This window comes from Chamaea fasciata, unplaced genomic scaffold, assembly GCF_029207755.1.
Source record: "Chamaea fasciata isolate MVZ Bird 193981 ecotype frontalis unplaced genomic scaffold, bChaFas1.0.hap1 SCAF_20, whole genome shotgun sequence".
NCBI lineage: Eukaryota > Metazoa > Chordata > Aves > Passeriformes > Sylviidae > Chamaea > Chamaea fasciata.
Window position 1 is genome coordinate 6997622 of NW_027094105.1, and position 241280 is coordinate 7238901.

The window sequence follows — 241280 nt, forward strand, 5'->3', positions numbered from 1 at the left end:
GGGCATGGAAACCTGCTTTTTTCCAGGCAAGTCAAGCAGTTCTAGCAACTGCACAGACCAGTATTTTCTTCAAGCCATTCCACACTCACTATCGTTTATCAACCTATCAAAGAGGACAGACAGCCAAACTTTTTAACAGATATCCAAACAAAACAGTCAGAATAAAGCAATGTTCTGGGATATTCGGAACTTTAGCATTTCAGAAATTCAGTGCTTCATCTTGACCTTTACTCAAGAGAGCAGCTTGAACTAAACTTGGAGTACATACAAAGGGAGTTTTCAATCGATAAGCCCTTCTACAGCACTGCTGCCTGCTATAAGACCCTACTCTCGGATTTGCAGGGCATCTAAACAGAGCTCAGTTCACAGAGTCTACAACCAAGAGGGCATTGCCTCTGGAGGGGGTTTTGTGGGTAACACACATATCCAAACAGTGCACAGAGCATCCCCAAGTCACTGCGGCACTCAACATGTCACCAGGACCCAACTGACACTGCTTGAATTGCCACTGGACTGGATTTACCCAGAAGCTTCTAACCCCTCAGAAAACATCCTATGTGAGGAGAAAATAAAAGTTAACCAATTTGATGTCAAAGGCAGCAGAGTGTTCCTTGCTGTCTCACAATGAAAGGGACATCAACACTTGGAGATAGCGGAGGCCCCAGATGATGTGGAAACAAACTGGCTTCAAACAAAAACCTGGCTTCATTTTGTCAGGACAGAACTGGAGCAGATGCCCTCACAGTGGGGCCACAGAGCTTCCAGCACCCCCAGCCAGGGTCAGCCCTTTTGGGTCTGGCCCCACCGAGAGCAGCAAACCCAAAAGCCACAAGCAGGACTGTACACCGTCGGTGTCTGCCTGCTGCCACTCCTCTGTGCCAGCTGACAGTGTCCACAGGGCTGGGTTGTGTGGCGTGGGCAGTGGAGGCAGAATGCATTGGATTGTTTCCAAAGGCTATTATCTGAAAAAGACTTTGCTTTATGCTTGGGCCAATATGGTAAACTGCATCCAGTTAGCTCAGGGAAAGGTCAGACATATTTTAAAGCAAAGAAAGGCCATCTCTGGCAGGTGTATCCAATTCAGAGAGATATATTATCCCCAAAGGAACATGAGAAAAAAAAATCCTTGTTTATTTTATTTCTGCATATTCCCTTAGAGTTACCTTGGTGCATCCATGATATGGAACTGAGCAATGTTTTCAAGCAGAATCCAGCCAGTCTTTCCTAAAATGAGACACTGTTTGTCTAAACAGACAACCACTTACTGGAATTTGCAGATCTAATTCCGTACTTCAGTATTTAAGGCCTCCAAAAAAAGTGACATCCATCTTCCTTCTTATTAAAAAAAAAAAAAAGAAAAAAAGAAAGATTTTCCTTCTATCTAGAGATTATTTAGTGCTCTGTTATTGACGCTGCTTCTATTGAAAGATTTAAAGATAAAAATGCAGTGTATTCAAGTAGTGATCATTTTTCATCATCACTTAGTGACAGAACAGCCTGTAGTCAATTCCAACAGATTTATCTTTTCTGCTATTGATCCTGTGTGGGGCTGAGCTGTGCACAGGGACTTGGCTGTGGTGCTTCAGAAATGCAGCAAGAAATGCAAAAGGAGTGGACAAGAGAGGTGCCAAGAAGTCTTGTTTTCATTCTCAAGCTGTTTAATTATTTCCCTCTAAGGGGTGAGACAGGCTGCTAGAAGATAACTTGTGTGTAGACATATGGCACTTCCTGATGGACAAAGGGAACAGCCCATAAATGCTATTTCCTCATGTAGCTCAGTCTACAAAGTGTTCCAGAGCTGGGTTCAAGACATTGGATGCAAATCAAAACTTCAGGTACCAGAGGGACAGATGTTTTGTGAAAAGTAGGAACTGCCAGTCAAGTCCCTAAAGCAAACCTCCCATGACCTCCCGTGGTGAAGATGCTGTCTTGTACTCTCATGAGGATTCCCATCACATCATGGAAAGAATCTTTCTGCTTTTAGAAGCCCAAAGTGAATGGAAAGTATTATCCTGAGACTTTGGAGCACTCCAGCCTCCAAAGTTCCATGACCAATTTTTATACTTTAAACACAGAGATTAATTCTGGTCACCTTCTGAGTCTAGAGTGAAGCTGAAGGGGAAAATAACAAAGAAAATTTAGATGCAAGGTAGAACGTGCATCTTCTCAAATAGTTCAATACTGGAACCCAGACTGTCTACTATTTTAAACAGAGCCAGATTTCTATATATGCTCTTCTTCACTTAAGCCAAATACGTCGGTAAATGCTGATACAGAGGCTGTGAATTTGATGGCTGAATAATGTTTGAATCCTTCAGAGACCAAGAAAGCTTTCTCCAGAAGCTGTCATGCACCTCTTGATGGATCACCGCTCACAAACCATAAAGGCACTTAATGCTGGGAGCAGGCAGAACCAGATCTCCAGCTTCCTACAGCACCTGCCTTGTTATGGAGCTAAAAGATAATTTTGGGCTTGTTTTCCTTACCAGGTACTGGCTGAAATGTGACCCAGACACCTTGAAAGTTCCTATACATCAGGTGTAAGTTTTAAATATAAGCAGGAAAAGAGACACACACAAAGAACTTAAGTGAATGAGCAGACAATGGTGCCTGGGTGCTATTTGCAGCTTTCTCATCCTGCAGATGCCATTTGTCTACAGTTCCCACCGTGACTTGGGTCTGTTTTTCAGATATTTCCCACATCGCTGAGGAAATGGAGACCCAAGCACTGGCCTGAACAAGGAGAGCTGTTCTAGTCCTTGTGGCTGGGGACACCCAGCAGATTAATTCAGACAACAGCAAAACCCCCAGACATTGCAATTGCAGGAACTATGTCAAGATGAAAATCACAGACCTAATTCTGGAGGCAATGACTTAACCAAAGTCAAGCAAACTATACAAATAAAACACATACACAGGTTCACCTCATGTCTGAGCTTGACTATGTTCTAGCCCTTTTCTCCTTCCCTGTTAATCATGAGCTTCTGAGGTTCATTTTCTAATCACTTCTGTGAAAAACGTTCTTCTACAGAGACCCAATCTTGCACTCCTCTGCAGCTCTGGCTGCCTTGTCATTTCCTGATCCAAACCCTTTTGATTAATCATCTCTGAACAGGTTTATCAGTCTGTTCTGAAGCCTGCACACAGGAACATACATGTTCAGCAGATATTTCCTCCGTAACTGCTACACTATTTTGGAGAACTGTTCCAAACCGTGCCAGCTAACTCTTGCTATTTGCAGACATGGGAGATGAGATTCTAAGCCATGAGCACTTGCCAAAGGAGCTATATGGGTATACTAGCAAAAGGATATTTCTCCTACTGTATAGCTCATTCCTGCTCTTCAAATAAACTGTACGAGTAGAAAGACTTCCACTGCCTCAGCAGAAGGGTTTTGTTGATAGATAATTTCACCTCTTTCATTGCAAACCAATGTAGCAGTGATAATGCAGCTTTTGACCAGAGCGAGTTGTTTTCTCCTCAGTATTCACAGCTGCCAGGGAAGGAATATAATCATTGTCTTAAAGAATAACAGGTGGCTTCATTTTCTCCCCCAAAATAACCTGCACCTTAGATCCATTCTGAATTCTTTCTCTTGCAAGGCTTTCCTGCACAGAGAACAACATTAAACAAATTAGCAAATTACTCTCTCTGCAAGAACCAGGTCATATTTCATCATTAGAGAAGGAGTCTGATTTTGGTTGGGTGAAAATAAATCCACAGTAACACCATTTGCTATCATTCATGTCTCAACATTTCCCCTCAAAATAGTTTCAGTTTGTTATATTTAATGCTTCAGCATTACATCCTAAAATAATGCCAATAATTACAAATCTCACTGTTTTATTTTAGGCACTGTTCTCCTGAAGTGACAGAAGCACACAGATTGAAAATGTTGCTGAAAGATTGCTGGAAGAGAGGAAAAACACGTCCAAGCTTTGCCTAAGTGATAAAAAGAAAAGAGATGCTCTTTGGACACAGTAGGAGATAAAAAAGTTTATAATCTTCGTCATTTGCTTAAAGGCTGAAGAGGATTTTGGGACAGCAAACGGAAGCACTGCAGTGTCGTGGGTTCGTGGTGCAATATTTTGGTCCTTGTGGGATGTTACACTGCAATATTGAAATGAAGGATCATCCTCTGAAGTCTGCAATCTGGTGCCCCTCTCTGGCTGTCATACCTAATTCTAGGCAGAAGAAACCCAAGAAGGGATATCGATCAAACTGTCTGATGTGTCAGTTAAAAAATAGCCCCTTCATATGTAAACAAAAAACTGTGCAGAGCAAAAAAGAAATAAATTCAAAAACCTTCACTTCTTCAAGTTATTAAAGCTCTTTCTGTTGCTATACAATGAGAATCTTTGTATAAGTTTTATGAGCTCTATCACTGATCTATTCATTTTCTAATGCCTGAAAAATTACAGATCTTCTGCCTATTGAATGAAAAAGCAAAGCTCTTTACAAGCCTATTAGGAAAACAATATTTACAACAAAGCACCAAAGAAAACTTTCCCATTAAATTTTACAGCAATTTCCTTGGAAAAGTCCTTTCCACTGAGAACAGCTGGACTTAATTGCAGATGAGCTGACATAAGGAAGTACATCTGATTGCAGATGTAATAAAACTCATGCTTGACACCTTAATTTTTTAAAATATATATTGGCCACCATCAAATCACTGCATTTGCTGGTTTGCAGGCTGAATCTATCAAAGTTTTGGCAGGAGAATAGACAGGGAACGGAAAAGCTTGTGGAGGCCTTCAAAGCTTGGTGCTTAAGACACAGCTTTTTAATGCTATTGATTCCTAACAATCGATATTTTTTTCAATAAGAAGGTCTCATATTACCCCTTTTCCCAACCACCCTTCACAATGAACTTAGTTAGGATGAAAAAGCACTTAATGGCTTTCTTTCGAGATTTTTTTTTCCACGTTCATTGCAGTCTCTTCTCCGTTACAAAGTTCACCTTGCTCAGCCCTTCTGGTTGATGCTACATGGTTGTGGAATGGTTGACCAGATCTTTTCCAGCATAACAACCTGCCATGAGGTTAAGCTTTGACCCAGAAGAGTTAATTTCTTTCAAATAAAAGACATTGCAAGCACATCAACCTCTAGCCTTTAAGGTTATTTGCTTAGAATCCACCATATAATCAAAGAGCTTGTTCTTCTTCCTCATCCCTGTTGAAATTCTGTGGGTAATTTAATTCTCAATGAGTTTCACAAACAAGGTTTTAAAGTATTTTTTTTACCATTAAATTTGAACCAAAGCAGTTATTTCTGTCAGGAGTTTTTTACAGTGACTTTTCAAAAAGTAGGGTGGGTCATCCTCTGTTGTGCATCACGAGGGTGTGGAAATTGCTTAGCGAGAGAACAGGGGAGCAGGAGCTGTGCTCGATGCCACTTGAGATTGCCCAGGAACTGAGTTGCATTGCTGACTAATTGCAGGCAGATTGCTTCTGCTGGAATACATTGAGTGAACAGCAGCAGCAGTGCTTGCCTGGAGAGCAGAAAGTTTAACAAGGGTGGAATAAACACTAAATGCTGCCTGAATCCTCCTGCAGTGGGGGTATAAAACCCCTTCCCTCTTCAGTCTGGGATACGGGAGTGTGGGATCCCCCTCCCATTTGCCCAGTTGTTCCATTTTCTGCTGAAGAAAGTGTTGGGATACTCCTCCAATTCTTTCCTGTCTCCTGACCTAACAGGATTATTCCTGGATAGAAACATTCATTTCTGTGAAAGGAAAATAGTTATATTTCATCCCTGTGTTATGAGCTGAAGCTGATAATCAGGACTCATTACAAACAGAGGCTGCTTCTCATGCCTGGGGGTTTTTTGTTTGCAGAGTAACACTGCGTGGGCATCCCAACACTTCAAAACCAACCGGCTGCTCCTCAGGTACCTAGCATGCCACTAATAAGAGCTTCATGAATGTTGCAGAATCTATAATAAGAAACTTAATTTTTTTTTTAAGGAGTAGCATTCACTGCTTGTCTCTGTAAGTGGCTGTTTAACCAGGCCTGCCAAACATTGGAGATGTACACACAACTGCATTTTAATCAACCACAAAAACACTCTGTAGCATAAGTAGTTAGGCAGCTATGCCCACAAGAGCACAGGTAAGTGGGCTAGTAAATATTTAATCAACTATTGTTGCATGGGATAGTAAACATGAATATTTAGTATAATATTTACTTACATTTATATCCCATGTTTAGAATACTATTATGTTTGAGGACAAGTATACATTCAGATGTTTGGTCTGGTAATACTACTTGTAGACATCTGCTTAGGTAAGTTATTTAAATACGGTCATGATGCAGGCAAGAAAAGGAAAGGATTAATTTATAAGATATAGACACAGGCACATATAAATATATACATATTTAGTTTTCTTTATGGAATAATAGCACTGTGACAAAGAAGTGCAATGTACACATCAGAATCCCTTTGCAAGGTGGTAGAGGTTGGGCTTTTAACATCAGATCTGGGAGGGAAATGACCTTGGAGGGTTGCATTACAAAATTCTTGACTGGCACAAGGGCAGTTTTCCAATGAACACAGCATGAAGTGCAAATATCACTCCCCCAAGGCGCAGCCCCAAGCACAGACAGACCTCATGCCTTTCTTAGAAAGTAAAATGGAGGCATTGGTGATTCTTTGGGGAAATGCAGGGTCCAATCACTCCAAAGGAAAATATTCCTTATCAAAAGCCCTGGAAGTGCACCAGCTCCCTGGCAGGACTGCGACTCATCCTCCATCAGGCTGGCTTTTGCCTCCATCCTGAAATAGAGGTGGCATCCAGCTTCACACATTAATATTTACTGCAGCTTGCAGTGCAGCAATAGTCCTATCTCAGAGCTGACTCTATTACAGAAAAGACCTGCATTATAGCAAGAGGTGGCCCTTTAGAGGGATTTGGGTTTTCTGCCTGATAACACATTTTGGACTACTGAGTCTCTGTATATATTGAAAATTTCCTGTTACAGCCACCTTGCATTCATGATGACAGACAGCCTTTCTCTTCAGCTGGGGGCCTTCTGAAAGAGTTCCTTAAGGTCTTTTTTTATTTATGAACTAAATGAGACTTCTTGTAAAATATGTATCTGTATGTGGATGTGCAGGCTTGGGTACTGGTTAGTGCCATTTATATTGGACCCCTGACCAAAGCCACATCATCAGCTTGACCAGAATATTTTCTGCCAAAGTAGAGAAGTCATCTGAGGACCAGTAAAGCAGTAAAAAGCATTTAATCACTATTTCATGGGCTTACAGATGGCCCATGTTATTCAGGACTGGTTTCGCAACCATGACCTCAGCGAGATGTGGCGTGGCAGTGGGTCTGCTCTTAGGGGATACAAGTTGTCTGTTGTACAAACAACATTGTCACTGCTGATATCTCTGCCAGAAGGACCTGTGTGCAGCACTGGGGTTTGTTGCCTTTTTCCTTAGCATGCACTGCCTTTTTTGCAATATGCCTGCTGAATATTAACCACCCTAACGATCCCAGCGCAGCTCCACAGCACTGCTGCTGCCTTTAGTTCTGGCTGAAGTGATTTTCTGCTTTTGTAGCAGTTTCAGCAGAGGGGCCAAGGACTGGCAGAACTATAGCAGCTGAGCAACCTTCCTCCTCTTCACAGGCAGCTCACAGCCAGGCACCAGTGCTGACGCACAGGGCAAAGAGATGCTCTGTCCTCTCGGGCTTTTTTGACAAGGGCATGTGGTGGTAGGACAAGGGGGAATGGCTTTAAACTGGAAGAGAGTAGGTTTAGATTAGATATTAGGAGGAAATTCTTCCCTGGGAGGGTGGTGAGGCCCTGGCACAGGTTGCTCAGAGAAGCAGTGGCTGCCCCAGCCATGGAAGTGTCCCAGGCCAGGTTGGAGCAGCTTGGTTGAGTGGAAGATGTCTTTGCCCATGGCAGGGGGTTGGCATGAGACGATCTTTATGGTCTTTTCCTACCCAAATCACTCTGTGACTATGATTCTATGACTGACACACCCTCCTCTGGTTGCAGCTGGACTGGCTGATGTGGTGGCTGTGTTTGGATGCCCATCACTGCTCTCCCCTCTGTCCACCAGCCTGGTTGGGTTACTTGAGGTGAGGGCATCTAGGGGAACTGACCCAGCCAAGACCCTCCCAAAACAGGGTCTGCCCTCACTCTGACCTGCCCCCAACCTCTCTGCAGGCACACTTCATTTTTCATTGACTGCCTTGTAGCATTGTGCCTGACTTCATTGAGAGGCTTTTAAAATCTTCAGTTTTGCTATTAGTATCGATTAGCTTTGTCCTCTTTGCAGGCTATTTTTTTCTTTTCTTTTCTTTTTCTTTTTTTTTTTTTTTTTTGGTCTCCTGGCTTGTTGCATCATCAGGTTCTATATTGCTCTTTAGGGTCCTTTCCATAGATTTATAAGTGTGTATACAGCTCCGGGAATAGATGCTAATCTGAACAAACGCCCCCAGGCCATCTTTCAGTGTCCAGTGTCTAGGAGACAATTTGCAATGAGAAAGAGGACTAACAATCTGATCGTTGCATCTGGGCAAAAAGGAAAAAAGAAAGAAGAAAAAGAGAAAAGAGGTAGAGTTGCTCTTCCAAAGGGAGAGAATGAGTATTCAGTAACTTAGTGAGCCAATGCACCAACTTCATTCCTGCAGCCATGGGTTCTGAGCTTAAAAATACAGGAGTAGTAATTAAAAGTTTGCATTTACATAGCATTTTTGCAGATTAACCTCTCCCCCAAAATTTCACCTAAATCTAAATGCAGCCATTTCTGGAGTGGAAAATAGTGGGAGTTTAATAATGCATAGAAACACCATGCAAGAAATCAAGTCAGGAATACTATACAGACATAAAAATGCAGGGGCAACGTTCATAGTGAAAGAACTCAGCTACTCAGGGTGAAATTGCTTTGTCCTGTCCAACTAATAACCTGCCTTACAAAGCTGTTGCTGAATTGTTAAAATATTACAAGTAGGTGTTACAAGTACACTTCAGTTCCATATCTCATCTTACAGCCAGCATCTGCCAGAGCGTGGTGCCTCCAATCAAATCCCCCTGCATTAATTTGATATTTATTCTGAGGAAACAGAGCTTCTGAGCCACCCAAACAATGTTTTGCAGCACAGAAGGTTTCCATTGACATCTGTCCTCCAGCCAGTGACCCAGCACTCCTGTAAGTTGTGAGAACAGCAAATATGACTTTGCAAGGTGATGCGGGTGCAGCCCATTGATTCGGTGGCCTCATCCTCATCCACTGGGAATGCATCCATTGCATAGTTTAGCCTGGATGTCAGAGAGGTACTGCAGGCAAGAGAGCTGCCTCAGAAACTGGTGGTAGTTCTTCTGCTTTCCCTGTTGCTAGAAAGTCTTCTTTGCCATCTCTGCTCTTCATTCAATGTCCCCAGTCCTCAGCATTGTTTGGTTGTCCAATGGAAAGGAGATCAGGGGTCATTTTTAGCCTCTTCCTTGGATGCTTGTGCCTGGGGTTTGATGTTGAGCTGCCCCCTCCCCACCAGCTCGGCTCATCCCCATGCCTGTTACTGCAGACCATGAACAGCAGCACACACCTCACCCTCCTGCTGCATGGAGAAGTCCTGTGACATCTGGATCTGGAGATGTTGCTGATGTATAGCAAGCTCAGCTCATGGAAGAGGGAGAAAATACCCCTTAGGGGGGTGTTCACTCATTAGCTGACCCCAGGTATTCCTTAATTGGACTCTACTTCCCTCAAAATTCTCTCTTGAGGGTTGAGCTCTAATCAAATTAATTTGTCTCTTGGCCAGTGAGGAATAACAGTAAATCTAAAGTCCCTGAAGGCGTATGGAAATTGGCCCACGTGAACCATATAATTTTTAAATATGAAGGAGAAAACAGATTTGCAAAGGAAGTTTCTTAGCTGGGAAAATAAGCTATAGCAGAGAGCACAGCAAAAGGGAGAAAGTAGCCAGGAGAATACTGCAACACAGCTGGAACACAAGGTTTTGTCTGAGAAAAGCACTTTCTTTTATTTTACCAGAAAGGCATTTCACTCTGAAAATGAAATCCAGACAGGATGTTACTGAAGGTCCACATCTTATTTTCAATAAATGATGAACCTTCATGTCCCATGAAATATGAAAGTATAAAGCTGCATTTCTATTATAGTCAGCAAAGGTAGGGGTTTTTTGTTCCCTTTTGTTTAAATATATTCATTATCAAAGGTGTAGTGCCCTTGAGAAGCTGAGACAGTTGCTTGTATTGCTGTGCAAGGAATTTGAGAGACTTGGTAAAGTTTTTATGAACAGTGACGCAGAGATGTGTAGTGTGTCTTTCAAGACCCCTGATCCATCCATCCAGAGCTGACACTTGAGCTGTAAAGAGACATCCTTGTCAAACCACTTACATATTGCATATACAATGAGATAGCCCTTCATTTCTAGCACACCAGTTGCACGAGGTAGAATTTAAAGCAGAAGGGCTCCAGACCTCTTATCTCAGATTCTTGTGGCTCCAAGCATGGAAATCACATTGCCAATAATGAAAGGTCAGTACCTGAATGCACAGTTCGTGAGAGAGCATGAAAATATTCTGGTGAAAAAGAACCTGTGCTTCAGAATTTGTCAGTGTGCTACAAATCTGAGGGGTACGGAGGGACAGTGCTTGTTTGGGGTGCAGGTTATCCCTGTACATCCTTTGTTTTGCCCCGCAGTTAGGAATGACCCTGAAAAACAAACCCACCTGCATGTACCCACAATACAAAAGAGAGGGAAAACCATCTCAAGTGGCTGGTTTCTGGAAGTCAGTAAGAAAAATAAGATTCAGTTCAGCCCTGAGACACACCCCAATGGCCTTATGATTCCTCTGTACCTTTTACACCTCTTACTTTCACTATGATTTTATTTTAGTAACACTTTTCTACCTCCTCCCTGTCCTTTAGACACACTGGCTGCTATTTAATATAGTATTTCCATTTTTAGTCTGTGTGATACCCTCACCGATGGTTCAAAATCAGAGAGAACTACTTATCTCCTCAAAAAGTGACAATGGTTGCTTTTAACCAGGTTTTGGTCTCTGCAGTGCCTTTGGGAAAAGGTGGCTCGAGTGACTCCAGTTGTAACCCCGGAACTGAAGCAACCAGAAGTCATTGCCTAAGTTGACAGGAGGCTTCCTCCTCTGGCTGTGTATTTCCAAGGAAAGTGCAGGCACAGTCATGCTGGGTACTAAAGGAGATCCATTTTATGCCAGTTTTTGTCCGTGACAATCTCATCAGCAGCCATAGAAAACGGTATGAAAACTCTGAGGATGGATGTTAACAATTCATTTCCTAAATTTCCATAGTTAATGTAAACTTAATAACTTCCATGTCCTACCAGCCTTATTGTGCCTGCTGGAGTTCACTGCCTAAATAGTTCTCCCTGTAAGGAGAATGTACCAGGGGCATCATCTGGACCAGCTCGTTCACTGCCAGGAATTTGGATGATTTTTAGAATAACGATCTAGGCAGCTTTTTTACAAATCACTGCAAGTTCAGCTCTTGTGAAAAGGGTTTTTTGAGGAAGAACTCGTGGGCACAGCACGTTTGGAGGCAAGCAGGAGTTGAAGACTCCCCTCTGCCTCCACGGGAATGGTGCCTTTCCCGAGGCACCTCTCAGAGCAGCAGAAATCCTGCACGACATCAGCTCAGTCTTACCCAGGGAGGCTCCAAAGGCTGCTCCAGCAGCTGGAAATCTTTAGAGGTGCTTTATAAATATGCCCACTCTTACAGCAGGTGCCACATCCTGGTCCACCAAGGAATTTTCCTGCATCTGTTCCACGGAGAGATCTGTGCAAGGCTGAAGGTCACAGCTCTGAGAAGTCCTTGTGTTAAGTGACCTCAGCTGGCTGGGATGTGGTCCTGGGTAATGTCTAATGGGTTTCATATGACTCAGGTTTTTCTCCTTTGTCCTTCCTTCTCCTTTCCCAGCATTTTGCTAGTTAGTGGTTGTGCAGCAACAGCTGCAAAGTACCCTTTAAAGGCAAATTATTATTAACATCTCTTTGCCAAATTGGCACAAACTATTGAGCAAAGAGTTACGGAGTGGTTTGGGTTGGGAAGGACCTTAATGATCATCTAGTTCCAAACCCCCTGCCATGGGCAGGAACATATTCTTCCAAGCATCATTCTTCCAAGCAGCCTGCTCACTGCAACCCTCTAAGCAGAGCACGAAAATTTTAACTCCAAACGCTTTTTTATCCTAGAAGAGGCTGAAAGGCAGGAGCTCGGCTGGCTGCAGCACAGCCCCGGCCAGCCCCGCTTCGCTCCCCAAGCGCCGCAAAAAGCGCCCGAAGGAAAGCTGCGGTGAGCGAGCGATGCTCTGCGATGTGGCAGCTCCGGAGGTGCCAAGCAGAGCTAATGCTCCGGAGCGATACTAGAGGGCACTGTAAACCTGGCAGTTTTTGACTTTCGAATGGGACGAAGCGAGACTTGAAGTGTTTGCTATACGCGGTCGTCAAAGCTCTCGTGGTATTTAGTGCGAAATTAGTGCTAACCCCCGGGTCCTGAGCAAATTAATTTGTGGAATTACATTCTGCTGTCGTAGATCCCCCTTACAGTCCGGGGTCCTTATTCATTGCCAGGCCCTGAACTGTTGCATCCACTGTTGCAGGAGGGGCTCCTCTCCCAGTAAATGGGCAGGCTTGGAGGAAAGAGGAGAAAAAAACATTATGAGAACTCAGCATTTTTTTTTTTTAAAGCTATCACTTAGCAGTAATGTGTTCATTAATTGGCAGCCAGACCACTGCCTGGCTTCATTTAAAACCTGATGGTTTCCTTTCATTGTGGTAACAAAGGTTTCATCCTGCATCTTCCCTATATGCCAACATCATTCTTTTCCATGTGCCTGATTAAGGATGCGCACCTATCAGAGAGAAGGAGAGTTCCTGCACTGCGATGAAACAAAATTGTTTTTAAAAGAGTCTTTTAAAACATATTTTAAAATAGGAACACGTTACTCTAAATTAAACACTCCAATCAATGTGATCGATAGATTAATGGGTTTCAGTACCTGTCTCCTCAGACAGTCCTCACACACCCATCACTGCAATTTATAATTCAGTGTTCAACTTAAATTAGTAAAATTTAAACTGAAACAACAATGGACTGACAAGTAAACAAGACTTCCCAATTTAAATGTAAAATGTTTACCCAATATGCACAATCAAGCTCTTGCAATATCACTGCCACACAAAATAAACACAGAGCCACAGGGAAAAAGAGGAAAAGGCATCTTGAGAGGTCACCTAGTCCATCTCCTTCCCCCAGGGTAGGATCAACCCTGCCTAAATCGGTCTTGACAAGAGAGTTTCTCTAACCTGTTCATCCCTGGAGGTTTTAAGGGAAACTCCACAGGCTCCTCAGATGGTCTATTCTGGGTGTCAGCTATTCTTATAGATGGAACATTTCCCCCAAAGTCGAACCCAAATTACTTTTACTGCAGTCTAATCCCACTAATTCTGTCTGTGAGCAACAATTCATTCTTTTGTAGCATCTTTTTATATTTAGGGAGATTATAACTGTATCTTCATCAGCCTTAGGCAATGGACTACAGTTCTTTCCCTCTTGGGAGGTTTATTTTCTCGACTGTTCCTTTCATTTTCCGTATTTCTCTGAAAGTCTGATGGCAAAACTGCTTCTCCCTAACATTTAGCAGAGATGGGAGCAATGTACCAATGCACCACACTACACTCTTTTTACGTATAGCAGTGTCAGCTTTGCTTTGCTCACAACCAGGGCACCACAGTTGGCTCAGGGTTCATTTCTAGCCCATGGTATTGTCCCTTTCTCCTAGAGATGCTGCCTAGGCAGCCATTTCTGGACACACATTTCAATAGTTTTCATACATTCAGCTATGCTCTCGTCCCTGTAAAACATCAATCTCTTCTTTCCAGCCAGTTTCTTCAGTTTGTTAAGATTTTTGAACCTTTCTCTTGTTCTCCGAGAGCACTTACAGCCCCTCTCAGCTTGGTATTGTCAACAGCTGCAATATGCCTCCTCCATATTCCACTACTCAAGTCACTAATGAAAACATTGAGTAATGCCAGAGCTGCACAGACCCCTCCAGCACTGTATTCAAGCCATCCTTCCACTTGGACAGCAAACAGTTTTCAGCATGTTTCCCAGCTGGTTTGGTACCTTACAGCATTTCTCCCCATCCATATGCCCCCACCTCGCTCCTGGAACACCCCATGAGTCAGAGTCAAAAGCCTGACTGCAGTCAAGCTGCAGCTCCTCCCCTCTCAGAGACCTGCTGCCCTGCCACAGGAGAATTAGATTGGTTTGACATGATTTATCCTTGACAAAACCACAGCTTGTGGGGCTGCTGCATCCCTCATGCCAGTGCCATGCCTTGCCTTTGGATGTAGCGAGCAAAATTCTGTCCCCTTTGAAGTAAGGGACAAAACTCCCACAATCCAGGGACAGTACCATGTCCAGACTCCAGCCAGCCCCCAGAAGCAGTGGAAATACCATCACATTACTGCTCATTTTGGTAATCAAGGGTTTATTTCCACTGAGAGCTGCAGAGGCAGAACATAATCAGGGATATCACAGCTGGGTTTGAGCTTTGAACCTCCCAAGTACCATCAGGGGACACACAGCCCCTCCCCAAAAATGCTGCTACCTCATTTCCTTGGGACAGTTCAATAGAGGTGGGAGGAGGTACAATTTACACTCTGAAGGGAGCTGCAAGGAGGTATAAATTACTCAAGCACGAGCTACCTAAGATTCACTTAAAATTCACTCTGAATTTGGCACCAGAAATGCAGGAGATAATCAAGTTTTCCTTTTTGAGATCTTGTGTATTTAAAACCTGCTGTGTTTAATTTTTGCAGTCACAACAATGCTCATTCATAAATATTTCCTAATGTTTGATCCTATTAGTATGTACAGCGCGGTGTTTGATTAATGGACTAGAACAATGCGATCAAATATATTTTGGGCTCCAGAATACCACTTTGTAACGCCTAATATTTGATGAGATATTACAGATAGGCTTGTCTTCTGACTAGAAGTGATTGCACTTGAATTCTGAGGAACCCAGATACAGATCTTGGATAAGATCTGAATTTCAAGCGAGTCCTAATTACGCAGCACACTGGACCAAAGCTCAAGGTCTGCACATTTCCAGCGCTGGATTCTTCACAGCTCAGATGCAAATGTTGTTTCTTAGCCCTCTCTCTCAGGAATTCATAACATATTCATCAACTTGTAGTACCTAAGAGCCCTGTCCGACTGTATTTGGAAGACCTTAATTTGACTCCAGTAGGAGTTTAACAATATTAATAACTAATATTAAACTGGATTCCTAACGGGGATGCCGGGACAATACTCTTTGATCACTGCATTAATCTGGTGCCATTGTGTTTATATCAGCCTCGTTCATCCCATGTGAGCTCAGTGCCATCTTGGCATGAATATGAAATATGCAAATCTGGGGGATATACATTAATAGTGGGTCCATCTGCTTGGATCTTTTATTAAAGGGAAGTGTGAATGCAGTTGCCATGCAATACACTCTTACACACAAAGACCACGAGTTACGAAAACAAGAGAAAACATCTCGTGCTTTGGCCTTATTGGTATTTCACATTCGTTGTTTCTGCGTCCGGTTTTCATTTTAGTTTAGAGTTTTTCCCCAAAACGAAATCTGAGTGAAGAAGCTCAACAGTTAGCAATGACTGTGCGTATACACGCACGCACATCTCTTCCTCTCTAGTGACAGACAGGATATTACTTTTCCACTGCATATGAAATTAATACCAGAAGCACAAGAAAAAACATGTAAATGCCATCCCTTAAAGCCTGATCTGGATCTCACTTCTACTGCTTAAGACATATATAACATCGAGGAAAAGTAGTTGTTGGAGTGAAAAAGACGGTAATCCGGAGCTGGTTTGGGAGAGCCAAGCCCAAATATGAGCTCAGCCTTGGCTATGGAGTCACAGCCCAGTGCCTCCACAGGGTATGGATGAGCTGCTGTGTTCTGCTATCCCACTTTCTCTGCAATAAAGAACTCTCTCAACTCCATCCAAAAGGAAAAAGCTCCTATGGCTCATTGTTCCCGTGCACTGCCGTGTCCTTAGCTTGTCTCCCTTGGGTGTGTGCTGTTCCATGCTAATGGTTTGGGGGGAGTGTGCTGTGATTTATTTAACAGCTGGCAGGTCAAGCCTCCGTGCCCCAGATATGCAAGTGCTGAATCGCATGTGGAGGGGAGAAGGTGCCCTGATGACATAAAGTCAAAGTATCCACCTTGCTGAGCACTCTTCATCCAGGAACGGCCCTTCATCCACCACCCTGCAGAAATGGAGAGCTCCTGGCACCACAGTTGGTTCTGAGCCTCACACGCATCCCAGCAGGCTGGATTGAACAATCATTTTATTCAAGGACACTGGGATCTGATGTACAAAAGGGCCCATATTCTCCTCCTTGATTCAGAGATATTTGAGTAGGCAGCAGAGTAAGCAAGAGGAGTTTTTTCCATATCTTCAATATGCAAATAGATGAGTGAGCTCAGCTCTCTATTCATTGCTTCCAACATACATGACACAGATGCTGCTGTTCCCATTGTCACGCTAAAACTGGGGGCTTGATGACAAGAGATTCACTGAGCTTCCATCTGCACAGGGCTGAGATGGTGGTTGGGTAGGGAAAGTCACTGCATTGGATTATGTCAGCTCTACTGTCTGCATCCACAATTTATTAGCTGCACTTGGGATCTGAGAAGCCAGTTGGAATCACAGTTATTCCTGCATGATCAGCTCTTGATGCCACCTGGGGTGGGCCTCGTTTGTCACTACCAAGGACTGGCACCTTCCTCTCTAGTAGGGACACGGGGACTGTGGTCTGGGAGCCAACAAAACAACTGAAAGGAGTGTTCAACCAGCATGTGACTCAAGAAAAAAGTTAAGTGTTGAGATTTATTACACATGTATTTCTTAATAGCATCTTAGCATAACTGGGTCAATTATCTGGGAGTCGGCACGTGTGTGCCTGGGAGGGGAACATGTGCACGGGTCTGCTGGTTCTGTGCTGCTGAACACATCACCTGCTTGGGAGAGAATGAATGTGTTTATCCCAGTGCTACGGAAAGAAGGGAAAAAGAACAAGTCAACCTTCCATGGCGAGCTGATTATGACTTTCCCACATCAAATTGTCAGCATTTATTCAATTACTTCACTCATTACAAGTGAGTTCTTCAGCCACTAACCTAAAACCCCGCCCTGCTGCTGTCAGCTCCTTTAGAAGAGACACGTTCTTTCCTCAGGTTAAAAAGCTTTTGTGGAAGGCAGCTCCTCCCAGGACAGGGCTCGGGGCTGCTAGGGGAACACAGCCCTGCCTCGGGAAGGGAGCTCCTCTCCCTCTGCTGCCCTCCTGGAGCACGGGAATCCACCCAGGGACTGAGGTGAGTCCTCCATGGGGTAGCAGGAGTTGTTTTTAAAGCCAGACACTCTCTGAGGCAGGAATTAGAAGAATTCACAGGGCTCAGCCAAGGATACAGAGGAGATCCCCGGAGCCAAAACTGTATATTCTCCAAACACTTCCACTTTAATAGTAAGTTAAAAGGAAAGTTCCCCTTCTGAGGGGTTGGTAATTATAGATCTCTCCTTTAAACAGTCCTCCTGTTTTTATCCATGCTTACACCCCCACAGCTGGTAAAGATGAGGAAAGCTCTACCTTCCCCAAAAAATCAAATACATCCGAAATGCTTCCTGAGCTGATTCACTTGGCTGGGCTCCTATTTGATATATGAAACAAAAGACAAGGCAGCAGAAAGCAACATATTTTCCCTGTGTCAAGGTGAAGCACTTCCCATCACCCAGCCCCTCTCTGCTGGGGTTAATGCGCATCAATAATATTTAAATGATCAAAGTTTTTCAGCAGAGACAGTGATGGGTTTTTTTCTGACTTGTCATGCTTGTTTTCCTTAAAGAGGCAATGACCTGCTGTAGTCAAGGCTTGCAGTTTGGCACGCAGGAGCGTTTTGAGAAGCGTTATCTCCCGAACAGAACAGCAGCCTCATGTTTCCCTGCACAACAACCTTTCTTAGCCTAAAATGCTTTGCATCCCATTTCCTTGATCTGGCTAAGTGCTTGCATGCTGAAAATCCCACCCTCCCTCCAGCTGTCCTTCTGGCAGGAAAGAGACAGCATCTTCTCTCTGGAGAGTACAGTCACTGCTCCTTTGGTTATCTAATCAGGGAGGGCAAAATTCACTCAGGGCCCTGTGAAACCGGCTGAGCTGCAGAAAATGCATCCCGAGGTCTTGTGCGGGAGGGTGGGAGGAGGCAGCCGGGGAAGCCTTCCCTCCCAGAGCAGATGCTCTCTGCCATTTCCCCAGTAGCTTTCACAAAGGAAGAAAAATGTGGAGTACTCCAGGGACTGAAGCATTCGGCTCTTTCCTCTCCTGCTCCCTGGCTCTGTGTGTGCCTCGGAGCAGGGCAGGGTCTGCCCCGAGGCCAGAGCAGCCTGGGCAGGAGGGCAAGGAAATAAATGTCCCCCACCCACCCTCCCGCTGCCAGAGCTGGCTGGTGCTCAGTTTCTCAGGGTTTGTGTGGGTTTTCCAGCATTTCTCATAACTACAAAATATTATGCCTCTCTGCCTTCTAAAACTCTGTGATTTTGTCTTTGCAGCAAGCACGAGGAACTGGGAAGCACAAACCTTCCCATCCTGATCAAGCTGGGAGCTTTCTTCACATTCAGCTTGCTGGGAACAAAAGGGCAGCACAAGGGTGGTGTGATGAGACAAATCCCCCCTGGAAGTGCGAGGTTCAAGCAGCCTTCACCTCCATCATCTGTAACATTCCAAACAAAGCATCTTTAAGTCACTTCCTCCCTTTTCCTGGCAAATTTCTCCCCAGAGATCCCGGTGGGCTGGAGAAAGCCACCACTGGAACAAGGTTTGGGTAGAGCTGTGCTTGGCAGATATCCCCCCTCACAAAGGGGTCTCTCACCTGCCCCTGGGCTCGGAGCACATTTCCAAGCCGCATGTTGCCACCTAATAAAATGCTTACTCACTGGCAGGAGGCACTTTGACATCCTTGGCCTCACACTGCTAGATAAGGAGCATAAAAAGAATGTGTTGCTGTTATAGGGGATACAGCAATATGTATCCTCAAATGAAATACCCTTTATAAGCCTGGTTATTATTCTGGTAGTGATCTCGGATCGCTCTCAGCGAGCTCAACTCAGCTGAGGTGTTCGCGAGCTCACTGCCAGGGCTAGCGGGGACTGAGAGGTGTCACGTTTTCCTTCTGTTGTTTCAGAACATCCTCTGCCATCCCAAGTCGGGAAAACACTTCCCTCTTCTCCCGAGCATGTCAAAAGCCCCGTTTGCCATTTAGATTTCGGGAGCCAGATACAGCCCTGGTATAAACAGGTGCGAGCCCGCATATGTCAATAGAATTACACCTGATTTTAATGGGCTTACATTTGGCCCTTGGGCCCTGGGGATCCCTCTGGGAGCAGAGGCGGTATTAAATATTAAGGGCCTTATTCTCCACGCCTGCCTACGCTGGAGTAATTAAATCTCCATGCAGACCCATTGATTTTCAACCGCGTTCTCCTCCTCGTGTGAGGAGGCAGCGCTCGGCACGAGGGAGGGAGAAGAGATGTCCCCTCGAGGAAAAACACATCCATTTTTCCTCCCCACAGAAATTTCATCCAGAAGAAAACTATGCCCAGCATTAAGTATTTTGCAAAACGTGCTCGGGCAAAAGCATGCAAATGGTCTAAAATGGAACAATGACTCCAACTCTTCCCCATCGCCTCCAGCCTGTGACAGCAGCGCTGCCGCTGCTTTGCCGCTTCCTTCAGGCTCCCGGGTCTGTGAGTGCCACAGACAATCCCTCTCCTTCCCGGGATCAGGACCTTGGGAGCCAAATCTGCGAGGAGCTGGGTGATATCCCATCCTCCGAGCCTGCTCCTGGATCTCCTGAATCGCTGTGTAACCTTGGACAAGCCCCACAGCTGTTGCCGGCCTCTCCGGGGGGGGGGAGGTTACACTGGTTGGTTAATTCCGGGGCTTTGCCTGGAGCTAGCGCCTTTTACCTGTGTCTATACGAGTATTGTTGCCAGCTTGTGATCTTTTGAGCTTGCAGGGCTGTGAAAAACGACTTTGGTTTTTCCTTAAATGCCACGGAGTTTAGAAGTGTGACGACTCACACTGTGCTGTTATTCTTTCCAATTGAAACCTAATGATGCGTGCATATCACTTAACTCTGATGTCAATAATCAGCACACCACTTGGTCTTTGCCGTGGCTATTAGAGGGAATGAAAATGAAATACCAACTCCTTTTTATCCTGTTACTGTACCATAATAACTAATAAAGAAGTAATAAGGGAGACGTGGGGAATTTCCAGGGGAGTCATTACTACAGAGCAGACCTAAAGGCACAAAGCGAAATCCAGGAATATTAGCCAGCCCTGGATTCCCAGCCAGTACTTCTCACTTAAGCTCTACTGCTGCTGTAAAATAAGTGTTTACAGAAGTTGTTACCATGTGGAAAGTGTCGGACCGTGTCCTGGAGTGGAAACTGTGCCAGAATCAAAGACATCCTTGCAGGTAAAGACCACCCTGTGCATCAGCGTTGCGTTTAGGCTGGGCCACAGTCAAGACACAATGCCAGCATTTCATAAATCTCACTTATGCTCCAGAATATGGGAAACGTTTCCCAGAAGAGCTCTTAAATCACCTCTGTCTGGTTGCAGGATGAATCGTGTGTTTTCCAGGGACTCCAGTATGGGAGAGGCCACCCAGAGACCTCAGGGCAATGGGTCAAAGGAAACCATATAATAAAACACTGAGTGCATGAGGTTCAAACCACGTGTAAGATGGACAATGCATTTTCTGGCTTAGAAATTATTGAATTCTTGGTTAGGAAGGAGCAGTCATTTTTTGGTTGTTGTGTGTATAGGAGGCAGTGGTGATTCTTTGGTTTTCCTCCCCATAAATGAACTGTCGTTTATCCATGAACCGTCATTTATCCACGTGTCAAAAACCTGTCGCTGCTCAGGAATTCTGTCTTCAGCAACTGCCTGGTGCAGGGAAAACTTGGACCTTTACCTGCCACAGTTTTATCCACCTTGTCCACAGCTGGAGCCTCCTCTGCCCCTCAGCATGGACACAACAGAGTTGACCTAAGGAACCCCAGCTGCTTCTCCAGCCCCGTGCTGGAAGGTGCTGTCACACCTTACAGTCCAGCATCCCCCCACCTTTCCAATGCAAAACCTGGTTCAGTTAAATCTCACAGCACATTCCCACCAGTATCAAGCATTTCCCAGCCATCTGATTTCCCCATCTCCGAGTTCCTGCTTTGTTTATCCTATTAATTCCAACCACCCCCTCTTCCCCCAACACACACGCACGCAGCCTCATTTACAGCATCTTCGCCAGCAGAAGCCTCCCCAAAATATTCAGGGCACACCAAGCGAGGACTTACACGTGTGGGGAAACCCTCGTGACTGGAGATTTTTTTTTTCCCCTCTCTCGAGCAAACATGAGCTCATGATTTTAATTTTTTTTTTTTTAAGCTCTTAAAGGAAAAAAATAAAAGAGAAGCCCCGAGGAGCGGCATTCCCGGCTGCCGTTATCCAAGCGGGGGCAGCGGGACGGCGCGGATGCTGCACCGGGAGCCGCGGGGCCGCCGGGGCTGAAGGCTCCCGCTCGCATCCTCCTCTTCCTCGGGTGGTTTTCCCTCCCTCCTCCTCCTCCCCCCCTCCCTGCATTTCCTCCTGCACCTTTAAGAAGCCCATTGCCGCCGGTGGGATGGTGTGTGCTAAAGCTGCACAGAGGAAGTTACGCAGCCGGGATCAGGCACGGAGATAAAAGCTCCGATTGTGATTGAAAGTGAGAGCAAAAGGGATTTCAGCCTCGGCATTAACTTGCGAGGGGAGCCCGGATTGCACAAAGCTCCCCCGGCCATCTGCCCTTGGGGGCCGGCGGCGCAGCGCCTGCCCGCCGCGCTGGGCTGGGCTGGGCTGGGCAGGGCAGGGCAGGGCTGGGGAGGAGTGTTTTTTTGGGGGTTCCCCCGGCCCCGAAGTTCGCTGCTCCGCCGGGAGCCCCGCGCCGCAGAGCTCCCTGCCGGTAAGGACCCGCAGCGCCGGGTTTGGGGGGAAAGCGGGGGCGGAGGGGGGGCGGGCAGCGCCGGCATCTGCCCCAGCCCCGAACGCTGCGTGTCCCCCCGCGCCTCCCAAGTTGTTGTCAAGCTTTCCCGGGGTGTCCCGCTCTCTGTCCCCCTCCCCGGAACATCCCCGTCTCCCCCGCCGCGGGATATGGGTTTATTTTTCCCACTTCGGAGTTTGGGAAGCCGGGGGGGGGGCTCCCCCAGCCCAGGGCGCCCGCTCCCCCCGCCCCGCCGATTCCCTCCCCAGTCCGTGCAGCCCCCCCCCCCCCCCCAAGTCCTTTAGTGTAAAAGAAACCGGGGAGGATGGGGAGGAGCGGCAGCGGCAGCGGGTTTTGCCGGGAACCGCGAATCCATCAGGGAGAGCGGCGGGATGCGAGCGGGATTTCCAGGTTTTCGGCTGGGAGCCGCGCAGCGTTATCGCGGGGTTCGGGCTCCCGGCCCCCCGCGGGTGGCCCCAGCTTCGCTGTCCGGGCGCGGGGAATGGGATGGTCAGCGTGGGAAAGAGGAGAACAACTCCCGCTCCTCGAGCGCGGGGGGAGAGCGGAGAGTTCATGGGGAGAGCAACACTTCTGAGAGAAAATTAAAAACTCCTTCATTGAGTTTACTTTCTGCTCTTAATCCGAGAGCAGCTCAGTTGTTGCTCAGCGTTGTCCCTTTATTTCAATAGGGTGTTAATCCAATAATAAGAAAAAAAACCGGAGCCAGCTAAGTCAAGACACAATCTAATTTTGTGTTTTTAATACTCCGGCTATCAGTCCCCAGTGAGTGCTGAGTACTCTTCAAAGAGAACAAAGAGCATTGATTCTATTTGTTCCCATGAACTGCAGTTTCTTAATAATATCAGGTGAAGATTTATTTTCTAAGAATCAAACCAAATCAAGCAGGGTGAAAGCTTTAATTTGGGGAGCCTCTCTGCCCCGTTTGCAGTATGTTGGCTCATTCCAGAGCAACACTCCAACTATTTCTGCAAAGGGACTGGACTTGCTAAGTACGTGTTGAGCCACAGACTTCACCCCAAACCCGCTTGCCTGGCTGATGGACTGACAGTAAATGCATTTTTTTCCAGCAAATTTTCATTTCCCTGGGAATCTGTGACATTTAGCCAGCATAACAAGACACTAATAGATATTATAGATCCTTTCTACCTGGGTTTTTTCCCTGACAGCCATTCAAGTGCGAGATATAATTGTTGAGGCTGTGAAAATAGATCCATAAACTTAACAGCACTGGAGTCCTCATTAAAACTACCCTGCTTGTTTTCTACACAATACCGGAGTGTCTCACTCTCTGCTGTTATCAGGCACTTGGCAGTGACCAGTTTGATGTAATAATTAGGAACTGACTTGTTATAACTGAAAAGACAGCTCTGATGTAAGTAGGACTTACAAACACTGTGTCACAGTGGCTTATTATTTTTACTACATTTACTCATAATATAAAAATAGCAGCCAGTCTATTCTTTTTCTGAGAGTTTATTCAGGTCCAACGCAGCTATAACAGGCTCTTCGTTGAGAGCTGGCAATGAAACATGAGAGACAGCTTCTCTTTTCTGAACTCATTCATCTCAATCAGCAATCTTTCAAGCAAAAACGGGGGAAAGGGAGATGGTAGCAGTGTGGTGTGAAGCCCCCGAACACGGATCAATGCATCTGTTAACCTGGGGTTTCTGAGCTTTAGTAACTGAGCTTCATGAGAAAGCAAATGCTAAGCATGCTGTTGGAGCAGATATGCCTCAATTGTGAAAGAAAAGTTGGGGAAAGAAACAGAAAGGGAATTATCCAAAGGTAAATTTCTGTTCTGGATATGTACTTCCCACCTTCTGGGATGAGATCTCCCTCCTGAATCTAATACTGAGAGCTGGTTTGACTTTTTCCCCCTCCCCGCTTCAGTTCTTTGTCATTTTGTTTTGTAATTACTTACAATTTTTATAGCTCTGCTGGAAAGACAACAAAATTGCAGAAATGTTGTTCTAACCTGAAATGAATACTGGGAAGGTCATTGCTCTTTGTATTAGGTGAACCTAAATGTTATTAGGACTTTAAATTGTTTTTTATTAAATGTTATTGTTCAGATAAATCATATGTGGGGATGCTGGACAATGTATCTGTCTCCCCAGCTGTCTTATTTATTTGCTTATCTTTTTAGGACTATCAATTTGTCTGTCTATCCCTACTCTGTCTACATACTTTCCATCTTCTAATGACCCATAGCTGCTTCTTGATATTATTTGAAGACCCATTAGAGCTCCTGTTGTCCAGCTGCTGTTGCAAAGCAGATACCTTAAATTGGGCAGCGCTCCTTCCCTTCTCCCAGACAGCAGAAAAGCCATAAGCATCTTACTATGGATTGTTTTTTATTAAAGTTGTATATCTCCCTGTTACAAAAACCTGTCTGGTGGCTTGGCAAGCCCAGCTGAGGGCTCTGCCTCCTGAGGGACCCCTGTTCTTCTTCTTGCTCCAACTGTCCCCCTTGCTCCCACCTAATTTGTCTTCCAATTTCTTGCAGGTCCCTCCTGCTGGTGAGCTCTGCCTTTGCCCTGACCATGAAAGAGAGAGGAGATCTCAGGTAGCCCCATGGCTTGCAGCTGAAGGCTTTGGCAACTTGGTGCTCCGTTTCCAAAAGGCAAAATTGGACAGGAATCCTCGCCACCACCACAGGACACAGCAGGAGAAGCCAGGGCCAGCCCTGCCCCAGTCACCCCAGTGACCATCCAGCACCTGCTGGGACCACCACGGATCTGGGCACACGCTGACACAACCATCCTTTGGGAAAAGGGAATTTTAGCTCCAAGCAGTCTCTCTTGCCAGAGTTGTACTGATGACCAGATGCTCTCTTTATTTTACGTGCTAATGTTCAAACACCCCAATAATTAAGGCAGACACTGTTTAAGGCACTTCCCACAGCGACGCATTGGGAGCAGAAGGTTGAGGAAAACCTGATCCAGCACCATCTCACGGCCTCTCCAATTTACTCCTATCAAATTTCATCAGCAGCTCAGAACTTGATCTTTGTATTGATTGACTGGAGTCACCTCTAGATATTTTCATGCTGATTGGAAGACCTTTCGTACAATAAAAGGGGGAAAAAAATGAGGTTAAGGAAGACTTTTGACCACTGATCAGCAACTCTGGCCAAAACTTTCCCAATCAAGTGAATTGCAAAGTTGGCTTCTGTGCCCAGAGGAACTTTCCACATCCAGCCACAGCGTGCAGAGCGGGATCATCCCTGTTACTGTCTGGATCTCCTTCGACTGGAGCATTTTTAGATGAGGAGTTTCCATGCTGATCCCGAGAGCCACCCCTAGCCCAGTAGCTGCCTTCCTCGGGACTCTCGGCACTGCCCTCGCCCAGGGATCCCGCGCTTGGCCGCAGCTGCCATGCTCTACCTGGCTGCTCTCCTCGTGCACTGCGTCCCCCTGGCCATGGGACAGTATGACATTTGCAAGTCCTGGGTGACCACGGACGATGGCCCTTCATGGGAGTTTTATGCTTGCCAGCCCAAGGCCATGCGGATGAAGGATTACGTGACCGTGCGGGTGGACCCGGCAGGAATCACTTGTGGGGACCCTCCGGAGAGGTTCTGCACCCATGTAAGTGTTTCCCTCCTTATTTGCTGCCTTAGAACAAACTCTGCTGGTGGCTGGAGGCTGTGTCCAGCCCAGGTGCCACTGTAAGGACGTTGTGGGTGAGGGTGGCCACCGTGGCCGCTGCCTGGAGCTCTCATTCTGCAGAGCAGGGAGAAGGCACCCTGCCCACCCCGGTGCTGTGCCAGTCCTGCAGCAGGGATGGGGCTGGCGTGCCAAGGGGAGGGTGAGGAGGAGCCAGGGAGGGCTCAGCAAGTCCTGGGTGAGGTCTGGATTTTGTAGAAGCTCTGCCCCTGCAAGCACACAACCTGTGATGCTTCTCTGCCTGCTAAAGTGTGGGGTGTGCTCACCAGTTCCATCCCAAAGGGCTGCTCCAGCACTGCTGGGGTTTTATAGGATGTGGGTAGATGGTCTCTGTTCGAGGCAGAGTGAAGGGCAGGGTAGTGGGGTGGTTTGGCCCCTGCACATCCACAGCTCTGGCAGTTGGTCTGACAGCCACAAATTTCACTAAAGCCCCTGAAAATGTGGTTCTCCCTCTCTTCTAGCCTCCACATGAAAGGGCTCTGTGGACAGACATTTGCCCTTGTAGTTAAAATCTTTAACTTATTTTCTCTTAAATATTAATCATCGCATTTCATTCCGTGCACCACAAAGCTCAGCAGGAGCATTTGATTTATAATTCACAAGGCTTTACATTGTTAAAGAGTTCAGGGGTCAAAGCAAAGAGCAAAACTGTAATGCCCCCTCCCAAAGGTCCCCCAGGAGTGGTCCAGGCACGCATTTAAGGGACAGACACCAAGCCAGCCCATGCTGGCAGAGTTTCCACCAGGCTGAGCACTGGACAAGGAGTGTCTTCTGAAAGAGCATATTATTCTTTTATTGTAATGAGAAGGGGAGTTGTCCCTCTAAATCAGTACAGGGAGTCCCATTTTCCATTGCCAGTGCTACCCCATGACTCAGTTTGCCAGGAAAATGCCCTGGGGAAATACCCTGGGCCCAGCCAGACAGGGCATCTCTTGAAAACACAGGAGAAAAATGCTCCTTCAACACCAATGAATGCCAAACATTCATGACCATCAGAACATGCTGCCAGTAAGTTACCCAGTTCCCTCCAGCCTGAGGGCTCTCATTAGTACCAGTGAAGACATTTCCACTAATTCCAGATAAGTAGCAGCTTTTCCTTTTAAAAGATCGTTTGAAAAGAAAGATTAAGTCCAAGGTTGCAAATAAAACTGTTAACTATTGATGGGTCAGTCTGTATTTCCATTTATCTGACTGACTGCAGAAGGATTAAAAGGAGAACACCAGATTGCTTCCCACTACACTCACTGCAGCTCTTTGCAAACCCTCTCTGGTTAAGGATGCTCCAGACTTCAGCTCCACTGACCTCCAAAGAAGCAAAAGACACAAACTGCAATCAGCTCTCTGCATCTCTTGATTCAGTCAATACTGAGCTGAAATCTTTCTATTCTGGGCACCAGCAGTATTTCCTTGTAGCGTACGCCTGCCATGTGCTGTAACACTTGCAAACACCGTGTACAGCCGTGAATGAGAGCTACACAAATGCAAAACATGGATTTGCCTTCCTGTCCCTACCTCACCCCAGCCTGGCCCGGTTCTCGCCTTCCAAAACAGAAACCAGCACTCACAGCAATGTCCCTGAGCAATTCCCTGGTGAAAAAAAATCAAGCTAAGAACAGGGATAATATATGGCCAGGTATTTTTAAGATTTTTTGGGATCGGTTTGTGAAATGCCACTGTATTCATGGCCCTTTCTCCCCCACCTTACACCAGTGCTGTTCTCTCCAGAGGACTAAAGAGTTATAAAAACAAAGCCGAGGAAGAGCAGCCCTGCTGAGGTGAGCAAGGAGCCCACCCAGCACCCAGTGCTCGGAGTAGGAGGTGGTTGCAGGAGGGATCCAGGCTCCAAACCCAGCCTTAGGACTGGAGTGGTGTGGGCTGGGAGGCCATCAAGCTAAATTTTCACGGCCTCTGTCACCGAGTTCGACATGTGGCCACTTACTGCTGAGCATCCCCTTCTGGTCAGTGGAAAGTGGAATCAGCAAGAACTGGCCCTTCCATCGCCGGTGCTGGGTGGTGACTTGACACCTATCGACGTGCAGGGAGAGGGAGCAGAGCCCGCAGAGGATGTGAGAGGAGTTTTGCTCGCCCTGCACTAAGGAAGCGCTGGACAAAAATCGATGTCTCTGCCCACGGATCGTTACAGCCTCCGAGCCCCGGCCCTCGCTGCCTGAGGGGAGGGCGAGCAGCTCACACAGAGCCAGGGCAGCTCCTCGCTGCCAACCTGCTCAGGTGCCTTTTGGTGTCCTGTTATCCTTTCTCTTCAGGTTTTAATTATTTCCCTGTAACAGGTGGGTTCTCATAGGAGCCCAGCTTTCCAGCAGAGAAGTTCTTACGGTGACTGTATTGCTTTCTTAGGTGTCTTTCAAAACAGCAGGGGACCGTCCGTGCAGTTAAACTCGCGTTACTCAGAATTAAGCGCAGCCCAGCGGGGCTCCTGCCCTGCTCAGACAGCTGCAATCAAAACTGAAGACACACAAACACCCCTCCATGCTCAAGGCAGCCAGACAGAAATGAGTTGCACCATATCCCCGGGCAGGGCAGGCCAGGAGCAGAGTCCTGGTGACAGTCAGGACCTTGTCAGACGGCCAGTGTGTCCTGCGAGGCTGCATAGCCCACGGGATCAGCCACTGCCCTGCCACAGTGCCAGCAGCGCTCACAAGACTTCTGCACCAGGAGGCTTCAAGAGATGGCAGGAATTATTTGGAGGACCGTCCTTTGTGTTTTATAGCAATTCTGGTCACATCTGGCTGCTTCCTTCTCATTGGGAAGCGTTTTGCTGCTTATTAAAGTCAAGGGTTTTGCTTTTTCCACAGTTTCTGAACCTGTTCCTATTCATGTCAATGCCTTCCTGGCAGGGTCACCTGAGAAATGAATTGTACTTTGCCTCCTGGCAGGGCAGGGAGAGTGGTGAGAGCAGGAAGACAGATGGATAAGTAAATAAAAGCCTGAATGAAACTGAAAGTGGGCCTGAAGACTAATAGGGAACGGATCTTTTAAACCAAGGATGTCGAGGGAGGGGTGAGACTTCAAAGATCACAGGCAGGGCACGGCACGGAGCAGCTGAACGTGGATTTCAAAGGAGAGGGGTTTGCAGGGCAGGCACAGCTGGGAAATGGCCAAGCTGCACATCCCCATGGGGCAGAGGGGAGACGTGGAGTTCCTTCACCTTCCCACCCTCCTGGGCAAGAGGAGGGGGAGGGTGGCTCTGCTGGCAGGCTGCTCCCAGGTGTTGAGACGCTCCGAGATGCTGAAGCACTTCTTTGATACCGAGCAGGGACCTTTGGGAGTTTCACTTTCAAGCGTCAGCCTTTTGCACACAGGATAAAAATCCCGCAGCCTTTGTGGGGAATTCACACGTGGGGAATGCAGTGGGGAGCCAGCAAACACCCCAGCCCAGTCCCAGCTCCTGGCAGCTCAAGGGGTTTCCAAATCATTCCAGCAGGAACAAGGTGTCCATAACAGACGGTCATTATGGGATGGTTTTTGCTGCCCCTTGACATCCCAGTGAGAGCACTGGGAACCCACCTTGCTGCAGGAGTGGGAGCCTTTTTCCTCCCCCCCAGAGGTGTCGAGACAGTATTTCTTGTTCTGACAACACTCTTTGATGCAGGGCCGAGCTCTCAGCCCATATTGATGGGTCAGGGGTATTTTTATTTGGCGTCAGCATTGTTTCATCAGCTAATAGAGCTTGTTGACTTTGGCACGGGTACACAAAAGGAAAAGGCTTTATTTATTCATTACACATGCAGCCAAATTGGATGTTTAGTTTAATTCTTAGCTAAACTTTTCTGAATGACATGTGGTTATAAGGCTTGTACTGAAGGACTGTTTCTCCTGTGGACCGGGTGCTAAAATTGGAAAAAGCAGACAAACCTTTGGGCTAAGAAATCCTTTCCCCCTGCATTTTTAGCCCATCTCATACAACTCTACCCATCTCTATCTTCGTACACCTGTTTAGGTGCAAACAAGATTATGGGTTTAGGGATGATTAAAAGCCAAAAGATTTTAAAAAGGGAAAAGCCAAAGTTTTTAAAGTGAGAAGGGAAAAAAATTGCTTCAGCAATGCTCTTCCAAAAGCAGTTTTAAAGATGCAACATGTTCTGGTGGTTAAAGGATGGGTTTACCCCTTCTGGTACCCTGAGCAGAGACCCACAGCCCTTTCCTGGCTCACCAGAGTTCTGCCTTGTTTTGAGTAGAACCAGGGGGCAAAGCACATGGTATTCTCAGCCTTTTGACTGCCCGAGGGTTCAAGGACATCCTTTGGGCTAAGCAGAGCCTGTATACAAGTCCAATGGAAAATCCTTTCCAAGAAAAGCGGATATTCTTCCTCCTCCTTGAATAAATCAGCACTACCCACTGCTGCTTGCAAACCCATCCTTGGCCGTAGCAGAGGGAGCTGGAGCTCCCCTTTGCCCTTCATAGTGGAGCCCCTATGGCCCTGGGGACGATCACTTTGCCTTTATGCCAAAATTCAGCAGCACAAGAAATTCACTTTCGGCCGTCTGATCACCTGTGACATCCCTAGCAGGGCTGTAGGGATGGAAACACTGGACTTTGTTTTCACAGCTGCAAAGTGCCAACAGCCCCTCTTCCCCCTCAAAGCCTCCAGTCCGTTAAATTAACACCCGGAAAATGCTCCCCTTTCCTTTGAGGAAAGCCTGGGAAAGGCAACTTGCTGCCATTTCCACCCAGAGGAAGGTTTCCCAACGCACCCCTCGCACCCGTCGTGGCACTGCTTTTGAGTGTGGGAGAAAGAGCTGGAGCCTTTTGGTTCTGTTTCCACCCTTAATCACTCCTCAGCATCAGGGTTGCTGCAGAGGACGCTGTTTGAAGTCAGGATCAGTGGCTCCTTGCCCTTGGGGCCAGACCCTTGCGTTGTACATTATTAGCTGCTCAGCAAATTACACCCTGCTCTTCTCCTGCCACTGAGGCTACTTCAGAGTGCAGCAGGATCTTGGTGTTTTAAAAGGAAAGGCTTCATGGAAAAATGAAAGAAGACAATTCAGCTTCAAATTAGAGAGTGCTGAGCAAACGGGATTTCCCCTCAACAGCCTGTAACAATTTCCTTAAATGCCCAGTTCGGGATTCATCTTGTTGTAAAGTGGGATGCTACTCCCCTAACAAGGATCATTTCCACTTGCTGATGGAAAAGACACAGTGATAAAAATGAAGCTGTCAAGTACATTTAATTGGTACAGTGACCAGAAAGTTTTCCCTTACCTTGAAGGAAGGGAAGAGTTCAGGAAGAGTTAACTACTTTTAAGAAAAGCTTTGCCCTTCAAAGGGAACAGTGGGAAAAACAAAAGAGAATGGACTGAAAACTTGTTGGGAAATGTGGCCAGAGCTGGGAGAGCAGTTCTTACAGCAGCTCTTGCACTCATACAGCAGCTCCAGGTACCACAGCTTTACCATCAGCCTTTTGAGACGTGGAGCTCTGGCTGACCCAGTTACTCAGGCAGTTCAACACAGAGCACAGGTTTCTGTGTTGGAAAACACCAAAGAGGTTTTTTCCTCCCCAAACCACACAGCACTCTTGGGTGACCATTCTGGAGATGTCTTTGGGGAGAAGCTATTGCCTGCAAAGCCCTGGCAAACAGCAATTTGGACTCCCAGCCTTCACCCCAGGTAGATGAGCTATCCCCTGAAGCCTCAGACATGTCCCATGAGGTTCCCACTCATCCCTCCTCTTCCAGGCAGGGCCACCAGCGTGCCCAGAGGGGACAATTGCAGCACTGACCCTGCTCCTGCCCTGCTCCACTGCCCTGCCCTGTGCTTGCTCCAGCGTTTGGCACTGGTGCCTCTGCACATCTGCTCAGTGCTACCCACAGCCGGGCTTAGGGGAACCTCTGCCTTTTGGCTCTGGGGTGGATCTCTGCATTGGGCAGCCCCAGAGGAGGGGCCTGGCCGGGGCTGCTGGCCCAGCAGCTCAGTGCTGCAGAGTCACGGGGCTGGGTCTCATCCCTGCTGGCTCCCATCCATGCAGGAGCCTCTCAGGAGCAGCCTTCCCTCTGCTCCCCTCCGTGGAGCAGGGTGCCAGCACTCCAGCCTCTGCCAAGATGCTGCACACCCCAGAGCTGTGGGTCTCTGCTGCCCCAGTGCTGAGCTCCATGGGGATGCTGCCACCACCGTGTCCAGTCCTGCCTTGACACTTCCACGTCCCAAAGGGGGAATTAGCACAGATTCAACTGGTTTCTACTCCAGCCAAAGGGTTTGTAACTCCCCATCTGCTGGCTGAGTCAGCTGCTTCAGCTCTGTAGTGCTGCCAGTCAGGAGGTTTGGGGAGCCCTGTCTAAGGCGAGGATTACTCTCGGGGTCTCAGGGACAGCCAGGACACGTTTTGGGCTGACACAATCCAAACCTCTGACAGGCACCTGCTGAATTGTTCCCCTGAAACAGAACATAAAGCAGCCAAATGCTTTGCACACAACAGCGAAGGCAGAGTGCTTGATGCAGCAGACAGACACACGAGCCCTGAGCAGAGGCTGCTGTGGGTGCAGGGGTATCCATCACCCAGCTGTGCCCCCTCCACAGAGGGTCTGGGGAACATCTGCACCTCCATGTGAGGAGCACAGCAGAGCCTCCACTCCCTCCCCATTCCCACCCCCGAGCTCTGCGTCCTGCCCTCCCCCATTCAAACTATCAGGGCCTCTCTTACAGAATAAATTATTAATAGCGGCGTAGCGAGCCTCTCTGCAAAGGCTGCATGTATTGAGCTTACAAGGCGCACAAGCTTTTAGAGAGCAGGACACTTTTCCTACTTCCTAAGCATTTTCTGAGTCCCGAATCAATAATGCACTCGCCGCCCTGCACACAGGTCGCTGCTGCTGTGCTCCTGCTGCTGGGGGCTGCGGACACAAATACATCTCTGTAGCAAGATGCAAGGGCTTAATAATCCGGCAGGGAAGGGATGGGGTGGAATCCAGGCAGCTTAATTTGTAAACAAGCTTCAGGGAAGTGCCCTGGGAAGAGCAAAGCTTGCAAGTCCCCGGTACAGAAAGTCCGAGTTTGGAGACGAGCTAAAAATCAGTCAATGGGATTAAACTGCCGCGTTTTTGAACGCGTGCCCGTGGCTGCCAGCTGAGGGGTGTCTGGTTTATCAGCCTCTCATCCCAGGCTCCAGGTCACCCCGCAGCCCCCACTGCCAGAGGGGGAGGTTGAGGGTTGCAGCCCCGGCAGGGGTGGAGGTGAGCCCAGGGCGGCAGGAGGGATGGGGTTAGAGCGGCTCACCGGGGGATTAGCAGTTCACAAAGAAAGAGCTGCTCAAAAATGATTCCACGGGAGGCCGGGCTGCTGCGGGTGGTGTGTGTGTATCCCCAGCACAGATGAGATTATCTGCTTAGGAGTGGAATTTTCCGGGCGGCGTTAACCCTTGTGCCGCCCCCAAATCAGCTGCACATGCCGCTCGGGACAGGGCAGGGGATCCCAGGGCAGCCCGGGGCTTTGGAAATGGAAATGCTGCTTCCAGGCCCCTCTGCAAACAGCACGCTTGGGGCTCCTCTTGGAGAGGTCACCCATGGACTGGGCTGGTTTCAGGCTGGAGGTTGAGATTCCTCGTGCAGCCAGATTTTCAGTTTCTGGCTCAGCCAGAGTGGGCGTGAGGGGATTTGTGTCGGTGCAGGAGCGGGGCCGGCTGCGCTGCGAGGGTGGACAGGTGACTTGGGTCAGCCCTTGTGCGTGACAAGCTGCATCTCCCTCTGCATCCCCGCTTCGTGGAGAGGATGCTTCCTGCCTGGATGTCACCCTTTTTGCCGAGGTTGTGTCACTTACGGTGCAAAGACCAGTTCAGACCCTTTTCATGAGGTGCTGCCAGACCGCAGGGAGAGTTTCAGAGGTGGCGTGGGATGAGAGCAGAGATTTCTTCGAGCTTCACATCAAGGCTGGGTGAGGGAGCCACGACTTTGCTCTGCTGCAGGTGCCTGGGGGATTTCAGTCCTCAGAAAGGTGGAGCCCTCAATGCCCAGTGAAGCCCAGACCCACTCCTGAAATCCTTCCCTGCCTCAATTTCCCCATCTGGAGACAGGACGCTGCCCTGCCACCAGCCCACCCTGTCTGGCACGGTGATGTCTCCCCAGGGCCGGTGGAGAGAAGGGCACGGTGCTGAGGCTGGATGAAATACGAACAAGATGCTTCTCGAATTCAGAGCAGGCTGGAGGGGGAAGGGGAAGAGCAGCTACGAGTAGGGCTTGAATCTCTTTCTCTGGCGGAGAGACGGGCCCAAGGGAGCCCCAGAGCCTTGAACGAGCGGCGCTGCTCGGTGAATGAGTATCTGCTTCAGGCCAAAGGGAAGAGGCAAAACAGCAAAATGTCTCGCTGAGTGCGTCCCGGTGTCTCGCCCGGAGCCGGCGGGGTCGGTTCTGCTGACTCACGCTCCGCCGAGCCCCGCACGCCGGCAGAGCCCGTCCCAGCGGCCCGGACAGGGGTCACCTTGTGCCCGGACAGCCTTGATCCGGCAGGAAGGGGAAGGAAGCGGAGGAGCAATCAATCCCCCCAAACCACGGCCGGGGAGGAGATGGAGGGTGTGACATTCGGCTGAGCTAGAATTAGCAGCAGATCTGTGGAGGGACCCCATTTCCACCCTATTAATAATTCATTCCAGCTCTGCCTTTACCTGCTCATAAACAGCAAACAGCTTGTTAGCGAGGACGGTTTTCTCCCCTTTCGCCGTCTCTGCCTTAATAAGAACCCCTTGCTGATGGCTGGGGGAGGGAGGGGGCAGGGGAAGGACACACGAGGGAGCAAAACACCCCACCAGCCTCGCCCTGAGCCTCGAATCCTGTCCCATCCCATCCCGAACTGCCCTTCCCCTGCAGAGGTGAAGCTGTGAAATAACCCCTCACCAACGCCTGGGTGTCTTTCCAGAACCTTGCTATCCACATGGGCCACCCCAAAACACCCCTTTGGAGGGGCACTGGGAAGGGGAGAGTGATGCCTGGAGGATGTGCAGATGGATGAAGGCTTTGCTGGAGCATTCCCCAGTGGCTCTTGGGCTGCAGGCACCCATGGGAAAACTGTGTCTTCCACCTTATGAGACAGCTCCTGTCTTCTCTAAAATAACAGAGCTTGACCAAAGAGGTGTTTTTAAAACAACGACAACAAAAAAAGCAGAAAACACAGCATCTTGAAGAAAGGCTCCCCAGAGTCTCCACAGTCCAATGCTGTGGTGCTGACCCCATTAGGGACCTCTCTCCCTGCATCCCAAAGCTGTTCCTGAGATGTTTTCCAGGTTCAAGTCACAGCTGTGCAGTGGGGAAAGCTCATGGCCCGTTTGGGGGACAGGGGAATCAGTGCAGGAAGAGTGGACCCAGCCAGGCAGATCCCAGTGTCCCCCCATGTCCTCAGAGGAGGTCACAGACCTTCACCTGGGCTCACAGGGAAGGGGATTTGTGGGGCTCTTTGGCATCAGAGGGGCCCCGTATTTCTCCTGCTCCCTCTCCGTGCTCCCAACCCTCTCTGCAGTGAGTTATGCCACTTGCCAGCTGTTGGAAATAATCGCTGTAAATTAATTACGGTTGTTTCACCCCTCTGATCCCTCCCAGCCCATGAATAGAGTGAAAATTAATTGTCAGAGAGTATTTCCAGCTCTCTTAGAGTCCCACCCTGGCCACTGGCAGGTTACGGTTTATGCCCTTAAGCAGGAGATTTAATTACTCACAAATGTTATTTTTGATCATAAAATCACCTTGTCTTGTCATAAATCCAGATAGAGCAGTTGAACCCTCAGATCAGGAGCAGCAAGAGTGAAAACACCCTGAAATGTCATTAGGATGAGCCTGTGTTGTCTCCTGGGTAATTCTGTTTGGGAAGCAGCATCACGTCCTGCAGTGATTATTGGAAGAAAAGCCAAGGAAGTCTCCCAAAACACACATTGCTCAGGGTGGCCCTTGTCAGAAATTTGTGTTGCAGAAAATAGGTCGAACTCTGTGTCACTGGGGAGGTTAAGGGTGGTTGGCACTGGGGCAGGGTCAGGCACCTTCCCTGCTCAGCGGGTGATTTCCCTGTGCTGACACAGCCCAGCCAGGAGGGGAACAGAGATCCCTGTGAAGCCCTGGCAGAGTCAGGAGAGCCGGGGCAGGGGATGGAAGGGAAGTGAAGCCCCGCAGCTCAATCCCAGCGTGAGCTGGAGGCACTCAGCCGAGTGTAAATCAGGAAAGAAAATGTGCTGGGAAGGTCATTTCAGCCCCGTCCCACAGCCTGTGGAGCCAACGGATCCAGGGTGGTGCTGGACAGGGGAAAATAAAACTGTGGGAGGAATGTGTTCCACAACATCCCCAGGACAGGCAGGGATGGAGAGGGCTGGTCCTGCTCCCCTCTGCAGGTTGGGGACCCTCATGTGCCATGCCCCACCAGCCCTCCGGGTGACAGATGAGCTGTTCAGGGAAGGGAAGGCTGCAGGACACCTGCAGTGGCACTGCTCCACAGCAGGGACATTATCAGGGCAGGAGGGATCAGGTGCACGTGGAGATTTTGCTGATCCCGGGGTTTTTTGCAGGATTTGGAGGAAATTCGATGCCAGTTTCAGGGCTCAGTTGCAGCACGAGGGGACGCGGGGACTTTGTGAACCTCATCTGCTGCCCTTTGAGCAGAAATTCGGAGGCAGTGCCGTCGGTGTCCTGAGGGAAGCAGAAGGGCTTTGGATATCCCAAGGGAAGGAGAAGGGCTTTGGGATGCTCCTGAGAGCTCCTTAAATGTCACAGCTGGATGGGGTGGGGGCTACAGAGGGAATTGTCCCCTCCTGGATGGAGGTGGAGGTTCAGACCGAGGTTTCCTTGGTCACACGCAGTCCCAAGAAGGAGAGGAGGAGGTTCCTGTGCTGTCGCCTGCTTTTTCTGACTCTGCAGACTCTTTGGGGGTCTATCAAGCAGCCCCCAGTCCCAACCAGCGGCACTTACAGGAGAGCCTGGAGGCACCCTAGGTCTGAGAAATCTCTGGTTGGGTTTGAGAGTCAGTTCTTAGAGGAAAAAACCACTCCAGAAGGAAGTGCCCAAGAGAAACCCACACAACAGCACCAATCTTTGTGCTGAAAAAATGCTTTTAACTTCTTCCTCTTTAAAAAAAATCTTCCTAATAAAACACCAAGGATTTCCACCCCCCACCCTCAATTAAAAAAATACAAAGTTTAGTTTTCCAAAACTCATCCAAGTTGATGAGACCTTGTCATTACTCTGACTAGGAGATGAATTAAAAACAAGTGGTCCCGGGGTGCTCTAGGTTTTGGCAGAGGCCTTGGATTAAATTCCATCAAGCAGAAGAAACCCCCAAAAGCAAAGGAAGTCCAGGGGGGGTTCCCAAGACACCATTAAACAAATCACACCAGGTATGAGAGCTGTGACTGAGCATCCTTGGCTGAGCAGTACAAACTCTCACATCACCTACTCATTTTCCTTTGCTCGAATCTCGTTGGTTTTTTGTTTCCCTTTAATATTATTATTATTATTTTTGTTATTTTTCTTCACTGTGCAGCTAGTGGTTGCAATTGCTTTCCAGCTTCCCTTTGGCATGGAGATCTAAAAGCTGCAGTCTTATTTCTGTGCAGCTTTCACCATTCACAACAGATGTCTAGTTTGTTTAAAATATTCAACAGCCTAATGATTAATCAAGCAATTGCACCTACAAAAATATATAATTTTATGCTATGAGGCTTAAAAATGGTATTATCTGCTAGGGGAAAAAAAAAAAAGCCACTTTTGCGCTCATTAAGAGCCCTAAAAACCATCTGGGCTTTGTAAAACTGAGGCCTTTTGTCGTGGCTGGTTTCCCCCATTCCCCCCCTTCCCAGCAAGGTGGGGAGCAGCTTCTCTGCAGCATCCTGGATTCCTGTCATCCTGCTTTGTCAGACCAATATCTCGTTTCTTAAGAAATCCTCCTCAAGGAGCAAGTCTCTGCTGTCACCTTCAGAAAGTCCCTTTTGCAGCATTTCTGCCCAGAAGTGACTGCAGGCGCCAAGAGGAGGCAAAACCCACGGCCTGGGTCAGCAGTCACCAGGGCTGGGACACATTTCCAGCTCAAGGACTGGGCCCCTGGGAACCTCCTGAGTGCACCTGGATCAGGACAACCCCAGTATCACTCCGGGCTGGGGATGAAGGACTGGGAGCAGCTCTACCAAGGAGGATTCAGAGTCCCAGGATTTGAGGAGGGTCTAAAGGAAAGATGGGGAGGGCTCTCTATTATGAATTGTAGTGTTAGGACAAGGGATAATAGTTTTAAACTAAAAGAGAGCAGATTCAGATTAGCTGTAGGGAAGAAAACTTTTATAATGAGTGTGATGAAGTCCCGGCACGGTAAAACCTCAAAGGTGATGGATGTCTCGTCCACGGAAACATTCAAGGTCAGGTTGGATGGGGCTTTGAGCAGCCTGACCTAGCTGAAGATGTCCTTGCCCATGGCAAGGGGTTGCACTAGGTGACCTTTAAAGGTCCCTTCCAACCCAAACCATTCAATGATTTGGCTCAGGGAGGCACAACCATCACGCTGTTTTTTAGGACACTGTGTCCTGAACAAGGCTCTCACAGTTTGTCCCCTGGAGATTTGCCCTTTTGGGCAGCTGGGGACTAAGCAAGGCTGCAACACTCTTTGGTACAACCCCAAAAAGTGCACAACCAGAAGAGCTGGAGAGCCTGAAATCTGCAATGTTTAGTTGCTGTGAGGACACTCACGACTGATTTAATAGCGTGAGACTCAAAGTGAACTGGTTTATTTTAAGCTCACTGAGACCAAGTTTGCCTGGCTAATGCATCCTGACTTTTAGATTGAAGACTTAAATATCTCGAGACTTTGGACAGATTCTTTGGAGGACACACGGCTTGGAGGAGGAAACCAGATTCAAAAATAATACCTGGAATTGTTTCAATAGTGCTATATCTGATCTTACCAGGACCAACGGAGCAGCCAAAATGTGGCCATCTGTTTCCGCTCCCCCCTGCCCTCTTGGCTGACTCCAAACCACCCCCCCCCCAGCAGAAAAGGCATCGAGCATCCCGCAGAGGAAGGACAATTCAATAAAACCTAACCCCAAAAAGGAACACTTCATTTTAGCAGAGGAAGCCGTAGTGATGTGACTCACTCGGCGGCTTTTGAGGCTCTCCCCCCACCTTGCAGCGCTGTCACTTGGAGGTTATTTTTGAGTTTGCCTCTTACAACCATGCACCTCCTGAGCCTTTTGCCTCCCCAGAGCCTCAGGGTGGTTGAGGAGATCTTTGGGGGTGCTGCCTGCTCAGCTGAGCACGCTGAGGTTGGGATAGACTGGAGCCATCAGGGGTTGTGCCCCTCCATTCTCTGGGCTGAGCATATGGCAGACAGGCAGAGTTTTCACTCCACTTCTCCCTGCTCCCGACCCTGCCAGGGACGTGCCTGGCCAGCCCTGTTCCTCCAGACGGGACATGGTGAGGGGGATCATGCTTGATCAGACTCAGCTGTTTCCCTCTCTGCTCCAGGGAAATCTGTCCCGCCTCCCATCCTGGCCAGCCTTTTCTGGGCTGGGCAAGGTTTCCTTATTGTGGTTTCATCACAGAGTCCTTCGTTTGTTTGATTTGGCCGCTCCAAAGAAAGCACTGGTAGGAGCATCACCCACAGCCCTGGAGGTGGCCACCGTGGCCATGCACGTGGCAAATACTCAGTGAGATTCATCTCACACCAGCTCGAGGGCTGTGGCTGCTGCACACAAGGAAAAGAAAGCTCATGGCAAGAGCTGTCGTGCCAGGACAGCTCTGAGACACAGACTCTGCTCAGACAGAGCTGCTGAGCAGCAAGGCAGGTTTGTCAGGGAGTTTTCTGCTGCCATCCCAAGCCAATTGTCCACCTGCTGCACCCTCCTTCAGACGAGTGGCAAAAATGGACCTCCGGGATGGTCTTTTCAGGACTGTCCTATTAAGCCATCTGTATGGCCACATTGACAGGAGGACCATACTGCAACACAATATGTTGCCTCAGCACAGGAAACACACTCAGAGCCCCCAGCACTTGAGCTGAGGGGGATTATTCTGCCTTTTCCCTCAGGCACCACCATAAAGCTGCGCTGAGAGGCAGCTCCATCCCCCCAGCAGGAAGCTGTGTCTCATTAGCAGAGGTAAACAATTCCTCAGAACGTGACGAGTCAGGAGAGCACATTAAATGTGTCAATATCTCAGGGTTTTTCAATCCCTACTCCAGAACAGCTTGTTGTGATAGGAGAGGACCCCTCAGCGTGGCTCAGAGCCCCACCACAGCCCAGCTGGCATCTCCCCCTCTTTGAGGGGGTTGTGGGGTGCCCTCACCCCTCCACCTCGCCCACCCAAACAAGCCTGAGCACTCCACTGATTTCCCTCGCTCAGTTATCACAATTGCAAACAAAATAAATAAACAAATAAGCAACCCAGCTATTTGCTTTTAAAACATCACCCCAAGCCTTCGTTTGTGAGCAGCCTCCCTGCTGCAGGGTGGGCACCACACCAGAGCTCAGCAGCTCCTGTCCCAGCCCTTGCTTCCAGCACACACAGAGGTGGCAAAGCCACACACGGCCCAAGCTGAGGCTGTGACAGGAGGAACAAGCCCCCCAGCTGGCATTTGCAGCTTCACCACCAGTCAGGGCTGTGTCAGAGCAAGACTGGGTTGAGAACAGTTTGAGTTTTGACCTGTTTTACCAGGTGCTGCTTTCCCTGGCAGCCTCGTGCACGCAAACACAAACACAACGCGTGCTGTGTTTCCAGGAGTCCCCTCGTGTCCCCAGGGCTGCCTCCCCTGCACAGGAGCCTGGTGCTCATGTACAGATCAGCCACTGGCTGGTTTGTTTTCCCCCCCCCGTGCTGACAGAGCAGCCTCCCGCCTTATTTACACTGTGCTGCTCACATGCTGCTGCAGACACGGAATTATTTGTGTCCTCAGGAGCTTTTCAGGACTCCTGGGTGCTGTGGCCTCCAGTGACTTTGCAAACAGTTGCTTGCCTTCAGTGCACATCCCTGAGCTCCGAGGAGGCACCAAAGGCCCATTTTACAGACATGGAGTGGTGAAGCTCTGAGTGGTTTCCAAGACTCTTGGCTGCCTGGCTGGAGGTGGCAAAGCCCAGATTTTCCAAAGCACGTTGTGTTACTCAGAAGTTTCCACGTTCAAAGCACAGCCCCACTTTGCAGCTCAGAGCATCCACTTGTGCAAGCCAGATCCCCTCCTCTGCTGTGCCTGGGTGTGCACAGGGCACCCTAAAAGCAGCTCACAGGCACTCAGACTCCAACAGTTCCCTAGGTCAAAGCAAGCCATGGGCACAGGAGCTACCTCTTCCCACACCTGCAGCAGCCAGAGACACAACCAACCTGCTCAGATCCTCATTTTTTGGAGCCTCCAGGTACCAATATCAGCTCCCTGCACCCTGGCACTACAGGGAGTCCCCAGGACCAGGCAGGAGCACCCTGATCCCCACACACAGCACCTCCCCACGGCTTCCAACCATGCACAAAGCACCCACAAACCAAGGCACAACACCCAGCTCAGTCTTACCTTGGAAGCTGCTGTGCTCAGGAGAGCCAGACCTCACACTACAGCAAGCTCCTCACCTTCAGCCAGCAGCTCTGAGCTGCTCCAGCTGCTTTATCACCTCCTCCTCCTCTGCCAGGTGCCTCTGCCTTCCTGAGAAGGGTCCCACAGCAGCAGAGCCCGCTGTCATACCAACCTCTCTCCCTCCCCAATCCTTTGGATTTTGATTCAGAGAGGGAGGCAAAGTGACAGCAAAGAGATGTTTCATATGCAAAAAAAAGGATTTGCAGTGTGTTGCAGAGTTGTTTGTGTTCTGTACCCACTAGAACACAGCCCTACACAATCCCCGAGGCAGGTGTGACCCCCGTGCTCCCTCCTGGAGGCAGAGGCTGCAGGGCAGTGACGCTGGGCTTTAAAAAAATTATTGGATGAGGTATAAATGCATTGGCACAGCTGCCCACCCCCAAAACTTCAACATGTGGTGTGTGACCTTGACACCGTGTCCTAGTGCAGCTCAGCATGTGGAGGTGTGTCCCTGCAAAACACACCAGCCTGGCCGTGCACTGGCACCTGTGGGCAAAACGGGATGGCTGGACGTTCTCTCCCACTGCTCAGGCCTGCAGGCAGTGGACATTGTCACCTGGATGGGATGAGCCATCCTTCCCACCCTGTTCCCTGTGGGTAGGTGAGGACCACGGCACCAGGAGCACAAATCTCTGCTCTCTCTGCTACTGCTCAGTTCTGTCCCAGCTTGGGGCTGGAGAAATTGGGTTTCCCTCCTCTAGCTGTGCTCAGAGACCCTGGGGGGATTGTGTGTTCCCCAGGAGCCATGAGAGGCAGGGCTGTGCTTGGGGGGTTTTAGCCATTCGGTTCCTCCAAGGCAGCAGGGATGAGCACAGCTTTCCGTAGGCTTGTAAATCCGCCAAGCTTCACCCAAGTTTCTCAGAGACCATCGCAGGGAAGGAGCTTTCTATGAAAATTGCCCCCGTGCCAAATTGAAAAGCCCTTTCCCAAAGGGCCTTTCAAAGGAAACAGCTCAGCCGTTCTTAGAGCTGAGGCAAAGCCTCATCTTTCTGCCTTAAAGCCGTTCTCTGAAACAACATCCTCCAGAGCCAGGCCCCCTCCAGCTCGGCCCAGCAGTTAACGCTGGACACAAGCAGCCAGACCCGTGTGCCCATGCTGCCCAGGCCGTGCCCAGGCTTTGCTTTCCCCTCTGGTGACCGTTGTTGTTGTTCCAGGAGAACCCGTACCTGTGCAGCGACGAGTGCGACGCCTCCAACCCCGACCTGGCCCACCCGCCCAAGCTGATGTTCGACAGCGAGGACGAGGGGCTGGCCACCTACTGGCAGAGCGTGACGTGGCGCCGGTACCCGGAGCCGCTGCTGGCCAACATCACCCTGTCCTGGAACAAGAGCATCGAGCTGACCGACGACATCGTGATCACCTTCGAGTACGGGCGCCCCACCATCATGATGCTGGAGAAGTCGCTGGACAACGGGAGGACTTGGCACCCGTACCAGTATTACGCAGACGACTGCATGGAGGCCTTCAGCATGCCAGCACGGAGGGTCCGGGACCTCTCCACCACCAGTGCCAACAGGGTCCTCTGCACCGAGGAGTATTCCCGCTGGGCGGGCTCCAAGAAGGAGAAAACCGTCCGGTTCGAGGTGCGGGACCGCTTCGCCATCTTCGCCGGCCCCGACCTCAAGAACATGGACAACTTGTACACCCGGCTGGAGAGCGCTAAAGGGCTCAAGGACTTCTTCACCGTGACCGACCTGCGCATGAGGCTGCTGAGACCCGCCCTGGGGGGCACCTACGTGCAGAGGGAGAACTTGTACAAGTACTTCTACGCCGTCTCCAACATCGAAGTCACCGGCAGGTAACGGCTGCTGCGTTTCTTTGGGCGTCTCTTCTCGGAGGGATGAGAAGAGGGTTCTTGCTAGAAAACTGAGCCATCAGCATTTCTACTGACTGAGAGAACCATCCCTCCCTCTGACACCCCTTCTCCCCATGCAGGGCAGCAGATGTGTCCTTGCAGGGAAGGCCAGGGGCACCTCCAAGGCTGTGTCCTCCCGCAGCTGGTGCTGGGGGAGCTGGGACATGGCTTGGATGGACACTCAGGGTCTGAGTTCCCTCCAGTACCATGTCCCAGCTGTGCAAACACAGCCAGCCTTTGCCCAGATGTCTCAGGGGTGATGCTGGTGGATATGGGGTGTGGAATGAAGCTCACTCCATTAAACTCCAGCTCACTGCCAGTACAAGCAGGGTGGGTCATCCCCAGTCAGTCCTGCACACCCTGAGCAGCCCCAGCCAGATGAAGTTTGGGGTGAGGGTAAACCCCCCAACAGATCTGGGGCAGAGGAAGCAGGAGGGGGTTTGTTTCTCCTGGCTTTTGTTTCTCATTTCTCTGTACGATGCCATATGTTACGTTATGACATCAACCGAAAAAGCAAAGTAAGGTGGAAAAGTGCCGAGATGGCTGATTTCCCATCCAGCTTGTGCGAGACTTAGAGGCGAGAGGGGAAGAATCTCCCCATCACCCACCCCAGGCTAACAAGCATCACCACAGCGACAGAGGAGCTGTTTGTATCGGTTCCAAACCGTTCGCTTCTGAGACTTGCAAGTAGAAATGTTCGCAGGTGCCACTGAGGCTGGCTTTGAACAGGCTCCAAGGGGAAGGAAGCTGCAGTGAGGGATGGGAGAGCCCTTTCCACCCGCCAGGGCAGGCAGGAGGCAGCGGTCAGGGTCTTTCTCACGGCGTGGTGCCTGTCTGGGATGAGCAGCTGTGGCTGTCAGCTGGGTTGGGGGTATTTTGGTGTGCCCAGGGTGGGGATTGCTCAGGGAGGAGCCCTGGGGGGCTCAGGCATGTGGGCAGAGGAGCGGGAGAGCACCTCCACATGTGTCTGGTAAATTAGGACTAAATGTTTGATGTCAGTGCTTGTGCAACGAGCTTTGGCTTCCAAGTGTGGAGATCAGCGCAGGTAACCAAGGACTTGTTACTGCTCCCGCTGCAGCCTGGGGTACTTGATGCTTCAAAGAGTTAAAATTCTCTTGGTGTCCCATGAACACCTTTCTCCTCCGAGCCATTTACCTTTCCTGCCTGCCTTGGGCAGGATTTGTTGTCTCAGTACTTTGGTCTTCAAGCCATGCTGGTGGGATTCCCCCCAAACCAGCACCTTGCTCTCAGTTGTCCTCCTCCCCCCTCTCCAGGCCCCCATCAGCTTTTGGATACACTGGCCAAATTTAATACCCTTTCATAGCAGCAGAGATTGGTTCACGACAGAAAATCCCTACAAATTCTGTGAAAAGAGGCAGCTAGGGAAGGGGAGGAAAAACCCTTTTCAAACACACCCAGGGCTGGAGGAGCCGCATCCTCCACGAGACATCCAAAATTCCACAGCGGCCCCGAGGGCAGCTGGAGGCGGGGAAACGGCCGGGCTGCGAACGCCCTGTGGAAGCTGCAATGCTGCTTTTTTAGCCGGGGCCAACACGAGCCAGGTCGGGGTTTTTTGTTGGCTGATCCCTGCCGGCCTCTCCCGGCGCTGGCGCGGTGCCGGCGTGGCCGCCTGCCCGCGGCTGCTGCAGCGCAGCGGCTCCTGCTCCGCCGCTTCCCCCTTGGCTCCGCTCGCCAAAAACCTGCCCGAGCGCCTCCTTCAGTGCGGCAGGGCCGCGGCGAGGAGAGGGCTTTTCCTTGGCTGGGAACGGGGGAAAACTCTGATATCTGCTTTTATCAGCACAAACTCCCCAAGTTCTGAGCAGGTTTGCGCTGCTCCAGCTTGCTGGGCTGGTTCCCAGGAGAGAGGGACGCTCGTCCTGGACAGGGAGGAGGTCAGTGCCTGTCCTGTGCTGACTCCTCCAGCCCCCATGGGCACAGGGCAGGGAAGGTGAGCAGCTGAGGAGCTGTGGATAAGTGGTGTATAAGAGGGAGAAGCTCCCTGTGAATTAACTCTGCTCCTGTGATTATTCCAGTCCCAGCAAGCAGGTTTTTGCACCGAAAAGCAATCTAATTCCAGCTGTAAGCAAAGCCAGTTACAGTGCAGGGACTAAAACCAAATTAAATCTAGTGTATGGCTCAACAAGGGATGGGTTATTGAGAGGAAGAGAGGAGAAATCAATGTGAGCCTGACACGAGCACTGTGCAGGGAAGGGGGGAGGAAGGGTGGGCAGGGATGGGGATGGACACACACTGCCTCTTCCAGGACGTGTTGGAGGAACAGCAGGAAAGTGCCAAGATAAAAGTGAGGTGGTGTTTGGGACCCACTACAGAGGGCATGGGAAAAAAAGGGAAGATGATTGTGAAGAAATGAGGAATCACGGGCGAAATGCAGCCAGAAAATCCCACCTGGAGAGCAGAGTGAGAGAAAATCCCACCTGGAGAGCAGAGTGAGCAGCCCCAAGAGGCTGAGGGAGCTGTGCCTGGTCACTGTGTGGAAGTGCAGGAGCAGTGTGTGCCCCCACTGTCCCTGTACCACGCCGGGATTTTGGCAGTGCCCACAGGGTGATGGGGCACTTGGCAGCTCATTTCCAGCTGATGTTCGTGGTCAAGGGAAGAGCGAAACACTTCACCCTCAGAGCAGACCATGAGCCCAGGTGGTTTCTTGTGCTGCAGCCTTGACTGGTGGGTTCAGAGAGCTTTCTGTGGTCCCCTCAGTCCAGGCACTCCTGGCCCCCATCCAAGCACACCCCACCCTTCACACCAAGGAAAACTCCTCACCACAATCTCACAGAGCTTTTGGGAAAAGCAGAAAGAGACAGAGCAAAGCACATGGGGACAAGGGGAAAGAGTTTTCTGCCTTCTCTTGTCCTGTAGGCCAGAGGATCTGGTGAATCCTGGGGTCACTGCTTCATTCCTGGGTGTTGGTACAGCGGGCTGGTCCCTCGGGGTCTCCTCTGCATCTCCTCCTCCCACAGCCTCAGCCAGGTCCATCTCTCACTTCACAGCTGACAGTTTATTTTTACTCCCTTTCTTCTTGGTATCTTTTCCTTTTTTCTTTTTTTTTACCTCCTTTCTTCTTCCATCCTGTCCCTATTGATCTGCAGAGTAACTGGAGATGCAGAAGAGTCAGGACAGGAATAGACACAAGCAAGCCCTTGGCCTGTGTGCTGTGTGTGTGCCAGGCAGGGTGGGGAAGGGAAGTGGAAGGACTTTTCCCCACAGATCTCTCTATCCACTGCTTAATTTTCTCCTCAGTGCAGCACTGAGCTTGGGCACGGGTGAATGAGCTTTCCCAGGCTGCCAGGGCTGTGGTGAGAGCCACTGGTTCTGCTTCCATTCCACGCTGGGTCTCTCCGGAGTAATTTCTTCCCCTCCGTAACGTCAGTCACTGCGGTGCTCAGCAGGGCACGCTCCATCACGGAGACATTAATAAACTGTAATTGAAGTTAATGTGCCATGGCCAGGACATGTGGATCCAGTTAGGAGAAATCAGATTGAGCAGAAGTGAATCAATTTTAGGCTGGTTATTAGGATTTCTCCCCTCTGTCCCGCCCTGCCCCCAGTGCATGCACTGTCTGTCTGTCCGTCCTGCTGGTGATGAGCAGTCCCTGGAGGAAGGCAGCGGGAGGGAGCATCCCTCATCACTGAGCAGCTCCATGGGACAGAGCCTCCTCTCTGGCTGTGCTCAGGCCAAAAAGGCACCAATAAGATGAGGTTTCCACTTTTGAAGTGGCATTTCCTTTCCTCATTTCACCAATTGCTTTTCTTAGGCTTTCCTTGGCTGCTGCTTTGCTTAAACCAAAAAAAAAAACCAAAAAACAAAAGTGAAGGGAAAGGCTCTTTGTGTTCCCCAGCCTCTTTCCCTGTTGTGTTCTCAGTGCTGTGCATGGATGCTCTCCAGGAGGATTTCTCTCCACATGACTTGGAAAATTTGTGCTGGTGGAGCAGAACAACTTTGGCCAGGCCGTTATCCTGGTGCCAACAGCCAGGATCAGGCACTCCAGACCTGGAGGACCAAGGCCCCCCCCAAAAGCACCTCCTGCAATAAATGGAGCTGGAAATGGTCAGTGGTACCCACATGCAGGGGATTTATTTTTCTGCATTTGTGGTGAGTTTTGAGATGCGGAGATGATTGATGCTCCATTGCTGTTAAAGATGAATGAATTCCTGGTCACTGCCTCCTTCTCTCAATGAAGGGAGCTCAGTGCACTTCCCCTGTGGCTGTAGCTCAGCTGGAACCAGGGCTGTCAGCACAAAGCACATCCTGGCTGCCCCTGAGCTGCTTTGCCCTGGTTGAACATTCCTTCTTCTGGCTCTGTTGTGGGAGACCTTCCAGCTGATCTTGATTCCTCCAAGAAAGCTGTCTTTAAATTGGAGAAAGGGTTTGGCCTGTGGAAAAGCCTCTTGTTGAGAGTCTTAGATTTTGTGTGGTGGCTGGTGAACATCTCTCCCTGAGGAGCAGGGGGGGACCTGCACCAAAGGGGAACAGGCAGGGCCTGGGGTGGATGATCTGTGAGAGCACAATCCCAGTGCTGGGGCGTCACTCCCAAAATAGCCACAGGCCCACCCAAACATCCCCCAAGAACAAGCCCAAGGCCCCTGCAGCCCTCAGCCAGCTGCTGCCCACACTTGGCAGCTTTGGGATGACCACGAAAACCAGGGCAAGCACTGCCTGTGCCCGTCCCTGCTCCTTCCCCTGCAGCTCCTGGCAGACAGAACTCGGGTCCCAGGAGGCAGCAGCATCCTCGTGTCAAGGACAGCCAAGTCTGTGCCAGCAGAGCACCGCGTTCCTCGGCCCGTCCTCGCCTCCATGCTGGGCAGCCCCCAGGAGCTGGATGGCTGAGCTTCCCTGGCATTCCTCCGGGCTGGAATTAGCTGGAATTCGAGCAAAATCTTCCTCTTGGTCATGCAGTTAAATTAAGTTAATGTGCAGCAACCGTTTGCTGGAGTCCTGCAAAGGTTTCTGCTCCCACTGCAGCGAGATGGGGAGGAAACTCTGAGCGGGAGGGAGGGAGGGAGTTAGTGAGAAACCCAGAGAGCTCCTCCCTCCCCCAGACACTGCTGACACTTTGTCGATAGCCAGAGACAGATGCCCAAGGTCCTATTACCTGCTCCTGCCTTCGGTTTGTGAAGGGTTGTATTCCCCCTCCGATTTTGTTGCCGAGTCGTGTCCGGCCCTGAGCAGATAATAGAATTTCATCGATAGACTGAGAAGGTGATGTATGTTAAAGCACTTAATATAAAGAGACTTCTACAGGAGCCCAAATTCAATTTGGCCAATGAACTCAATTGCAGGCATTATTGCATTCCAGGAGAAAGACCAAGAGCATTTATACACATTACTCTGCAAATATTTATGTTCACATATCCGTGTGATGTCCTCTTCACCCTTCCTCCCTTCTGCCGGCCGACCCCCTAATGGGGAAGTTTGGTTTTGTGTTTGCTTTTTAAGACAGCTTTGAATATAAATAATGTTTCACCAGTCAGCAGGATCTTGACAGCTGGTGAGTGTCAACTTATTTAAAATAAATAGCCTCTCGGATGGGAACAGCCAGCTAGCATGCTCTCCACTTTGGCATCTTTTAAATTGTCTCATCTTTGTAACCCAAACCTCAAATCATTTCGGAGGGCAGCGAGGAGGGTTCCTTCCTGCTGGGAGGACTCACCCGTCCCTACCACACAACCGAAAGTAAAAACCCACAAGGAAAACAACCCAGTCACAACCCTCTGACCCTATCTCGGGGGGTTTTTTTCAGTTCTTTGGCTCTGCACAAAGCAGTGAAAGCCAGAAGCCTCTCACCCTGGTTCAAGCTGAAAAAAACCAACATATTAAAATGGCTTTTCCTCTCCTTCAGCCCCTGGACCTCAGAGAAGCTCCCAGCCCTGCTCCTGGGATGAGCCACCGTTGCCTTCTTCATCCCCTTGAGCCCTGCTCCAGGACTGGCAAGAGCAAACCCCTGCCAGAGCAATCTCTCAGCCAGGCAAATCCTGATATAAACGCTCTCCACAAAGGGACTGTGCTTCTTCCATGGCCCAGCCATTAGAAGCTATTTTTACCTGCTTCCACACGCACAGATGGGCCAGAAACAATCCAAGCTCAGCACCCGTTATGCTTTGCCCAAAAGATTTGCTCCCTGCTTTTGCTGAGCTGCCAAAACAGTTGCAAAAGAGCAGGTAGAAGTGGGTAAGTGATGGCCAGGCAGCTGCCGGAGCGTGCTGCGAGCAGCGGCTGGGGATGACAATAGAGAGATGGAGGAGAGTTATTCATGTTTCCCCGAGAGCCCAGATCAGTTGAAACATCCTTTTCCTTGGGGACGGAGAGGAAAGAGCTCCCTTCAAACACATCGTCCCGTGAGACTCATTAAAGGCTCATCAATTACAGTGAGAGCAAACAATTCAGGGGAAAGCTCTGATAAGCCTTCCTCCGGCCGGCAGTCATTAGCGGCTCTCCCGAGCTGCCTCTCCCCGCACCAGCACCAGCGGGAAGGGAGCAGGGGGGCAAAGCCGAGCCCATGGAGGGAAAGGCAGGAGTGTGATGGCTCAGGAGGCAGCGGGATGGGACCGGCAGTCTCCGGAGTATCCCCACGGCAATGCAGAACATCCTCATGCAGAGGAGAGCGCAGGCTGGGCTGGAATGAGGCTTGCAGGAGAGGTGGTGGCCTTCTGCTGCTTCGTGTCCAGGATTTTTTAAGGAGTTCAGGGCAGTCAGTGTTGTCTCATGGGAGCTGGGCAAGAGGCACAAGGGGATGGAGCAACTCTTTAGGTCCCCACTCCAGCCCTACTCCAGCACAGCAGTGTCACTGCACCGGGCCTGAGGAGGTGCCAGCGTCCCAAGGCTGCCCCATCCCTGCAGGAAGGGAGAGGGATGAAGAGATGCTCTCTGCCTTTCTCTGCCTCACTTCCCTGCTCTGCAAGTGGGGTTGTAAAACAAGGAAGAATCCTTGGAAGGAAAACAAAAGGCTGGGATGGCTTTTTGAAATAACTTCAAAAGTCATAATTAATGAAAGCTGAGGGAAAGGGGCTGTTTTCCCACTCCCAGCACGGAGGGAGGTTTGCTGCAGGTTTGCTGCACTCCTGTGTGTGGGCATCTCCTTCCCTCACACGTGGGCTTGGCACCAGACACCTCTCCAGCAGCTCGCTGCTGTGACCTCCAGGATGCTGATGTGGAGAATTGCAGAAAAGTGTTCTTTATGGCTGAAAAAAAAAATTAAAAAAGAGAAGAAGAAAGGGGAAAAAAAGGACACTTTCCTGTAAACTTTCCTTGGCGCTCCAAGCTCCGTGATGTTCCCTGGTGGAAGCGTTGGCAGCATCAGAACCACACTGCCCCACTCTGAGGAAAGGTGAATGAGCTGCACTAAAATAAACTCATAATAAATACCCCTCTGTGCAAACTGTGACATCTTGGGGCACACATTGCTCCGACCACTCCGGCTGGGAACAGTGTGAGGCAGTTTTTGCTTAATGCCAAGTGCAGTGGTGTGATCTCCTGCCAGCCTGGTACAGGATGGGTGTCCCTGGTGCCTGAGGGTGCTGCGGGTCCTGCTGGGGCTGCTGATCCTACACAGGGCTCTGAATTCCCACCGAGAAAACAGCACTGTCAGCACAGCCTTGACCCACGAGTCAGAGAGGAGAAACACTCCCAGATCTCCTCCAGAGCCAGAGAGACCATATTGCAACCAACACTTTGCTGGAGCAGCCCCGGGGCTGGAGCAGGGCCACGGCTGCTTTCTGCAGGACACAGCACAGGTGTCTGCCTCGCTGCTGAGTTTTAAGCCTCATTGCTAAGTAGCTCCTAACCTTTCCCTTCATCCTCTCCTTCCTGCCGTGGCTGGGAGCCGAGGAGGATGAGCAGAGGCGAGCAGGACCAGCAGCTCCCACCCAGGGGACTGGGCTAATGCCATTTACTCTGGTCTCTGCCAGCTGAGCCTTGGCTGGGGAAAGGCAGGCACAGACCATCGGCGTGTCCTTGGGCTGTGGGCCCAGAGGAGGAGGCACAGTAGCCTGAGGAAGGGGTTGAAGCTGATCCACTGAGCCCAAGCTGCAGGGAGGCCAGGATGCAGAGACCTCTGCCCAAAAAGGGGCTGGCTGAGGGTGCTCAGCTGTTCACCATTAAATAACGCAGCCTGATTGATTGGGCTGTGTTGCGGGGTCAGCCTGCTGGGGTTACAGTTCCCTGCTTAGATTGATGATCCTCAAAGGTCGAATTCAGAAAGCAATTCCCTGGTAAAATTGATCCTTCGGATAACAAAACTTTTGCAGAGTGGCAAAGGGTCTAGCAGTGAGAAAAATCAGTGACCCGGACACAGGCAGGCAAGGTGAATACCTGCCTCTGCTTCCTCTTGACTTAATTTCCTTGTTTATACCAATTAGGAAGTGAGGGTCTCCCCTGGGAAGAGCAGTGCTCTATCACTCCTCGCTGGGGGATGTCTGTAGGCTCCCTCCCTGTCCCCATCCCACTGGGCAGGAGGCAGCAATGAGCAGTGTGTGTGTAGGAGCAGACACTTCTGGCTGCCTCCTGCTCACGCCCGTGCCTCAGTAAGGCCAGGTCCTGCTGCGTGGAGGAGGATTTGTAGCTGGAGCCAAATTAATGGTGAACAGGTCTCACCCTCCTGCACTGGGAGCCAAAAGCGCCCCAAAACGTCTGCTTGGCTCCTGCCAGGAGCAAGGATGTGCCACATGTGGAGGGGGTTGGTCAAAGCTGCCTCAGAGCCACCCAGGACTGATGTCCCCACCGTGACTGGTCCGTGACTCGCAGGGTCAAACACTGGAGCCAAGCACCACCCTCCACCTCATCCCAAGCTTCAGAGAAAACAAGGGGTGTGACAGTCCCTTCCATCCTTGTTCCCACTCCCCTGGGGCTCCTAAACCCCCCTAGGCTGGATGCTGAGGCTGTGCCCTGGAGCTGCCCCATCCCTCGCCCCCTTCAGAGGAGGAGGGAGGAGAGCTGCAGCTCCTGAAGCTGTTGCTCTGCTCAGGCAGGACCCAGAGCAGCAGTGGTGAGGCTTTGACCTGCTTTAACCTGCTTTAACCCTCTATCTTGCCTGCTTTGCTCTCGTCTGCTGGTTTTGAAGCGAGAGAAGGAGGCCACGCTGTGTGGACGCTGAATAATTCAGAACCAGAGGCTCCGCAGCACTCCGGGGCTGGGCAGCGCCTCTGCCAAAGGGCTGGGACAGCTCAGCCCAAATCCTTCCTCACCACGGCCAAAGGGGACCTGCAGCATCTGAAATTCAGCATCCCTCCTGGCTGTAGGTACCAGCCAAAGCCACTTCCTTCCCCTGGATGCTGGGAATCGTGGCTCACTCCCAGAGCACAAGTGCTTGGAGGCTGTCAGTGCTCTCAGCCATGACGCGGCATCTCCAGCCCTCGCTCATGCCTGGTTTTGAGTGGAGCATGCTGAGTGCGTCTGCCTCTGCTCCCTGGGCCACGTTTTCTTCTCTCCACCCTTTTAGAGGCTGCAAAATTCCCTCCTCTGCTTGGTCAGACACAGGGCAGGGTTGTAAGACTGGGAGAGATTGTTCATCCAGCTTATGCTTAGCCTCTGAGCGGGGTTTGTTAGAATTAAGGACAGGGAGGGGAGGGAGAGGAAAAAAAGAAATCATACATGAGGTCAGCTTATGCAGCCATGCGTGAGGAGAGCACAGCAAAGGCGGCCTCAGCAGGTCAGGCAGGTGGCCGGGAAGCTTCTGTGGGGGCTCCAAGTGAGAGAGGGAGAGGCAGCAGGAACAGGGGGCATGTGCAGCACCGGCACCCAGACTTCCAGCTCCCAGCCTAACCCAGGCTTTTTACCCCAGTGCAGACGGAGCAGAAGGAGCAGCAGGCCATGTTTCCTCTTGTCTTCTCTGCAGGCAGTTCACTCCCTCAGCTCTGTGTCTCCTGAGCCCTGTAAAAGGAAGCACTTCCCCATCAGACTTCCCCACCCCTGCACAGAAGGCACAGCATTACTGTTTTCTAATGCTTCTGCTTCTGAGAGTGTAAATTATTGCACAAAGCAGGGAAAACCGTCAGGCTGTGCTAGGGATCGGCTGTCTGGAATGAAATGAGATGTTTTGGTCCCCAAAGTCTCTGTCTGATGGCCTCAGCTCGGGCCCAGGAGTCACCAGAGCCACGAGTGAGTTATGGGCTCAGCCTCAGTGCTCTGCGCAAGTCACCTCCGGAGTCTGAGCAACAGGAATTATTGTGCACGGAGATAATTATTCCCTGCGTACTGCACTACAGCTCATTAAAAGTTTCTTAATGTTTGCAAATTGCTGAATAGCGTTTTTAGTTGTTGCCTTCTCTGATGAGGCGGGGACTAACTGGTGGATTCTGGTGGTGGCTTTGCTGTCTGTGTTATTTTGGTCACAGCAGGCTGGGGCTGTGCTGCACGCAGGGAAAAGGGTTTGTGCCGGGCAGCCTCACACCACGGGAGAAAACGCTGTTGGCTTTGGCACAGGGCACAGGGGGCAAGGGCTGGGTGCCACCAGGTTAGCCCAGCTCCTCCATCCAAAGCCAGAGACTGCCTCCAAGGAAAAGCCTCCATCTGAGGGAATTACCCAGATTCCTGTAACAGCCTGACATGTGAGTGACTCCTTCCTGGTGTCTCAGCTGGAGATGTTGACTTGCCATTGAACAGTCTGTGCTCCTCAGTCAGAGGAGGGAAGTGTCTCATTTTGGACGAGAGGCTGCAGATCTGCCCTGGGTGAGGAGGTGGACATTGAACCCCAGCACCAGATACCTGGGGAAAACTGCTGAGTTCAGTGAGAAATACCTGCAGGAGGAGCAGGGAAAGGGGTGACCAGCCCAGCCTCAGCACATTTTCAGCACTACACTGGGGGCAAGGAGGAGCAGCAGTAACACCTGACAGCTCTTCCCTGTCTTCTTCCTCCAGGTGTAAATGCAACCTCCACGCCAACCTGTGCACCTTCAAAGAGGGCAGCCTCCAGTGCGAGTGTGAGCACAACACCACGGGCCAGGACTGTGGCAAGTGCAAGAAGAACTTTCGCTCCAGGTCCTGGCGAGCAGGGTCCTACCTGCCTCTCCCCAACGGGTCCCCCAATGCATGTAAGTAACCTGCAGGGAGCCAGCCCTGCCCTGGGCTGCACAACAACGCCCACAGGTGGAAGCGGGTGCTCATCTTGTCCCTCTCCAGCTCGAATCAGTGCAGGATGCTCAGTTTTCCAAAGGGAAATGGGCTCTTCACAGAGAAATGAAGGGGGATCTGGTGGATGCAGAGGTGATGTGTTGGCTGCTGGCAGAGGAATGATGAATCTGAATGATGGTCAAGAGCAGGGATGATGACTTTAGGCCAAGATACAGCCACGACTTCGGGGCAATGCCGATTATTATCCTTTGATGAAGATGTTGTTAAGCACAGCAGAGCTCTGAGCAGCCCACGGGCTGTGTGCTGGCTCTGCTCAGCTGCAGGAATGCTGGCTGCTCCCTGGATCCTGTCCCTGATTGCTGGCATTCCTGGGAAGCTCTGTGAGCCGCGGTCCCCGTGCGCAGCCCCAGCTTCCTCTGGCTGCTGCTGGAACACTGCTGGCTCTGACAGCAGTGAGATGAAGGATGCACTCCCGCCATCCTCCGAGCAGGGAATTGGGGCAGGAGGCATCACAGATGGGCCGGTTCCTCCTGGGTTCCTGTCCACTCCACATCAGCAAACTTGTTTAAATGTCACGAAGCCACAGTAGCCACTCCGGCCTTTCAAAGCAGCAGCTTTGAGCATTACCAAAGAGAATCTTTTCTCTCCCTCCTCCCAAATTTTTTGAAAGATTTATGTGCTTTAAGATGATCAAAGCTGAAATCCAGGCTCCGAAGGCCGTGACGGGAATGTTTTGTGTGTGCCAGGGCTGGTAGACGAGCAGGTTCTTTGAAAGGGAACGAGCTTGTCAGCTCCCACCAAGCGGCTGCATTGCTTCAAAGGAGCTTGGGAGAGTTTCTGGTGTTGACAGGCACAGACATGCTGTTCTCTCTCTTTCCCTACCCTCCATTCCGTGTGTCTCTTCCTATTTCTCTTTCTCCTCTGCTCTTCCTTCTCCCATTCATCTCTCCTCCCATCTGTCATTCAGTCTTCTTTGTCCTCCTCACCCCAACTCTCTCTGCTGCTTCCTCCTCCCCACACCATCATCCTCTTCCTCTGCCCCAGAGGCAGCTCTCTGAAGCCCTCTGCTCTTGGCAGTCCTGCCTCTTCCACCACTGTGCTTTATTTATATTCACACAAAGGTGAGACTTTCCATGAATCACCCACATGTTACGGCAGGGAGGCCCATGAACGTGTTTAAAAAAAGACTGGACGTGGCACTCAGTGCCATGGTGTAGTTGATGAGGAAGTGTTAGGTCGTAGGTTGGACCAGATGATCTTGAAGGTCTTTTCCAACCTGGTTCATTCTGTGACTCTGTGATTCTTTAGTCCTGGGTTCAGACCCCACAGCTTGTCCTTGTCCCAGTGCTCCTGTGTATTTGTCCTTTGCTGGGCTTTTGCAGCAGCCCAAGGAAATGGTTAACAGAAAAAAAACCATCAGAAAGGACCACGCTGCTTTTCCTTCCCCAGGTGAAAGGCTTGAGATGCCAGGAGCCCAGACAGCATTTTCTGCTGTTTCTGTGCTTTGACAAAAGCAGCTTTTAAGCTGTAGCAGCAAACTGATGTGCCTGTGAGCAAGCCCCCACTAATTAGCTGCTGTTCAGTCCCATGTTGTGTGTCTGTGTGATCTTCTGATGGTGTCCTGCTTCCAGTGACTGGGCTTCCTCTTGTTTTTTCCAGGTGCAGCTGCAGGCTCAGCCTTTGGCAGTAAGTAAAACCCTGACTGAAATGCTGGCATTTAACACCTTGGTGCATGATCCTTGTGGATGTCACTAGGAAAAAAAATATGGTTATTTCCTATCCATTATCATTTTCCAGGCAATAAGTCTTCCCTAATTGTGCCTCATTTTCTGTCCTGTCAAAGAGTCTTATATTTTCTTCCTCTGACTTCAGCAGCCTCATTTTGCCTCCTCCTCTGGCATGGTTTCCCCCCATGAGGTTCGTTAGTATGGCAGCTGGAAAGGAAATAAAAAAAGACTCTTCAAAATCACCAATGCTCGCTGTGAACTCCCCCCTTAACCCCCCAGTACTGCAGAATTCTGCTCTGAGAAGGAGCTGGGTGTGAATTATTTGGCATAGAACCCAGTCTGGGTCACCTTGGGCTATCAATAAAAAAGCATATAGAGTGTGTGTACATCTGTATGTACACGTGTATGTATATGAACAAATGTCTGTGAGGTGTCAGCAGCAAAGGCAGAGCTCAGCAGGGATTTCTGCTGCAAGATTGATGGCAGGAGAGGGCTCCTTATTTAACAAAACTGGAGGTAGTTGGATATCAAAGAGCCTGGAGTTTTGGGTAAGCAGAAGCCTGGGTTTGAATGTTGTGCTGCAGAGTGCCCCTCCAGAAGAAACAAATCAGGGAGCTGAATGAATAATGAATTCTTTGGTTTGCAGGCAAGTGGGAAGAATTGGAGGAGGAATCGTTTCAGGGAAATGCAAATGCAATTAAGAAAAACACACCTAATAGGAAAGTGGAGGACAGGTCTTCTGAAATGAAAAATGAACCATGTTCATATTTTTAGCAGTTAAGTGCAGGAAATTTTCAAATAAAAATTAAAGGTCTCCCTTAAGTAATTTAGGATTTTTAAAAAATAAATGTTTCAACAGTTCAGAATATTCTTCACCTTTCTCTTCAAAACCATTTTGATAACTTTTTTGCTTCCCATTTACAAAGCTTGGCATCCTCAGCACTACTTTTGTTTCCCTGGAAAACATTCCCCATCAAGATTTTCTGCGGGGCAGAAGCTGGGAGGGTGCAGGGGGTGATGTGCAGGAGGTGGACAGGAGGGATTTATGTCCAAGGCCAGTTAAGGAGAGATTATTTAACCCACATAGGAGACTAGAAGTGACCTAAATTAAGTATTTAACCTAGCTCAGGGCTATTATGAAATTAAGCACGATAATCTGTGTGAAGCACTGAGACAAACAAGGACAGGAGGGCAGCAGGTGTGAGTTAAGCAGGAATTTGTGTCCCAGTGTTATTTTAGTCGGGGCTGTTGTGGGGAGCAGTGAGCCATCCTGAAGTTTGAAGGATGCCACCGGAAACAAACATGTGCCAATGGTCTTGGTTGGCTTTGACGGTCTCAGGCAGTTTGGTGAGGGGTGGCAGCAGGGAATGGCACCGTGCGAGGAGCACAGCTGGGCATGTGGGCACCGGGCAGTGGGAGCACAGCCTGGCACAGCTGGGGACTCCTTGGCACCTCCCACCCGCTCCTCACCCCATCCCTGCCCAGACGTGCCTTCATCTCCCCTTTTCAGCTTAATTGGCAATTAGTTTATGATCGAGCTGTAAGTATTTAAGCCAATATCTGCACCAACAGAGTAAGCTGATACAGCCCCAGCCTGCAGGCCCTGCTCACACACACACACACACACGCCCTCGCTGCGGGCAGCGTCATCCAGCCGCCGTCGCCTTAATCCTGCCGGTGCCCCAGTTGTGACCGTGCTGAGAAATCAGTCACCAGTTCAGCCCAGCAGCAGCAGCAGCCTCACGGGTGTGCAGGCTGGCCTGGAAACCCACCACTGTCCCCAGTAAGTGCCTCCCAACTCTTCTCTTTGCTTGTCAGCGTATGAGCGACCGCAGCGAGTAAACACCGCAAAAACCACTACGGCAAAAACCACCACGGCAAAACCCACCACCACCACCTCAACCACCACCTCAACCACCACCACAACCACCACAACCACCAGCAGCACCCCCCTACCAGTCACCACCACCCAGACAGGTGGGTGCCATGCTCCCTGCCCTGCTCAGAAGCCAGGACTCTGCTCCCAGGCTCCTCTTCCAGCTGCTGTGTCGGTAGCCGTGGATCTCTGCTCTGTAGGATGATAAAGGGACATGGATAAAAATCACCCTGACTTGGTTCACGTCCCCCAGGCACCAGGCAGCCCTGGTTTGCTGTTGTCTCTGGCACAGCTGCCAGAGATGCGCTCACAGCTCTGTGACAAGGCAGGGCAGGAAAGCAATGAAGACTTTTCTGATCCGTAATAAATTTAAACCACGTATTTCTCTGGAAGGAGAGGGGGACTGTACCCCACCCTGCTCTATCTCAGACATCCTGCCACTTGCCACCAGACTCAGAGCAGCGCACAGGTTTTGCTCTGTCCTTGCTGTTTGTACCAATCCTGCACCAAATCCCTGTGGCCAAACTCATGGAGGTAGTGCAGGTGCAGTTTTCCTAGGGCAGAATTCCAGCTTTCCCCAGGTGGCCGCTGTCCAAGCAGCCCGGGAGCGTGCAGGGCTGGAGCTCACACACGTGCCAGAAACATCCTTTCCTAATTTCTGAAATCACCCCGTGGAGGAAAACTTTTGTCCTTTTTTTCTGGGGGCTCCTCCTTCCCTCCCCCTGTGAACAAGGAGACAGTGTTTTTCCTTGTCTTTTGGAAATGAGCAGATAAAACTTAACAGCAGGACATTTTTTTAAGCTGCTCATGGGGGAATTAGACACGCATTCCTCCCTTTGCCATGCTTTCAGGGCCTGATATTTCCCAGGAGGACGTTTTACACCCACAGCATGTTAGTAACAGTCTGTCTGGGGGAGCTGCCAGAAGCCAGTCAAAGGGATGAGGAAACTTGATTGCATGTTTATGCAAATATAGATATATTCATGGAAGTACCCTGCTTGAGGAGTTAATCAGGGAGCCGAGGGTTTAAGTCCAACTTCCATGGAGTTGGAGTGACCTTGGAAAAAGAGTGCAAGGCTCAACTCTGTTGAGAAGAGCTCCTTACTGAGATCCATGCTGTACCTGGGGCTCACCCCATCCTCACAGCCCCAGCAGGGCCAGGTGATCACATCTACATCCACACAAGGCACTTGGGGTCATCTGATTTTTATCCATGCTCACGTTTTAGGGCTGTTTTTTAGCTGTGTTTGTGTGGGTAGCTGCTTGGTGTGTCTCTTGTATGATTTGCAGTGCACTGCCTTTGTGGCATCTCTGGCACAGGCAGGACAGTGTCTCTGGGGGGTTGGGGTGCTGGGGGTAACCTTTCCTGCTCTGGGAGACATCACAGGGTTTGTTCCTTCTCCTGCCTCCTGGGCAGAGAAGATGTTTTCCTAGTGCTTTCATAAACTGATGGCAAGGGACAAAATTAATAAATCACAGCCCAGCTGCCAGGTCGTTGGCTTGATACGGCCAGGCCTGAGCTCCTCGCTCCTCATCCCCATCCAGGTCCCCATCTGTGCCTCTGCAGAGCCAGGTCCCACCCCAGAATTGTGTGCCTGGGAGTGGTGACAGTCCCTGGAGGGGCTGCTCCACAGGACAGGGCAGCCAGAGCCACCCAGCAGCTCAAGGACCTGCTCTTAGCTGGGCAGCATGAGGGGTTTGATACCAAAACTCCACTGTGTGCCCTTGGCCAGCAATAGGGAATCGAGGCACAGCTTAATTCTGATCTGCTTTTGGCCAGAGATGTTTCTCCTCCTCCTTCTCCATACAAAATATAAGGATTTCTTTTAAAACCATAACAATCCCAAGGGCCTGCAGATCTAATTCTAACCCGGGCCCCAAGGGAAACACTTTGTGAAAGAGGTGACCCTTGAACTCCTGGCAGGACACATTTACAGGAGGTGACCCTCAGGAAGTGTCAGAATCCCAAAGTGAGATACTCCATTGTTCCTCCCCTTCTGAATTTTAGAACCTTTAAAATCCCTCCTTGCTTTAAAGCCAGACATTTAAACCAGTCCTCTCAGAGCCCTGCCCCATCCCTGCGCTGCTTCGCCCTCTAATTGACACACTGTCTTCTGCCCTCTGAATTTCTCCTTCCCACCATAAGCAAACATCATCAGACCAGCCTCTGAGTTTGCTGCCTCTGTGCCCGTGACAGAAACACAGAAAAAATCAGGTATTTAAAGCCAGCCCGACGTGTTTTTCCCTTCTCCCCGGTGCCTCCGCACACCAGTGGGTAGCAGCACGGCAGAAGCAGCGTGGCACGTAGGCTAGAGGAGTAGATTAGATTTGGGTTGTCTCTGGGTTGCATGGAGCTGCTAGACATCTGCTTCCTTTGGCTGCTCGTGGCGTTTTCGTGGTCAAGGTGGAGCTGTGGTCGTGCTCGTAGGATGCTTTGTGTGCCCGGTCGTGCGGTGAGAGGGGAGAGAGGGATGAGTTCATGGGCAAGGACTGTGGTCTGAAGGCAGTGGAAGCTGCCAAAGTGGGTAGAAGGAAATCACAGAGTTACCCTTAGGAGGATGAATTAAGTGCTATCCTCCTTTGCCTTCTGCAGTTCTGTTGTTTCAAAGCCTTCCTTGAAGCCTGTCAGCTTCTTCCTTGCCATTTGTTACATTTTTTTCCCATGTTCAAAATAAGCAAAAGAAAAAAACACCAAAAAGCCCAAACTTTTCCTTTTAAATTTTTTTTTTTTTCCTGCTTCAATTTTCCTCCCTCTAGTTTGTGGCAGTCTCAGCAGTGCCAGTTCACCTCTGGGAAAAACAGGACCAGCCTGAGCTCTGCTGGGTGGTACCAGCATCGACAGCTTGGGTTTGGGGAGGTCCTGCAGGAAGGGCATCCCATGTTGATCTTTTGAGAAGGGCTTTTCCAGGCTTCTCCCCCAGTGCTGTTTGCTTCCCCAATGGTTTTTGCTATGAAATGTGACTTCTTGGTTCAATTCATTCCACTTCCTCAGAAGCCCACCAAGAACGGCAATTTCCAGCAGAGCCGCCCATCGTTTCCCATTTTTATGAAGTGGGTCTGAGCCAAAATGTGTCTCTACCCCCCTCCCAAAATGTGAAACTGTCCATTATGGCCCAGAGCTACAAAGGGAAAGGTTCTCGGGATAATGAGCATTAATAATTTTCTTGGCTCTGTAAATGCGATTGAGTGGAGGTGTATGTGAATGACTAAAAAGCAAAATGCCTCCAGGGCTGTTTTTTATTGTGACTCTAATTAAACCCTTGCCAATTTGCACAGGGATTTTTTCATATTCTCTTTAACACCGTATTAATATCAATTGGTTTCCACTTTCCAGCTGAAAAGGACAATGTCTATCACCTTCTCTTAGAGCTTGTCATTAAAAAAATAATCTTTTTTTTTTCTTTTTTATTCTGTATTGTTTATCATCCCCTTGATGAGGCTGGGAAATCACATTTCTCTCCTACTCGGGTTTGTCCTTTGAAACTTGGCAAGGATCAAGAGATTTTCTTTTTTTTTCCCTCCTCCTCCTTATGTTACCCAACTGGAGCTTGAAATTAATAATATGGCTTTTAAAATTTTTAGTCCCTGGTTTGTTTTCTAGCAAACCTGAGGATTGTTACCAATATTGAGAAGCAGGGGAGGGGGATGGAGCCAGTGGGGGTGAGGGTTTGAAGGGAAACCAAACAAGTGAGCTATAAAATTTCTTACTGGTTCCACTTCTCTGCCGTGGTTGGAAATTCTTTGATTTGTATTTCTGAGGGAACAGCAGAGCCTGAAGGAGGGCGTGGAAGTTGGGATTGGAAATCGGGGTTTGGTGCCTCCATCCCAGGTGTGGGTGCTGTTTCCCAGCTGTTATTTCAAAGCAGAGGGGTGCACGGCAGTGTCTCAGATCCTGGTGCTAACACAGGAGCACGGGCAGCTCAGCACACACTGCCCCTCACAATTCAAGGGCTCTGGTGCCTAAAGACCCCCGTGGCACAGGGCTGGGTGTTGGATTTGGGGCTCTGACTCCCTGTGGGAATGCTGCAGGGCTCCTCGTGGGATACCAGCTCCCCCAGTAACACAATTTTCTCTTTGACCACTGCAAGACTACCCCAGCTTGTCGGCGGCTGCCCCGCTGCAGGTGGGCTCTCCCCCGACCAAGGCTGGCCCAGGAACACAAGGTAGGATCCACGGGGCTGAGCTGGGTCCTGCCAGCCAGAACCAGCTCAGAGAAAGCTTTAGTTCCTAGCTCTGGATCTGTGTTTTCCATGCCTCTCTTCTCCTCCTGCTCAGAGCTTGTCTGTGCCCTGCACACAGCTGGGAGTGAGGCTGGATGGAGCCTCGGGGTTTAGTCATGTACATGAAAGATGAGGATGCTGAGTGGCAGAAGGGATTGTTCACAGCTTGCTGCTGGGGTGAACGGAGAGGATCATGGAAATCCTGTTAATTCCTGAGGCTGGAGCCTGTTTGTAGAGCAGAATCACCCTGTGAGTGGATAGGCCTGCGTCCTTTAGAGCACAGATCCTCCTAATGCATTTCCTTGCTCAGGTCTCCTACGTGACGGCCTGAGGTGCTCCAGGTGGGAGCCTTGGGAGGTTTCTCTCTGGTTGTTGAGGCTGAAGCTTCTCCTCCGCGGGGTTCCCACCACACACACGCTTTGGCAGCTGCCCTTGGTGCTCAGCTCCCGTTTCCCACCTGAGATTCCTGTAGCTCACTCCAGCTGTAGGCTTTAGCATCCCTCCTGTGCAGATCACGGCATCCTGGGCCTGTCTGGCCTCACAGAGAGGCAAAGCTGCTTTAGATGCAGTAACAAGGGATGGAGCTACACCAAGGGGCCAGGAGTGCTGACAGCCTTGACAGTGCTCTGCAGATCTGGCTTCTCTCCGTGCCTGGGCAGTGTCAGGACCACATGCCAACACTCAGCCATCCAGCAGCTCCCACACCTTCCCCTTAGGAATATTTTTCCTGCCTCTCTTCACACTTAGAGATGCTAACTTTGTGGAGACTTTGTCTCTCCTTCCTGCTTCAGCACGTCCTCCACCAGATACAGCTCCACCGACCCAGCCTAGACGCCTGCCTAGAGCTCCCTGTGTCCCTTTGCCACCTTGTTAAGCAAACCAGGGGGGATCTGTTTTAAATCTGATATTCTCTCTGATGCCACCTGTGATGACCCACCAAACACAGCAGCACTTGGACAGAAGCCGAAGCCACCAGACCCTCCCAAGAACATGAGAGGTAAGGCCAGGGCTGTCCCCAAGGTTGGGACAGGGCAGGTTTTTCCCTCAGTGCCACAGGCCAGGACAACCCCCCATTGTACAATCTCCTCCTCAGAGGGACCAGCTCAGCTCAGCTCTGCTCATCCAGCCCCCAGGGAAGTCTTTTTGGAGACATTTGGGGCCAAGGAAAGCCATGGAGAGCAGAAGGGCCCTGGTAACACAGCAGCCTCAGGGATGGTGTTGGAAGCAGGAGCGGGTGCACTCTGACCATGGCTGAGCCCATGGGGAGCCCGGCCACCTCCTGCCACCACTGTCACTGCGAGGATGTGACCAGCACAGGTGGCTGGAGCTGGCAATGCCCACCCACGGCCTCCCTGAGCACCACAGCACTTGTAAGGGCATAAGCTCCACAAAAAAAAAAACAACCCAGTGGAGCCAGAACCTGTTTCCAAGCACCCTGTGGGACCTCAGTGCTGCTCAACCTTGCTCCTCACTGGGCTCACCAAAGCCAAAAAGACTTGGTGGCCTTTACCCCCAGTGCTGGGTCATTCTGTGTGGGACACAGGTCTGGGTGGCAGCACAACCCCCAGGGAACCCCATTCCAGCTGGGACAGCCCTTTGACCCTGAGGGAACATGGGAAACATGGCCCTGGGAGCCCCCTGCCCAGCACAGCTCTCAGACCTGTTCTGTCCTCTGGCGTAGCGGCTCCGAAGAGCAAACCAGGGCGCACAGCACACTCTGCAGGCAAGAAGCACGGGAAAAAGACAGGTATGTGCTGCTGGGGACGGGCCAGGCTGGAGCAGCACCTGCTCTGCAGGACCCTGTAGATGCACCCCTGCCAGATGCCACCTCCATAGCACTCGTTCTCCTCGCAGATTTTTGGGTGCCAGCTGGTGTCACCTCCATCAGCCCAAGTCTGTGGCCGGTAGATAATGGTTTGTGAGCTGTAGATCCTTATCCCAAACCACGCCACCAAACGCTCATCAAGTGTGAGCAGCTCCTCCCAGCTCTGCAGTAGTGTTGTGCATTGGGTTTTTCATGCATCGAGTTTTTCAGGCATCAAACTTTGAGGAGGGGAGGGGAAGAGCAGAAATGTAGCAGCTACCGGCTGTCTGCTGCAGAAATAGATGCCAGTGCTGCCAGCACGGTGCTCTTGGCTCGGCATTGTTCTCGTGGCAGGGGAGGACACGGGGTGGTGCTAAGCAGTGAGAAAAAGCCTTTCTCTGATTTTTCTCAAGCATCCTCAAAGAGCTCAAAACTCATCCGGCTCAAACCAAACTCTGGCCCAGTGGCTCCCATTGAAAGGTACAAAGGTAAGCAGAGGGAGGGTGGCTCCAGGGCTTCCTGACCTCGCTCAGGTGATGTGGTCCTGCAGACTCTGACATGGAGAAGGTGGGGAGGGTCTGTCTGAGTCGTGGTTAGCTGCTGGCTGTGTGTAGCAGTGCTTCCCAGGTCTGAAACAACGCCTGGGAATCACAGCAGGCAGTATATGAGCTGGAATTCTTTGGATATCAGTTGATGAGACAGAAGTCCTTTCAGAGGGAGTCAAGATTACAAGAGACTCTCAGCTCCTCCTCAGGCAGCTGTGAACCATGGGGAAACCTCTGCCCTGCTCCGTCTTCCCCGGTCATCATGTCACTGATCATGTCTCCTCCTCCAGTTGCATGTGCATGCCAACCCACACCCTTCCCTGCCATCCCTCTGCCATCCTTGAATGTTTAATGTTCTGCTTGGAACAAAGCCCCATCTCCAAACCTCTCTTTGAAGGCCCTGAAAGCTCAGACCTGGCTGAGACTACTTCTGCTCAGGTTATCCCCTGCCCTTGCTGGCTGGGACCCTCCTGACCAGGCCAGCTGGGCCACAAGTCACCTCCTTTTCTCCTGAGTTGCACATCTCACTATACAAACACATATATAAATGCCCACTAAGATCCAGCACCTGGATCTGACACTGCAAGGTTGTCACTATCTCAAGTCATGGTAATAAAAAGCAAACACAAGGAGCACAAAATCCAATCCCCCTGGCTGCAAATTCACCCACAGATGGTTGTCTTCTAACACGTGCTCACTGATGACAGAGGTCAGCCCTTGGGACAGGAGCGTTTGGCCAAGTGATGGCGGCATCTCCCAGCCCACCAGCTGTTGAAGGATGCCACACAAGCCACGCTGCCTTGCATAGGCTTTTTTAAAACATTTAACCTGAGAGCCACCACCCCTCGCAACAGAAAGGTACCACAGGAAGGGGCCTGCTGAGAAGGGATACAGAGGGGAAAGGGAGTGGCTGTGGGGTTTTACCTGGACACGCAGCAGCTCCATCTCCACTTGGGCACCCTCTGCCAGCGCCATCCCATGGGCCAGCCCCCTCTGTTCCCCAGGCACAGCCTTTGCCAGGGCTCTGCTCCTCACAGGTGCTGCAGCCTCCCCAGAGCCACACCCAGGCACGGAGCTCTGCTCATTAATAAGGCAGCTCTGTAATTAACGCCTGATTCCCCTCCACTGCCTGCTCCCGTAACGATGGAGTTTCTGAAAGAACCCGTTTCCTGGGATTGCAAGGGGCTGGCTCCTGCCTGTCCTCACCTCAAGATTACAGGGACCCTGACCCTGCTGTGCTCTCTGAGGGACGATTTCCAGCCCAATCCCCCCGTGGTGGTGGAGACCTGTGTGCCCTCCTCCAGCCCAGCACATCCCAGCCCTGCCCTGGCCGTGGCCATGGCGTTCCCTCGAGGACAGTGGCTCCTCTCCTCCTCCCAGCACGAGGGAAGGCGCTCCAGGCCCATGTCCCCAGCTGTCCCCTCCTCTCCTCCCACAGACTGCGAGTGCTACGGCCACTCCAACCGCTGCAGCTACATCGACTTCCTGAACGTGGTGACCTGCGTGAGCTGCAAGCACAACACGCGGGGCCAGCACTGCCAGCACTGCCGCCTGGGCTTCTACCGCAACAGCTCCGCCGAGCTGGACGACGAGAATGTCTGCATAGGTGAGCACGGCCCCGGGCCGGGCCCTCAGGCTGTCGACGGGCTTCATCCAGCCCCTCCCTGCAGGGTGTGGGGCCCACCTGCGTGCTCGCTGAGGATGGCAGCTCGTAGGGTCTCTGCAGCTTGCCAAGGCATGTCTTCCCTGAAAACAAAGCCTGAAAATTATCATAGAGTCACAGAAAACTGTCTGGGTTTGGGTTGAAAACTGTCTAGTTCCACCCCCTGGCACGGGCAGGGACACCTTCCACTAGACGAGGTTGCTCCAAGCCCCGTCCAACCTGGCCTTGGGCACTTCCAGGGATGGGGCAGCCACAGCTTCTCTGGCAAACCGTGCCAGGGTCTCTCCACCCTCACAGTACAAAGTCTTTCTGACTGTGTTCAGAGGCTTTGCTCAGCCAGGAAGGGCTCAGCCCCAAAGAGGGGTGACCGTTTGCACTGTTGGGGCCTCTAAGGCCAACATGTCTTCCCAGCCCCTTGGTCTCTAAGCTCTCTTCCACAGCACATCTCCAGACTTTTCCAAGCCCCCAGCCCCTCCCTCAGGGAACTGCATGCTCAGAAGCACAGGCAGGACAGGCTGTGACCTCCCTGTGTCTTTGGCCAGAATGTAACTGCAACCAGATCGGCTCCATGCACGACCGCTGCAACGAGACCGGCTACTGTGAGTGCAGGGAAGGTGCCACGGGGCCCAAGTGTGACGACTGCCTGCCCAACTACTACTGGAGACAGGGCTGCTTCCGTGAGTACCCGCCTGCAGGGCCACGGGCAGCTCTGGGATGGCTCCAAACAGGAGCAGCATCTCCAGGGCTCTTGGCTTGGGTGCCCCACGATGCCCGGGGTGCGGGGTGAGCAGATTCCGGCCATTCCTCGCAAATCTAAAATTACTTTATAGCTTTGGCCACGGAGTTTGCGCTGCATTCTGCTGGCCTTGGAACTGCTCTAGCGCTGGGAGGGCTGGATAATTTAACCCCTAGGAGCTAAAATCCAGTTCCTGCTGCAGCTGAGGGGTTTGACACACTGCAGGGTAACACGTGCACCTCTCCCTGTCACCCTGCAGCCAATGTCTGCGATGACGAGCTCCTGCTCTGCCAGAACGGCGGCACCTGCTACCAGAACCAGCGCTGCATCTGCCCCGTGGGCTTCAAGGGCGTGCTGTGCCAGCAGTCCCGGTGTGAAGTGGACAAAAAGGACTGTGACGGTGCTCCCGGTGCTGGTGGCAGCCTGGCCACCATGGCCCTGGGGCTGCTTGCCCTGCAGCTGCGAGGTTGGGTGGACCTCTGAGGCTGCACAGGGAGCCCAGCCCGGGCACGTCACCCGAGGGACCTGGGGACACCGAGGTGACGGGTGGCCGTCCCCACCGCCTCCTCCGCCTTCCTTCACGCTAGGACTTGCACAACGTTCTTTCGGTCCACTTTCCAAGCAGAGAGGTACGCAGGGAGCCCGGCGCTGACTCCTGCCCGCGGAGCCAGCCCGGTGTCCCAGCCCGGTGTCCCGGCGCGGTGACACGGGGACCGCAGCAGCCTGTGCGGGACGCGGCGCACAGTGACTCTGTCCTGCTCCGCACAGGGCGGCCTGGGGCCGCCGGGGCTCTGGGCAAACGGTGCCGCGATCCAAGGGATGTTTTTTTTATTATTACTTTCTTTACTTTGGTATAGGCTGGGGTGTTGGTTTTTATTTTCCCTCCTCTTGGCGTCCTGTTCTGGAAGAGCCTGTCATGACAACTGCAGAGCCCCAGCACACAGCAGGCAGGGGACAGGAGGGAGGGGAGAGGGGACTCTGGTCCATCCCTGCTGCATAGTCCCACATCCCACCACGGGCCCGGCCTGGCCACGCACATACTGTTGCCTACGACTGTAGTTGCTGCATTGATTTTGTATTTTCATGGCTGGGTTTTGTTTTCTTGCACTTAAGAGAACACAGGGGCCGTGAGGCATTTGGAACGCGAGGAGTGCAGTGTCTTATCCACACATGTCCGTATGGTGTACGGGTCAAATACTTCTTTTGGTAGAGACTTATTTTTGTTTGGATTAAATGTTATAACAGAACCACGACCTAAAGGGACATTTTACCATGAGCATTTGATTCTGGTGTATCCTCCTCCAGTAAAGCAACTATTAATGGCTGCTTGATCACCACGTTTTCCTTTACGTGTGCACAGTTAATTACAGGTAAAGACTTATTTTTTGATTCATAATGTCCTCTTGTGTTTTCTGAGTCACTACCAAGGTGCACCACATGGTGAGGGAGAGGGGAGGGAGAGAGAGGTTGCCTCATCACCGAGAGCTGTTAATTATTTCTCCTAATTACTTTGCCGAGCCTAGGTTAGACTACTAACTGTAGACAATGAGCAAAGTCTGAGTGATATATTAAGCACTGGTCTTGTGTGAAAAGGCCATTTCCAAATGAGCCTGCAGCAGGAAAAGGCTGCCTAGTGCAGGGATGCTTCTCCACAGGGACCTCAGCTGTCCCAACTCCATTGCAGCCCCCTCCAATTGGTGCCATGATGCACCTTTGCAGAAAATGCTGTATTTTTAAGCAACCACAGCCAGTATTTTTGAGCAGCAATATAGAGCTCACAGGGATTATATTAACTCATTAAAGCTCATCAACGTGCTCCTGTCTGAGGAGGCATTTACAGTCAAGCACATAAATGAAGGCAGGAGAAACCAGAGACAAGAAAAGAGGTAACTCAGGTCAACTGGAATGTCATTAACACAAGAGCTCTAGTGTTGTCATATCCAAATGCTTACCAAGCCAGGAGATGACTGAGTGCAGGTTTAGAAGATGGGGGACACCCCCACCTCCAGCTTGTTCAGTTCTAGGCTGGTTTCTCTGACAGGTGAGCAGCCTTGGTCCCAATCCCAGTTCTGGGACACTCCCAGAGCCCCACATAATCCAGGCTTCAGCCCCACTGGCATTTCCAGGTCTGGTGTCCTTGCCTGAGTGGAGCTGTACTCTGAGAGCTTCTGTCGTCACCTGCTCTGTTCCAACACCTTCTCTCTGTGGCCCTGTCCCTGCAGCCCATCCTGGTCAGGGATGCCAGGAGCAGCCCATGTTTCAAAAGTGCAAGAACCCACAGCATCTTCCAGCCCTAACTCTGGATACTGAGCACTCAGCCAGTGCCACCAAAACCCAGACACCTCCACAGAGAAGGGACAGCAAGTCTGTGCTCTGGAAAAGGAGAGAAAACCACAAGTGAAGGTGCAGGATGGATATTGTCGCTTCAAAGAGCAACACACATTCTGAGCAGGATGTAACATCACCGAGGCAGAGCACAGGGCTTAGTTAAACCACCACAAAGTAAAAGAGGGTCCAACTCACCCTGATTTGATCCTTGAGGCAGCAGGCTGGCCCCAGCATTGCCTCCCTGGCTTCAGCACAGTCGGTTGCTCTCTGTATCGACACTCACTCTTTTCTTTGTGCCTTCTGACTGCAGGAGACCTTAAATCCTCATGTTGCTGTTCTTACAAGTAATAGCAAAGACGGTAACAAGATCAAGATCTCTAATGGCGCTTCTGAAGGGTGAAGCAAAATTCTCCTTTCCCTGCACTATTGTTTTTTCTCTAGAATATTAGATTAAGCAGCAGAAAATTTACTACTTCATAAAGCCAGACAAACTCCGCGCCCAGCAGCTTCCCTGCAAAACACACTTTTATTGCAGGAACGTGCCAAGCAGCAGCACCAAATTCCTATAGAAAATAACTACAGAAGGGCACAACGAAGCTCAGGCCAGTCCAGGAATGAAGGCTGCTCAAAACTACGCTTGACCTTTCTAGGTTTGGGGCTTTGCTCTTGGTTGGTTGGGTATTGGCTGTTTGGCTTTGGGGTTTTAGAGTCACAAAATAGTCACATGTGCTGGAGAACTTGGAATCTCACAATGCAAGCCACTGCAAAGCAGAAAAGAAAACCTCTCACACAAAACTTACACTTAGTATTCAAGAAAACAATTTAAAGCATCTGAAAGCTTCAGTACTGAAGACACAAAAAAATGCAGACATCTGTTAACACGGGTGTCTGCACAAAGAGAACAGAGCATTATTGAAATAACACAGAGCAACCATCACTGCAAGTACCCATAGATCCCAAAGTTCATCTTCTCTAAGGCAGAAGTTTTGTACATCAGTTAATGCTTCCAAATGGGAGAAGTTGTCCAATGAGCTTGATACTTGTGAAAAGGTTACCCAAAAGGTACGTTTCTTTCTGAGAAAAGCCACTTATGCTCTTTCAAGAGGTTCCATGTGTATCCTGTCACCGGCATTTGATTAGTTTGAAAAAGTTTTTAAATTACACTTCTGCCTGCAAAAAGTGACCTCTCCAAACAGCACAAGTAGAGCTTTTGATTTTTTTTCTTGTTTACCTCAAATTCTGCTCTGATTTTAACTATTTAGAGTTCTGAGAAATCTAAATAACCAAAAGCCCCAAGGCAACAAAAACCTTCCTGATGCACACTTGCTCACTTGCCAGGTAAACTGTTAAAGCTACGGTTCCTGGGAGCTGGAGACAAGAGCAGGGAAAGAATTCCATTGGCAGCTCCCAGGTATGTTGTTTTTTGTTTTAAAGATGAGGCAGCAGACATCTCATCTGCAAGTGATTCGTAAGGAGCCCTGCAGAGGCTGGAGAAGCAAGAGAACCAACACTTTTTAATGGGAATAAAATGGTCTCACTGCCCTGTTCTGCTCTGTAATTGGCTTTCATGAGAAGCCTCAAATGTAAATAAAACAAAGTATGAAGGAGGAGCTGAGTGGTTTTGCTCAGAAATAAGAGCAGAGCTGGGTTTTGAAGAGCTTTATATCCACATCTTCTCAGCCCTTCTGGCTGGGACCTGGAGAGTTTGGCTAGAAAATGGCCAAAAAAATCACATTCTGATCTGAGATGCAGAGAAAAGCTTCAGACCCTCCTGAAGGCTCCTTTGGCATTTAGATTCTCGAGCTGTTGTAACAAGTTTTACTGCAGGGTGAAACGTGTGAGGAAAACCTAAACCCACCCATTTTCACCAGGTAACTGCCAGCAATAATCCCAGGCTCCAAAAGCTCCATCCTGACCCCACTCTGTGTCACTCCAGGGGTTAAAATAGAGGGGAAACTGATGGGGTGTCTGTATCAAAGGGAGTTCTTGCTTCATGCAACAGTGAAATCGGTGACAACCTTGCACAGCTGCACCAGACTATAAAATCAGGTTGTCTGTGTTTTCCCAATACCAGATGTAATGTGCCCTCAGACCACCTTCATTTCTATCATGCTTTTCCTGGGAGTTGGTAGCAAATTAGCCAAGGGCTGAGCAGCAGACAAGTACATATGGCCAGGAGGTCTCATGTCAGTGATATTCGATGTACAAGGCTGCTTAGCTTACATTTATTTGCACTAAAGAATAAGGCACCGGGCTCCTTTCCAAGCAGCTTAAAAAGACAAGAAAGGAGACCCGTTGTGGCAAGAGACTGTATTATATCATTAACATTATAAATTCCATTTACAATCCAGCAGTCATTTCATCCATCATTTATTCATGCACAATGGAGAGAAGCATCTTGCAGTTTTAGGACCGTGGTTCTGCTCATCCACAGGACTGCTGTGAATGAACAGCCCAGCTCCAATTTTGGCTCCTCTGGTCTCTGCCTTCTCACCAGGCTTCAGAGTCTGCCAAAAAGCAAAAGTCAGCTCTGGAACCCCTGGCTCCAGAACCCCAGCTCCTGCACCACCACTCATTAGTCCCAGCTGCTAATTAGTTGCTGCACTGGGCTGCCCCAGGAGACAGCACTGTAAGAACTCACGGTCCCACCGGCACTGGGAATGTGAATGGAGAGACTGACAGGAAGGACAGGCTGACGTCCCTCATGTCCCCACAGCAGCCTGGCACAGCTCCTGTGAAAGCCAAGCACAACCCAATGGCATATCCAGCTCTCAGCAGTCCCTAGGGTCCACCCACCAAGGAGCCAGCACCTCCCTCCTGCACTTCCTATAGCAGATAATGCTCCCGGAAAACTGCTGGTTTCCCTCTGGTGCCCCACAGACAGCCCAGAACAGCTGGGAAGGCAGCACAGCACAGGGCACAGTGACCCAGAGCTAAGGAACACAGATTAGACAAGTAGCTGCCATGCTCTCACATAACCATGATTGGGAGTGATGACATGGAAAACGATTACAGCAAACCTTAAAGGAAAAAGGAATAACCACAGTTATTTCCCACATTTACTGCAAAGCCTATTTTGTGTACAAAGAATAAATTTAAAAAACCTCCACACTCTGAAAACTCTTCAACAAACCAGAGTCCAGCACTTACAAGAGACTTTACTTCCTCCCAAGAACACAGAAGGGACTGGCTTTGCACTGAGAATTAAGCTCCAAGCTTGGAAGCAGCATGGAAGCCTCTCTATAAAAACCTGGATACTGCTGCAAAGGGTTCTGGCACAACCTCCAATAAAGTGTTTTACATAAAGCAGTGTGGAGTATGTTTTTTTACTGACTTTTCCAACTTTAACACTCAGTCGCCACTGAAAAGCCTCCTCCAAGGGCCACCAGCTCTGAGGAGTTATAAATGACTACAGCGAGTCTCTACTCACACCTTACACACTGCCTGCCCATCACTACTCAGCACTTTGTACCACAGAGTGGGAACAGCAGAGAATTTATGAAAATTGTACCTGACCTGTTTGTTCCTCATTGCAGATTTGAGTCAGTGGGAAGTGTGCTTTGGATTGGGTTTTGCTCGGTTTTCCGTGTATAAACAACAGGAGAAAAAGTTAAAGGTACAAACCTACTCTGAGTGGTTTGTGAAGAGGGAAAAGTGTTGTAAGTGTAATAACCCAAGCACTTTTTTTTTTATTGACAAATACAGGACTAATGATACAGACTGACATGGCAGCAATAATCTACTGCCGAAGACTGACGACTTAAGTCAGACAAATCTAGTATTAAACCAGCAAAAAGGACTGAGAAACTGAACACTCCTCAAAGATGATTTATGGGAACACACAGGCATTAGAGAGTACAGCAAAAATGAAATGTTGAAACAAAATTCCTTCCAGCATGTAGCAAGTACTGCTCTCAGAACATGTTCTGAAAGGAACATGCAGACTAAGGAGAAAGAAAACTAGAAGAAAAGTTTCACAGAAACATTTTTGTGACCAAATTGTATTTAATAACCAGAAAAGCATTTCCTTATTCATTTTGTTGCCAACTTCACTTTATTTACATCAAGACAGTCCAAATGGCTTCCACAGCCTTGGGGTTTGCAGAGCAGCAGCCTCTTAATGTGCTAAGTACAAACAGCAGGCAGGGCAGCACAGCCCTGCCAACAAGAGCCAAGGGGCTTGGAAGATGACAGTTTTTAAATATTCCTATTAACATAAAGGGAAATAACACACAGGGTATGGAGTCTGTGATGGGGAGTGACTGAAATGTCTCGTTTGTTAAGGTCAGAGTCCCTCAGCTGCCTCTCAAGAGTCACAGCAGCTGGAGAAGAGCACACAGGGCCTGCCAGGAAGAGTCAGGGGTCACTGAAGGATTCAGAATACAACATAACAAATAACTAAAGCTGAACAATGCACAGATGCTGATTTCACCTCACAGGGATCTCCCACATTCTCCCTGTTACATTGAAACACCCAGTCCTGCAGAGCACCAGCTGGACAGGCCCAGCCAGCAATAAAAGCCTCCCCACACACCTCCAAGACAGCTCCTACCAGTAAAGCACGTTTGTTCTGGGCTTGGATGCATTAGGGATGAGAGTTTTCCTGGCAATTACAGCCTGAAGCAGCACCTGGTGCTTGGCAGAGTAAGGCACTGGTGTCTCCCTGAGCTGGATCACAGGGCCCTGCCTGGCAGTGGGTTCAAAGGACAAAGCTGGAATTACCTCTGCAATAACGAAAATGGAACTGAAGATTGTGGCTCACTTGCTCCAGCAAAGCCACTGCCACAATGCTGTGACAAGGGGCAGCAGGACACTCCCTGCTTCAGGCTGGCCCTGAACACACACCTGGAGATGGCACAACCTGGCCCACTCCGTGCAGCCAACTGGTACCAACCCTGCAGCTCCTGCATTTCCTGAGACCTGTGCTCTCACATTATCTCCACACAAAGCTCAGTGCACGTGAAATGCTGCTCTTCACCTCCTGAGACACACACAAGCTCCAGAAAACAAAAAGCGATTCTTCACAGTGACTCCAAGGAATTCTTAGCAGAAATAATTCCAATTTTATTGTAAATGTTATGATGTGAGGAAGGTTTTCTTAAAAATAATTTGGTTTTTCACCGTCTTCTTTTAGTGGCTGTATATTCTTCACCAGCACAGTGGAAAGAATCTAGCAGTAACACCTAGAAAGAACTACCTGCCCTTTTAATCCCTGTAGATCTCCAAAAGCTCCATACACAGAAACTCAAGTGATATTAGCAATAACTGTTAACTAGATCTCGGACCAAGATTCCACAGTGAGATTCCTCCTCACAAGGACACAGTGGGACCAAACAGACCTCACAGGTTTGAATCTGCAGATTGTGTTTCCACTGCAACAAGAAAGGGATTCCAGCTGATAGAGCAGCAACAAGAGCAAAACTCAAGGCACGTTTGTATAAACAAAAACTCCTCTTCCTATAAAAACAGGCAATAAAATATACAAAATAAGTAGAACTCTCTCCATTCAACCAACGTACATTTGCCTCACTCTTCCCTGAGGCAGTAGTGGAGCATGAGCAAGAAACACTGCTACCACATTTTCAACATTCAGCTTTCCTATGAAATAAATTATACACATTAGTGCAAAGGGAAAACAAGTCTCTTGGATTTTGGGGTTGGGTTCTGTTTTTGCTTTACTCTGGTTCTTCATAAAAAAATTAATCTCTAAGAAATTTACACAAGGAAACAAGAAGCTATATATTTGCCAAATATCTTAAAATAATTCTGTATACTGTACAAATATACACCGTTAAACATTTACAACCCTCAGCTTCCTAGATGACTAAACCCACTGCTCTTCCAAGCAATGCAGCTACCAAACTTCTCTTTTCAAAACCTCAAAGGTACCATCGGTCAGGTATAAAATCCCTTCACAATTAGGGACAGGATGGGAAAGATATCTACTGATAGTTGTGGTATCAATATAAGGGAGTTCCAGTTGTGCTAAATAATTTAAAATGGAGTCCTTGCTAGACAGAAACCTGGGAATAGATTTTCAGTAATGAGCTGATAGCAGAGTCAGGGAAAGATCTTTCTTCTCTTGGCAGAGCTCGATTCTGTGTTCTCTGGTGATTCCTGGGATGGTCTCCTTGATAAACCACGAGAGTCTTTGTTCCACTCACTGCTACTGCTCTGACCTCCTTCACCATGGGCTTTGGAACCGCTTTTGGGAACAGCTGCGCTCCGGTCACCCTTGTGCTGAGCTGTGTGAGGGGCTGTGGGGAGCACATTGCACTGCCCTGCTGCCTGCTGGGCCTTCCTGGCCTTTTCTGTTCTGCAAATCTGATCCCTAGCAGCTGAGGACACATCCAGGCCTTGCTGTGGGGCTGATCCTGGATTGCTCTGGGCTGACCGATGGCCGTCTCTCAACGGCTGCTCCTTGCCTTTGGCTTCAGTTCGACTGGCCAGGCTTGCCAGCCTTGGGTCCCGTGGTTTCTCTGGAATGGCAGCAAGTGCTGCAGCTCCTGAAGGTGCAGGGGCACTGCCCCTCCTGGGATCTGCAGCTGGAGCCGCCATGGATGGAGGGGCACTGCCCTTCCTGGGATCTGCAGCTGGAGCCGCCATGGATGGAGGGGCACTGCCCCTCCTGGGATCTGCAGCTGGAGCCGCCATGGATGGAGGGGCACTGCCCTTCCTGGGATCTGCAGCTGGAGCCCCTGTCGATGTAGGAGAACTGTTTCTCCTGGGATCTGCAGCTGGAGCCCCTGTCGATGCAGGAGTACTGTTTCTCCTGGGATCTGTAGCTGGAGCCCCCATGGATGGGTGGGCACTGCTCCTCCTGGAATCTGCAGCTGGAGCACCTACAGATGGAGGAGCACTGCCCCTATTGGAATCTGCAGCTGGAGCCCCCAAGGATGGAGGAGCACTGCCCCTCCTGGAATCTGCAGCTGGAGCCCCCATGGATGGAGGAGCACTGCCCCTCCTGGAATCTGCAGCTGGAGCCCCTGCAGGCTGTGTGGGCCCTCGGCTTCCTTGGGACACTGCATGGCCAGGGCCAGCAGCAAGTTCCTGTGGGCTGTTCCCAGAATTTCCAGGCTCACTCCTCTTGCCATTAGAAGAGCCAGTCTGCACCACAGCAGATGTCATCGTCCCTCCTTTGGTTTGGGGCTGTCCTGGTGGCCTAAGCTTCAAAATCCTCTGAGCCTCTTTCTTGTAATTTTTTTCTGCTGTCCTAATAATGGCGCCTCTTTTCTGAGCATCCTGAATCAAGTGATTCCAGTTTTTATCTTCCTTTAAAAAAAAGAAAAACAAACAAACCAAAAAAAACCACTGTTACCAGCAAGAAATCAACACAAACGGACAGAGGTGTCAGAGGATGCACAACCTTTTTAATCAAGGTACCTGACACAACTGTCATGGAAACCACTGTTATGTTCCTTCTGGAATGGAAGAATCATATGTTTCAGGTGCAAAACAGCAACAGACACTCTGGCTGCTGTAACACAGGGAAGGCACTTTGAACCATTAGAACTTCCAAAAATGACAAATGTCTCAATTTCCAGGGGTTTTCCCTCGCAGGCGCGGGGCTCCAGCGCCCCCTAGCGGCGAACTGACACAACCCTTCCGCCCTTGGGAAAGCACAAAAATCAAGGACTCTCCGGGACACAAAATTTATTCCCTTGCACAGATTGGAGCAGTCTGGGGATGGTGCTCGGTCCCCCAAGCCCTCAGGGGTGGCTCACAGAGCCCATTCCACTGCCACTGCACCTACCATGAGCGTTTGCAGCCGGCCTAGGATGAAGAGGCTGAACCGGGCTCGGGTGATGGTGACATTCAGTCGCTGGAGGCTCGCCAGAAACCTGAGTGACAAGACAAAAACTAAGCTCCTAAACTACTTCTTCCACAAGAAGGTTTAAAGGGTTAGGAGAAAAAGACATAAAACTAAATGTCACTGAAATTAACAGCAGCAGTTCCTCCCCAGACCCCATGGCAGCAGCCCTGCTTTAAGTTAAAGGCTGAGCATGAATTTTGTCTTCTTTCTTTCACCACTGATTCCTTGCAGGGAATTCCAGTTCTTTCCAGCCCTTGCTGTTGATGTTTCCTTACTTAGAGCAAATCCCCTCTTAATGCCAACCACTGCTACTTTAAACGTTCCTCAAAGTACTGAGGACATCAACCTCACTTCACCTATCAAGACTTTAAGCTTCTTTTTGAGTCAAACTGAAATAGATTAATAATATTTGGGACGATTAATGGGAAAACACCCTACTGAAACACTGAACAGTGCACATGAATATTTTATTTTAAAGGTGACCTGCACTGGAATCACATCAAGGCAGACTTGCTTTGTCATGCTTCAAGAGGGAAGAGTATATCCTTGAAGAAGTCTGGTTTTGCACTAGGAAAACTGCCTAGTTTGGTTTTCAGCGATCACAAACCACAGTACTGAAACCTAAACAAATCCTGAGTGTATTCTTAAAGGTTGAGTTTTGTTAGCACTCATTTACCAGAACTCAAAAAAAGGCTTGTGAGACCAATATCAACTATTTCTATTCTAATGAAAAAGCTTCCAAAATACACAGCTTATTCTCTGCTAACAAAATCCACAATTCAGAAGTCCAACCTAATTTGAGCAGGTTCACTATCAATACCTGACTCTGTTGTCACTGCACTGAGACCTCATCTGAAGCCAATCCACAACCCTGCAGTGAAAACTGCAAAAACCACAGAATCACCTCAAAAATTTGGACAGTGCAGGAAGTAAGAGAAGCAGGAAGCAGACAGGGGTGTGGATCCAGCAGCACAGACAGTTTTCTAGGTCTTGAGAAATGAATGAGGGGGGAACTTAAAAGACTACTAAATATTCCTGACAGCTTTTACAACTGAAAGACAAGAAGATTATTTTCTCAGGAAGGAGGGGAAAAAAAAAATCCATTGTCATCCCCTGGAGTTTTCTTCTCCCAGTTACTTCCAGGGTAAATTTAATGCTGGACTAGCAACCTGGAGAACAAAATCCTTTATTCAGGCTACAAGATCAAAGGTAAGGGTGTGGCAAATATCCCTTCACACCTTGCCAAGGACACCTGACCCTGAAACAGAGATGTCCAAGCCATCAGCATGTACAGCTGCTAAGGCACTGCACTGGCACAGCTTGACTATATAAACTTTTATATATTACTATGTGAACACAGTAAGCTGGAAAGTTCCTGCTGAAAGAGCAGACAGAGGTTAAGTCTCGTGTCAGCCAAAAGAACTGGCAGGTTCCAGCTGCCTTCCATTCCCAAACTCAATCTAGCAGATTAAGAAATCTTCAAAAGGCATTGTTGTTGTTTACCATAAGATTTGGATTCCTTCTCTCCCCAAAGTGGATCAGCACAATTAAAAGCCATTTTTCTTGCTGAGAATGAGTATCAGAGAGAAATAAGCAGCTTAGTGAAACTTGTGTGTAGAAAGATTTTTGCTTATGTGACCAGATTTTTCCTAGTTTAACTTAGAGGGCAATGAACTCTAAGAAGGCGTATTTCATATTTTCACTACCATTTTAAAAACTAAAATGATCTGCAAGTTACAGAAATCAGCAATTCCCTTAAGTGCTCTGGGGGTAAGCAGCACACTCTGTTTAGTTTCTTCTGCTTCAGATAGAAAATAAATTAGATATAGAAATACATATAAAAATTAAGAAATCTGCAACCCTGAGTTAAGACTTCCTGCTAACCTGCCCCTAGCTTAGAGGACAAGCACATTTATTTACAAATCCCAGATCCAAGTCTGCTGCATCACATTCCAAGTGACATACACAACTAATTAACAAGACTTTTACAGACACTAGCAGGACAGCAACAGCCACAGAAAATGGGTTTCATTTTAAGAACAGCATGCAGAAAGTTACAAGGTGTACCAAAAGCCACAATAACGATAACTGCTGCAGTAATAATACAAAGAGCCAAGATCCCAAGGCCAATCCTGCCAAATCCAGGCAGTGGCAGGATAAGGGAGCTGTGCAAAGGGATCAGCACATAATACAGAGCACACCACCAGCTTTTCCCTGACCCTCTTGCTCAGACATCTCAGACCAGGAACACCAATTCCTGCACTGAGATACCCTTTAATTCACTCACTGGTAGAAGTGACTTGCTCTCTATAACTTTCTAACCAGTCCTACTGTAAAAATGACTTTCTCTACAGAAAATGGGACTGCAGTTCCCTGCAGGACACATACCCAATGGATCCTTTGGTGCTGTTTGCCTGCACATGTGCCAGAGTGGAGCCCTCGGAGCTGTTTGCCCGCACACAGGACACGATGATGCAATCCTTCTCCCGGCCCTGGAATGCATCCACCGTGTCCACTTCTCCTGGGCTGTTGAAGAAATAGAATAAAGCAACTTGCTAATTCTGAGCTGGATTTTTAAGCAACACACTGATGCAAACAGCCAAAACATTATCCTTAATGCTCACGTGTGTCAAACCACCCAGGGTAAGTTTCTCCTTCAGTACATGAGCCTAAAGCTGAATTTACTTCACTGAAAATCTGTTTGGGTCCACGTAGAATGGGATTTTAGGTTCTTTCTAATCAGCTGTATTCAGAACAGCACTATAATCAAAGCATGTGGGTAATAATTAAGAATGGCACAAGGAGACCATGCCTGTTTTAAGCAAAAGGGTTACAGGTCCCCTTTAAAGGCACAACCAAGTAGAAATTTTAGCAGTACAGAAAGAAGTTGGAGACTTTTTGCCATTATTTAAGAGGATAAACAAAGGATTAATATGCAAGAGCCAAGGCACATTTGAAAGCTCATGATTTCTTTACCTGTTATTCTTAAACACACTCTCCAGTTGCTCCTGAATTTTCTTTTTCTGTGCACTGTAAGGCGTAATTATTCCAATGCGACGAAGGCCCAGATCCTTCCTTTTTTCTTTAATTGTTTTAATTAACTCCATCACCAGCTTCACTTCCCGAGGATTGCTGTAAGAGCTGCACAGGACAAAATGGACACATTACAGGAACACCTTTGAGAGATCTTTCCAGTTCAATGCTTTGGCCCAGTTTGTTGGGAGATTTTGAGTCACAGCCCCTGTTTTGAACTTTTTTGCAGCTTTTTTCACACAGAGGCTCAAAGAACTTGGCAAGCAGACCCTGAGGAGGGGCTACCAAACCTGGGAAGTGCAGGCAGTGAAAGGCTGCACTTCCACATTCCCTCAGCACCTCTCAGCTGTGCTCTCCTTTACAGAACAGGCACAGAGGAGGACTGAGCCTGCCACCTCCTGGCATCTTCTCAGTGTGCACCTGGGAAAGGGAAATCACTGATAAAATCAGGAATTCAAACTCATACTAAAGTTAACAGGCATTTACTGGCATCTAACAGTGAGTCAAACCAGGATTAAAACTAGTTTCAGATTTAAGAAAACCTCTGTTTTTTGTGAAATGAAATCTTATCAGCTGGAAAATGCAGTTCTAGCTACGTTATGTATATTGGAAGAACAAAGGAGAGAACACAACTCTTCTGTAGGGAATTAATTCTCAGAAAATCTAAACTTTGGCTGAGTTAGAATGCAGGACTTACTCATTGTCTCGTTCCTCACGACCATCAGCTACATCAAAAATCAGGTAGGGCTGGAAGGGCCACTCTGAAGAACATCTGTTCTCCTCTATTGCCCTGGAAATAACATTTTTATCGCTAGGTGACCATACAACTAAGAAATTCTAAGAAGTTATACTTCATTAATTTACACCATGGCTATCAAACACAAACAACTCTCCAGGAAGAGAGGAACTGGCCTCAAGTTTCACCAAAAGAGGTTTGGATTAAATGGAAGTTTTTTTTTCACAGAAAGGGTTGTAAAGCATTGGAACTGACTGTCCAGGGAAGTGAGAACCACCACTCCTGGAAGTGTTCAAAAATCAAGTGAGGACATGATTTAAGGATGGAAACGGTTGACATTTGAGCTTGATGGCACTAACGGTCTCTTCTGACCTTAACCACTTTATGATTGTAACTTTCAGCTCTTTTCCTCCCCAGAATCCCTAACTTTCCCTGCTACTCAAATAGATTGAGGCCTGAAAATGAACTCTCAGCACTCTGTATGCGTAATTTTAAGGGTTCTTACCTCACCCATCACACTCGGATCTAACAGAGATGAAACACACATTTTCTCCCATTAACCACCTCTCCCTCTCCCACAACCTCAAGCATTTCCAGACTCACAAGAACACCCTGAGACATGAAAAAATTGGTTTGAAAAACCCTCTGCTCAGAAAGAACAGAGAGCTACTCACTTGGCAGTTTTTAGAGTCCTGCCATAAACATAGTTGGATGGGAAGAGGCAGATGTCTGGGTGCATCCTGTACTGCACCGTCAGCTGCACCACAGGCAGGCTGCGCAGCACGTTCCTCTGCACTTGCTCCTCCAGGTGCCTCTGCAGACGGGCCATCAAAGACTGGTCGTAGCCATACTGCTGAGCTTTCTGCCACAGGGAGAACAGGACGTTTCAGCTGGGATCTCATTCCCCACCAGTCAGAGTGTTTGGTGTTTTAAACTTCTGAATCGCTGACAAAATGACAACTATTCACACTTCAGTTTTTTACATGTGTTAGTCTTATTTCAGTAAAGGCCACCTGCACAAATCTGAATTTTTGTGTGTGGCAAGCAAGACAACTTCTCTTTGTGACTCACAACACAGTAAAATTTTAAGAGTATCAACCATAATGAAAAGCAAGACTTAGCAGGTGGGATCTTGTTAAATAAACACATATCCTCAAGACAATTTACACCTCTAAAGAAGCCAGACTGGTTTTCTCCTCCTTTCTTTACCAGGTGTTTTAAATAGCCCTTACTGTTGGAGACAAGGATGTGCTCCTATATATTTATCTGTAAAAACCTGTAGAGTCAGGATGACCCCACACAAACAGAAAGTCTTCAACCTCCTTAAGGAATGGGGTAGTGACTGAAGTTCCCAAAATGAGAAAACAGAGCCTGCAACAACTCAACATCCCTCACAAACCAAGTGCCCAGCTTAAAGTTTATATTGCCCCAATGAAAAGTATCTCCCCCCTACTTAAAATATTTTCTATAGATACTGTTCTTTAACCATATCCCTTCTATGGCAAGAAAAAAGAAAAGACTTTGAACACTTACTACTGATTTGACAGTAGGAGGGAGCTGTTTGGGATCTCCAACAAGGACAAGTTTATTACAGCGATGGATCAGAGGAATCAGTGTTTCCACCTCACAGGACTGCCCTGCCTTTTGGACATGCAAACAGGACAAAAACAGGAAGTTGTAAGCAAAGCAGGGAAGTACATTAAATTTCTTGTAACACAGCCAGAATAACTCAAATGCTTTAAGTCTTCTAAAAAAAAATTAAAAGAAGAGGAAAACTAAGGACTTTTCTCTAGTAAAAAACTACAAACAGATTTTATTATTATATATGCAAAGCTCTCCAAACAGATATAAATATAACCCAACCATCTGGAAATCTCTAAAGCAAAAAAAACCCAAAAACGGCTGAAGTGTGGGTCTAAATAAAAGCTGTCTGCCATTATAGCACCAAACAAGTCAGGAAAAGAATCAAAAGTTATTCCTCCTCGTGGTTCTACTGGGGACAGGGCAGGTAACTCACAAACATTACAGCAGCAGCCAAAGAGCCCCAGGCTTCCCAAGCAGAGCACAGGGCAGGTGCGGAGGTGGAAGAGGCTGCAGTTCCCCACAGCTGCACTGACCTCATCCACGATGACACAGCTGAAGGGATCGAGGCCCTGCCGGGAGAAAGCCGATTCCAGCAGGCTCCCCCCGCTGGTGCTCAGCGTGCAGCAGATGATGTCAGACTCCAGGATGATGTCTGCCTGCACTTTCTGCGAGTGCCCCCGAACCTTCAAGCACAACAGGACACGCTGGTTAAAATTCAAGCCTCATCTGCAACAGTGAATGCTCCTGTTTGGGCTTTTTCCCATATGCAGCCAGAGCACACCCAGATTTCACAGCTGCCTGTCCATAACGTACTCAGCTCATGGCCTTGATACATTTACCCACCACTTTATAAAACCAAATTTCACCACAATTAAAGGACACCAAGTATAAAAATACATCAGCTGAAGTTTATGAGAGATAAATTCTCCTACCTGTTTTAGCTGAGAAGCGAGTTGTTGTCTCTCCTTTGCAAGCCTGCCAATTTCATCATTTAACATTTGATTCTAGATGGGGGAAAAATTAAAGAAGAACCACCTTTAGCACTACCCCTTTCCCATATACCTTTTTTCCTCCCATGCCCTAATTAATTTCCTAAACATACAGCCTTGCTCAGATTGTCTGTTAGTATCAAATGTGTCTGAAGAAGCCAATCAGTTTCTTGGAAAGCTGTCACCATATTTAGGCACTGCAACACACAAAACCAGATCTTACGTATTTGTGCAACTGAGAAACGGTTTACCACCAGGAATTTCTTATTTGGCATAAATGCCAAATTCTTAGACAAAAAAGGGAAAACTTCAAGTGTAACATGTATTCTGAAAACTCAGATCATGAGGTATCTTCCTGTATTTCCAGGGAAACGAAAACAGAGCTTTGAAACATATAATCAATTTAAACCATTAAGATTTATAAATATGGTTACATTAGATTCTAACTGGTGACAGAACCAAGTGAAGACTACTGAATGACAGGGCAACAAGCGGCATGATTAACCATTGGAAAACACTGACACAGATAAACAAAAAAACTCCTGATGTAAAGTTCTCCATTCCCTTTCATGGTGCTATCAACTTCTCCATTAGTTGAAAAAGTAGGTGAAGAGACAGTGACACCAAAAACCAGGATTCTTTTTGTGTTATGAACACAAAAACACAAAGAGGATTAAAAATTGTCTTGCTACCTCTCTCTTCTCACATTTGTGCATGGCACGCTCTCGAGAGAGCATGTCCAGCTTCTGATCCAGAGCTTCTTTCTTCTTCTGAATGTCCTGGTCACAGTCACCTGGCTTTCGTTCTGTAATAAACCAAAGGAGAACATAAAGGAGGAACAGAAAAACTCTTACAGTAATTCCAAATTGGACAAATGGATTTTTTGCTGCATTTTCCCATTTTCTATTGAAGATTTATCTTGTACAATGAAGACAATGAGAATTGCTTCCAACTGTAGCTCTCAAACACTGCACTGTTTAAAAAATGATGGCATTAACATGTACACAATGTAATTTCTTAGAGAAAAAAGTCATCTTGCTTATTTCTTTCCTTTTCCTTAGATTCTGGCTCATATATAAACTGCCACTTCCCCACTAGGATTAAGAAAAACAATGTTTTATGAAACACTGTTGTAGAAAAAAATCTTCCTTTTTATAGGACACATAATCCCATGTGGAAAACATCACCAAGCTCTTAGAGAGGACTGAAGAAAAGTCTGATTTCCATGTTACTTACTCATTCTGTGTTCAACTTGCTTATCCAGGCTGAATCCCCGGACTTCACTGTTGATTGATTTTTCAGGACCAAGTCGCACTAATGTGATATCACCACAATTTCCTGTTTACAAAATCAGAGTCAAAATACTCTTAAATTACTCCAACTGCCTCCATGCTTTGCTATGACAGTTTAAAAAATGTTAACATCATGGATGTCAAACAAAGCTTTTCTACTTATCTGGAGTTTTCAACACTTGACTTGTACTTAAATGGAGCTACAAAAAAATTCAGTAATTCCAAACACTGAAAGATAAAGATGTTGCTCAAGTTTTAGTGGTGGCTAATATTAAGAATGTTATTTTGAATTAATGAAACTATCTCTTATTCTCAGGTTTATCTAAAACTTCCAGAATTCCTAACTTGGACAATGCTGAGTCCCATCAAGTAATGCAATTGGTTATTTAGCAAATCAATACCAAAATAATATTTGGTTGCAATGAAGATATTTTTCCCCTTGCTACAGACTAGTTGTCTTATACAGAATTCATATACTTTGTATTAGTCACAAACTGGGAGGAGGAAAAACAAGAGGCTTTGACAAATGAAAACTTTCACCAGTCTGTTTCCCATGACATACAAAGTCCAATTTTATTCAAAATAAAAGCAAGGGACTTGTGTTCAAATCCCCAGTGAGTACTTAAAAACTGATGAACTTAAACTAACAGCATGAGGAAAGGGTCAATGTCTATACAAACCAAAGTGTAATTTACTAAAAAAACCCCACAATACACCTTTCAGAAAAGCAAATCGAAGTTAACAACAGTAGGAGGATGTACCAGTCACGTTCTGCAAGAGAAAGAAGTTGCTCAGAGGAGTATGCAAGTACAGTACATGATCAACTGCTTCAGTTCCTCCTCCAGGTTTTGCCCATTTAACATTAAAACAGAATTTAAAAACAAACCATACCCAAAGGCTCCTGTTTGTTTTGGCATTTTTCCTTAAATGCAATGATGATCTTTTTCATGAGCTCATCAACAGCAGCATTTGATGGCGCACAAACTAGAAAACGGTTTGGCTTAATCTTGGAATTTTTTTTCCGAGCTGTTTTCTCATTCCTCGTGTTCTATAGATTAATTAACAACAAACCAAAACAAGCTTGCTTTAGATTGCTTTCACTTGAGACTGAGAAGCCAGACTCTATATTCATTTAAACCAAACCCCAGCATATGACCATGTTCACTTACTTCTCTCAAAACACGTGACAGGAGACCTACAATAGTTTTTGATTTCCCTGTCCCAGGTGGCCCATGGATCAGGCAGATCTTGGGAAGTCCTGGGTGTTGCTTTACCATGGCATAAGCTGTCTCAATGGCTCTCTTTTGATCTTCATTGTATTCGTTCATACATGAAGCCTGAGGGAATAGACAGGGAAAAAAATAATGAATTAATGTTAATCACACTCTCCACATCCATTTTCTATACTTTCAGAATGTCTTCACCTCTCTAGCCAGAACTCAAAAGCTGGAAGGGTAGGGAAGCTTTTGATTCTAGGTTTGCTCTAGACACACACCCAATCCTCACTTGAAGTTGTAACAAAAGTTTTGTTCACTCCCCACACTTCTATTTTACAATACCTTTTCCATTCTCTGTTTCACTTCCTGAACACTTCCCCAGTAAGGGGAAAGAAAACTGAAAGTTTGAAGTTCACTATAACAATAGAGCACAAACACCTGAGTAAGTTCAGACTCCTCTCCCCACCCCAGCAGCCAACTCTGAGGAGGGCAACGTCTCTGCTTTTGAAACTTGGCTATTTGTTCTTGGTCACCTCAAAAGCCAGCATGAAAAACCAAACCCACAAAACTCATGAGGCCCAAATGGTTGTTCTGTTAACACTGGCACTGCCAGCTGCAGGACTTACAGCACTTCCTGAGACAACAGGCAGATCTCTGGGACAGAAGTCATTATAACTTGGATTTATGATGGGTTTAGCCAGGGGGCTCCTGCTCAGCAGCAGCAGCCCTTTGAACTTTCTGTGTGTGGTCACCAAGGAGCCAACCACCACACACTTCACTTGCTTATGGATGCAGAATGACAAATTGCCTTGGGTTTGCACAGTAAGATGACAGGCAGTTTGCTGCTCTTTTTGTCCTGTTAAAGACAAATAAAAAAAACCCAAGCTGTTAAGTCAAAAACTATCCAAATCATTTACTGAAAGATACTCCAGTAAATCACTTAATGAATTCACTAGAACAAGATGCTGTCTTTTACTAGGGAATCAACAATGAATTCTTGAAAAATCCCAACACTTCCCCCCCCATCAAAAAAAAAAAAGACCAAACAAAAAACCAGTGCTCTGCACAACTACTCAGATCACTGCTCTAATAAGGCAGGTCCTTGGTAATCCTGAAAATTCACAGTTTCAGTTCCCAAGGACAGTAATAATTTTAGGCAGCAAGATCACAGAAGTTCATGGCACTTCTCATCTCCTGGCAATACCATCCTAAAGATGTGTGCAGAGCATTTAGTCATGGCCAGTTTCTGCTTCTACATGAAGTTCTTGAAAAACAATGGACAGCAGGGCTGCAGTTTCAGTTTCTGATTTTTACAAAGCTTCTAGCCTAGAACAGAACTGCTACAGAGGAAAAAACAATTCAGTTTCTTCTGAGGCCAGTGGTACATTACAACTACCAACACCCAGCTATGAAGAAGCATTTTATGGCACCATGAAGGACTCCATTTTTACTTCCAGCCCTGTTACTCACTATTTCCACAGCCAGATGCACGAAAAAATCGTGTCACAAGGCCAACGTGATTCACTATGTGGTTCTCCATTCCACTTTCTTCCCCGAAAGTGTCCTTCTCTTTGTAGACCACCAAAAGGATTAAGTCATCCTCCTTTGGATGAAGCTGCCTTGCCAAATCACTCTCTCGTAGATGAGCTACCCAAAAGATAAATTAAAATCAAAACATTGAAAAGAAAATGGTTACAATTATTTTCTGACTCTAGAAGTGCTGTTAACTTTTAAAGCTGTTAAAGGTGACAGCAAAAGATTATGGTGAAGAATTAAACTCCATCCTGCACTCTTAAGCCTGAGCACAGCACTGTATAAAAACAGAGCAAGTCAAGGACAACTTCATCAAAACGAGCTGAAAAAAAAATCCCAGCTGAGAAATATGGAAGGCACAAATGCCCTGCAAAATATGTATTTCTCTTACATGCATTCTGTAGAATAGCAAAGTCGAAATCTTTATTTAAAGCAAACACAAAAAACTCTACCTCTAAGTGCCAGCTCAATATAATGCATCATCTACTTGAAAATCATATTTTATTAAAAAAACCCCTCACCTGTAAAATGTGCTGTATTCATGTCAGCAGAAAAGCTCTGTAAGTAGAAGCAGTAACTTCTCTCTTTTGCTCTCTGGTTTTCTACCCATTCTTGCGCCAGCTACATGTTGAAAAGGAAACAATGACACTTTGAAGGGTTTAATGTATGACACGAAAAGCTCATCATGACTCAAAGGGCAAATAAATGAAATAAAACTATCAGACTGTCAATTAAATATACCAAGAGTCTCACCCATTTCCTTTCTTTCACATAAGCATACCCATCACATATTAACACACAGGGCAAACAAAAGTTCTTCCTTGCCACTCACCCATTTACTTTCTTAAAGCTCTTCACAACTACTCCGAGTTTTCCCTGACTGCATTGTCACCTTAAAAAAATCAGTATTAACCTGGCATTGGCTTTATTTTCTACCTTATTTCTATAGCAGAAGTGATGCAATAACTGAACTTGAAAGCATTGAGACATTAATTGAAGGAACATTGTGTTTTGTCACTATTAAAACTATAAATGAATAAAGACTAGGAAAAAATATTTCCTGGATTAACCTGCTCTCTCATGGAAGTTCTCAACAGAAACCTAAACATTAGGTTTTTATCCTCTGTCACTGAAAGACCTCAGTTTCTTAAAGATTTCTGTTTTGAGCTTTATATGCTATAGAAAGAGGAACCACATCCTTTGCCACTCCTTTTATTGTTGCTGTGCACCCAGAAAAAAAACACTTCACTGAAGTAACCCTGGTTGTCCCGTCATAAACACAGCTGTTTGTATTATCTACCCCAAATCCTTCCTCTGTTCTGATCTGTATCTGAAAGTCTTCAAAGGTAAACAGGGGACAAAAACCAGGTTTTAATCTCTTGGTAAAATTCATCAGTGTTGATGAAACCAAAGCAAAATTGCAGAAAAGCCACTTACTGTTTCAAAGGCGTTGAGCATCATCAAGGGAAAAAATGTATTGAAATAGTCATTGTAGCCCTGAAATTTGACAGGAACAGAAGCTACTAAGGACTGCAGAAGATTATTTGGAGTTCCAAAGAGGTGGAAGTTTGCAAACATTTCATAAGTCCACTTTAGGACTTGGTTAACAAAAATGCTGTAATCACGCTGCTGAGCGCCAAGAAATGAGGAGCAGGTTTCACGGCCAGACCCTCTGGAAATATTTGAAGCGTTGTCATAGTGCCTATTTTGTGACTGGAGAACATTGTTGGAATTAAGGGGTTGAAATACATTACTGAAACTTGGAGATTTGCATGCTGGATTTGCAGCTGGTGTAGGTTTTGGACACGGAGGTGGCCTGGCAACCATCTGTTTGGCCGCATTCACTTTGCTTTTTGAAGGTGGGGGCAACTTTCTGACCTCTTCCAGATCTTTGCTGAAGGCTGCGTTCCGTGAAGAACTTGCTGAGCTGAAAATTTTGGTAGTGGTAGGCTTTCTTATTTTAGGTGGCAGGAGAGAAGGCTTGGCAAACACGTGATCTGCCTCTGGGGTGGTGGCTGGGTGTTTACTGCAGTAGTCTCCAGGTTTTTCCACCTGTTCCATACAGTTGTTTTCCTTACACTTCATAACAGCTGAGGGTTCGTTCTGCTGAAGGCTTTCATCAATGTCCATTTCCTCTGGAGTCTTACTACTTATAGCTGCGTCTTCAACACTTTCCTCCTGAGAACACAACTCCATATCCACAGGATCTAACTGGGTTAAAAACAGATTATCATCACCTTCATCACTGCTTTCATCTGATTTACACTCATTTTGCTTTGAAGTTTTCACCTCACACTCAGGCAGGACAGTGCTACCTTTTCCTGAAGACTCATCTTTATCATCTCCAAGTGAAGTCGAAGAGATACCTGAACCCATAGGGACAGGAGGAACTACCACACTGTTACCCTCACATTTGCTGTTCCAGTCTGAAGATTGAGGCATTTTAGAGGCACTTGCCACCTCCTCCACAGACAGGCTCTCAAATTTTCTCTCACTAGCAGAAGGACAAGCAGCCTCTTCTCTTTTTTTCTCCCTTTGGTTTTCAACAGATCCTTTAATAGCTGCCAGTTGAAAACTTTGAGGCTTTTGTTCCAGGCGTTTTGCAGAGGCTTTGGTAACTTTGTTTCTGATCTCCAAACTTCTGGCTGAATTTTTCAAAGTTCTTTTTGGCCTTGTCTGCCTTGGATAATGCAGGTCTTGGCAGATCAGCATTTTTTTGTTATATTTTACAGACAAACGCTGAGCCTCGATCTGTTTGGTCCTCTTTTTCTGCGCAGCCCCAATCCTGCCTGCAGCTTTGCCGTGGCTGCGCAGCAGAGCCACGCTCTCCAGGGAGGGCTGGGACAGGTCGAAGGCCTTGCGGGGGCCCTTCTTCAGGCCAAGCTTTTCCACAGTTGACGATGGAGCAGGGCTCTGCCGAACCTTCTTTGGAGGAACCACAGCAGGCATTGACCTGCCAGGCTGAGAACGTTCTGTCGTGCTCTGGAGTGGTGTTTTATTCTTGGCTGCTTTAAAAACGGGAGGTTTTTTAGGACTTCTCTGAACAGCGGGGGCTGATTTGCATTTTGCTGTGGTCTTCCCTGGGCTTGTGCTATTTTTCTTAAGGGCCAACTTTGAAGCTAATGAGAGGGGAGATGTAGATGGTTTGGGTTCAGGTGATTTTGAGTCCAGGGTGAAGCCTTTAGCAGTACCTTTGTCTGCAGAAGTCTCCACTGGATCTTTTGCACCTTCACTGCCAACTGATTCTTTCAAGGTTGAATCAGTTGCTTCTTTTGTATCAGCAGCTTCTTTCTGATGAGAATTATCTTCTGCCTGCTTTTCTACTGAGTTTGCTGCTTCCTCCATGGTGTCATCACTAAAGTAAGATATATCATAGCCCCAATCATTTAAGTTATCATTCAGCCAGTCATCTGAATTACTGGTCTCAGCTGGTGGTGAAACACAATCTTGTTTATCCTCAGTTGTTTCCACAGCATACGCTTGAGTATCTTGCCAAGCCGAAAAAACCTCATCTTCTGTTTCAAACTCAAAGTACTGAGAATTGCAGTCATCCAGCAACATGGGAGAGTCTGGAGACTTTGATTCTCTTTTAGTGACACTATCAGAAATGCTGCTGGATGTTGAAGATTGCCCTGCACACACATTTTCATTCTTGGCTTTTGTTTCCTCCTTGTCAGCCGCACTTTTTTCTTCATCAGAAGAGTCCGAAATGACAATGATTTGATTGCTAGGGCCATCTGCACCACTGGGACACCTGGTACTTTGGCCCTCCTTGGAAGATCTTACAGAGCCTTTCACTTTCCTTTTAATGTCAGATACATTGTGGTACACTGAGCTTTCCTGGTTGGATGCAACAGGAAAATTGACACTTTTGGCATAAGCAGCTAAAGATAATTTACTGAGTTCTCTATCAACCTGAGAGTCTGATAAAGCATCATCTTCAGAAACCGTCTTCACAAAATCCTCCTCTTTCTTCCCCACTGAACTGTTTTCCCTCTTGAAATATTCTGAAAACTCAAACAACCTGTCACTTGATTCATGCTTCACTGACAGTGGCCTGATCATATCCCTCTTGTTTTCAGAGCTAAATGGAAAATAGTCATACGCTGAAATTTTATCCCTACAAAAGGTCTCTGAAAAATGATTTTTGCAATCAAATTTATCCGAATCATTTAAATTAGGCTGCTCCTGGTTTGAAGTTTGCACATTAGTCTTTTTCTTAAAGAAAGACATCAAGGATGAACCTGATTTTTCTTCTGTTGATACTTTTTTCAGTGAGGTGTCATTACGCCCTAACAGCAAAGTACTGTCATCTTCCTTCCCCTGCACACCAGGTTCATTTCTAGAGGAATCTAGTGATGTTTCCTTAGACACCTGTTTAGTGGGGACCAGTCCGGACTGCAACATACTGTTTGCACTTGTCTCTTGCATACTTTTGCAATTCCTTGAAGATGGTGAATCAAGATGGGTTTGAGCATACAGATACGGTGGTGTTTTGGGCTCAGTTTTGCGTTTCATTTCCAACTCTCTGCCCCTCCTGAGAACTGAATGTTGGGTGTTTGAATTGAAGCACTGATCATCTGTATTGCATTTCCCTGCCACAAGATCATAGTTCCTATTTTCCTCAACTTTCCCACATACTTTTGTTGCCAAAGGGTTCTGTGCAAAGACAAACTCCTCAGCTGTCGAGTCACCAGGTTCCTTTTTAATATTCATCAAGATGCCGTCTGTGGAGAGGCAAGACGTTGACCTTCTACATGTATCTCTACATTCCTCTTCCCACGCATTCTTCCTCCTGTGGAAAGAGTTCTCTTGACAGTCTCTGCCTTCCTTTGACATGACAAATGGTGAATAAAGGTCCTCCCTCTCATGTCCACTTGTCTTGCATCCATCATCACACCCATTCCTCTCGTGCTTTAGAGAGATAGTTGGCAAAGCTGTTGAGTTTGAACTGCTTCCTCCAGCCAAAGCGGCGCTCAGTGCTTTCCCCTTTATACTTCTTATAACTTGCTTCAAACACGTTTGCAGCTCCTGGGTTTCCTGGCTGCTCAGCTGCCACCCCACAGCTCGGTTTCCCCGCAGGAGGAGGTTGAGTTTGTCCAGGTACTGCTTGCACAGGGCGTGCTGGCCGATCTGGTATCCCTCCTTGAGCAGGCTGCGGATGAGCTGCACGCAGGCGTGCTGCACTGAGCTGGGCGCCTGGAAAGGCCCCAAGCCCTTGGCACACAGCCCCAGAGCCTTCTCGCTGCACCGAGTGAAGGCTCTGCTCGGGAGCGTGGCACACCTCACCACCGCCTCCACCCACTCCTGGGAGCTGACCCACAGCAAGTGCAGGCACTTCTTACTTCTGTGCAGCTCAACTATGGACACCAAGATGAGGAGGAAGAACTCGGAGATTTTGTCGCACTGCTGGAGCTTTTCGATAAGGATGTCTTTGATTTCTGAGCAGAGGTAGTGGATGACCTCTACTATATAGGCTACACCCAAGTCCTTGAGATCCATAAGGGACTGGACAAAAGGGATGAACCAGAGGAATGTGCTGTGATGGACACGCATGTCTCTGCCAATGTCGGACTGAAGCATGTTAGCCAGGGTCTGCATATCCTCATACATGTTGGGGCAGTACTCTGGGCAAATGGCAGCCTTCCAGCCAGTGTCCTGAAAAATACATTCACCGCACAACGGCCTCAGTGATATGCAGTTTAACATGCCAGCTTTTTTGTTACTTTCATATATTTGTTCATTAAACAGAAACATCTCTTATATCCCAACGTAAGCCATTAAAAATGTAAAAAATAAAGAGCACACAGATCTATAAAGACCTAATTTCCTAAAAGATTATCTATGAAATTGGTGTGAAGTAGTAGTTTCCTTTAAAAATCATTGTGAACTATTTAAAGACACTGTCATGCTGACATAATTTAACCCCAGACAACCAAAAACACATGGAAAGCCTTTAAAAGGCTTTATTTTTGTTGCATTTCATAAATGCAACACATTGACATCAAGAGATGACCACACTTAGAAATGTTTATTTTTGACAATGTCATTCAGTGACCCCAGTCCAAAGAAAAGGAATATAAAATACTGGTTTAATACCTTTTGAGGCTTTTCTGTGTTATAATTATATACAATCTGACTGCAAGAAATCATGTCATCACCGTAGTCTGACTCTGGTTCAGATTTTGTCCTGAAAAGAAACACAAGTCACTACAGACTCACACAATTAAAAACCCTAAGAAAGTCAGGACAGACATTGCTTTTCAAATACCAGGTGGCCATTAGAACTTGTCAGTGATAAAACACACCAATGAAAAGGTACCATATTTGAAAGTGCAAAGCTTGTTTTATCTAGTTGGTAAGAGGTGGGGGAAGTCTCAGGAAAAAGCTTTCTATCGAGTCAGGGATTTGCCTACAGAGAACAAATGCCCAGAATGTCATCTACTGAAAACTCAAGATTTCCCATAAATTTACCAAATCTTGAACATGGCAATCTTCATTAACCTTCAGTGCAAGTTGGTTGTAGCACTAAATAAGCACAGAACAGTTAACAGTCTTCCCAATTCAGGAAAAAAAATCCTAACAAGTTTAACACAGACACCAGAGTTACCAAAAAGAAGTGAGCATATATTTATTTGAAGGAACCTCACAATTTTAGGGGACCTACTTCAACTTCTCTTTACTTCAAGTTGGAAACATAGTATTTTTTTAATTGTCATCTCCCTCCCCCAGCACAAATTACAGCAGCACTGACAAGAACTGACCTCCTGAAGCTACCGCGAATATTTTTGATTTCATTGTTGTAGCTCACACTGTTGATTATGGTTTGAAAGGCTTGGACAGGATCAATCAGCTGACCCCAAACTTTAGATCCAAGCTGATCCAAAATAACCATGAAACAGTGCAGGGCAGGCCAGAAAGGGTCAGTGGAATCATCTGTAACACAACAAAAACAGTGGAGAGGGTTGAAATGCAAGTCCTGGACATTCTTAGGTTAAGCAGAAGTTGAAAGAGCTGGTTCTCACTGATTGTTCCTAAAATATCAATAGAAAAGTATTCTAGGAAGTTGCAGCTGTGCTTTTTAACCTGGAAAAAGAATGAAAAAAGTCAAGCTCCCTCATTTGTACAGAGACACTGCTCCTTATGCAGTCTTAAATCAACAGAAGCCTGGATGCCATTATTAGTATTAAATAATATTGATATTGCCCAACTCTATGAAACTGATTCTTTCACACTGATTTTTGCAGGGGTGTGCTAAGAAGTGGCACAACTTACACAGTTACTTATACTTTCATTTACTCAGCTAATTTATACCGCACATTTATACCAGAAGCAATTGGTTCTTTCAAGTGTGTTCTTACTCCTTCATGTAAGAAAACATCATACCCTCAATAAACACAAAGTTTATAAAGATCTGCTCATTTAAGAGGCAATCCTGGTCTTGAGCTCACAGGCCATTCCCAGACTATGCCATGGTAACCCATGGGGTTATTAAATTAAATTCTAAAGTCAAAATTTACAGCTGCAAAAGGGGGTCCCCTCAAATGGACATATGGAAGAGTCAAATTTTAAGGTAAGGTGCAGCAATTCAGAAGGAGTTTCTTTACTTTAGGACTCAAATTCAAACTTCAGGCCACAATGAAACAAGCACTCTGTATGCAGATGCAGCCTGTACGTTAAATAAAAACAGTGATTGGAATTGCAGATTTGTCCTCTCAAAACCTCTAAGCCACATTTAGCAAAAGTACTGCTGTTCCTTCTCCACTCCAGACTCTGGATGTCATCTTTCAGTATTTGCCAGTCTTGCCCAAATATTGCACCTTTCAGAAGATAAACAGGCCTCAGGTAAAATTACCTCTCATTACTCTGCTAAGAACTCAACAAGGAAATTGATAAAGATGAAAAATGGGCTATAAACTGCTTTAATCTCAGTATCAGAGCTAGTTACCATCTGCTTCTTTCTCCATAGTGTGAAGTATAGACTGCATGAAATCATTTTGTTTGTCTGGGGCCAGTAACAAGGAGTCCATAGCTTGTTCTTCCAGCACTGACAGCAACATGCAAATTCCTACAGAAGGAAAAAAAAAAAAAAAAAAAAGCAACTTGTGTATACATTTAAAAAAACACACAACACCTATGAAATTGTAGAGCTCTGACAGGAAACAAGTGCTTACAAATGGGAGACTACACAAATTCATTTCTGATTAGAAATACTCACCCAGCCAATAGTTCTTGTAGTTGGCTGTATCATACAAATGAGCTGGCAGAAGGACGAGTTTACCCTTTTCAAACATTGAAGAGCTGTAAATATCTGGATTCTCAAAAAGCCCCAACTCAATAACTTTGAACAAACAAGTCAGCACTTCCTCCAAGTCATAGTAATCATCCCTGTCAACCTTTCCTAAATTCCTTGCTGTGAGGATGGCCCATCGACGAATCTAAGGATTGAAACAAAGAGTTATATATCAATAAAAAGAACAAATAAAATCACAATTCTGCAAGAGGAAGCACTGCTATTACAAACAGGCCAAAGGGATATTTTTACTAATAGAATAATTAAAAATAAGTCTTCAAAATAATCTTAGAAACAGGCTTGCTATACCTACAAGATGATGTTGGTGACAATGAAGCTAAAATTCAGGGCAACACCTATACAAAAATTCCTTGGGATTTATGTGCAACAGTGTAGCAGTTGGTTTGTACTAATTTTATGTTGTTTACATGTTACTGACCAAGATATTCTAATGAGAGAACTGCATTCTGTAACAGATGTCAAGTTTTATTCACAGGTAAATGCACCACACAGATTTTCTGAAATCATGCAAAGACAGCACTCAATCCCTTCAGTATTAACACAGTGCATAAAACCGGGATTCAGCAGAACAGAAAAAGGAACTTACCACTTCATTTGGGTGTACCAAAAAGAGATAAATTCCTGGGTATTTCTCAAAGACCTGAAAGGAGTCATGACTTAGCTCCATTTTACAGAGCACTTCTACACACAGCTCACCTAAAAGGGTAAGACACAGTTATAGTAAGGACTAATCTACAGGCTCACAAAAAAAAAGTGTATTTAGTATCAAAATAAATATATACATTGATCCTCTGGTTTAACTACAGTTTATTTTCACCTCCTGCAGTGGAACAAGACCAGGGATACGATCAGATACGTACTGACTTTCTTGTGCAGCAGCAGATATGGGTATTTCAGTATTTCCAGCAGGGGCACTCGCAGGTTGTTCTCAAAATTTGGGCCCACAAAACCAGACAGACGTGTCTCCCCATGCTCATCCACCAGAAACAACTCATCATCTTCTCCTGTCTCTTCGTTCATGGATTTCTCCATGTGGGCAACAAGGCGGGAGGTTTCCAACTCCCACAGGTCCTGTGCAGTGGGGGAAAACAAAAATCAAAGGGGACTAGTGAAGAAAGCGATAAGGACATTTATTACCACATACAGAAATCTTATTTAACCTTTCAGAAATTGAAATCTCATCTTGAAAATTTCTTTCTACACGTGGTCCAAAACACTAAAGCTTTGAAATGGAATTCAGTTATGCAAAGCACAAATCTCTCACTTTAAAGTTAAGATGACAAAGTCATTTTTAAAACAATAGCATTCAAGCCAGATGCAATTTCATAATTCTGTTAAATATTCATATTCATTTGAACACTTATTATAGGCTAGTCACAAAACATTGTTCCACAGAAAGACACAATACAGGAAAAGATCATATTTAGGAAGATAGGAAAAGCAATTATAAAATCCTGCCTTCTTAGATTTTGCAATTAGTGGAAGGCAAAGAAAATAAACAATGCAAAGAGGCTGACTGATCTGACTGATTTGCTGGATATCTGTAGGGATTCACTCACTTAACATTACTCATCTTTAAGTAACTGCTCCAAACCTCAATTAGACACCAAGTTTATTCACTGCAGTAAATGAACACAGAAAGGAACTTGCAGTAGGTCCAGACACTTCTCCTATTTCCAGTCTATGGAACTTCCAATCACATGGAATTGCACTGCAGAGCAACCTAGCTGACCAGTCTAAAGAGCAACCTTTTAGACATCTGTATTATGATCAATTAGCTAAAAACACATACTTTCCATACACAGAACGGAAAACAAGCTTTCCAAAAATATAAAATTGGAATTTTATATGTATGCAAGGGAGAATTTTATATATGTAAGGGAGGACAACAAAAGAGGTTTAAATTTTTTCAGTAATTGCAAAGTCTGATCTCTGAAATTGAAACACGGGAGAAAACTACAAATGAGAACTGAAAGTGAACAAAAACAGGAACAAACCAATAACTGAAGAGAAACCAGCGGAAAAGAGAAAATACATTAAAGAAATGAGCTGTTAGTCTGGCAGATGTTCTTTGTTTCAACAGCATGAAAGAAGTCCAAGCTATAGTGTCAAGTCAGCAACTTACAACTACTGGTTAAGCTCTTGCCAATTTGAATTTATGCAGAACAAGAGGATTTCTGTTTCACAATCAGCAGTTTGCAATTCCATACGAAAAAAACCCCAAACAGTTAAAAAGCAACACAACCTATCCCCAAAACCCAAAAAAACACAACCCCTCCCCCCACACTGAGGCTGACCCACAGAAGACTCTTTATTAATCTCTTAATTAATTACCTCATGCAATCTCGGACATTCTTCCCTTGCTTTGTGATATTCAACCACACACTCCAGGCAGTAACAGAGGTCATCGTTGGATCCTTCAAAATCTTCCTGGGAAAGCCTTTGAGCAGCATAGTGCTTGAGGAACTCGGTGGTGTCAGCACCACTCGGTGTGCACCATCGGCATGTGCTCATTCTAGGGGGGGTAAAGAAGCAGGAATTAAAGCCCAAAGCCTTCAAGTGGCAAAACTGAGCCACAACAGGACCCCATTTTCAAGTGTGGTGAGCTTCAGGATTTCAGTTACTCATCAGCAGCCTCCATGCAGGTGCTCTTACAACATCCAGGTGTATGCAGTTAAACAGATTAAACCGTTAAAGGGCCATCACACAAAAAATGCCTGTGGAATAGCAAACAGTAAAAGTAAAGGACTGTAGTCAAATGTGCAAACTAGGAAAAAAAAAGGGTGAAAACTCATTTTACATAAAAAAAAATTAAAAATTTCCTTACCCACACACTGCGTGATTTCCAGAACTACAATGCAAAGCTCTTTATACTATTTTACTGGTGTCTCTAGAATCTAGGTCTAGTGGCACCAGGTCTAATTAGCTTTTTTCCTTAATCTCCTGCTAGAATTTATAGGTCAAAAAATCCCTGTTGTCACAAGCAAAGGATATCTATGCAGAACTTTCCTGTCTTTGTTATTTTTATAGACAGAAAGAGCGCTAAAATTCTCACCACAGATTGCTTTCCTCTAGAAACAAAAATCCTTCACTAAGCAGCACTGGAGTCACCTCAGATCCTGCTAGTCTGAAAAATTCCAAAGAACACTGGAGACACAGAATGGTTTGGATTAGAAAGGACCTTAAGAATCATTTCATTCCACCCTCTGCCATGGGCAGGGACACTTTTCACTATCCCAGGTTGCTCCAAGCACCATCCAACCTGGCCTTGGACACTTCAGGGGCAGCCACAGCTTCTGTGGGCACCCTGTGCCAGGGCCTCAGCATTCTCACAGGGAAGAACTTTCTCATAATCCTCAATCTAACCCTGCCCTGTGTCAGTTTGAATCCACCCCCCTTGTCCTACCACTACAATTCCTGAAGGGTCCTCCTCCAGCATCCTTGTAGGCCCTTTCAGACAATGGAAGGCTGCAGAAGCATGAACTCTTGAACTAGCTATACAAAAAGAAATGTGGTAACTACTTCTTTTATTCTGTATAGCAAAAGTAGATAAAGCCAAGCTATAAGTTTCCTCATACATACACATATACCGGGAAAACCCAACAACTGCGGCATTTACCTTTGAGAAAAGGAACTATTTGCTGTGCAGGTGTGCCAGGTCACATGGTGGGAAGGAGAAGAGTGCTGCCCTGCAGCCAGGGAAGGGGCTGAGCCCTTCAGCCATACATGTCCTGAGTGCAGAGGACAGAGCCGTATCCTCAGCAACCCACCCCTTGGTGAACAAGTCTCGGTGGTATCTCAAAGATCTAGAGCAAAACAGAAATCAAACCACTGAATCACGGAATCAGTCCGGCTAGAAAAGAGCTCTGAGATCACCGAATCCAACCTGCGCTCAAGCATCACCACCTTGTGACGCAGACCAGAACACTGAGTGCCACATCCAGGGATGGTGACCCCACCGCCACCCTGGGCAGCCCATTCCAATACTCAAATGTTTAACAACTCTTTCAGTGAAGGAAATCCTCCTGATGCCCAGCCTGAACCTCCCCTGGCACTGCTTGAGGTTCTGTCCTCTCCTGTCACTCACTGTCTGGGAGAAGAGGCCAACCCTCACTTGCTATAATCTCTTCCCAGGCCGTAATCAGCAGAAATCTGTTCAGCTCACACTTAAGAATTGCTTTGCTATTTAGGTTAATAGCTGCATTAATGCATTTCATGAAGCGGCAAGTACAATTTGCAAGAGAATGCCTTCCGTCATTCAAATGCGGATGAGACAATGTGTGGCTTTTCACTGGGAAAACGCGTAAATATTTACCCATACCCTTAAAGCGAGGAAACCACTCAAAGGAGCGTGGGCGGGCACACGAACGAGCCCCAGCTGCGAGCAGCACCGTGCTCTGCCTGTAACGCTGCTACCGACAGCCCGCAGCGGCTGCGGCGCCTCGGCAACCGCGCATAGGAACGCCCCAGCACGGAAATCTCTTTCGGTTTCGCGGTTGGAGCCGCCACAGCCCCACCGCAAACCCAACCCCATCCCCTGGAGAGCCCCATGCGCTCCAGCCGCCCTGCCCGGTGCCCTTCGTCCCTTCCCGCCAAGCGGAACCGGCCCGGTGGGGCAGCGCCTGCCCTGAGGCGGCGTGAGGGACCCACACAAAGGGCGTCCCGGCAAGGAGCGCGAGCTCCGCGGCGGCGGCACAAGCTCCGGCAAGCTCAGACTCTCCCTTTGCTCATCGCTCGCTCCGCTCCCCGCTCACCTCACGCCGCTGCCGAGGGTTCCCCGGTGGGTCCGCCCGGCCCGGCCCGCCCGGCGCCGCCGCTGCCGCCCTGCGCCGCGGCGCCCCCCGCGCTTCCGGACGCGGCCGGAAGTGGGCGCTCACCGCCTCCTGCGGGGGGGAGCCTTAAAGGGCCAGCGGCCCCCAGAGGCGCTGGCCGGGGAAACTGAGACACGGGGCTGTGCTTCAGCGCTGCCCGAAAAGATTGGCTGGAAGTAAAACGCCGTAGGTAATGTCTGTAGAGCGGGTATTTGTTTGTTGCCGGGCTGGAGGTGAGGGGGATTTCTCCGTCTCGCTCGCTCTCACCCTTGTCAAGTGTTGTGGTTTGTTTATACAGTAAGTTTTCCTTGGTGTTGCTATGTCATCATAACATCGTCATATGCGTGCTGGAGGTAATTTACTAATGTTGTCTCGCGGTTATAAATAGTTCTGTACTGCCGTTGCACTTCCCCAGTTTAGGGGGTCTTGGGGGTCTTCGATGAAGGCTCGAGGTCTTCCTCACATCTGAACTTCTCAACTTTGTCTTCAGAGCATGGGCAGTTATGGTGTTCCTTGGTCTTTCTGGCTCTAACCGGTCGAAATTCTTCATTTAGTGGCTAATTGGCTTTACATTTGCCAATTTCTCATTAGTCCATCCTCCTGCTTCCCAGTATAGCTGTACTTGTCTGGTTTTGAGATTATTCAGCTGGTGAGTTTCTGTTTATTTAAGTATTAAGCAGCTAATTAACCATATGGTGGCTATTACATCGTATGGAAGGTTATGATTCAGGTTATATAGATATAGAAAGTTATGATTCAGGTGTCTTACACCTCGAGCTTTTTAAACACCTTGTAACTTTGACCCAAGTTATATCGGCATCACCTTTCTCCACCTCCTTGGTTAAGACCTTACAGGAAAGGGGTGAAAAAAACAAGTCCCCGTTTGAACTTCAGCTGCTTCCTCAGCTTTGAAGTGCTGCAAACACACCCTTGGAGCTCGTGTGTCTCTATCTTTGATAATGCCACACAGCTGAGGAGTTTTGTGCTGTAACACCACTCAGGCCATGACCACGCCGGGGAAAAGCTTGAAGCGACACATCTGCTTGAAACACCCGAGTTTTTAGGGTGCTTTTACACTTGAAGGCTCTGTCATGCTCTTATTTATAATGCAGTCTGATACACAAAGCTTTGTCAACCGTATTTCCTTCATCATTCTGTGGAGCCTCTTTTGGGTTGGTTTTTTTGTTTTGTTTTGGTTTTTTGTTTGGTTTTTTTTTTTTAAACCTGTGCACAGTTTGCTCTGTTTGCAATAATACTGAAATATCCACCTGAAAGAATTGTGTTCCCATGGGCCCGGGGAAGAGGATGGCAAAGGGGAAAAGCTCCTTCCTTGTGCCATTATTCACCACCTGGGCAATAATCAACGTGCAATTATTTGCCCCTGTGCAAACAGATTGCACACACCTCACTCAAGGAGATGAAGGGGAAGGAGTTTCCTCACTCCATTCCCAGGGCTGCAGGGAGGTGGAAGCCTCTCTCTCTCTCTTTCCTCAGTTCTGTGTTTCCCCAAAGCAGCCAGTGCAGTGATGGCTCCAAGTTTACAATCACAGCCCTGCCTTGCTCATATTTAGCAGAGAAACTGCTTTTAACGATTATTAGCAAGATTTTTCCCTGGGTAGTTTCTGGGATGGAGTAACAGGAGCTCATGCCCTGAGGGTGACCTTTCGAGCTGGAATGCTCCTGGCTCAGAGTCAAGGGAGTGAAAGTGCCTCAGAAAAATATTTTGAAAGGTGATTTTGAAACCCAAACATGCAAGATAATGAGCGGAGAATGAGACAGCAGAGCTAAAACAAAGGCATTTATCTTATCTGTACTGCTGATTAACAGGCACCCATTTCCCCCTAATAACTCTGAATTGCAGCTGGATTGCAGGCCAGGGGAAACCTGTTGAGGTTTGGGATCCCTTACCTGAGCCCCACCCCGAGGTCTTTCCCTGTCCAAGGGCAAGAGATCCCTCACCCACACCGGATCCTGGGTAAGTGACTGAGAACAGCTGAATATACTAATTAAATACCACTGATTCATGGGGCTACTCGGTATTAGTGATAAACTTTACATATGTAAACCAGCTCTGTCACTCAGCCTGGATCCAGCTCTTCTCTGAGGAGTTAGAAAGGAGGGGGGTTTCATTCTGAACCTCAGGAGTCAACTGAAGGGTATTTCTTACCCTTTGTGTCTCCAAAACTCTTTCTGGATCACCAACTTCATTTTAACTCAGTTTTCCTTTGTATGTTTCTTCCATACAGTCATTAATAAGGTGAACTTTATTGAACCCTTATTTGAAGACTGTTAAAACTTCATTAAATTCCATCAAATTTATTGAACTCTGTCAGATTATTCTTTTTGTTCCATAAAGCATTGCTGCTTCTCTCTTTCCATCCTGCATTCCACTCGGCCACCACAGTTTTCTTTAAAAGCAAAGAATAAAATACATCTCATCATGGAGGCAGAAGTTTATTTCTACAAACTCTACAACCAGGCATTGTTTGTGCTCTTGCTGCCTGCAGACAATTCAGAGCATCTCCAGGTTCCAGGAAAAAAAAAAAAAACAAACCTTGAAAAACACAAACTTTTTAGATTTAGAAATTCAAGTTTTTCAGCTTTTAACCTTCAAATCCATAAAGCAACACAAAGACCTAAGCAGAAGTGGTGTGTGTTACCTTCTTCCATTCCATTCCATCTCTTGGCTGGAAAACTTTACCCTCGAAGCAGCAGCTGAATGCAGAGGAGGTCCTGCCTGTCTCACAGAAATCCCAGTGCTTTCTATTGTCAGAGAGACTAAAGCCAGACACAGTTAAATAGGGAAAGTTCCCCTTTAAACTCCCTTGCTGTAAGTCACCTTCCAGACCCTCCAACAAGGCTTTTATTTCAAGCCATTGGATTTTCAGTTATTAGAAATGAAGAGGGGAAATGTTCACTTATCAAAATGACCCTCAAAAAGCAGGGACTGAGTCTTCTTGCATTACTGTCTAGAACAGCATGTGGGAAATATAAACAAGCCCTACAAAGACTACACAGTAAGATATTTTGGGGTGTTTTTTTTACATTCATTCAGTAAATTTACAACTTACCAGGCAGAGAGTGAAAAATATTATACAAAGCATGAGTAAAACCCCCATTGTATTGCTTAATATTTTTACTAAAATGTAGAAATTCTCCTTGGGAAAATAAAAACGTATGTCTGCATATGTATATATATATATACACTGCTTTGTACTCCAAATATTAATTACAACATTTTAAATTATTTGTTTTGGTTAGCATGAAATGATGAACAGTAATGGACAAAAGTCCTTCTTCTCTAGAAGGGTTCAAAAGAGTGTAAGTCTGCATCAAAAATAAAACCAATTGCTTTTAAAAATAAGTTACCTGTCTAAAAAAAACAAACAAAATAAAAACAACTCAAAAATTGTGCTGCTTTCATCAACAGATGTCCTTAAAACTTGACTATTACAAGGATTAAAAAGCAAACTAAAAACCTTTTTCCAATCCCATGATTTTTTAAAAAAATAAAGTTCTGAAAATATGTTCATTCATAAAGGGAGAACAGCAGCTTTCAGCTGCACAGAAAAAAAGTATTTTGAGACATTTAAAAAGCAGCTTGGATGCTTACATGAAAACTTCTAAAACCAGAGCTAAATGAAATAAAAGGTGGCACAAAAGCTCTGTTTAACTCCATCTTCAAGATGAAACAAGGCAATCAGAGGTGCCTATCCTTGACTTTTCCCATTATCAACAGCCTGGGTATTTGCAGGTGGTGAACTGCACCCACTTTCACCCAGACCCAGCTGCAGTTAAATATGCAAATTAGGCATTGGTTTTAGGACAGTCAATCAATCACACTCTTCATTGGAATCACTCCCTTCACTGAAGTCAAAGATGTCACTGAATCGGAACGCTCTCTGCTGCTGACTGGCTGGCAAATTGCAAAACCCTTTGTGTTTCTCCTCTTCTTTTCTCAACTGTTCTTCAAATTCTGGGAGCTTTATTTCATATAGATAGCCAATAATTTCTATGAGGAAAAAAAAAAAGTCGTTTTAATTGGATCTAATTTAATTGGAGAGGAACAGCTTCTCAGAGACAGAAATCATGTTGTCAGTGTTAAATGCACAAAATCTCTGTATTGTTCTGATCACAGGGGCTGCAGGGAGATCAGACATAACACAAACAGGCAAAGAAAAATTAAAATACACAGTCTTAAAACTTTTCAAGACAAGGTATTAAAAAGAACAGGTTCATAAGCACTTGCATGAAGAGGACATTGAACGTTACAAAAAAGCATTTAGTAAAATAAGTATTAAGGCCAAGATTTTAGGCAATTAGGAAAAAAAATGAACCAGAATATGTATCCTCTGAGATTCAAGCCAAAGCCTTAAGGAGTACATACAAAAAACTGGCATACTGACCAGAAAAAGTCCTTCTTTTCCATAAAGGGACAAAGGACACTTTTAGCTTATAAAACTTCGCTTGAACATAGGCTCTAGGAACATCTCTGCAAAGAGAAGAGTTGAAAGAATTAGTGGTGCAAGGAACTAAAATAAACTTTAATTGTTACTGAGTTATCCATTCCTGAGAGTGATGCCAGTCAAACCCTAGCTTAGATTTAGGTAGAAAGGATGGAATTCAAATAATAATTAACCCATGATAACAAATGACTTTCCCCATTAATTGATTAACACCTGGAAGCACAGATACACAACACTCCAGTGTTTGGAATGTTAAGGGTTTCGGATCTTGGTGCTCAGTGCCATGCCAGGATATGCACCTGCAATGTTTCCAAAGTGAACATTTCCTACAGTTGTAAAGGTATCAGAACTTTGATTCATCTGCTTGAACCACCCTTTGTATCCATAAAAAAAAAGGGAAATTACCCAATAGCATTACTGAGTTCATCCCAGTTTACTTCACTGGCATCCTCTGCTCCCGTTTCATACAACCTGTGGATGTAAGACAGAAGCAGTTGACAGGCAGAACTCAAGACATAATTCAGTGTTCCCAGCTCCCCCAGTCAGAAATTACAGGACATTTTGTCCAGAGAAAGAATGATTGCAAAACATGTATCAAGCTGCAGGCTGTTCTCACCCTGCAAACTTTTATAAACACACCTCCAACAGTGGGAAATACAAGAACATCCCACTGCTCAGAACTGTACCTTTTAATAAGATTGATCTTGGCCTTTAATCCATTGATCCCTCTGTACAACTGCTGCCCTCTGGTCAATTTGCTGGTTAAAACCGAATTCCTTTGAAAACACATCAAAAAAACACCAGGTTTCTATCATTTCAAGACATTCCAAGCATCAAGATGCTGCTGCTGTCAGAGAGAGGCAATGTTCTCCCAAGTGACAGGGGGGATGGAAAGGACACAGTCACCAATGAAAAATGGTCGTATTTTACTATGAATATTAAGGCAACAAAAAAGTAAAATGATACATTCAATAAAACTACAGACTTTCCTTTAGCAACAAGCAAAAATAAGCAAGGGAATGCACTGATCATTACTATATGAGAGAAAGGATAGTGACGGAGAAAAATACACCAATTGCCTCGATATTTTACCATCATCCAGATCCTGTTGCTGGGGAGCCCCACTTCACAGCCAGGGCCTGGAAAACCCTTCCCAACGACTGGGAAATCCTACACAGTGTGTCCGCCCCTAGGTGAGGTCTCCAAATTCACCCCAAAAGTGGGTCCAGCTTTTATAGGCCCCAAATCAGCAAGTCAGTTGTATTTTTTGATTGTATTTTTAGCACAGAAACACCTGGATCTGATGCCACATTTCCCAACCAGCAGGGGCCAGGCCTTGGCTGGGAGAGTTTCCCCTGAAATACCCTACAAACAAGGTGCCATTCCTGTTGTTAGTCACAATGCCCAGGGTTCATCATGTAAGTCAACTCTGCTGCTCAGGCCTCGGCACAGCAGGCAGAAATCAGGCTTTGCTATCACAGCAAACAGAAAACTTGCTCCAGCTGGCAGAGTTATTTGTCTCAAACACATCAGCAATGCCTTTTGTGAGCTCTACAATCTCTTATCTGTCCTACCAAAGAATCATGATGGTATAAAACACAGGTTTTGCAGAATAAATACACCCCGGAAGACATTTTACTCTCTCAGGGTAGTCCAAGCCCTCACCATTTCTGTTTGCATTGTCTCCAGTATCGACTTCCCACTTTGGTTTCAATCTCAGTCCAGGGCAGTGCCTGGTACAGCAGCTCCCGGTCAATCCAGAGATCCGTGTTTGACTGGTCCAGTGACAAAAGAGAATCTGGATTTTCTGACTGCAGTTTTCTCCTCATCACCTCCTTCACTGCATTCATTAACTTCTGGGTCTCTTCCTTTGTCCAAGGACCATAGTTAATGGCTACAAGGGAAAAACCACCAGGTTAAGGCACAATTTATCATAAATGATTAGGGGAACAAAAGGCAAAGGAGCAAATGTTTCACTTTGCATTATTTTTATTTATAGGCCCAGCTTCTTAACACATGTCCTAGAAACTCTTCTGCATACCAGACTTGAGAGTTCAGCCTAAACTCTAAAGAACAGTCTGATTCCCAGTTTTTATCTTTTTAAACCTGGCTGCCAAATTCCTTCTGCCCTCCATCTTTTTTGGATGTCAGTTCTGTTAATAAAGAGTTATATTTGTTCCTCTTCTTTTCCATTTTCTTTCAGAGATCTTTCTCATCTTTTCCACATGAAAATGCAATCAGTGGTGTGAAGAAGAGGACCACCACTACAAATTAATTACTTAATTAAAAACCCCCTACTTGAAAGACTTTTTCCTTATGTTTAGGGTACCTACATCATAGAGTTCAAATAAAATTACACAAAATGAATTGTTTTTCTTAAAATTACATACCTGACTTGATTTCAGAGAATTTCATAGCAACTGAGAGGTTAGAACGGGACATCAACTCAGAAATCTTCTTCCAATCATTGCCATACAGAGCTTGATACTTCTTTAATTTTTCTTTTTCTTCCTTAGTATACCTGGTTGAGGAAATGGGCAGAGCTTCAGCTGTAAATTCAAACCATTTCAATCTCTTAAAGAGCTCTGAAATCTGCAGGTGATCAATGTTAATCATCACTTCAAGTCATATTTTAGAACAGAGGAATCAATGAGGGAAAATGAACTGTCAATGAAGTCACATTAACTGGCACTAATGGGAGATGATCTTCATTTGAATCCATTTTTGATTTACAAATAATCAACACAGACTGATAATTAGCATTCAGAAACACTCTGGAAGTATTCCCTTACCTTCCTTTATAATTATTTGGGTCAAACATCTTCCTTGCTCGATAATATATCAGCCTCCAGGGCCGGGGAATGCCCTCAGCTGGAAGGTAAACGATCATTTTTAACAAACATTCCTCACAGTGGTGAGGCCAAAATGAAACAAACCCCAACACCCAACACCACACATTTTCATGACTGTGCTGCCAACAAGAGATTCTTTCTAGTCACCAGCTACAAACTGCATCGACTGGCTGTGCATTTGACCCAGGTGTGATTAGAAGTTAACTGGCATGCTGAACACTCCCATTAAAAGAGAGACACAAGACAGCCACCGGGCTGAGGAGACACTGGGTGCTTCCAGACTGTTCCAGCTGGGAAAAGCAGGCACTGGGGGCACCCAGCAAAGCCAAATGAAGATCTCTGCTGAAGGGAAGATCCACAGAGATCAATCCCTGGGAACACACAACCACCTTGGCCAGCAGTGCCCAGGAGAGGGGACTGCAAGGCACAGGACACTGATGAGAATTTCTGCCAAATCTTCCCAGCCCAGGAGCAAACTTCCACACTGGAATGAAAGTCAACATCAGGCAAACGTGCCAATGCAGAGGGAAGGATTGCGTGTCCGAAATAACCACAGAGGGACAAATCTCACTTTGATCCCAGCATCCTGATCCATGACAGGCTGCCCTTTACTCTGCCTTGCCGAGATACGTCACCAAATACACAAAATAAAGCTCCTGATACACTGAGAAAATTCCCATGTCTTGGAAAACTGACATGGCTCAGATCCTTCCACCCCCTCAGTCCTGCACCTGCCACCTATTTATGTGATCTAATGATTTTGGATAGGACTTTACCACTCACAGCTGCCATCAGTAACCTTAATTATAGTTTAGCAAATAATGCACTTAAAGCCATAAAGCCTAAATGTAGGTCTGGAGGGCTTATTGGTCTTGACCATGTTTTATCTCCAAACTCTTCCTATTTGAGACCAGATAATAAGAACAGTGGCCTGTGCAGATTATCAACTACACCATGCCAGCAGCTCTTTTTTTTTTTTTTTTAACCAAATTTAGCAACATCAGTGCTTTTCAATGAAAATTATTTTACAAAATATGCCATGGTATCAGCAGGTTGTAGAATGCAATATTCAGCTGCCTGAGGATGAACTTAAATACTCACAGATTTTTTCACAGAAGTGATGTTCTGCTTTCAGGCGATGGATGGTGTCTTTGTCTTCTGGATACCTCGAGGTGAACAGAAGTTTTTCAGCACTGTCTATTCCAGTAAGTGCTAAGAACTCTTCAATGTTTTTCTGGATTTGCTGATTTTCCTTCTTGGTAAATCTGCCAAACTTGACAGCAATACCTAAAATATAGAAAGGTTAAAAACAACCCAAGTCAAACCTCAAGTACGTATCTCAGGTATCAACAAATTCATAGGGGAAAAGAGAAAACTGAATTAGACAAAACCAGCTGGGAATCAGCAATTAACACACAAGTTTGGACTGAAATTTGCCAGTGTGGAAGTAGATGTTACAAAACAGAGAAACAGAAAATAAGGCAATGAAATGAAGTGAATCAGACTCTCTGGATTCAACAGACACCGGAAATTTTTCCCTCCGTCCAAACATTGGCACAGCTGCACAGTCCTTCCCCACTGCAACAGGATTTCAGAGGCTCACCCTGTTTTTTAAACTCCTTAAACCTTGTTAGGTCTCTTCCAGCCATTTTCTTGATTGAACTGTCTGATATGTTCTTCACATGAGGAATAAACTCTTCCAGTTCTTGTCTTGCAGTATCCAAATCTATGAATGAAGTCATGGCAAGGTCCAGGGCTTCGTCACCGTCCACACTGACCTCATCAGGCGCTGCCAGTTCAGTAAAGGAATTGTTCTGCTGCTTCTGCTTCTTCTCTTTATGTGATGCCAAGGCTTTTGGTGTCCTGATATTAAAAAAAAAAAAAAAGGCATAAAATAACATACACCACTAGAACCCCACACCAGCGGTTTTGTTAACATCTCCACCACTAAGAGAATGAACATATTCGTTAATTAGAGAACAAAAAATACTTCACATATCCACTGCCTTGCATTCCTAACCTTTTAACATAATTTACTAATTGTAATTTATAACCAAATTTCTTTACTTACAATAATCAAGGAGCTTTCTCAAGTTCTGAAAACCCACAAAACTCTCACACATGGGCATACTGATAAAATAATGTCTCTTGCTACCACTGCCACACACATTTTTTTCCATCTGTTTCTTATTAGTGCTCCTGTTTTGTGTTCTAGACACTGTAAAGGCATCAAAAACTACTTACATGAGAATTTATTTTACAGAATATTTAATTGTTTAGCTGACTTTACTGGTTGCTTGGTTAAAATAAACCTGTGCACTATAAATATCAAGTCTAACAAATGAAATCCCTTCATTTTCCCTCTACTTTTCTTATTTTAAATGTGACTTTTTTGCACTTAAGTTATTTCCATACCTGCAGTTTTTACAGAAAAGACCCTACACTGAATTATTCTGAAAAATTGTAATTGGATCTCCACAAGACCATTGAGCTTTTAAAGCAGCACACTAACATTAGGATCATTAAAAGTTTTCCTTTAAAACACACACAAAACAGAGTGATGAAAAACCTGGAACCCAAATCACCTGAAAGGAATGGATTTGGGGAGTGGTGGAAGGGAGAAAAAAACCCCAAACAAAACCTGAACTTACATCACATCAGACTCTGAAGAGCTTTCTTCCATGACATAAGTGCTGCTTTTAATTGCCTTTTTAGCACGTGCTGGAGTCTTTTTAGCTGGGTCAGCTGCTTTGCTGGGTGTAGAAAAACGAGCAGGGAGCTCCTCACTGATGACAGAAGCAGCATCACAGCCTCCATCCTCCCCTGCAGGTGAAGGCCACCCTCTGTGCCCCCTGCCCTGCTCTGAGGGCGACAGCAGAGGCTGCTCAGCTGCTCCATCTGTGTCCTCCTGGGCACTGCCCTCCCTCCTTTTCTTCTTCTTCTTCTTCTTGGATTTCTCTTTGTGGCCCTTGCTGTGTTCCTCAGAGGGAGGCAGCTCACACACCTCAACCTCTTCAGGATGCTTTTCTTTCTTTTTCTTGGGTTTTTTAAAACTAACAGCAGCAGCAGCATTCTCCTGGCAGTCCTGGCTGCTGTGCTGGTTCCTGGTGACATCTCTGAGCTCATCAGTGCTGTCCTGACCCTTCCTCTTCTTCCTCGGGGAAGCAGCAGCTCCAGTCCCATTGCTGATTTCATGGTCTGCCCTCACAAAGAAATGATCTATCAAAGCCTGCTGCTTCTCACTCTTTTTTTTCATTTTTTTCTTCTTTTTCCTGCTCTCCGCACCCTGTGCTGCTTCATCTTCAAAGAGCACTGGGGAAGCATGGCCAGGCTCTGGATCTTCCACAACTTCAGCATCTTCATGCTTGTGGTTGGACTCACTGAGTTTCTTCTTCTTCTTTTTCCTCTTCTTGATAAAATCCTGGACTTGAAAGTCATCTGCATGTGCTTTGCCTTTCATTGTTTTCCCTTAAGTAAAAGAGAGGAGTTTTATTGAAGTGTTGTCATTTATACACCGTTTTTGTTTAAAACAAAATGACCCCTCCTCCCCCAAAAAAAACCCAACAAAAAGGACAAAAACCCACCCAAAACCTTAACAATTAAAAGCTCCATTTTATCTTAGACTCTTACTTTTCAATACAGTTGGTTTTGTAAAGTGCCTGGGAAAAGCTGATGCCTTCTGTATCAAACAGATGTGCATCACAGCTGTCCCCAGCCTTCAGAGTGCCTTTCCACAACAACAAAAAACACTTTACCAAAACACACTTTAATAAATTTAATAACTTTTAGCTTTGATTTTGAATAACTAAGTGACGTCTGACTATTACGTTCAATTCAGCTTTCAGCACTGAAACAGTAGCAAGCTATAAATACAACAAAAAAATATGAGACTCATCAGCACTAAACCCAAAATTCTCTAATTAGAAGTCTCTGCCGGCTGTTTCAGGACAGGACAATTCCCGCAGAACTCAGTCACACAGAGCAGGCAGGAAGCATTTCCAGCACATTTTCTACATCCAGCGCATACAAACCACTCACGAAGCAACACCCCAGTCACATTTGAAACACGCGCCCTTGAATCTGGCATCCCCAGGGCGCTCCCGGGCATCCCCTCCCCGCCACCGAGGGGAACGAGCGGCCCCGAAACCTCGGTGGGGCTCAAAGCACAGCTCACCCCTAGGCCCAGATACCGATAAACCCCGGCTGAGCGAATGGGCCGGACCCCGCCGCTCCTCTCTGGGGCTCCCGAGGGAGACTCGCAGCGTCCCGGTGTGTGAGGAGCCCGCAGCCCCTCACGAACCCGCCCGGGCCCGCCGCGCTCCCGGCCCCGCCGAGCGTCCCGCTACCTCCACGCGGTGTCCGCCCGCGCCGCCGGCCCCCCCGCGCCCCGTCCCCGGCCCATCCGTTCCCCCGGCGGAAGCGGCCCCAGCCGGAGCCGTCAGAGCGGCGCACCGCCTGTTGCCTGGAGACGGACGCCGCCGCTCGAGCCGCGAGTTCGGTGGGAGAACCCCGGCACCGGGGCCGTGCAGAGACCCCCGGCATGGGAACCGGCACCGGCACCGCCGAGAGAGCCCCGGAACCGGGACCGTCGAGACCCCCTTCCAGCGCCAGGAGCAGGACTGGCACCGCCGAGAGACCCCCGGCCCGGGCCCGGCCCCCCTGCGCCATGGCGAGCGCCGGCGTTCGCAGAGCGGTGACCCGGCGGGGGCCGATGACTTTGGCCGAGGCGGGCCCGGGCACGGAGAACGAGCGGCTGGGGGTGGTCCGGCTCAGCATGCTGCGCAACCCGCTCATCCTCAAGGTGAGCCCCGCGACCCCCGAGCCCTGCCCGGACACGGCCACCCTCCCATCCCATCGCCATGGCCACCTCCCATCCCACAGCCTGGGGACCCCGGCGAGGGTGGGGGGGTCACGGTCGCCGCGGGCAGCTTCACAGCAGAAAAGTTTCCCCTTGAAGAGGTTAAATCCACGGTGTTTTTTTTTACCCTCCACTGATTTATATGACAAGGAAATTGTGTTTCCCCGCTGCTCCTTCAAGTTCGTGTTTTAAACACCCGGCGGTCCCCAGCCGGTGATGAGCACAGAACAGGATGGGTTCTCCCTACGAGGGTTTTCCAAGTCCTAAGTGCCGAGGTTTGGGAAGCACTCAGGGACAGGGACCGAGATGTCACTGGGGCTGCTCTCCACCCTCAGACACAGTCGGGGGGTCCCGGGGAGAGGGTCACACAAACTGTGTCCACCTGAATTACCACCACCGTTGGAAGGGGCCGCACGGGGAGGTTTGGAGTCACTAATCCCGGAGGAGTCCAAGGAACATCTGGACGTGGCACTCAACGCTCTGGTCTGGGTGACAAGGTGGTGATCGGTCACAGGTTGGACTCGATGATTTTGGAGGTCTTTTCCACCCTAAATTATTCTGTGGTTCTGTAATTCGCATTTTTAGACCTGCTGCGGAGATTCTGGTCCCTTTCCAAACTCCTGGCACTTCTAAGTTCGTTAACCTTACTTGTATCCCTGTCCTGCGCACCTGCTGAGCTCGGGGTGCTGCACGGGAAGTTTTAAGCCTCTCGCTTGGGTTGGTTCCTCCTCCTCGACACCCGCACCCCCAACCAGCGACGCTTTAACCCCCTCCTCTGCCCGAACAGCAGCTGAAGTGCAGCCCTCGTCCCCTGGATGGCACTCGCAGAACGGCTTCGTGCCCGAGCCGGCGCTCCCAGCCCGCAGCGAGCCCGGAGCCCTCCCCGCGCCCGCGGCCGGTATCGAGCGCTTGGAGCGGCTGCTCTTCGCCCTTCCCCTGCCAGGGCAGCCGCTCCTGCTCACAAGCCTTGTTTCCCCGCTTAAACCTCGGTTTTCCAGCCGGAGTTCGGCTCTTCGGCTCCCTCAGCAATCGCACCTTCGCACCGGCAGGCTTGGAAGTTGGCCGTGAAATTTGGGGATTTGGAGCGTCACTGGAAATTCGAGACTTTGCAGTGCTCGATTCTTTTGTTTTCTTATGAAACTCTAAAAATCTGTTGGGTAATATTGTCAGGCATAGAAAAAAAAAAAAAGCAGGCTTTGCATCAAAACTCAAAAGCGGCTTCATTTGTTCAAATCCACAACTTCTACTTTCTTTCTTTTCCCTGGATCCCCTGAGTTTGATGGGAAGGATAACTCCTGCAGAGCATCCTGGCACTGGGAATTCTGAGCAATTTCAAATCTTGGGATGTTTTAATAAATTAAGATCTGGATTTCTGCAATCTGGCCTGGTAAAACTAAACTTGGAGCAAGTTTTAGGAGAAGAAGGTAGTGTTCAATTTTAGTATTCTGGATGATTTCTGTTTTCTCAAGGCTTCCTTGCAGGACGGTGTCTGCAGGTAGAGAGGGGAGATTTGCATCCACCTGATGCAATCCTTGAGCAGGGAGTAAGCGGGGTGTTAACAGGGATGCCTTTACTCTTGGAACCAGCAGTAATTGCACTTCATGGTAGGTTCTGCTGCCGAGTTTGTGCAGCAAACTGCTGCCCCCCTGCCAGCTGCCTTTCCACACTGCCCCGAGGAGTGCTGAGTTCACCAGGGTGTCCTCCTCTGCCGGGAGGTGACAGGGGTGGGGTGGCAGTTTGCTGGATAAACGCTGGCACTTGGCACTGCACGCACCAGTGGTGACACACAGACAGCATCAGCCCTCTGCCCTTCCTCCTCCTCCTGCTTCCAGCTGCAGCCTGGAATCTCCTCCTCCCCAGGACAGCCCTGGGAATCAAGCACTCTGCAAAGGATGGCCGGCAGGTCCCAGCCCTCATGCTGAAACTAAAGGACACAAAGATGGTTTCGAAGAAAAGGACAAAAGGTTTGGAGACAACTGCAGCTTGGATGAGTGCTGCTGGCAGCCGAGGGAGGGCATGAGGAACACACAGCTCCAACAGCTGCCACTGAGGTTCTGTGGGCAGAAAATACACCAGTACCTGAGGCCCAGTGGAGATGGATGGGACACTTAGTCCCTGATCCTCCTCCAAATGGCACTTGGACCTCAAAACCCTGGTGCGAGTATGACAGACCCCCCCACTTTGCAGCAGCCAACAACAGGACCCCCTGTTTTCTCTTTCAGTTCTTTTCTATATCTTCTAGATGTGGCATCACATATCCAAACAATATCCCTGCCCAGACTGTGTTTCTGCTCTGCTCTGCCCAGCCCCAGCCTCCCCACAGGATGTGTTCACACACTCTGCCTATCACAGATTAAAACCATCATCTTCTCATGTAAAGATTCCTAGGGATGAATGCTCTGTTTCTCTGCTAGAATGTATGATGTGTTTTAATTAATCAAGGAGTTAATTTAGTTGTCAATATATATTTGCTTGCAGCATAAAACTGAGGAAAGCATTTCATCTAGTGATGCCAGTAAAAATCTGAGCAAAGCATTTTTGGTCTGTTTTCTCCAATAAAAGCCTTAGCCAAGCACTTTTCCAGAACAAACTTACTGAAAACTCCTGTGTTACAAAAATAAACCAGCTCTGGGCAGGAAATAAGAGTTTACCACACTTAACCCCTGGCAAGCCTGACACAGACTTCAGAAATAGTGACCCACAGCAGTTTGGTTACATTTAGATTAACATCTTCTGCATAATATGGTATAATTAAGTTCAACAGATCACTGACAAAGTCATTGTACCAGCGAGGAGTTGGATTTACCTTTCTTGATGTGTGAAGGCAAATGGGAAATCCAGCCCGATGTGCCAAAGCATCCACTCACCCGTCCAGGTGGAGCCAGGGGACGAGCAGGGAACTGCTCTCCAGGAAAAGCCCTGAGAAGCATCGGGCTCACCTTCAGAGCCCCTTCTACTGCTCCCAGCATTGAAAAGTTGTTTCCAAAGTGGCATTTCTGAGAGGAAGAGGAGGAGAATGGTGCTGGTGCTCTGCTGGCCAGGAAAGGCTGGCACCAGGTCCCAGTCCAGACTGCAGGAGAAGCAGATTTAACAAACAGAACCGCTGGAATGTGCAGTGTTTGTTTTACAAGCTTGTTATTTACATGACAACTGATGCCAGGCTGCCTTTATTGGTCTGAATGCCAGGGCATTTAGGGTTCATTTTCCTAATCTTTCCTCTACAGCCCTGAGGGTTGGAAGTTTTTAATTTTTTCCAAATGAGACTGAACAGAAGCTACAGGATTCAGGCAATAAAATTTCAGCAGCTACGATCTCCACAAGAAGAATACATGATCAAAAAAACCCTCCCAAAACCACAGGAACTGGCACACTGATAGCCTTGGCTTTGGAATTCCCAGCAACGGAAGGATCAGCCAGCCCAGGAAGAGTGAACTGCCCTTTTTGGTGGGTGAACACACCCAGAACAGAGCTTTCTCTGGGCTCACCCGGGATCCTGCTCCGTGCCCAGCCAGGTGACCAAGGGACTCCACTCCCTACGTGAGTACCAAGCAAAGACAGAAATCACTCACTGCATTTTTTTTTTTCCTTTCGTGCCTATTGAAGCTCAGCATGAAGTATTTCTGAGCTGTCTGACTGTCACAGAGCAAGGCACTGCTGACAATTGTTGCAAAATCATTTTGATTTCTGGAATGATCCATAGGATGGACACTACAAAAGCAAGTGGGGCCATTTTGTCAAACTAAAGTTGTGTCACATTGTGAAAAAAGAAAAGAAAAAGCTGTAATTAAGCAAGAGACAAAGATGGACAAGTGCACATTGTGAAAAAGAGTACTACAACTTCGAGCAGTAAACTGCATCATCACAAACATCTCTCGGAATCGAAATTACTGACAGGGCAGGTTTTCCATCACTCTGAACCTTTTGTTATTGACCCGGACTGTGGCTGCAACAGGGCTTTTACATCAGAATGTTGTGCTTTATCTTTGAGCCTTTAACCCTCAGCTTCCTGGGCGATTTGGGTTTGGTTTTTTGTTGGTTGTTTTTTGTTTGTTTGTTTGTTTGTTTTTAACATTCTCTCCAAATCCACTCATCTTCTTTACCTCTTCTGGCACCAGCCTGTCGAGGAGTCAAGGTGAACTCGGCACGGGTGAGGAATGGGACTGACAGGGGCCAAACCATTCCTCTTCCACAGAACACCCACACAGCCCAGGGGGGGCTGTCAGGTCCTGCTGCCTCTGCTCCCCTCCGAGGATCTTCAGCCGCAGCCAGGATTTCACAGCTATTTCCACATGACCCAAGAACCCCCCGTGTGGCAAACTGCTGATCACAACCCTGCGAGGCAGCTTCCAGAGGGTTTGGATAAGTTCCCTCAGGTGTTAGCTTTGATGATTTAAATAACTCTGTTCCTTCCCCTAACCTAAACCTGCTCACAGCTCTTTGGGTTCAATACATTTACTGGAAACTTGGTCAGAGAGCAGATTTCAGTTTTTTTGTTTCTCCCCTGTAACACGGAGCACAGCAGCCACAATACATGAGCTGTATTTGGAATAAGGTTGTTTTATTAGCTGTTAATTATATTCTTTACCTCAAATCACTACATGTGCTCAGCATCCTGCCTTCTGTGCTTGCTGCTTGGGGACACTGAGGTTTAATTAGTGTTTATGCAGCATTTTGTGTGCTTATTGCTATTATTATTATATCACGAGTACTATTATATTTTTGCAGTCTAAGACCAGTGTTGTGCTTTTAAAAATGTATTCTGAGATGTCTATGCAGTGCCTCAATAATTCATTAGAGAAATAAACTAATGAAGGGCTGGTTAGTCAAATAATCATTAGGTTTGGTTCTGAGCTTTCCTTCCAATGCTCCGACTTCTAAGGGTTTTCTTCTCAGCATGAACTCATTTAAGATTTTAAATGAATTATTTGGTACACTAAAAATTAAACTCCTTATGAGCTTTAGTGCCCTTTCATATTTTGCACAGGCACTGCTGAAACAAATAAGGTATTTCCAAGAGGCAAGTAAACATCCTGCATGAATGAAAGTAGTGGGTTTTTCCTCCTTGTTTGAACACAGGCTCCAAAGTGCCAGCTGTGACTCAGCAGGCAGGGGGACAGCCCCAGCAATGCTGGGCCTTGGGAGCTGCTCACTCCTAAGATCCACAGGCAGGATGTAAAATCAAGCAAAAGGGCATTTTGATCCTTTATGTGAACAAAACAATGCAAATTGGTGAGACTAATAAGCCCAGAAACATTACAAGGTGAATGCCTTTTATGTTTGTGAAAATCTTCTATGTTTATTTGTCTAATACAATGGAAATAAAGCTTCAAAGGCTCTTTGATTTAAAAGTGCATTATTGAAGTCAGCCAGCACAATAATAATGGTTAGACCAAATTGTTGCATTATGACCCTAATAGCAGTGCTGTCAGAGCAGAGAACATCTGTACAGCCTCTTGCCCGATTTCGTGGGGATGTAAAAACAAGAATTAGGCCAAGGGATGAGAGGATGTAGGCAGGATAGGGGAAAAACTAAAATGAAATGGGTCACAAATGGATCCATACATTCACAGTACATCCAGAGCTGCTGCAGGCTATAAATTTTTAGGATTAACCTAAACCTCAGGCTTTATTCTCAGAAAGATTCAAGAAACTTTGGGGGAGAACCACTGTTTTAATGCTGCCCCCAAACCACACGAAGCCAAGAGATGATTTTCAGACTAATTCAAATTGAAGACACCACACAGAAAGTCAGGGATATGCCAAATCCCACTAAAGTGCCCTTAAGCCACCAACCCTTCTCCAGGGACACCGAGCCCAGCAGGCTGAGAGCAGCACCAGAGCCCCAGCTAAAACTTGGAGACTATCTCTGCCCTCTTTCCTCTCCAACACCAATAAAAATTCTCCTTCCCTGGAAGAGGCACCAGAAAGTGCCCTGCGCACAGAGGAAAAGCTGGTGGGGGCTCAGTGAGGACGGTGCTGGACAGGAGAGCGCTGGGCAGGCAACGAGTTGGCGGCTGCCCAAGGAAAAGGTGAAAAGCTCTTTATTTTTAAACCTTTCCCACAATCATTCCCCTCTTTTTGAGTGCTGCCTAGCAGAATGTAGAGCAAAGAGAGCATGCTGTCGGCAGACACAGAGACTAGCGTTTTCAGTTCCCGATTTTGGGGAGTTTTTGGCCACACTTTCCCCAAGGGCAGATTGCTTTCCAGGCAAATTCTTAGAGATGCTCTTATGCCTAATTATTGGATTTCAGAAGCTTTTGTCATCTTGCAGAGATGGTTTTGTTCTTGCCTGGCTGCTTGCATTGAACAGATTAGACAGAACCTGCATTTCTGAGAATATTTTCTTTTTTAACCATTTGTACTGTATAAAATAAATTACACTGACTTTCCCACTCACATTTATTTGAAGTAGCAAAGATAAATGCAAGTGGGACCTCCTACTAGATTTCCAGCAACAGCCTTTAAGAAAACCTCAATATCATGGGAAATATCTCTAGTTTGATTTGTTTAAGCAAACCAACACGAGGTTTCTGCCTAAAAATCTTACAAGTGAAACCTGATTAAAAATAATAGCGTAACTCTCTGAGGCCGGGGGGATAAAAAACCAGCAAAGCAAACACAGTGAGCCTCGCATTGCTCTGTAAAGAGCAAACCAGCCTGAAAAATAACGCTGGTTTTAATCGGGAGCTTTGGGCTGCTCGCCCAGGTAGAAGAGCCCCTTTGTCTGCAGCTTTTCAACTTCCCGACGTCTCTTTACATTTGCTCTCTCCATCACCCTCCTGGCTGCCCAGCCCCTCTGGTGGCTCCCAGGGGATTCCAGTGGGCTGGTCAGCACTGTAACTCCATTAATTACCGCGTATTACAGTGTGTTAAAGCCTTAAGAGAAGCAGAAATGCAACTTTCCCTGCACGGGGGCGGCTGCATCCTTCATCCCTGTTCTGCTCCCGGTGCTGTCCCACCTCTGCGTGATCAGGGAGCTCAAATTGTTCTCAGCTTAGCCCCAGCACTGAAAAGCACAGTCCCAGATCACACTTGCAGTTAGTTAGCATTTAGATAGGCTGGGACGGGGCCCTGTACAATAGGCATCAAAGCTGAACTCTTGGTGCAGCGAGAGGGATTAATTTCTTTAACCAACATGCCTGATCTGGCCTATCTCATTACCCTGCCTTGTCAGTGTCGATGTTAGATTTGATTGAAGATTATACCATTTAGGCCTTTCCCCTGCTTTCCACAGAAATCAGGCCTATTGAATTGCACATTCTTCCATGGGCCCCTGTCAATACTCAGTGGCCTGAGCCTCTAATTCTGCTTCATTTAAACTTCATCAACTTTTCCAATCAAGTGGAAGGATCTGAAATAGGCTCCGTAAGCAGAAAGGGCCTTTTTCCTTTTGTCAGATAATTTATTCTGTTTTCTCTTTCTCTCCCCCTCGCTTCCCCACCTCTTTCTTTTTTTCTTCTTTTCGCTCCCTTTCCCTGATGCTGAAAATGAGATTACAGTATTTAAATGACTATGATAATCAATCGGGGGACCTTGAGCCGAGATTGAGGTTAATTTTTCTTAGCAGAACAAAGAAGCGTGATGCCATTGGGGATTTGAAGGTGCAATCTGTGTTTCATGCTTGTATTCCTGCCCCCCCACTCCACCCCAAAACTGCAGTTTTAGGAGTCTTTTCTTGTTACTAACTGTGCAGTTGCTGTGATTTTTAAGAGGAGAGAAGAAATGTAATTTTGGGGCTGATAAATAGCTAACAGCCTTCAATCAACAATTTTAATAGGAAAAAACAATTCACTTACATGGAGACACTGCAGATCTAATGAAAGTGTTATCATTACCTTATTTATTTTTAAATATACTTGGAATAATTTTCTGCAGTGCTAGGAATAGTCCTTCCAGCCTGCACAACAGAGTTGTGAACTTTTAACTGAATACCCCTTTTACCCAGCCACTCTTCCTACTTAGCAGCTTTCTTGGTTGCTTGGAAAAAAAGTTGATGCTTTTGTCATGATTTTGCTAATCAGAAATGGAATCGCTTATGTTCATCTCAGAAGCTGCCTTGAAATGGCTTGTTAAGTCTTTAGATGATGTATTTTTGGTTGTAACACGCCAGCATTCGCTCACCTGGATCTTTCCCATTCCCTGTTCTGGAAGAGAGAAAGAGAAAAATATGCATTTCTTTGCTTCCATCCCAGCTGTCTTGTCAGTGCTGTTTTACATGCTGCCACCCAATGTTATCTTTTATTTGTGTCAGGAGGGAGGATTTGACAAGTTCAGTATACAATGTTCATTTGGCAAGGCAAATTTTTCATACCAATTTTGAGTAGAAAATGAAACCATCTTTCAACACAACGAGCGACATCATTTTTGGACAGACTTATTATGAGAAGAAGAATTGCAAAACTTTATTTTCCTGCAAGGTGCAGAAGAAAAACAAACCAGGAAATGAGACATTTAAACAAACAAACAAAAAACCCCCAAACATGTATGAATGTTTGAGGCCATCAGTTCGTTTTAGAAATAAAAAAATAACCACCAGCTGCTGTCAGGTAGCTGTGGCCTCCTTTTTGTTAATCAGACGCTGCTGAATTTGGTTGCATCATAATGTAGCTTTGTTTCAAACCTTTTAAGCTTCCAGATAACTGGGGAAGGCAGATGAGACTGACTTTAGAAGTTTGTCAGCTTTTGCCAAGCAAAACAGCATTAGAGGTTTGGGAAGGGGCTCAGGGCCTGTGAGAGGGAGGGTCCAGGGGCATTTCAAAGAGCTCTGGGTGCTTTGTCTCCACCCAGACTCCCAAATGTAACTTCTGGCAGTACTAAATACTCTGAACAACCCAATTAAGGGAATAATCTCATTGTAAATTCTGCTGTCCCGCGTGTCTCACAGCAGGCTCCTCGGGGATCAGGTTTTGTGTCTGACAGCCCCCCACCACAAAGGGCTTCTGCTCCATCACCAGGGCTTGCTGGTGCCACTGCAAAGTGAGGGCCCAGGACACTTAAATAAATACTGCCTGAGGAAGACCATGCATTAAAAAGGGCTGTCAAAAGCCTCACTGGGTGACAAATTCATTTTAGCCCCCAGGACCCTGCAGGGTTGGGAGGTGCAGTCTGAGAGCTGTGCAGGTTTGGGCTGAATGCCTTCCATGCCCTGTGAGTCCACAGGAAACCTCAGCCCCTGGTAGGAACTGATGCTCTTTGGTGCCCCAGCAATGCCCCTCTGTGAATTTTACCCCCACCAAAAGCAGCAGCAGCCCCAAATATTCAACCCCACAGACGTGGAAGAAGCTGTGTGTTTCAGGCAGTGTTTTGCTCTAAGAGTTTTCTCTCTTTAAGCAAATGTTGACTCACCACGGGGAAATTAAAACTCCATTAGACTTTGCCACACTGCAGAACAGACCCCATTACAGCGGTCGAGTTGCAATTAATTGGTTTCCTCTGATATCACTTAATTCTGGGAAGGCACAGAGAGATGGGAAGGACAAGGCTGATCTAAACAATAATTTCCTAAAATAACATAATCTAAATAAACTAATGAAGTGATTACATAGTTATTAATCTGATATGAAGAAGAGTCAGAATATTGGGTATATAACAATTTAGAAAGAACAGTTGAGTTAATACCATTCTGGTTAGACTCATCATGAGGCAATCAGCATTTCTGCTTAGGGATGGATGCTGGTTTTGCAGATTAATTATATTTTGTGCTAAAAGCTGCCATTTCAAAGTGTCCCATCTTCTGCTTTTTTCGGTCTATTGCCCATACTCAACTTTTCAACACCCAGATGGAAGGGACCACTGCCTATGAGGCACTGCAGGGTTTGGGGGTTGTTTTGTTTTTTTTAAGTAAAGTTAACTTTGGATTAAGAAATATAAAGCAAAATAACCATAAAAACAGGCTCCCTTGTGTGCAGATAGAATAATCAGCAATTTGAAAATATTCTGGCCCAGGGAGGGCTCTGCACAGGCAGTCCCTGTGCAGAGAGGCAGTGGGGAGCTGCATGCTTGGGCTGCAGCAGTGCCTTGGGTGCTGTGGGGGTCCCCAGGGCCAGGCAGGGTCCCCCCAGCCTGGGGCCAGTGCAGGGAGCAGATCCAGCCATTCCCACTGAGCTCCTCTGTGCAAAGCTCACTCCCTTGCATCATCAGGGTAGAGGAAGTATTTGGCTTCAGGAGAATAAATAACTAGGCCTTATAAGTCATTAAAAATGTATTACAAGAAAAATACAGTGCAGCTATAAATAGGAAACAAAGCAACTCCTATATAAACTTTTACAATTGCTGCTACTCTGACTATTTTTCACTGTCTGGTTTTAAGTGAGTTTAGCATCTGTGATCTCTGGAGACTGAGATCTCTTGAAGTTGCAGTTCTCCTGGCCATGCTCTGGCCTCTGGAAGGCTCTCCCCAGGTTGGATGATGAGCCTTAGGTGACAGGAGCTCAGGGGTGTGACCTGCTCAGCCTGGCTGAGCAGATACGGGGGCTGAGGTTCTGGTCAGTCCCAAACTGGACCTTCAGTGTTCCTCCTCTTCTCTTTTCTTTTAAAGTGGAAATATTATAATGGATATTTGTGACAGTCTGGCATGTAGGAGTTACTTCCATAAAAGATATCACTGCTGCCTGCAAGCCTCCACAGATACAGATCTTAGTATGAAATAAACTCTATATAGCAAGGCATTAATCATTCATTGGTACATCATTACTGTCTCCCTTTTTGTTATTACTTAAAATAGTTCACATACGTAACATCAAGCACTCAGAATAATTTTTAAACCTTTGTGAAGGAATAGACATGGTTTTTGAAGAAGCCAGTATTATCTCCACATTGTTCTCAGTGCTCAGCTGAAGTCAGGGTGAGTTTGTTTTCAAGGGAGGTGAACTGCACTTTGTGCTCTTACACTTCAGTGATAAAGAGTTTTTGTCATCAGGTCTGATTTTTCTTTTTGTCATGTCAAGCAATAAAGTGGAAGAATTTGGTGGCTGATACACCTAATGTAAAGATGTATGAACCTTACTTTGCTGGTACCCACAGCAAAGAAGGTACCTCAAACTTTCAGCTAAATTCAGCTGTGTGATGTTCTCACTTTGAAAAATCAAATCCTGACTGCTACCCCACCGTAAATACTCCACCACAGAGTACTCACAGCACTGAAACTCCCACGTGTAGCTAATAGGGTGTTTCAAGGGAAAGACCGAGCTGCCTTGGCTGGACAGTGATGAACAATTAGAGATTGCAGGACCCAGGTGTACTGAAGAATCCACAGTTAAATATTCAGGTCAGGGAAAGTAGGCCACGTATCTAAATGGTGAATCCTAACAATCCTAATGGAATCCTAATAACCCTAACAGAGTGGAGGAGGATATTTTGTGCAGCTGACATCTTAAGAAATGTGATGTTTTTGTGTGTGAGAGATCTTGGGCTGCATCAAATCCCTGATTGCAATGTAATGACTCCAACTTGTTTGAAAATAAACCTGGGCACTGCAGTGGGGTCACTCACACCCTCATGCGTGTGAGGGAGAGCAAATGAGCTCTTCTTGATATGCGCTTCCAGCTGTGGAAACTGCTGGCTGGAAATGCTGGCTGAGGGTTTTATAAAACAACAAACCCATTGGGTTAATTTCTACAAAAAATGTGAAATTCAGCAAGTGATAATTGGAAAAAGCAATTTCCTTTCCACGGAATGTGGCCTCTCATTTTTTTTTCCTCCTAAACTCTCAAAATCCTCTTTTCTAAAATGCTCCCCCAGCCTCCCCCAGCTGGGGTCTCCTTGCTCACACACCTCCTGCAAGGCTGTCAGCATTCCAGAGTCGCTTTAATTTAGGAATTTAACAAGTAATTCTAAATTGGGATGCTGGAAAACCTGTGATCGTATCTACCATGTCTATCCTATCAGATGTGGTTGTGTGCTTTCCCTGCCCTGAAAACAAAGGGGAAGAGGGTTGAACACATGGTATCCTCAACTAGAAAGGACTTTGCTGTAAGAGGATATTGAGTTGTTTTGTAAAGTCCAATATTACGCTTGAATTATGCCTGAATAAGGAGAAAGGACATTGTTAAAGAGCCCTAAACATTGACCATAGTGGATCTTCTTTCTTCCAAACCCTTCAGCAGCGTTGTTTTTGGCTGGTAATGATTTGGTATTGTATTTATAAGCCGTCAGGGTAATCCAGAGAGCAGCAGGAGGGGCAGTTGCCTTAAATAAAGCTTTACAATGCTGCTAATTAAAATGATCCTTCCTCTCCCCGTGATGACTAATGAGATAGGAAGAAGAACCAGGGAGGGTTAATGAAAATGTTGCCGTGAGATTCCCTATTTTTAATTGGTCTTTGTAATGTTTTAATCTTCTTTATGGTGTGGGGGTGGAAATGGAGAAATTTTCTTTCAACCTTTCTTGCACCGTGTAGCATGTGGCGCTTGAAACGTCCAGTTCTAGCTTTATATTAGGAGTCTGTAACCACAGGTCTGAGGCAGAGGGTAGCCTTGAGATGGAAGAAGCAATTTCAGACTTAACTGAGACCAGAAACAAGAAATGTGAAAGCTGGTTTTAAGCTCAAGCTTCCAAAGCTCCAAGGGAGCATTCGTACCCTGAGGACTGGGGCTAAGATCTATTGTGAAGGATTGGCACTGATTCTCAATAGTATTTACAGCTTTAGGTCATGATGCTCTGTTAAATGCAATATTTATCCCATGAGCATGTCACAGTTCACCTCAGATGTCAAGAATTCAATTAATATTCTATTTAATAGAACACACCATGACCTAACCTTTTAATACTCTTAGTGCGTCTGAGCCCTCCTTATTAGTGTCACTTTCCAACTTTCCTTCTCAGCTGATGCATCTCACAACAACTGGGATGGGGAAATTGGGAGCAGGGGGAGAGGGGAAGAGATTTAAATTACTTTTGGACCTCACTGTGAGGATTCAGCAGCTTTATCCCTTGTAAAACCTGGCTCTCAGTGGTTTAGCACACCCGGCTTTTCCCATTTTTAAGGGTTGACGTTCTGCAAGTTTCAACTTTCTCTCGATTCAAACCCGCAAAAGGCACCGCCAAATTTTTCATGGTTTGGGCTGATCCAGTTTCAAACAGCATTGCCCCTGCCTCATGTCACATTATTGAGCTCAGGGTCAGGGGAAACCATTTATGTGAGCAACACCTGCAGGATTCAATCTTTGGTTTCAAATTTTGTCTGTGTGCTGTGGGAGTGGGTTATAAATACTCTGGGACTGGGAGATCAGCACTGCAGAAATTTCCTGCATTGCATCTGGAAACTGTCTCAGGAAGTGAGATCCCTTGGATGCACGATTATTTTACAGATGAGAATGGAAAATTGGAGGGCTCCTTCAATGAGCAAACAGAGCAGCCCAGCATCTGTGGTGGAAATCAGAGCCTCAGAACCAGGTTTTGCCATCCTTGCATCACCTCTAATGAGCTACCAGGAGAAAGCCATAAAAACCAGTAAATTGTGTTTTTCAAATCATATGAATTAGAAGACAGGCTTAGTAATCAGGTGGGATTTATAGCAAGCTTTTTTAAAGGATAGAATTAATTTTAAAAACTCCTAATTGGGATCTGCTTCAGGCTGATGTTTTTCTGTGCGAGACCTGCGTAACACATTAGAAATGGAAAGAGCTTGAAAGCAAATAAGTGTTTTGAATTACTCTACGTCGTTGCGGCCTTTACATTTTGAGAAGAATTAAAGAGCAAAGTGTTTTTGAAGGCAGCACTCGCCTGCCTTGAGGCAGGCAGGCAGGATGGGGTTAGCACAGAGAACACCTGGGAGGGGGCCACGCTATTACCACCCCTGTGATTTCAGCAAGATTTGTTGGGAAGATCAACCAATAAATACAGAGCCTGTACTGCAGCTCCTTAGAGTGGGAGGAAGAACAGACATTGTGCCAGATATTTTCATGCAACTATATTCATTATTTATGCAGAAGAAGAGATATTTCAGGAAAACAGAGCTGAACCATGAGTGACAAGGTATCTTTCCAGAGCATAGGGTGCATGAAAATTGCACTGGGGTTGACAGCTTTTTAATGTAGAGTCTCTATTTCACTGAATTACTGCATGTTGGCATTTCAAAAGTACAAGATGACCTATTTATTAGCTGTGAATCAAACAGAAATTACATGCTAGAAAATAAAAAAGTTGTATGTTTCTTCCAGCTGGTAAGATGCTTATCCTACAGAAATAATATATACAGAGAAGAAAACCTGGAAACAAAGGATCATCAATCACAAGGCACTAAATTTAACGTTGTAGGACCTATATTTGTCATCTAATATTGCAATCCTATGTGCTTGTTCCCTTACATGTGATGTAATATTAAATGTATGTGTGTCATAATACTTTAGATTTCACTATCCCTGCTCTGCTTTGGCTCCTATCACCCTCTTCTCCTTTTGGAGAGGAATAGTGGCTTGGAAACTTGGCTTTAACAGCAACATGCTTGTAAATGGTCAGTGCCAGAACCTCAGGAGGAAGGTAACCAGCTACCAAACTAAATGCTAGAAACTACCAGGCCATGCAGATGGAACATTTCCCTGTGGAAAAGGCAAAAGTGGGAGGAAAAACTGACAAAGGAGCCCAAGTAGTAGCCCTGCACTCGGCTAGAGGCAGATGCCACATCTGAAGGAAATATCAACAGCATGCTATTTGAAGAGTGGAAATTCAGCTTTCCCTGGGAAGTTTGATGCCTCGGATCTGAACAAAGGGCCAGAAAGCAAAAGCTACAATTGTTGGATTTGCCAACTGACATTCAAATGAAGGTGGAACAAATCCCTGCCTTCTCTGCCCTCATGATCTTACAGAATAAATTAGATAAGGTGCAGGAGCAAAAATGTCCAAGCACAAACCTGGAGCAGTGTCAAATGTAGCTTTTAGAATGTATTTCATGTACGTTTTATTTTAGAAAGGAAATAATTTTATATACTTCCATTTGTCACTCCAATGATCACCATCAATATGAAGAGTAAACACCACTTAGGAACGTCCAGATGAACTTGTATCTCAGACATAGTGGTTTTATTTTTTAAAAGAATTAAAGTAAAAACCACAAATTGGCTGTGTAGAAAGAAGGTTTATGGCAGGTTTCTTCTCAAACCTGGCAGTTCTGTACCCAAACCCATTCTGGAGTGGCAGCTTCCAAAATCAGGGCTCTGTTATACCCCAGTGACTATGGCCAAGAGCACCAAACTCATCCTGACTTTGCAATTACCATGTCCTGAAGAGGGCAATTGAGCAATAACCTCCCAAAACAATTATAATTTCTGCTAATCCATCCATGTGGCAGGAAGGGGGAGGACAGCATTAAAAACTGCTGCTCCAGCAAGAAATGAAGAGAAGGAAAAATAGTACAAAAATTCCTGTTGACATATCTGAGACCCATTAGCAGAGGCACGTGGTGAACTTGAAAAGGCACCTTTGGCTCTGCCATTTTGCCCTTCTGGGAATCTAAAACCATCTTTCACCAACCTTAAATTCAAATCAGCTTTGAAACTGATCAGCACCACTTGGACATATCTATTTTTACATTTATATTCTCTCAATGTAATTTTCAGGCTTACCAATACAGCATCTGCTTCCTCACAATAGCTGGATAAAGCATATTTTTAAATACATGCTGATCCAGGTACATTTGCAATAGAAGCAGGGCACTTATTTCAGCTTTGCAAATTCATTCCAAGTGAACACACAGGATCTTGGGGGGAAAAGAAAAGAAATCTATACATTAGAAACATTTAATTGACCACTTGATGTTATCCCAGTCCCTCTGTGTTGAATCCTGAATGGTAAAACTTAACGTGACTCTTTTTTTGCTTGAATTATCCTCCTGCTCTTGCATATATACAAGCTACGTGCTCTAATGCAAGACTCATACATTTGTCTTCGTAATTTATCTCATTTCCTTTGGAATGGTGTCCCTCAGTGGCTCAGAGAAAGTGGAGCGGTTGTTTTAATAGATTTGAGTTTTATCTGCCTCTCTATTTGCAGCAGGGCATAATAATAATAAATTATGATACTAATAAGTAGGTTGTGCAGAATGGACTACAGTGGTACCACTTCCCTCCCCCTCCAAAAAAGTAATTTATGGGTACATTCTTGTGACTTTAGGGGTGTAATAAATTATCAGGGTTCGTTTTTCCATCCAATTTGAGGCAGTGCAGCTGTGTTTTGCAAGCAATAAACTCTCTTGTTGTATTTCTTAGCTAAGCACTGAAAAACACAGTGTGATTTTTTTTCCCTCCCTTCCCAATTATTGTTGCAATGCCTGGTAGCTTCTCTGTAGTTAAGGGTTTGCCAGTGCTTCTATTATAAACCTCAATTTTCAGGGGCCTATAACTTTGCTCTTTGAAATCATAGAGGGCTAGAACTTGGTGTACATCTCTGTCAATCTGGATGCTTTTTTTTCACGGAGAAAAAGGCAATTTTTTTAAGGAGTCCAGACCTCCAAATCTGAGCCATGTGTGGAAGTCAGAGACACATGGATGTGAGTAGCTGGTAATGCTTGGATACCCTTTCACCTCCTGAAAAGCCTAGGATCCCTCTTATTTTGGGGCACATCTTGGGGCAATACTTGGATCCTAATTACATTTCTGGCAACGTGCAAGAAGGACAGCCACTTTCCTGCTGGAGGTTTGGGGATCAAGGACAAATCAGCCACTTGCAGGAGCTGCCTCCTTAAAGGTGATGCCCTGCTGTTGAGTGCTGGCCCAGGGTTCAGGATGCTGAAAATGCAGAGGGAGTAAAGGAAACTGCAGCAATTCACCCTTCCCAAGCAGCCTCGTGCAGCCTCAACCAACTGTATCGACCAAAATGTTGTCAGAGGGTCTCTGGATTCAAGGAGAGGTTAAGAGTCTGCGTGGGCCTGGCTCCCATTCCCATTCCTGCCCTCTTTGCATTCAGCCTGACACGACCAGGGGTCAAAGAAGGAAGGAAGAAAATGAGAATATACAACACCAACACCAGAACTGCACAATCTCTGCAGCAACCTCAGAGACCCGGGGCTGGGAAGAGCAGTGTGTGTCCAGCTCTGCCAGGGAATGGCGCATGCCTTCCCCCTCTGCAAAATCTTACTGGATGGGGCAAAAACCCACCTGATTTTCTGACACTGCTTTGTCCAGGTGCAATTATGCCCTGCATGCCCCGCACAGCCTCTGCTCTGCATTAGGGAGTCAAATACCTTCTAACACAAGGAAGTAAAAATGATTGTGGGTTTCCAGGGTGCTCTTAGAGGGGGCATCATGGCAGGGAAGGAGCAGCTCTGAGCCCCTTTGTGCAGGCTGCTCTTCCAGCTGCTCATCTCAGGCTGAACAGCTCTGCCAGACTAATGCTGCTGCTAAAGCTGCCTTCTACGTGATCAGCAATTAAGCTGTGAAGTCAGCCCCTTAATATTATGTTAACATAGTTCAGTATATTAAATGTAAAACAAGTCATAATTTTTAAAGGTACCTCGGCTTACTGAGTTTAAATGAAGGCAGCAGTAGGACTATCACAGCCATATGCAAATCACCTGCATTTTAAAGCTAACAATAGATTTTGCTTTATTGTTTTGGCATTTAACGAGTGGGAAAATAATAAATTAAGCCACATGGGGAATCCCTGGTGCTTTTACAAACTGAAGCAGTGCCCATTTGGAGAAAGAACATTCCCCATTTTTCTCCCTAGCTGCATTTCTCTTAACCCACCACCTTATTAAAGCTTATAGGGCAAAATTCTCTTCTCATATTCCTCTGGAAGCTCTTAGTCCACATTCAGCTCTCCCTACCTTCCCAGCTGTCTTTCATCCTGCCAGCTCTCTCTGCAGACAGGAAACAGAAGAAGAGTAAAGACTGGCTGGGCCATAGGGAGTCAGAAGAAAGATTTTGTCATAGTTTTAGGAGGGTTACAATAGCTATTAGAGCACAGATGCTATTTCTACCTATTGTAATAGGGGATGCAGCTACCAGAGAAAGATCCAGGAGAGAGGCAGCTGCATCAGGCTCTGGTCAGCAGAGTAATGGATCCATGCAGGATCCCAAACAGGGCCTCTGCAGCTGCCTGGTGTGACACCACCCTGGCTCTCTGGAGTGGTGGGGCTCCTTGGGGCTGCACAGCCAAAGGAAGGAAGGGGTTGAATATTTTAGCAAGATGACCTCTCTTGTTTGAAGCATTTTTAAACATGTTTGTAGACTGCATTGCACAGGGCAGGAACAAAAAACTTAATTAAAAAAAGGCTAATTGTATTTTCATTTTAACTCACCCAGCTCTTACTGATCAAAGCCCGGAGCCAAAAGTCAGGCTCAGCCACGAGGGTCACAGAATTATAGAATATCTCAGGGTGGAAGAGACCCATAAGATTGTTTGAATGGGCAGGTGTTGATCTTGCCACGTTTGGCTCTCTTATCAACAGTCAGACACGCAGCTGAAAGCAGATCAGAACATGGATGCTTGCTCCTGGATGTGTCTTCTCCAGGCCATGTTTTTACAAAGTCACCAAAAGGAAAATACAGCAGCTGATTGCCTCCACAGCTCCTCTGTGTGAACAAGCAAAGCCCTTCCTTGTACAGAGCAGGGACATTCAACACGTGCTTGTTTCCTGTGTTATCTCTGAGAAGTATCAATTATGCACATCCATGAACATCCCCTGCACTCACATTCCCCCAGGAACCCTTTTACCAACACCAAAGGATGGAGCAGAAATCAGGAACCAAGGCAAACCAGGCAGCCTAAAGTGAACACGGCGCTGCAGCATTAACTGACAACAGAAAATTGCCAGGCAGAGTGAAAATTCTAACAACAGGAACATAGAAAAATACTTTGAATGGAAACCTACAAACCTCAGAGAAGTTTGGGATGTGCCTGGGGATAATTCCTCAGCTTCCTTCTCATGGGTCTGTACAATCTCTTAGAAAAGCCCCTGTGGTCTTGGCACACGTCTGTTTTCTGTCAAATCTGTTGTTTGTCCTACTCAGTGCATTTCATCAGAGGTGTGTAACGTTTGTTCTCACATCCACACAACATGGGGAGATTGGAGGTAGAAGGTTTGTGCAGCCCCATGAATATATGAAGCACTCCACAAGGATTATGATTATTTTCATAATAATTCTCCACCCCTGCCTACGTTTGAAGTCAGGGATGTCTGGTGCTGAACCAGACAAGCAGAACACACACAAAAGCCCAATTAGCTCTGTATCACCAAAGCTCTTACAAACACTAATGCATTAATCATTGTAGAACTAAGAGATGAGCATTGGTCTGTGCTCCTGGCTCAGTTCAGTCAGGTTTTAACTTGACTGATGCTGAGAGTTACGTGATGAATCTCATCCATTCATCTCCACCGTGCAGGAGAGGAAACAGAAACAAAGGCACAGCACCTCACTGGCCACCCTGACCTCAGTCCATGAAGTCCCTTTGTAAAAACTGGCCAAGTTTTGGCTCAGGAACAAGCACATCCTAGGCTCAGGTCCAGGGGAGTTTCAATCCTCCATGCAATGCTTTCTGTTACCCCGTTAGAAAATCGAGATGTTGCTTAAAAACATGGAAAGTCTAAATATGACATGAGAATAGACAGGGAAAGGCTAAACAGCAAAATACGTGTTTGGTTCTGCAAGAGATGCACAAACACACAAAAGCAAGCTGGCTCTAGGAAGAGCTTTTCAGATTACTTGAACATCTCTTAAAAAAATGGATTAAAATACAGATTCCCCCTATTATTTTTCAATAATAGAAGTGCAGCACAGAACAACTCACTAGTGCCACAAACTACTTTTTCATTCCTGTTTTTGTTTCATGCTTCAATATCTTCTTCCAGCTGCTCACGTCTCCTTTTCCTTCTCCTCACTTTGATCTATTAGTTTTCCCCAGAAATGGGGTTTATAAATCATTGTAATGCAGCCCTGGGAAAGACGGTGCTTAGTGCAGGGAGAAATACATTGCAGCTAACAGCCACGGCAGGGAGGAAAACTCTCACCTCGGAGAGGGGCTTTGGCGACAGGTTACGGATGGCGCTGGGTTATTTTATGGCTGCATTCCTGCCATCAGGGGCAAGGCCACAGGGAGCGCTGCCTGCACCCTTCACAATATTTCAAGCTTCCTTCTGCAGGCAAAAACAAACCGCCCAGGGGCTCGCGAGGGAAAGGAAGGGAGGAAAAAATTGCTAAAAGAAGGGGAGGGGAGGCAGGACAGGTGGGGATGGATCGCTGGGTTTCTGCTTTTTCTCCATCACATCCTTTTTTATAAAAAAATGAGACCTTTGTGTCTCTTGCACCCTGAAAAGATGCTGATTTCATGCAGGTCCCATCCATTGGCAGCAGTGGCAGGACCCAGCTCGCCCAGGAGCATTTCCACCCCTTTGTGTCAAGGCTTTTGTGTTCCCATTTTGTACTCGGGAAACTTTGTTGGTGGACAGGCTCAGGACAAGGCTGAGCTCAATGTTACTCCTTGCTGCAACTGAGGGGTCCCACAGGAGCCACCCTTCCAGTGCTGGATCACTTTAATCCCCATGAGAGCAAATGCAGGGGCTGTTTTTGTTGTTCAGAAGTCTTTTTGTATTTGAAACCTAAGGATTGAGCTTCTCTCCCCAGTCAGGATTTTGAAAGTTGGCTATTGGTATTAAAAATATCATCTAGAATATGAAGCTGGGAGCAGTGCAAGGCTGGGCACCAGGTCACAGGGTGATCTCAAAACAGCCTGTCCAGGCCAAATCGGTTGAAGGGCTGTTCTAGTGTTTGTGGCACAACATTGTGGCCAACCTGGGTGAAGGTCTGAGCATCTTCCCAGCAAGGGGACATCCCCTGAATCCCCTCCTGGGAGTAAGGGTTAGTTCTAAATGCAGAAAACCCAACATCATCACACAGTCAGAGAGACAAACCTTCGTCAGCAGGGGTTTCTATGCTTCTCTCCTGCCCTGGAGTGCAGCATGGATTAGGGGAACCCACTGCCAGCCTTATTTAATTAGGGAGGAAATCATCATAACTTCCTAAGAGCAGCACAGTCACATGCAAGCCACAGGCACTTTGAAGCACTTGCTGTGTTTTTAGGATCACCAGCTCCTAATAAGACCACCCCGGGCAGACACGCCATCCTTTAGTTCCGAAAGCACACAAAAGAGACACCATGCTGGAATCTTACTTCTATCTTTAACAAAGCATTACCCCCTCCTCACCCTCTTCCCCATAATTGCCTTGTTATTGTCATTGGTGCCATTGTTCATTGGCTCGGCCCTAGAGAGGCCCGAGGGAGCAGTTCTGCCTTAGCTAAACCAATATCTCCTGCAATAACCCCCTGCAGTTTCCCCTTTGCTATCCCATGTTGAATAAATCCTCCATCTCTGTTTGCTGAATGATCATAAAGATATGATTGAAGTTTCAGATTTATGGTTTCCTTTGAATCGAGGAGCAACTCCAATAATGCCAGAGCCTGTTTGCTGACTGTTTGCTGACAGGATATACAGAAAGGGAGATTTGTAAGAGCAAAAACAGGAATGCAGAGATTAGAGGCAGGTATTTTCTAGACATGCAGTGCACACATATGCAGAGGGGTTGGACTCACTCACACACGCTGTCAGAGCATCCTCTGTCCAAGGATCTCGCTGTGGTTCCCAAGCACCCTGCCAGGCAGGGTGTGCACACAATATTTCACTCTAACAGCAAATCTGTCTCCAGCAGCCACACAAGGGAGCCACAAGAATTGGTTGCTGGGTAAAGGAGGATCCTAACTAAAGATCTCGCTCAGCTGTACTGAAAACTAAAGTGGTTGCTGAAGGCTGGCAGAGGGCTCTATGTTAAGGTGGCTCTACTGTCAGCCTCAGGCTCCACATGCCATGAGTTCCCTCTGAACTGTGCTCATGCAATCCTCTGGATGCCCGGGATGCTCTCTGGGGCGTGCAGAGACACCCTCTGGCTCCTAAGGGAGAACATCCCAGACGTTTCCTCTGATCAAAGCACCAACACCCAAAAACCTCACCGAAGGGGCACTGCTCTTAGAGAGAAAAGCAGCTGCCTCCTGAGGACACCCAGCCTTGCAGGGAGTCTGGTGCAGGATTAGGACCTTCAAATTGGGATAATTATCACCTTCCCCAATGCTTGGCCTGGGTGTCCTCCTTTCCCTTCAGCCCATCCCAGCAGCATTTAGTGAGCCATCTCCATTATACAGCTGGATCCCGGGAATTGCACAGCATGGGGCACATTGCTATTCAGATTCAGGTCAATATTAGTTTTTTAATGAATAAACCACCGCAAAGCTGCAGCGAAAACAAAGTTTGTGACTTTGGTGTCAGAAATCTGAACAGAGCATCCAAAACGCCTTCCCTCAGCCTTGCGGCCGCAGCACATTTGCTTTTCCCTGATTCACAGCCATTTATGCTCATTCCCACTTCAACAAAAACCTATAAAACTCTTACAGCGTGATGCAGTCCTAAATTAAATGCACTTTAACATTGCTATATAACAAGGGAGTCTTTGCTCTTTTAAATTAATGCATGCAGCTGAGAAGGGGACCTTTCCTGGAAAATTTATTCCGCTTTATTTGGAGAAAACCCCACCTCGTTCCACCTTCTCTGAGAGCAGAGATGATTTTGTGTGTTATAATGAGGAATTTGTAATAACGAGAGCATTGTGTGTTCGAGTAACTACGAAGCCAACAACAGAAGACTTCTGTGAGCAGCAGTGTTTGTGTGATGTATGGTAATATTTTTCCTCAGTGCATTACAAAAGAAAAAAGCAAGATAAAAATATCTTCCATTTTCTCCCTAATTTGTAGTTTTCTGGTGTTAGCAAGGCTTATAAGACACATGCTCCCAATTAGCTGCTCCTCTTAATTTAAATGCTTCATAAATTATCTCCTGCGCTTGTGGATTATCACTTCATAATGCGAGTTAGCATTTAAATAAATAGCTGCGATGTAGGAAATTAGAGAGGTTTACAGTCTGAGGCAGCAGCATAATGAAGGAAAATACCACAGCAGCTGAACAGGGGTTGGGAGAGATGTGATGAGGCAGAGATTTTTTTTTTCCCCCCCACTTTTACCTTTTAGCAACCAAATTTGGACTGCAGCAGGGAAAATATGGGTCAGAACTCCAGCAGAGCGGGATCCTTTTGTAATGGCTGAACACGAAGGGAACATGGAGAATTCTTGAGCACGTAAAACCTCTGATTTAGCAAATATGATGCAATTAGGAAGTGACTTTTTTGAGCCAACTCTTGGTTGCCTCAGAAGGTTGCCCCTTTGAAAGCAATTGGGCTGCTCATGTGTGTCATACCTGAGCAGTACCCAACCCCTCCTGTTCAATCCTTTAAAAAAAAAAAAAAAAAAGGGGACTGGAGAGAAAAACAGCAGAACAAAGCAGAGCTGGAAGTGTATTGAGAAAATTTGGTGGGGAAAGCAATGAGGGAGTCAGATGTAGAATTATGAGGAATTCTAGAAATATATATGTATTTCTAGATATATGATGAAGTGAAAAAAGCAAGCATTCATTTGTAAGCAACATAAACTTCTGCCATGTTTTTAGCACCATTAATAAGATCAACCTATAGGCAACGAGTTTTTAAACATTGGCAGCAATCCCCCACTGCTATTTCAGCCAGTTTCTTACTGGCTTGTCCTAAATGTAGAAATTACTGTCCTAAATGTAGAAAATTACCAAGACAGGGCAGGGAAAAACCTCATGAGAGCTCCTTGGAGGATTACGGCTCTCTCCAGTGCTTGCTGGTCATGACTTTGGTGTCACTGCTGGTTTTCCTGCCACAAGAGAAAACTCTGGGCAGGAGTCAACCCTGTTTGACTGCCACTGAGCTCCTCAGGAGCAGCAAACAGGCACCAGCAGGCTCAGGACCCTTTGGTGTTTGTCCTGCAGAACACCCAAGGTTGAGCACTATAGCTCTGGGAAGTTCAGCTCTCACAGCTCCCTGCTTGCTCACACACACAAAATGTCAAAATCATGGATATTTTTTTCAAAAACACTGGAAAATCATAGCAACCTTGACAGCCTTGACCAAAGTCCAGCCTTAGGCAGGAGTAAAGTTATTAGTTACCTTATTTCCTGGAGAAAGCCTGACACATTAGGATTTCACAGCAGCTGGCTGTAAGTGTAATGGGCAGGGTGTGATTTTGCTCCCTGGGTTTTGCAGTTACATTTCAGCTGGTTGAATACATTTTGCTGTAGGACAGAGCAAATGATTGGGGCAGGTTCTTGCATCAGCACAAGACCCTCGGTGCTTAATGGGAGTTGTGCCCAACTGACAGCATGATTTGAGTGGCCGCTGTATTTAATATTCTTCAAGAGCGAGGGTCAAATCGTCTCATCATTTACATCCCTATAACCCTGCTGATCCCAGGGGAACTGCACGCCCTCTGAACTCGACAGGAATGAACATGGGCAACTGGACTGAAATCTGCTGGAAGAAGATTTCTGCCTGGACCCCTCAGGATTCAGGTGGAGTCTGCAGCTGCTGCTTTGAGACACAGTTCACCCTGCAGAGAGTTCGAGTCAGCACAGCAGGAGCCTTGTTTCATCCTATAATTTTCTATTCCAACACGTAGTGTTTAGAAAGTGAAAAAGGGACTGATCCCACTCCAACCAACATCTGAAAGTTTACAGCTCTTCATCTCTCCAAGTTTCCAGGTGCTAAAAGAAAGGCTCTGGGGGCCAAACTGTACCTGTGCTCAGCCCTGAAGTGGCTCTGTCCTCTGGGGCATATTTGCATCTCTGTTATCACTTTGTCTTCTGAACCAGGCAGGAATGGCCACAGGTGTTCCTGGCTTATTCTGTGCCTGAGCCTGATAAGCCTCAATTTCGCTGGACTACGAGCACAGAGGAACCAGCTCTTCTGCCCCAGCTGCAAGGGTTCTCCAGGTCTAAGAAAAACCTGGCAGAAGTCTTGAATTCTGAATGCAGGAGACAGGACTGGAAGCCCCAGGACTGGATTCCTTCAGGGAGATGGTGCCACTTTTTTTACAGAACCACCTTTTCTTCCTAAAGGGCATTTTAAATAATAAAATTGGAAGCTGCCGCATATCTTTCCAACTGATCTACTAATCATATTTCTTCAAATTTTATATCCCTGACCCTTGTAAAGGGATTGCAAGGAAGGTATTTTTTAAGCTGCATTTTAATAAGTCAATATGAAAGCTCAAAATTATTTAAAGCTTCTTAAATAGGATTATATTTGATTTCTTGTGGGAATAGTGAGGGATAGTCTAGTAAAGACGTTCTGTCCTGCTGAGGTTTTATTACATTAAAGAAACAGCATCCTTTTTTAACAGCAAAAACTTTATCTATTCTCTAATGAAAATGGAGATTATTCTGCACATGAGGTGACTGAAGTTAGTAAGTTCCTGCATCTTTGATCAGAGATTAGAATTTCTCCTTGAGTGAAAGCAGAGAGATTCCTGAACCAGAGGTTCGCCTGAATTTAACAGGTTTCCTCCTCATCTAAAATATTTGAATTTTCTTCTAGGAGGTACCACAAGTGTATTGACTTCAGACAAATTCTGCTGTGAAATAACAGGTAGCTCTCAAGGCAGCCAGTATCTCATTTGCAGCCAGGGATTTAATTTGGCCTAAGAATCAGAGGTCTGTGCTGCTGGGGAACTATTTTACCATATAGGAAATGTCATATCCAGTCCGCTCTGAAAGGCCCACAGTCAAATTCTCACTTGAATTCAACTCCTTTAATGTCAGTGTGACTTATATGAAGGCTATACTGGCAGCACTTGGCTTAGCGTGTTCTATTGCACCCAAATAAAAGCAGGGGAGTGAAATAAAAACTACCTGCATGAAGTTGGAGCAGCAGCAGGGAGTTACATGGTGTAAGCAGCAGCTTCACTGAGCTGAGTTGCTCTGGACATAATCTGGGCCAACATCTGGCCTTGAGAGCATAAAGGGATTTTTCTTGAAGTAGCAGATGGGGAGGTTCAAAGAACAGATATTATTAAGGATGAAACACAAAGAAAAGGTCATAACTGTTGAAAGGGGACAGAACCTTTAAAAAAAAGAAAAACCAAAGTGGAAAACAAAGCCATTGACCATCCTCTTTAATAATTAGAGAATGTTCTCTCATTCTCAAGTAGCCCACACCCCTCTCTCAGCTAAACCTCAGTTTCCTCACTGAAGCCAGTCGTTGAACAACAGCATTCCCTGGCAGAATTTGACTTCAGGGTTTGCAACACAGCAAAAGTAGCCCCAGGGCTGTGGTTCTCTGAGAAACGACAACCCCACTACACCCTTTCCAGCTCCTCTCTGGCCCCACTTTTCTCTGAGAAGTCAACAGCAAAGATGGTAAAATTGCTTTTCTTTTGCCAAGGTGCTGCGTGTTATTCTGCCCACATTATACCCTGACCTCCAAAACTGCTGTCACAACAAAGACTGAATTATTTTCCTGATTTTCCCACACCGATCTGTCCATCCATGCCTCCATTTTCCCACTGATGTTGCTTGTAGGGAGGGCAAGGACTCAGAGAAGTCCTTCTCCATCCAGCTGCTCCAGGACCACCCCATGCTGTCCCAAACCTCCCTGCCACTGTCCCTACGTGTCCTCAAATCTACCCCAGGCTCATTCTGTCTCTTAGAAATGAATGGTGGTTGTAGCTCAAGAAAAATCAGGCACAGGTAAGACCTCACTCAGCAGTAGCTGTAACCTGCACATTCATTTAGCCTGAATAACTCGTCCCTCCTGCCAAGGGCTTTGTCTTCTGACTACAGCCCACGTTTCTTCCTCAGGGCTGAGAGCAGGCAAGGGCTGATGTGAACTTCACAAGCTGTGACACCCTCTACAGAAACACATGTGCTTCTTTGACCTTCAGCGCTGGCACAAAAACCTTACACAGACACAAATTTATCTTAAAGTCAGGAGCAGATTTAATAGAGCAGGAGAAGATCGTTTTCAATATTTCCATCTCAATTATAGTCAAACACCTCGGTGAGTCTCAGCCTTTGGGGCTGTACCTGGGCTGGCTGCTCCCAGCGTGGAGACTGTCGGCAGAATCAGCAGAAATAGCACAACTGGGCAAGGTGTTGGTGATTTATCAATGCTGAAGTAATTCATCCTGACACGGAGGCGCCGAGGAGGAGCTCAGGGTCCAGCAGGTGCCCCCGAAGACCTGAGAGTTATACTGTGCCACACATCGACAGCGGCAGACCTGGGATCTGACTCCTTAGCAAAAACACATCCTTTTTTTTTTTTTCTAAAGCCATTTTCAAAGAGCAGAAAGAAGCAGTCTTGTTACAGAGAAAGGCAGTTTTAACAGTTGCAATGCCCTACTGCAAAAATTGTCCCTCCAGCAGCACATTATCTGCTAACTCCATAAAGAGTGACTAATATTCAGAGTCCCGGAATTTTGGGGCAAACAGGATTTTTCAATGGAAAACTAGAAGGTGAATACACCCATGAAGACAAATGCAAGTTCTGTGTACGCAAATGCTCTCATATCTGCCTGGCCCTTTAAAGCCAAAATGATAGAGTTCATTTGCATTTAGATCTCTTTGGCTCCCTCTTTTCATCTAAAGACAAATCCTCACAAAGGCTGCTTAATTAGACCAAATTAGATTTCCACCTAGTGGCTTGTCATTCATTAGAAAATGCTGTTCTTTTTTTCAGTTTTGGTAATTATAAGCTGGTCTCGCAGTGTTCACTTCAGGTTCAAAGTCTGACTTGCATTCATGATTTTGTGCAGATGAGAGGAAAATTATTCAGTCGCATCAAGTCTGCCCATTTTACAAGTTGGATAAAGATCATCGTTGGAGTCTTTTATGTAATGGGGTATACTCTTTCTTAAGTCTTTAATGATTAATTGTAATAGCATATCTCATGGCAATTTTCAAGACTAAAAGCTAAGTGCAAACAGTCGGAATGCGCAGTGACTGTATCAGACAGTGGGTGCTTCCCTGGACTGGGGTTTCTGTGTTGGGCTCTCTGTGTGTGGCCCTGGCTTGTTGGCGTTCCAGCCCTGTTGGAAGCAAGAAAATGGCAAGGGGCTGGTGCCAGGAGTTGTGTAGGGAGAGCCTGGGCTGGAAGTGCTGTCTGCCTTCTCTCGTTGCCCTCTCTAACCCAACGATGGGGACACCTCTGCTGCTGGCCCTACGCAAAATGTGGCTTCTAGAGGGGAAAATCGTTCAAATCCACACCTGACACTCAAAGGTTGGTGTCTAATAATGCTGCAACTCCCAGGGCAGATCAGTCAGGAGCACGGGTTAGTGGAGATTGCACTTGTAGATGTACTCTGGGTTAGCAGTGATGCTGCCCTGTCTGGAGTATTTGTAATGAAAGGAGTTAAACTCACAGCAAGATCCTCGAGTTTTGCCGTTTCTGACTCCAAGGGCAGCAGTTTGCCCAACCATCACCCTTTTCTCTGGAAACAGAAAGATTCTTACACTGCTAAAGAAGACTAGGATGATTTGGTCTCAGTCTCTTCCCTCCCCAGTCCAAACTCCATTCCCTTTGCTGTCCTACATGGGCACACTGATTCCCTGCCTCAGTTTCCCCTTTATTACAGAGCATTAATGCTCAGTGGCATGTTTTGAAGCTTAATAAATCAGGGACAGATCTTGTGGTGGTCCATCAAGCAAAACTTCCTTTGGCTTTGACCTTTAATGCTTATGAAAAGCTTCGAAGACAACTGCCAACTTATTATTAATAATCTTCTTGGGAGTGGAAGTTACAAGCAGTTGGCGCCAGGCAGCCCAGCAGCCAACAGCCCCTGCTAGGATTTCTTCTGCACTAACAAACCCAGATTTTTCAGGTGTGTTTTTATAACAACATTCTTTTTTTTTTTTTTTTTTGGTAAGAAAGTTTTTCCTTCAACCTTTAAAAAAATAAAATCTCATCAAATTTGCCTTTCTCAAAACACTGAACATTCCCTTTCTCATCTACCTAAACCTGATGTTGAGTTACTGTCCCCCAGAGGCTTTCAGTAGCTCAGTTCTGATGTATCCCTGCACTTTGTAGCTCACTGCCTTCTTAGAGTGTAATCAAACATCAAGCTAAGTAGCAAATAAATCTCCCGATCTCATAAGCTGCACAGCAAGATCATGTAAATGCAAATGAAGGGCTTGATTTCAAGCTGTCGCGGGGGGAAGGAGGGAAAAATGCTGGGCCTTGTCACTGCAATCACTTCACTCTGCAAGTGCAGTAAATCTGCAATAATAATAGTAATGGCAGCGTGACGGGAGGCTTTACTGTACAAGGGGGTGTCATGAAAAGGGGAACAGAAGGTAGGAAGGAGGCAGGGCCTGGCAGCCTGAAAATGCACCGGCACAGAGTTTGCAGGTGTCCACAGGGCAGAGCCAGAGAGGAGGGGATGGGGCAGCCCTGGCTGAGTCGGAGCACAGAGGATTCATGGATTTGCCCAGCATTCCCTCCCAGGGAAAGGCTGCAAAGGCAGGGATTAAAAATCCACATCTCAGCCTCTTTCTGTACCTCTCTGCGTGGACACATCTCCCACCTCTCTCAGTCGTCTTTAGAAAATTGATGCAATGTCTGTTGCTGGGCCATGAACACCAGGGGATGGAACACAAATAAGTCTTGCAACAAAACCTGGAATCTTTAAAAATTTTGCACCTCCTTAAACCTTTGCAACACCTCCACCTCTAGAAACAGACCCCTTTCGGAGCCTCCCTCTTCCTTCACAGCAAACATCTTCCAACACTCAAATACAAATCCAGGGCTCAAGTCCGGGGCTGCACAGATCAGAAACTGTGATCAGCCTGGCAAAGGCTGGGGATAACTCAGTACACCCAACAGCACTCACTTTTCAGCCAACCAAGGTATCCCCACTGATCAAAGACCCCCAGCACTGCACCATGACCCGTGGGAGCATGGCACCCTCCAAACCCAGCCCAGACATCTGGTTCAAACAGGGAAATTATCATGTCTAAAAGGAAAGGACGCATCAGCCGAGCCCTTCAAAGCAGTTTGGGAGAGCAAACAAAGCCTCATTGCACATCTCTTGTAGCCCTGAGAGGTTTTGATCTCTGCTGGGTGCTCTGGGAATGCTTCAGGAAAAGGTCTAGAGCTGTCTTTTCCAAACTGGCTGGATGAACAGCATTTAGGATGCTGGATTTTCCTCACTGAGGTCGTAAAGGGAGAAAACTTGCAGAAGGTACCCAGAGAAAATTAGGACCGCCTGGGATGCAGAGAGAGACGGTTTTAATTAGAGCCAAGAGGTGGGAAATAAGGCAGAGAAATGACATCTTAATGAGGTTTAATGAAGTTGTCTGCTGATGGGCACAGCTGTCAGACAGATCTGTATTCCAGCCAAGCAGCTTTGTGACAGGCTAAACCTGAACACAGGGAACGGTGCTGGAACTGGGGGAGAAAGGAAAAAAAAACCTTCTGCATCAACTTTGGCTCAGTTTCCCCACTGCTTTATGACAGAGCACACCTATAATGCCCCAGGACAAACAAATGAAACCAGCCCATGAGCTGGAAACAGCGTTTTGCTAATTTATGAATGAGAAAGGCTGTAATCTTGGATTACACTGAGCAAGATTCATTCCTGCTACATCCTTCCCCTTCTTTGCTTTTGTAGGTAAAAGATGTTGGCAGGCAACCAGAATCCTCTGAGTTTGTTGATTTTTCTTCAGGCACAGATTCTCTCGGTGTTCAACATATTGGACCAGATTTTTTTTTTTTTAAATTAATTATCCAGCACCTTCAGCTTTATTTATTCAGTGCAAAGTGACTGTAAAATGCCACCTGATCATAAAAGGAAACAGCATGCACTCATTTTGTGATGGAGTAAACACCCAACTGTGTTAACTTCAGGTGCTTTGCAGAAGGGACTCTTTAAATCCCGTAATTTCTTCCATTCTACAGAGTTCTGCACTCGAGGGTCTGGAGGCAGCTTTGCCACAGGTTACAAACCTCTCTCCTTTCCTGCAGTTTTTCCCAGTGATTTTTCTCCCATCCGACACACCTTTGCCACCAAAGCAGATTTCTGACCTCACTTCCCTGATCCATTATCAGACCACGATCCCAGGAAAACGCCTTTTCTCACACACCTGAGGAACATTACACCATTTCCCTCGTACACCAGTGGCAACTAATCTAAAAATAGCTGTAAATACAGGAGGAATAGATCAGCACTGAGAGCTCCTTTATCATCGCTGGCAGCGGTCTGGGCGCTTTGCACGAGCTCCCGGCACACACAGAGTGCACATATGGTTTGTCACTGCCGGGTGGCACCGCAGCCCCGGTGGCACTAAAACCCCACTCTGTCCCCTCCTGCTCGGTGCTGCACAGGGGACAGTCCCTCCCCGTCCTGGAGGCTCACAGGAGGCGGGTGGGGAAATGCAGCTGTGGTTGCATCAGGTCACTGAGTCGATGGTTTTTAGAAAGGGCTGTTCGCAACAAAGGATCTGTAGTTTCGCACAAGGCACGTCCCTAAAACTCATCTTCTGGTGAACTTGTGTTCCTGAGAGCCATGGAGATGCCACACCTCCTCTAGAGTGTCAAAAGTCTAAAAGTTTGAGGAATTACAAGCACATTTTAGAGACCTCAATACAGAGCCCTCTGGAAAGGTGCCTGTTCTGGACAGGGGTCATTAACCCTCACTCTCCAGGCAAAACTGCCTCAGTGAGAGTTTTGCCTGAGCTGGGGGTGATGCAGAAGAGCACATTGAAAAGCAGCCACCATGCTGGCAGTGTACAGGGGCTGCTCTGAGGCCCTGGCCAGGATTTGCACGGTGCTGACTGTGAGTAAAATAAAAAATTTTGGTGTGGATGATGCTCCTATACAAAGCAGCTCCAGTGAGCTGGGTCCCTTATCAACCTGCACAACCTCAGCCTGCCACGGTGGCAAGCTGGAGGCGGTTCATTTGCAGTTTCTTTTTCACTGTGTCTCTGCAGAAAGGGCTGCATTTGATTCAACAGCCCCTGACCCAGAGTGTTCACTCTGCAGTGTGATAATGGCCATCTCAATGTCAGCGTTCAGTGGTTCACCCATGAGAAGTACCAGAGTGATATTTCAGCACTTTTATTCTCCCAACAAGACCTGCCAACACCTACAACACCCCAGCTTTTCTAGCACCCTTCCCATGGAAAAAAACCTGTCCCAAAGCACCCACATCCTGCCCTCAGGGCACCTGGGCACTCTGCTCCAGCTTTCCCTGTGCCAGGCTCTCTCCCTTTCCTTCCTCTGCTGCCTCCCTTTCAAGCAGCAATGAGGTTTCAAGACACATCCTGCAGTGACTTCACCATGGAGATGGGAGGATGGAGACAAAAGGGTGAGGGGAGGTCAGTTAATCCCACAGACACCACCAGGCTGGGACACACATGAGCTGAGGAAGAGTTCTTTTGAAAACTAAATAGAAATGATGTTATTGAGCTAAAGTTGTTTTCTGTGCAATAAACCCCAGGCTCTGCTCTCCCTTCTTCATCCCCCTTATCCTTCTCCTGCAGCATGCCTTGATTATTCCCAGGCAGGAGCAGCCATGTGATTGTGCCTGGGGAAGTTTTTGGCAGTTTTCTGAGAGGATGCACAACTTGGAAATGAAATAACTCAAAGTTAAGACTAGCTGCTGTCTCCCCAGCAGACACCACAGCTGGTATCCCCACCAAAGAAGAGATTAATGAAACAAGAAGACTTCAATCCCATACCTAGTGAGTCAGGATCCCTATTTCCAGCAAGGCTACATATCTTTCTAACTCAAAGCCAAACTTGTGTGAAATTCAGCTCCTTTTTGCACTGTGGCACTCACTTGTGCAGTGGGATTCAAATCCTTGCCAAATGGACCCTCCTGGTACTTGTGGCTGTGTTGTTACAAACTGCTCTTCACAGGGGCTTTTATCTTATCACAAAAGGTCTTTATGCTTCTCTACTAATGCTCTATATGCTTCTCTATTCCCTTTTCATCAGCCAGAACTGGGGAAGCCCAAGAGAAACTGCTACCCCCTGCCAGGCCCTGATTTTACCTATGGGATGTACATGCACAGGAGAGATGGAGGAGTCCCTGAAGGTAGGACACTGCCCCTAAAACACAGACCTGCAACAAAGTTCTAATGCTTGTAGGAAGTCCCCTCTCTTTCCCACAGCTCTTCAGTACTTCTCATCAAGCTGGAAGTGCAGAACTCCAACATTTACTCACTTACATTAATATTACCCCAATTGCGTGGTGACCAGTGAAGTTTCTCTGTAACACTGGAAACTTTCAGAGGCTCACACAGAGCCCAGGCAGGGAGGGTGCACCTGCAAAGGGTCATACACCTGGGCACTGTCATAACTTTGTCAAGGCTCCTGCTTTGTGCTCTCTGGGACAATTTCCCTGTATAATCAGACATCCTGAGCTATCCAGGGTAGAGGGTGAGAAGACATCTAATGCAGATGGGATATGGGATGCAGTGGGACAGGGTATGAAGTTCACAAAGGCAACTTAAGCCACACAAGACCCCCATACACGGTGCACACACACCAAATCGCTTTCCCAAACAGGAGCTAACCCAGATGCCTCCTCTTTTTCTCTATTTCCTTCCATCTGCAGCCATAGGCCACTGGGAATCAGTGAAGGCCAAGCCTTGTAAAAGGGTCATGCCCCGAGACTTCGTGGCCATGAGCCGTGGGGCTGTGGCTGAAGGCTGCACCACGGCCCGGGAGTTTGCTCTGTACTACAAGTTCAAGGACACCCGCCAGACAGATAAGAGGATACTCAGATATGGCAGCAAGACACCTCCAGGCATGACTTTTGGCAGGCCTTCACGGTAAGGGGGAACATTTGGGCCCTCCTCAGGATGGAATTATCCCTTCCTACCCTCACACCTACATCTCTCCCCAATCTCTGCTACCACAGTCCCCAAAACAGAAGTGTCCTGAACCTGGATATGCTGAGACACAGCATCACATCCGTGTCTGGTGACACTTCTGTCAGATAATCAACTGCCTGAATCTAACCTACGTGCCACAACACAGCCTCATTGCACCTGGAGTAGTAAGGGCTTGAAACCTCTTAAAAATATCTTCAATGCCAACCCTTTAATCTAAAGGAATATGAAGAGCTGTCGGCCAGAAAATTGGCATCCCAGGGTCAGAAAATTAGAACAATAGTGTTTCTACCTGTCTGCACTGGTTGAAATACTTTGGTGGAGTTAAAGATCAGTTCAAGTTCTTTATTCTATTCTCTCCCACTTAGTTCATTGCCCTGCATTGGGCAGAAACTGGGAGTAGAGCAGGATAGAGGCAAAGAAGCTTCTCCCTGCCAGCGCAACTCCAGCACAAACCAGTGCTCAAAGCCTCTGAAAGTCCTGCTACTGCTGGAGCCCAGAGGGGTTTCTCGCTCTGTGCAGGTCTGGACCAGACATTAGGTTTTATTTTAAGAGCTAGATAATAATCACTACCAACAAAATAACAGCTACAAATTCTAGAGAAAAGACATGATGAACGGCACCGTGTATTTTACATGATAGTAAATGGGCTTTGCATATGCAAATTGAATGGATTTTAAAATGGTATTTAATGACAATTTTCGTAGCAGACATTAACATTAATTGCATCAAAATGAAAATGTAGCATTAGCTTGCTGTTAGCTGCAAATGCCCCAGCTATAAAGCTTTATCTTTATCAGTATCAGCCCTCACCGATGTGACAGGGCTGCTCTGCAAATTGCAGGCAAAAGGGCTTTTATGTTGCAAAAGTATCCCCCAATGCAGGCCAAAATCAACATCAATTTTGCTTTATTTCTTCATAAACGGAGGTTAAATGGCTGCCTGTAAGAACCCCGAGCATGCTTCAAAAGTTTTAAGGAAAATCTGCAGACCCCACAATGGCAGAAGTAGTGAGAAAGGGCTTTTAATTGAAAGTTATTATTGTACAACTTGCCTGCTCCTTAATAGCTACCTTTTATGCAGACTGATTGTATTTATCCCTTTACTTTAAAAGCGCATTATAGATAAAACCGAATTACTGGGATTATCAAGGAGTTGTTACAGCCATTTCAGTAAAAGTGGGAGTTTAACACACTTTCCTGACTGACAAGTGATCAGCTTTGGTGAGAATTCCTGGGACATGCTGGTCCCTGGTCACAGCTCACCAGCTTCAGCAAGACCCACCTTCCTAAAAATGACCTGGTTGTCGATGGATTTCAGTTGGGTTTGGACTCTAAGCCCTGTTTGACTGTGATCTCAGTGCTGCCACCTGGGAAGGTGCTCCCAAGTAAGGCACGTGCTCGTCACAACTCCAAGCACTTCTTGTCTTCAAAAAACAAGGGATCTTATCAACATCCCTGGTGCAGTGAAGTTTTTCAGTACGAACAGCTCCTGCCTGTCATCCCCCAGCACAGACAGTGAGGCTGAGGAGCCAGAGAGCTTTCCCATGGCACTGCAAGCAGCTGGAGACACCCTGCCTGATGATGGGGTGCTCTGGGACAGCCCAGAACCCCAGTGGACACCCAGTCTGCTCCCACAGCCCTGTAGCAGCTCTCTGCACAGTGGGAACTGCAGCTGGTGCCAGCCTTGGGGCTGGGCTGCTTCCCTGGGAACCCAAATAACTCAGCAGCTGTCCCAGGAAGGGGTTGGGGTCTGTGGGTAGTGGGCAAGGGGCTTCTGGAGCCCTGGTAACTCATGTCCAGCCCTTCCTCAGGCCCTGGGTTGTGCTGCTAAAGGCTTCAGGCTCCTGGAGATACCAGGGTCAGGAGTTCTCCCCAGGCTCACAGGTTGGAGTTCTCCTGGATCATCCTAAAGAGAAACAAGCACAAAAGCTGTGGTTGCTGTTAGTGCCTTGCTAATCACTGCCTGGCCCTGCTGCTGCTCTAACTCAGATCACTTGTGCCTCTGCTTTCTGCTCACGGTGTGTGCAGCATTTCACCAGGCAGCCTCAGACACTGCAGCAAGCTTTCTGAAGCTTTGAGGCCTCTTTCTTTTCTTTTCCTGGGATATTTACCTTCAAAGGTCACCCAAACCCCTGTATAATTCCCCCTGGGCACCTTCCAGGGGAGAGAAACGCTGCTTTTTGCTGATTCCCCCCCCATTCTCTCCCTCCCTTTTCCCAGAGTAATGTTTGCTACGAATCATGTGGCCAGCTTTGTTGTGAGAGTCATAAAAAGGACATTTTTCATCTCTCCTTTTTCCTGCTCTCGCTCCCTTCTCTCTCTCAGTACCAGACAGAGATTTATTCCTTCCCTGATGCCTGTGGCATTTGGAGCTGGGAGGGGTCAGGGGAGGCACTGATGGGACATAACAGATAATGCAGTGATTCCCCAGGGGCTTGTCCAGCTCCGGAGCCGATCCATCAGCAGGCAGTGCTCGTGCCAAGGTCAGCAGTAACGAGGATGTGGTGGGGTCCCAGCCTCCCCCGTGGGGCATCCTCCAGCCAGGCTCCCCCAGTCCATGCTCCAGCTTCTGAGCTCTACAAGAGCCGCCTTGTGCAACCACACTTTGCAGGAGAGAACACATCCACTGAGTGCAGGAGCTGGGCTAACAGCACTCGGGCTCAGCTTCACCTCTCCCAGCCCTCCTCCCCACCACACACAGGCCCACAGGCTCATCTTCCAAGGAAAATTCCCATTTTTGACAGTCCACTCCAGGAGTTAAACCCCATCCATGTACTCTGTTCATGACACATCCCAGAGCTGCTGGGGGCTCCTGTCCTCCCAGGTCTTTTCATTCAGAATAACCCCACAGGTGCATCCAGCCCCCATACTCTGCAATAATGATCTTGTTTCACAAGGAAGAGGCTGGAGGGCACTGAGTGGGCTGGGGTTTGATGATACTGGGGACCGAAAGGCACAGAGGGTTTGTGAAGACCTCCAGGATATTCACTGGTGTCACCCCAGCTTGCTATTCAAGGTGCATTTGGAAACCTTAATAGGTGTCCAGAGCTACATTTATCCTCCTGACCACCTTTTCTGACTGAGCTTCACTGGGCACTGAAATCAGCCAACATTAAAGGATCATTTTGGAACGAGAAGTAAACACAAAGACATGGATGCCGTCTACAGCTAGATTTTAGATGCTATTGATCTGTGCAAGGTCACACAAGGAGTTTGAAGCCAGAACACTCCAGCACACAGTTGGTACCCCAAGCACCAGTTCCGTCCCCAGGAACGAGCAGGGCAGAGTGCAACCCTCAGCATGAACACGCTGCCCAGCACTGCCAGGGCTGCTTGGAGAAAAAAGCTTCCAATCACCTCTTGGTGAGCGTCCTAATTCTGCCTGCTATGCCCCAGAACCTATTCCTGGACACGAGGACTGCACAGACGTGCCATCCTCTGCCATTCTGCACCTGTACCTGCTCCAAGCCCTGCATGGCCATAACCCTGCCTCCCACGGGCTGCCATGCACTTGGCAGTTGGCCTGGAGGTTGGGCTGACCTTGGGTGTGCTGGCAGGATTTCCCTGGCACTCTGTCATCCCCAGGGCTCCTGCCGGGTCCCCCCCACTGTCTGCCTTCGCTTCAACTGTCCCTTTCCTGAATTTTACAGCCCATTTTCCTTCTGTCTTCATCTCCTGCCTCCATTCCACCTCCCATTCTCTAAAACTGCTCTTAATCTTTTGGCAGCTGTTTTCTTCATGTTCCTGCAGCAAACTCACCTCTCCAAAGCGTTTGGTCACTGCAATCTCTCTTCTTCAAATTGTTACACTTGGCCAAGGGCATGACTTACCCAGTACCTCCTCTTCAATTGGTATCATTTGCAATCATCCCAACCTTTCACCTTCCCTGAGAAGGGAGATTTCTATGTTCATGCTCTGCTTAGCAAGTGACCTTTTCACCCAAAGTGTCTGTGCTGTTTGCACACAGCCAGAACAAAGTTTAGAAAGCTGCCCAAGAGGTGCTGAGATATTTCCACTGATAGATTTATTTTTGAGATACTTAAAGAACATTTCAGGTCGTTAATATATGGCTGTGGAAAGAAAGCTAATCTAAATGTAGACCAGCTGCAAAGATGTCAAAGAAATAATGTTGAAGAGCAGAGGGTGTTACTGGAAAGAACCCACCAGAAAAAGCTGGACAGGCAATAAAATTGAATATTATGGCAAGTCTGTATCTGACCCATGACCGCTGGAAGCCAAAGAGAGCATAAAGCCACCCAAATCCTAAAGATTAGGGCGAAAAAAAGTTTTACAGAAGCAAAAAAACCCACTGAGGACTGACAAAATAGATTGCAAAAATCTAACACTGACTGGAATCACTGTCAGGCTCATGGCGACGGAGAAACGCAACCAAGTTAAAAAATACAGGACTCCCATCAGCTTGGATAATTACATATCCTATCCAATTCCACAGTGAAAGGCACTTTGTGCCTCTGCCACCATCCTTACGCTGCTAAGATAAGAATTTCTATTTCAAGAGGAGTTTTCTTCTCCTGGAAACGTTCCAGGCTGGGTATGTGGTCACATTGCTACCGCAGAGCTCCCTGCCCCGCCCGCCTGCACCGTGCCCCGGTGGCTGCAGCATCTGCTTGGGCAGAAGGACCTGTTACGCCCTTCAAAAAATCCTGAGTGCACCGTGAAGATGCTGATTCCCCTCCAGAGTGGTTATCTGCTTGCTGTAGGAGTTTCTGACTGCTTCAGGCTGATGGTTTAAGAGAAAAATAAACAGCCAAGTCACGGTTTGGCATAAGGTTCAGGTCCTGCACGTCAGCCACAGAGCTGGAAAAAAGAGATCTGAAGGACAGATTTAGATCCCTTATTACCAACTGGTTTGCACTGAATAGGAAAGTAATTTACTCTCATACAGACTGGCTGTTGCCTGTGGGTTTATCTCCGCTGATTAGAGCAGGCTGAAAAAATTCTTCCAAAATTTTACCGTCTAGAGCTACTTCTGACCACAAGTGGTCCTTTTTCATTGCCAGCTTTTGCTTTTTCAGCCTGTGCAATGAAAACCTGGGTCAGGGGGGAATAACCACAGAATCTTTTCTGTGAAAACAAAGCTTTTCAGCCCTCATCAACATCTTTTCCTTTCAAACAAAGTCATGTTCCCACTCAGCCAGAGAGATTCAAGCATGGGATGGAGGTCAAGGGGAAGACCTCGTGCTTTGATTTCTTTTGCTCAGCATTGGAGGGGGTTTTTTTTCTTAGTTTTTCACTCGTTGGAATGTTTTGTATTTGTTGATGGCTGCAGACTGAGCACTGTTCACTGTCAGCCATAAATCTGGACCTCCAGGCAGAACAACTCTGTCCCAGAATCACGTCCCACCTGAATTTCTCAGAGGATAACAACAGATAACTGTAGACAAATGTGTTGAAGACAATCCTAAATAATCTTAAATTAAGTCAGCCAAAGGGCATCTCCAACCCTAAAATCAATGGTAGCACACAAATTCCACCTTGTCAAGCCAGTTATTTAATGGCTAAGAGCTGGCTTGGTATCTTCACTGCAAGACACACGTTTCCATATGTGCTTTTAGGACCAGTGCAAGCAAACATCTCACTCGGCCTGGGAGGGAATAGTAAAGCAAATTGGTGCTCTTGTAACCATGTGTGCTCCTAAGTACAGCTATGAGCATCTGATAAATCTTTTAAAGTGCATGTTTACAATGGATTTTATTCTTTTTACTGTTCTATACATACGAGCCCTCTGAGCAAAATAACAGATCCTCTGACACTTAGAAGAAGCCACTGCCTCATTGGCTGCCCGCAGTGAAATAATTTATATTGTTATTTCCTCACCCAAATTACAAGGATTGTAAAGAAGCTTCAGAAATTCAGAGTAATCAGTGCTTTGGAGGCACAGATCCCACAGCTGCCACACGGGTGGAAGACCCACTATCGCAACTGAGAGTTTTGCCAGCCCAAAGACTGCAAAAAAAAATTGGTCCCTGAGTGTTTTCTACCAATTTTTCTCTTGTTATTTTCTTCAATAGTTAATAGAAAGTGAGGACAAGTGGAGATCATTTAAAAACGATCTTTTGGGCTTCTCCATGGGTTTATTGCCAGGACATGTTTAGAGAAGCATAAAGCTGTAAGGGGCCTATAACTTTACTGTATATTCCACAAGCTGTTTAGGAAAACGAGGAGCCTTTGGACTCACACCCAGCACATTTCACCAGGTCTCCCTCTCCTCACAAACACACCCACACACGTGTGTGCAGGGACTTCCGAGCCGCTAATTGAATTCACCCTTGTGAAAGCCTTAACAAATTGTAAGTGACCTTTCATAGAAATTTCAAAGTCAAGGATTCGCCACTAACCGCACGTCCCTCTTCTGCCATTCACCGTTATGCAAAACCCACAAACAATTAAAAGAAATAATGAAGAGCCCAGCGGCCCTCTTTCCTAATTAGCTGCAGGAGGCAGTGCTGGGGAGTGTGGTTAAGTGCTTCAATTACCTCGGCCCTCCTCGCAGCCCTTGTTAGAAGAGACAGGTCCACGGGCCAAAGGGGAACAATTAAGGCGAGGCAGAGCCCAGCAGTTTGCAGGGGGATGCCGGGGCCGTGCGGGCTCTCGCACAAGGGCCAGAGCTGTAATCATACCCCAGCTTCCTGCTGGGCTACACAGAGACAAATTAATGGGAGATAGATTGCAACCTGCAGCCCATCAGTAACCAGGGAGGGAGGGAGGCACTACAAGGGAGCCGTAACCTGAATTTTCCTGTGCTCTCAGCCCCCTGTCAGGGCAGAGGGACCTGAGCACTAATGTCTGGCTGCTGCCAACACTGGGGGTACCCCACAGCCCCACACAGAATCACAGACCCCAGCTTGTGCTTTATTTGCTGAAGTTAATATTGGTGGTAGCTGCCCCAAAGAGCCCCACAGTCCAGAGGTGCTGGAGACCAAACTGTTCCCCAGGATGAAACAGGCTGGACTCGATCTTGAAGGTCTTTTCCAACCCCAATGGTTCTGGTGGGAACTGGTCCTGCTGGCCTGACCACGAGCCACGGGGAGATTCTGTGTGGACACTTCTATCACAGGACAAATCCTTCCCAGCATGAAGACACAAGGAAAGGATATAAAAGTGGTGCCCCTGTAGCTGTCTCCCCTGGGGACTGAAGGCCCCAAAGACAGATCCTGACCGTGCAGCGAAAGCACATCTTAGGTGGAAGGACAGCAACAAGGACTAAACCCCTCGAAACCTCATTAACCTCTCAAGGAAGGGTTAAAGTTTCAGCATAGGCAGTGGTGCAGCAACACAATTTTAATGTCACAGGCATAGACAAATTCCATTCTGTGATGGATCTGTTGCACAAGCAGCTGTGCAGGGCCAGATCCTGGGGCCTGGAAGCTGCCGCTGGGATCGGAGCAATGCTCTGGGCACAGCCCCAGGAGCCACTCCCCGAGCCCATCCTCTGCTCCCAGCCCCAGCCTGTCCTGACCAGCAGCAGGAAAAGCACTGCCCTGGCTGCAGAGCCACACACAAACCCCACGGGCTGAGGTCTGCACTAAAATATTTACGCGCTTTTGAATTATACAAGAAAAAAACTACTCGCAAGTCAAGTTTTTACCTTTTTGCAACAGAACTTAGCAATCAAATTGATTGCACCTTTCAAGCTGGTGTAAACCCCTTTCCTGAGCAAAGTCCTTTATATCCACTTTTGCCAAGTGCAGCTGATATATAAACCTTTGAAAATAAGTTTGAGGGGAGACTGACAACCTTGAAACCTCGAGAGCAGCATGGCATTGACGGGCGCGGCTCCCTGAGCTGAGTATTATAGATAGATTTTAATTTCATTTTAACAAAATAGCTGTCTCCAGTGGAAGAAGCATCAAGAGCTAAATGAGGACCCGTCTTGAGCTGAATCACGTTGAACAGACCTCGGCACTGTCATTGATTTTCTGGGAAGAAAAAAACCGCCTCTGGCTACTAAACCAAATTAGTAGTCACTGATGACCAATTATTTTGCCCCACTGTGAACGGGGAGGCGTACTAAAATTCCAGTTTGTCAGACCCAAGGCTCTCTTCTCAAACACCTTTCAACAAGCGTGTACCAAAAATCTCTCAGATGGTTCTGACGCCTTCCTGTTTTCGGCAACTTCTCCTTCTCCAAAGTTTTAATGAGCTGCCGCTCTGAGGATGGCCTGCCACAAAGTGAGCCCTTGCCTGCATGGTGGTGCACTATTTGGCATTGGCACAAATCACAGCTGTCAGGATTTATACACACATACACAAAAAAGTGTCAGCCTAATGTTTGCAGATTATAATTACCATTTCTCTTGCATGTCCCTGGTGCCTTCATTTTAGATAAATCCCAGCTCTGAGGTATCAGCTGCAAAGCACTGAAGGCTCATATTGAATGGAATAGATTTAACTAGTTTGTAGCTCATTTAAGGCCTACACTGTTTTATTTTAATATTGTTAATACTTTATTATACTTTTTAACACTGTTTTCACAGTAAAATAGCCTATTAGGAGGCTGCAGCTTCTTTTCCAGGAGATGTCTGGCAGACTAGAATTCCACATTGTATAACCAAGTTAGCAGGTGCTTGTCATTTCAGTTGAAAATAGGTCTGTACCCTGACTCTTGAAAGTAAATTAGAGAGATTCTATTAAAGAGACAGGAACTGTTTCAGGGATAATAGTTTTGAAAATGTGCACAGATAAATTTTAAAATATTTAGGAAATGTCAGCATTAGAAGTGGCTCCAACTATTTGACTATAAAAGGAAGCAGATGAGTATTTTTTTCCCTACAATTATAAATAATTTGTTACATCCTATCAGAACTTCTTTGCCTTTCCTTTCTGTGGCAGGGTGCTTGTGCCAAAACAAGGAGATCTGAGTAACTCTGAATGAGATGAGTTTTAATGTGCAATGAGCATTTGCAGAGGATGCTTCCCCTGCTCTCCCCGCAGCATCCGCAAACATCAACGGCAAAACTCTCCCTGTTCAGCAGCGACATCTGGACAGGGTGACAGAAGGAAAGGGAACACACAAGCCATTGATCCCTGTCCTTAAGTAACACTGAGGTAAAAGGACATTTCCCAAAGGCCAGCTGCAAGTAAGAGCTGTCACATTGCCAAGCAGCACCGATACTGGGCCAAATTCCCCGTCCACTCTGCTGAGATCAGGCTTTGACCTACAAAGGAAGAGCTGCCTCGCTGGGATCTCTCCAGTCACCTTAAAGAGGTGTTCCCTGATATCCCCTGCTCTTCCCCACTCTCTCAGGGTTTCTCTCAAAGGAGCAAAAGCCAGATGAAGCCTCACATCCTACAGCCCCACCAGGGCTTACGTGGATAACCGAGCACAGGAGTCATTCCCACCGATTTGAGAGAGGCAGTTCATGCGTGCATCATTCCAGGCATGAGTCTATACTTTGCTGGATCAGGACTTAAATGCGATTAATCACACGGCAGGGAAGGATCTCTGAAGAGCATCAACCCAAATGTGTCCTTTCAAGCATTTACTTACAAGCCAGCTGTGGACTAATCAGTCACCAACTGGCTGGTCCACTGGAGATGGTAAAAGTCACCTCCATAGAGATGTGAAAATACATTCAACTTCCAAAAGAAAATTTAAAAATCAATAATCAAAGACTACACACAAAAGTTCAGTGCTTTCCTGCATCCCACCCTGCTGTCCCTGCACACCAGGAAACTCCTGCCTTGGAGAGCAAAGGGACAGGAGCAAACTCACCGTGTGCTCGTGTCAGAAATACCAACACTTACACCACACTACAAGACTGGAGGCCCAAACAGATAATAACACCCTTGACCACTGGTTTGCCACATCTTTTAACCTTTTAAATCTTTTGCCCAGCTCTGATCAGCATGAAATGCCACACTGGAAGGGAAGGAGGGGAAAGAGGGGACAAAGGGTAAATGTCAGCGTTGCCTTTGGCGCCGGGTGTCTCCAGATAACGGTCTGGAGCAGCAGAGCTGATTTGCAAGCAAAGGCTTGAAAAGCCCTGCAGCATGTGATCTATGAAACAGGAGGCCTGCAGAAGGATGTCTCCTCTGATATGAATGTCCCCTTGGGATGGATATTGCTGGATTGCACATCCAGTATCATTAGAAAACACGACCATAGATTAGGCTGTTTTGAAGCATGTGGTGTGCAATAATTAAGTAATAAAAGTCACCACGGGGGTGAAGGAACAAGAACCAGAAGAGTTACTATTTGCATACAGGCTGCTGGCGCCCTCCCTGATCATCAAGGATTCTCCAGGCTGCTAAAAGCTGGCAGCTGTCAATTCTGGACCCACTCCTGCCATAAACCACTGAGCACCAGCTCACCCTGTGGCATGTGGGGTCTGCAGAAACAAGTGGAGCTGGTGGCCCAGAAGCAGCCCAGTAGCTACCCCAAGTCCCCAGTGTCCTGCACAGGCAGGGAAAGCACTGGCTCTGCTATTGCAGCTGCAGCTGAGGGCTCTGCAGGCTACAGGTGGGAGCAGAGCTAGAGATGAGAGTTCCACAATCATTAGCTGCTGTCAAGATGGGAAAAGTCCTTCCTCAGCAAGGTGTGCAAGGACAAGGACCAATAAAACTTGAGCTTGAGGTCCTTCACCACCTTTGAGGTTTGCTTCTGGGGGAAAGGAATAACAGCAGAACCATAGAAATTACTGATTCACTGTCCCTGCCACTGCCAGGTCTGCCTCCCATGGTGGCTGATGAAGGATCTTCACCTGAAATCAGAAAGGCTCAACAATTTCAGGCTGTAACTTTGCCACAAGCTGGTCAGGTTAATGCCAGCTCAGAGCAGCTGAATGGGACACTGGCCAACAAGCAACCACATTTTACTCTTTTTCTAGAACCAGGGTCATGTGCAGCTCCTCCCCTCTGCTGTCTCCTCCTTGCTCCCTGCAATCCTCTTCCAAGGGGCAAATCCACCTGCTCTGTGCAGCTGAGGCACCAGACCAGGGCTCAGCATTTCAGCTCCCCTTTCTGCTGCAGGCACCTGACCATCTGCACTGGGTCCATTTTTAGCCCTATTCAGACTGCTTAGGACAGCATTTACTCCTCTCACGTCATCCACCATTGCACGTTTGCAGCCTTTGGTGCACCACATCAGAGAGATTTTTTATTAGCAAAAGCAGTGTTATTTTAGCAAAACACACTTGGAACCCAGGGGTTCTTTCCCTGGAGGGAATCCAGCCAGAGCTGCTCCATTGGGTACGAGCTGGGAAATGCTCTCCTGAAGCTCTAGCAGGGCCCAAAGCTGAGCTGCAGCCTGTTGTGCTCTGTGGTCCTTTCAGCACACCAGGGCTCAGACAGAGCTGCTAAAATCTGTCCTGTGAATGGTTGTGCAAAGAGAGAAATTGTGCCAGTTCTGGGGAATGCCCTGGCACAGGTTACCACAGGTGTGTGCAGGCTGTAGCGTGTTCACTGCAAATGATTGTGAGTTTGAGGTTTCCCGAGAAGGAAAAAGCCTTTCCCAGTGCCAGGTTTTACTCATGTTCTCACCAGTCACTTTTCAGGAGCAGAGATGTGAACCAGCATGAGGAGGCAAAGATTACCTTGGTGTCTTTTCAATGCTTTCCAGGCCTCCCACTCCCTTTTTTGACATCATGCAACACAGATACAAGGAGCTGTGGATGGAGCAGCAGAGAGCCCAGACTATAGTCCAGAGACAGGTGAAGAAAAAGGTGAGAATATTCCAGCAATGCTTTCCCTGGAGGTGCACAGCACTGCTCTGCAGGACTCCCCACTGTCCTACCCTACGAGGGATGGATGGGCTGCTCCCAGCCCTGGGAGGGGCTTTCAGCTTGGAAAACATCCCCCTGACTACTAAAAGGCTGATGAAGCCTAACAAAGATGAGCATCCCCCTGCCAGGAGCCCCACAGGCTGTCCTTTGGACATCAGCTCTGCTCAGGTTACCTGTGACAGTAGCCACAACAAAAGAACCAGCAAATGCTGAAAAGACAGCCCCGAGCCCGGCATGGTGGGGTTGATGCAGCACCCACAGCAGCTGTTGGAGTGTAAGGCTGTGCTGTTAAACACACCAGCATTGTAATATCATTTAAAAGCAGCCAATGACTGTTTTATTAGTTAATGGCTCAAAGAAGAGTTGGGCTAATATGGTAATGACCAATTTCAATGGGCTTACTGCCATCACAAACTATGCTTTATAGTTGAAGTGCAGGAATACAGTGTCCTTAATTAGCAGCTATTTTATGAATACACCAGCCTGGGATGTTAGAAAGTGCATCCCTACTTTATCTATTAATGACTGATGTTTTTAATCACTAAGTTACCTCCATCAAGCTCCCAAAGCCTGCAGCCACCAATTACTGAGTTAGGCAGCACAACCTGTGTCCTAGACCATAGAGCAGACAGATTCCCAGGGATTCATGCAGTGGCCAAAATATTCACCAGGGACCTACCTGCACTGGTCTGTGCTGGGATTATCAAGCACTGTGACCTGCAATTAATCAGGAGAGCCAGGAAACCCCACCATAGTAGGAGTGCTGGAAGTGACTTTCCCAGTGAGGGATGAGCCATTACTGCAGCTCAGAGCTTCCAGTGGGCAGCAGTCACCTCCCTGGGATGCTCTATAAAGCAGACACTGAGAGCTGACAGCTGCTCATGTGTTTTGACCATCAGTACTGGCTGCACTGACGTGGAAAACTCCCCAGATCATCACTTGTGATCATCAGCCCAAAGTGACTTTTGGCCTTGTCCATCCCAGTGTCACTGCACTGCACGATGCAGAGCTGATGTGCAGGGCTGTGCAGCTGTTGGAGCCCACTCTTGTTCCTCTTTAGTTGCAGAGCGGCAAAGTGCGCGAGAACCGCACCTCGTTCCTGCGCGCGCACCCGCTGCCCGTGAAGGAGGAGTCCTTCTGGCACCCACAGCGCTATGAGAAGGTATGGACCCCCCACAACCCAGCCCAGTCAACTTTGCTGGGCCTCTGCAAGCACCGGGTTGAAATCAGGGACTTTCCAACCTTGCCCACGTGCCTTAATAACACCCTTAGCACACAGTGAATGAGGCTCTTAACTCAGAGCTGCCCATAACCCAAACCTTAAAATGGTCCCAAATGTGTTCACCCATCTGCCCCTTTAAACATCAGGGTGGGATATTTTTTTGCTGGCCATAAGCCCTGGAAGAGAGGCAGAAGTTACCCAGATGATATTTTTTTAACTTACGTGCACTTTCACAAGCTTCCTGAGATGAGAAGCATCTTTTTTATATCTCACTGTTAGTACAGGGGTGGCCTTTGCTCTGCAAGTGTCCTGCACAAGCAGGACAGTCACACCTGCATTTTGGGACCCTGCCTTTTCATCAGCTCTCACCATAACTAATTCAAACCACACCAGATGTTTCAAGAAGCTTTTCCACCCCAGGATTAGAGCTTTCCAAAAAACCTGCACTCTTGATACCTCTCTAAACTACCTGATTGACAATATTCACCCTGAGACAAAGCAAAGGGTCTGGCCAGGTTAGAGATGTCCGTGACACTTCCTTTAATTGATCCAAATAAGAGCCAAGGTGAAGATTTCTTGTTCTAGTGATGGGATCTAAATATCTCCCCGAGTTCATCTGTGCAACCTGCTGTGCTCTGGGGTACTTGTTAGAATTCCATTAGCTTTGTTTGTGGTGTAAATTACATGGAAACTTCTAGTGAAGAGCTAGGGGGGATTTTAGGAGAGAAGGGGAAAGAGCTGGACCAGTGGAATGGAAAGGAGACACCAGAAAGTGAAAGCACTGAAACCCTGTAGGGAGTTTACATGGCAAAAATCATATTTGGCATTGATAGATACCACTGCAAAAAGCTCTCAGCTCTCTGTCCTGGCCCTTCTGATGGGGTGATTTTTTTTTTTTTTTTTTTTGCCACGCTGTTGATTTCTAACCACGGGGCGAAGAAGCCCTGTTATTTCCTGAAGGTGATTTGCTTGTACAAGTTGGAGAGTTCTGCCCAAGAAATGTGCTTTTTACACCACCTTGATGTATTCCTCTACTGTCCTGTCTAAGAGTGCCCGATTAGCATATGTCAGTAATCATTTATCCCCACTGCCTGTCAGCTCAGAGCTGCTGCTGCGGCGATGGCAGTGAGAGAACATGACCGATCGCTGTTAAACAGATTGTGAGAGTCACACGAGATACTGGGGCAAGCCTCCTCTTTAGAGCTCCTCTCACCCCAGACCTTTCCATCACTGTTCATTTTTCAGCCTGGGTTTTGCTTTGTGCTTTTCCCTTTTGTTTTGTCCATAGCTGTGGTTGGGTTCCTGCTCCAGCCGCAGCTCTCAAGCCTCCAAATCCTTCCTTCTGTTTCTCCTTTTTCTTCTTCTACCTTTACCTTCTGTCCCAGAAGCAGCATCCAGGGAGGAGGGACAGCTCATTTTGCACAGCCTCTGCAGATTTTCCATACTCCTCCTTTCTCTTTGCATTACCCTGGAAGGTTTCCCTTCCCCAGCTGAACATCTATCAGGCACAGCCCACATCAGAACTTGGATCAAGGAGTTTGTTACTCACTTGACCTTCAGTGCATGGTTTCCTCCATGGAAAAATAACTCTTTAAGATCCATAAATGTTGGCCTGGTTAAAAGCAGTAACAACCTGGAGGATGTTAAGGGTTCCCAAAGACATTTGGTGGTCTCCAAACTGTTCTTTAACTACCCATGTAAAGTTGGGTTCTACAGAGATGATGGAAGGGTTTTGAAAGCCAGACTGACCTAAACCAGGGAGTCCAAGCATCAATCTCAGTCCGTTCTTTACTGAGGTGACAATCGACCAAAACACTGCCTCGAATCCTGTAACACTCTCGTCCTACTGTGCAAGAATAAGAAAAGCAAAAATATCACTTCACAGAGAGCTGGTTAGCAGACTCCATCTGCACATTACTTCCTACGAGCCTTTTGTGACTTCGAACTGCTCTGACCAGGACAGAAGATGCTCATGACTTGGGAATACTCCAGACCCTGGACAAGAATATTCAGAGACTCCACTGCCATTTTAAACTTTATTTCCATGTGATACAATGCTGGTGTGAGGTGCAGGAGTGTGATATTCTCAATCCACTTGTCCTACTGGTCACTCAGTCTCCTCATCATCTGGCATAACACCTTTCAGTCTGGCCTACTCTAGGTCTGAGGGGAGCAACACCCAGCCACTGAAATAGTTATTATCCAAAACAGGGGCAGCAGGAAGGTGAGATTTTGTTCCTTTAGGCCAATAAATATCATCAAGAAGGATTTTTTTATTGCCACTGTGACCCCTTACAGAGAGCTGCATAAACTGGGCATGGATTTCTCTGCTGGCTCTTAATCTGAGCTTTCCATTCAGTCCCTGGCACCATGAAAGCTTGCCCAAGAAGTGGAAGAGAAGAAAACAAAGGAGCTTTTCCCGCCCCACTAATTGTATCTGCTTGCTCCCTGCATTGCCAGAGCTGCATGACATTACATAGTCATTCAGTCAGTAAAGTATGGACAAATTGACTATATTTTCATTTGGATTTAGGTTTCAGCCCCAGTGCTTTAGAATAATGGCCCACACTGTTAAACTAACGGGGTGATTTACAGGCACTCCCACACCGGGTGCTCCTGCTCCGTCTCGTCTCGCTCTGCAGGACTGACCTGGCCCGTGGTCTCCTGGGCCCCCCAGCTCACCAAGATAAGCAGGTCACAGGGAGCCAGTCCTGGCCTGATGAGCAGTTCATTAGGGAAAGTTGCTGCATTGAAGTGGATTTTTTGTTTGGTTTTTTTTTTTTTAACTAAACCAAGCAGATGTTAACTCCTTACTCAGCAAGATGTTTCTGTTGCCCTCCTCTTCCTCAGCTACCCCCCAAAGCAAACAGCCTCTGCCTTGCTTTGCCTGCAGTGACACAATTCCAGGGCTCAGGTTTTGCTGGGACTGTGCACCCAAACTTAGTTTACTTGTAGATGTGGGACTGCATTCTCCAGGGTCTGTGCTCTCAGGCACTTGGCATGGACATAAATCATAGAATGGTTTGGGTTGGAAAGAGACCTTGAAGATCATCTCGTTCCAACCCCCCTGCCAAGAGCAGGGATCTTCCACTGGACCAGCCAGCACAGAGCTCCGTCCAGCCTGGCCTGGAACACTTCCAGGGATGGGGCAACCACTCCTTCTCCAGATAACCTGTTTCAATGCTTCACCACCCTCACAAGGTAAAATTTTTTCTAGTATCTAATCTAAAGCTACTCTCTTTCAATTTGAACCCATTCTTCCTTGTCCTGTCACTCCAGGCCTTTATAAATAGTCTTGCCCCATCTTTCTGTAAGTTCCCTTCAGGTCACGCTAAAGCCTTCTCTGTTCCAGACTGAACAATCCCAATTCTCTCAGCCTCCTGTCCCCCATGTTCAGTGGATGTGTCCTGTCCCTGTGTCACGCCTCACCTGCTGGCTCAGACAGAATGGTGTCAATCAAACTCTGGAAAGGACATCGCTGCCCAAATGCAGCATCTCCACCTGTGCCAGGCCAGGGTGAGGCTCCAGCAACCTCCATCTGAATGTCTGATAATCATTATCCAAACCAGTAAGTCAGTGTCGGCCACCCCCAATATATTTCAAGTCAAGAAGGATTCAGGTGGCAACAAAGCATCAACACAGGACAGAATTCACCAACGTGTCAAAACAGCTCTGTGCACCTCCTGTCACTGACACACACCAAGGTTCTTCCTTTGCTCATTAGAGAATCCCAGCTCACAGAGACACTCAGGTGGGCTTGTTTACTTGACCAAGCAAGGGGAAGGAAAGAAAATGCAGCAACTTTGGACAAGACTTTTGTCACCGTGCGCTGCCTCCCCGAGCAGATGAAACGCGCGATATGAATAAGCGATAAGCAATTGACGAGCAAGTGTTCGGGTACCTTGGCAAAAGACTTAATTTGCAACCTGGCACAAAATCAAAGGCTCTGTCAACGGCTGAGAGGCTCTCCTGCGTATGCCTTGCATTACCTGGGAAAGCTCTGTCAGGTAAATTTCCACTGAAAGTAATTAGAGGAATCCCCACTGTATAAACTTTGCAGCAAAAAAAAATTCTGGGCTCCGGAATTTGATTCTCACCAGGGATCCGATACCTGCTCACAGCCTGATCCTTCGTCAGAATTAACAGTCGAGGTTTAACATGTACACACAAAAGTGTTCCGCATTTTTTTTTAATGCCTTACCTCTATTTTTGTCTATAGAGCTGAACTGACAAGCACAGCTCATGTAATCTTGCAGCTGTTGTGTTGTCAGAAAAGCCACAGATTCTGGTTAAGTAACCTGGGCTTGATACACACAGCACACAAGGCTGGCTGTTCAGGTGCAGCATTGGTCCTCCTGGGTTTGAGGGCAGAAAAACTTCTGGGACTTGGAGTGTTATAAAACTCCTCTCCTGGGGCCTAAATAGTGTTTAAATGATAAAGCAGTGAGTTCAAGAGCTTCCTGTCACCACACTACCAGATCAATCCTCCCTTCAGTTGGGATCTTGGCTGACTAAAAAGAATTAAAATCAGTTGTCAGCTGATGGTTGTTCAATGGCCCAAGTGACACGAGCTGGTGGCCCTGCAGTAACAATCCAAAGCAGCATCGCTGGCCTGTGGCAGGCACAATGCAAAGAGAGACCACAGCACCCTGCAGGGTTCCAAAGAGGCAGCACAGACCCAGCTGCCCTGGGCACCATCCCTGCATGTCCCCTCTGGGCCCAGAGAGAGATGTCACTTCCCACCCCACAGCCATTCCATGGCTAACTGCAGGCTCTGGGTCCCTGTCCCCATCACTACATTTCCTTGCAGATTCTGGAGGTTTTCCTGTTTTGCCTCCAGAGCCAAAAATTCCAGCAATACAATTGCTCAAATCACAGCAAAGCATTTTCATGATCCAAGTTTTCCTACTATCCCTTGTGTCCTGGACACTTAACCTCTCATGCCATCCAATGCTGCTTTCTGGCACAGAATATTTTGGCTTGGAAGGAACCTTTAAGGGCCATCTAGTCCAGTTCCCCTGCAGTGAGCAGGGTCATCCTCAACCAGGTTGTGTTTCTCAGAGCCCCATCCAAGCTGACCTTGAACGTTTCCAGAGCTGGAGCATCCATCACCACTCTGGGCAACACATCCAAGTATTTCAACATCCTCATTGTAAAAAAACTTCTTATATCTTATCTCAGTTGAATCTCTTAGTAAAAACCATCACCTGCTACGCTCAGCACTTCCTTATGTCTCACTAAGAGTGACCATCACTCCTCTGCCATTTCCATTGCTCTGGACATCTCCTGATTAACACGGGAAAACAACTCCCTCCTGTGCAGCTGTACAGCCTAGATCATCTCCAGGGCAGGCTCCACCTGCAACCAAGCCCCAGTATCCAAAGGCAGCACAAGGAACAGTTGGCAATCAATTCCCACCACTCTTCTGGAGATTCTCACCCATGCAAGAACAGATTTTGGGTGCTCACAGCTTGTGGAAGGGTGAAACCACACACAAACTGTGTTGGGTTATGGGGTGAGCACCTGCCATTGCTTCCAGTGCACAGTTCCACTGAAATGCTTTTAAAATGGATTTGGGGTTTCATTCATGGCCCCGTTCTGACTTCTGCAGAGATGCTATTTATCAAGACAACTTTAAGTAAAACTCTTGCCTGGCATGAAAAGGGTCAGGATTCAGGTGTCAAGCACATGAGGTCAGCGTGAAAGCTGCCAGCTCTGGTCTGACCCTGAAACATCTGCCAGGGAGGTGGGGGGCACACACCAGGTTACAGCTCCAGTGGGTTAATTCTTCTTTCCTGATGCTGTTGTCCAGACCAAATGACCAGTGAACCCCAGCAAATATCTGTGGCTATTATTTTCGGGAAGAAAAAAAACAACAAAAAAACCCCCCAACTCAAATCTCCATGGGACATTAAAAACAGCAGCCCAAAATTGCCAAGCACTGTTTGAAACCTTCCTGGGCTTGAAGCAAATAAAGATCATTTAGCCCAGGCTCCCTTGTCCTGCATTTCCCTCTGTTCTTAGAACGGTGGGGAGAGAAAAATCAACCCCATTCGTTAAGCCAGTTAAGCACGCTCCTGGCAGGAAAAGCCACATTATTTGTAACCCTAATAATCCAACACTCACCTCTGAGCACAGCTCATCTTGGACAGAATAACGTCTGTTTTAAAAGTACCTGCCTCTCTCTAACTTGTCATGGCATTTGTTGACAACCCTATTGAAAGCCGCTCTCGATGCGGCTGTGAAGGATCTTTCAGCACCTCTTTCTCTTTCCTAGACAGTTTTTGAAAGGGAGGGGAGGAAAAAGAAAAAAGCCATCAATACAGGGGGAAAAAGGCATCAGCAGCCAACATCGGCTGATGAAGCGCCTCACCTGGGCCCCCAGCACACCGCCTCCAATTAAATCAAAATGGTTTGTTTTTAATGGTCTTTTACACTGACAAGTGGGCTATCATTCCAGGCCTAGAGAGCTGTCAGGGAGCCGAGGCAAATCCTCCGTTGATAATGCCCAATGCTTCCAATTAGGAGCCGAGGCCGCTCCTGGCGCACTAACGATTCCCCAGCCTCCCCCAAGGCCCCTTTGGCGTTGGCTGTTTCGTCTTCCCTCTTCCTCCGCCGCAAATTACTGACACAAAACGGAGGCGCCCCGGTGCCTCCTCACCACGCCGGGCCCCGGCCCTGTTGGATTTAATGAGGCGATGGAAGTTTTTGCGGATCTTTCGCTAAATTCTTTTCTTGTTTGACAGCTGCTTGAGTGTTGACCTTATAAAAGATTTAGTGTTTCTCATTATTTTCTGTCAAGCTTTACAAGCGGTGGCTTCGCGGGGGAAAAAAAAAAAAAAAAAAAAAAAAAAAGGAAAGAAAAAAGAAAAAAAAAATCATTTGCATCTCGATGTGCGCGCGCGCGGGGTGGGTTTTTTATTATTATTATTTTGTCTGTACAGGGATGCTCGGCACGCTGAGCGTCGGTGTGTGCACCCTACCCCCTCTCTGTATTGTTTATTTTACTCCCTCCTCCCTCCCTTTCCTGAAAAAAACCCCTCGTGTTTTGTGTTGTTTTAGAGGGGAAAAAAAAACAAAAAACAAAAAACAAAAAAAAAGAAAAAATAAGGCCCAGGATTTGTTAGACTCTTGCAAATGAAGGAGGGTTTGGGATAGGAAAAAAAAAAAAAAAAAGAAAATAATAGAGATTGGTTTCCTGTAAAGTGAGCACAGAAAGTGTTTTGTCACCCGCTAAAAGGATTCGATCAAATGGATGATGGAGGAACAAGGCTGAGTCCCGGTGCAGCTTTGTTGTTAAAGTGAAAAATGGTGCAAGGCTGGGGAGCTGCCTGGGAGCAGGTGGGCAGAGCCAGGCAGGTGCTGGGAGAGGAGCAGGGACATCCAGTCTCCATGGATCTTTCCAGCCTGGTGCTGTTCCTTACTTTCTTCAGGCCTTTTCACGGCTTCTTTCTCAAGTCACCACAAACCATTAAATGCAGCTCTAGTAACTAAAATTCCCCCCACAAGCTGAGCTTATTTTGCACCCAAGGGTGCTCACAGTGTCCAGCAGCTACAGCACCCACAAAAACCCTGCTCAGACTCAGGGGTTTGCACCATCAGTGCAGCTCTGACTGCCCTGCACCAGCTTGACCTTTCTGCATCTCACATGCAATTTACCAGCCCTCAATTAACACACCTGCCTTAATGTGTCCTCCGATTTAACACATTATTATAACTGTGAAACCCTAAAGATAATAACCCCCAAATATATATTTGAGTTTTAGGAATGGTGATTATTTTTCTTGCCCCTCTAATTCTGTGAAGCAAACACTGACATCACAATGTCCCAGCTGCAAGGGTCCTGCAGGTTTTCATTTATCAATAACAAATGCAATGAACAGCAGCAAAACATTGCTCCTCAGCAGCACCTGGAGCCCGTGGCAGCTCCATCATCCTGCAAGGGAAACCTTTCAGCTTTTCCCTACAAACCATATTCCTGTCCTGCTGCAGCCAGTGCTACAAACAAAATCCTGGCATAACAGCCCATAACTGCAGCAGAGTAATGGCAAAGATCATCAGCTGTCTCTAGAGGAGGTACCTTTGGGTTCATCATTTAAAATATTAATTAGAAGCATCAGGGATGAGGATTCATCACCGGCATTGACTGCTCAACACCAGTCTCTATCATAATAAGACCTTTGACCCGAGGACACCCTTATCTGGACTCTAATGACTGGGAGGGTTTCTCATTTTTTAAAGCAGCACTTGCCCCTGTCCTACACCTGGTGCTTCCCACTCACTCATGCTGAGGGCAGGAGCTGGCATCCCTCACAACTTCCTCAAGGCTCTGCTCACTTTAATTACTGCCAGTTGTGCCTCAGTGGGACATTTCTCACCCAGGAGCTTTGTACCGAGATCGGAGTGAATAAACTGTTTCCTCTCCTATGGCATCAGCCCCATCCCAGGCAGAAATGTCCTTGTGCCCAGTCCCCAGCACTGGTGGATCAGGGAGCATGGCAGGAAGGCAGAGGCATATTCAAGAGAAGCAGCTCAGCTGTCCTTACCTGCAAGCACTGGATTTTTCTAACAATCCCAGCTCCAAGGGGAAAACTGCTGCATCTTTTGTGGCAGCCTGGAGTTGGAACAACCAGAATTGTCCCTGCCAGCTCTCTGGGGTTACCCACCTACTTCAGCAGCCCCTTCTACCTTCCCCACCTCTCCCTCCCAGAGAGGGGTTATGTCACTGCTGGTGTTTGTGAGAAAGCAAAAACATCCAGAAACAGCTGTCTGAAGTTAGGCACTCAAATGCATATTTAAGTACCTGAACGCCTTCCTCCAGAGAGGGGGAATAGCTAAATATGCTTTGTTTGTCTTGATTAATGAGATCACTAGCAAGCTTTTCAGGGCAAAGACTGCTCTGTATTTTTACATATGCAAAACCTGACATCCAGCCAGCCTGAGCAGGGTGGGGGAAGCGGGAGGCAGCTCAGCACAGCCGCACGAGGCAGATGTATGGCACAGGGAATTGTGCTGGGGCAGGCAGAGCCCCTGGCCCCCCATGGAAAACACTCCAGTCTCAGTCACTGTGCAGGTTTGCTGTGTGTGAACCACACTGCTCACCCCAAAGGGCCCTGGGACTTTTCTACCCCCAGATTACTTCCCTTTTGTTTAGTGCCATGAGCATTTTTACACCCTGTCCCCACTCACAGGTGATTCCTGGGGAGCTGCTGCTTCTGTGTTTTTAGGGCAGGTCATGTAAGAGCCCCTGACCTCACCAGGGATTTCTGTGGGAGCTCTGAGCTCATCCTGGCCCCTCAGTGAAGCACCCCAGTCCTGTGTTGTAGAAAACAAGCCATATTTATTTCAGGGCCCACCTTAGGGCATGGCAGCCTTTGAAAACATCAGACAACAAACACACCATAATAAAATTACAGGATTTTGTTGCTAGAGCAGGATAAGAATCTCCTGAAGTCAATCAGAAAGCTGCTCCTCGTTTTAAGCAGGTTAAGTGTTTAACTTCAGCTGGAGCAATGTCTCCCAGTCAGGCAAAAGCCCTTGTGCAATCTACAGTCTCCTCCCTGTCTGCTTCAACCTATTTTCTGTGGCTGGCTCCTGGCTGTAACCAATCCTCTCTCTGCTCCTTTCCTCATAGGCTGAGCCTCATCTCAGGACTTTTCCAGACCCTGAGTCCCGTAAAAAGGCTCTCAGGGCCTCCCATTGAGGAGTGCCTGTGAGTGGTCCCCTTCCCCAGAGGGCCCCCACAGCAAGGACAGTGCTGGGCACAGCCCTTGGACCCTGGGATTCCACATGCAAGAGACTTTCAGGTTTTACAGTTATGCTAATGCAGATGTAGCCAAATAAATCATAAACGTAAGAGGAACGATTCTGTCTGTTCATTGCTTGGTGTCAGGTGCACAGCACAGCCTGAAGAGCACAATTCTCATGATACTCAGGAACAGGGCAGTGCTCACACCAGCACAGCCCCACAGGGAAGGCAGCACAGGCTCCCTCCCTGCTGGTTCTGGACAAATAGATTGGTTGCAGCCATATCCTAGCTGATATCAAATCTGTAATATCTCATCAGTCCTCATTTCTTTGCCAAAAAACGCTTCCCATCAGTGCCTGATTCAGCAAAGCTCTTGCCTGTGTGAAGGAATTCAAACACCTGCTTTGAGTGCTCTGCCAAACTGGGGCCTCACCACAGGCTGTGCCTCTACTTTAAGGTGGCTCCAGCCAGCTCCACACTCACCCTGCAATAGCTGCTGGAGTCCCTCAGGGCTGAGCCTCTTCAAGTACTCATTAAACAAACTCAAACTCTTCCAACACCAGCTCAACGTCACAGCACCCAAACCCACAGGTGACTGCACAGGTCCAGTCCGGAACCAACACATTTGGAATCCATCTTCTTCCAGCAGAGCATTTCACCTCAAACACCACTTGGTTAAAAGTGCCATTATTTAAATTGTGGATCTCCGTTGTTGCTAAAGGAACAATTAATAACTCTTATGTAGTCTGCTTCTCACATCTACCATTACAGCTTAGAGCTTACCAGCTTTTTAAGCCAAACTATCTCCCAGTTTTCATAATCACCCTCCCACTGGCGCTTGGAGAACTCAGGTGTGGTCACCCCAGAGCTCTGGGAGGTGACATCTGCTGTGCTGGGCAGCCCCAGCTGCATCCTGAGCTCAGATGGATGTGGCAGCGTGATTTTGCCCCCCACACCTTGGCAGTAGGATTAGCCCAGCCCTACATAAAGCCAGCAGCAGCCAAAGGACATGAAGAACCCATGCTGAGCTCAGGGCCCATTGCCCCTCAGGTTTCCAGCCAAATCTTTAACCCCAAACCTCAATAAGAAGAGTTCCTTATAACACTGCACTGCTCAAGATGAAACAACAAAGTAACTGCAAAGGCAGCTTTTCTTACCCCTCAGGACAACGAAGATTCCCCAGGAGTTGCTCCAGCACTTCCCACACCCCATCCTTAGGGCAGCTTGTACCTCAACCTGCCCTTTTATAAGGAAGTAGCTGTAACAAACTCCACCCTGCCCACACCTGAGCTGAGGGAGGAACAAAGTCTCCTGCTCCAAACCGGAAAACCCTGGTATGTGGTTGCTTCTTTTTAGTACAGGCCTCTAAATAAAACCCATCTAAAATAATGAGGGGGATAACAACAGGGCTTGCCAAGCTGGCAGAGGTGGATTATAACCAAAGACCTTTCCCACCTCCCCAGGGAGGGAGGAAGCTGGGCCTTAAATGACTTGTCTTGCTAAAAATGACACTGTTTATGAGAGTGTGAGAAACCCAGGCACGGGGTTTGTCCTTCTGCCTGCTGGGAGCCACATCCAGCCCTCAGCCGAGTCACAGCGTATGTGTCCTCCTGCAGCAGCCACTGAGGTCCCTGGGGTGTGCTCAGGGATGGAAGCACCTCCAGAGAGTCCTGCCTGCCTGGGAAGAGCTGGCACAGAACGGTGTGAGCCAAGCCAATGTAATGCTGCTGGTTGGGACAGGCACAGGAGACCAGCAAAGAGACCAGAAACCCGAAAATCAGCGGACAAATAAGCAAAGTGCTTTCAGGAGACACCTCTCAGCGCAGCTCAGAGCCGACAGATCTGCCCCAGTGCCCCCGAAATGCTGGGCAAGGTCGTGCCCCAAATGTCCCCAGCTCGGAGGGGCTGCGAGGGGCAGCGCTGCCCCTGCACCCACCCGCACCCCGGCCCGACCGTGCCCCGTCCGAGCCGTGAGCCAGCGTGTCCCCGCTGCTGCCCCGGTGCCGGCGGAGCCCCGTGCGGGGTCCCGGCCCCCCGCCGCCCCCGCTCCTTGTCCTGCAGTGACACCCACCGGTAACGGGGCTCTGCCGCTGCTGCAGCTTCCCCGCCGCCGGGCCCGGCTCCTCCCCGGCTCGGCCGCCCCCGGCTGGCTGTCCCCCTCCTGTCCTGCCTCTTGCCCCCACCCCGAGCCCTCCTCTCTCTCCTGACCGTGCGTTCGTTTGGGTACCGGAGCATCCCAATGGAGCCGCCGAGCATCCCTCGCTGGGCACGGCCTTCCCGAGCACCCAGCCGGCCTTCGGGAGGAGATTCGGTGCAGCAGAGCCTGCGGGGATTCCTCCCTCAGCCAGACCCTTCCCGGACACCGGGCTGTGCATCGCCAGCAGATGTTTCTGGATTAACTCTTGCTCAGTCGCCATGGCCCAGCTGTGACGGGCGTTCTGCAGCCAGAGCCTCTGGGAACACCTGGGGCCGCCCTGTCCCTTGGCCCCAGGGACAAACCTGCACTGGTGACAGGAACCAGCAGAGCCCAGCCCTGTCCATCAGCAGCACCCAGCGGGGTGGGATGAACAGCAGCTCCCAAAGCTGCCACAGTCCTAAATCCACCCCTGGATTGTGACTGAGGCTTGTGAGGAGGTGAATGCAGTTGGCATCAGGGATCTCCTCTCGACTGATGTATTTGTGAACAGGAACAGTGTGGAATTCAGGGTTTACAGGCAGACACACAGAGGGAAGGAGTGTGCCCTGCTCAGTGGCGTGTGCACAGGGTTTCCTGTTTATGCTGGGAGCCACAGAAAAATCACTGGGACCCCACTTGTCCAGGGTCTGGTGATGTAGGGGGGTCGCCACATATGGGCAGAATTTCTGCCTTGGGGAGTCTAGTTCTGAATCAACTTAATAAAACAATGGCATTAATAGTCATAATAGTAATAATAATTTTAGTGTCATTAGAACATGAGTAGCAGTGCATCTGTAGCTGCTGGGAGCCCCAGTTAGGGCCTGGGAGTGACATATCTGTCCCCAGGGGCTTGGCTGGGCATGGCACAATACAGAACCTGCTTTGGGAGGAGGATTGTAACCCCCACACAAATATCCCCCAAAATCTTGCACATCATCAGGAAGCTGGTCTAATCGGGGGACTTGTGGTTACTTCAAGGTAGGTGCTTTATTCAAGAGCAAGACTCAGCAGCCCAAACCTGTCCCTGCATGGCTGATCCAAATCCTGATTCCAATCCCACTCCCAGCCCTGCTGCCTTTTCCAGTCCCATTCCTGGTCCCAAATACAACCTCAATGCTGATCCTGATCCCAGTGCAAATTTCCAGCCCAATTGTGGTCTCCTGGTTGAATAGGGAGGCTGCCAGAGCCCAAGAACCAACACAAACATTGCGAGGAGCTGGCAGACCCCACCGGGGCCTTGGCACCATTTCTCACCGGGTCCAGTTCCTGCACACCCTTTGCTCTGCTCCAGTCCAAAGGGACACCTGGCCCAGCCTTGGATGGTGGACACTGCAAAACTACCCTAGCCCCTCTCTGTGCCGGGAGGGAGGCAGGGCAGAGCAGGGACAGGGAGGATGAGCAGCCCCCAGCTCGGGCGTGTTCCATCCCCGAGGTGGGGGCAGGCTGGGTCCGGGGCTGATGCTGATTTTTTTCCCGGGCTTGTCCTCCTCTGAAGTTCTTTTGTTCCGCTGCCCCGATCGCAGGCGGCCCCGAGCCTGCAGGGCCGAGGGCAGGAGGTGCCGGGGGCCCTGCCTGCGCCGCTGCCCGACAGCTGGCAGCCGGGCTGCCCCAGGGGGGGCTCTCCCCTCCGTGGTCGCCTCCAAGCTGCCGGCCAAGGGCGGCTTTGGAAGAGGGACAAGATGCAGCTGACTGGCCGGGAAGGTGGGGAACGGAAGAAATCGACTATTTGAGAAATTACCGGCGACATCGCTTTAAAGTGACGCAGCTCCGCGCGCCCGTGTGTGGACATTTTCCTATCTCCGCGGCGAAGGGTCTATCCACGGGAAAAACCCCTAAATAAACCCTCGAGGAGACAGCAACCAGTCTGACCGCCGGGAGGGAAGGTGGGAGTCCTCCGTGAGCCTGTCTCTCTCCCGCCTGGGAGACCAACAACAGCAAAATCCCCGACGGGGCGGGAGGGAGGAAAGTTGATATCTCCGGCAGAAACGGGCGGGACGGGGCAGCCCTGCCTGAGGCCATCGGGGTTTTTTATTTAAAACGCGATTGAGGGCAGAAAAAACCCGCTCTGAGTGCGGTCCCTTCCCAGTTGCAGCAGTAGGTACCGCCGCTGGGCGCTGGCAGAGCGGGCAGAGCGATGCCCGGTCCTCGCCGCTCCGGCAGCGCCGGGCGGGGGGCGCGGCTGCCCGGCGGCCCCGTGGACCTCTCTGCTCGGCCACAGCCGATTTCCAGGGCATGCAACGAAATTCGCAGCGCCGAGGCTCATCTCGGGCTTAGAGCAGCCTCCTCAGTGTTGAGGGTTTGGGGAGGGTTTCGGTACTTTTTCTTTCCCTTGTTTTGTTTTGGTTTTTTTTTTTTCCCCCCTTAAATTTTTTGGTTATAATTTTAACGCCCAGCAAAACTTTCCCTGCTCGGGAGGGACCGACAGATCAGCTAATTGCGGGGGGAGGCGCGCAGAAAGCAGTAACCCCTCGATACCCCACCCAACCCACCCCCTCCCCCCCCCCGCCCTCCTCGGCTAATCATCCCATTAAGAGCCCCATCAGCGGGATAATGACAGCAAAAGAGGGCGGAAACCGCCCGGAAAGCGCGGGGATCCGGGCGACAATTAATTCCCGTTAATCAAGCTCCAAGGTGTCGCCTGTTGGGGAGTGACATCCCCCAAAAACGCCTGGCGGCCAATGGGCGCCTTCACACGGGATGGGTGGGGGGTGCGGGGGTCCCCCAGCCGCAGCGGCCCAAGTTCAGCTTTTCTCCCCGATTCCCCCGTTCCCCCCCCGGGGAGGGCGCGGCGCTCCCGCCGCTGGCCGAGGTGCTGAAGGCACCGCCGGCTCCGGAGCCACTCCGGCGCTGTCCGAGGTGCTGCGGGCTCCGGAGTGACTCCGGTTTCCTCCCCCGGCGCTGTCCGAGCTGCTGGCGGGGAAGGGGGGCGCCGCGGCGGCCCGGCGACTGGCCACCCCCTCCGCCCTCCCCTCGCCCTTCCCCATTGATTTCTGGATCATTAAGTGGTTAAGGCGCTGCGAAGCCTTCACTATCGATTGCTGCCTCCCCACCTCCGGCTGGGAACCCCCGGGCTGCCCCCCAGCCCCGCGCCGCCGCCGCTCCGGGCACGGGTGGGGTGGCCGGGACCCCGGGTGAGGTTGGGGTCCGTCCCCCCTCACCCCACCCCCTTCACGGCCAAAGTTTGACTCTGCCTCCCTCTCCCCCCCTCTCCTGTCTGTCTGTGAGTGCAGCTGGGCGCGATGCTGAAGACGGAGCAGCCCTGGATCTAACGCGCGGCGCCTCGGAGAGCCTTGCAGCAATTGTTGCCCGGATCCCAGACTGAACTTTGCTCTTTTTTATTTTTCCTTTTTACCTTGTTTTTATTAATTTTTTTTTCTTTCGTCTTTTCGTTTTTCCCCTCTTGTTATTGTTAATTATCGTTATCAACCCGCTTCCGCCGCGCCCTCCCCGCCAATGCCCGTGTGAGCGCCGGCACCTCGCGGGGGCCATGGAGGGCTCCACCGGCTTTGGGATCGACTCCATCCTCTCCCACCGAGCCGGCAGCCCGGCCGTGCCCAAGGGGGACCCGCTGGTGGGGGACGGCCGGTCCCCGCTGGAGCTGAGCCCCCGCTCGGAGGGCAGCAGCGGGTGCCCCTCGCCCCGCTCGCCGGGCCGCGAGTGCCTGGAGGCGGCGGTGCCGCGGCCGGGCCTGGATGCGCATCTCCAGCCGGGGCAGGTCTCGGCTCCCTCGCAGTCCCGGACCGTCACCTCCTCCTTCCTCATCAGAGACATCCTGGCCGACTGCAAGCCCCTGGCCGCCTGCGCGCCTTATTCCAGCACCAATGGACCTCACGGCGGGCAGGAGCCGGCGGGCAGGATCCCCACCAAACCCGGCGAGGATTTTAGGGAGAAAATGGAAAAAAACACCAGCAGCTCCTCTTCGGACTCGGAGTACAAAGGTAAGAGCGGCTCACACCGCTGGGCTGTGCAGGGCGGCCCGGACACACGGCCCGCGGCGGCCCGGGAGGCTCCCGCTGCTCTGGGATCTCGCTGCGGACCCGCTCGGGGGCGGGTCACGGTATCGGTGCCCCCCGAAATGACCGAAGGGTCGACACCAACTTGGGGAAACTTGGGGGTTCGGGGCCCGGTGGAAGGGGTTGGGGCAATCGGCGCTTCATTAAACGCGCCCGGGGAATGCTCCGGTGCCGCCTTCCGCCGCAAAGATCCGGCTGTGCCGTTCTACCCGCGTCTGTAAATCTACAGACGGATTTCTGCCTGCGGAGAGGAAAAAAAAAAAAAAAAAAAAAAAAAAAAAAAGAAAAAAGAAAAACCAAACCAAACAAACCGAAACAAAACCGTAATAAAATAATCGCGGATTCTCCAGGTATTTCCCCTGCTCCGGTGAGAAACGAACAAGCCAGTCGGCGGGCTTTGATTCGATTGTTGTTATTTGTATTATTATTTTGGAAATCGTTCAAAACAGAGCAGGGCAGACACGGAGCCCCGGGCCGCATCCACGGCACCGGCGGGGCGTGGGACTGGATGCGGTGGCTGCTCGCCCCGGGCCGGGGGCTTTGGCCTCCCGGGCCCCCGCAGCCCCTTCCCCGCCTCCCCCCGCAGCAGTCGGGGCAGGGAGAGGCGCAGGAACAGCACGGGGGGATTTGGGCTCAGACCTCGCCCCTCGGAGTAGTTTACCCCGGGTGTCTTCTCCCATCCTAGTCTCATCACCTCTGCAAAAAAAAAAGTTTTCCCCGAGAAAACTGTTGGCCGGCTGTTTGTGAGGGAAAGGAGAGGGGTTTCCATCCAGCTGGGCGGAGAAAAGGGAGGCGATGGCATCTTGAAAGGCTGCTGAATCTGGGGGGATTGGCAGGAAAAAAGGGGGACAGGCTGAGCCCCGTCCAGGCTACAAATGTACCCTGGGCCCGCCCGGAGCCGCTGGGCTGAAATCTGGTTCACGGAGGAAAAAAAATATTCACCCAATTAAGCCTCCAAAGGCGGCGGCGGGCTCTGGACATCGCGGGGGCGATTTTCGCTCCAAACGAAGGCTGGAACCCGGGGTCGGGGCCAGGACTGGAAGTGCCCCGGGAGGAAACATCGGCCCCAGCGCTTTGCAGGGCAACAACCTGGAAAGAGCCGCGATTCCCGCCTTGGCCGTTTGTTCTCTCCTCCTACACCCGGCCCGAATTCCTTCAGCTCTTTACTCCCTTGCCCCAAACCGCCGAGACGCAAAAGAAGCGAGGGGAGAGTAGAAAAGCGAGTCCTCCGCATCCCCCGAGCCGGCCGAGCCCGCGCCGGGGGTTCGCCTTTCGGTGGGGGCCGTTTCCCGGAGCCCCTCGGCTCCTCTCCTGTCCCTGCGGCGGGACAGCCACAGCCAGGCTGCAAATGCCTTTTAAATGGGGGAAAAATTCTTTAAATTGCGAGGGAAACACCGCTTAAATCAGGGGCAAAACCCCCCCACTGCTTAAATGAAGGGGGTAAAAGACTGTTTAAGCCGAGGGGGGAAAAAAAAACCAACAAAACAAGAACCAGTTTAAATGGGGAGAAAACCACAGTTTAAATAGGGGTAAAACCCCCGCATCAGTGGAGGAGCGGGTGAAGATCCCCGCTCCCAGAGCGATCCTTTTTGTGCCGCTTTGGAAATAGCCTTTCCCGGGGCAAAACGCCCCAGATTTTCTCTGCAAAGGGGCTGCGAAGCTGGGCCTAACCCCCAGCGGCCAAAGTGCCGGAAAAACCCCATAATCTATATTTTTAATATATTCTTCTATATTATTAAAAATATACATTTAAGGCAGGAATAGCCAGGGGCCGATCCGGACCGAGCAGCGACGCCGTCGCCGCCGTTCCTGCGGCCCTTTGGCGAGCAGGAACTTTTTAGGAGCCGAGGATCAGCTCAGGGGCTGGGAGGCGGATTTTCCTCCTCGGGATGAGGGAGGCCAGACCCGCTTTACTCCGCGGAAAAGTCCATCCAAACTTTCGGGCCGTTCCCGGGAGAGAGCGGGGCCGAACCCCTGCCCGGTTCCGGCGGGTCGGGGCCGCCGCTTTCCCGGGAACCGGGACCGGATCTCTCCGCCCAAGGATCGTCCCCGGCTCGTTCTGCCTGCTCGGCCAGAGCCGGCGTTTCTGGTTGAAGGGTTTCACTCCCCGGTGGCTCAATTAACCGGATTATTGTCTTCCTACAGAGAGAAATCAGCTCGCGTTCGGCTCCAGCCTTGTCCCTACTCACCCCCGCCACCAGCAAATTTAACATAAACCCCTGTAAAAAAAAAAGCCCCACAAACCAAACCCAAACGCCGCCGATTTGTATAAATTGTGCCTATTTGCTCCATAATCTCCTCCAGGAGGGTAGAGAAGGCGAGCACGAGCAGGAATTTATTTTTCCCCTTTTATTTTTGGTTCTGCTCCGTAATTTTTCCGTCACCTTCCAACATTTTGGGGCGTAAATTCCCTCATCGCTCCGGCGGCGCCTACGTACCGACCGCGCTAACGAACCGCCACCAACCCCTCTCATTCGGGCTTTTTAAAAAGATAAATAACAGCCCGGGCAGGGGTTTGGGAAAGTGCTTTCCCCAGTATTTCGTTGTGCGCCCTGGAGAAGGGAGGTTTGGTGCGTGCCCCGGCAGCATCCCCGGGAGGACAGAGGCTTCTCCGCGGAGGGGAGAGGCAGCACCAGCACGGCAGCGTTCCCCTCCAAAAAATGGGGGCTCGCGGTTTCGTTATTGGTTGGTTTGTTTTGGTTAAAAAAAAAAAAAAATAGATGGAAAAGATAGATAGAAAAAGAAGGAAAGAAAAAATAGCCAAGCAACGAGAAAGCTTTTGAGTTTGGGGGAATAAGCCCACAGGAAGGTCCGGCCCCGTGAGAAATGAGGGGTGAGGGGGATCAGGGGGGTCTGGGCAGGAGGGCGGCGGGGCCGGGTCGGGGATTCTCTCGGCGCAGTCCAACGTTCCTGCTCCGATCCCAGGCCTTGGGGACGGGGAAAAGCCGGGCCCGGCTCGGGGAACCCCTGAGTTCCCGGGGTTAAAATTTACGGGGGTGCGGAGCAAATGTGCCGTGAGCCCCGCTCAGACCCGAGCCCCCGCGCTGGGTCACCCTCTCTTCCGAGGGTACCTCCCTTCCTGCTCTGACCTGGCCTCTCTTCCCCCCTGTCGGCTCAGTGAAAGAAGAAGGGGACCGAGAGATCTCCAGTTCCCGGGACAGCCCCCCGGTGCGGCTGAAAAAGCCGCGCAAAGCCCGCACCGCCTTCACCGACCACCAGCTGGCCCAGCTGGAGCGCAGCTTCGAGAGGCAAAAATACCTGAGCGTGCAGGACAGGATGGAACTGGCCGCCTCCCTCAACCTCACCGACACGCAAGTGAAAACGTGGTACCAGAACAGAAGGTAAAAATGCACCGCTCCCTCCTGCCCACGGCGCCGGGATCCCGCCCTGCTCCCCCTCCCCGGCCGCGCACCCCCAAACCGGGCAGGGACCCCACAACGGCTCCGTCCCTCCTGCCACCAGGACAGGGGCCATGTCCGCCCCGTCCCGCCTCTCCCGGGACCTTTACCCCAAAGTCAAGGGGAGAAAAGCGATGCCGAGGCAGGGCGGGTGTGGGGCGGTGGGGGGACAATCCGTGCCCCCAGCCCCGGCAAGGAGGGGAGGCAGGACCGGGCTTCCAGCTAAACACAGCAGCATAACACATCGGCCCATTAATAATAGATACCAATTACTGCTTTGGGCATCAATAATTAACACCCTTTACAGTAATTACACAATTATTATTATGATGAATAATTTACTGGTGGAAATAGGTTTAGCGCTTCAGCGACAAATCTGTAAAAGGGCTGGCGGACGTGGTGGCTTCGGTGGGTTTGTCCGGACACCGCCAGCCCCGGCCATTGCCACCGCCACCAAACGAGGGACCCGCGGCTGCAGCCCCCGCCCTGTCCCCTCCTCGCTCCAGGGTTTTACCCTCCCTCCGCGTCATTTCCAGCCCCACTTCTCCATCTGCAAAGATTCTCTCTCACGTCGGGGGTTTGGGGAAGTTTAAGGGACGGTGTGATCTCCTCTCCCCAAATCCCTCCTGCAAGGACACGCCGGAGTCGAAATTGTGCTCTCAGCCCCTTCCCTGGCGGCGAGATCCTGGGGCCGGGGCTTGTCCATGAGATCCGGCACACAGACACACAGACATATATATATATATATATATATATATATATATATATATATATATATATATGCCGATATATAGCATATTAAAATATATGTGCATACATATATGTATATTTAGATACAGAGACAAATATATATATATATATATATATGCCGCAAACGAATTTCCCGGGTCCCTGCCCCACGCCTGTCCCCCCGCGGGACCCCCACAGCCTCCCGAACGGCCCGGCCCGGCCCCGGCAGCCCCGGCCCGGGGAGGGGGTCCCGGAGCCCCGGGCCGGGGGAGCGGGGCCGCCGCGGCCTCGGGCCGGAGCATCGCGGTGGTGGCAGCATCCGCTCTCAGCTCACGGATCCCCCGTGTCATCCTCGGGTCGTGTGACAATCTGGGGCTTACAGCCCCAGGAAAGGGACTGAAATGTTTGTGGCGATTTTTATGGCCGGGATTCACATCCCGCCATTGGATCCCAGCCGGGCTGTGGCTCCGGTGCCTCCGGGAAAGCTCCGTGGGCGCTGAGGCCGGGGCTGCCGCGGCGGGAAAGCCAGGGAGATAAGCTCCTTCCCCCCATTAATGGGGTCTGCATCCCGTCCCATCCCATCTCATTAAATCCCATCACATCCCGTCCCATCCCATCCCTGCCGTACAGGGGAGAGCGGCCCTGGGATCCAGCCAGAGAGCAGAGCCCGGGCAAAGGGGGAATGCAAAGGGTATAAACAGCCCGGGAGCGGCTTCGGGATCATCCCTCCCCTCCTTGACCCCTTCTCTCGACTTGCCCCCCCAGGACCAAGTGGAAAAGGCAGACGGCGGTGGGCCTGGAGCTGCTGGCTGAGGCTGGCAACTACTCAGCCCTCCAGAGGATGTTCCCCTCGCCCTACTTCTACCCGCAGAGTTTGGTCTCCAACCTGGACCCCGGCGCCGCCCTCTACCTGTACCGCGGACCCAGCGCGCCGCCCCCCGCCCTACAGAGACCCTTGGTGCCCCGCATCCTCATCCACGGACTGCAGGGCGGCAGCGAGCCCCCGCCGCCCCTGCCCCCGCTGCCCGGCGTCCTGCCCCGGGCCGCGCAGCCCCGGTGAGCCCCGGCCGCCCGGGCAGCCCCACCGGCACCCACCGGGCCGGGGGGCCACCCCACACCTCTGGGGCCGAGAGCAAGAGACAGACTCCCACTCATCCCCAAATATATATATATACATATATATATATAAAATTATAAATGAGACCACCCCCTCCTTTTTTTAAAAAAAATAATATATAAAGAATGCAAGAATCGAGGACAGGCTTGGCAGGACGGAGCCGGCAGAGCTGCCCCTCAAGCCGCGGGGCACTCGCCACCTTCACCCCCTCGTGTCCCCACCTCGGCGTGGGACGGCGCCGGGAGCACGGGAGGGGCTGGAAGCTCCGGGGGGGCTTCGCCTCTCCGCCCCCTCCCCAGGAACAGTCAGGGGAGCCGAACCACACCTCGGGGAGACCCCTCCCCGTTTTCTCCGGCTCCCCAAACCCGGGGCAGCGGTCTCGCCGCCGGGAAGGACCGTGGGGTGGCCCGGGCCGATGGCCCCAGCGAGACTTTGGGACGTCCCTAACTTAAACTAAAAATAAAATAAAAAAATAATAAAAAAACCCCAAAAAAACCAAAAACCTAAAAAAAAATCTTAAAAAAAAAAAAAAAAAAAGGAAAAAAGAAAAAAAGCGCGGTGGAATGTAAATACGGTGCAAAATGTATATGAATTATTTATTTGTGAACCCTGAGGGCGTATTTGTGTAAGTGATTCTTGTCAGTCTGTATCCCGGGGCCGGCCCGGCCGGGCGGGGGGCGCGGGGGGGGCTCGGGGCGCCGCGGCCGCTCCCGCTCCCCCCTTTTTTAAATGTGGAAATAAAACTTCTTTACAAACAAACGGGTCTCGCTCTCCGCCGGCCCCTTCTTCCCCTCCCGCTTGTTTGCTCTGGCGGAACGGCCGCCGCCGAGGGAAGGGGAAAAGCAAAGGGGAGATTTCCCAGCTCCCATCGCACGGAACCCCCGGCTCCCCGGGGTGTCCCTCGGTGTCCCTCGGGGCTCGGTGTCCCCCCGGGGCTCGGTGTCCCCCCGGGGCCCGGCTCCAGTGCCGGTATGCGGGACCGGCCGCGGGGCCGCCGGCGAGAGCGCGGGGGGAAACCGGGGCAGCCCGGCGCGGTGATAGCCGCGACTCCGGTGAATTAATAACGCTAATCTTAAGTGTATAATTGCCTAAGTGCTTTAAATGATCGCTTTGGAAAATGGATTGTTTCCACCCTTTAAAAGTGTCGCTCATCTGGCCGCGGCCAGCGGGGCCGGCAGCTGGTGCCCGGGACAGCCGGGCAGCGCTCGCCGGCTCGGGGAGCCGACAGATGGGCTGCGGGTCCCCCCGGCCCCGGCCGCTCCCCCCGGCGGGCCCGGCTGTCTGCGGAACCCCCCCGACACCCACCGGCCCTCCGGATCGCCCTCCCCGGCTCCTCGGGCCGGGTCCCAGCCCGGTGCCCCGGGGCCGGCTCCGTCCCGGGAGCTTTGGGCCGAGCCCCGCGGGGAGGGCGATTGTCGGCTCGGCCAAATGCGCAGCCACGCCTGGGGCCGAGAGCCCCCGGCCTTTGTGGATGGGGCTGGTTCTTTGCATGTGAATGGGGGAGTTTGGTAAATCCCCGGGCCTCGGCTGGGCGAGGAGGAGGAGGAGGAGGAGGAAGGGGGGGGTCGCTCCCAGCTCGGGGTTAATGAAGTGGGAAAGGAGTCTTTCAGAGAGGCCTGCAAACAACCCCCTCCCTGGGCAACAACCCCCGTCCCAAATCCTACATGGATTGACTTAAACCCAGGGGATAAGTGCTTTAAATTAATCTCATTGAATAAGAATGAGGCCAAACAAAACTCTTTAAAATCATATTAAAAATCTATCAAAGGACAACTTGCAGTGGGTGTGCTTTTCATTTTGTGAGCGCAAAGGCAAGGAGCATACAGCAACCTTCCTCCCATTTACACAGCAGGAACGTGAATAAAAGGCATTCTCTAATATTTAATTGTCCTTGTAGCCGTAGCATATTCCTCCTCTTACACTAATGAAGTACAAGGCTTCGTTACACGTTTGTAATTGCAATATTTAAATTTGCCATTTCACATCTGGAAGGAGCTGGAAACTCCCCTGTACCAGCGGGTCTGAGCCAGCACCATAACACAGTGCCAGGGCTACGAGACTACAGAGCCCCGAGGAAAGCTGTGCCCCGGGGAGGGGGAATGGCTGTGCCGGGCGTGGCGGCAAGGAAAGAGCAGAGGGGATGTGAAGGATGGAGGGATGGAACTGTTGCTGCCAGGGAGATCTCACAGCAGAGTCAAGCTTCAAGATAAAACAGTTTAGGGAAGACACCACAGGCTCTAAGCAGAGAGCACCGCACTTGCCACACGAACAGCATCGTGTGTGGGAGGATCTCAGCAGCCTCAAAACCTGCTCAGGGACCAACCTCACCTCCAGCCTGTGTGCAGGGACACAGCTGCGTGCTGGTGTCCCACAGCAGAACCCACCAGCACTGGCCCTGCACCTACAGCAGCCCCTGAGCAGGCTGGAAATGTTTCCAGAGGATGCTGGCAGGCAGGCACAACCCTGGCAAGGCCCCAGGGGTAGGACAGGTTGGGCTGGGTTGAAATTATATGAAGCAAAAAAATGGGACAGTTCAGAAGCACCAGTCCCAGCAGGGAAACCTTTGGAGTATTGCACCAGTTCTGCTCCATGGATTTCTCCAGGGTACAAAGTCCAACAGAAGCTGCTGCTGCTGGTTGGGTCCTGTCAGCTCCAGGCTCTGGATCCAGAGAGTGCAGAGGGTTTGCCAGGACCAGACACAGTCCTGGCTCTCAAGTCCCTTCAAGGGGAAGCTCAAGGGCCACCTTCCTCCCCTCTTGGCACAGCTTTAACCAGGACCAGCACCCTCAGAACAGACACAGCAGGAGCTGCTCTGCTGGACGTGCCAGCACACACAAAGTCACTGCAATCAGCGGAATTGTTTCTGGCCAAGATATTCCATGGCTTCATCCAAGCACCAAACAAAACTCTGTCAGAGTGGAAAGCCCAGAACACTGTTGATTTCCCCCTCTCCCCAGGTTTATGGGGAAAACAAGGTGCTGTAAACAGGGAGGTTCTCTTGCTTTCTACCCTGCTTAGTTCTGGTGTTCTCAGCAGTCAGGGACCAGTGTCCTGTGTCTGACCCAGCCCCTGGTGCTTAGCTGTGACCCTTGCCCCAAGGTGACCTCCTCGCTTTTTCCTAATCCAAAGCCTTGCAGGGGAAACTCAAGATGCTCCAGTTGCAGAGGAGAGGAGGATGTGAGCTCCTACTAGAGGTAAAGGACACAGAGCAAGAAGAGAGCTGAGAAAACACAAGAGCATCTCCTGCAATCTCAGGGTGTGAGAGCAGGGAAGGCAAACCCAGCTAAGCCCTGGTGTGACTCACAAGCAGCTTTGTAGAAAATAAAACAGTGTCACTATTTCCAGACCAAACTCAGAGACCTCAGGCTGCAGGGCAGTGGGGCCCTTGCCCTCCATCACAATCCAGACAAGGTAACGTGACCAAAGCCAAAACCAAAGCTGCAGTTCCACCGACACTGCCAAACCCAGCTCCCCTCCCCTGCCAGCTGTGCAGGCAGCTCCCACCCTGCCAGCACACACCACCTACCTCAGAGCAAGAGGGGACAAATTCAGGAGCAGTTCAGGGCAACACCCGCCTGCTCCACGCCACGAGAATCCACTGTCACCCCCAGCTGCTCCTCTGGGGTTTGGGTGCTCAGAGGATTTGGGAACTCTGCACACCCAACACCTTGGTCCTGCTGCAGGTGGTGGAGATTTGCAGGTGGTGGAAATGATGGAACTCTACAGCAGCTCACAGCTCCAAGCACCACACCCTGCCCTGCCTGAATGAAAGGGTGATTTGAGTAAAATCAACCCCAACTCTCTCAAGGTTCTTCCTGAATTGAGTGGTGCACAAGGGTGAAGCCAGCTCAGAGCCAATCTGGAGCTGCCCAAGCGTAAGGAAGGGCAGAATTTGACTCCTGCCCACCCAGCCACAATTCAAACACATTTTACTCATCAGCCTTCAAGTTTATTAGGAGAAAACTTGGCTTAACTTCAGATGCATGTGCTTTACTTTTCACACTTCCTTATTTAATCATTTCCTCCTCTCCCTAATCACACAAGCAATCCAGCCCTATCTTATCTTTTTTTTAAAAATCACTTTATTCATCATAACCATTTGTACTGCTTCATGCCCAGTTCATACAGGCAGCAGTGAGATCTCCTGATGTCTCTCACCCATGTGATGTTGGCCTTTTTTCCCACTATTATGAATTTGCCAATAGTCCTTATTAATTCCTACGTGACAGTCAGCCAGGAGAAGGTCATGTATTTTCCCTCCATTCCCAAACTTGCACTCTCTGCATCATTCTGAGTCATTTTCATCCTCAGGGGTTTCTTTTCTGTTTAAGTTGACATTTGCCTTAAACCTGATTTCTCTTCCAAATAGTCCTCATAACAAAATCAGGTGGGCTTTGTTGTTATTTTATTTTAATCTAATAAATGTTTCTAACTCCATTCTCTCTGCAAAATCATGGTTAATTTGATACTGGAGCCTTTTTATCGTCTTTCAGAAGCGTTTAAAAAAGTATTGCAGTGAAATCAGAGCCTCTGATAATTGCCTGGGAGGAAATAAAAATTCTGGTTTCAAAGTTACCTTCACTTCAGAAATTAAACACTTTGGGGCTGATTGCTGCTCTCCTACAATCCTTTGTATGACTCACTACAGCCCAAAGTAGGTGCCCTCAATTCTGCATTTACAAGGCTTCATTTTCATCTGCTTATACTCCTTTTTCAGTACTTTTCTTCCTTCTGACATCTGAAATTGCCACTATTTGAGCACTTTCTGCTCCTGCATTAAACATGCCCGGCTCAGGTCATGGGTGGGCTGCTCTTCCTCATCCCTTTTCTCGAGGAAGACACGTACAGGGAGCAGAAAGTCGTGTTTTGGCTGGGTTTGTGCTCTGCTCACCTGTGCCTTGTGTTCTAGGAGGGGCTGGAAGAAACAGAGGGAGGAACATGGAGAGGGACAGCTGGGTGGGTGCTCACCTGCAGGAGCTGGGGGAGTTGGGAAATCTGCAGGCTTTGGGGGCACTTTGGGTTTCATTTCACACACCACGATGAACAAGTCTCAGCACACTGGGGGCCATCCTGCATCCCTTTTCCCAGTGTCCCAATTCTCTGATGGGAACAAAGATGGATGGCAAATGGGAAAAGCAAGAAGTGAAATCCACGAGCTCAAAACAGACCCAGGCATGGCAGAGAACCCCAAAAGGCTGGGTCACTACTGGCAAAGGTTTGCAGGAGCCTGCAAAGGCTTTCATGTTCAGAGAAGTGAGACATCTCCTGCTCCCTCTGTCACATAATCAGCCATGACAACACGCTGCAGGCAAGGAGAAGTTTGGAGATTGCTGGATTCCACTGTGGCTCCTTCCCACAGAGACAATGTTTGTCCCCGAGCTCAGGAGCTCTGACAGAATTCTGTGCCCATGAGCTCTGCCCCAAAGGGACCATGTATCATCACACCAAAGAGTTCTCCACAATCCTGCCACTGGCATCAGTGCAGGTGGCAATTCTGACTAACAGTGACCAGGGACACACCTTGCTCAGTGCACAGACCACAGGAGAGGAGGTGGCAGCAATGTGGCTTCATTACCAGAGACACGCCCTTTAGAGTGGCAGATTCCCCTCTCCATGGTGCTCCTGGGACATCTCCCCTGCCATGTTTACCTGGCTGGAAACAGCAAGTGAAGGGACTGTAGAGTGTTCCTTAAAGAGAAAAGCACCTCCTGCCTGTCCAAACTTGTGTCACTTTTATGTTGCACACACATCATGTTTCTCTGAAAATCGTATACAACCCTTTTTTGTTTTATTATTTTTCTTGCTAAAAATCCATCTTGGGAACACGGCACATCTTCAGGAGGCCACATTTAACTGCAGCAGTACAACAGGACACACCCAGATTCCATTCCAATTGCACCTATGGAATGAAGGGGAGGAGGCCAAGATCCCCAGGATCCCTCCCACATTTGCCTGATAAATTGAAACACTCCTCAGTTGATTTGGCAGGTCACCCTGACCCCCGGCTGAGGCACTCATGCAGCTTTTACAGCCAATGACTGGAAGGGCCTGGCTTATGTTGGAATCTGCTGGTTGCCAGCTTTTCTCTGCTTTTTCTTCTTCTTCTTCTTGACCTTGGCTCCAGCAGTGTCCATCCCACTGGAATATTCAGAGCACAGGAGCTCAGCAAGGCGGTGCTTGCCCTGGGTCTTCTTGAGCAGCTCAGACCTGGGCAGGGGGGAAGAGCAGAGGAATTAAGGAATTAAAGAATTAAGAACCCCTTCTCCTGCTGGGTGGGTTCCTGCAATGCCACTGACAATTGCACATTAGAGAAGGAGCAGCTCCCTTTCCTTGAGGCTTGATTTGAAATTCTGCCTCATGCAGAATTAGGTATTGTTGTGACAGGTTTTCACAAAGGTGGCAAAATATCACGGCGTTTTTCAAAGCAAGCCTTTGTTCTGTACAAATGCTCTTGCAGGGGTGGCGGGGAGAAGGAGGGAAGCTTGTGTGCCTGAAGGCTGATGAATGAGGTGACACAGCAGTTTGGAAATAATAATAATAATAATAATAATAATAATAATAATAATAATAATAAACCTAACAGCCCGATGACATTGAACAATGGAAACACTTTATAAACGGAGCTTAAATCGAGAGCTTGAAAACACAACCCCCTCCCGAACAAACCAGAGGAAAAATATTAGAGTGTCATGAGTCTAAACCCAACAGATCCAACAGATTTTCTTTTCTTGCAGTGTCCTGCAGCCATCACATGCACCTCACAGCCTCCCTCTCCAGAGACTGGCTTTTGCAAGGGTAGCTGCATTTTGCCAGGCCACCAAACTCCAACATGGATGTCCCTGCAGCCCTAAACTGCCAGCTATAAATATAAAAACCCACTCAGCATTTTCCCACCACGCGTTCTGCCACTGTCCCGCTCTGTAACCTTGGGCAAATATCACCCTCAGATATTTAAAATACAATCTCTTGGGTGCAGGACCAGTCATTCCCTACCTCATTCCCATGGTCCTGGGCACAACAGGGCGTCCACAGCTACTGGTGTTGGCATGCCCCACTGTTCTCCTTATCACCACACAGTCACAGACTGGTTTGGGTTGGAAGGGATCCGAAACATCATCTCATTCCTTTCCCTAGACCAGGTCCAACCTGAGCCCCTTCCAGCCTGGCCTTGAACACCTCCAGGTGCTCCTCTCTGAGCAAATTCTAGTAAGGATCTGTAACACATCTCAAGTGTGTCCAGAAAAACAGAAACCTGTCTGTCCCTCTGAACGTGAGGGAACTGAACAGCAGCCCCACAGCCACACCAGTGAGCTTTGGTGACAACACGGGGACTCAGCAGTCCTAAAGGTGGCACAGCACTGCCTCAAAGTCCCTTCAGGTGTCCAAACCCATGCTGGGAATTGAAGAGAAGGAAGAATTTCTGTCTGCAGCAATGGATCAACGCATTCAATAGGCCAAACACACAGGGAAGGCAAAGGGAAGTGAACTCTTGGCTGCCTGGGGTATTTGTCTGCTCCCTTCCCGCAGCCTGTGCAGGTGTATCCTCGGCTCAGCCCCCTCCACCAGTGGGTGAAGTTCCTGTTTGACACTTTGATTGTTGTCTCCAAGCACTTCCTACAGTAACTCCTGGGTTTCCAAGCAACAGACCAGTTTACTTAACAACAGGGAACTCTCTGCTGTAGAAGGACAAGGAATCCATCCACCAGTAGCTGCCGGGCTGAGCTGCAGCTCAGCAGGGAGGTTGTTCAACACTTTATTATCAATCAGGTGAAATTGCTGCCCAATTAGTAAATCAATACTCCCCGCTGAGGTGATCAGCTGCACAGAGAAAAGCAGGGATGCAGGGAAAAGGGAGCTTTCTCCCTCTAACCCAGGGCCACAAAAATCAATGGAGTTCTGCTCTGGAACCTGTGCTCATCACGGCCAGAAGAAAAGCAGCTGTCAAGGCCTCGTTTAACCATGAGATGGAAGAGCTACAGGGAACAGCAGCAGCACCAGCCTGCAGTGACAGCACACCAGGAAACTGCAGCAGGTCAGGAGCGCTGATTTCTGCTGTAAAGCTGTAAATTCCCCTCTCTGCCCAACTGGTGACAGTCTCTGGGGGTCTGCCAGTGCAGCAAGATCACCACAGGGCACCTTCCCTCACCAATGTCGTGAGACAAAGCCCAGGAGAACTGAGCCAAGACCTAAACACTCACCCCCTGAGCATCCTTGGGCAAGGTATTTAATCTCTTTGGCCTCCATGTTCATTCTCCCACCTCCCTGTGTTTTCCCCTGTTGCTGAGGGCCTGTGGGATGTGAATTTAAGGGAGCTGTGTGGTGATACTGTGGCAGAAAGCTTCGCAGAAAGGCTGTAAATGTAAAGATGCATTTGCAACACAGACAGAACCCATGTTCCCATCACTGGAAAAACACATGGATTAGCAGCATCTCTTGCTGTGATCTCATGTCTAGGTATACTGAGACAGAGCAAGGAATAAAAGACTCAGGTTTAGAGCTGCCTGTGCACATCTGTAATAAAGCTGCAACCTCACAAAAGCTGGCACCAAGACCCTAAGCAGAGAGACAATAAGGAAAAAAGAGGAATTGTCCCCAGATGACTTTGTTATCTCCTGAAAGGCTGGAAAAGACCAGGTCAAAGTTTTCAAGACAAAAATAAAAAAATCTGTTCTCCTCCAGAAAACTGGAATGATTTTATTCACTGTTTTAAGCACGAGAAACTTGTGAATCTTGCTAAATACATCACTGAATGATGAAAAGGCAGGAGAGGAACATCTGGAAGAAGAAGTGTCCAGTGAAGGAAAGACTAAAACCCTTCTTTCCTCTGCTTCAGTTCCCTTCTACACCACTTAAGAGCTGTTCCCAGCATGCTGCTCCCCTTCCCCACTCGGGAGCCACAGTGATCTCAGGGATGCTGGTGCTGCCCAACCCTCCATCTCTGAGGAAATCTGAATGGTTCAGACTGATCTCTGTCTCCTGAGTCTTGTCTGCTGGCTCAGAAGATGCCTCTGCTCATCTTTTCACCTCAGTGGTGAGTGAGCCTGTTCTTGGAGGTGTCTCTCCACCTGGTTGGCATCACTGCCTGTTCCTTTGTCTTGCTGTGTGAGATGCTGCTGCAATGCAGTGCCCAGGTGTAGTGACCTTTAACCAAGTCCCAGCATCTGCAGCAACCAAAGGCTCCCAAACTGCTCCAGCTGAGGACAGAGGAGGAAGAAGTTCTGACGCACAGTCCCAGAACTCATGGTGTGTCTTTGGAGGAGACCCGAGGAGGCCGTTCCATTTATCAGAAAACATTTCAATGTGGATTGCACCATCAATCTGCCTGACAGCATCTCCAACAGCTCCTTGACACCGTGCCAGCAGCAGAGCTGGGTTACCTCTGGGCCAAGGCTGCTGCAACACCTGCTTTTCCTACTTACAGCATTGGATGAACCATCTGCAGCCAACACAACCCTGTTTGGGTTGGTTTTGCTGCTGTTGTTTTTGCAGAGTGGGGGCAAGAAATCCATCAGCAATCCTACACTGCTCTCGACAGGTCAACAGATGGCCCAGGTCCTCTGTTCCCAGCTGATGCAGATGCTTGAGAAGATCGAGGAAAATTATTACCCAGGCAAGAATGAGCACCAAGCCTGTTCCAGAACACTCAGGGCAGGGTGGTCTCCACACTGGGATGTGCTGAACAGCAAAGCCCACCTTGCCCTGCTGAAGGCACATGCATTTCAGCCACACAGAAACCCCAGGCTCACTTTCACTGCCATCCATTGGTGTTCACCCAATAGAAAAAGGTTAAAAGCAGCACTGGGAGGCTGGGAACCTCCCAGGATTCTTGCTTCTGTCAGGCCCTTTCCCAGACTAGAGGACAGAATATATTTCAGTTAGACAGAGATGATAATTTTTGGTGCACAGTCCCCAGCACAGAGGCTTTCCAGCTCTGTGTTTACTGTTCACTTGATCAGAGATGGAGCAAAGGCTCTGTGCTGCAGCCACAGTGGAACAGGACAGTAATAAAGGGCTGTATGCTGTATGCAGGAAACAATCAGATGGATTTTACAACTATAAAACTTTAATTTCATAAGATGATTTCTCTTATAACATCATGATGTGGTCGCCAGGACTCACCTGTGTCCCTGAACTGCCTTAATGAAGAGTGATGGCGATGTTTCCTTTCACAACAGCCATGTCTCTTACTCTCATTTTTGGTTCCACTTGCCCATGGATACACGCTCTTACCTGAGCTCCAGTTTGGCTTTCTAGAGCAGACTGCCCAAACCGAGTGAAATTCCCACTGGGCACAATTCCAAAGTTGTATTTTGACTAATTAAGTGATATCAGGAAAGCTCTAAATGTGCACATAAAAACTGTCAAGCAAAGTGCTTCTAATGATGAGACAATTGCTGTGCAAGGAGGCCCAGCTGCAGCTCTGAGTCACAAACCCTGTATTAGTCTTTTCAAAATTGTCAATGCCAAGATGTTCAGAAGTGAAACCAAAGATGTGAGGTGGGAGAGAAGGTAAAAGGCTGCAAGTGCTGCCCTGGCCAGGTGGATGACACAGGGCTACAAGGTCTGTTTGCCAAGAGTTGTCTGATTCTACCTGACCATGCTGAAGAAAGAATTAACACAATGATCTTGCAGCCAACGCCTTCAGGCCATGCCCATCTCCACACCGGGCAATGGCACTGTGCTAATGATGCACAGCAGCTCTCAAACACCTCCTCCTGATCCCATTTTACGTGAGGGTTGGACTTGAACTCTGAAGCATGAGGGGGTTTTCACCTTTGTTTTCATATCACTTTTTGCATATGCTGCAGCAATTCTTGATACTCATAAGTAAATTCAACCTTCCTGAGCATTTCTTGCATCAGAGATTCCTGTAGCAGGGAGTTCCACAGAATCAGCTGAACTGAAGAGTCATAATAGCTGGAACTCACAAAAAAGCCAAGTTAAGCTGCAACTCCTCACTGCAGTGAAAGCTTCTGGAGGCACACACTGGCCTTCCTGATTTCCAAGGGAAAGCAGACCCTCAGTTGCCATGGATTCTCATGAAAGCCCACTGATCCAGAAGGCAAAAGCCTGAGCAGCACAGGGATGCATGATGCAGTGGCAGTGGGTCTTTGGCATTTGCATTGTGAAGGAGTCAAAAGACAAGTCTATCTGGCCTGTCAGCCACTTCCTCGGCGTGCTGCGACTCCACAGTGAACCAAGGACAGCTAATCCCTCAATGGAAGTGGGATCAGCTTCCTTGCCTCTACCCTGCAGTCAAAGCATGAGCCCAGACACTGACTGAGCTGATGTACTGTAATTCAATCTGCAGTATCTGGTTTGTGTGCTCATCTCTCACCTAAACACAGCATTGCAACTTTCGGAAAACATCGCCAGCAATTATTTTTCCGTCTTCAGATGGGGTTTTGCAAGATCCACTACAGCTAGCGGGACAGCTGGTTTGCGCAAAGACCTCTGAAAAACACATGGAAGTTTCCACGGGCACTGAGGAGAGGGCTGCTCCCACGTTTCAGCACTGAAACATCACACACCTGGCTGCTCCCTCTCCCCGTCTCACCTTCCCCCAGCAGGCTCTCCAAGGAGGTGAGAAGCACAAAAGGAGACTTCAAAAGAAATGAAAAGTTTTCTTTGTCCTCTTAAGGAAACTTTTAATGATTGCCTTTACCCCACTTTCAACCTGGAGTGCCTGCCCTTTATTCTCTAGGCAGGTGCTGAGAGATGAGGCTTTAGTGAGCAGCCTGATTAAAAACCAGTATCGGATGTAGGGAGACAATGTGTAATACGACAACCAACGCTCACAGCATCATGTGAGAAATACAATTAAAAAGATTGCTCTGTGACTGTGCTGTTATAATTTCAAGCCTTGCATTTTACAATTAGAAACCATTTGTCTTCTAAATGGCAGGCTAAGTTTTGCTTTCTGCTTTGTCAGTGTGAAATCAAAAGCAATTCTCTAAGTTAATAGCATTATCTTGGATTTATGCAAGTGCAGACTGAATTTGAATTGATATTCACTTTCTCTAAACTATCCTATAAATACTAATAAACCCCCTCTCTCTATTTATTTATTTATTTTAGCACACACAGAGAAAGCTGATTAGAACCAGTTTCACAGGCAGGAACATTTGTTGCACATCACAACTTTCGCTATTTTTCGCAGGGTCCTAACTTTGCAGATGCTCCCGGATTTGAAATCTGGAGCTGGAGCCGTGACGGAGCTGTGCAAAGTCTGCCCACTTTCCTTGAGCTGCACTTCTGTGATCCACGTGCAAATGAGCTCTCAAATCACTCTCAGACCATTTGTTCCAACACCTCCACATCCCCCCAACCCCACACGTCCTGCGTGTAAATACCTACTGTATCTCGAGCTTGTCTGTGCTATAATGGGATGAAGACTCGGGGAGGAGGAACCCCCGTCCTAAAAGAGGTTTGTAACAAGGGAAAAAGTAGCTCTAACAGAGGAGCAACATCACAGGAACAGAGAGAGGCATTGTTACAGGCCAAGTAATCCTGTGACACGCTACTGTCAGTCATAGCTTGACACCCCGCTGGGCCAGCAAGACATCAAAGCCCACCCCATACCATCTTACATGCTCTTTATCAGCTAATCAGGCTATTCTTCCCGAAATAAAGCTCCCTTAAATCCCCTGCTCACAGGGGCATTCCCATCCTGTTGCCCATCTGCTGAGGAGGGTCAGCTGGAGCAGGAGGCAGAGCAGTGGCCTGTCCCTGGTGGCTGCTGAAAGCAGGACAATGCAAGCTCCAACTTTTTATTTTAAAATCCCTTCCCCTTGCATTTTTTTTTTTCTTTTCACAGGATAGGTGCATGTGCAGGAGAAGTGCCCAGCCCTGGAACAATTGTGTGGATTAGCGCTTTAATTGCATGGCTAAGGTTTGCTAATGGAGTTTGTAGCAACAATTACATGGAAAGAGTCACAATTGGTGCTGATAAAGAAAAAAGATTTTCCTCCTTTGAATTATTGCAATGATTTCAATGGCAAGGCAGAGGTTTGGATCCTGCCATTGCACTAGGGAAGAGAGCATGTCCTTAGCATCGTGATCTCAAAAGAGAGGATTATCTGTCCTGTGGAGCCAACTCAGAGCAGCCAGGATCAGACACACTGAGCACCTTCAGCTCCCTTGCAAGCACAGAAGAGGGTTCAGGGCTCGTCCAGCAGCATCAGGGAATCTCCAACTCCTTACACAGAACAGGAGTACCCAGAACAGCCCTGAGCACACACTAGAGGGGACAGAGCTGCTACTCTGGGCTTGCTGCAGACTGTTCCCACGAGAGATCCCACAGGATTTTGGAGAAATGCTTTTGCCAGAACCTCTCACGCCTCCAGGTTTGGAGAAGGATCATGTCTACCAACAGATCTGCTTTTGATTTACACTTGATTCCTGGAGCAGGCCCAACCACCTTGAGGAGCAAAGCACAGCATGGCACCTTGGCTCAGGAACATCAGACTGACCTACCTTTTTGGTTTTGGTTTGGTTTTCCTCTTGGAGCCTGCAGTTGGAAGAGCAGTCAGGTTCTGGGGGGCATCTCTCAGCCCGAAGCTCTTGGCCACGTGACCCAGGTGGAGAGATTTGATGTGGAAGATGTGCTTGAGGTCCCTGGGATAGGTGGTATAGGCACAAAGGAAAGACTGCAGTGCTGAGGGGAAGGAAAAACACCAGTGAATTGTTTGTTGCTGCATTTATATATATATATACATACATACATACATATATATATATACATACACATGAAGATACAGCTGTTCCAGCTGAAAGGTCTGGTCCTTTGGGACACCTTCTGCTCAGCAGCTGGCAGAAAAGGCTGGCATGTTAGCAACCTGTGAAGGTTGCACAGTACTGGTACAATCCCAGAAGGGGAAGGTAGGTGCTGGGGTGCTGTTAGGAACTGGAACAAAGCTCCACTGAATTGCACTGGGTTTGCCTCCTGCAAGGCTGCCCCTTTGGCCACAAAAGGTGAGTTTGTAGCACATCTCTCAAGAGTCATTGACACTGAGTGGCAGCAGATAAGAGGAGAGTGGGAACAGAGATGAAGGGGTGAAGAAAGAGAAGCATGGAGATGGCACAGGAAGGTTCCTCTGATATTAGAGTCCCAGTAGACCATGCATTTTTCACCAGTTACCAGCTAGTCCCTTATAAATATCTGAGAGCCGGATGGATTTCCTGACTCATCAGCACACTGAGAACAGAGCTCACCTTCTCAAAAGGGAAAAATAATAGAACTGTGTGCAAATTTCCCTTCCCATCTTTATACTGCTGTAATGCCCTTCCCTCAGGGCTCATTGCTCTAAAGACAATCATCCACTAATATGAGCACTACCTCTGCTCCTCCCCGTCCCCGGGATGTTAACTACACCCGGGCTGGCCCCTGCTCTGGGAATAGAGGGACTGCAGCTCAGAAAATGCCTCCCCTCAATCCCCTGCTGCTCCTCTGCTTGCTAAACCTCCTGTGTCCCCCCAGCCCTCACTCCAAACCACCTCCTGCATCTTCCTCTCCCTCTCCCTCCCGGCAGCAGTGAGCTCTAAACTCTCACCTCTCCTGCCCTTGCCTGTTGAGCCACCGGACCAGCAAGTTTGCCCACAGCTTATGTCTAATCTCTTGGCAGCAGCCGGAGATTGGAGTTTATGAACAGTAATAAAAATGTCATTTTAGCAGATCAGCTCCTGGAAGGACCCAGGGAATCCATCAAAGCTCTGTTTACTGAGCAAAGCGAACTCCTTTTCCCAATCGATGAGAAGAAAAGATTGAGTTTTTTGCACCTTCTTCCCAATTTCACAATGCTGCTCTTTTAGAGGCTTCTGAGCACCCAGAGACCTGTGTTTTTTCCAAAAAAGAGAATGCTAAATTCCAAATACTGTCTCAGTGTCTCGTCTGAAGGCCATCCTTCTGAGGGCTTATAAACCAGCTCAAACGCTCTCAAAAATCCTGTTCTGCTGCTGGTTTTTTTTTTTTTTTCATAAAGTTATTGGTCAAATTCTCCTATGAGAAGGTGTAACTCTTCAAAGGGAACAATAGGAACTTGCTCCCGCTTTGAATTCAGTCCCATTGGAGCTAATACAGCTGTCTGCCCCACAGCATTTGAAATGGCTGATACTAAAGATCCTGTTATTATGAAGGCTGAGCGCATCTACAATCGTGCAGAGAGGAAAAGCTGCTGGTACCAATTCCCCAGGTCAGAGATAGAGAATCAAAGTGTCAAAGGCTCCCCTCTTCCCAAAGTCCTGACAGACATCTGCCAGATCCAGCTTTGAGTCAGAGCACACAAAACCAGGGAGAGCTGCAAGGCACTAACCCAGAGCTGAACTGAGCCTTGGCTGGACCTGCAGGTCACAATCCCAGCCCAGGAAACTGCCTCAACTCTGAGCAGCTCAGAGCTGAGATGTTCATTACAGCACCCAAGAGATTGAAATGAAGACCTTTGTGGATGAGATTCTTTTTAAAATCTTTACTATCAGGTGTTTAGACCTCTCAGTGTTGCCAGAGCCATGTTTTCCGGATTTTATGTGCAATTAAGAGTGGCCAGATACTGAAAGCTTTATTGTTTTGTTTTTTCCAAAGTTGAAATTCTTTCACGATTTTGTGATCAAAGAGACAGAGCTTTAGGAAAACAACTCACAAAGACTGGTAACAGTGCTGGTCAGGCCATAATTCATGTACAGGGTTCCTTATCTTGATGCCACAGGAACAAACTGCATGAGCTGTTGAGAGGTTTTGCCACACCAACACAAGTATGAGATAACATATACTGGCTTGGAGTGGGATTTGGACTTGTGCTCATTTAAGACAGAGGATTTAGACTGGTCCTTTGCACCTCTGCATCCTCATTTTTCTCCAGGGAATATAAGTGTGGAAAATCAAAGGAAGAAGAGAAAAAAACCCGGCATGTTCTAGGTATGATGGGGGTTAGATGGGCTGGTTTGTTGTTATTTTAAACAGGGGATGAGAGGATAATGAGATATGAAAGGGAGACAGGTGACATAACCTGCTCACCAGGCTCTCAGCTGGCAGCCAGCTCCCAGCACTGGCCCCAGGGCACGGCCTCAGCAGGGCTGGATAAACTGGGAGGCACTTGGCCAGAGCAGGTGGGAGCAGGAGGGAAGGATACACCAAAACCACCACGGATTTGAGCCTGGTGCCACAGCCCTGGGCTCCTGTGACTCTGCTGTCCCTCTCCACACATGGGTGCCGAGGAAAGAGAGGAGGAGGCAAAATGCTCAATTGCTGGGAAATGAGGAGGGGGAGGAAAGCAGGGTTTGCTTCTTCACCCTCTCTGTAACTCAGGGGCACACAGGATCAGTCTCCTGAGCTCCTTCTGGCCCCACAGCTCCAAAATGAAGAACCTATCAGCATGCCAAGCTTAGGGATGAGCACCCTCCCCTTCCCAAAAGGGGCTCCACACTTGAAAAGGTTCATCCTTCAGGTGGCAGGGCCCAGCCAGACCCCTCCTCCCACTCACCTTGCTGCTGATCAGTCAATCAAGTTTGAAGGGCAGCACCTTCCCTGAACCATTTGATTTGAGTGTTCAAAACACGGGACCCAGAGCCAGAAGGGGAGAGCGGGCAGGGAGCCACTCGCCTTTTGAAAGCAGGCTGCAGTGCAAACACTGCTTATTAACATTGACTGGGTCAGAAAATGGGGAAAAACAGAAAAAGAGAGAGAAACAAATGCATCTCTGGCACAGTTTCCAGTTGATTGTCTGCCATGAAAGCAAAAGCCAGCTGCCATGTTAATTATTCATGATGCCTGGCTCAGAGGGGAGGAAGAGGGGCTTATGGAAGCCACTCAGCAGTGGAAAATTTGCATATGTAGATAGCAGAGTTGGAAAAAGAGGTGGAGTGCTCCTGTACAAGATAAATGGGATGCACATTTCAGCATCTCCTGATGTATTTTCTGTGGCTAAAGAAGTTACTAACACTGAGGTCAGCAACAAGTGTGTGTGGGTGTGTGTGCGCACAGTGACACTGGGTAGAGAGGAACCACAGAGGTTTTTTAGGTGTGACCAGAGTCACTCACTGGTTGTTCCTGTCACAGGCATTTCAGGTTGTTTTTTTCATGGGGTACAAGAAATTCCAAGGGAGCAGCAAGAAGCTCATCCATGCAGAATGATGGATTATGATCATGTTTTAGTCACATGCTTTGAGATTGTGGATTTAAAAGAGCAGCGATAAAATGACACCACACACCTGAAAGCGGGTGCAAGCTGCTTGTGAAGCAAGTCCCACACTTTCACTGCGGAGGAAGGTGTTTGAAAACCCCAAGGAACTGAAATCACCAGCACCCCCTCAACTGTAAATGCTGCAGAACTGAAGTAACTTCTACACAAACTCAGAGAGCAGGACTTGACTCAGAGCAATGAGGTAAAAAAGAAAACAACCAGGAAGGGAGATGTGGGAAGAGGAGAGTCAAAAAGAGGGGAAAGGCTCCAGTCCTAAATACTGTGAGCAAGAATGGCTTAGTCTCTTTCATGAAGAGTTTGCATCTTGTGGACTTGTCTCAGTAACCCACAGTCAAATTCCAAGTAATTGCCCAGGAAATCTGCGACCTGACTTCCCACATTGCCTACCCTGCACCACCTTTTTGGCTCCTCTCAGGAGACAGTCTGGTGTTTCTTTTCCTACCACATCCCCAGCAAGATTTTAATCTTTCTCCCAAATCTGTCTTCCTCTCGATTTTCCAAACTGAGAGGAAGAAGGGCAGAGTCTCTTAGAGTGCTCAGTGAGAACTGCTGTGCATCCAGCCTGGAAAAAAAGGGCAGATCAAACCCCAGACTTGTACACAGCTACAATTTTAAAGTCCATCCCAGTTTTTATCCATCCTGCCTTTTCGAGTTGTGGCCCCTCTCCCTTTTATCTCCCATCCCACACAACCAGCTCCACTCCAAGATCCTTTCCTGGTCAGGGTTGCATCCTGTCTTTCAGGCTTCAAATTCACCCCTGGTATGAACTGGAGGCATCTGATGGGAATTGCAGAAGGATGTGATGGAGGAATCACCCACCCCCTTCCCAGCATAACCCACACAACCCACTCGCAGCTGTGATTGGGTCAAAGCCCTCAGATGTGAATCTCACTGAAAGCCAAGACTAAATCTCATTTGCACCTAATATGGGAACGCCAGAAATTAACATTTAATATCACCACAAAGCCTTCTGGGCCTGCCTCAGAGCCCAACGGCCCCAAAATGTTTCTTCCAGGCCTTTTCCCTGATGCTGTGCCCCAGAAGAAAACCTTGGCAGCTCCTCTGAACCCTTGTGGGATAAGTGGAAGGAAACTCACTGACCTTTCTTTGCCCACCTCACGTTCCTCTCGCTGGAGTGGACGAGATTCTCAAATTTTGTCTGCAGGATTGTGGCCCTCTCCCGGACTTCCTGAGGGTTCTTGCCACAGGATTTCTACCAGGGAGGTGGAAGGATTAGAGGAAAGAGAGAATTGAGTCAGGAATAATGAAGCAGTTTACAATAGATTTAATAACAGTAAAATCACACAGCAACTACCCAGGGGCCAACAAAGGTAATCCTCTCAATATTACTAGAGGAAAAAAAAAAAATCCAGATAAAGATGTTAAAGTCAGAGCAGCCAGTGAGCGCCGTGTGGTGGGGAGAACAAATCAGTTTTAATTTTGTGTTTTCTAACATCTATCACGTATCTTTTTTCCTTGCTTTTCTTTTCCCTTCCCTTCCTTTTTTTTTTTTTTTTTTTTTTTTTTTTTTTTTTTTGCTTCCAGGTACAACAGGCCAGATCCCACTGCTTGTTTTCATTGGAATTATTTGGAATAACTGCCCCCAGACCCTACACTAACGGTTTCAGAGTGATGCTGCAAGTTCCCCTGTACACTTCCCCAAAACACCCAGGGCAGGAGATCACGAGATCCACAATGAGCCCCAAGCTCCAGAGAAGAGACCAAATTCAGCACCTGTGAACAAAGGCAACCAAATGAACTTCTCATGAATTCCAGCATGGATTTCTACATGAAGTTTCCTCACTGTCAACACATCATATTTGACTGCAGCTGCCATCACTTGGTTCCTCTAGAGTAGGACAAGCCCCTTGCACCAAAGGCACGACAGAATAAACTTCCTCAGGCCAAAAGGGCAATTTTGTGTTCCAGCTTTCCTGGGATCAGACTGTGGGATGCAGCTCAGGAAATGGAAAACAGCATTCCTGGGACCAAGCTGTTACTGGGAGGGGAAGAGAGGCTCTCTCCCTCTCCGAGGGATCCAGGCAGAGAAAGGAAATGTGGACTAGAAAACAAGTGAAATTTTTGATGGAAAGCTGACAGCAAAGTGCAAAGCCAAGCATCCATGGATGTGCACCACTCCCAGAAAAGGGCCACAGTTCTCCAGTGTGACTCAGACAGGAACCAGCATCCAAGTGTGACAGTGCCAGATCCAAGGCAGCAACTTGATACTGGTCAGACCCCTCATCCAAGCAGGGCTGACTGAATACCAACATCCAGCTCCTGGGATTCTGCAGGAGGCCTGTGCCAAGGCAGCAATCCTGTTGTTCTTCTCTGGCAGATCTGCATGCTAATGCTGTAAACCCCTCTTTCCCCTGCCCTGCTGTCAGTGCAGAGGAGCCACAACCCACTGACACCACAAACAAACCCTAGGGACTGTGGGGGCTGCCAGCACCTGACACTACATGCTCTCCTGTCCCAGATGTGCCACTCTGCACCCAACAGCAAAAGTGCCAAGAGACAGAACTCCAATGTAGCTTAAATGCCCTGCACTGTGGCCTCTCTGAAACCCAAGATCTCACAACTTCCAGCCACTGGGTAATTCCTCAACGAAGCAAACACACTTGGGGCTGGAGCTCCTGCCCTCTCACTGCCTGGACTGACTGTCCACCTGCATCTCCAAAGACAGCCTGGCTATTCTAACACATGAATTCTCCCAGATTTCTGGTCTCTGCTGTCTCCCAATCCCCTCAAGAAAGGCTCACGACCCATCTCACAGAATCACAGCATCATTTAGGTCACAAAAGACCTCCAAGATCATCAACTCCAAACTTGGACTGATCATCACTTTGTCAACCAAACCATGGCACTGAGTGCCATGTCCAGTTTTTCCTGACCACCTCCAGGGATAGGGCCTCCACCACCTTCCCGGGCAGCCCATTCCAATGCTTGACCACCCTTGCAGTGAAGAAACTCTTCCTGATGTTCCACCTGAACCTTTCCCGGCACAGCTTGAGGCTGTGTCCTCTCCTCCTGCCCTGGGAGCAGATCCTGACCCACACCTGGCTGCACCCTCCTGTTTGTGAGCTGCCTTCCCTGAACCTCCTTTTCTCCAGGCTCAGCCACCCCAGTTCCCTCAGCTGCTCCTCACATAATTCACTCTCTGAATTTACTCTTTGCTGCCCTTCTCTGGACACTCCTTTCACAGGTGCCTTTGACTTCAGGTGTGCCCTGAAGCTCAGACTGTCCCCAGTTCAGTTCAGGGGTTCAGTGACCCCCTGAAGAGGAGCTGAAGAGGCCGCTCCTTGTTGTCACTACCAAGTTTCCACCGACGTGAAACACAAAACTTTCTGGCCCCGCCTGCTCCTCCTGGCCCCCAGCACTTTCCTTTTGTTAAGCCTCCTGGCAGCACCAAGTGTCACCTTCCCAGCGCTTTTTAATATGAATGTGAAATTAGTGAGGTTTGCCCTTTCCCCTGGCGGACAGAATCCTCTGTTATTAAAAAGTAAAGCACTTTAATAATGAAAACTTTTTCTCTTTTTCCTGTGTTTTAACTGTTTAAAATTAATGAGAAGGGCATAACGGTTGTCAAAGCGATATTGAAAGCTGGGTAGCCAGGACCGAATAAGCACGAAAATCCCTCCAGAGTGTTAAATAAACAGTGCTTCAGCCCCCTCTGAATCCCTGTGTTGGTTATTGTATACATTCTGTAACAGCACTCAGAATAGATCTGAGCACCGGGGAGGCAGAAAGGTTTCAGAATTCCAATAAAGGCCTCAAATTAAAGACAGCCTGGTGCGAATTCCAGGAGAAAATTAAAGAGACCTCAAGCTTAAGTGACAGGTGACTTGCTTCTGTGTCACAACTGTCAGGGGATTTAGTGATAATATGGCAATATATTACAAAGGACTTTTCTTATTCCCCCCTTTAGGTTTCAAAATGCGGCATCTCTTCTTCCTGGTGCTGGGGGAAAATAAAAAAAAAAAAGTAACACAAAAATGAGGGATAAAAAAAACTCGGTGCATAATTTTCAAAGTGTGAGGTCAGTGCAAGAGATATAAATAAAAAAAAAGCAAATGGCAGGAAACATAATGTCCTCGGGAAACAGCTTCTCCCCTCCTATCTCCACCTTGTCTTTTATCCCCTTCAGACCCTTGAGACAGATCTCATTTTAAAATTGCACCCTAATGGGCATGAAAAAAACCCCTGTGTTTGATTCCTGTCTTCCAGGGAGGTTCATCTAAAAAACAACAAAAAAAAATCCCCACCCCAGTAATAATAATAATAAAAAAAGAAATCTAAATTTAAAACTGACTCAGAGGCAAACTGTGAAAATAAAACCTGCCCATGACTGAGTGTCTGGACAGATCAAATAAATCAGTGCTTCTGGAAGGGCACAGAAGCCATTCCCTGTGCTTTACTCACACAGGCAAGCTTTAATCCTGGTTTGGATGAGCAGGACAATTAATTTGAGACCTTCCCCATTTTTCCAAGACCCCAAAGATAAAAGCCTACCCATCTAAATTTGTTCCCTCTGTAAAAAAAAGTAGCACTGTTGCTATCACGGAGAAACAGTGGCATAGGAGAACTTCTGCCTTGTGATTCCTTAAAAGCCTGTTCTGGCAGATCCCAAACCACTGGCATAATGACTGTGGACAGTAACAATATTAATAAGCAAAAAGAAGAAATGCCTGAGAAAACAGTCAGGGTGCAACGTTATTTAACATTGTTTGAGACATCAGGGGAACTCCCAAAAATGCCAACTCCAGGAGGAAAAGGTACATGGATTTCTGTCAGAAGAAGGAAACTTCCAGTGATAAAGATGGCAGGTTTTAGGTTTGAGAGGTTGGGATAAGTACTGAAAACTTCTGATTTCATTAAGAGAACATGATAAAAAAAAAAAAAAATTGAAACACAGTAAGACTAGACTGAGGTAGAAAAGTTCATTCTTAAAACAGGAAAAAAAAAGAAAGATGGGGAAAACCCACCAAAAGGCCTGTCTGTAACATCTCCTGCTTCCATTATACTTCAAAACAAAATGAAGGATTTTGTTTTAATAACAACTTTTTACTAACCTCCACACACCTTCTCTAGAACTCACCAAGTCCCCCTTGCCCCCCTCCATAAAAGTTGAAAGATCAAATTTATTCTCTTTGTAGGCAGGTGAACATTCACACGCCCAGACATAGCCACATATATATTTCATATACCTAAATATAAAATATACATTTTACAGGCACTTCAGCTTGCTCCCTGGCTGCACACAGAAGCCCAAAAAATACATGTTCCAACGTGGTACTTATAATGGACTTGAGTTGAGGCAATGAGAACTGAAGAGCATCATAATGAGGTTGCTGTGTGCAGGACTATAATATATACATGACTCAGAGCATGGAGAGCTGAGAGCAGAGCTGAGCCTCCCTCCAATGGCAACGTCCCAGACGGATCAGCTGCAGCTCCTCCTGACACCTCCTCAGTCCCTCTCTGTCCCCACTGCACTCCCAGCTTATTGTACTGTCCATGTGGCAAATTTAGGGGATTGAATAGAGATTAACCCTCCTGAAAACTTGGGGAATGCCCCTGCAGCTTCTGAGCTGACCACTCAGAGCCTCCATGGCAATATAAAACATGGAGCGAACAAACAGAACTATAAAACATGGAGCTAACAAAACACAACAAGTCCTTGATTGCATTTATATATTTTTCAAGAAATTCCTGAAGGAGTCTGTTTCATATTGACAGAACTGCTGTAATTCCATCCCAAATAAATGATACAGATTTTTTCCCATGAAGAGAAACTCTATTCTTAAATCCCAATTCTTTCAGATTGAAAGAATAAAAACTGGTTGTTCTGTATTTCTAAGTTCCTGCAAGAGATTAAAACCATCCCACAAGCACAGTGGATGGATCTCAGCTCCAGTGAAGTCAACAGCAAAATCCCACTCGCTTTGATGTCAGAGGGAAAAGAGGAATTTAATCCCACCTTTGAGAGCAAAAGGAACCAAGTCCTTCTGTGCAAGTTCCTGCATGGCAGGGCCTGCCCAGCAGCACTGCTCAAACCAGCTACTGCTCCTTTCAAAGAGGGGCTGGGTTTAGAGCTTTTTGGAAAGAAAGGAAGAAAGCCAAAAGAAATCTATTTTAAAAATTCTGTGCTTAAATGTGTAGAGCATTTGACAATTTGGAAGCATGGTAGAAAATACCAAACTGATCAGTTTTGGTAGCCAACAGGTTTGGTTAGGTTTTTGTTGCTAAAAAGGCATTTTCTCCTGCCACTTCCCAAAACTTAAATTGTAATTTCCTGGAACAAAACATGTTTTCTTTTTTGCCCACTTCTGATGAAATAACATTTATTCCCACATGTGGAACAGCAAATACTCTGTCCCATGTCAGTAACAAATTTAAAGTCTAATTTCTGCATAAATGGAATTATTGAAAAAGTCTTCAAAGGAAATCTGAAGTTACTCCCTCTATAAGCACATTTGGGACAAAAGTATTTATACATGGAATTATTTAAAATAATTTCTGCACTGACAAAGCACAACTGAACTTTGTTACGATGATATCCTAGGCACGATCCAGACACTTAAAACACAAGCATTACAGGCTGATTTCAGCCAAAAACAGTGGTGGGAGAGAGCTTTAAACAGAGCTGCATCTCAGCTGAGCTCAGATCTGGCTGTGTGTGAGGTGCAGGAACACTGAACATCTTTCACAGGCTGATGTTTACCAGGAACACCACGGCTCGCACCAGAACAAGGCGCCTCAGACACGGGGTAACAAAAGCACGGGCAGGCAAAACAGCAACAAGAGGGGAAAAAAAAGAGTGTGTGCTGCATCATGCTTGACACATTCTTGACTTCCATTCAAAATGCAGGTTCTTGCAGGATTTAATTTGCCAGAGCGCAGCAACGCCCGAGACATCAATTGCAAATGAGTGAATTCTGTGAATTAGCAACTTGAAGGCAGACCCAAGGCTTGCCCAAGTCAATAAAAAGGTGCCTGTCAACCAGGGGAGCTTTGTTTTAGGCTCCAAGTAAATGCAGATGATAAAAACCCCGATGTAACACATCACCAAATGCATTTTCCTCATTTCTTCAGAGAAGTTTAGAGCCATTTGTTATCTCCAACAGCATTTTAGTGCAGAAAACACAGGAAAAACAGAAACACAGAGCTTTTGCATCCAGAAACTTTCCCTGCCTGTTACAAAGATATTTGCTGAAGAGTTAGCAAGCAACTGCTTTCTGGGAAAAACAAAAGAGTGAAAAATTGTGATATGAGGTAGTTCTAAAATTATTTACACTGCCTGACATCATGGATGTAAAGACAGACACTAAGGCAGGAACTCTTGTGATGTTGAACTGAAGTGAAAACTGGAGCAATCCCAAAGCAGCAGAATAACTCACCTTGCTTCCTGGTCTGTGCAACTTGAAGCGATCATCTTTCATCAGGCTGGCTAATACCTTCTCCATCTTCAGCTCTGAAACACTGGAGCAACAAAGACAAAAATTTACTGTTTCTCCTACTCTGAAACACAGCTTGGAACGAGCCACAGACTGCTCATGGAGAGCACAACGATTGAGATTCACAGTTCAACTTGAGAATTTATTCCTGAAATACAGGAGGTCTTAGCTCAGACACTCCCTCATCACCCCTGAAAGTGGAACTACTGTAAAATCCAAACCCCTGCTTTCAGTGGCACAGAGACGCAGTTTCACCCACAATTTCTGTCACTGTTTTAAGTTACCAACACACACACTCCAATTCTAGCAGAGCACCAAAATAACTGAGGGTGGACTTTCCATTCACTGAAAGTCTCCTTGGCTCTCAACCAAGAGGTACTGATTAAAGAAATAAATTGGATTACACTTCCACTATTTTCAAAATTTTTCTTTCCTTGCACTGAGAAGCATCAGGACAATTGGGAAGCACCTGGTTACTCTTTTCATCAAAGGAAACTCAAGACAGAGCTGCAGCAGCTCAAAACATTAATGCTCCTTGGAAATTTGTTTTGTAATTATAAAGAATAAGATCTGAAACTTTCACCTTGAACCCAGGGGTTGTCCAACATTTCTTTTTCCACTCAATGCCATGGGGAGAAACAGAAGGTTGGTTGTGAAACTGTGAGAAAGAGACTGACTGAGGCACCCAGAGGCTGGAAACACCTGCTCCACTTCGTTTGCTACTCCTGCCACATCCTGTCTCCTTCAGTTCAGCTTCCAGAGTCTCTGAAAGGAGACACAGTGCTCAACCCTCACTCAAAGGATGATACTTCCATGTTTACACACATCTGCTTCCACCCATGTTAGTGACCAGGCTCACAAAACCAAATAGCTAAAGCTAAAGATACAGCTCCTTCCTCTCACAGTGATTCAAACTCAGAGGATAACAACAAAAGCCCGAGGAACTTTTCCTATCAGCCAATTCTCCTGCAGCTTCCTTCCCTCTGGTCACATCATCACTCTTGCTTTCCCACAGGATCCTACATGATTCCAACTCCTTGCTACCTCGCTCAGGTCAAAGTTCAGAGGCACATCCCAATGGACAAACTCACTCTGCAATTCATTTCTTGCCTCAAAAGCCACCTCTGACACCAGACACACAGCTTGATTTCCTTCCCTGCTCTGAGAACTCACCTCCCCTCTTCATCTGAAGTGCAAAGCCAAAGCCCAGCCCATTAGAGACTCCACAGCACTTTTTTTTTTTAAATGCAGGAGACTCAGTCAGCTGTCCTAGCCAGGCTTCACACTGGGCATTTATTTTCATTCTGTCGACTCACATTCCTCCTGTAGGCTCAACCAGATGATTTATTCTCCAGTTCTGCTTTCAAGACACTGCTGGGTCCCGCTATGGCCCAGATATGGAAATGCTTACAAACCTGCTTCATTTTCAAGTGAGCAGTCCTGCTTAAAGGTGCATTTACAGGAGACTAGAAATTCTTTGTCCTCCTTAACGCTGTCTTAAGGGGCACACACACCCCAGGTGACAGCACAGGAACAGCTGTGCAGCTCCAGGCCATTAATATTACAGCTGCATCCAAACTGGGTCCCATTTCCAAGGGAATTACTCAGATCATAAAAGCTGATGTCTGTGGGCCCAAATTTTCTGTAATGGGCAAAGGTCATGTCTAGAAAAGAAGCCAAGGAGTTCACTTGGGATTAAACCAATCTAAGGAAGAGAGAAATCTTTGGGGTCCAACAGTTCTCAGACTCCTGAATCTCAGCTGGTCAGAAAGCTGCCTGTGGTTTCTGAAAGGAAGCATTGCTGGTATTCTTCAATTTGTGAAGTACAGAAAGAAATTATAACAGGAAGAGTATCTTCTTTTCACTCCAAGCTCTCTAACACCTGGCTAGCAGGAATGGATGAATCTCTGCCACAGTGTGTGACAGGATACTGTGATCCTTACCTGCTCCCCATCCTTCCCAGTTAAAGCAAACAAATACCTTTACTTTTGTAACCTGCCTTTCCAACCTCAGCCAACTCAGCATAAGGAGAGGAGAAGGTACAGAGGAACAGCCATCCAGCCTGGAGGGGATGGGCCAGAGTGGCCATCAGACACCCTACAAGGGAGAGCAGCCCCTCCACGTGCAGCTGGGCCACCCCATGCACAGATTCCTTCACAGAGGCTGCAGAGAAAGGCGGGGGAGCGATGGGGGAGAAAGGGAAATGGAGCATAAAACGACAACCGAGGGTTTCTCTGTTTGGTTTTGAAAAGTCTAACAGCAAATTAAAACATAAATGGCAACCACTTAAGCAAGAGGAAAGCAGACCTCCCCCTTTCCCCCTGCAAAGGTTGCTTTGACAGGGCTATGAATGAAAATGTCAAACCTTTGACATTGATTTGTCGGAGTTGTCACCCCCTCTCGGGTCCTCCCCTCGCCTGGCTTGTCGCCAGCAACAGATCCCTGAACTGGGTTCACAGCAGGGAGCAGGAGAGGGAGCTGGGAGGGGGGAACAGCACAACCCCAGAGCAGGGAGGGAAACAACTCGTGCCTTCACGGTGATGCCTCTGCCTTTATAAATTAGTTAGGCCGCCGTTAGCAGATAAAGAAATTATCTGATAGCTGTCGAGGCAGGCGCTGTGAGATTGCAGCTGAAGGGACTAGAAGAGACATAAAGGGAAAAAAAAAAGTGAACCTCACATTTCTTCTGTTTGTTGCCTCCTCCCTTTGAAGGGAAATCTGTTAGTTGTGCTTGGAGCTGAGACAGAACATTTTGGAGTCTAAACTTCTTCTTTTTTTTTTTTTTTAATACAAAAAGCAAAGAGGGAATGTAGAGAAAACATGAGCGTTCACGTGCCTGCACATCCACATTTACAGCTGGGCAGAGCAGCCACAACTTCCAGCCACACAAAGCCCAAACAGAAAGTTGCAGAGAGAGGAGGCAGCTCTGCTGAGCCCCAACAGGAATTACTGATCTCAGCAGAGCCAAAGTGAGATCGTTTTGGCAAAGGCTAAAGCTGCTTTTCCACACTGGAAGCCAAGGAGAGGCTTCAGGTACCGGTGAAAATTAATTGCGAGCGATTTCCAATTTCAAAGGCAGTCATCTCTAATTCCGAAGTGGATTTTCATCCAGGAACAAAGCCACGTCTGCTCTCATTACTTCCGACTCTCAACATTCCTGGACTTACTCCCATGCATGCTGGGGTGGGTGGAGGGGTTTAGGAAAAAACTCTGGGTCAGATCCTCATTCCCTGTAAACCAGCAGAGCGCTGCTCATTTACACCAGCTGAAGGCTGCGGGGACACATCTCACGCTTTGTCTTCTTCAGAATACATATTTTATGAAGTATTTACATTTCAATAAACCCAGCGGGAATTTCATTTAAAAAAGGAAAAAAAAAAAACCCAAACAAAAAAACCCCCAACAAATTAAAATAAAAGATTCACAACGCACACTCACCCTCGACAAAAACCCGAGAGGTTTAAAAATTAAGCTAAGAATGGGGGGCCAAAAAAGCAAACTCCAGTAACTTGTGCAGACCAAGTCAAAAGCTACAAAGACTTAGGGTAAAGGAACAGAAATGAGCAGTGCAAAGAGGCTGGGTGACAGTCCAACACACGCTGTCTTTCGCCCTCGCACTGAATTAAATTGTCAGGATTATCACCATAATGCTCTGTTTATGAAGGGTAACGGCAATTTGTGCTGATGGCACTTGCTGCCTTGAGCTTCAAGCTGCCTTCCTGCATCTTCTCAGTAATTCATCAGCTCCCTGCTCTGTCCTGGTGCCCCTTCTCCTCATCCATGAGGGAAGAGAGGAGAGGCTGGATTGCCCCCGTGCCCATCAGGCATTTGCTGCCTTCCCTCTGAGGATGGGGGTCAAGGAAGGTAAATTACACTCCTTTCTGGCAAGTCCTTCATCTGCAGAACATAAAACAAACAAACAAAACAAGAAAAGGCAATCCCCAGAGTTGTCTGGCTCTGAACAGCGAAGGAAAAATAAATTCACGCGAACCTCCCCCTCACATAAATTCAGAGTCTTCAAGATTCCTGAAGACCATGGCCAGCTCAACAACAGGTCTCCTTAGCAGATGTAATTACCAGCCTGAGTGACACTTCTCTAAACTTGTTAAAAAACAATAACATTGGATAAAAGCATTAGCATTTAAAATAAAAAGGAAGGAAATTTCCCTCTCCTTCCTCTAACACTACCAAAATATTATAAAATAGAAAAATAGAACTTTCTACTTGGAGTTAAAAATTCACAATTATGTGGGATTTCACCTTTAAATGTCAGTGCTGTTTGTTACATGAAAAAAAACCCTGTCAGCTTAGCCTTCCATGTCTTGCTGGTGTCTGCTTAATAGATAGTTACCTGGGATGATGGATGGCTCTTTGTTAGACCACTAAATGGCTCACAGCCTAGAATAAGCCTGTATTTACTGCCAACATTTGTTTGTTTCAAGGATGCAAAACCAAATTCGATTCCAAGCAGCTCCACCCGACAGAAACACGAGAAATAAAAGGGAACTAATTTGTGCATGAGTTTACAGGGCTCCATCAACACTGCTACAACACTGAAGGGACTCTGCTGATGTTCTCAAATGCTGAGAGACAGCAGAGCAGGGAGCAAGGGGAGGCACAAACACCCAGCTGGCTGCTGAGGAGGCTGGGGATCCTGCCTAGCAATGCTGAGCAGCCAGTTGTGGGTTTTCTCCACAAAAGGACCATTTTGCAAGCAGAGCTGGACTAAAATCTCATCATGTGTCAGCCATCAGGTACCTGACTGCACACTGGGCTGGTCCTTACCCAGCCTGGCTTGCTCTCCTTGTTGCTACTCCCAAGTCCAAGCCACAGCCAGGTAAGAGGAGCATTCCCAGGCTTGGAAGCACACCCCACTTTGGGTCTGCAGAGTCTATCCTCCCTTTTTGCCTTCCAGGACCACACTGGGCTCTCACCACTTGCCAAATCCTCTCCTATTCCTATCACAAGCTACTTAAACAACACATCTTGGTCAACTAACTGCAGATATGACCAAGAGCTCCCCAGCAGTTTTTCCCTTGGATCTCTCCCGAAGGGCCAGCACAGTCTCTGACAACAGGGTGCCACACAGGCAGAGGGCCAGGCAGCATGTGACAGGCTCGTCTGACTCGTGATCTGCACACAGTCACGACTTGAACCCAGAGCCAGAGAGAAAACAATGCAGTGCAAAGGATCTCCGACTATGGTCTCCTCCCTGCCCCTCACCACACACACTCACTCACACACAGCCTGTCAGGCTGATGATTTTCACACACTTCCCTCTTCCTCCTTTTGCTAGTCTGGGGCCAGGCCCGGATCACGAGAATTAATAAATCCTTATTAAAAACCTGCACGAGGCACAGTCCCGCTGCAAGTGCCACGGAAGGTTAATTAGTGAGGATGAGCTGAAACTTTTGCTCGCGTTTCTGACTCACTTAATCTTGTGAGAAGCCAGCAAGCTGACATATCCTGCCTCCGAAGGCGCCAGCACGAGCAGGCTGCTCCCGCGGCAGCCGATGCGCGCCGTCCTCCCGATCCGGTGGATGTATTCCGCAGGTGAAGCCGGAGCGTTGTACTTCAGGAAAAAGGGGTGGGGGGGAAAAGAGGAATTAACAGGATGTTAATTATCAACCAGGCACCCAGCCTGCTCAGCTGGAACAAAAGGCACACACCCCACATGCTGCACGTCCCGAGGAATTGGGCTGTTTGTAACATGCCTCATCCCCGGAACCGTCACTCAGCCCCTCGGCTGCAGCAGTTTTTTGACATGTGAATGTGACACGTTGGCCAACTTTCAGATAATAGGAGGCTTTCCCCATCTCAGTGTGTCTCTCTGCCTTTTACATTTTATTTCTTTACAGAAAGCTGTTAGATTCCGCTAAAGAAAAATCAAATCTAATCAAATCTCACACCAAAGAGAGTCCAGGACTGCCCACATGGAGCAGGGAGATGCCTGCTCTGCATTTGGGAGAAAAACCACAAAATAAAAAAACTACTGATGCCAATTTCAAGTTGGGCTAAATTGCTTTGATTGAATTAAAGCAAATCATAGCTGGATACAGGGTAGAATAAATCTAAGAGGGAAGACAGAGTGCTTTCAGCAGTCTATGATACAGCTAGCAACTGTCTTCTCCTGTCCAACTACCAGGCACCATGAAAATGTTCCTTAAAGACCCTCCAAATATAGCACTGCCTCTCATTTACTTCACTGGGAATCAAAACTGCCCAGCCATTTGCAAGATCTGATAAAGGGTGACACGCTTCCCTCCCTTTAACCTCCCCCTATTCTTTCCCCCCCTTCCTCTCTTTCCTGGAAAAAATGAACAAGCACAGAGATACTGCTCAGAAATGAGCCCTCAGCAGTTTAACTGGAAAAAACCCAACAACCAAAGCCCACTCTAGTGTTTATACCTGTGCCCTCTGGCAAAGTTTCTACTGGCTAGAGGTGTGAGTAAGATGCTGTGAGCAATCTAATTGCTCCCTGCAGGTCCTTGCTCTTGGACACAGCTCTCAGGACAGCTGAGATTTCGCCTTCTGGACACACAGAAGTCTCCCAGGGCTTTAGGTAATTTGCACTGCGTTCTAACACTGGCAACTATATCTTTGGTTAAATTATATTAATATACAGATCTGGGAATTAAAGACTTCACTTCCACAGCCTTCTCCGACTAGCTGGCTGCTACAGAATCATTCTTTTTTTAAAAAAACCACAAAAATCAAATCAAATTTGTTACCTGAAGGGATGAGGTAGAAATTAAAAAGCTTTGTTGAGGCTCTGTGCCCTGTTCCTTTCACCCAGGTGTCGCTTGATACATGTGAATCTCTGGATCAGTTTTTCCTCTATTCAACTAACCTTTTTTTAATTATAAATCTTTTATAGAAATGAAATCTGTCTCATGCTCTCAGCCTCCTCTTTGAAACGACAGGCTGCTATTTTTAAGGTTCAATCCATCTTCCTTTGTTTCTATTTTTTTTTTTCCCTAGGACGATATTTCTGTCAACAGCAAGGCAGCAGTGTGGGGTTTTGTTGGGCTTGTTTTTTTCAGGGAAAATCTAAACCATGCAGTTCTACTGGAAGCTGGATGCCTGCAGCTACTCAGCCCCAACCCAGCCAAGCTTCACTCAAAACACTCAGGTCACTGCACTGACACTACTGGGCTACTCAAAGTTTAACATTAGGAATGCACTTAAACTCCTCCTGGAACTGCCTCCCCAGCAAGCTCAGGAAAACAGGAACAGAACTGCAAGGGATGGCCAGGACTTCACAAAATTTGGCTTCCTGGGTGGGGAAATGGAGGGTGCTTCATCTCCAGCCAGGAGAAACTCTGGTAACACCAGAGTTATTAAAGAGAAAAATAGACCAAGGCTATCGTAGCAATGCTTTATCCTGGCAAAACCCAGAGTCCCAGTCCTGCAGTCGGGAACTTGAAGGTCTCCCACACTTGTAGGCATCAGCACCAAGAGCAGCAAACTGCAGGAAAGTTCTGGACTGAGAAGGGATTTCATCTGAGCAAGGCTGCACTTAACACACACAGACACAGAGAGCAAACCCACCTGCACGATCCAGGTCACTTGAGGCAGGTCCAGTCCCCGTGCTGCTACATCCTTTAAAATTAAGAAGGAAATCACTTCAGTAAAAATCCTTTGGAGGTATCAACAGAGTGAGGAGTCTTCTGGGATGGCAACTATGTCTGAAGGCAACTGGCTATGTAAGTAGGAATTTTACGTGTCTAATCTGGGGAGAGATGGACTGAAGGTCAGAAATAACATTGAGGGTTTTAAATGCAAGGATTGTTAGCAGACTAATGCAACAAAAAATGATCCACTACTATGACCCAAAGCCTGGAGGATACAAACACCTATTGCAGGATGGTGATGTTGAATTGCAGCATTTTGTAATTATATCTGAGAGAATCCACTGTGTAAATGGTAGTGATGCCTTTGGTTCTTCAGTTTGCTTCACTGATGAAAACAGATCTGCTCATGGGCACCTACTGCCCAAACACAGAGAGGCAGAATTAAATCTCTGAAAGGCAGCACTAGTTCTGAGCACACCTTCCTCCACAGCAAATCTAAGTACTAAAACCAGGCTGCTTATGATGAAAAGGGAAAAAAAAAATAAAGGCCAATGGTCTGGCCTTGGGTGTAATGTCCAAAGGTACACTGACCTCTCCCTACAAATAATTAGTTGTTTCCTAGGTGATGGTCTGAAGTTGAGGAGCAGATGACTTGCAGGTCATCTGGCCCAAAAAAATAAAAGGCCAATAAACAATTTAGGAGAATCTGCAGGAAGCTGGAGCACAGCTCAAGGAGAGGGGACTTCAGCTATGCCTTAGATTTGCACCAGTCTGGCTTTGATTTGGAGAAACAAAACACAGCCCCGAAGAAAAGAGTCTGAAGCTGCTGTCAAGGTGTTATTTGATGTGCCAGCCGGTGAAAAAACCCATCAACTTGGAGAAGGACTTGATTGAGACCCTCTAGTTATTCACAGCCAGCACAGATCCAAAAACATACCCCTTTGGAGAGAAACGAGAGTTTAAATACTATCCAAAACAGAGAGTGCAAACACATTTCAATCTCCCTTCTTGATTTTCTGTTCATTAGTAATGTCCTCACATACTCCTTGGATTTCACATTCACCAGGCGCAATAGCAGAGCAGGTGTGCAGATTTAACTCTGTTAGGAAATGTTTTGCAACACATGTATCTTTTAGCTAGTTGCAAAATAGAATATATTAAGGACGTAAGCAGGAGCTTAATGTACTAAAAATGTGTCAGCCACCCACTGAAGTGTTTTCATGCAACTCCCACACACGTTAAAAGAATGGGAAGCTGATGTTTTGGCAGCAAAGGCCTTCCCATAAACACCAACCAGGCTGTTCTGTGGCTCCAACTGCAGTAAAAGAGGAGACACTTTCCACAGCGCCCACTCCGAAATAATGCACACTCGCGCTCCAACACGCTCATTAAGGAGTGACTTGTTCCCAGAGTCAGAATGAACAGATGTACAAAAAGCCATTTAAAGGAGGTTGGAGGAAATAAATCAAGGGAAGTCGGGAAGCGTGTACAGCAGTTACCAGGATAACAAGACTATAAACTCTGCAGCACGATCAGACGGGAGCGCTGACGGCTGATTCCGAGCTGGCTGGCTCTGTTCTTCCACGCTGACAAGGCTTTGGTCTTTTCCCTTACTGTGCTCCTCCTCACACCCAGGAGCTGAGGGAAGGCTGTCTGAGGAGAGGGCTCCGACCTTGGGACAGGGCAGTTTCCCCAAAATAAACCAACAGCCAAGACACCCCTGTGGTCTGGAGCACCTCTAACATGAGAAGGAGTGGACGGCACGGGCAGGAGCCATCCCTCTCATCCATCCAGATTCTTTCCCTACTCTTCCAAGATAATTTTCTCAACATCTCAGCTTGGAAAATCACTGCCACAGTCAGCATCTTCACGTGCATTTGCCCAAGCTGAAAAGGTTCACCAAAAGCCTCATAAATAGCCAGGGAGAACATTTTAGGAGAAGGCTTTCTCCCATCACCAGCCTTGCATTCATGATCGCTTTCACAGTGCCACCAACTCCCCCCGGTCCTTACTGACACACAGCAGCAGCTACTCTCCTGGGGCTTCCCTTGGCTCTCTTTCACAAGTCTCTTGGGATTTACTGGTAATTGGAGTGTTTTGCAAACTCTCAAAGATTCCTCAGTACCAGTCCACCTGTGTCTCCTTGAGCTCCTTTTCCTCAAAGACCCTGGTAGAGAGCAGTAAGGTAGGACTAGGGAAAAAAATCTGAGTTGATTTGCTTTCCTCAGCTGGCACAGCCCATGAGTTTCAACTTCTCAGAATTTCAGAAAAATATTCAAGGGTCACCTTTCCAGGAGAGAGAACGCAGCTCAAACAACAGCCATCCAGTTTTACATTTATTCCACACACAGAAGCACTAACCTGCTGTTTCAAGAAGCCCAAGAGATTTTCGATGTACCACTCTCCCCTCTTTTCAACTGCCTCAGATGGCACTGCCCCTTCCATGTGTGACCTCACACCACCATTCCTTAATTACAGGGACATCAAGGATGTGACACCTCGGCAGGTCACTGCTGCCTCCTTTTCATGGGCAATGGAAGGGCCAATTCTTCACTGGCCATCTCATGGGAGCAAAAAAACCCCCAAAACGTACACCAGTACAATTTTAAAGAAAGCCCAGATGTCAAGCAAACACGGTAACCTGAAGCCTAAACCACGTTCCTGCCCTGATCCCAACTGCAAGGCACACAAAGGCACAGGGCCAAGGAACAATCCACCTGAGGGATGCCAGAAAGGCTGAAATTTCTGCTTTGAACAATTCATGTGACCAACCTGCACTTGTGGTTGGGGGTACAGGGGTGGGTCCAAGAGAATGGGATACAAAGAATGGGTGCCAGGGAATGGGGTACAGAGAATGGGGTACAGGGGGTGCGTGCCAGGGAAGGGAGGGCAAAAAGGCCACACCAAAAGCGACTCCTGTCACTGCACAAGATCAGAACCAACAGGGCCACAGAAGTTTTGTAAGGGCCTTGGTTAGCTCAGTCCCTCTCACACAATCTAATTAGGGCAAAGGAAATTGCTAAAGTTGCTTTTGAAAGACACTCAATGGTGAGGTCTTGAAGGCCCTGAGCTTGACAATTGGCTGCCTACATGAGGCCTAGAAGTACAGATGGAAGGCAGCTTGCTCAGGTGCCAGGCTGTCAGTTGGATTAAAATGACTCATTTATTTACCAAAGAACCTCACAAAGTGCTTTAGCTAACAGGCAGAGAGGGCCTAACGGCTCTCCAAGCTGGGGAAGAAGCTCTCGCGCCTTCCCGGCCTGCCAAAAGTCATTACTGCCGAGTGTGGAAAGCCATCAGCAGGGTAGAGACCCCCGTCGGCAGGGTGACAGATTGGGCTGCGTAATCAGAGGAGGAAGGGGAGAGCACAGAAGCTGTCAGAGGCGAAAGCTCTTGGCTGGGGCCGCCAGAAAACTGGCAAGATGAGTTAGCGTGACTGAGTAAACAGCAAACAATCTCCAAATGATCTTTCCTCCCTCCCTGGAAGAGATGAACTTGTTTAAAAGGCACATCCCAAAGGAAGCCGCAAAGAACTTCCAGTGAAGGAGAGAGAAATAAATCTGGATGAGACCCTCTGAGATACATGGCCCTTCTTTATTTTCTTGTCTGCCAGTTTATACTGTCTGGCAAAAATATTTTATGGGCTATATTAATATACATATGACATAGAGCAAATTAATAAAAGGAACAGCAGGTCCCATTGCTTACTAGAGCGGAAAGATGGGTGGAGAACATGGCATAAGGGACAAGGGAAGGACGGCAACATTATTTGTGTTGCTCTTTTCTGAGCCAGGTTTCAAAATTTTGTGGGCACAAAACATGATTTTGCACTGAAAAGAACAGAACCACCTTTGTACAGAATTTTTTTTTTTTTTTTCTGATATTGAGTGTCAGAAAAAGCAATGCCCTTAGAGGCAGGAGGTGGTCACAGAGCCTGGCTGCCCTTTGGACATCTGCGTTGGGGAGGCACCTGTAATGTGGGACTGGTGCAAAGTGTATCTCTATATTAAGGTGTCCATATGGTCCCCATTACTGTGGTAACAGGCCACCTCCTGCTTTCAATGCATTTGTCCTCCCAACATCTCTGTAAGATGGAACTGTGCTACTTTCCCCATTTTACAGATGGGGAGTTGAAGCACAGGGAGATTTTGGACTCAGACACGCAGCTCACTGTGCTTAACGTGCTGACCATGTGCCAGCTGAGCCAGAGTCACCGTCACCGGCAGGAGCTGCATCCCTGCCTTGCAGGAAATGCAAAGTGGCTTAGATTGAAGAGGAGGGTTACAATAAATGCGTTACCTTACACCACCCTCTTCATGGCAATCCAGGTTACTCCACATTATCTCTCATTTATGACCATAACCTCCTGTTTGTGACAGGTCAGGAGCAAACCCACAACTATTGCTGCTCAACTGACATGTGGCTACTGCCCTTGTCACCCCAATTCCACGTCCACCTGCACAGTCTGTGGCATGGCAGGAAATCAAACCACATCTCCAGTGTCTCAAGAGGGGAATCCCATCCACTGAGATTTCTTTATCCAAATTCTTCCTACCTTTTCAACAGCTGCACATTTCCTGACAGATTTTTCCTGTCACAGGCTGCATTCTCCCTTCAAGACTTCTCACCCAGGAACTGATAGCCTACTGGTTGCAACAGTTTTGCTTTCTCTTTGTCTAAAACGGAACATTTACCATCTTTGCAAACCTATTAAATTGGAATTTCAAAACCAAGATAGGTACCTGACATTTCTCAGTTATAGGATAACAAAGTTTAGCTATTAATTTTTCAGAATTTATTGAACACTTTTTATCTTCAAAACAATCTACACCACTGAAAGATTTAAGCTCTACTCTCCTCCCTAGTTCTGACACTCAAGTATTACCTCTGTATACAAGGAAACCAAATTACAGCTCCACTTATGCACTGCAAGGACACATTTTGACCTTGATCAAATCACTGAAAGGTTGTACACACAAAGCAGGACCAGAAGGTAACAAGTAGAATTTTACAGGTGACATAAGATATAATTTGGCAATGCTAAATCAAAAACTCCTTTATACATGGCACTCCTAGTTTGAACTGTGGGCAGAAAAAAGAGAAAATTCAGCCCCCCACACTCTGAAAAAATTGCAACTGGTTTCCTTTAAGAATAACGTGCAGCAAGAACAGGAGTCATTTCAGAGCTGGAGAGGGTTTCTCAGCTCTAATTACTCCCGATCGCTGTAATTTACAGGTTTGCAGTGGGTAGAAATCGCCAAGATTCACACGTTTTCAGATCAACAGCTGCCACTATTAGAGAGCAAATCGTGCAGCCTTCTGCACCACTGCAGCAGCCTGTGGCCCTGGCAGGTCAGGAGCAGAGAGGCCAAGGTGCCACCACAACCCAAGGGTGCCAGCAAATTTCAGCAGAGGACAAGAATTTCACCCTCAGCACCCTTGAAGGGCACAAGGCGAAGAGAGCAGCAGAGCTTCTCCTTCTCTGGTTGGGTTCCCCTTTCCACCTCTGCAGGTGGTTGTTTTTAACCTTGGGGTAGTTATTAAGATGGGAAATACCACATTCCATCCAATTTTCCTGGTGGTTCCGGGGCACACTACAAATCAGGATTGCATTCTACTGGCTGCATGTAGGGGGCAAGGTTCCAGCTTCAAAGGAACAGATTTTTCAAGACGTAAGGCCATGCAAAATACTTGGTGGTCTCTAATATCAGACATACATTCTTCCTCTAAATGGTAACTCAGCAGATGATCATATTAATAGTTTGCAAAGAAGCCCCCAGTCCTTACAGAACATGTGAGATGCAGAAAAAGGAGATGACTTTCCTCAAGGTCAGACAGTGAGCTGGAATTAGAGCTCAATGCCAATTCCTCTGGTTACCCTTAGGGATCAGACAGGCCCATTAGTCCTGCAAAAGGACTCCAGGTTACTCACAGTGCAAAGCAAGATGCCATTCTTGGATTTTAGGAACTCCTGGAAGACCTCTGTCCTTTCCTAGAAGATTGAAAAGGGAGAATTAAATGACTGCTTATGCATTTTTAAATTGAACACAAAGCAAATTAGCTAAGGTAACAATTTACTGTCTTGTTCACTAGATCATGTACAAATTCAAAAGCAAAGGAACTGGCCTCATGAGTGCCAGTCAGACTCTTCCTGCAAATGGAAAAATCTGTGGCACACAGGTGTGGTCCCAGGTAGGAAGGCAGTGCCTGGGGGATGCATTTGGGCAAATCAGAGCAGCCAACACCTCCACAGTTTGCACAGAAGCACAGCCTGTGTGTGCCAGAAAACAAGAACTGCTTTACATGGAGAGGGGATCCACAAAGGATTAGGCAGCACCAACAGAAGCACTGGCACACTTTATGGGCAAGACAGGCTTTTGTGGAAACAAGCAAAGCTGGACATGTTCACTGCTGTCTGTCCAGTGCCACGATGGGCAGGATAAGCCCATTTTGTTGACACAGTGATATAATCACATCACAAGAGATCAGCCTCATCATGTGCCCAATGGGGCATGCACACAGCCACTGCTCTGACTCTGGAATTACCGAGTGTCAGGGATGCTCAGCTGCACAATGAACTGCTCTGGGACAAGGCTTCAAAGTAACAGGGCAGGAGAGATGGCCAGAAATCCCTGCCCAAGGGGAAAGGAGGCACCCTCCCATGCCTTTCCCTTGTACTGGCAAAGGCCACCATTGGGGTTGGTGACACTGGGACTGAGGCTGTTCCTTCCACCAGGGACAGAGGCAGGTGCTCCCCAGCCTTGCCCCATCTCTGCTCTGCACCACCACAACTCCTGCAGCCCCCCCCTCCTCACACGAGCTCAGGCCCACGGGCAGGGCCATCCACAGCTCCCAGATCCCAAATTACCTCGCCAGCAGTCTTTGAGCCATTGAAGGGAACTGCAGGAACCCAGCACAGTCCCTCAGCTCCCTTCAAAAGCCTCCTGCTTTGTCAGTCCCCAAACCTTCCCAAGCACATTCCAGTTATTTTAACTAACAGCTCTGGGGGGTGTTTTTTATCTTGATGAAAGCCACAAAAACTGACTCCAGAACTCACAATACATCACGATATTTGCTACCTCTGAGCACCAATAACCAAAGTTCTCAGCATAACTTGGTCTTCACTTGCCAGTATCACCTCTGCACTTACAGTCCCCTTTTCTGCTCGCCTTCCAAAATATCCTTGTTTCCATGTTCCAAGCCTTTCCCTGGAGTTCTGGCTAGGCACTAAGTGAATGTCCTGTTAGGCTGATGATAGAGAAGAAACCTTACACACTTGACTCCCAGCTAGAGGTGCTGTTCTAGAAAAGAAGGGAAACTTGGGCCTTGCTGACACACTGAACCCTCTGCTGACAAAAATTAAAGAAGAGAGCACGCTGTATCTTGTTGACAATGACAGCAGCCGTGCTCAGCAGTACCATATGGGATCCACAATTTAGCTCCATTAATGCTCTTAATTTGAAGACATCAAGCACTAATTACACACTGGGTACTAAAAAGGCAAAACCCTTCCCCTGGTGCCAGCTACTTAGTGGTGTTCTGTTGGCTTAACAGCTGGTCAGGGTAGAGTTGGGCCAGACCAGGCCTGCTCACTTGCTCAGGCAGGCAGGTTGAGGAAAGGCCAGACTGCAGGGACAGCAAAGCACATGTTTCTGGTCTCCACAGGATGGGAATGAGTGAGAAAAACAATGGCTCTTCACCTCTTGCTTCATCAGAAGAGCTCTATTCATTTACCATCTCTGCTGTGCAGCTCAGAGCAGGGTGGCAGCTCCCTCCATCAAGGAGCAGGATCTGGGCCTGAACTTCCAAGGGAGGTCTCTCAGCTATTGAGAGAAACTCTGCAGTGACAGTTCATCTCACACTCTCCCCCTGGCCTCTCAGCCCTCTGTAGCAAGGTTCAACTTCTCCACTCAGGCCTATCTGGCTAAAACCTAAACCTATTTTGGGGTAATCACTGTTACAATGCTACTATTCCATCCCAGGGAAAACAGCAGTCTGTCAAGACAGTGCTCTTCAAAACCAAAACCAAACTGCTCCAGCCTCATTTAATGGGGGCAACTTATTAGGTAGTAATGTTTTGGGGCCTGGATGAGGTTTTCCTTTGGCATTAAAAGTCTGTCTTGACTGCATGAGGGAGGAGCACAAAGACATAAATGTGCACCCACTGGGAAGAGAGAAGGGCTGCTCTGCCTGCTGAAGTAACACATTTGCCTCTTCAGGTGTGTTTTTCAGATACAGCTACCGAGGTACTTTTCAGAAATGGGACAATATCCTTATTCTCATTAGCAGATGGAAGACTGAGGCCCCTAGAGGTGAAATGACTCTCTGTCCTCTCTTCTGCCCTCCTCCCCAAAATAGCCACATAATAAATCAAAGGGAATAAGAAATAAAACTGCGGATCCTGACATTCTGAGAGTGCTTACTTCCTGTTCCATGTCGCCGTGCAGACGTAGAAACCGTAAGCTCCCAGAGGAGAGGGATGAATGTCCAGCTTGCTCTGACTCTGACCCTCCTGAAAGAACCTTTACAAGGAGCTCGTGGTAGAATTCCACTTGTTCACAGCTGGAGAAAAAGATGATCATCTTGTGGTGCTTTTCAAACTGCGAGAAGAACAAGAGAATTGCACATGACCACTTCCAAAGGCCTCTCCCAATTCCCCGATCATGAAAAGATCCAGGTGGTTTACACTTCTGGAGATATAATTATCTGAGAAAGGATTACAGAGTCTGACACCAAACAGTGAACCCACAACAGAAGAATGAGTACACGCTGCACAGGGATCTCTCTGCCAGCATGAAAGACACAACAGCACCTCAGTCCTCTTGTGGTTCAAGATGCACTTCAAAGGCCTGGATCTAATCCATGCTATCCTCGACAGAGGAACAGATAAAGGAATTGGAAAGGGCAAAGGGCTACTCAGTAATATAAATGCAAACAGAGTCTCACCTTGCATTTCTGCAGGATAAAAGCTGCTAACGTGACAAGCCTCAGTTTGCTGGGGACCATCATGACATACTGCTGGAGTGTCTCTGGAACAGCAAAGTTCTCCTGCTCCATGCAGTTCAGTGAACTGCTGGCTTCCCTATCTGTTTGTGATGCTGCTTCAGGCACCTTCTGGATTTCATCTGCTATGGAAATGCTGACGGGGTCATTGAGGCTGATATCGGCCAGGCGTGTCACTCCTGAACCACAGGAAATGAGAAAGTGAGGCCCAGTCTGGGCTGGGATGATGCACCCACAGAAAAAACCAACTATCACAATTCCAGCGAAAAGGAGTGGAGGGCAAGAAGCCAGTGAGCCTCCCTCAGACACCGACAGAACCCCCTCACAAACCTCAGCCTTTTTAGGGCTTACCAGGTTTAGCTGCTGTGGACTCCACCAGAACCTTGATAAGACACTACTGCAGCTGACTGTGCTATTTTACAGTACATAAATGTCTTTATGGACAGATTGCATTTGGCATGCCTGCTTTAAAATGTGTGTGGAAAAACCCCAGCAGATCTTCACTCTGTAGAGTGCAGGAGGCCTGGTTCAGTTCTTGCCTCAGCAGCTGACTGCTTGTGTGGTACAGAGCAAAGCACACAGCAGCTCTCTTGCCATTTGCTTTTTGCCTTAATTCTGCATTTGTAAAGCAAACAAATGAACTTTCAGGCTCATGGTGACTTCGCTATGGAATCTGGGAGATACACGTGAATTTCATGGAAGTACATACACTGACAGAAATCCCAGTAATGAAGGAAGTGCCATAAGCCAAAGAAATTAACAGAAATTAACAGGAAATTAAATCCACTCCTGTAAAGGGTTTCAGACTGGGCTGTAATAGAGGCAGACTCGACCAACTATTCTGCAGTTGCCTGTGCATTATTCAGCTACAAGAGCCCCCATCTGTCCATAACCCACCTTCGGTGAGGGTGGCTGAGAGCAGCACATTCTGACGTGTCTCTCTCTCAGCATTTAAAGCATTGAGAATCACAGCCACATCCTTCTCAAAACCCAGGTCCAGGATCCTACAGAAACAGCAGAGATGGTTAAAGGTGCTGTAGGAAGGAGAAAGTCTTAATACTGCATGACATCTTTGCAATGAATAATTGTCCAACGTTCTGTCCAAAGTGGGTATTTCGTCCTAATCCCAGACATCTGGTGTTTGGCTGAGGCCACTGAGCATGAATGGATTAAGATCACACAACTCTCTCTCATACTTTTTAATATTTAGTGAATTATGATGCAAGAGGGTATTGTAATAATTTTCCGTATCTGAACACTTGGAAGTTTTACCTGTCTGCTTCATCGATAATCAGCCACTGAGTGCGACGGAAATGAATACATTCCGTGGACTTGATGTGATCAACCAGGCGGCCCGGAGTGGAAATGAGGATATTTATCCCTTTCCGTAATCTGGGCAGATTTAAAAACAAAAAATAAAACTCAGGTAAGAGAAAAAAAAAAACACCAACCCCATGCAGGTTAGCATGGAATAGGACCCAGAGTGAGGAACTGGAACCTACAGAGGGAAAAAGTGCCACATTAAAATCAGGGAATAGCACTTTCTCACTGATAAAAACTGATTTTTTTTTTCCCAGCTAAAATTTATCCTTGATCATCACTGATACTCTGATACTCAGAGGCACACTCAGTGCTAAGGACAGGGTGGAAAGAAATATTAATAATACTAAAAAAAAAAAAAAATCTAACACACCCCAGCTAGGTTTTCTTTTCTAATTGAGTACTTGTTTTACTGCCAAGAGTAAACTTCTTTTTGTGTATGCTTATATAGAGAGAAATGAAAATTCCATTTTGGATTACCAGCTTACAATTCAATTCTTGAAAAGGGGAAAGAAAGGGATTTTTAACACCAGGAAATCTCTTCTCCAGAAAGCAATTTCCCCCATAACAAATACAGCTGGTGGTAAGCAAATACAGGTGTTTGTCAGGAAAGGGAACAAAAAAACTGACACAAGAAATCATCTTCTCAGAAGGCTCGTCAACATTTTAGAAATAAGAGTCAACTGGGGGAAGTGAATGTTTCCTGCTGACCCAGCCACTGTGCCTGTGTAAGATCCAGGGGATCACAGCTTGAACCAAGCTCACCATCCTCCTTCCCAGTAAGGAAAACACTCTGAAGAAGAGTAGCAGATAACGAGTCTGTAGAGCAGAAGGACCCAAAATACAATTTAAGAAGTTGTTTTCCTACCTGGCTTTTTCTGATTTTCTCTTTTCTCCCCCCATTAGCACTCCAGGCACAATCCAGGTAAATGGCTACAGAAAAGAAAACCAAGACCAGCAATGATTCTTCTTAATAACAAGACAAAGCCTAATCAAAAAATGATGTTTCTTGGCAAAAAGAGAGAGGATGGGGCTGACAGCAGCGTGCATGTGATGTGATCACAGCTCCAGCACTAAAAAAAGACTAGTCTCTTTTTAAGACTTATAAATTTATAAGACTTATAAATAATGAGGAAGTAGCCTATTATTCCAAGGAAAATGAAGAGGGGCTGGAAATATGGATCAGACAAATGAATGATTTAAACACCTTCTAGCCCAATGGTAAGACAGTCTGCCTCAATTACAAGGAAAGCACTAACATTTAATGATTTTAAAAGCCTTCTCATTTCTCCAGTCATTCAGCTGGCAAAGCAGCTCCCCAAGTCCTGCTCCCCATCCGAAACCCATCTGTCCAGTATTAGTTTCAGTAAAACGGTCCTTGTCACCACGAGAGTTTCCATTCATAACTCAGCCTGAGACAATGAAAGGTATTTCTACAAACAAATGGCTGTGAAAACCAACTATGCTTGTTGATCAGCACATGTGCAACTAGGGTGCCATAATTAATCACTTAATTGCTCATGTAATAATTTAAAACATGCCACAGGGAAATCACACACTTAAACACATTTATCTTTAAGGACCATGCATCTTGCCAGGTGCTGGATTTCCTTAAACCTCCAGCTGAATTCACAGGAACTGAAGTAGTTTAGCTCCTTACAGGAATAAGAACAACACAGAGCATTGAATTCTTACCTTAAGTAGTTTCTGGATTGTATCAAAACTTTGGAGTGCAAGCTGTGGAAATCAACAGAAGAAAATGAGCTCTGACAAAGTCCCTCTGGAATAAAAAGCTGGATTACAAATTCCTATGGTTCAAAAATCTGTAAATTAATCTTGTTATGTATATCAGAATTCCAAATGCATCCTTAGTTTTTTTCTTTTAGAAGCTGCTTATTAATTTTTTCTCTTGAACAATCTCTCTTTTATTGTATTTTAACTTGTTCAAAAACCTCTCTACTGGCCCAGCTCCATGAGCCAGCTCTCAGGACAAGAGACACTTCTGCTGGCTTCTGTGAATGCCCTGGGGAGAAAACAAGCTACAGGCACAGACTTTGCTCCAGAGGAAGAATAAAAGGGAAAATTATGGAAATTCTGGGAAAAAAAACCCACCATGAAAAGGAAACATGTAAGTCAATTCTCTTCTGGCAGCCCCCACTGTTCCTCACCTGACCCATGGAGTGATTGTGTCACTGGATCTTTCTATCTCTGCATTTCTTTTCTCAAGGAAGGCTATTGCATCCATTACAAAGTAATACCAATTGTAATCTCAAATTATCTTCCTAAGTACTCTCACTGGCAGCCCTTTAAATGGGCTTACACAGTTTCCTCCATGCTTAGTATTCACATGGCATCCTAAAGAGGCAGTAAGTTGTTGCTGTAAAAATTTAAATAGCTTCAGAGGCTTTTCCTTTCAGGTAACAGAACAGAGATATTGCACTTGCAGGCTGCATAAAATATTGGACACCAAATGAGATAGCTGCAATCAATTCTCCACACGGAAGTTATTATCATTTGACATACCAAACAAAAACAAAAAAAGGCTGATAACCTCATCTGACACTGCCTTTGCAGTTGCAAATAATATAAATTAAACAGAAGAATTCATTGGAGAAACCAACTCTTGGAGGCCTCAGCTTCAGCATTCACTTACGGATTTGAAAAAATGGCTTTAAAAATGAAACACTTGTATAAACCCACACATTTGCAAAGCTGAATTCGTTGGTTTTACTCATTCCCCCTGTTTGAGCAAGGCATGAGCCTGCACTGAGCCAGAGAGGTTCTGCAGCCTCCAACAAAGATTTCCAACCACAGGAGGAGAACTGAGGAACTCCTCCTTTCTTACTCTGGTTGGCACTGGACAAAAATGACAACACTTTTTGTCAGGGTAAGATCTGAGCAAAAGGACTTGACAGTGTTTTCTAACGTGGGGAACTCTGCTGGAGCCACATCCACATCCCCAAAAATCAGTGTTCAAGCAGACTGAGAAAGGAAAAAGCCACCTACCTCCCTGGTTGGGACGAGCACGAGCGCGTAGGGGCCGTCACTGCGCTGCAAACACACAAGAGCAGGGCTCTGAGAGAAGGCAGCACTGAACAGAGCCCTTCCACACCTCCCTGCTCTCACAGGAGCCAGCAGAGAGGGCTCTGAAGGGCTTTAGTGCAAGTTTGTACATGACATTTTGGGGTATTTCTGCCCCACAGCTTTTAAAAAATCAAGTTTTTCATGGCTCAATCATGAACTGCCTTCTCCTCCCAGCTGGGAAAGCTGCTCAGAGTCAAACCCAACATTTTACACAAAAGTTGTCTCACTCCTGTGTTCCTGAGCTGCAGGGACGCTCTCCTGTTTGATGCACAGCAGTGACAATCCAGGATGGGCTGGAAATTCTTCAACCCTTCAGTCAGGATGATTTCTTTCCAGAAAATGTATAAGATCTGCAGCAGCATTTTCTGGTCTATGATCCAAACTGGGAGCAATTACCAAATCCCACTCCATGCCAAAGATTAAAAACTTACTCCTCCTAAAGACATGGCAGTAACCTCTGTTTTCAGTTCTAGTTCTTTCAGCTTCCAGACCATTTCTTCTGCTCTCTACCTTCTCCACACCTGATAATTTAGCCTGTTTCCAATTTATCCTGCTGCATGGAGCAATGGGGAATGGCTAACATTGATCTGGTACCATCCACATCTCAACAGAACTGGAAAATCCCATCTGTCACAAATAAAGGGGAACGTGGGCTGCTTGTATGAAAAAGAGACAGTAACGACTACAGGAGCTGGATTTTATTTTTATTAATCTTAGTATCAAAAGCAAATATATTTAATGCTGTTGGACCCACCTGTATTTTGGATTCCATTCCTTGCAAAGTCTGCACAAGTGGAATCCCATAGGCAAGAGTTTTACCTTTTGGAAAGGGAGAAATAAGAAAACTTCCCATTAAAACAAGTATGTGGCAATTACTCCAGCAAACCAAAGCATCATTTGTCCCACCATTCTTAAACTGCAGTCAGAGTCTGGAAAAGTTTCTATTAAATAGGAAGTTTCCAGAATGGAAGATTGACAGGCAATTCAATAAAGGGTCAATCAGAGAAGAGAGGTGGAGGTATCCCACTAAGATCTACCTAAATAAATGCACTTAACACACCCTAAGGAAGGACAGTGACAGTTCAACACTGACCTGAACCAGTCTGAGATCTGACCAGGGCATCTCTGCCTTGCAGGAGCACGGGAATGGTTTGCTTCTGAACACTGGGTGACAAACAAAGCAGGGCAGGAAATGCAGATTAGGAACAGAAATACAACAGAGGATAGAATCCCAAGATTTTAACACACAGTGACTGCCTCAAAAATCTCTACCCCAAATTCCTCCCACTCATCTCTGCTATGCAGCTACATCAGCTGAGGTGATTTCTAAGCAAAGCAACTGGATAGGTACCAGATGTGATAAATTCAGACCAGATGGGTTTATGATTCCAAACTAGAAGGCAGGACTCCCTGCAGACTACAAACCCAACAGCAAACGGGACAGTGGTACTGTGGTCTTCACAAGCCAATTACATATTATGAAATAATCACAGGTGATTGGCTTTTAGGGGTAAACTGCAAAGCCTTGATACTGATTTGCTTACCTGGTCATGCTACATATGTTTAGGACAGTGTTTATTGTGGAGATCTAGAGAGACAATAAAGAAAAATCAAGTTTTTATTGTCAAACTGTTCCTTTTGTTACTTCTCGTACTGCTAAGACAGAATGAAACCCAGAAGACTGACATTTGTCCTCTGCATAAACGGTCCATAAAGTTTCCATGTCCTCAAAATACTTCTTAGTTAATCAGAATTACACCTGCTGGATTTCTGTGGGGTTTTTTGGTATTACAGCTGCAAATAGTGAAGAGGGCTGGGACATAGACCAGCACCTTGAGTGAGAAAATCAGGTGAAGTATCCAGGTCACCATGAATAAAGGCTCTCTGACCTACCCCCCCACCCAAAAATCCATGTTTCTGAGGCATGTAGCCTTCCTGCCACTCACCAGATGTGGATGGAGGTCCAGCTGGCTGAAGGAATCTGTAGTGAAAACATTTTCTTGCAACTGCTGCACTTCTTTTCTGAGTTAGGGGAAACAAAACCAGAACACACAGTAGGGTTAAAAATGATACAACAGCATCCTACATAATCAGCAATGAAACTAAATCTGCCAAGCAAGGGCAAGAATTCAAGACCTTGAATTCAAGAAATTCAAGGTATTGCAAGGAGTTTTTTCCTTCCCATTTGGCTAAAATACCTGTGAATTTCTGGGATGTCTGGATTGTTTTTAAAAAGGCTGGACGTCTTAATGAAGTGTTTGTTCTTCCGGCTTTCCTTTTGTTTGTCAGTCAACTGCTTCTTAGGAGCAGGTTTTTGTGATGGGCTTCCCTCCTCCCTCCTGTCAGCCTCCGTGGCACCCTTCCTGAAGGTGTTTATGGATAATTTCCGTTTGCGTTTCACGGGTGGGTTTCCATGTGGTGACTGGAGCTTCCTTTTCAGAGCACCAGATTGCTTTAAAGTGAACAAGCAAACCAGAGTCAGCAGCGAATGGGAGTTAACACACAAACATCAGCCCACAGCAGAGCCTCATTTTTGGAATCCCCCACTCCATGACTAAAGAAATTACACAACTCCTACTCCAACAGATCCACCACCGCGCCTGAGACTTCTGTCACTGCTGAAATGCACAGAGCAATCTGAAGCCGTATCTAGTGCTCATCCGTAAAGCATTTCATTCAACTTCTCCAGTAACTGGGCAGAACACGCTTTAAAAATGTCTCTCAAAAGCATTTGAAAGGCTCTGCAGACGAAGCAGAGGGCTGGGAGAGCATCACCCGCAGCCCGTCAGAGGTAAGGCGGTGACTCAGGGCAGCGCGGTCTGCCCGCAGCCCCGGGGCTCGGGGAGCCGGATCTGCCCGACCCCCGCCCGGGGAGCCGCCTGCGAGCCCCGGAGCCGGACCAGCCCCGGCTGGGGCCGGGGGGAAGCCAAAAGCTCCATTTAACAACTCGTGGGACGCTGCCTCCCCGCCCGGTCACAGTCCCGCAGGGTCCCGTGTCCCGCAGACCACACATCCCTCCCCTCCCTTCCCCTCCGCTCGTACCCGGCCGAGGCCGCGCATCCCCACGCCCGCCGCCATGTCCCGCCCGCTCCTCCGCATGGCCCCGGGGCCGCCTCTCCCCCGGCCGTGCCCGTGAGGGCGGCGCGGCGGCGGTTGCGGAGGCTCCCCCGAGACCGGAGCCCCCCGCGCTGGCCGGCGCACCCCGCGGCGCTGCGGGGGCTCCGTGAGGGCTCTCCGCGCCCCCGCAAGCCGCGCTCCCGGGCCCGCGGGGCGCGCAGGCGGCGGAGGGGCAGCCCCGGCCGGGCCCACCGGGGCCTTCGGCGGCGGCGCGTGCGCGCGGCCCGTGAGGCGGCGGTAACATGGCGGCGGCGGGGCGGGAGGAGCCGCCGCTGGGGCTCGAAGCGGTGGCGGAGGAGGCGGCGGCGGCGGCGGCGAGCGCCGGGTTCCGGCTCACGGCGGTGCGGCGAGAACCGGCGGTGCGGCTGCAGCACGGCGCCAGCGGGCTGGAGCCGCTGGCCTGGTCCGAGGATCACCGGGTGTCGGTGAGCACGGCCCGCAGCATCGCCGTGCTGGAGCAGCTCAGCGACGTGCACAGCGGCGGGCAGGACATGGTCATCCACCGCACCGCCGTGCCCGCGCCCGCCACCGCCTGCACGCTCAAGGTGAGCGCCCGGCACGGCCTCGTCAGTGCGTGTATGAATGTCTAAAGGGGGAAGGTGGCAAGAAAAGGGAGCCAGGGGAGGTCCGGGTTGGATATCAGGAGGAATTTCCTCTCGGGAAGGGTGATTGGACCCCGGAATGGGCTGCCCAGGGTGGTGGTGGAGCCACGGTTCTTGGAGGTGTTCGAGGAACGGCTGGACGCGGTGCGCTGGGCTGGGTGGCACCGTGGGGATCGGTCACGGATCTCAGAAGCTTTTCCAGCTTTAATGATTCTGTGGTTTTTCCCGATGGTGCCAAGCAATAAGACAAGAGAAACGGGCATAAACTGATGGACACGAAGCTGCACCTGAACACGAGAACTTCTTTCCTGTGCAGAATTCGGGGAGGGTCTGGAATCTCCCTCACTGTGGTCCCTTCCAGCCTGACCCATCCCGGGATTCTGATCTCCCTCCTGGGGAGCTGCCCTTGCCCTGCCCAGAACTTGCTGCAGGTTCTCGTTTTGAAAGTACAAGGGAGAGAAAACCATACCCAAGCAATGTCCAGGGATTCTAAAGTTCTGCAGCTTTTCTGAGAATTACTTGAGCTCCAATACAGTTATTTCAGTGCAGTTTTAAGTAGGAATCTACCTTTGTTTTGCTATCTAAGCTGAAAGATTTTTGCTGCAGGAATTTCTCTGGCCTTCAGAGAGGAACATCTACCTTTTTACGAAGATGGCAGTTGTGGTTGAATATCTTATTAAATAATACTTTTGTTTCTGTGAATCTGAGTTCATTTTCCAAAACAATGCTGGGAATATGGAGTAGAGTTGAAATACTGAGTATTTACATATTGTGCCAGGCATCTTTAAGAGAACAGAAGTATGAAAACAGGTTCTTTGATTCAGCAGACAAAAATTCAAATAGCTGAGAGTCAAAACTATGCAAATTGGGGGCATTAATGAAGCTGCAGTCTTTAGGAGTGACATCAATTAACCAATGTAGTGTTGCTTGTGATTGGGGATTGTTGCGTGTTTCAAGAGGGAATTAATTCCAGGAAAGTCTTCCTAAAAAGAACCCCCCCAGCTTTACAATTGTTTCAAAGGTTCTTTCTGCTCTCCTTTAGGTCGGCCCAAAGAAGGAGGTGGCTGAGTGCAAGGAGAAATTCGCCAGCTCCGTGGATCCCACCGTCAGCCAGATGTTTATGCTGGACCGAGTGTTCAACCCTGAGGGGAAGTCCCTGACTCCCATGCGGGGCTTCAAATACTCCAGCTGGTCTCCTCTGGGCTGCGATGCCAACGGGAGGTGCCTGCTGGCCGCCCTCACCATGGACAACCGCCTGACCATCCACGCCAACCTCAACCGCCTGCAGTGGGTGCAGCTGGTGGACCTGACCGAGCTCTACGGAGAGCGCCTGTTCGAGGCCAGCTACAAACTGTGCAAGGCTGACACTCCCTGCGGGGAGCTGGGAGACTTCCCCGAGTTCCAGCGGCGGCACAGCATGCAGACCCCGGTGCGCATGGAGTGGTCGGGCATCTGCACCACCCAGCAGGTCAAGCACAACAACGAGTGCCGGGACGTGGGCAGCGTGCTGCTGGCCGTGCTCTTCGAGAACGGCAACATCGCCGTGTGGCAGTTCCAGCTGCCCTTCCTGGGGAAGGAATCCATCACTTCCTGCAACACCATCGAGTCGGGGATCAGCTCCCCCAGCGTGTTGTCCTGGTGGGAGTACGAGCACAACAACCGCAAGATGAGCGGGCTGATCGTGGGGAGCGCGTACGGCCCCGTGAAGATCATCCCCGTCAACCTCAAGGCGGTCAAAGGCTACTTCACGCTGAGGCAGCCCGTGGTCTTGTGGCAGGAGATGGACCAGCTGCCCGTGCACAGCATCAAGTGCATCCCTCTCTACCACCCCTACCAGAAATGCAGCTGCAGCCTGGTGGTGGCTGCGAGAGGCCCTTACGTGTTCTGGTGCCTGCTGCTGATATCCAAAGCGGGGCTGAACGTCCACAATTCCCACGTGACGGGGCTCCACTCCTTGCCCATCGTCTCCATGACTGCGGACAAGCAGAACGGCACGGTGTACACCTGCTCCACCGATGGCAAGGTCAGGCAGCTCATCCCCATATTCACAGACGTTGCTTTAAAGTTTGAGCACCAGCTGATCAAGCTCTCGGAGGTGTTTGGCTGTGTCAGGACTCACGGAATCGCCGTCAGCCCGTGCGGGGCCTACCTGGCGGTCATCACCACCGAGGGCATGGTCAACGGGCTGCACCCCGTCAACAAAAACTACCAAGTTCAGTTTGTCACCCTCAAGACTTTTGAGGAGGCAGCTGCACAGCTCTTGGAATCTTCTGTTCAGAACCTTTTCCGGCAAGTGGACTTGACAGACCTCGTACGCTGGAAAATCTTGAAGGATAAGCACATTCCACAGTTCTTACAGGAAGCACTGGATAAAAAGATTGAGAGCTGTGGTTCCACTTACTTCTGGAGGTTTAAGTTGTTTCTCTTGAGGATTTTGTACCAGTCGATGCAGAAAGCCCCCTCAGAGGTCACGTGGAGACCTTCACACGAGGATGCCAAAATCTTGATATCAGATTCCCCTGGGATGGGCAGCACTGAAGATGATCAAGAGGAGGGAACTTCGAAACAGGCCAGCAAGCAGAGCCTGGGGGACTCAGGCAAAGGTGTGGACATTGATGACTCTGCAGAGGATTCTCTCCATCAGTCAAGTGACACTGGAGGCCGTGAGCCAATGGTAGAAAAGCTTCTTGAAATACAGGCACAGATTGAGACCGTAGAAATGCACTTGACACGAGAACACATGAAACGGGTGTTGGGAGAAGTTTACCTGCACACGTGGATTACAGAGAACACCAGCATTCCCACCAGAGGAGTCTGTGACTTCTTAATGTCTGATGATGGCTACGATGACAGAACAGCACGAGTAAGTGGCACCTCTGCTCAGGGGATTCCGTGTCACCGTCACTTCCTTCTCCCCACTCCTGAAAATGCAGCTGGGCTGGGAAAGAGAGCTGTGGTCACGTCATCCTTGCCAGTCAGAGTCTGTAGAGCATTCAGCTTAAATTGTCCTTCCTTGATGTTGTGAAATAGGAGGGAATGTAAATGCAGATGTTGAAATTTGGATCAGGTACAATAAAGAATAATGATAATAATGAGTTCTTGCGGAACTGGGGAGAGGACTGGGGTTATTGTGCTGCTGTCAGTGGGTTTAGAACATAAACTGATTGAGGGATGTTTGTTTTCATTACTAAGTTCATTTAATCCATCATCTTTACACAACTCACCTTCAGATGTATTTCCTTTAGTCAGTCACTGTGGTTCTCATGTTAAGAGCTGCAGAAGCCTCTCTTCTGAAATTATTATTATTCAAGTCGTTCATCAGGTGTTGTCATTGCTCCCTGAGCCTTCAGTGCAAAGATCAGTTTCAGAGGGTCAGAAAGTGGTTGTGTTTTATGAGTTAAACCCAGGGATTTAGAACTTCATGCAGGACATTGAATTAACCAAGCTGACTGAATGCCTCTGTTACAAAGGCCAGGACTCTTAAAAATCCACCTTTTTATTGCATCCAGAAAGACAGAGGAAGGCAGCAGGTGTCCATCACTGGTGTAGTGTGGTGTTCTCCCTGCTGGCATCACAGCCAGGTGTGGCCATCAGTAACTCACTAGGAAAGTGCTCTGGCACAACTGCTGGGTTGTTCTGGCATCCAATTACTATGAATTGAAGGTTTGTGAGATTGCTTTTCTTATCTTAGAAGAATCTGGTTTCTTTTTTATAGTGATGAAAAGTGACTTCTAAACTGTATTTTATTTATTCAGTTTGCTATCACGCTTTAAAGGTCCTTGGGATGTGGTTAATCCCTATTGAAATGTCACAGACAAATTTGATCACATAAATGTTCTGCTATAAACCTTGTACTCCCAGGTGACTGCTGAAGACATCCAGGTAATTCCTGAACAGGATTTTTTTTTAGCACATGCACTGTGATAGGCATTGCTGTTATGGTCAGTGGTGTGATATCAATTCTTTCAGTACTTTTAAAATTTGCAAAGAATTACTGTTTTTAAGGTTGGTGTCCCTTTGGTGTAGGACAGAAATCCTGAGGAGAACAAAAGGAGGATAAATGAATACTTACGATACATTGCACTTCTTTCACTTTGATCTTTTGGGATTCTGCCTCACTCTGAACTCAGAGTGAGGTGTTCCCACCCTGGGCTGTCTCACCACATGCCTCCTGTGTGTTGCAGGTGCTGATTGGGCACATCCTGAAGAAGATGAACAAACAAACGTTCCCCGAGCACTGCAGTCTGTGCAAGGAGATCCTGCCCTTCACCGACCGCAAACAGGCCGTCTGCTCCAACGGCCACATCTGGCTCAGGTAATCCAGGGGATCAATCATCCACAGCTTCTCCCCTCCTCTGGAGAGTTCCACAGCTTCTCCCCTCCTCTGGAGAATTCACTTTAGGAGCTCACTAAACCACTTGTTAGCATTGGAGTGAAAAGGCATTGAAGCATCTTAATCCATGCTGCAGTTTTTTCTGTCCTCTTCCATAAGAGCCAGGGCACTGGAGGTTGGATTTGGTTCTCGTAGCAGGACAATGTTTTTATAATGGAGTGCTTTAGTTCACTTGGGAAGTTGTATTTACCTGAATTAATAAATTATTAATTTTCATATTTAATGTGGCTCATTACGGTGTTTACTCTCAGAAAGCAACAGTTCTGAACAGAATCCAGCCTCCAGTCATAAAACAATAAACCCCAAACCTCCTGATAAAACTGCTTGTCCTTCCACAGGTGCTTTCTAACCTACCAGTCCTGCCAGAGTTTGGTGTACAGGAGGTGTTTGCTTCACGACAGCATTGCACGGCACCCAACCCCAGAAGGTAAAATGTTCCTGGGGCCAAAAGGGGCAGAATTGGGGCTTTTAAACTTTTATCTACAAAATGGCTTGAATTAATTTCACTGACTTTACTCTTTCAGGCAGTTCCCATGTGACGCTCTGCATTTCACAGTGTCCTGGTGTTTTCTGGGCATTAGTGATGTGCTAATTACAAATTAGTAACTGCAGAAATTGAGGTATAAATCCCACATTTTGATGAAATCTGGGTAAACACATAATCTGTGCTGGAATGCTCCAGCAGTTTGATATTCCAGTTGAATATATCAGGATCCAGAGGGATTAAGAAACAGGAACTGAGGACTCTGTTCTGTGAGGGATCAAATTTCAGTTTAGAAAATCAGACCACTGCAGTTGTGCCATGGTGATCCTTTCAATTTTTTTCCTATATAGCTATGAGCATATAAGGACAAAGTGTGGAGTGTTTCACCTTAATTTTGTCCCCTGCTGAGGTGGAATTTGAACTGGCATTACTTGAAATCCCAGGCCAGAAGCAGAGTTGGATTTCACTGAACTCTCAGTCACTCCTGCATGTGACTATATACAAACTGTCCAGGATTCCTGTTGAGTTTGTGCATCTCAGGTGTCATTGCTCTGTTCATCTCTACCTCTAGCTCTAAACAACTTGTTTTCTTTTTTGCAGATCCTGAATGGATCAAGAGGCTATTGCAGGGACCTTGCACCTTCTGTGATTCTCCTGTGTTCTAGAGAAAAGCTGTGTCAAGACTGAAAGTATTTTCTCTACTGCATAAGCTTCCTTCAGCCTGGGAGGATACAGAGACAGGAACACAGACTCTGCTGGAGGGGGAACACCTTGTCCACAGCCCTGTACATAGAACATCACAGATTCTATAAACTCCTAAAATTCAGAGCCCATTCCATGCTCCAGAAACAGGAATACACCTGGAAGAGCCAGTTGAAAGCTGTTTGGAAATGCATCCATGGAAGCCTCAGCAGCTGGACACTGACAAGGAGCTGCAGGGTTGAGCACAGTGGGAATTGTCCTTTCTGCCTGACACCAGTGTCAGTTCCCAAAAGCTGGGATGGGAACAGCAGAGCTGCCTCTTGAGTGGTCTTGGTGGGTAGAGAAGGCTCCAGCTTGCAGTGCTCTCCTTTGCTTTCTAACCCTGGCATTTGCTGTAGAACATGGAACTCTCCAAATAATCCATGGTTCCAGTGTCTTCCCCAGAGAGGCAGATGCCAGTTACAGCCATATGAAAGAATTTGGCCATAACATGAATTTCACTGAAAGTCTAGAAGAGTAACTGCCTCAGAATTGTAACAGTGTTTCTGTCAGAAGCCAAGGTATTGGCTGCCTGGGTCAAATAGGGATCAGTAAGGGTAATTTTTAAATATGATAATTATTGAACTAATAGCAATTAGCTTAAACACTAATATATATACATATATATAAAATTTCCAATGCTCTTAAGTCTCTTGCCCCACTTTCTTATTCTGAACTAAGTTCTAACTCCTTCCCAGCTCTTGCCAATGTATTTGCCTTTGGTTTCACTTAACCCTCTACCAGGAGGAATCCCTTTTCCAGAGAAACTCAGTTACCAAAACCATTACCCAATTAACACTACTGTCAATTAAATTGAGAGTCTCCTGCATTTGAGTTTTACACAAATAATCACTCTCAGCTGCCATTTTTTCTTATGAAAGCTCAGTAAAAAACCCAAAACAAACAGAACACCCCAAACCCAACCCCACCATGGCTGACATGCTCTAGGTAGGGCCAAGGAGGCTGGTGAAGGTCCTGGTGTATCCCAGAGTGGTTTGGGTTGGAAAGGACCTTAAAGCTCATCTCCTTCCACCCTTTCCATGGGCAGGGACACCTTCCACTGTCCCAGGCTGCTCCCAGCCTTGTTCAGCCTGGCCTGGAACACCTCCAGGGGTGGAGCAGCCACAGCTTCTCTGGGTACCCTGTGCCAGGGCCTCCCCACCTTCACAGGAAAGGATTTTTTTTCTAATATCCCATCTAAGCCTTTTGAAACCTTTTCCCCTTGTCCTGTCACTCCAGGCTCTTGTAGAGAGCCCCTTTCCATCTCAAGTGGCTGAGCCCAAAAATTTTTTTTGCCTTCTAATTGTCCTATCAGAAAAAACACCTTTTTTGCCATCTGTTCCTACAGAGAGCAGAATCCTTTTCAACCTCCTATGCAGTGTTAGAGGAATAACACCTCCCAAATGTGTGTGGTTACTTGGTACAGTTTGTCTTGTTAACTTCAATCCATGCTGTCAAATAATCCTGAGTTTGTGTATTTCCATTCTGCAGAGTACCAATGGCAGAGGTGTCGCCCTGTCTGTGATTCCTGACACTTTCACTGTGTGGGAAGTGCTCTACAGCTGTTGAGAAATCATGGAATTGTGCTGACAGTATCAGTCTCCCACCAGTGCATGTGTGATTGGTGCTTGTTTCCTCGATTCAATGACTATGCATATTTTGTTCATGTTCCTTCACCTTTAATAGAAGCAATTTTTTTCAGCAAACATTAAAGTCAGCTGTCCTTCTGCTCAGTGTCTCATGCATTAAGCATGATCATGCATTGACTGAGAAGAACATTACTGTAGTCGCTTAGAAACAGCAGAAGCACATTCATCTGTAAAATAATTAGCCTTGTTTGTAAATATCCTTGGAAGTGATACCATAATTGTATTAAAGAAACATTTAGTTTTTTATTGCTGTGCATTGAAAATTGAAATTACTTCAGTGTGTCTGCAGAGAAGGGAAATGTAGTTCATGTTGGTTATCCAGTAAAACAAGGAGTAACCTCATTACTCCACTTGTGTGGAGTTTGGGGCCAGCTCTGGTACCTGGGACAAAACTTCCCAGTGCTGATGGGGCTTTGGGGAACAGAGCGTCCATTTCCCCATGAGCTGAGTAGAGGTTTATTTGTGGTGGTTGAGAAGATATTTTAAATGGAAGCTGCAAGTCCTTGCCATGGCAGCTGTGACCAGCTCATCAGTAAATGTTCCACTTTAGAAATTCTCCTGCCTGTGGAGAAGGGAGGGAGCCCTGCAGAACCCTGTCCCAGTGCTTTCAGAAAAAGTCAAAGAACATTTCTTTGCCTGTGGTTTAGGCACCATAAAAATAACCTGGTCTACTGAAATGTTAAAGTCTGGCTGACCCAAAGGTTCACATGCTAACAGATTAGATTGGTTCTTGCTGACCATTTCTGGCAGTTCTCTTGAATTTCCCTGGACTGAGTTTTAATGCTTTGCCATGGCGAAGCTCTAGCACACCTCACATTAACATTGCAGCATTAATGTTTATTTTCCCTGTCTTTCAAGGCTGTAGATAGTCTGCCACTGCCAGTTTATTTAACCTGGTTTCAGACTTCTAGGAAAATGGAATTTTAAAGCCAACAATGTTGTCTTTGTCTGCCAGTGGAGATCCTTTAGCAAAAAGCTTTCACTCTTCACCCTGACCTGTTCACAACAGGTACAGAGAAACTGGGATTTCATTTTTGTGTAAACCAGCACTTGTCCCTAAGTGCATTTTTAACCAGAATAGCAGAGCCCACCTCACTCGGTAGCATTTAACCCCTGGTGCTGACCTGAGTGGGCTTGGCTGCCCAGCGAGCCCTGAGGCTGCTCCAGGAATCTTTTTGTGCCTCAGATTTGTGAGGGGCCGTTTGGGCACACAGGGGTTGGGCCTGCTCCTGCAGGGCTGCAGCAGCACCTCGGGGCATTGTCCCACACGTGGTCCTGATCAAATCTTGCTGTCACCTCACGGGGAAGGGGAGCAAGGAACGAGCACCTGCTGCCAGACCCTTGTGTTACTTCGCCAGTATCAGAGTTGCCTCCTCAAACTAACACAGTTATCAAGGCCCAGTCTGTTTTGAGACACCAACTGAAGCGTTCAAAGAGCAAATATCACAGAACTGGAGTTCATCTCGATAAGGTTTTCCCCAAGTTTTGCAGGATACTTCAAGTGAATAGTTGGGAGATGTCAACTGCTTCACCCTTTGGTGGTGAACACTCTGGCTGTTCAAGGACCCTCATCTCCAGAGGGAGAGCAACATGCCAGCAGAGACTGAGGGTTCCTGATGCTCTTCTTTATTTATTTTTTAAAGGGTTGTGATATACTTGCTTTTACAGCTGAGCATTAACAGGCAGAGATCCTGTTTGTCCAGAGCTAAGGTGTCATTTTCCTTGATGAGGAGCTTCTGACAGCATTTAAGATTTGCTGCTCGTGCTGGTATCGCACTGGGAGTTAATCCCTCCTCCACTGGGATGAAGAAATCATCCCCCTTGGCTAATCCAAGTTGGATGGATAAGTGGAACAGCTCTGGACTGTGCAGTGTCTTAGTGCCTTGCTGCTAGATGCCATTCTTGGAACTAAGGAGGAAGTTTGGGGTCACAAGGACTCTGTCCTGTGTCTCCAAAATACACCCCCTGCTCTGGGAGTGGTGATGAGGGACCTCTTGCTGCCTTTTACCTCAATTCACTTATGGCTCTGGGACTTCATCATTGTCACCCTTTCCTTTAGTGTTTCCTCATCCTCTCAAGCCTATTGTGTATTTCTAGAGAGGAAATACTATGGTTGTCAATGCATACATAAAGACAGTGAATATTCTTTGGGAGAGAGGAGGAGGATGAGCCATTCCTGCTCCTCAGAGCCCTCACCACAGAGCAGGCTGGGGTTAACACCATTCCCTGAGAAGCATCCGAGCCTCACAGGGAAAGGTGAGAGCAGGGAAATCCTCTGAGAGCTACAGGGGATCCCTGCAGAGAGGGGATCTCCTGCCTGGGGGTGTTCAACTGCCCTTCCACCCCTGAAGGATCTGGTGTCTGGAGCTGGTGGACACAAAAGTTTGTGGAACAGTTGGACAAACTGACCTTGTTGCTAAACTACATAATTAACAGCATAACTTAGGGCACAGCACAAGCTCCAGGCAGCCCTTTCCACAAAGTGTCTCTGGGAAGCAGAGTGATGGAAGATGTCCATTCCAGACCTGGGCAAAGCTGTACGATCAGTAACGGCTGACCCCTGCTGTGCTCCTACCACCTCCTCTTTACCTTGTTTTTCTCATTGCTCAACATTTGTTTTGCCAGAATAAGATGCTAATAAAATCACGGCTAGTTACCAAATTGGTTTTCAAGTGTTGCATTCCAATTATAAAAGCCTAATTCCTCCTTCCACCCACTGAACCTTTTTGGTATTAACAGGCTTTACTATGCAAAGTCATGCAGGGGCTGTTTCGTTTACAGTAATTAAATGAATGTCAATTGTTTTAGTTGTTTCTGAGGGAGAGTTCTACATGAGTATTAGCATGTTCTGCTAACCCTGACGTTCTGCACTTCAGGCCTGCTGCAAACCCTTGAGGGTTGACCACTGACCTGAGACTCCTACCCAGACATGCCAAGTGCATCTCAATGAGACTGAGCTCTTTTTCTCAGTTTCTATGGAACCAGTGGAGCGGAACTAATATAGCATCCGCATATAGATGAAAGAATGAAGAGGAAAAAGGGCTTTACAGCTAAATTAATTAAGCAGATGTACCTGTCTAATTAAAGATGCACTGTCCCTTTTGTACCCTAGCTGCAGTACAAACAGTATTTAAATACACTCTCTACCCATTTCATCTATCAAAATATTTAGTAGGAGCGCTCAGATGAAGGTGATATTAGCAAGATGAGCTTCCCATGTATTATTAATAGAAGGGCCCCCAATTATGCACAAATGCTGCAGCACATCTTCATAGCAATGGCAGAAAAGCCAGCTGCCCAAGGAGCCACCAACCAGCACATTTGTAACAGGTAGGGCAGTTCAAGAGGTCCTCGCCCAGCTGAACACAAGGGTTTGTGCCTGGGCCCTGTGCCTGGGAGCAGCCTCTGCCTCAGCCTGGTGCTACAGGCTGGAATTTCTCAGCTCAGGAGGCACCAGGGACTCAGACTGCTTGGATTTGGCTTTCTAAGACTTCAAAGATATTTCTTCTGAGACTTTTAGAGCTGCTCTCAAGGCTAGGAAGTCCAATTCCCGTCCATCACCACACGTCCCCTCCCAAAAGTACTGAAAATTCTGACTTTAAATTCTCACAAAATAACACAATATCCCCGTTGCCACCTGGACAACCAGGGTCTCTCCACCTGAAGTTACTCTGCAGGAGCAAGAAGGAAATCTGGCCTGTACATTTTTCATTTCTCCATAGAGATTTAGATATACACAGCCAAAGACAACAACAAAGACCCAAATCTATTTGACAGCAACAAGACCAGAGGAGTTACCTAAACCCAAAAGCCTGCTCTCTCTGCCTGCACCTTCCCTGAGGCTGCCAGGAGAAACCTGAAGCTCCTCCCCATGCCCTGGCAGGGGGAACTCACACACACAGGGGAGGAATCGAGGGAGACATAACAGAGGCGTCCAACCCAGTACTCTGACCCCAGCACAAATCACTCCCCTTTCTTACAGGCATTAAGGATGTGCATTTCCACAGCCAGCAGGCTTTCATCAGAGATTTTCCAGGTAAAAAGTATCCATTGCTGCCATATCCAGCCAGAGAAGGAAAAAAAGAAACCCTGGACGCCAACGTGCCCAGGCACAGCTCAGCCGGAGCAGCCACGGGT

The 241280-nt window shown here is 47.7% G+C and overlaps 7 protein-coding genes and 2 long non-coding RNA genes across 14 annotated transcripts; 5 read left to right on the top strand and 4 right to left on the bottom strand.

Moving 5' to 3' along the window:
* Positions 1-22021: 22021 nt before the first annotated feature.
* Positions 22022-68259, top strand: NTNG2 (netrin G2). Its single transcript, XM_066201349.1, has 14 exons — positions 22022-22090; positions 24636-25719; positions 42474-43117; positions 54042-54214; positions 55914-55940; positions 57800-57958; positions 60004-60072; positions 61946-62020; positions 63024-63074; positions 63759-63824; positions 64295-64369; positions 65865-66032; positions 66632-66766; positions 67085-68259. The coding sequence occupies exons 2-14, from the start codon at positions 25507-25509 to the stop codon at positions 67306-67308; spliced, it is 2079 nt and encodes a 692-aa protein (XP_066057446.1). The 5' UTR covers positions 22022-22090; positions 24636-25506; the 3' UTR covers positions 67309-68259.
* A 6374-nt stretch (positions 68260-74633) lies between these two features.
* On the bottom strand, positions 74634-100580 carry SETX (senataxin). 3 transcript variants are annotated; one of them, XM_066201295.1, is made up of 26 exons: positions 100419-100580; positions 99284-99470; positions 97999-98179; positions 96525-96735; positions 96251-96360; positions 95569-95788; positions 95299-95418; positions 94115-94286; positions 93450-93540; positions 88788-93008; positions 87872-87971; positions 87288-87464; positions 86444-86673; positions 85770-85937; positions 85492-85648; positions 84545-84646; positions 84001-84113; positions 83252-83323; positions 82853-83002; positions 82269-82376; positions 81410-81597; positions 80697-80789; positions 79943-80107; positions 79355-79492; positions 76907-76994; positions 74634-76425 (listed from the first exon to the last, which is right to left on the bottom strand). In XM_066201295.1, exons 3-26 carry the CDS (start codon positions 98176-98178, stop codon positions 75214-75216), a joined length of 8586 nt encoding a protein of 2861 aa, XP_066057392.1. In that variant the 5' UTR covers position 98179; positions 99284-99470; positions 100419-100580; the 3' UTR covers positions 74634-75213. The 3 variants fall into 3 exon arrangements, with proteins under 3 accessions (XP_066057392.1, XP_066057391.1, XP_066057393.1); XM_066201294.1 differs by having other exon boundaries at positions 97999-98381; XM_066201296.1 differs by lacking the exons at positions 95299-95418; positions 95569-95788; positions 96251-96360; ... (2 more) ...; positions 99284-99470; positions 100419-100580 and having other exon boundaries at positions 94162-94196.
* LOC136299561 (uncharacterized) lies at positions 100567-104488 on the top strand. Its single transcript, XR_010723525.1, has 2 exons — positions 100567-100665; positions 102337-104488. It is a non-coding gene; the product is annotated as an uncharacterized lncRNA (long non-coding RNA).
* Positions 102914-112180, bottom strand: TTF1 (transcription termination factor 1). 3 transcript variants are annotated; one of them, XM_066201298.1, is made up of 11 exons: positions 112140-112180; positions 110445-111261; positions 109397-109656; positions 108895-109080; positions 107734-107812; positions 107332-107462; positions 106607-106835; positions 105628-105717; positions 105347-105412; positions 104882-104967; positions 102914-104487 (listed from the first exon to the last, which is right to left on the bottom strand). In XM_066201298.1, exons 2-11 carry the CDS (start codon positions 111251-111253, stop codon positions 104309-104311), a joined length of 2115 nt encoding a protein of 704 aa, XP_066057395.1. In that variant the 5' UTR covers positions 111254-111261; positions 112140-112180; the 3' UTR covers positions 102914-104308. The 3 variants fall into 3 exon arrangements, with proteins under 3 accessions (XP_066057395.1, XP_066057396.1, XP_066057394.1); XM_066201299.1 differs by lacking the exon at positions 112140-112180 and adding an exon at positions 111984-112133; XM_066201297.1 differs by lacking the exon at positions 112140-112180 and adding an exon at positions 111968-112133.
* Positions 112181-112459: 279 nt separating this feature from the next.
* CFAP77 (cilia and flagella associated protein 77) lies at positions 112460-169046 on the top strand. The gene is made up of 6 exons (XM_066201300.1): positions 112460-112594; positions 145477-145576; positions 146099-146315; positions 157959-158061; positions 159182-159283; positions 168978-169046. Exons 1-6 carry the CDS (start codon positions 112460-112462, stop codon positions 169044-169046), a joined length of 726 nt encoding a protein of 241 aa, XP_066057397.1.
* LOC136299560 (uncharacterized) lies at positions 168765-170304 on the bottom strand. The gene is made up of 3 exons (XR_010723524.1): positions 170249-170304; positions 169575-169806; positions 168765-169468 (listed from the first exon to the last, which is right to left on the bottom strand). It is a non-coding gene; the product is annotated as an uncharacterized lncRNA (long non-coding RNA).
* A 4450-nt stretch (positions 170305-174754) lies between these two features.
* BARHL1 (BarH like homeobox 1) lies at positions 174755-180467 on the top strand. Its single transcript, XM_066201430.1, has 3 exons — positions 174755-175205; positions 178399-178621; positions 180173-180467. Exons 1-3 carry the CDS (start codon positions 174755-174757, stop codon positions 180465-180467), a joined length of 969 nt encoding a protein of 322 aa, XP_066057527.1.
* Positions 180468-184441: 3974 nt separating this feature from the next.
* DDX31 (DEAD-box helicase 31) lies at positions 184442-229282 on the bottom strand. Its single transcript, XM_066201014.1, has 20 exons — positions 229200-229282; positions 228356-228609; positions 228104-228179; positions 227702-227745; positions 227251-227321; positions 226912-226976; positions 226080-226124; positions 224769-224810; positions 223942-224006; positions 223026-223145; positions 222651-222757; positions 221697-221932; positions 221174-221350; positions 218683-218742; positions 212728-212778; positions 210609-210748; positions 205120-205201; positions 198821-198932; positions 194001-194181; positions 184442-186731 (listed from the first exon to the last, which is right to left on the bottom strand). Exons 1-20 carry the CDS (start codon positions 229254-229256, stop codon positions 186578-186580), a joined length of 2139 nt encoding a protein of 712 aa, XP_066057111.1. The 5' UTR covers positions 229257-229282; the 3' UTR covers positions 184442-186577.
* Positions 229283-229516: 234 nt separating this feature from the next.
* GTF3C4 (general transcription factor IIIC subunit 4) lies at positions 229517-237389 on the top strand. Of its 2 annotated transcripts, XR_010723500.1 has the most exons (6): positions 229517-229819; positions 230919-232739; positions 234061-234191; positions 234608-234696; positions 235354-235788; positions 236986-237389. XR_010723500.1 is itself a non-coding variant. In XM_066201013.1 (5 exons), exons 1-5 carry the CDS (start codon positions 229517-229519, stop codon positions 235416-235418), a joined length of 2409 nt encoding a protein of 802 aa, XP_066057110.1. In that variant the 3' UTR covers positions 235419-237389. The 2 variants fall into 2 exon arrangements, 1 of the variants encoding a protein (XP_066057110.1); XM_066201013.1 differs by having other exon boundaries at positions 235354-237389.
* The last annotated feature ends 3891 nt before the right edge of the window (positions 237390-241280 follow it).

Bases quoted from the DNA above. Each gene is read 5' to 3' on its own strand.
- TTF1 (XM_066201298.1), bottom strand. From the start codon at position 111,253: ATGAAAGGCAAAGCACATGCAGATGACTTTCAAGTCCAGGATTTTATC. The intron at 106,836-107,331 runs GTATGTAATTTT...TTTCCCTTGTAG, and splicing joins ATTCTCTGAAATCAAGTCAG to CCATTAACTATGGTCCTTGG. The intron at 104,488-104,881 runs GTCAGTATGCCA...TTTTCCTCATAG, and splicing joins GAAAAGAAGGACTTTTTCTG to AAATTATTGGCTATCTATAT.
- SETX (XM_066201295.1), bottom strand. From the start codon at position 98,178: ATGAGCACATGCCGATGGTGCACACCGAGTGGTGCTGACACCACCGAG. The intron at 93,009-93,449 runs GTATTAAACCAG...TGTATTTTTCAG, and splicing joins ACACAGAAAAGCCTCAAAAG to GACACTGGCTGGAAGGCTGC. The intron at 86,674-87,287 runs GTGAGTAACAGG...TGTCTTTAACAG, and splicing joins TGCATCTGGCTGTGGAAATA to GACAAAAAGAGCAGCAAACT.
- BARHL1 (XM_066201430.1), top strand. From the start codon at position 174,755: ATGGAGGGCTCCACCGGCTTTGGGATCGACTCCATCCTCTCCCACCGA. The intron at 175,206-178,398 runs GTAAGAGCGGCT...CTGTCGGCTCAG, and splicing joins TTCGGACTCGGAGTACAAAG to TGAAAGAAGAAGGGGACCGA. The intron at 178,622-180,172 runs GTAAAAATGCAC...TTGCCCCCCCAG, and splicing joins ACGTGGTACCAGAACAGAAG to GACCAAGTGGAAAAGGCAGA.
- DDX31 (XM_066201014.1), bottom strand. From the start codon at position 229,256: ATGCGGAGGAGCGGGCGGGACATGGCGGCGGGCGTGGGGATGCGCGGC. The intron at 226,125-226,911 runs GTGGGTCCAACA...GTGTGTTTGCAG, and splicing joins GAATGGAATCCAAAATACAG to CGCAGTGACGGCCCCTACGC. The intron at 218,743-221,173 runs GTAAGCACTCTC...TCAATCTTCTAG, and splicing joins ACGGCGACATGGAACAGGAA to GAAAGGACAGAGGTCTTCCA.
- GTF3C4 (XM_066201013.1), top strand. From the start codon at position 229,517: ATGGCGGCGGCGGGGCGGGAGGAGCCGCCGCTGGGGCTCGAAGCGGTG. The intron at 234,192-234,607 runs GTAATCCAGGGG...GTCCTTCCACAG, and splicing joins AACGGCCACATCTGGCTCAG to GTGCTTTCTAACCTACCAGT. The intron at 234,697-235,353 runs GTAAAATGTTCC...TCTTTTTTGCAG, and splicing joins ACGGCACCCAACCCCAGAAG to ATCCTGAATGGATCAAGAGG.
- NTNG2 (XM_066201349.1), top strand. From the start codon at position 25,507: ATGCTCTACCTGGCTGCTCTCCTCGTGCACTGCGTCCCCCTGGCCATG. The intron at 55,941-57,799 runs GTAAGTAAAACC...TTTGCTTGTCAG, and splicing joins TGCAGGCTCAGCCTTTGGCA to CGTATGAGCGACCGCAGCGA. The intron at 57,959-60,003 runs GTGGGTGCCATG...TCCCACCATAAG, and splicing joins AGTCACCACCACCCAGACAG to CAAACATCATCAGACCAGCC.
- CFAP77 (XM_066201300.1), top strand. From the start codon at position 112,460: ATGGCGAGCGCCGGCGTTCGCAGAGCGGTGACCCGGCGGGGGCCGATG. The intron at 145,577-146,098 runs GTAGGACACTGC...TTCCATCTGCAG, and splicing joins AGATGGAGGAGTCCCTGAAG to CCATAGGCCACTGGGAATCA. The intron at 146,316-157,958 runs GTAAGGGGGAAC...AATGCTTTCCAG, and splicing joins ACTTTTGGCAGGCCTTCACG to GCCTCCCACTCCCTTTTTTG.